This window comes from Cygnus atratus, chromosome Z (assembly GCF_013377495.2).
Source record: "Cygnus atratus isolate AKBS03 ecotype Queensland, Australia chromosome Z, CAtr_DNAZoo_HiC_assembly, whole genome shotgun sequence".
Lineage (NCBI taxonomy): Eukaryota > Metazoa > Chordata > Aves > Anseriformes > Anatidae > Cygnus > Cygnus atratus.
In genome coordinates this window covers 24,641,904-24,930,261 of record NC_066396.1, presented here as the reverse complement: position 1 = coordinate 24,930,261, position 288,358 = coordinate 24,641,904, and the positions used below count along the sequence as shown (strand labels likewise).

The 288,358-nt window shown below is 39.5% G+C and overlaps 3 protein-coding genes and 1 pseudogene across 14 annotated transcripts in view; 1 reads left to right on the top strand and 3 right to left on the bottom strand.

Moving 5' to 3' along the window:
• Window positions 1–45,551, bottom strand: part of AP3B1 (adaptor related protein complex 3 subunit beta 1) — a 172,705-nt gene extending 127,154 nt beyond the window's left edge. For both annotated transcript variants that reach the window (XM_035553476.2, XM_035553475.2), the window contains exons 1-7: window positions 45,256–45,551; window positions 30,081–30,156; window positions 26,762–26,836; window positions 21,944–22,039; window positions 20,497–20,657; window positions 16,633–16,699; window positions 2,647–2,829 (exon numbers count right to left, since the gene is read on the bottom strand). In XM_035553476.2, the coding sequence (XP_035409369.1) occupies window positions 2,647–2,829; window positions 16,633–16,699; window positions 20,497–20,657; window positions 21,944–22,039; window positions 26,762–26,836; window positions 30,081–30,156; window positions 45,256–45,386 (789 nt within the window). In that variant the 5' untranslated portion in view covers window positions 45,387–45,551. The remainder of the gene's footprint in view (window positions 1–2,646; window positions 2,830–16,632; window positions 16,700–20,496; window positions 20,658–21,943; window positions 22,040–26,761; window positions 26,837–30,080; window positions 30,157–45,255) is intronic.
• A 33,218-nt stretch (window positions 45,552–78,769) lies between these two features.
• On the top strand, window positions 78,770–117,263 carry SCAMP1 (secretory carrier membrane protein 1). Of its 3 annotated transcripts, none has more exons than XM_035553554.2 (9): window positions 78,770–78,953; window positions 94,501–94,578; window positions 103,364–103,462; window positions 103,728–103,839; window positions 107,106–107,234; window positions 108,549–108,708; window positions 110,326–110,427; window positions 111,957–112,074; window positions 113,943–117,263. In XM_035553554.2, the coding sequence occupies exons 1-9, from the start codon at window positions 78,897–78,899 to the stop codon at window positions 114,105–114,107; spliced, it is 1,020 nt and encodes a 339-aa protein (XP_035409447.1). In that variant the 5' UTR covers window positions 78,770–78,896; the 3' UTR covers window positions 114,108–117,263. The 3 variants fall into 3 exon arrangements, with proteins under 3 accessions (XP_035409447.1, XP_035409446.1, XP_050572351.1); XM_035553553.2 differs by lacking the exon at window positions 78,770–78,953 and adding an exon at window positions 90,825–91,222; XM_050716394.1 differs by lacking the exons at window positions 78,770–78,953; window positions 94,501–94,578 and adding an exon at window positions 94,602–94,620.
• Window positions 117,264–121,749: 4,486 nt separating this feature from the next.
• LOC118251417 (uncharacterized) lies at window positions 121,750–124,159 on the bottom strand (annotated as a pseudogene).
• LHFPL2 (LHFPL tetraspan subfamily member 2) lies at window positions 123,818–263,139 on the bottom strand. 9 transcript variants are annotated; one of them, XM_035553556.2, is made up of 5 exons: window positions 202,654–202,819; window positions 187,597–187,657; window positions 183,483–183,535; window positions 137,343–138,121; window positions 123,818–124,467 (listed from the first exon to the last, which is right to left on the bottom strand). In XM_035553556.2, the coding sequence occupies exons 4-5, from the start codon at window positions 137,770–137,772 to the stop codon at window positions 124,211–124,213; spliced, it is 687 nt and encodes a 228-aa protein (XP_035409449.1). In that variant the 5' UTR covers window positions 137,773–138,121; window positions 183,483–183,535; window positions 187,597–187,657; window positions 202,654–202,819; the 3' UTR covers window positions 123,818–124,210. The 9 variants fall into 9 exon arrangements, with proteins under 9 accessions (XP_035409449.1, XP_035409448.1, XP_050572343.1 ...); XM_035553555.2 differs by lacking the exons at window positions 187,597–187,657; window positions 202,654–202,819 and adding an exon at window positions 263,017–263,139; XM_050716386.1 differs by lacking the exons at window positions 187,597–187,657; window positions 202,654–202,819 and adding an exon at window positions 242,267–242,360.
• Window positions 263,140–288,358: the final 25,219 nt, after the last annotated feature.

The window sequence follows — 288,358 nt, the reverse complement described above, 5'->3', positions numbered from 1 at the left end:
ATTGCAACTCAACGGTTTCGTGCAAACCATAGCTTCTTTGTTTTAAAGAACTTCATATATTAAGCTGTAAGTTGCAATGCTTCAGGAGCTGTTTACAAACAACTCAGCAGTTCCAAAATCTTCTGGGAAACATGTTGGGCAAAAAATTCAAGCTGGAATACATTTCAGTGTTATCTGGTATCAAATATGTCACTGCACAGAAGATGGCTGAAATTGTTCTGTCCATTTTTTTCTGGGCCGAATTTTTCATTCCAGAATGAGTGTTTTGCTGTCATGTAATTTAATACATCTTAAAGCTGGATACTATTCTTTTGCAAAAAAAAGGTTATTCATAAACATATAACTACTTCAAAACCAGCCTGTAAGTATTTTGAGACTAACAGAATAAAACAAAGATATTCTTCACAGTACTCATGACCAGAATAAAAAATCTCAACCAACCAAGAAGCTAAAAATATGAATATAAAACTAAGTATTCTCAGTTAATCAGTAACTCAATTAAGAGTTCTGCAACAGTTTCAAGCATTTTGCTCAAAAATGGATTTTTCTGCCTGTTAATTTTTCAGAATTTTTCTTTAGGGTTCTAAACACATAAGAAATCAAAATGTTAAACAGTTACTTGTTGAAAATTGACTTGAACAAAAGAAGCATATGTTTCTTAAAAAGTAAGGCAAATTTTAGTGAATAAAAATGCAAATATGCATTTTAGCAGTCTTGAATTTATTAATCTGATAGGCTTAATTTCCATTTTCCTGCATCAGCTTTATTTATAAAGTGTCGTGCCCTATAAATGTGCTGTTATTTTCTATAGTCAAGCACCCTCTTAACAAATCTTCTCATTAATATGTAAATTTAAAGTCAATCGGTCTTCTCCCTGACAGCGCTATGAATTCCTAGTGCACTGTATAATCGGCTTTGACTTGGCATCCACTATTTATCATCAAAGATGTCAGTTAGAAAAATTATGGAAAGTACACTGCAATTGATATGACTGCAGTCTACTTTGTCAACACTTAATTGTTCCTCAAATCGTACATTTACATATAAACAGCCTAAATACTGATCCATAATGATGCAAATAAACTAAATTAAAAATCTCTTCTACTGCACAAGATGCCCTGTTGTATGATGTGTTCATTGAAGAACCTATTGATAAAGGCATGCATTTCAACTAGCCCCAGGAAAAAAAAAAATCTGCTAATTTAATTGCTGAATAGGTAGACAAACTAAATTTTGCACTGAAGCTCATGAAAGTGGAAACAAAGTATTATTAATACTATACCACTGGTGAACAATTTTAGGTTGATACCAGCAGTACTGTTACATGAACCTTTTAAATTTGTATAGCAGAAGTCACAGCAGTAACTGTCATTCAGCCAGTCTCAGTGAAAAATGTACATTACAGTGAGAAAGAAATCTAATACTATCAAGACCTCCAAGCTCAGTCCAAGACAGGTCATCCCCTTCTTCTCTTCCTTTACCCAATCACAGACTGAAGTTGGATGAAACCATTTGTGAAACCATATCTTTAGGTAAAGTAAATTACTGACTTTGATTCTTTTTAAAAATTGAAGTTCAGAGGGTGAAGAATGAAAGTAGCTTTCTTACAACAAGCAACACACAATAAGCATTCTGTCTCATTATATAAAAGGCTTTCCTTATTTTAAGCAATTTTATGGAAAGATACGTTCTTACAACATAATTTTCACCTGAAATGAAATCAAATGATATAACTTTCTCTGGGTTCTGGGATCATTTTATATTCATTACACTTTGGTACACCAAACATCCTTTTATGTGACTGTATGAAGTTAATCTCCAACTACTGTCGCAAAACAGTATACAAATCAATGAATATGCACATCTTTAAACATGAATTAGTTTCAAATTAGGCGGTAAAACTTAACAACAGTAATGCCCCAAGTCTGTATAATACAAACAATCAGAGTTGTGGAGCAGTTTTATAATCTTTTTTCCAGAAGTATTCTTTTAATTTAAACTGTTACTTGGAATTAAAACCATACTGAAACCAATGTCAATAACATTAATTTCTTAAGCTCTTTGATTCTGTTGCTACAAGTGGTAGGATTTTTATTTTGAATATTCTTTTTTCTAAATTTTAAGGATATACTTATAATTAATTACAAAATAAAAATGTCACAATATTTACAGTACGCATTTCAAGAACAAATATGTAAGTCTCCACATAGCCTCTGAAATTATTAGGTTACTTTGTTAAGCTCTGTTAGAGTTCAGTATGATGTGGCACTGGGTATTCAAATTTACAATGAAAGTAGAGTCTATCCAGTTTCAGGGCAGAATGGCAAACCTTTTCAATGCTGACTCACGTAAAATCACCTACAGCACAGAACTATGCCACTTAAAGAACCACAGAAAGCCAAGTCCCTTCTGCTAATGGGCTGCACCTGGGGTACATCACAACAGGTGAGAGCCTATAAAAAGAATTTTCACACTATGAAGGGTGGAAGCCTTGTATTTGTGAAGTCTTAGAGAGTTAAGGCTTATTCATTTGACTTCCATTTTTGTTAAAGTCTGTGTAAAAACATATTAAAAACTAAGCATAAACAAAATCAGAAATAATTCAGAACTCGAGCACACAATAATAATTAAGACTCACAAACTTACCGTTTTCCAGGGGCTTACAAACTGTGTACGTGCATATCGAGTTAACATGTGGATTATAACAACTTGGCCCCATTCTTCCACATCAACCAACAAGTTACAGAGCTTTCTGTAGTTTTTGTGGATCAGATCTATTCTATCCGGACACACTTCCTCAAATGCCATCACAACGCTCCCAGCTACCAGCTAGAAAACAAAATATAAACCAGAAGGTCAGTGTTCCCTCTACAGTTCATCCACAAATCAGAATCAGAATTAATACTAGCAATTCTCAGCATTTTAAGATACGTTGAATTTTAAATTGTTTCTATTCAAGGAAAACAAACATCAGTAACAAAAAGCCCTAAGCCCAAAGAAATAGTATCTTATTTAAAATAGAATTGGGGTAGGTTTATTAGAGCAAACATTTACTGTTCCTATTATACACATAAATCTTAGCTCTCAGCCCTGAAGACACAGTGCAATGTAAGCACTTTTTTTTTTTTTTTTTCTTTTCTTACAGTTATAGTTTCTAAATAAATTATCAGGGAACTTGCAATTAACTCAGAAATAACACGACACAGCAACAAAGCATAATACAGCAATATGCCCGACAAGGTCTATTTGGATTCTCTTATCAACACTGGCATGATCAAACTAAAGATGAGCTGGGGTAAGTTTCCCAAGCACTACTGGGATCTAAACTTCTCTCTTGATATGACTGTAAATTAACTGTAATATGAAATTTCATCTTTAGCATTTCATGAATACACTGTGCAAAAAAGGCAAAAAAATTAGCAATACAATTCAGAGAATATATTATTAACACTTTTCCTCAAAGAGCACAAGCAGAATTTCTGCATGTTCACCTTTTTTTCTTCTTTTACTGGTTCTAAAGTTACAGAAATGTATCGTTTATGTCCTGTTATGACCTCACATACTTTCTGATCCCATGTGAAATGAATATATATACAGAGATCCTCCTACAGGCTATGATTATAAAATCAGCTTTGCTTTCATGAGAAAATGAAATACATTCCCAACATTCTAACACTTCAAGGCTTATTCAAACCTCCTGATGTTTTTTTTCTTCTAAATATAAAGAAAGAAACCTTTCTTGGGATAACTGTTTAAATTCTGGCAGCAAATTACTGTAACTGTGGGTAAACCAAAAAAGCTGAACATGTATAGTAAGGACATGTCATTGTGTGCCTAGAATTATTGTTCTAATGCTTTAATTAAGATTTGTTTCGTGTCAAAGTACACGTTAAGTCAAGTAACTAGAATATGAAACTTTATATGAAGCAGCTGATATGTATGCAGTTAGCATGCATGCAGTATAGCCTTCTGGCAGCAAATTAATGTCATATTCTATCTGAGCACTGGGGATCTGCATTTCAACCTCTAAAATTTCCCCAATGACTTAAAGTAAGCAATTAAATAGGAGTGCAGTTTATTGAAATTGTACTATTTGAGAAATATTAAATACAATGATATTCATATGCTACATTTTTCTCCCTGTATTTGGCTGACATTTGGTTTATTAGTATGCACCCAACATTACAATTGAAAGAAAACAGCTCAGAATATAGTCTTCCTATTATGCTAAACAAGTTTCAGGCTCTGTGGGGATTTTATGAATTACCAATAAGAATAAACGTGAAGTTGCATTTATTGTCTTCAGCCCCATCCACATACTTATACCTGCTGGCCTCAAGAAGCATACAATTCATTCCAGGGTGTAAAATTTGATTATTTCATACAGCTAAATAAGACACATACAATACCTAAAATAATTTCCTAATTTTTCCTGCATCACAAAAACAATAGGTTGTTGTTGTTGTTTTACTAAACTTTCTTCTTAACAGCTTGCTGCATTAAGCTGTTCTGTCATTACCAACTGCTGACAGTTTGTTTACGTGTGGTTCCAAAGCTCAGCAGAATACAGTGGTCAGCTCCAGGCAAACCACTACCAGGCCAGATGAGTTGGGGAGGGAGAAGGCAAAGGGAGGAAAGCGTCACTGCTTTCCTGCAAGTGATTTCATTACAATGCAAAACCATAAACTAAAGACCAAGTTGCAGAAGACAGTGTGAAGGCTGTGAAGTTTTAGAAGAAATAGATGACACTTGAGACCACAGACTTTTTTTGTCACTATCCCATTGACTTTATTGTGAATATTCTATACCTCCACACTACAGCATAGTATAGGGTCCCTTGACAGGTTTGAAATATAAGAGGAGAAAAGGAGGGAGAGAAGAAAGGAGAGAGATGCATGAGTGCATACACACACAGATTTATGACTACAAAAATAGTTGCAGACTAGTATTTAAACCATTTAGGTTCATAGGTGAAGGATGATACAGACACTGGTGTCTGACTGCAGTTCAGGCATGGATACATTTGCCTATTAACTGCTACTAGTACTGTACACGCATTATGTTGTATTTCCCTTTTGTTTAGATAATACTTTGAAAGCTGACAGAAAATAATTCATTTAACAGTAATTTTGATTTTTTAAAACTGAGCACTTATTCATAGAATGGGTAACTAAAATAGATTCCTAAATCAATTTAAACCAAGCTGCTTTAATAAAACGCTGAGCATATATTCATTCCCTCTTTCTCAAAAAAAAGTGAACATTCCATACTTGGTAGTTGCTGTCCACCAGCCAGATCTTCAGAACTACAGACTTGTTGGTCCCTTTGTAATTCACAAGATAGAAGAAAGTTTTAAGTTCTGAATTCAGTGCCAGGGAAGCTCATGGAGCAGATTATCTTGAATGTCATCATGCGGCACTTGCAGGGCAAGCAGGTGATCAGGCCCAGTCAGCATGGGTTTATGAAAGGCAGGTCCTGCTTGACGAACCTGATCTCCTTCTATGACAAAGTGACACACTTAGTGGATGAGGGAAAAGCTGTGGATGTGGTTTACCTTGACTTCAGTAAGGCTTTTGACACCGTTTCCCACAACATTCTCCTCAAGAAACTGGCTGCTCGGGGCTTGGACTGGCGTACGCTTCGTTGAGTTAAAAACTGGCTGGATAGCTGGGCCCAAAGAGTTGTGGTGAATGGAGTTGAATCCAGTTGGAGGCCGGTCACTAGTGGCGTCCCCCAGGGCTCAGTACTGGAGCCGGTCCTCTTTAATATCTTTATTGATGATCTGGATGAGGGGACTGAGTGCACCCTCACTAAGTTTGCAGATGACACCAAGGTAGGTGCGTGTGTCGATCTGCTCGAGGCTAGGAAGGCTCTGCAGGAGGATCCGGAAAGGCTGGACCGATGGGCTGAGGCCAACTGTATGAAGTTCAACAAGGTCAAGTGCCGGGTCCTGCACCTGGGGCGCAACAACCCCAAGCAGAGCTACAGGCTGGGAGATGAGTGGTTGGAAAGCAGCCTGGCAGAGAAGGACCTGGGAGTACTGGTTGATAGTCGGCTGAATATGAGCCAGCAGTGTGCTCGGGTGGCCAAGAAGGCCAACAGCATCCTGGCTTGTATAAGAAGCAGTGTGGCCAGCAGGTCTAGGAAAGTGATTGTCCCCCTGCATTCGGCTCTGGTGAGGCCACACCTCGAGTACTGTGTTCAGTTTTGGGCCCCTCACTACAAGAAGGACATGGAGGTGCTCGAGAGAGTCCCCAGAAGGGCGACAAAGCTGGTGAGGGGTCTGGAGAACAAGTCTTACGAGGAGCAGCTGAGGGAGCTGGGCTTGTTCAGCCTGGAGAAGAGGAGGCTCAGGGGCGACCTTATCGCACTCTACAGGTACCTTAAAGGAGGCTGTAGAGAGGTGGGGGTTGGTCTATTCTCCCACGTGCCTGGTGACAGGACAAGGGGGAATGGGCTCAAGTTGTGCCAGGGGAGGTTTAGGTTGGATATTAGGAAGAACTTCTTTACAGAAAGGGTTGTTAGGCATTGGAATGGGCTGCCCAGGGAAGTGGTTGAGTCACCATCCCTGGAGGTCTTTAAAAGACATTTAGATGTAGAGCTTAGTGATATGGTTTAGTGGAGGACTTGTTAGTGTTAGGTCAGAGGTTGGACTCGGTGATCTTGGAGGTCTCTTCCAACCTGGACAATTCTGTGATTCTGTGATTTAAAATTTATGGTGGGGCACAGAGGTGACACAGAACTAATCTGTGTCTTCCTTCTGCAAAAGAGTGGGAGCAGGGCCAGTGCACAGAATGCTCTGAGTCATCTCATATGAACAGCACAGTATTTTAAAAAGTTACCGTGAACAAAACACAACTTGATATAAAGAAATAGCCAACCACATTGAAATACAGGAATTTTAAATAATTATTTATTTCAATTCACGTTAGTAACCTTCTTAAGTTTACAATGAGAATGCTGACACTTATGAACACTTGCAAATAGTAACAAAAATTTGAATATATGCTAGGGGTGCACAAGATGAACAATAATTTTATTCCTGTAGCAAGTCCCTAGTTTTACAAGGTAATACAGGAATTGCCATATACGACAACATGACTTAAGATCATGCCTCTCTCCTCCTGTTACAACATTCTCCAAAATCAAGCTTTTCATTTTTGGGGGGGATGTATAACAGTCTTAAAATGCATTGGTAACAAGGATTTATCTGAGATTTCCTAATGCTTTCTTAATATGAGACCATTTTCTATTTGATACTCTTCTCCCTGTAGTACGATCCCACTATACATCTAAACATCAGATGAACAGCTAATAATGTTTGTTTATTAAATGCTCAACATTCCATAAAAATATTTAGAATTAAAACAAAATGATCCAATCAGAATATAAAACCAAAAAATATTGGTTTCCAAAAAACAGTCAGTTAATTTCCATCTTACTATGTCAATAGTAGCTTTTTGTGTAAGGAGAGAATATAAATCACTCCAACAAAACTAGCAATGAGCTCATCAAATTCAAATGCTGCTTTCCATTTATGTATTTTTTATATTAAAGCAATAAACATGGTTCATCTGTCTTCCACTGGTTGCCACATTTTTCTGTGCTGTTGCTATGAACTTCAGCCATTAGCTGTGCTCCAAGGTAAACTACATGAACCATCAACAAAAGTGACACCCAATCTATGGAGTTCATATTTTCTCCAGATTATCTATGCTAGTTGACAAGCTGGTAATGAAAAAAATCACACTAAGCAAATGGTTCCTCTAATAACAATAAATTTTCTATAAAATTATGAAGGGTACAAAACGTTTCCTTGCATCTATTTTGTCATGAATTCTAATTAACGCTGCAAAAACCTGAGAGTGCTGGGTCATCACAAGAAGTGCATCGAGGTTTGATTGATAATACAGTGCAAGTTGGCCTATGCTGCCAAGATTTCTCTCTCTCAAATTAATGGCCACCCCACCTGCCCTAATCATACAGCCCAAATGATATTCCCCTTCTTATTTCAATTTTCTGAAGGCAAGGAAACTGGAAAAGATCAGTCATTTATCTTCTAATAGTGGGATAATAGATCTATCACAATAAAACATCTGCACAAACTCAGTAATTTTTTTCCACAGAAGTGAAGCTTTTACCAACATTACATCAATAAGTTAAGAAAACAATGTCTTAGACATATATTTTGTTTTTTAAACCAAAACATTAACTTATTAACAGAAGCCTACTGTTGAATAGAAGAAAGCCCAGTGTTTTTTTCCCCTCATTATACCCAAAGACACTGCTTTAGTTTCAAAGATCAAGATACTCATTGCAAAGCCATCATCAGTTCCTAAGATCATTTTTTAAATGTTAGAGGTCTCACTTCACAAGAATCTGTACTTCATCTAGTAACGACGCAGTCTGTAAAAGAAATCTCACATTTGTACAAAGACTTTTTGTCCTCCAAATAGAGTTCAAATTAGGTTATATCTGTTATATTTAGAAGTACATTTTTGCACCAGAACAGAATAATGAATATTAATTTTAGAAGTAGCTTAATGTGATGAGAGAATTCTCATTAAAGGGTAAAATATTATTTAAACAGAGGCTAAAGAAGTTAGCCTTTGGAAAAGAGTGTAAATCTTATTAGCAATAAATAGATTCCATGCAGTAAACTTATTTACTCTCAGTCTTCACCTAAAACACATCTCTATCCCACTCTGTATTTCTTCACAACAGAGGCTTCTGGTGACACATTAGGACTACATACTTTGGAATCAATGAGCTTCTGCAAGTCTTACCAATGTGTTTTGAAATTTCTCTCCAATATTCTTCTTTTTTAGAGGAGTTCAAAGGTAGTACTGCACTCTGTATTCTACCTCGTCCCAGAAAAAGTGCTGTAGTAGCAACAGTTATGATATACTGCAAAATGTGTGGCTACTTTCCAACCCCATCCTCTGGATGTGGCTGAAAAACGTCATGTTATCAGGCAGCATACACGTATTTATATTTTCATACAACTATAGTAAACGTTTACTGTCTTAAAGAGGCAATTGTCCCAACAAAATAAAATCAGATTAAAGACAATGGAAACGAATTTGGACATTTTTAAGATGCCCACCATCGCTGCAACTACTTCCCAGCTAAAGGTCTACATTATGCCTTTACTTTTCAGCTGCAACTTTAGATACACAACTTTGGGATACTTTAATTTGGACTGAAGAACACGTCAGAAATTCTTTTTACCTGAATATTTTTAAAAATGGACATGATTCCTTCTCAATATTGACACTATTTTATTTTTTACTGCTATAACTCAGGTATCACTAATGCATGTGATTTTTATTGTTTGCAAAAATCAGAGTTATAAAATACACAAGCTAAAAACCCAATGCAGTTCTATAGTCCTTCACAGTATGCCAAAAGCAACTTAAGCGGTAAGTCCTACCTTCAACCCTAAATCCCAAACCCAATAGGCTTGTTAAGCAAATAACATAAATAAATAAATAGGAAAAAAATTACTCTAAAATATCCAATTATACCTTCACACACACATATATAATACGTGCACCTTCACACACATATATTATATATATCTGACACACTGTATTACTTTCTGAAAAAAATCACTAGCATAAAAAAACATGCTCTTATCTTCATTTCGACAAAGTCACATTAGGTACTCCGTTATCTAGAGTCACTAGCAAAATAAAAGCAGCAGACATTCATGCTATTTTATTTGCTTATCACAGTCTGGGCCAGTTTTTCTATAAGCAACAGTAAAAACAAAAATTAGTTTAGGTTATTATAGTAAAATACTTCTAAATATCTGTTTAAAAAACAGACATACTGGTACAAAATCACGGATTTGCTGATATACTGTAATTATGCTAAACAAATCTCTGGCTATGTGGCAGATTGACCCTTCCCCCCAACTTGGTGTCCTCTGCAAACGTACTGAGGGTGCACTCAATTCCCTCATCCAAGTCATCAATAAAGATATTAAAGAGGATGGGCCCCAACACCAACCCCTAGGGAACACCGCTTGTGACCAGCTGGATTTTGCTCCATTTACCATCACTCTCTGGGACCGGCCATCCAGCAAGTTTATAACCCAGCAAAGTGTGTACCTGTCCAAGCCATGGGCAGCCAGTTTCTCCAAGAGAATACTGTGGGAGACCGTGTCAAAGGCCTTGCTGAAGTCTAGGTAAAGTACGTCAACAGCCTTCCCCTCATCCACCCAGCAGGTCAACCAGTCATAGAAGGAGATGAGGTTGGTCAGGCAGGACGTGCCTTTCATGAACCCATGCTGACTGGGCCTGATCCCCCAGTTGTCCCACATATACATACATTGCTTGATTGAACTCAAGATGACCTGTTCCTTCTCCTTTCCTGGCACCGAGGTCAGGCTGGCAGGCCTGTAGTTCCCCGGGTCCTCCTTATGACCCTTCTTAGAGATGGGCGTCATGTTAGCAAGTCTCCAGTCATCTGGGACCTCTCTGGATGACCAAGACCACGGACAGACAATGGAAAGCGGCCCAGCAATCACATCCACCTACTCCCTCAGCACAAGATCCACCTCAGGTGGATCCCATCTGGCCCCATGGACTTGTGACAGTCCAGGTGGAGCAGCAGGCCCCTAACTGTTTCCACCTGAACTGTGGGGGGTTTCTTCTGCTCCCCATCCCAGACTTCCAGGTCAGAAGGCTGAGTACCCCAAGGATAAGCAGTCTGACTAGTAAAGACAGATGTAAAGAACACATTAAGAACTTCAGCCTTTTCCTTATCCTCAGTAGTCATGTTCTCCCCTGCATCCAGCAGAGAATGGAGATTCTCCTTGGCTCTCCTCTTACCATTAATATATTTGTAAAAACACTTTTTGTTATCCTTAACCATAGTGGCCAGGTTGAGCTTGTGATTGCCTTTAGCCTTCCCGATTTTCTCTCTGCATATGCTGGCAACTTCCTTGTACTCTGCCCAAGTTGCCTCTTCATTCCAGGGTGTAAAATTTGATTATTTCATACAGCTAAATAAGACACATACAATACCTAAAATAATCTTCTAATTTTTCCTGCATCACAAAAACAATAGGTTGTTGTTGTTGTTGTTTTACTAAACTTTCTTTTTAACAGCTTGCTGCATTAAGCTGTTCTGTCATTACCAACTGCTGACAGTTTGTTTACGTGTGGTTCCAAAGCTCAGCAGAATACAATGGTCAGCTCCAGGCAAACCACTATCAGTCCTGAGTTGTGCGTAATTAGGCTAGATGAACTGGGGAGGGAGAAGGCAAAGGGAGGGAAGAGTCATGTTAGAACCCACTTGCAGCACAGCAAGTTTATCAGGATGCAAAACTCAACACTGCAATTCGTTTAGCCATCTTTGAGGATATGGTAATGATGGTTAACTTGGTACTTTTTGCAACTTAGATTAACTGAGAGTTTGGCTTTTACCTGAATCTTTGTGTTTAATCATTTAAGAAGCAGAATGATCTTTCATTTGTCACTAGAAATTTTAATGACATGTTGAGGGTAAGGTTCTCTCTCATTTCAAGTTTTGCTTACTTCAGCTTATATTAAAACTTACTACTGATTGAGACCTAACAAATGAACACATTTTGTAGAGTCTGATAAAACTGTTTAATTTTACTGTAGTAAAATTCCCATCCAGACAGTTTCTTGCTACTTAAAATGTAAAATGACTCCAACTAATTTAAATATATTTTACCTTTTCTATGCAACATAAACTACATTAATAATCCACAATAGCATGTTCTCTTCGAATAACTTTGTTTTACATTAAATGCAGAGGTATCTATGTTTAGTAGGTATTCTACCTCATTTTAATATAGAGGTTGTTAGTAAGTTTCAAAAATACCGTGAGAGTTCGAGTGGTTATAGAAAAGAAACTGAGTAAAAACTTATTTTTAATTAAAGAGAATTTTCAAGCATCACTTGAACAACAAATACTCAATTGTAATATACATCATTAATGATAAAAGGTACACTCCCCCTCCAATCATATCTAAAAGGAATGGAACAAGAACAAAAATGAAAAATCACATGCCGGATTTCCCCCATCCAAATATCATATACAGCAAGCACGATGCTTGTTTGGAGATTATTGGCCTTTAGCACACAGAAATGCCAAAAGTAACCAGACACTTTGATGTGAGGACTGTGACATACTTCCGTTAGGGGAAAAAAGAAAAAGCTGAGAATCACTACTGTTCTACAGTTTCCAAATTCACTAGGATTCTCCCACTCTGGTAAAGACACTATCTAATGAAATAGTACTGTGAACCTGAACTACTGGCATTAGGTTAAAACCATACGGGGGTGGTAACTAATGCTGATAATAAGGGAACAGCTTCTGTGCACTTGCATTGCAAGAATCCAAAGACTAGCATGAAGTAAACACATGGTCTGAGTTCCACATTACTACCCTTCAAATTTCAGACCAACTCACTATTAAACAGGCAATGGAAGCTGCAAAAAAGAGTGAAAAATAGCATTAATCAAACAGATGGATTTCATATGGCTATAGTGAAATGCTGTTGTTCTACAGCTCAGACCCATTTCTAGAATTCCTGTGAAGACAAACCTGGCAATTTTCTTCACAAAAGTTTTTAGAAAATAGTTTGCAGTCTTTGCCTATTTATCCACGTAGGACACGTTTTTTTTCTTGTATGTTAAGTATAGGAAATTTAGTTTTCCTTACAAAACACAAAAAGGTGATTGATTCAAATTAATATAAACATCACAGAAGAGCTTAAATAAGGCATCGCAGCTTAAGTAAGAAAGATTAAGTATCCTATGTAAGCTTGTGTAGTCTACATATGAATACCTGCACATAGAGACCACCACCTGGACTGGAGTGCACCCTCAACAAATTTGCTGATGACTCTAAACTGTGAGGTGCTGTTGACTCCCTGGAGGGATGAGAAGGCTTGCACAGGGATCAAGATAGATTGGAGCATTGGGCTATCATCAACAGCATGAAGTTCAACAAAGGAAAATGCTGGGTGCTGCACCTGGGATGGAGCAATGCTGAATACAGGTACAGACTGGGAGATGAGTGTCTGGGAAGCAGCCCAGCAGAACAGGATCTGGGGGTGCTGGTTAACAGCAGGCTCAGCATGAGCCAGCAGTGTGCTCTGCAGTCAAAAGGGCAGACTGCATTTTGGGGTGCATTATACACAGCATAGCTAAAAGCCAACTGGTCAAAAGTTGTGATTCTCCTGCTATATTTAGTGCTGGTGTAGCCTCACCTTGAGGTATTGTATACAGTTCCGGGCTCTACAAAAGGATGTTAAGGTACGTGAAAGCATCCAGAGGAGGGCAACAAAGGGTAACGGGGCAGGAAGGCCTGTCCTGTGAAGAAAGTCTGAGGACACCTGGGTTGTCCAGTATAGAGAAAAGGAGGCTGAGAGGCAGCCTCACTGCTCTCTGCAACTTCCTGAGGAGGGGACGTGCAGAGGGAGATGCTGGCCTCTGCTCCTGGTCAGTGTCGACAGGACACAAGGGAACAGCACGAAGCTGCACCAGGGGAAGTTCAGACTGGACATTCTAGGAAAAGCTCCTTTACTGTGAGGGTGGTCAAACCCTGGAAAAGGCTTCCTAGGGAGGTGGCTGATATCCCATGCCTGTCAGTGTTCAGGAGATATTTGGACAATACTCTCAATAATAAGCCCTGTTTTTTGTTCAGCCCTGAAGAGGTCAGACAGCTGGACTAGATGATCTTTGAATGTCCCTTCCAACTGAACTATTCTATTCCATTCTACCCGTACAGTGGCTGCATCTTTTCTACTCTAAAAAGACAGAAGTAGCTTAAAATGGCAAAACTGTTTCCTGCACTGTGAGTGAATTGCTATGTTCTCTAAATAGAGTCAGAAGATGAAAACTTATTCACAGCAGAATTATCTGGTAACAAAACACTAATGCATTTTATGCTTTTTGCTAGCAAATTTGGAGGCTTCCTGGGAACATTCAGTGGAACATGACCGAAAATGACTACTAAAACTGGAGCTTTACTGTGCTAGATTGGTCTTCCCAAAGACATACTATCAAGAAGTAAACAGAGACAGATCCATTTTATACCACAATAAGCTGTGGAGCCTGGGATGAAACACTGTATATTACAATGCAGTTTTGATTCAAAGTCCCAAAAAGAGATTTGTATTGTTCCTTTTCAGAATTCTTCTTAGCCCTTCTTGAAGAAGTAAAATTTCTGAAGCTGAAATGTCTCAGCCCAAAATCAGGCCTTGCTAAGGAACAGACCAATAGGAACAGAAGGAGGAAAACACTTCAGCAGTTAACTGTATTATGTCTCCAATGCTTTTCTGAAAAGGTCTAGAAGACCAAGATCTAGACCATCGTTATCATCTTCTTGAATGTGCTGGGGGAAAAAATAGCTTAACTATGACTATTGCTTCAGCTGGTATTCTCATACACTATGTCCATTATTCATTGCCACAAAGGCATCAGAACAATGGCGTATACTAAGCAATGAGAATTAACTTCCTCTGTAAGCATCTCCAAGTGCCACAATTAAGTCATTGGGAAAAAGAAGATGCAAACCTACTTTTTTCCTCTAATGTTTTGAAAATATATATGTGTAAAAGACTACTTGTTGGATAACTTGCCTTTTACCTTAAGGAATAAGGACTAGGGAACAGAGTGAAAATTCAAGGATTTCATTTTTCTGCCATGAGCAATAAAAAGAAACAAAGATGGCTTCTCTGTCGTTTATGCCTCCACAGGTATACAGAATCTAATCTCACATTCACAGATTGCATGCACACCAAGAGCATGAACCACAAAAACAAAATACACAAAGAACCACTGGGGGGCAACTCCACAGAAGCACAAAGGCCTCTGACAAATGCGTACAGGTCAGGTGTGGATGCAGTCAGGAGAACTAACTAACTGATTTACTGTCTGCTGAGCCATTAAGCTCTGACACTCTCCTTCAGCAACCCTTCAGCGGAAGTTGTGAGATGCCTATTAGAGATCGACACCATTTATGTCCCGGACATCTGGACTGTACTAGAATAACAGACAATATATTCCTGTACATTTCATTAGTAATAGACGATAATGTTAGACGTAAATAGTAAAATTAAAGTTAAAACAAAAAACAGCAAGCAAGTGGCTAATAGTAGCTGAAGCAACACACTCTTCTGGTACCTAGCAATACTTCCCTTTAATCAAAAATCATGACATTTGCTACATTACTCATCTGAGCAAGAATAAGAGAAATGTTTTAAATTACATCTCTATCTTATATTTGAAGTCCATCTTTTGACTCCTTGCTCAATTACCTGACTTAAACTTGTGAAAATTAATTGTAGTGGGTACAGAAAGAAAAGTATTAGAAATGTGAACATCTGACCTCACAATGTGAGACATCCAAGAGTTCGTATAGAAGACTTGTATGTATTACAGGGTAGGCAAAATATAAAGGGGGTGTTAAATCTACAGAAATTATAACGGGACATCAGTTTCACTTAACAGGTGGGAAGAGGAAATATTTGCAAGGACAAACTAGTGCTCATCAAGTATTGCTTAACAGCTGCACACACTACAAAGCAGATTGACTTCAACAGGTATACTATGCATCATACAGAAGTAATGTATTTTTAAAATATCACAAGCAAATAGAAATGATCTAGATAACATCTCGATGAAAAAGTGTTTATACAGAGACACTTATATGCTTATTCGTGTCGTTATCTAACTTTCATTTTCAAACTTAAGTTTAAAAAAGCATACACAAAAAACACACTAACAAAACAGATGAAGAATACCTATGATGCAAGCAAAATTACCTGTCTTATAGATGGAGGTAATCAGTATTAAATAGACAGTATCCTGCATATACATACAATGATGCTTATATTTTGAAGCATATTGTTGTGGTTTAACCCAGCATGCAGCTAAGTACCACACAGATGTTCAATCACTTCCCCCTGCCCCACAGTGGGATGGGGGAGAGAATCAAAAAAAGTAGAAACTCACAGGTTGAGATAACGACAACTTAACAGGCCAGAAAGCAAAGGAAAATAATAATAATGATGATAAGAGAATATACAAAGCAATTGATGCACAATGCAATCTGTCACCATCCACTGACCAATGCCGATGCAGGCCTTGAGCAGCAGAACCCCCACCCCAGCTAAACCCCCAATTTGTCTGAACATGATTCCACATGGTATGGGATATCCCTTGGTCAGATTGGATCAGCTGTGCCCCCCTCACAGTTCCTTGTGTACCCCCAGCAAGGGCTGGCAGGCCAGCATGAGAAGGTGAAAAGTCCTTGAGTTAGTGTAAGCTCTGCTCAGCAACAACTAGAACATTGGTATGTTGTCAACACTTTTCTCTTCCAAAATCCAGAACACCATACCAGCTACTATGAAGAAAATTAACTCTATCCCACCCCAAACCAAGACACATAAAAACACATTATCAAGACTTAAGCAGAAACCACAGGCTGTCATTCAACAGTATGTAATATAATCCTTTAACTATATATATTTTATTTATATATATATATATATATATATATATACACACACACATACACACACACACACTTAAATGGAGGGAGAGAAGGAGGGAGTATTTATGTAATAGCAACATTGGCTCTTACCGTACTTCTATCCTTCAAAAGCTTTTCTATCACTTCAATTAACATTTCCTTTTGCTCTGGATCAAGACTAGAAGGAAAAATGAAAACTTTTTACATATTTGGTCAGAGATATCAAAAATTTTTAAAGTTCAGGTTTGTTGTCCTCCAGGCACAAGCTAGGAACCAAAAGTGTTAAAGAAACTACTTCCAGAGAAATCAAGTATTCCAAAGAAATGATTTTAAAATACCCTCACTGAGAAAAGTTCAGTATGGAATATAAATATGAATTGAAAAAATATAAAGATTACAGAACACACATAGGTAGTATAACAAAGATAACAATCTTAATACTTAAAAAAAAAGATGAAAATTTTAAGATTTAAGAAATATTAAGAGAGACCAACACATTAGGGAGAACTTTACTGCTTCAAATGTTAAATCACAAGGACATCAGTGCTTCTGCAGAAGGGACCATAAGCATGAAAGGATTCAGTACTAAATGAACATCACACCAAGCAGAATGATACCTTTACTACTTGATTAATAACATAAAGCTTCAAATAAGACACTTTGTTAACTTGATCAATTTTAGTCAGAAGTGTGGGAATTCAAAACGTTTTACAAGTTGTAGTCAAAGGTATATGTACCAAGCTGATGTGTAATCTAAAGAAAAATAGGCTGCTTCAAGTCCTATATAAACAGTAAAGCTGGAGGTAAAACAGCAGTAACAAAAAAAAAGGCTTTTTATTAACCTTTTGCATATTCAATAAGCAGAGAAAAGTTTGCCAGACATATTGTTCATTGCCAGACTTGCTTCCTAGCTTTCTTTTGTACTATACACAAGACACAACTGGTAGGCAAGGACTAACTTTTCGTTCCAGTTTCTTCTTCATCATGGATCCATACAGCATGGAAGAACTCAAAGCCAAGACAGAAGAAAATACAAAGATACAGCAGACTCAAAGAGCCATATGGACATAGAGTTCTGTAACTTTGAAAATTCATTTCAATATGGATACAATCACAATTAAGTAAGGACGCATTTGGTCATCATTGTACACTTCAGTTTCAATGCTGACTGATGAATTGCCCTAAAGCACAGTACATTCTTTACAGTACAGATTCACAAATGAGTATCTAGCTGCGTACTACTTCACTACGGCTGTAATATCTAGCAATACCAGAGCATGCTAAATGGATAACTAAACTTTGTTAGAAGCCCGTACTGTCAGCATATGTAAAACAACAGCATTGTTCTATCCCTATTTTTACAGTCATCTTTTGTTGCAAGTTCTATTTTTGTTTAAACAAAAAAACAAATTTCAGTGGATCTTCTGCCAATGACCAAAACCTTCAGATGAAAAGCCCAAAGTCTTTCTAATAGGCCTTATTTCAAATCTTTAAAGTTGGCATGAGAAAGAGGGAGGTGAATAATTTAGTACTAAGACATTTTGAAAAATAACAAATCTGTACATGGTCAAGACAATCTCTGAGAAGGGTTTTGATGACTGAATTCCCATTTCTCCACCTCCTCTCTCTGAAGTTTTAGATAAGGACAAGAAAAGGCTAAAGAGCTCAGAGCGATGTGTTCCCATGATGGCATCTATTAGCAATAGCACGGTATGTATTAATACTAGTGATGGAACTTTTAAGAAGTCCTTTTCCAAATCTTGCTGCAAGTAACTTCAAGTACAGTTTTCTATTGATAGACAGAAGACACCAATAGCTTTGAAGTGCACTCTAAATAAGCAAGAGGTCTGACATTTTCAATGATAAAATTACTCCAATGTAGCTAGCAATGTTGATTGCTTTGGGCACAAATGTTGCTGTTCATACTATGCCTGAAATCTCCTCTGCTTGGATATGTGAGGTTCCTGCTGCTAAGATTGATTGAACCACTAATGAACAAGCTCTTCTAGGTCAGGCATACATCCAAACACCATGATACTAAATGCAAGGAAGATTGGAGTATCGAGCCTGCATCCATAAGTCTGTAACACTAAGTGAGCCACAGGACTATGAAAGAGATAGAGAAGTTATGGAAACCAAAAAGTAAATGAAGCATACAGGCACTATTAGAATAAACTGCTAGTGCTTCTTGCTTAAATGCTCTCAGAAGATGGAGTAATTAGATGTAGGACAGTACATAAACTGTTGACTGATCTTCAAATCAAAAATCCATGCCCTGCAAAATTCTGATTCTGACCAACTTCAGAGTCTTCTGAAATGATTTGCTTATAAAAAAAATAGGCCAGAAGACAGCCTTGCCACCAGTGAATGATCTGTATCACTGAACTGTGGAGCTACCAGTCACGATCCCTCTTGACACATCTGCTGACACTGCCAGTTAAAGACCCTTATTTGAAGGCAAACTAACTGTATCTGCCTATAGAGGAATTAATTTGATGGTCTCTTCACCAGTTCTGAGAACTGCTGCTTCTTCACATAATCCAGAAAATTATATTCTCTCCCTTTGTCCTGTGGTAAACCAGGGCTATGAGCTATGACAACTGTACAAGTGTATTTTTAAAACATGATGGTAAAGTTGGCATGCTTTCTATAAACAGCTCTCAAATCCTTCTACCATGGACAAAATTGCTAGTTACGACTCTATTCACAAGTTACAATGAAGTTTATTGTAGTCCAGGTAGGGTGGACTGTACAGCTACAGCAGTTTGAAACCTCACATTATGATGCCTAGGACATTTATGTGAAGTAAAAACTTTTGTGAACGGTGTACAGGTCCTCTAAACCATTAAAAATAATTTGGGGAATATTATTTTCATCTGCAAATGAAAACAGGCAGGGATTAATTACTGTGAGATGCACGTCCATTTTACTACCAGTCAGGAAGTCACGGAAACTAGCAGAAAGTGAAGCCAGTTTCTTCAAATCATGCTGCAAGGAATAAGCTTTTTATAGTATTTGCAAGAATGATTTCAAGATCTTGCTGAATAAGACTGTACTCGTCTCTTTGTACCCACCTCTTTTTAAGAGCTCTTCCATAACAAGAATTTCAGAAGAGGGAAGAGGACGATTTGGAAGAGGTGGATTTGCATAGATAAAATTTCTACTAGGTAGTATTCATTTGTCATCTACACTACAAACCACAATGAATGCCTTTAAGATGAAAGATACAGATGCTAAACACAAATCTTAGATTCTGAGAAGACGCATCAAAATATTTACTTAAAGTGATGACAGTAACTGGCATATTAAAAAGCAAAAGATGTGAGTGTACCAGTTTCTTTCTAAATCTTTTCATACTTACCCTGTTATTCTAGCAAGCATGAGACAGTTCAGGGGTGCATTGTTGTATCAAGTTTGAACCAATTCCACAAATGAAGATTTTAATTTCTGAAACTTACAATACATCCGAATTTGCTATACATATATCAAAGCACTATAGTTGTTAACCAAAACACCTTGATCTTAAAAGAGTATTACAAGAACATGCCATGGAAAACAAGGGAGGAAAGAAAACAATGTAATGCTTACCCCATGGTAAAAAAGCAAATTCAAAAAGAACAGAATTGTATTTTCAAATTTTTATGAAGACATTTTAAATAGATAGCAGTGATTTAACAAAATTCTCACAGTACTCAGTGCCTTTCAAAAGAGCAGCAGACAGTTAATTATACTATTGGCCAACTGTTAAAATCAAGAATCTGAAAACATTTGCTGTAGTAACTTGGAAAAAAGTCCAAAGGTGCCTGAACTCCAGTCAAATCAGTTGAGTGACTGAATGTCTATATACATTTTGTACTTTTTAATAAACAGATCTGATAAACATGTCTGAGGCACACACAACCCCCACAGTAGTCTTACTAAAGAGTCCACAATGATCTTTAAAATCATGTTTCAGTACTTTTCAGAATGACTCACCTGTACAGTTTTTGGATTGCATGGGCTGCATTCTTCCTCACATAAGGTGATAAATCAGAAGAGGCTTCCTTAATAGCAAGCATCATAATAGGAACAATAATTGGCACACGGATACTAGACAGAACTCTCAAAGCACTTGCACGGATTAGCTGATTAGGATCCTAAGAAATGGCAGAGAAGGGAAGAAATAAAACAAGACAGTGCAGAAAAACATCATCAAATCCTCTATGGCATCTACACTAGTGAGGGCACATTAATCCACCTATATCTACCAGATCAATCAGACTTGCAATTTAAGGACAAACTAATAAGTAAATGTGCCAAACTTCATGCAATAAACTTTCAACAACAATAACAACAACAAAAGACAGAAAACATTAAAATATTAAAAATCTAGAAGTCCGGAAAACTATAATTCATTATTATTAAATAAAATGTTGGTTCATAAATCAATGATCTGAAACCGCAATCCAAGTGGAATTGAGGTATTCTCAAAAACTTAACTAGCTTAGTTTTATTATTAAATATAACAATTAGCAAACTAAAATGTGGTTCTTAGCTGTGATAATCCCACTCAAGTTCTTCGTAACTACATATCCACTTCTCTACTGCAAGATATAATCTGAAGCCAGTAATGAAATACTTTTTTTTTTTTTTAAGAACGTGAAATTTTAAAGCCTGTACTTTACAATTTTAAACCCTGTAGTATCTGTATTTTGAAGAACAGTTATGTAAATCTAGTCCATTCACCATGGGCTTTGCACACATCTATAATAGCCATATAAGAAGAGTACAAGGAATAATACAACAACAAAAAACCAACCTCCTCTTATAAAATCTTAATCTCTGCCAAACTTAAGGGCAGAGACTTAAAAGACCTTTCTAAATCTCTAGAGTCACACTTCAAAGGCAATCCAAATTTTTGCTCTCAAGTCCCATACCACGTTTTAATACGAATCAGAAATAAAACTCTACCGAAGGCTACATTTTCAGCACTTTTTATTAGAAGTACCACATGCAAGACATTGAGTGTTGTTAAGTACTGCTGTCTTTCCTATGTTACACTTCTCTGTTGCACAGAAGCATCTTTTACACAAACTAAAAGAAACAGGTAGATCACAGAAAAATAAGGTCTTCTTTCTACATGCATAATCTACCTAGTAAAGAGCAAAGTCAGTCCAGACGTAAATGTGGTGCATGTGGACTCAAGAGCACCACTCAGCTACTTTTCTTTAGTAAGGTAATTTTAACTTCATGAAGGCTTAGCTGCTTTATACTTGATGAGGTTTGAGGCAGCACAAAAGAATCTGTCAATGACGTATCTGCATCTGGTAAAGTAGTTTCAAGTTATTTATATGCTTTAGTTTACTTGACTACACTTAAAAATATCCGGTTTTGTGATGCCTGCTCAGAAGTCTGTATGAAATGTTGTTTAAGAGTCACTCACTTTTAAAGCACGCTGAAAAGTACTGATGGACAACAATGCTAGATCTTGCTGCTCTTCTGCATAACGCATCAGATAAACATATACAAGCTTTTTTATCTGAAAAAAAAAAAAACACAAAGAACATCGTTACAAGAAAGTTTTGGAACTCTGTAAAACAAAAAACAGAAACAACATTTTATTCTTGATTTTTTGTTCTTTTATTCTTCAGCTCTTCTTAAAGGAAGAGTTAATACATCACTAGAATACTCACATTTCTCAAATGCCTTATGACTTACTGTAATTCCTTTAATAGCAATTCCCTGAGGTGCTACAATATTACCTAATTAGTGATACAGTCAGATCAAGACTAACAATACAAAGTATTGCATTACATCATCATCCAGTAAATAAAGACTTCAATAACATAAGAAGCTGCCATGTGGCAACTGACCATGTGAGCACTCCTAATACATTCTTATGGGGGGAAAAAAAAGGCATGAAAACCTTGGCAATTACAGTTTAAACAAGCCCATTTTACCCTGAAACTCAAAATCAGTTACTTTAACACATCTGAAAGAGAATGTAAGTTCCAGCTGAAGTATGGTAACTTAACGCTGTTTAACTCGGATTAAAAGAACACTTCTGACTATGTCTTGGACAAAAGCAAAGTGTATTAGATCCGCCTTTTCCCGGCTTGAAGCATTCAAAAGATGTAGCTAATATAGGCATATTACAAAGGATGCAATGTTCAAAGATTAAGAAAACCTCAATATGAGTTTGGAGGAGGAGGGTATTCAATTTAGTTCACTTTACCCCCTCACGGCCACTACATGTCAAGGAAGCAGGGAAAATATTTTTTACATTGGAGTTGTAAACTGACTATTGGGGCTTATAATGGAAAACTCTGAAAGACCCTCAACTACAGCTGTGCTATAATTACCATCACTATCAGAAGATGTATCTTTGTGCCAGTTCTGGCAAAAAGCATAATATTAAATCACAGAAGGTTACACCACACTAAATTATTTGTTGTTCAGCTCCAGACAAGCAGCAATCAACATTGGCCACAAGAGGCCTATGCACTGAATGACTGCAGGTGTGCAAAGAAAGCCTCCTTCCCCTGAAACCACTCTGTGACTAGAAATGGAAGCCCTTAGAGCTTCGTGACTACACTGTTCTTTTATCATTTACCTTCATTCAATGTTAAAATGCTCCTTTCTGTAAAACTAATCATAACAGGGGCACATTAGGCTTGAGGAACACAGACAGATTTGTTTAATTAGTTTATCAATATAAGCACGTAAAACTCCATGAGGTATTGACCAAGACCTACTTTTGTTCTATACCACCAATTGTTTATTAGGTCACTTTTTGTATCCTTACCATTCATGACAAGATGCACATAATCAAGTTGAGGTCAGTGTGTACTTAAAAATTTAAAAAAAATCACAAGGCACTTATGTAAACAATAAGATGCCCTTTGCTTTTCTTAAGAAAAATCAACATATTCTATTGCTTCTTAACCACCATTTCCCTGTACTAGAGTATTCAGCATAATTTAAAATTAAAAACAAAACAAAAAACAAACAACAACAACACAGTAGCCTTTTCTGGTCAGGAAAGTCACTCAGATAAACTGATGTATTTTATGCTACTGCATCGTAGCACTTAGTACAGACAGAGTTCCATTAGAATTAAAGATGGGGGGGAAATTTGGCAAAATGATTTCAGAAAACAGTATCAGAATCAATGCACTAAGAATCTGACTTAGCCCATTCCAAGTCATCTCTAGTAACTTCAGAAGCATCCTAAAAACTGAATCACAATACAAGTTACTCAAAACATTGAACTGGTTAGGCCCAAGTGTAGTTACACTGGGACCTAAATTTGTTATCTAACTAACCTTCATAAAGAAATTAGTGAACTGTCTTTTCTGAATGCCCTGATCTCTTTCAACAGTCTCCTCCTCCCAAATGAATGCTAGCACTAAATTCTAGAAAAAATAACTGTAACCACCGCACAGAGGAAGATGTGAATTCATATAATTGTCTTTTTGTTTTAAAATATAACAGAAGAACCATAAAATACTAACAGAGAAACGTTTCCAGTAATTAATGTTAGGTTATGTTATAAAACCATCTTCACACACACAAAGGAGCAAAGGGAGACAACAGGGTAGGGGGAAGCAAATAACACCCTGCCTTAGCTACTCTCCATGACAGGTCCATGTCAGGAGCCACCACCACATCTCCACAAACCCGCAGGTGCACAGAGGCACAGCAGCAGGGGGGAACCCAAATTTAGGACTCAGAGGAAGGGACACCGTGTTGGGCCCCTCCAAGGATGTTCTCAGCTCCAGTGTCTAAGTGTGAAACCCATCAAGAGTTAACACCAGAGCACATCTCAGACTGAAGGGTTTTGCTACTTAAGGGTACAGGACCCAGTATAGGATGCAATGTATTTTAGGATAGCATAGGGCTTACGGGACACTTTGGGGAGGAAGCAAAGGCATGGAAAGGGAAGGACCTATGTAATTTGGAATCAGTAGAGAAGAATGAAAGATAAGCGGACAAGAAGAGACAGTAGCATCTAAACAGTTTTCTGGCTGGCAGCCTTGCTGATCCTGTGCAGGACACAGAAGATCATTCTGTCATATCTTCTTTTTAAATTCCATTTTAAACCATTGTCCTCCATGAGGTACACACACCTTCACATTCAATAGAGAGTACGTGCCAGCAACTGGAGTCACTGGAGCCTCTACCAGCCACTGAAGTAAAGCTGCTGGATGGACTCATACTCCATGTATGTGTATATACACTCCCCCTAGCAGACCTTCACCTTGAAGGGCCAAGCCATTGGTGGTGTTTGCATTCACGCAAGTCCTCTATGCCAATTTTTATAGCTGCTGCTGTACACATGTATGTAATGCACATGTCTATATATAAAGACAAAACACACATGTATGCATGGGCCCACAAAACAAACCTTTTGTTTACGCTCATAATATACACTTCCAGGAGAGGAGAAGAATTAGTGTGTGCATTCAAATATTTTTTTTTTTCAAACCTAGTGCTTCAAAACACCATTTGTTACATTTTTCCAAAATTATGATCCTGTACAATAGCAAGTACCTAATCCTATCAAGCGCTTGCTCTGCTGTCCTCAGACTTGTTGAGGACTTGACACTTGTTGGTCACTACACAGTCTGGAACTGCAAAATTACATACATTATTTTCACTTTCATTTGTCAAGTCAACTACAACTCCTGACACCTCTCCAGAGCTGACAGCGTATGCATAGTACTGGTAGTGAGCATCAGAGTAACAGCTATTTATTTATAAAACCCTTGTCTGTACAACTTTCTAATGTGAATGCTGCTTTAGATTTCCTTGAGCCACATGGAAAGCCTGTGGATTTAAACACATCATCGTTGAAGGTAATCAAGTTTTTTTTTAATTCCTGGAAATTTTTTTTGAATAAAATCCTAGTCCAAGATAGGACCTTTTCTTGCTTTCCTATAAGGGGAAAAAAAAATAGATACAGAAGCAAGCTACATTGCTCATCAAATACCTGATACTGGGGCAAAGCCAGATAAATATGCTGCTACAATAAAATGCATGGTAAATAGGCAGAAAAGAAGCTTTTAGTTCTGTGTTTGTTTTTATTTATGTAAGTCCTGAAAACACCTATTAAGTCTCCTTACAATTAATCAAAAATCACATAATTTAGTGTAAGTTGAATAAACTCAGTCAAAGGTCTTGTCTTAAGAAATTAACTCCTATAACAGATGATTTTCACCCACCTTCTTCACCAGCTGCTCCCATGGAAAGTTTAATCTTTCTAGAGTCTGCCCCTTTTTCATACAATTCCTCTCATAATTCTTCATACAAAATTAATGATTAAAGGCATAGACCTAAAATACTTTAGAGTCTACATGTCTTGTAAAGCATATTGTAAGCAACCCAAACATTTGGGATTACATTGCATATTAGTAAAAATTTCTGTACTCAACACGGGACCTATTCCTCTTCCCCTTCTCCCCCCAGTAGTCACGTTTTTTCAAAAGATTCTAACATTTGAAAGCATCTGTTTTGTAATCTTCTGGGATCACAGGCATTCACATTAATAAGTAATGCATTAGTTTTAAACTAAGTTATCAAAAACACCACCATTTAAGTGTTGTGGACAAACATTATTTTAAACACACTTTATTAGTGACATCACATTTTGTCTAATCACAAATTCCTACAGAGACTTGTTTAATTGAGTTAAAGTGATCTCGCTTTGCAATGCAAATGATGAAACACTCCATTTTTTACAACTATACTACAGGAATAGCACAGTGAAAACTTTTTTTTTTATCTTTTTTTTTTTTTTAATCTTGCCTCTCAGCTTTTATCTGCAATAGATATTTTCAAATAATATGTAGCACAATCCCCCAGCCAAACTTTGCAAGTTCCACCACAATTCAAATAGAATATAGTAACTTTTCTTGGCAGGTAATTGCAACCACATGATTCCATAAACTTCTGATCAATCTTCTTTAAAGCATTAAAAACATTTAAACACATACCTGTCAAAAACACATCCCCTTGTGGTTTTGATTTTTTTTTTTTTTTAATAATGTCAATAGTATTATCCCCTTCCCCTAACCAAATCACAGTGGGTTTCCTTTATTTACACATGATTTTTTTTTTCCAATGACAGCTTCACAGAAAAGAAATTCTAGTAAAAAGTACTAGTGAAAAAATACAGTTTATACGGAATTCAGACATAATCAGCTAAAATTTTCATAAACAGATCCCCTGTAAGAGTGTTTTTACTATGCTGTAAGAATACCTCAATATTTTTACTGGCAACATTCTTCACAACAGCAGGAAAGAGCTCAGAAGCATTTTTTCCCTTTGCAATCATCTGGAAAAAAAAATAGTATTATTTATTAGTGTTTTGGTTTTGCTTCTTTGTCTTTTTTTTTTTTTTTTTTAACTAAAAGAAATACATTTATTCCAGATCAATGTTTTTCTGTTAACTACTAGATACTTCAGGATGCCACCCATACAAAGAAACCACCAAATTCAGGCTGGTAATGACTGTAGGGGAGCAGTGGTGGAATCAACACATTAGACTTTACCATACCAGACTGCAAACCAATTTTAATGCTTTAGAAATTAAAATTAACGCTTTCAAAACAAATGAAGATCTTGCTCATTTGAAAAGCCCTACTGAATGTCACTTTGGGAGCTACTATCAAAAAAAAGACAGACGAACAGATAGATCAGGAGAAACCACATAAGATTAAATCCTTTTTCCTCTTCCAGAAATTATTTTGGTGTGCAACAGAAACAACGAGAAAAAGGAAAATCAGACAGACATTACACTTGAAAAACAAAGTAGGGCTGGTTTCCTTAGGAAGTTAAACATAAAAGGCCTTAAAGTGTTTATGGAGAAAAAAAAAAGAATGATAGTAAAAGCATTACCAGTCAACCTATTAGTGTTCGTTTTTAAAGAAAGTTTTTATATTTGATCTCAGAGAAGTCTGAAACTAGGGCACATAGTGAACAACAAACTTGTTCACTCAGTAAAGAGCACCAGTAACAAAAGCCCAGTTCAGCTTCATCCCTTATATGAACGCCTAAAAGAAAAAGTTTTTTTATAAAAAGAAGTACATCAAAAGGAATATAGTACTTCAACAAACACTTCAGCTGCACAGCTCTCTCATCTCTTAGATCTAATTCCAGCAGAATGCCTGCCAATAATTCATATCCACATTGCAAACCCTGGAAATTTCACAGGTGTATTACACATCTTCAAGTTAAGGTGCCACTGCAGACAGACTCACTCAGAACAGTGTCCCCAGCTACAGATGAGCCAGGATACAGTCAGCCAAACATCAAGCTAATTGGAAAGAACAAGAGTTCATCAAGACAATCAAGTATGCATGGATCCAACACAGGAATGTATTTTGCAATGGAGTTGCTGCTTTTTCGAACTGTCTCACATTTCCACCATTGCTTAACATTATACAGCTGATAAAACCTCATATTCCTAACTCACAGGTCTGTTTGTCTCGTAGGTAGAATGAACACAGTAAGAGCATGAAGAACTAGTACTTCGTGCAACAAAAGCAAAAGAAAAAGTGAAACCAGGCAATATCTTGACAGACTTTATGCTTGGAGAAGAAAGGTGAAACAAGAAAAGAACATGTCTAAAGTTCAAGCTATCGCTGAGTGGAGCCTTTTGAAAGGGTTTAAGAGCAGCTTTGCCACATAACATTTCATTTTAACTGACTTAACATCTTAAACTATTTTTTTCAGCTGGATTTAAGCACAGGAAATAACTCAAACTAAGAAGTAAGCAAACCGCAAACATTTCAAGGGTTTTAAAATAAGAATCTAAATTAAGCATTACTGTCAGGACTGGGGGACAACCTTGCAATAAGAGTCAAATTCATAATGACCAGAGTCGAGCAGAACTCAGTAACAATATGCATTGTATAGAAGTACCATAGAATAGCACATTATCAATCTTCACATCTCGATACAGCAAAGTTATGCTATCCAGAAATGCAGGTGATTCTCAAAGATTTCCCTGATAGGCTAAAACCCTATACATTACTTCCATTATTTAACTGACCCACTGTAGTATCGCCAGTGTACCATGTAAATTTGTACTTAGATTCTTTTCAAAGAGTATACTTTGACTCATTACGTCATAATTAGCATAAAGTCATTAGCATTAGTCATGATTAGCATAAACACTCCTTACCCCAGGGAGCACTAAACTTAACCTTACTGGTTTTTCCAAGACCAAGGTCTACCATATCGTTTTTGCTGCTATGGCCAGACATTTTCCAGCTGTGTCATCTTGTATACCTGAAGTTCCTGCACAGACAGGAACTTTCATTCTAGAAGAAGCTTTACACAGGCCCACAAGTCTGCATGCACTTATGTCCCTACAAAATATAGACACTGTGCATAAGAGGGTGTGATAAACCGTTTTTTGTTTTTTGGAATGAGAAACAGAATGTATGAATTTCTCCGTAGGAAATCAGGCACACAAATTTGTTTCTGCATTTATGCTTTAAAAGTTTTTGGGAGCAAAATTCCCCTGGCGGACAGATCTGTTTTATTGTAAAGAATCTCTGTCCCAGGAGAGAATGTGCCAACAACCAGAAGAGGAAGAAGCAGCAAAAAGAACCATAAGAAACCTTCTCCTGGTACTTTTCTACCACATCTATACGTACCAATAAAAATTCAGCCTCTTGAAAAGAGCAAGAAAGTTATCGGTCTACTAAAAGAGCAAGAAAGCTACCTGTTTGTAAAGCTTCCTCCTTTACCTAAAATTAGTGAAAAAAACTGTTCCCATAAGACATGTTAAACAATACTCTGACAAGTTCCTTTTTCCTCTAGTAATAAGGCTAGAGGAAGCCTTTTATCTCTGGAAAACACACCTCCTGCCCGAGAGCTTGCTGAATGTAAGCAAACAACTGCTAATGCAAAGGTGTCTTTGCACTCAGCAAGACCATTATCACCACAGCTACAGGCTTTTTGCTAATCGTGCAAGGTCCCAGTCCTGGCCTGTAAAGATCATTGTTTTGACTTGTTATGTGAACCAGAGGTTGGTACCAGATATCTGTTATGAGGCACACTTTAAGCACAGGTTAACACCTTGAAAATGTGGAACAAACTGAAAAGAGAGGATACAGTAATACAAACAATTCACTGACAGCCAAGTAAATATATATTGATTATAAATATATACTGATACTTAGTCAAATATATAGGTAACCTGCTCAATTAAAAAAAGCCTAATATAATCTAAAAGTAAAAACAAATGACTTTTTTTTTTGTACATACACTCCAGCAGATTTCTGTTGCTATCTGACTGCTAAATTAAGACAGCAATTGAATCTTCTCTGAAGGAATCATTTCATATTTAACATTTCACCTCCCTACTGAAAGGGGTTACTTACAAGCATATTGGCAATGTTACACAAAAATTTTAAATAGTATGATTGCATATATTTTTATATAGAAAACATCAAATTAAGGACTCCATAGTAGTTTTTAAAACAGCATTTAGATACTCAAATTCTGACTTGGTAAGGATCTGTGAAGTAGTAACAGTATTCATACCAAAAAACCCACACAACACATACCCCAACAATCCTTTTCATAGCATCCAGCTTTGCAGAATCTTTACTGCTTTCCAGCATTTGTTTTAGGTCTTCATTTCTACGGTAGAAACACAGAAAAGCATCAATTAGAAAAATTGAGAAAAAAAGTCAGAATACCATTTTCTATATTCTTGCATCATTCCAGCAGCTTCAGATAAAGTGCTGCTCCTTCTTGCCCATTTTTAAATTGTATTTGTTAACTTTCTGGCCTAGAATAATGATGTGTTTAGTAAAAGGATCTATCCAATTCCAGCACTAAATCAAGCCCATACAACTTTAATAGCCAATCCCTGGCTAGAAGGTTGAAGTCTTGAAGCAACAGCAGAGTTCAGTTTGAACCAATGATTCATTCACTCCCCATCACCCCCTCCAGCACAGCAAAGTCAGATACAATAGCTTGAGGTTGACATGTTTGTGTTAAAATATAGTATCAATTTAATGTTAACCGCTGAAAAAAACAATAGCAAGTTTCAGGACGGTCTGAATTCCAACAAGAATCAAGCACACAACCTTATTTTTACATGTGTTTTTTCAGGTTTTAAATCGCCATTCACTCCCTTCAGAATGAAAATCCTCAGATCAGTAGTATATCTATTCTACATCCCATAAGATTAAGACAGCCACATTGTTAGACACATAAATCCAAGTACTTTTTACAGCCAAAGCCAGATTCTGGCATGAAAACATTAACTTGATAAGGATGTTCTGTCACAGATACAGCTTCTCATTACCAAGCTCTAATACAAACCCTAACCTTGTTTGGTTTTTTGAATGCAAAGAAACCACAGTCTATTAATGTAGGTTAGCTGCATTTATAGATGCTGAGAATTTACAAAATTTTATCTGAAGAAATAACCTTCTGTGATTCTTAGATAGCTTGGTTGGAAAAAAAAAAAAGAAAAAAAGATCATGCAGTTCCCCTAGATGAAACAACTGCAAAATTCCAAAGACCTCTGAAAATTTTCCAAGACTACAAACCCTCTGAGCTCTGACAGTGAAAAGCAACATGGAAATCCAGAGACTGGACTTTAAAAGCAGATATGAAAGTTTAAATATACACTAATTTATCACTCATAATTTTGAGATAGAGAGGAAAAGGCAGTTTAAATCAAAAAAAAAAAGAATTCGTTACTAGACAAAATTTTGTCATCTGTTCCTTCACTAACCACTAAACTACATATTTCCTACATGCAAAGAATAGAGATGATTTTTCTCATATTCTCAGACCCAATACTGCAACTATTCCCTGCATCCCAATGAGAAATCCACATCACTTTTACACTTCTGTACACATTCACAATAATAAGAGCCACAGTCAAAGGAAAAAAAATTGTTTCCCTATTAAGCCAAAAGAAAGACATGCAAAAAAAAAAAAAAAACCCACACAACAGAAAGTAGATACCTACAGGCAACTTCCAAGTGAGATCTAGCTGCTTTTTCAAAAACTGGTGTTTTATGAAATGCTTTAGCAACAGATATGACCTGTTTTAAGTACTGGCTCCACTTAACAGCTTAAATATTTAAACATTATATTTAAAAGAAAAAAGTGGAAGTATTTTATTTTCTTGCGTCCTTCAGCATCATTTCCCAAATATCACTGGGAACCCCTCCTATTTTCCCTGCTTGACACATAGCAATCTACTGCTGTCAGTTATTCCTGGAAGTGTTCAAAGAACTGTCAGTCAGTCCACTACTGGTGCCTTTTTTTTTTTTTAGTTATTTGTTTCTGTCCTTTACATTATACATCCTACCCAACTTTGTTCTGTAGTTTTGCATCCTGTTGAAGTCAGTTTATTTTGTTTATAGTTGCCCTTCCCATCCAGTACAAGTAGTAACATCCAGTGTACCATGGATGTTGATTATAAGTTGAATGAAAGAACGTTGACATGAAAAAATAGAAATATGTCAAAAAAATTCCCAAGAGAAAGTATGCAGACAATGATTTGACTTTGAAAATCAACTAGGAAAAAAAATGGAGGAAGTTACACAGGACAGGATTCAAGTACATGTTGAAAACTAGCTGACTGAAGCTGGGAATGACTAAAGCAGACAGCATTTACAGGATGAGTATGAGTTACTACTGCAACAAATAAAGACGACAAAAGGTGAATTTAAGACATGAAGACAAAAGAAAAGTACTTGATGAAATGTACTTAAAACTGCTTAAAGAATATTTTCTAACATATATTTCAAATACAAATATTTTGAAGTGTTAATAGGAAAGATAAAATCAGAAATTAAAACATGAATACCTGCCAACATTGCTTTTCTAAGACCAAAGCAGCAGGGGAAAAAAAAAAAAGCAAGTTCTTGATGAATCCATTTGGAAATTAGTTTCTAAGTAACTGATGATTTGTTTTAAACTCTAACACAAACTGTACTCTGGGTTTAGCAAGCATTAGATACTTACAGAGTAAAATATTGTTCCATATATTCATAATCATCATCAGCAGCAAGCCATTTTTCTTCTACACTTACATATGGTTTCAGTGTAACTTCGAGGTTTCCCCCTTTAAAAGCAGATTTAATAGTATAAGAAACCTCAATTATTTTACCCAGCACTGTAGAATTTTGTTCCATCCTTTGAAGTACAGTGTTTAAAAAAAGACCACAGCACTCAACCAAGCTTGCCTGCTGAGATGGAAGTCTACTCAGAAAAGAAAATCTTATAATCTTATTATGTAACAGGATACCCACTCCCTTGCTGTTTTAATTTCTAGAAACGAATATCCTATGTAGATTTCAAACGTCACTTTCCTCCAAAAACAACTCTTATCAGCAGCCTCGAACAAGAGTAAAGGCAAATACATTTCAGTCTTTCATAGTATAATTTATTGTACACTTCCACAATATTTTTATCTTCTGAATAGTAAGAAGACTTAAGGGAATTCCCCCCCCCCCCCAAAAAAAAAAAAAGCTTCACAGTGTTGTTCGTGTTTCTATACTCATTAATTCCTCTGAAGTGACAGTTCTTCAGCGCACAACATTAGACAATAATGCCTTTATCACTTACATGTCTACCTGCCTGAAACTCATGAAAGCACAGGCAACTGTCCCGCTACATCAATACTTTCACCTCTCCCTGCTAAAACTTTGAGGGTGATTTTAGCCTACAGAGTTACATACACATTGCAGGTAACTGACATATAAATTCCATTACCTCATCAGCAAAATCAGGTTTAAAGTAGCCTAATCTGATAGTTATGGACGATACTTAACTATTCTAAGCAGGACAGTATTCATCCCAACAACAAGAGGTGCAAATAAAAAAATTTCATGGAAAATATACTGCCTGTGAGCTCATTTTCCATCCTGACAGTAAGAAGGGGTGAAACTGCTTTCTCTCATTGTGCTTTTCCCCCAGTCACGGAACAAAAAACCAGGAATCTTACCTGTCTGACAACTGCTGCATCTAAGAATGCAATGACGTTTCCCATAGTTATAGTTAAACATCTTTACCTCTATAATACATCCCCACTGTCCTAAGAAACTGCATAGTTTTTAAAGCACTAGTATGTGGCTTTAATTAGAAATACTATATCCATATACAACTTGAACACTCTATGAAACACACTTATTATTTGTACATCACCTGCCAAAAAAAAAGGCTGTAAGCCTTTTTTTCAGTTAATATTAACACACTAATGATCTGGTATTCAGCTACCTTTGTAATCTTTACCACCACAAAGTTCTACTCCTCAATATAATGATTTGACCAGAGATTCAAAGAGAATATGTTAAGTAGAAGCTGATGATTTCTAATTTTCTTCTGAAGTTTTTACATTTTGTGACTAGCCTTTAAGATCATTTGTCTTCCCACCTCAAAGCACTGTTTTTTGTTTTGTTTTTATGTCTTTGCAACATTTTTGGATGTGACAGGACTATAAATATGAAAGGGTCTATGATAGATCTACAGGTTAGTACTAATCTTCTAGATGCTACTCTAAGAAAGAAAACAAAGTTCTTAATCTCTTTCATGATCACTTGATTCACTTATGTGTAAAAAAAAAATCACCCCCATATGCCAAAATAAAAGCCCAGAAACCTAGAACTCAGCATTCAAGATAACATGCTATTGAATTATATTAACAGCCTGGATCTTACGCCAGAAGCTGAGCAACAGAGCAGGATGTGGAACTCAGCTGTAAAGGAACCTGACCATTATTCTCCATTTCAATTCACCACCAACAGCAACTGAAGAACAACTAAAAAATAGGTCATATTCTTGTCAGTGCACACTTGGTCACAAAAACTGGCCTCTTGCCTAGATCAAAACTTGGATCTCAGTTTCTGCTGAACAACTCCATCCATCTCTGTCAAAACAAACACAAAAAACTGCCAAAAAGGGTAGGTATGCGTACATCATTAAGGTTTAAATCAGCTATGCCAGTGATAAATCTAGGCCTCTTCCCTCTGTTTCTGTCTTCTTATAGGAACTATCATAAAGCTCTAAGTGCAGTAATTATTTCATCTGCAGCAAAATACTAAACCATGACCTGCTACAAATAACTTGCCACTGCACCTACTTATTCCAAAAAATTACTATTAATAGAACATTTAGTCACACTGTTAAGACATACTTTTATTGCATCTCCTGTTCTCTTTTAGTAACACCATAATAAAAAACACATACATTGTTATTAATTGCTGCATTTCTAACATACACAGTTACTGAAAGAAGTTAGCCACAAACGTTAAGGTTTTCCTCACAAAAAGCAGAAATTTCATAAATATCAAAACCAGCAACTGAAGCCCAACTGGCAAGAAAAAAACACCAATGATTCTTCATCTACAAAAATCTTTACTCATTAAAATTTATCAGCCTGTGTTTTTATGAAATATGAATTTAATTATGACTCTCCATTCCATATGTATGCCCCAATAAGCTGGGATCTGTTTTATCACCTCTGAATACAGGAAAAGAACTTTATTTAAAGAACTCATGGTCAGATCAGGCTCTTCATTTGCAATGAGAGCACTAGATTACTGCATAGGTAAGATACAAGAAATACCAAACAAATCCACAGCACAGAAGGAAGCAAACTTCACTATTTTTAATCCCACTGAACCACCTGTTACAGAATGAGAACAGAAGTTACACATGTCCCATTTAAGAAGTTTTAACAATGCATTTTGTGTTTTAAATTCTACAACTGCAACATATGTTCACCTACACATCAACCACACTGTTCTTACATTCAGTCTTTAGGAAACCTCAGTCCGGATTACATATTTTCAACCACATTATACTGACTTTTTTTTTTTTATTTTATTTTACCTGCAGCCTCATAACAAAATGTTTCCAACATGAAGTTCAAAATACTATGAATGTTACCAGGTTTGAAACACGAAATCCAGACTGACAGCACAAATTAACTGTCTTTGGCGCTTCTGTAGTAATGAAGTCCGATGGAAGATTTCACACACACACCAAAAATCAGCTTTTTACAGTTTAGAGGAGCTGCAAAATCCTTAAAATAAATTGGCTTAATCTAGCTCAGACAATTACATAAACTCTACAAAACTGAATTTAACACTTAAAGAGAAATGCAAATTTATTTTGGAGCTGTATAACATGGAAGCTAAAACAGCAGCAAACACATATTGTGATTTGAGTTTATTTTGCTGTTGATTTGGATTCTTCCTCTAGCAGGAAATTAAGAAATTCACATTTCACTGTGAGCATTTTGTTCTATACCACAAACTGTTTGAATGACATCTTGTGGTGCTATTCAGTATTGCTATCTTCTTTCATTACAACACTATTTATATTTATTATTGTTAATTCATAACACCACCTTAGATTTCAACTATTATTTAAAGGTAGACAATTCATGTGTACTGTGGTTTAGAGAGAAATAATGAGATCAGATATCTCCTGTTTTCTTTTAAGCCATAACTAACTTATTTTTCAATCTGAAAAGCAAGGATACTGCTCAAAAAGTGAACTTCATAGTTTTAAAAGGCAGACAGAGATGCATGAAAAAAGAGAATAACTACAATATCTGAGAGACACAAAGAAGACCAAGACAGGTTATAGTTAAACCACCAAGAAAATTAACTTGTTTAATGATTGCTGTGCCACCATTCTCAAAGCACTTGCAATCTGGACAATTTTGGTACAGTCTCCTCCTTCTCAGTAAGCAAACATACAGAAAAGCATGAAGTTAACACTGGATAAAACATCTTTCCAGCTCACTTCTGCCAAACTATGCTGCTACCTGACCTACGCTTGAGCAACCCAGAGCATGAACATCTGAAAGGTGCTACTGCCATGAACATCAGTGTAAATAACCTACACTTTAAAATCTCTGCCCAGACAGCAGCTAGTATGACAAAGTAGTTTGAAAGATCTTCTGGAGAGGACTATGATTTAATCTAAAGTTATCTGTTGACACTGCAGTAGTTAAAAGACCCTACTTCACACAGTCATAAGAAAGGTTGCTTCCTGTCGTCCTTTCAGACGATCAAGCAACACCACTGTGTACAACCTCTTCTGATAGGGCCAACACCCCCAACACCACAGTAGTTTCTGAAAGAGAAAAATCATCCTTTGTGGCACCTGGCCTGTTGCCACTTAAACAGCTGTGTCCATTTACAGCCTGTCTTGAACAGACGAGTGGTCAGAGTATGCAGACATCTGTAGATCACTTAGAAGTATTGACAGATATAAAGGGATTATAAGAGAAAGAGGAGCAGTACCAGCATTCCTGAAAATGACGAGGCTTCCTTTAAAGATACCAAAAAGGTGGTGCTGTCACTGCCAGAATCTACAACAGCGTTAACATATTCACAGATATATGCTAACATTTCAGAAACACTGCTTAAGAGCATTAAAGTGTACTGCCATTCATCTTCTACCAGAATGCCAGAAATATTTAAATGACAAAAGAATTCCGGTTTTCTCAAATTAAGAAAATTACTAGGAAGAAGAAGGGACCAGGCAAAGATAATCCTCAGAAAAGCAGAGCTAAGAAAATCGTGAATTTTTTTGCCAACCTTATATTGTAACAACATTACAAAAGACATTTTAATGCCATTCATAACGCAGATCATAGCAACTGTCTACAGCAAATATATGACATAAGCATAATAAATACGCAGCAGCCACAGTGAAGACCTTAAACTAGCATCTTTCTGAAAAGATATGAAAGCTTCAAAAAAAAATTTTATGTCTGCATCACAGAGAATCGCAGCAAATCAACAGTTCATCGCTTGCATCCTCATATGTGCCAAGTGCGTGGCAATAAGAAAACATTCACTGCGTCTCACTTTCCATCAGATCTAGCCAATTTCAGCTCGAGAAGTGCTCTGCCATACTATGCTCCTGTTCATATACGGCATTTAGATCCTGTTGTGGTACCAACTACATGGACCAGATTTTATCTTGTAGAGTCATCATTTCACCCAAACCATTCATCTTCGCTGGCCTGTACATCCTAGTGAAGCTGGCATATCACCATACGAGTGGGCAGAGTGCCATCTAAACAGATGGGGAAAGAAAGCAGACTTGCCAATGAGCTACAGTATGCATCAAGTTTGAATATTAGGGCTGGACTCTCCTCCAAGAATTTCATAAATGGCAGTCTATACAAGCTTTCCATGACTGGTTGAACAGGATATGCCAAGGCAAAACTAAATCAATTTAAGACTCCAAGAACATCTCTGGCAGCTGTTGAAAGCAAGTTTCTAGCTCTGATGAATTTGGAAAAGTCTTCTGCACAGAGAATTGGGGAATGAGTATCTTAATGAAATCACTACCTTAGATCAGCTCTCAGCAAAACAAGCTTGCAAATCTCAGCAGAAAAAAATGGGTTTGCAGTCCTGCCGAGTTTCCTGATGAATAGCTCAACAGAATGCTTAAGCCAGATCTGCAGGAAAAACTCTAATAAATTACAAATGTATTTTACTTGGCAGGAATATAGTTTAAAGATGCAAATCAGTAAAGTTGAAAATGCTTGTTATAAATTTTGCCATCTGTTTCAATACTATACTTATTACTACCTGCTGATGTTACTCATACAGTTCACCTGAAAGTTTTTTACATTTGATTTAGATACAGCAACAAAAAATTCTGTCATTGAATTCATATCATCTCCAAGAACCAAACATTACTATATTTTAATATTACAAGTAAATAACTTTCTTTTTTAAAAAGTGATTAATATACATGAGAGTCCTCCATCTTCCTGGAATTAACAGTAATAGCTGCAGCCTAGCACATGCAACTAATGTGGTTTCTGTGTTACTTATTCTTTCTAGTTTTCCTTTAAAACTGAAAAGTGGTTAGACATTTCATGCCCTTACATGGAGCAATGGCAGGCAATGTAACCATAAAAACTGACCCCATTAACTTAAGTGATCTGCATAAAAATGCATCTGGATGAGAGTGGGGAGCAGTGGGTATTGTCTTCCTGGACTCCACGAAGAAATCTGACACTGTCCCCCGTAAGATCCTCCTAGGGAAGCTGCTGAAGCATGGGCTGGATGAGCAGACAGTGTGGTGGATCAAAACCTGGTTGAACAGCTGGGCCTAGAGGGTAGTGCTCGGTGGTGCAAAGTCTGGTTGGAGGCCAGGAATGAGCAGCATACCCCAGGGGTCAACACTGGGTCCAGTCCTGTTTAACATCTTCAGTAATGAGCTGGACAGTGGGGTAGAGTGCACCCTCAGTACATTTGTGGATGACACGAAACCAGGGGGAGCAGCTGATTCACCAGAAGGCTATACTGCCATCCAGAGGGACCTCAACACGCCGGAGAGGTGGGCTGACAAGAGTTCCATGAAGTTCAACAAGTGCAGAGGGCTGCCTTTGGGGAGGAACAACCCCAGGCACCAGGACAGGCTGGGGGCCACCCATCTGGAGAGCAGCTCTGCAGGAACAGACCTGTGGTTGCTGGTGAGCACCAAGCTGAACATGAGCCAGCGATGTGCCCTTGCTGCTAAGAAGAATGGTATTCTTGGCTGCATTAGGCAAAGTATCGCCAGCAGGTCAAGAGAGGCGATCCCAGCCCTCTACTCAGGGCTGGTGAGGCTGCACCTGGAGTGCTGTGTCCAGTTCTGGGCCCCTGATATAAGACAGACCGGGACATACTGGAAAGAGGCCAGAAGGCCACCAAGATGATCAAGGAACTGAAGCACCTCTCCTATAAAGTGACGCTGAGAGACCTGAGCCTGTTCAGCCTGGAGAAGAGGAGGTTCAGGGAGGGTCTTACTCATGTATGCAAATACCCGAAGGGGTGGTGCAAAGAGGATGGAACCAGGGTCTTTTCAGTGGCGTCCAGTGCCAGGATAAGAGGCAATGGGCACAAACCAGAATCACACAATCACATAATGGGCAGGGTTGGAAGGGGCCTCTGAAGATCATCTGGTCCAAACACCCTGCCGAGCAGGATCACCTAGAGCACATGGCACAGGAAGGCATCCAGGCAGGTTTTGAACATCTCCAGAGAAGGAGACGCCACAGCCTCTCTGGGCAACCTGTGCCAGTGCTCTGTCACCCTCACAGTACAGAAGTGCCCTCTCATATTCAGCCAGAACCTCCTGTGCTTCAGTTTGTGCCCCTTGCCTCTCGTCCTGTCACTGGCCACAACTGAAAAGAGACTGGCTCCATCCCCTCAACACCCTCCCCTTGGATATTTATACACATTGATGAGGTCTCCCCTTGGTCTTCTCTTTTCCAGGCTAAAGAGGCCCAGCTCTCTCAGCCTGTCCTCATACAACAGATGCTCCGGTCCTCTCATCATCTTCGTAGCCCTCCTCTGGACTCGCTCCAGTAGCTCCACGTCCCTCTTGCACTGGGGAGCCCAGAACTGGACACAGTACTCCAGGTGTGGCCTTACCAGGGCTGAGTAGAGGGGGAGGATCACCTCCCTTGACCTGCTGGCAACACTCTTCCGAATGCAACCCAGGACACTGTTGGCCTTATTGGACACAAGGGCACAGTGCTGGCTCATGGTCAGCCTGCTGCCCACCAGGACTCCCAGGTCTCTCTCCGCAGAGCTGGTCTCCAGCAGGTCAGCCCCCAGCCTGTACTGGTGCTTGGGGTTATTCCTCCCTAGGTGCAGGACCCTGCACTTGCCCTTGTTGAACTTCATGAGGTTCCTCTCCACCCAACCCTCCAGCCTGTCGAGGTCCCTCTGAAAGGCAGCACAGCCCTCTGGGTTATCAGCCACTCCTCCGAGCTTTGTGTCGTCAGAAAACTTGCTGAGGGTGCACTCTGTCCCTTCGTCCAGTTCATTGATGAGTAAGGTGAACAACACTGGACCCAGTACTGACCCCTGGGGGACACCGCTAGCTACAGGCCTCCAACTAGATTCTGCACCTCTAAGCACAACCCCTCTAAGCTCTGTCATCCAGCCAATTGCCATTCCAACTCACCATCCACTCATCTACACCACACCTCCTGAGCTTACCTATGAGGATGTTGTGGGAGACAGTGTCAAAAGCCTTGCTGAAGTCAAGGTAGACACAGCCACCGCTCTCCCCAATCTACCCAGCCAGTCATTCAATCACGGAAGGCTCTCAGATTGGTTAAGCACGATTTCCCCTTGGGGAATGCATGCTGACTACTCCTGATCACCTCCTTTTCCTCCACATGCTTGGAGATGACCTCCAGGATGAGCTGCTCCATCACCTGTCCAGGGATGGAGGCCAGTTCTGACTGGCCTGTAGTTTCCTGAGTCCTCCTTCTCGTCCTTTTTGAAGACTGGCGTGGCATTGGCTTTCTTCCAGACCTCAGGCACCTCCCCTGTTCTCCACAGCCTTTCAAAGATGATGGAGAATAGCCTAGCAACAACATCAGCAAGCTCTCTCAGCACCCGTGGGTGCACTCCATCGGGTCCCATGGATTTGTGGATGTCAAGTTTGTTTAAATCATCTCTGACTCCATCCTCTTCAACCAAGGGAACGTCCTCCTTTCTTCAGACTTCCTCTCTTGTCTCCAGGGCCCGAGATTCCTGAGGGCTGATCTTACCAGTAAAAATTGAAGCAAAAAAGACATTCAGCAACTCTGCCTTCTCTATCCTTTGTCACCAGGGCATCCTCCCCATTCAGCAGCAAGACGACATTTTCCCCAGTCTTCCTTTTTCTACTGATGTATTTGAAGAAGCCCTTCTTGTTGTCCTTGACATTCCTTGCCAGAACACAGGAGGTTCTCCCTGAACACCAGGTAGCATTTCTGTGCTGTGCAGGTGACAAAGCACTGGCAGAGGTGGCCCAGACAGTTGTGGAGCCACCCTCCTTGCAGTTACTCAGAAGACAACAGGACATGGTCCTGGGCAACCTGCTATGTGTGTCCCTGCTTGAGCAGGGGTTGGACCAGATGGCCTCCAGAGGTTCTTTCCATCCTTAACCATTCTGTGAAACTCTCTCTCCATGCTACAGATACAATTTTGACAGTCTTCCACTTAGAAAGTTCTTACTTCATTGCTTCCACTAATCCAGGGCATGGAAAAACAGCCTGTGGTCCACAGATTGGATTCAGCTTGTCTATATTGTTTACCTCTCAGCAATTTCCTCCTCCTACTGAACAGCCCTGTTCTGGGCAAAGACATGACTGCAGAACATTTCCATTATTCTGGTGGCCCACAACCTGATGCTTTTTCTTTCTAAGAAATGCAGAACATATGAATGTAAGCACATCTGGAGCACTTACAGAGACCTGTGCCTGAAACATAACCTGTTCACAGACAGACTGCCTACCAGGATACATGAATAAATTCAAAAAATGTAATTATACAAGCTCTGTAAAGGGAATAACATATATGTTAATTCATATGATCAATACAGGGGAAGGAGAGATGAAAGAAATAGCCATCTCTAGTCATGCTATGGGACCTGTTCAGCACAAAAAGATTCTAAGTTTAGACTGACTCATCTCAGGTACATAAAATCTTTTAACTATTCGGTTATTGAGATATTCAAAAGAATGAGCACAAAGACAAGAATTCTACCATCTGCACACAGACTCATTTCTTATTTATTTTAATGATGTAACTAACCAAAAGGTTGGTCTTGTGTTTTTTTTGTTGGTGGTCAGTTGTTTTTTGTTGTTCTTTTGCTTTTTTTTTTTTTAAGCAACACATAAATATAACATCCTGTTTGGTATGTACTGTCTCTTTAGTCAGGTTTCAATACTCTTGAGTAATGAGTAGGCCCAGCCTCATATTTGTTGTGAGACTTCTCATTCAAGAAGTTTCCATTTAGCCATAACCATCAGGAAAACAGTTCCTTACGTACATACTACACTTAATGATAAACTTTATAACAGAGTTTAGCAAAAAATACATCTTTCCTCGCTTTTTTATCCTGAACATTTACCTGGTTACCTGAATGATGCAAACAAGAGTTTTGTTTTGACAATCTCTTTTTTTTTTTCATTGCACTGGATACATACAATGTATTAAATAGTGAGAAACATATTTGCACATGGCACATGCAACCTCTTGCTACTTGGCTATGGCAAGTTAACTATTTCAATGAACTATTTCATCCTTACTAATCTTCTCACTGTCAAACCTTCCACTTACTCAGATTCAAGATGTCTTCACAACAGAACTTTCAAGGCCCTGAAATATTTTCAATGTTGACATTGTGTCCCAATCAAACCACAGCACTAACGTGTTGAGAAAACACTACGTTTGTTAAATGAAGATTCTATTTGTAATTAAAAACTAATGAACAAATCCTAGAATTGCTAAAATTTAAAAAGTCAGCTTTAGCAGAAGAGTGAAAAACATGGGCATTTGACACCAAAGTATGCTCAGAACTTTTATGTGGTAAGTACTTCAGCTGTGCACTTCTACTGAACAGACAAAAAGACGACATTTAGGACAAATAGTTTATATTAGGTCAACTTCAGACTTCAGATTTAAGACTACTGATATCCATTCGTGCATCTTTGAGAAACTTGTCATACACCCTTCTATACTCTGCAAGACTAGAGACAACACAACCCTATAAACAACTTGTTTTTTTCAGAAGCATTATACTTTAGCTTGCTTTCACTTCATGACAAATACATGAAGACAGAAAACAAAAAAGCCTATATTCTTTGTTGGTTTTAAGTGTTTATGATAGTGTCTTGACAGTAACACTCTAACCATGTGACATCGTTGAGATTAACTTGCAACAGGCAAGTTTGGGTCTCTGGTCAAACAGTTAGTCTAGGGACAGCCTGAGCCGTACATTACATGCCCCTCTGTCTAAGGACAATTTCTCCTTCTCCAGCAACCAAGAAGCTCACAACGCACTGAAACATCACGATATGGAACATAGGCACACCTAAGATCAAATACAGCAGTGCTGAGTGCCAGCCAAGAGAGAGCAGCGAACGTGAAGAGCCCCAAGAGTAACTTGAATTTCACTAGAGGAATATCGTACTACTTCTGTCCTTGAAAATGCAAGACACAGACACACATCTTGCACTTCTCTGTGCACACACTAGAGAGGGATCAGATCTGACCAGTTTAAAGAACACAAACCAAGAAGACACCATGTCTTCAACACGGGCTACAGGCACTGTCCTGAGAAGGTTTCCATTTCAGCTCGAGGTGTAAGAAATTTTGTTTGTTTCTCAGTAAGGAGTTTGGGGCCTATTAGGAGAGCTTTCCTGCAGTGTTCATTTCTCAAAATCTCTTACACAGACTAGGAGTTTACCACATAGTTTCAAATCAGGGCAAACTTCCTGTTTCAACAAGGACTTCTTTGTCAGCTGCAAAGACCACCGAGATCAAAACCTGGTTTCTTCTCAAGCCCCTTCATGGATCTTCTCTCCCCTCCTTTTAATAAAGAAGCAAGCCTGGAACACAAATTAGAAAGGCACACGCACATATCATGAGCTACTTAGCTACTCTGGTTCTTCCATATTCAGAAATTCATACACAAACACGTACACACAAAGCCTCAGGACCCCAGAGCTGTATTTCTGCTACCATTGGACAGCCTCAGGTAGAATTACTTACTTTGGTTCCCACAGGTGCAGAAACATTGACAAATATACTAAGCCTGCAAAACAGTCTGAAATCTAGGATGAAATGAGTTTATATATAGAACTACAGCCATGATCAAGGATCGGGGTACTCTGCAGAAAAGTGTAAGAAGAACAATGGTTAAAAAATAAAGCACAAAGTTGTTTCCACAGAAAGGAACGACAAAAGCAGGGCGCAAGCAACATAAGTCAGACACAAACACAAGTCATTAGGGCATCCATGCTAGATCACTGAAAGTTTTAATTGGAACAGAATGAAAAAGCAAAAGATGTAGAAGAATAGCAGATGAAGAGAAGTATGACTTGTATGGAAAACTGAGGAGGCCTATCAGCTGCTGTCTCAAGGAGACAAGCATGAGAATCACAGCAGCTTCGCCTTGTTGTGATTTACTTCAGTGTGGCATAAAAATAAACAGATCAGTCGAGGTTTCTAAGCACGGATGCTCTCTTTGCGCAGAACAATCAAACTGAAGAACAGATGATTGATTTCCTAATGTACACGAGACCTAAGTTTATGGTCCTTTTTACTGGTCGCTCTAGGAATAGATTTCCGATTTGTTGTAGGATACCATTCCAGCTTGGCAAGCCTCTTGATCCTTCCCAGAGGCATTTTTTGTCGCTCCAAGTCACTTTTCCTTTAAGGAGCTAAAGGTTTTCGGTGTCAGTGCACTTTAGACTGTTTCCTTTCTTTTTTTTCTTTTTTTTTTTCTCCTTCCCCCTGCCTATTTCCTCATTTTGACTTCTGACCAAGAGCCGGACCGTGTTAACTCCCTCCCATTTCACACCAGCCACCTCGTCACGGCCAACCACGTCCCCAGCTCCCACAGACAAACTTCCGAGCGCTTCTTAAGACCCACAGGAAGGCAAAACGAAACTAGCGCCAACGCGGCCGGCTAACAAAACTGATAAAAAGCTTTTTATGAAGAAAAAAAAAACCTCCCCCTCCCCGCCCCCAAAAAAAAGCTCCACAGCCCCGGGCGCACGCCAAACGCCGCCACACGAACTTCCCCGCGGCGCGACGAGGCGCTGAGGCCCGCTCTCCTCCCTCATCCCTCACCGCCCATCCTCTCCCCGCCGCCCGAGCCCGGCCCGGAAACGCGTCCCGGGGAGGCCCGGCCGCCCCTCACCGCCCGACCCCGCTGCCGGTCCCGCCTCGTCCCCTTCCTTACTTCTTGGTGTCGCTGCTGAAGAGCCCGAAGGCCGCGGGCAACGAAGGGGCCGTGGTGGGCGCCGCCTCCTGAGCCAGCTCGGGCGCTGCCTCGCCGGCCTGCTCGCCGTAGCTGTGCCCGTTACCGGACATGTCGCCGCTCGCTGCCCGCTCCGACAAACTTACCGGCACGGCACGGCACGGCACACACCCCCCGCCAAGCACCGGGCACGGGGCGGGATGGCCACGTGACGGGGGGGGGGACGGAACTCGGTCCGCCCCGCCCCGCCCCGCCCCGCCGCCCGGTGGTGCCGTCGCCGCGGCAACGCGGGCCGGCCGTGAGGCGTTTGTTGTAACGGCTGGGCTGACCGGCCCCTGGCGTGCCTGGGCGGGAAGGAAAGTTAAAAGATGTCCAAGCACAAAAAAATTTCCAAAATTGTCCAAACACTCCAAAAAAAAAAATCCAAAAGATGTCCAAACACAAACCTTAAGCACGCTGCTGCCCGGCCCTCTGGCCTCTACGGGGCACAGGCCGTTTTATTTTTGTGTAGCCAAAATACTAACTTGGCCCCTACACGCAGCAAAAGCAACTCTTGTTGCTTGTAGTAACCAATATTATAAATTAACCAGCTTGGTACTAATTAGTCATACACACTGACTGCACTGCAGGTCTGCTCCAGGTTGCTAAATATTCAACAAGTTAAAAGTTAAGTCCTATCAATTCCACCACTAGAAAGGTGAAAAGAAAAGAGAAACAGTCCCAGGGTATCTCATCTGATAGCAAGGTGGCTCCAGTCCCAGCGTTAACAACACTTGCCATTCCAAGAGCAATGATGCAGCCTACATTCACAGCAGCAACTTACATATACAAGCCCATAAAACATAAAAGGATGGCTAGAAGTCGTACGAGAAAAGTTTCTCTTAATTTCTTTTTACAGTCTTATTTTACTATATACATCCTACACACACCAAAGTATCCTGTCTTCTTCCACACCTCCTACTGTTTGAGGAATAATTTGTGCTCATTAAAATGCCCTTCTATCCATCTATCTAAATTACATTAGTGGAGTCCAGCCTCTTCATCCTGAGAACAAACTCATTTCCAAAAGGTTACAGTTCACAATAAATACCTTTTATCTTACAGAGGGGAAAAAATGGTTTGTCATAATATTTTTCTGAGGCAACTCTTCAAATTTCTTGTCTTTCACCAACTTGTACATTTCTGTTTGAAACTGGGTTAGTGCCAAGCAAATAAACTTGAGAGGAGGCATTACCAATGCCTTATCTATTAAGAGAGTGCGACAGAGATACAGTCAGTTGATCACTTCAGTTGCCTTCTGTGGATGCCAACATTTCAGCTCCCTTTCAGGGTCTCTAATAGCCTTCTTCTTTGTAGTACAGTCTCTTGAAAGTCAAGGCTTAGAGAATTAAAGGCCACTGTTGGCTCCCAGTCACAATGCAAATATTCTTGACTGTCACCAATATGTCTGTTGGTTCTTCAGATTTACCATTTTTCATACTACCCCTTCCAATTGCTCACAGGAACAGCCACGCCGGTTTTCTTTCCCTGCAGATGCAGATATCTCGTTATAATTACCACAAACTCTCACGGCACCTGTTGATACTCTTTCAGTGATGTGACTTGAGGCAGACATCTCTCGATCTTACAAAGTCAGGTGAAATCCTAGGACCTGACTTTTAAAGGATCAAAAACCAGAGTAGGCTCTCAGAGGCAAATGCCAGTAGGCATCTGGCAAGACCAGATGTAGAAAGGACAGTTATTCATCTCCTAAAAGTTTAAGATGCTGATTCTCTGAATTTGTACCAGCAGTGTTTTGAAATCATCTCTGACTCAATTTTTCAAACCATGCATTACTTTCAAAGTGTAACAGTGAGAGCACTTGAACTTTGGTCCCATACGTGGTTATGCATACATGAAAGGGGCCCTGGCTTACATCTTTTATTTGCAGTAAGGCACATGCAGGGTAGGAAAAGGTAACCTATATCAGGCCAAGTCCATAGCTTTTAAGGTAGATCTATTCTTGTTCCTTTGAAGACTGACTCTGCTTGTTCTCTGAAGTAAGAGACTTTAAACTGCTTTGCTTCTTTGCATAAAGCTGTAAAATATGTGTATTTATTGACAATGATAAGAAACACCTTAAGTAGAACAAACTAATTCTCCTCTTTATACTACATATGACACATAAAAAGAAAGATTAGAGGAAGGATTAACATTCAAAAAAAAGAGAGAATAGTAAGTTTATAGATTATTTCATTTTGGGGAGTACAAACACATGGAAAAGCACACAAACAGGCTACTGAGGTGGGTGATCATGGGACTGTGATACAGAAAAGTGGAACAGATAGTAACAGTGCAGCAGAGCTCATTAGAGCCTTGAAACTGAGAACAGAAAACAAATATTACATGAAGATTTATTAAGTACGTTTAAACAGTCATATAAGGAGGGCTGGATACAAGCTCTTGTCAGTTCTTGCTATCTAGTTCTAGCCTGAAATACACCACACCACTTCCTTGAATAGCCTTCTACTTGCTGTATTAACTCTTCATGATCACCCTGCAGGGGCAATGTATTTGCCCATTGAATTTATACCTGTACAAAATTATTTTAAGAATACTGGATTATGAAACACAAAATACCACTGAATCTAAATTCTCCATTTACATTCATTGATTACAGAATTCTACTTCAGGTTTTTACACAGCATAAAAAAAAAAAAAAAAGGAAAAAAAAACACTCATAAGATTTAAAACAGGAACCATAATGGGATTTTGCTTATTTTTCATTCATCATGTTTCTTTCTGAAATCATTTCACCATCATGATTCATTTCTATATTTCTATATGACCATCTTCACAATTACTACACATAACACCTGGTAAAATGCATTGTTTCTTAGTCTTCCATTCATAGATATAAACAGCTATGTAATATGTTATGTTTGGACACAGCTTTTAAAAATGATTGCACTGAGCAATAAGTTCCCAGGTTCTGTGGAAGGGAAGATGAATTTATACGGATAAATAAATATTCTTTTTCATCAAAACTTACATGTATGTATGTGTATTTTATATATATACATACACATTTTATGGGAAAAAATCTTCAACTTATTCAACACAATTAACTTTGTTCAGCTTTCTGAACCATTTACAGAAGATATCTTTTGGTGGTTTTTACCAAGTTAATTAAGTCCATTTGTGGTTTTAGTTGTACTGTGTTGCCGTATGCTTACTTGATGCCCTCTAGTGGATCATACTACTAGTACTCTATTTGCCATAACAACGAATTCAGGAGATGCATTATTAAGGAAGTTCATTTTTAATGGAGTTCAAGCCCTACGTAACAGCAACTTTATGATAATAAATGCTTTGCTCATATTTTCTGTATTGCTTATAGTTTCTGATATACCTAAAATGAGCTGTTATTCCAGATCCCACACACATCTATTAGAGTTTTTTGACTTTAAGTCATTTTTACTAAATGTAAGAGATGAAAGATAAGTAATGATATGATACAAACTTCTGTATATTAAGCCTTTTTATTCTGTAATGATTTTGAAATCTGATTTATAGTCAGTTAGTTTAAAATTAAACACCAAGAACTCATTCCTGAACTTGGAATACTAATTTGTCTTTACAATGCATTTTCAGTCTGTGACCTGAACTGAGATGCAAGTATTCCTGATTAATTCAAGCAAACTCTTATGCAGGTGAGAAAATTAATGGCTCTCAAAAAACCTTTGGCCTGCCTCTCTCCAATCAAATGTAGCTTTGGGACAAGCTAACAAATAAAAGCAAACCACGGTTCTTTAAAAATATCTGTTCCCTATGGCTATTATTCACAGGGGTTGCTTACATATGCATTGTTGAAACCAGCAGACCCCAAATTCTCTTTTGTTCCTACAGTTCTTCTGTAAACACTTAGATTATACAATATTTGCCATCCAGCTTCATTACTTAATATTCCTTCAAATGTTTACAAAGATTTTGGTTAACACTGATGAGTAGGAAAAATGTAATAGGTAAAAAAAAAAAAAAAAAAAAAAAAAAAAAACCATGGAACAGAAACTATTTGCAAAAGGAAACAATTCTTCAATTATAGTCATTGATTTTCCAGGTTTTTTTCTGCTTTTCTTAATCTAAACAAACATACGGTCTAACTAAGTTAGAAGAAAATATTTTATATTACTCTTTTAAGTAATGCAGCTTAGATAAATTTTTAAAACCTTGTACATATTTATACTGTAACATATTGGGCTGGATAAAGCTACTAGGCTGAGATGATTAGCTCCAGACTTCATTAAGGGTTTGCCTTCATGGACAGACTAAAACACAGCTTTTCCTGCCTTTATTAATATTTCACACTTTGCTAGTTAAAGTTCATAAGCTAGCAAAATTGTTGGGAGACTTCTTTTAAGCTAGTTTGGAATAAAGGCTTTAAGAAGAAGATACACGTAATGTTTAATGATAATGTCTCCTTTCTTTATTGTACAGTCTACTAGCCATAATCTAAAAACTCCACCAAGTTAGGCTGCCCTTGAAATATATACCTTGACCGTTGGAAATAGATTTTACTGTATCCTGAATTTTTAAAAGAAAATCAAGCTGCACTTAAAAGTATTTTAGACTTCTCATTTCCTGTGGACCTGGACATCATCTGCTTTTTACCTTCAAACTGGAGTTTGTGCTAGAGTAGCTAATACGCATATTTGTTTGTCTGCTTTCTACTATTACTGCAAGTGAGTTGCATGGCAGAAATAAAATGCCAAATATTCACAGAAGGAATGGCACGATAATTAGAACTTCCTGGAGTGTATCTATATCATCCACTCAGCACAGAGAATATACATTCATCCTAAATAACTTTTATTCAGTTCTTGAGTTTTGAATTCAGTCTACCATTAAGTAAACAGCAATTACGACACACACAACAATAGAAAGCGAAATTGGACAATTTTGAGCCCCTTTCCCATAAGCAGGAGAAGGCTGGATGTAAACACACTGCAACTTCCTCATCACAGGATCAACTGTGCATCAGTACTGGTATAGATTACAGCAGTATAGGAACAGGTCTGACCAATTTCTGGATAGCTGGAGCACAATGTCCTTCAAACACACCAACTTCTGCTGCATTCAGCATGCATCCTGTCACATGGGATGACAAAATAATAAAAATTTTAAAAAAAGTGCCTATCCAAGGAGATCCAACTTCTTTTCTGGCAGTTTTGTGCAATTTGAGGACACAAACTAATCAGACTGTAATACAATCTGACTCATAAAGTAAAAAATAAAATATAGAGTGAAGACTGGAATTAAATAGAGGAAAGGAAAAAGTTTTGTTTAGTAATAAGAAGGAGCAGAATGAGAAATGAAGGCTCAGATCGCAGTGATCAAAGAAGATAAAATTCTTATTACAGAGTGTGATAAAATTTGGGGAAGAAACATAGTAGAGTCTTTTAATGCAGGAATAACAAAGAGAGAAAAGAAAAGCCTGATGCCAAGAAATGTTTACTCCTTGCATTTCCCTAAGGGTTAAAACCCTTGTTTTACTTATCCTACTGGATTTTTTTTTTAATGTATGATAATTTATAAATGGTTTCTGGAAAGAACATAATGAGCTGGCTGAGAATCAGGTCTGTAAGCAATTGCTACACTCAAGTGCACTTGTATATGAAAGGGGTGAAAAGGCCAATAAATTATTTTCCTGGCAGATCAGGAATGAGGAAGTTGAAAGATTTATCTTGGAAATAACACTGGATACACAGAATGTAATTTCAGACAAGAAAAGAAAAGCAGACTTTTTTTTTGTCACAGCCTCCCCTTGCAGTCATGTAAGAACAGTGACCATTCATAACCTGAAACTCCAAGGCCATGGAAACTTTTGTTCATGTTGAACAATCTCTCTGGAAGTTTTCATTAGTCAAAGAACAAGACAAATTCAAGGAGGAAAAGGTTATTAAATACAAAGATAACATCTCTGGCTCAGGAAGTTCCTGAACCACACATCTATTGCAGACTAGTATCATTATATATTCCTTGTTCTGACACCCCTCCATAAGACTCCAGTACTTAACCTACTTACGTATTCTATGTTACGTACCCTAACTTAAATATAAGTATTTGGACCTTTATAGGTACAACTGTTCTTATGTGGTGCATTTTAGTTTGCTATTGCAGCTATGTAATTTTGTGGGTGCCTCACTATCCTGTAATACTGTTCAGCAGCTGAAAAATGAAATACTGAAAGTGACGAATCAAGTTTGTACAAATTACACAGAAGTGCTCAATGGAGCACAAACAGTCCATACACCATTATTAGGACTTTCAACACAAGTAATGAAAGGATTTAGCACATATACCATCAAATGGTTCAACTCCTACCAAAGATTTGTAGTCTGTTGGAATAGGAGTGCTATATGCTACCTTTCTGTTACTCAGTTTCTTCTTCTAAGAAATTGGATTGCACCATTCTACCATATCTGTAGTCGAAGAATGCCACATATAAGGCAAATCAAGCTACACATCCCATACTATTCACAAAAGCTGAAACATCAGTGCATCTTCTTGTTTTATTTCAGAGAAAAACAGAATCTTCCTTTGTTTTCAGTCTTATTTATCCCCTCAGGCCTCATTTGCTGTATTGCCTTTGAAGTTGTGAAAGAAAATATGTGTTCACTCCTGCCAAACCACCATGAACAGTCTTTAAAAATTCTATGTGTTTATATGTCATCCTTGTGGGTACCTTCCAACTCGGATATTCTGTGATTCTATGTCATTAAAGACTTTCTTTAAAAGGTAATTAAGATGTTATATCAAGGATGACCCATCTGTTCTCCTCTCAGGGACACAAACCTCCAGCTTGCTGGTTGTCTAGCCCTTCAGTTGTAACACTTCAGTGATGCATAGTTACTAGGTACAGATCTCCACAAAGGAATTCAATCCTTCTTCTCATCACTTCAGTCAAGCAACCAACACAACTTACACAAAAAGTCTATTTTCTCTGTAGTTGAAACGACAAGATGATTATGTTAAAGAGGAAGATCTTATTTCACCTTTTATACCTCTTTTTTTTCTTCCATATCTGAACTCAAAAGAGAAAAGCTACATTGCAAAAGTTCATTGGAAATTAATTACTGTATTTGGAGATAAGAGTGTTACCCAAAATAGTATCGGACACACAGCTAGCAACTAGCAGAGGACCTAGCTATCATGTATTTCCTTTCAAACCATGATAAAGCATTTAAAGATTTGACGAATTGTTATGCAAACCTTCTGACAGCATTTGCATCTGATTTTTTTTTTTTTTCTGGCCTTTGATGTCTACATTTCTTCCTTCTTTTTATCATTAATGACTGCTTCATGAAATGCTATTGAAGGAAAACAGCTGTGTCTCTATTACCTTCTTCTACTTGGTCTTCCTCAGGGAAAAATAGCTGGTTTTTACTGGTCTGAGTTGTTACCCAATAATTAAGGTTCTTCATGCTTATTTCTATTAGAAGAAGAAATTGATGGGATAAGCAAAGTCAAAATAATGGACAATGTTGTACAAAAGGAGCAGCTCTGTAGGGACACAGAGGGAGTGTTAGCTACTCTGAAAATGCAAAAGTAAGCATGCAGCATAGATGAACCTGGCGCACTCATCCGGTCACTGAGCGGAGGTGAGTGGGATGAGGAACGCAGTTGGGCCAACAGGGAATACCACACCTACACAACGGCCAGTGTGGTCTGCATCTGGTTCTCCTCAGCAGAGCCGTGTGCACTGGGCTTTGCTACTGGAGCAGAAGATAATACAGAGCACTGGAGAACAGTACCTCACCCATGCACAAGTTCACTTAACTGTGGGGTTGGGAGAGCGGTGAAGAAGACAAAAGCACCAGAGATTTCATCTGTGGTTTCAAACAGCCTTCTTTCTTCCCTGAGAAAATATTTTTTGTTGCAACTTTGTACACAATGTCTTATTCCCTGGAAACAGAGACAAGGACCAAACAGCACTTCCTTCTGCACAGTTTCCAAGCCACTAGTATAGCAAATCTGAGGCCCTGTTAGTCCTCTTTCTATAATCACCGAATCACAGAATGGTTGATGTTGGGAGGGATGTTTTGGAGATAGTCTAAGCCCTCAGGTTCCCATTCATACTTGCTTCTTTTTATGGCTGATGGCTTTCTGCCTCTTATCTGCATTTTACCAATCTAGTTGCTTAAGTGGTTGACTTTCATAAAAGATGAGGACCTACAGATTTTTCAGCAAAAATGAATGTAATCAGAATTAGCACCTCTAAAAGCAGGTTACTTTTACCCAAGAACTTGTTAATGAATGAAAATGCCTAAATTCAGGCATTCAGGCAATAACTCTCATTTTAAGGGATAGGTTTAGAAACAGTAGAACAGGGTACACCAGCAAAACTTTTCTAAACGAAGAACTTTCACCATTCCTGAAACAGAAGTAGGTTTGACCATTAAGCTCCACAGAAACTTAACAGTTTGGCTTGCCTGAAGGATGTCAGTTCTTTCCTTCCTCTGTTGTACTTCAGACATTCATAAGTACTGCTCTTAATTTCTTTCTGTACACGGCTTGCTCTTTTTTAGTCTCTCTGATTGTCATTCAACCTCTATGACAGAAATGAAGAGAAAATTCCATGTTGAACACTGAGAATGTCTGGGGGAGCTCTCAAATGTATTATATATTTTTGCCCTACTCTTACATTTCTTTGAAGAAAGGAGAAAGGAGGCGACCTCTCATTCTGACCCACTATGGCTTTTCTTGTAATTGAGACTGTGACATGGAAGTAGAATGTGAAAATGTCCTCTGCAGCAGTAAGTGAAAAAATAGTATAGAAGTTGCATGAAACAGTAAATGGGAAGTCAGAAGAAAAATTACCTAGAACACATGCTTTTAGAAGAAGAGTTGAAAGAATATAGCATAAAAAAATCATTCCATTCTCTGCACAACACAAAGGTTAAAGAGACCAAATCTGATTCACTAAAGATTTCAATATTGTTTGTTCAATTCCGCCTGCATCAAGTAAATTCAAATTCTAAGCCTCCAAACAGAAAATTAAGCTTTACATTCAAGAGATCCTTTTTTTTTTTTCTTTTTTTACACTTAAATTTACTTCAAGATTTTTGACATAAACTTAGCTTTGATATCTGATTTAACTAAGTTACATTAAAAACCTTTTTTTTGGAACTTCTTTTACCTGGACTGACTTCCTGGCCTCGTTTCAGCTGCCCCGCATCCAGATGGAGGTGCCTGATGCTGAGGACAGGTCTGCACCAGTGCCCACTGATGCCCTTCTCCTGGCTGGGGCTGTGGGACAACTCTGGCTGCCTGGCTGGCCCACAGGAGCCCCTGCTGCTTCTAGCCTGCTTTATGCTTGTGTTTATAAATCCACAGGCAGAAAAGCACTGTGCACAGATCTACATTTGTCTTGCAAAATAAAGAGCTGTATAATTCACTTGTATCAGTGTGGAAGGGAAACTACATATGTATATATATACAAAATTATGTATATATATAATAAAAATATTTTGACATAAACTTAGCTTTGACATCTGATACATATATTATATATAGTTAATATATTGCATTAAATATATTAATACCAATATTGTATACAAAATAAGATATAATTTTTATTACAGAAATACATACATCCATATAAAAACAAACATTAAGTATATTAATTAATTAATTAATTTATTTATTTATTTATTTATAGAACGATAAATGGATATCAGCCTTTCCAGTGGCAGTTCCAGCCTCAGGCACAAGAGGTAGATGTTTTCACAAGAAACTTTCAACAGATACTCAACATTACTGAACAACTCACTTTTATCTTCAAGATAAGAAATTATTGTCAGTTGTTCATTTCATTTTCTATGTTATAGGTAGTAATATATTTACAAAAAAAAAAAAAAGATTAATTGTAAATATGTAATATGGAGAAAGGAGATAGCAATGAGTTAACATAATGGACTATAGTGGTTTACTTAGGCATCTTAGGACTTCAGAGGGGATGAAGGGTCTTGTTAATATTGTGTTCTCCAGACAAAAACTTTGAACTTTGTATGCACTTATGAGACCAGAGTACAAATGGTACTGTTAATTTTGTTGCCATATGTCATTGGCATTTACCTGAACTGCACTGAATCTAATGATTTTCTACATGTTTTGGGACTGTTTTGTAAGTTACTTCTTGCTCTCTGCAAGCTAAACAATTAATGATCAAGAGTCAAGAGGATGGTAAGTCATACCCTTGAACACTATTCAGTTTTAGGCAGTGTTATATTTACATTACGTACATAATATTTTTCTTCAGTAAGAAGTCATAGGGAATAAATGCTTAAGTCTATTAAAAAAACCTATATATGTATTTTTTTTTAAATTGCAAGAATTTTTCCATTCCTATATATCATGGAGAAAATGCAAAACATTACCAATACTTATTTTTCTTAGGGATCCCCACACATACACACATTCCCGGGTTAAATGATACCTAGCAGAAGGATTATCAATGAATTTTTTTTTAAGGGGAATATGAAAGATTTTTGTATTAATGCAAACATGAGGATTGTTTTACATACAGACCTAAGTCAGATGATTACATTCAGTACCAATTTAAATATTCCCTATATTTTAATTTTCCTACAGTTACATAAACATGATTTTTTAAAAGGCAGCAGTATAGATTTTGAACATAGATATACTGTTTCAGATATCTGTGTTATATAGACTGACAGTATCCAATGTAAAAAGCTAATCTATTTGTTTTTACTACCTCAGGAGCAATTGGCTAAGGGTCTGAGATGGTGAATATGGTGGATTCTGGCTTTGCATGTATGTTCATTAGTTCATCCATTAACTTTAGTGCAGTTATTTATGTGAGTGAGGATTGTTTGCACAAATGAAGGTTTCAGAAGGAGAAATTACTTTATCGTATGTTGTGGCCTGGAAAGCTTTTGCAGGAACTGCAGTCAATGACAGACTTCACATTTTTTTTATCTAAAGGTTATATTTGTGTTGCCAGTAAGAAAGTTAATTTATAGAAGATAATATTTACTTCAAAGGAGTCTGAAATTTTAAGTAATTACTTGCCATTAATCTTCTGAAATCCTGTGAAAATATTCCTCTGTTCTGTTTCATTTATGTGATGAACCTATCTTTCCTGTGTAGTAGCCTTCCAATACTGACAGCATCGGGATATGCAGTTATTTTATGATACTCCTCAGTCACTGCGAAAACTGGCAGATTCCTGTATCTACTGTACACCGTATTTTCCTCAAATGTCTTGGTATGGAATTGTATCCATTCAATTCTGCTCATGGGTTTGATGCTTTAAGTACATAACCCCTGCCACAGAAGATGATCTTTAATTGTAGTCTCACATGTGCAAAATAAATAACTAATAAAAATAATCATAATAAAAAATCTTTTCTTGGTCCTTACATCACTCATTTGTGTGCCGGCCATTCACTGGATTTCAACAGGTGTTCAGGATGCTACAGTTGAAAGTGAAGAAGTATTGATTGAAATAGTGTATTTTGCAATACTCTCAGAAATCTTTGATTTTATCCCACTACTTCACACCAATAAGAGCATGAAGACAGACATAATAAAAGTTCAAATCCTATATGAGGAAGATATAATTAGCTCATTAGTTAAATTTGCATTTGCATGAAAATTTTCACTGCATACCTTACAACACTAGGTATTTAGGTTGATTTAATTTAATAACTTCTTTCATGCAAATATAGCACTTTACATGTAAAAGAGTCACATTTTCTCATAAATGTTAAATCACCTATGGAACAATAACAAGAACAAAACAAAACAAATAACAAAAACGTGCCTGCAATTCATACTTCCTAATTCACTTATTTCTTAAGAAAACCCTGAAGATAAACAATCCAAACAGATTTTATTAATACACTCTTAATAATGTAGGAGTTTAAGCGGAAAGAACAGACAGAGACAGGTTTGGGCAGTAAAGGACCGTAACCAACTGCCTTGGGGTGAGTTGCTAGAAACGTCGGTTAGTTAGACTTACGACAGGCTTGACAAGTAAAGAGCCTGTGCTAAGCAAAACCAGTCTAGCCTGTAGGAGCTGAGTGTGACTTTAAATGATCTGCCTTTCTTACCAGCCAGAAATGGCTGGGTGAGAAACAGAGAGACCACAGACATCCCCTGTCCTGTCCCCAAGAAGCAGTGGGGCTCCAGTGCTACTGTGATACAAATTTCTGGTTACAGACTTCTTCCGTGAGCACTGACCCCCAGAACAGTTTTGGCAGTAGTCCTTTTTGCTGGCTTCTCATCCTGACTGACCCGCTTACCATGTTTTTAGTAGCAGGTTTCAGTGCTTGGCTGGCCTCCTGGCCCTTCACTACATAGAGCTATAGCAGCCTCAAGGACGGTGGAGTCAAGCGCTACAACACAGCAGCCCACGGAGCAACACTTCAACTACAGGTTATGAATATATATAAACTTCAGCTTGCCTGTGGTACACAATTAGTTTTTGTCAAGAATGTAATTGCAATGTACTTAGGCAATAAATACCAAATGCAATGAGTTTCAGCAAGAAACTAAAGCACGAAAAAGTTAAAATAAGAAATGTCAAAACCAGGCAAGTTTAGATTTCTGAGTTGGACTAGGGTTCCTGTTTGACTACCGAAAATTGTCCTGGTTTCATCTGCGATAGAGTTAATTTCCTTCTGAGTAACTGGCATGGTGCTGTGTTTTGGATTCAGGATGAGAATAATACTGCTAACACACCAATGTTTTAGTTGTTGAGCAGTGCTTACACTGAGTCAAGGACTCTTCTGCTTCTTGTGCTGCCCTGCCAGCGAAGAGGCTGGGGGTACACCAGGAGCTGGGAGGTGACACAGCCAGGACAGCTGGCCCACGGGGGCCAGAACGGTGTCCCATACCACATGGCGTCATGCTGGACAATAGGAATGGAGGAGTTGGCCTGGGGGGCTTCTGTTGCTAGGGGTCTGGGTGGGCATTGGTGGCGAGCAATTGCATTGTGCATCACTTGCTTTGTATATTCTTTGTACATTCCTTCCTGCACCCCCACTCTTTCCTTTTAAACTGTCTTTATCTCAACCCGTAAGTTTTACTTTTGTTTTTGCCTGATTCTCTACAGCAGCCCACTGTGGAGAGGGGAATGAGCAAATGGTTGTGTGGTGCTGAGTTGCCTGCCAGGTTACACCAAAACACAAATGTACCAGACAAAAAGTTTAAAAAATGCTTGCAGAAACAGTGGGAAATAATAAGATGATGAATAGTGATCACTAAAAAAAAAAAAAAAAAATCACTAAATTTACTATAAAACTAAACCACTAAAAACACTAAAAAATCTAAAGATCACTATAGATCGCTAAAAAACTCAACACCCACTAACTTAGAATAGGGCATATGATTTTTAATGCTACAAATTCCATAGTTTTTAGTGGTTTAGAATAGAAATATATGAAACAACGTAGAACATAGTTGAGGCATTGGGCATTGTTAGACATATTACAGAACACAGCTAAGCTTGAAAAATAATTCCAGCTATTATTAAAATGTGAATATTTTCCAAACTTTCTTTTAAACTATATTCTTTATATTTTTCTGAAATTTAATCTCATTAAGTGAGGGTAAAATAGGACATTAGCAGTGAAAATATAATTTAATAGTGGTGTATTGCTAACGGTAGTTATCCAGTGACTATGAAGACAGCTGTGAAAACTTAATAAAACTGTAATTCCTCATATAAATTGCTATTTTAGCACCCTGTAGACTCAAATGTTTAATTAAAATAATTGCTTATATGACTCAGGATAGTCTTTTTATTATGAAATGGAGACTTGATATGGCCTTTTACCTATTCCTTATTTTAATTAAGCTGAGCTGTAAATCTCTCTCTATTTTTTTTCCCCATTGTTGGCTCCATTTAATCTGTTCTCTTTCCTTTTCTCCAGAGAAATTATTTCATAGCCAGGGCATCAATTGTTCAACAATCTATTCCTTACTATACAGAGAGTACCATATACAGAATTTTGAGTTGTAGAATCAGTTAACTCCAGAAAGAACCTGTTTTCTGATCTGGTCTCTTCCACAGGCCAAATTATAAAATATATATTGACTCCTATTTCACATGAAAACTGTTCTGTCCTGTGACTCTCATTTAGGAGAACATTATATCTTCATGATGTAATGACAAACAATCCCTTAGGTTGACATATCTGATTACTCTTGTTAAAATTCAGTGTATTTGAACATGAATTCATGTCATTTCAGTCTTAGACTCTGTCTTCTATTTTATCTTTTTTTGCTAGATTTAGCAATCATGTGTTCCCTGTGCATATATGATTAAGGATTGGTGTAGGAATACAGTTCATCATAGTTTTTCTAATGTTCTTGAAGAAGGCTATGTAGACAGCATGGAATACATAACATATGATCCCACATAAATATATCTGCGCATGTAAATCTTTATTAGGATTTTTTACTTTTCTCTGAGATTTTCAAGAGAAGTGTTAATTGTCTACTGCACTAGAGGCAGAGAGATAAAAAAACTCTTGATTTTGTACCTATTAGATCCAACTGGGAAGTGCCCAAGGCTTTCTATATAGAACCAGAGAGGTTTAATTGAACTGGAGCTATTATATATTATTATATGAGGAAAGATGGTTTTCATGATGGATACTAATATATGGGGAAAATGCCCATAGAATAATTTAGTGCATTTTGCACAGAGAGAATCAAACTGTAGTCAAAATTGGGCTTGTGAAAATTTTTGGTCAACAGCTCCAACTGCTAATAGTGTTGGTAAATTTGTGTTCTGCTAAGTTTCCAGGAATTTCTTATAGATTACTGGACACCTCTTTTTGGATATTAAAACAGTACCTAGATGGAGTTTAGAACTGAGGAACTTGAAGTGAAAATAAACTTTTTCTGTCTTTTAATTTCATGGATTTAGATTGTCCCTGAAGTATCATTATGAAAGCGTGGAATAAGCTGGCTGAACTGTTCTAGCAACTTTGGTTGGGAAAGTAAAAATCACTCAGAACTTTTGGCTATTAGTTTTAATACCCAGTCTCCAAACATACGACTCAAATGAACATTTGTTCTCTTTGCTGTGGCAAAATGTGAAATTCATGGAGATGGCTATATTTTGCAAAAGTTTAAATGACACGTGCCACGAAGTTAAGTTTGCTTGTTTCTTCCATGCTACTATGTGATTTGCACCAACCTAAAATTTTTGGATATGTTTCTTTGAGAATGAAGCTTACTGCTGCTCTTCCAGGACTGCCATTCTGCAATTCACTTCTACCAAATTATGCTTGAGTAGAATTTTGTTGCACTTACAAAAAAGTGAAAGTTTAATCCCATTGAACAAGCTTTAAAACTAATTCAGTAACTGGCAAGATCCCATTTAGGCTGTTGTTTAAAAGGAGCAATAGGGGGATTTTTTTCTCTTCCTACTTAATTAAGTAATTCTATTGTGCATATTCTGTGGCAAGTTCTTTCCTTGATTTGTGTTTTAATTTATCTTAAAATTTCCACAGATACTGTAGTAATTTGTTTTTTAAATGCATGTATTAACAATGCCTAATCTCTCTCCGATAAGGAGAATGTAGATGCCTCTGTCACTCTAAATTAATATCTCCATATTGCAAATCCTGAAAAACAATAAATGCTATTTAATTCAGAAACTAAATTCCTTGAATGTTTTTACTGATTAGAATATATTAAAATAGTTTTCATATTTTATTTGAATAGTAATAATGAAATGAAAGATAGATTTTAATTAGCCTGGCAAAACTTTTGAAATATAATATTTAATTTGTAAATAGCCCCCAGAAAGATAATCAGTGCACAGAAGAGTGTGCCAAATGATGATACTTCTGAGAAAACATTTTCATGAGCTATGCAGCAAATCAGATAGCTACCAAATAACAGAATATTAAAAAGAAAAGTTGTTTCGGAGACAGTAGCAATTTTGATTTTAGTGGTTATGAAACAGACCTCAACACCAGTAAAAGTACACAAAAATTGAAGAGAGAGAGCATTCTTAAAATTAAGGTGGATTTTCGGATTTCCAGAGCTGCCCCAGGAGATTTCTAAGATGTTCTAGAAAAAGCCTAGAGATCATCACCGATGATTTCTTATTTGGAAGAATATCAGAGAAAGCAAATGAATCAACATACACTAAGATGGAATCAAAATGCAAACAATAGGGTTTATTACTGGAGACCAAAGAGTTTTGTTCTAAAGTACACATCTGCTTGTTCAGATGTATAGCACCCTAGTCCTAGTTTTAGTTCTATAAATGGTATCTTGTTTAAGTAGTTCAGATGTGGAGGTACCTGTCACTGTAGACAGGTTCATTTGGTTAAATTAATCCCATCCAAAAAGAAATGTAAAGTTGGGCAAGGTTTTGGTTCTGCAAGGCAAGTTTCTCCTTAAGATATCTATTTGACCATCTATCTGAAGACCTGCTGGAACATGCAAGTTACTGTAGACTTCAGTAATCATGAAAATAAGTTGAAGAGGAAGAAAGGCAGGTAAATTTACCATTAAATCCCATGACCAAGGGAAAGCACAGAACTGAGAAGACAAATAATTAGTTATATAACCTGTATGGAAATGCAATGTTCAATTTCTCTGGAGCCCTAAGCCACTTTCCAAGAAAGTTGTTGAAAGTATAAGCTACAGGACTACAATCATTAAACTATTGTTATAAAAAATACTGATTAACAAGAAAAGGTGACACATAAAAAGTTTTCCAAAACTTATTAAGAAAGCCTTACAGAAAGCAACTTTTTCAGTGCAATTTGACTGGTTATCAAAAGAAAGATGAAAGATGACCTTATAAGGATGTACTTGAACATAGTGGGAAGATTTAAGTTAATGAAGAATTAAGTTATCCAGAGGAAGCACAAGAACAAAAGTTTGAATTTAGTCATAGAAATAGAAATAAGGTATTCGTCCATAATAATTAAGGTGGATAGTCATTCGAAAAAATAAGTATATTCAGATGAACTTCAGATGTTTGTTTTCTTCAATACACTCAGATTGTTTGGTTCAAACCTGGGTTAACCAGACAAAGTTTATGGCCCATGTTATGTGGAAGATCTAAATCATCGATTTCACAATTACACTTAAGCTTTAATTTCTGTGATTCTGTGATTTTCTGTTTTTAGAAAACACACATATAGTATAAATGACATAGAAGAACATGAAGAAACCATCCCTGTCCTCCATCCCAAAACAGAATGAATCTGAAAGAAACTTGAATCTGAAAGAAACTTGAATCTGAAACAAACTTAAATCTGAAACTGAGTATAGAACTTGTAGACCTCTATCTATGAATGAGTATACCTATATTTGAGGTGGTTGTATATGCAAAACACCATTACACCAAGATAACATTTTATTGCTGTACAAGGCAAATAACTACCTTTGTCCTTTATAAGACTAAAAGTTACTTTTCCTGGGATTTTCTGAGTACAGCTATCACCATTCCTTCCCTCCTCAGCAATACTATCAGCTTTACTGTATGTAAAGGACTCAACCCTCATCCTGGAAAGGAGTCACTGTATGGTCTGCCTGAGCAATTAATGTGGGTGGCTAATATGTAATAATGAAGATACTGAAAGAGAATTTAGTAAGCTCAGCAATGTGATGGACAGCTACTTAATTGCACAGGAGAAAGTTAATTCACTACTGAAGTGGCATTATATGAATGATGCTTGTCTGTTCAACAGGCATCTACTTAATAGAGATATTATTAAAGCTAAATTACAGCAAAGCTGTGAGACATCTCCATCTAAACAAGACAGGCAAGTCGAAATGCATGATGAGATATTTATTCTAATAATTTTCAGTTTAGTCACTTACTGTAATTACTATTGGATGCCTTATCTTTCATTGCTTCATTTGTCATCTTTGGACCCACCTGATTTGTATTTCTGTTGTTCTTTTAAAAATATGTAAGTAGTATAAAGGAGTACAGAACTTTTTTTTTTCCTTTACTTTAAACAGTTACTTAGTTGCAGGAGTGATATGAAAACAGGATGAAATATGAAGCAACAGAAGTCAGCATTTAATATGAACTAGAGTAAATAACATAAACTGCTAGATGAATTTGTACATATGGGAATCTTGACTTTAAATTTTCAGTCTCTCATGGCTGCAGAAAAGCTTTAAAATGTAATAAAAGTGTTAATTGCAAGTTAGGAAATTAAAATAGATATTACAAAACCTCTTTTCCTGTTATTGAAATCTCACTGTTTTTAAGGCAAGCTTTTGTTCTGGAGCAGAGAAGGGTTAAATATTATTATAAATAATAGACTGCAGTAATATAGATCTTCATTATTAAAATTGTATCAAAACAATCCCTAATCCATACAAAGCCCTAAAAACATGGACCAAAGAAATTTAGGGGAAATACAATTGTCCTAGTGTGCAAATCTTCCACATTTCTTATTTTCTTATTTTTAGAACCCCGCAAAGGTATCAATAATACAATTTAATAATTACAAACACTTTCTATGCCAATCAGCAATAGAAACTAAATGCAACATGTGCCCATATTTCTTCAGTTTTGGATGGTAGCACAAAACTGATTTTTTAATTTATTTTTTTTACTTTCATGTCCATTATATCAAGACATTAATATATGGGGCAGCCTCACAAATTCTGTTATTTTCAGACTACAGTCTGTACTACCAAAACTGAGTATACAATCCAAAAATAAGCTCTTTAAATTTCATATAAAGATATGTAAAACAGTAAGCTTGTTTTCTTAATAATATTGAGATTCTTTGTCCAGATTCTTCCTTGTTTAGAGCAAGTGCAACAGGACAATTGGTTTTTTTTTTAAATTACTATTATTATTTTAATACATTATAAGATTGTATTTAGATTTTATTCTTGGACTTTAATTCAACACAGACAATTGTTTTTGCATTATTGTGTTCAGCTATTGTATTTCTTTCATTCTCAAGATACATCAATGGCATTATAACTCTAGTTGTATACAACACAAGTAACCACTGACATTGTAGAAACAAGTTGTTTCTACATCATTTTGCATTTATACATTTTCCTTTAACTTTACATTTTAGGAAATAGCTTTAATTGACAGTTTATTCCTCACACATAATATTCATTTTTTATTAAACATGTTTTATTAAATATTAACATTTATTCTCTTTAAATATTAATTCTTCTGGTAATAGTATTATTTAGTAGTACTTAGTAATATTTACAATATAACAACTACTGATATGACATAGTTCTTCATTTAATTGTTTACACTGTGGCATTGAAAATACTTGTTTTCTCCACCTTAAAGTATAGATAAGCTATATAAGATTATTTACTCATACGTCACTTCATGTTTTTACATTAGGTTTAAATGTATTTTTTTTCCTACTCTGCCTTTCTTAAAAATAGAAAAAAAAAAAAAGAAAAAAAAAAAAAGGTCTACATTCTGGTTTCCCCTTTGCTGCAAAATGGCTAAAGGTTCAGACTAAAGGCCTGACTTGTAATCCTTTTTTTGTGTCAGTACTCTTTCATCATTTCATTAATTCTCCTGTCTTAGTGGACTATTCATACAAACAAAGGATGTCTCAGTTAAGCGTGTGGAGTGTCATTTAGCTTTACTCACTTACGTTTGGATTATTTTCGTTTTCACTTATGAATATTTGGTATCTTAATACTTTTTTTTTCCTTTGACCAATTTCAGAAGTTTTTTTTGTTTTTGTTTTTGTTTTCCCTAGAGGTCTGTAGAAACATTGCTGAATATATAGCTTAATGTTGCACAGTTATAGTGCAGTATTAAAGCAAATCGTTAAAAAGCCAAGTTTAATTATTCCGGTTTGTCACTGAAGACAATGGGAGTTTTGTTTACACAGGTCTAACCTCTAAAGCATGCCAGATGTTGTGTAATGAGACACACAAGGACGGAAATAGATGTTTGCTCTTCACAAAGTCAGGCGTGCTCTTCAGAAAAGTGATTCTTTAACCAACTGTTTTTTTCCTTTTTCTCTCACCTATCCATTTCTACAGGAATTGGCTTTTTATTACTAGATAATAAATACTACTCCCCTGGGAAGCAGGAAAAAAGATTTTATTACTCCAATTGTGAAGTAAGTACTCCGGATAATAACTCATGCTTCAAAAATAGTAAGTTACAGACAACAGTGTAATTTCACTTTCATAAGACATCACCTGATATACTGGATAAATTCATTCTCTCTTCCCAGCATTTTATGTTATTATTGAAAACTTTGCTGAGCTGTGCCTTTTGTTTATTGATAGCTTCCCATTCAAATTAGGTCTGCATGAGGAACTTTTTCAGTTAGCTGTTTTAGAATGTGTTTGCTCTTGAACTAGCTAAAGCTCTTTTACAATTGATATGGCTTTGCTCATTAGGTTTAGAAAAAGGGGTTGTTAGTAACCAGCATTCATTTGTCCTGTTTTTGCCAACAATTTAAAATATTCTGAAATGTGACAACCTTCCAAAGCACTTGTGTTAGAGCCACAGGTTCCTTGTGAGAATCAATCTGGTGAGAAGTCAGACTGAGAAATCAACAGATCTTTCTTCTCCACTCACAAGCTCTCCTTTCTGTTGTTCATAAGGTCATCTTTATACTAAAGCTGTATAGTTACCCAGACTCAGAGCTCTTACTGGTCAGCATCTACTAATACTGTAACTTGCTCATTGTTATGGAAAGGAAGTACCACAATGAGAGACATGAGCTCAATCATCACATCTAATGGTGATCTCTAATGATCGGTGCACCTTGTAGACTTTTTTTTTTTTTCTTCCCTTGAAAGTAACAATGTTCTTTCACTTAACAAATAAAGTAACCAGCACACTCTAAGAGGTGGGACTGTGAGACTAGACACCCTGTCTCCAGTGGGACAGACCAAAGTTTTGTCAGCTGAGTAGAAAGGCCTTTCAGTTCACAGGTATTCAGTATAGCGGCTTATTTGTACCTCATGAACCTCATGAAGTTCATCAAGGAGACATGCAAAGTACTGTATTGCCAGCAGGTCAAAAGAGGTGACCCTTCCCCTCTCTCTACTCTGCAATGGTGAGGCCATACCTGGAGTTCTGTGTCCACTTCTGGGCCTCCCAGTACAAGAGATACATGGACATAGTGGGGAAGGTCCAACGTAGGGCCACAAAAATGGTGAAGGGACTGTGGCAGCTCTCCTGTGAGGAAAGGCTGAGAGAGATGCGGCTGTTCAGCATGGAGAAAAGGAGGCTCAGGGACGATCTTAACCACATATACAAAAACCTGAAGGGCAGGTGCTAAGAGGACAGATCCAGGTTCTTTTCAGTGCTGTTCATTGACAGGACAAGAGGTAATGGGCACAATCCAGAACACAAGAGGTTCATTTGAACATCCGGAAGCACTTGTTTGTTTGTGGGTGACGAAGCGTCAGAACAGGTTTCCCCTGGAGGTTGTGGAGTCACCTTTCTTGGAGATACTCAGAAGCCATCTGGACGTAGTCCTGGACCATCTGCTCCCAGCTTGAGCAGGGGGGTTGGACCAGATGACCTTCAGAGGTCCCTTCCAACCTCAGCCATTTCGTGATTCTGTGAAATCTCATTTTATTCCCAAACTGAAATATAAAACTAATGTGTTTGCAGTTCTTAAAGGGTCATGCTACAAGGAAATACTTTGTACACACTGCAAAACTAAAATTTTACTTGAAGCAACGAATGGCTAGAAAAGAAACATTGCTCTATAAAACACAAAGTACAGGGCTACATGAAAAGAATCTAGAAGTGATAAAGTGGCTTTTTTATCTCTTTGTGAGGTATTTTCAGACAAAGGACCTTCCAAATACTTAAACGTGAAATTTTGACATTGTCTACCTAATATTTTACTGAAACTATTAAGATACTAATATGGTATCTTCAGAGTACTTATATATGTATTTTAATGGCAATTCACTTTACATATCATGAAGGGTCAAACTTACAGTCAGCGTTCATACGTATTCAATATCCAAACATTTTAGAATGTGCAGTAAGAGCCAGCCTTTCTCTGACCTCCTACCATTTATCAAAACTTAAGCCCTGCCCAAATATACACAACGACTAACATAGTTTAATGGAATTTTTCTAATGGATTCCAGCAGAGACTAGAGGCCTGGAAGCCAGCATAGTTGAGAGGCTGGCAATGTCTGTTTAGAGATGTAATAAAAAAGAGGGAATACACAATCCAATAGCAAAAAAAGAAATAAAAGAATCTCAAACATCCTCAAAGGATCCTCAGTCTGATGGTTACATTTTTAGATACTACCTTTTAGTACAGGCAGGTGTATTAGTAAATATATGTGCTCTGGTCTTGAAGTGAAATAAAGTGCTTATTAGGTTTCTTGCGTGTCTTGGTTTCAGCTGGGATAGAATTAATTTTCTTCTGAGTAACTGGCATGGTACTTTGCTTCAGATAAGAATAATGCTGCTAATACACTGATGTTTCAGTTGTTGCTGAGCAGTGCTTACACTAAGTCAAGGCCTTTTCAGCTTCTCATGCTGCCCTTCCAGTGAGGAGGCTGGGGGTGAACAAGGAGCTGGGAGGGGACACAGCCAGGACAGCTTGCCCAAGGGGGCCAGACGGGTGTCCCATACCACATGGCGTCATGCTGGACAATAGGAATGGGGGAGTTGGCCTTCGGGGCTTCTGTTGCTTGAGTCTGGGTGGGCAATGGTCAGCAGGTGGTGAGTGATTGCATTGTGCATCATTTTCTTTGTATATTATTATTATAACTCCCACCCCCCTTCTTTTCTGTCCTATTAAACTGTCTTCATCTCAATCCATGAGTTTACATCTTTTTTTCTTTTCTTTTTTTTTTTTTTTTTTCTGATTCTTTCCCCCATCCCACTGTGGAGAGTAGTGAATGGCTGTGTGATGTTTAGCTGCCTGCTGAGTTAAACCACAGCATTCTATCAGACAAACATAGTTTTGATATATGAATCAGATGAAGACTCCTTAGCTACAACAACTTGTAAGCCTTTTTCTTTAAGGAATATTTTTCATCCAAAAAATGGCATTCAGAAAAAAAAATAATATATATATATATATATATATATATATATAACTGGTGCAAAAAAGGAAACAGATTTAGAAAAGAAGGCCCATGTGCAAGACAAAATATTTACATGAGACACAGATATCTAGAACTATGGAAAAAGAAAACTACATTTCATCTAAGAAGGAGGAAGAATACTCAGGCTGGTCAAGAATTCCTATCTTGTTCAGACTATGAAAGAAAATTGTTTTGGCAAACAAAAAAATTGTTCAGGAATGAACTTTAAATAATGATTTCTTTAGTTGTTTGGAAAACAGTAGCAAAACCATGACAAATAATATTATACAGAAGAAAAAGACATGGACATTTCTTAACATACTTACCACTTGTTTTAATTATAAAGCCATAGCACAGTTGGTAGGGGACACAGAAGCAGCTGAGGTATTTACCTGTTGGAAACAGAAAATAAGATTTCCTTAAATGCCTATGACATTATGTTTTTCATGCAACATACATATTAAAGCTGGAAAGGATTATTGTATTTTTAATTTTTATTTTTTAGGAATTGAGAGTATGAACTACTTTACTATAAGCCACACATACAGTGTTGTATCTGAAAACACTAAAGGGTGACAAATAACTTCTAAAATGTATAGATAATAAATTTAGATATTTTGGCATTAATATTCTGAAGAAGGAGGATCTGTTTCAATGAAATATGGAATCACAAGTACTTATTATGATGTAAATGGGAAAATATTATTACTAATTAAATGGCCTGGAGAGTTCCAGGGCTGTAAATGGAATTTAATTGGGCTTTTGTATCCCTTTCTTTTTTTTTTTTTTTTTTTTTTTTTTTTCTTAAATCTCTTTTAACCCAAAGAAATCTTTAAAAATATTTAAACAATTCCTAAAGCTTAAATTGCCAGGTAATTTTCAAAATGGAAAAACTTTATTTCAGTTTTTCCATTTTGCAAATTACCTGGCAATTTAAGCTTTAAGCTTTAAGCTTCTGTAGCAGAACAAATCAGAGCAGTGCTGTCACATAATTCCAAGTGGAAACACGTCTTCAGGAAAAGAACAGAACTTACTGACCTAGATCCTGTAATGTAACCAAGCCCAAAACCTTTATTCTAAAAATAATGATTAGCATGAAACAATGTCTGGAATTTGAAAGCACAAGCAGCAGTCTATAGCACTTTGGGTTGTATGTAATTAGCTTCTATATTTTATGTGTGTGTGTATATATTATATGTATATATATACACTGTGCATACGTATGTGCATATCTGTACGTTCTTATCTATATGCAGAGAAAGAGAGTGGGGATAGAGGTGATTTCCCATTAGAATCAAAAGAAAAATCATTCAAAATTTGAAACAAATGGAAAGATTAATTCATGGCATATGACCTCAGACAACGTAGTATTTATATCAGTATTTATAACATAAATATATTTATTTATTTAAAGATAATTATAACGACAATTTTTTAGAAAAAGTCCTTGATGAAAAGATTCTTAGAAAACAAGCTAATAAAGCTATTTACTTTATGAAATTTCATACAGAAATCTGAAACATGCAAAGGCAGTGGAAGTTGTTTTGTAATGTATTATTTCAAGGCTGTGGTTTTAAAAACGGAAGTTCAAAGTCCATAAATTTATGAAGTGTGAATTGCAAATATGAACCAACAGGAAAAGGTTAGAATGAGCTAACACAGTTCACAAATACTATCTCAAAATTAACCAGATACCAGAAGGTCAGTTCTATCTGTTTCAGAGAACATTTTAATCTTTCTATAATTAGATAGTACTGTTGTCCCAGATATCAATGTGAAATGTAAAATTACACAGGCCCCACTTCATAGAGGACGTGACAGAGAGGGAAGAGCTAGTGTAGAGATTCAAAAATGATGTGGTAATGAATTTTGCAACAGTATTCTGGGAAGACTTGAGTGGGGAAAAACAAATTAATCAGGGGAAAGGATGTTACAGGAAATGAGATAGGAGCTGATGAAAGCCTTGTTGAGGGTGGATAAGAAAGGGGGTCAATATGACTGTATCTTGCTAACATACTAACTTCTTTTTAATTTATGTTTCTTTGCCAATGCTTGGCAAAACCACTGACCAAGCTTATCTTTTGGATGAAACATCTAGGTGAAAATGCATTATTTTTTAAACATTTATCAGATTGTTAGTAAGTGGATGGAGTACTTATGCCAATCTTTTCAATAAGTCATCATCTAAATAATACCAAGTTATTTTCCTGACTGCCTTTTCTTTGTATTTCTATAATGCTCCAAGAAACACCCTTTCACAAAAATAGCGTTGTTACTCGCTAAGCATTTCTCAAATGTTAAGTGCATTTCAGAGAAATGAACTTGGCACTAAGCAGAAAGTTTATTCTGTTACTATAAATATTGTAAATTGAAGAAGAGATATTTTACAATGCAACTATACTTTTGAATAAAAATTTTGTATTCTTGACTCAAAATTTTGCTCTTTTAGTTCTGTATCACATCTGAGTTCTACATTATTCAAGTTTTCACTGATTGCAAATCTGGATATTATTCTGATTCATACAGCATGAAAAAACTAAGCACATATCAGTTATGGTTGTAGTGTGTATTGAGAAACAGAAACTCCCTTGAGTGCAACAATGTACTTACCTGTACATTTTGGAAAAGCTAAAAGCAGCAAAATTCTTCACTCTTTCAAACCTGATCTGTTTACATTTGGAAAGCAGAAATGCGAAAAATATGGAACACTTTTATTACCATTTTTACAAAAACACATTTCACAGCAGGTCGAGACTTTACAGGGCCTCTATCAAATGTTTTAAACATCCTGTGGAATGGTCAATTTGTATGGTGTGATGGAAGTCTGCTTCTAAAGAAATGGAGTTGCACACCCATCCATGACAGAGAGAATCTTAATTCTTTCCTTTGCTATTATTTATGTGGAGGAAATTGGAAGGAAGGGGTGGAATACATACTTACTGAGAAAAGTGTTGATGACAGATTTTTAAGGATAAGTAGTATTTGACAAGCATGTTGGAATAACTACTTGGACAAAAACTGGAAGAAATTTTCTCGTTTTCAAAAAAGCTCACAGAACAACTTCATGTGACAACTTCTTATTAACTATATTCTTATTCTCATAACGCTCTAGTAGGTGAAAAATTAATTCTTCATTTCCGCTATAAATGTAGATTTATCAAAGGGTAATATCTACCACTTTCTAATACGTGGTTAAGAGCTGCAGTCCAGATCCTAGCAGCTGGAGATGTTTATATTTATTATTCTATTTCAAATTAATAAATTAGTCCTACTAAAGGATGCATCTAAGTTTCTAAGGGTTAAAACTTTGTTTGCATTGATTCACACTGTCATAATGGTATTTACGCACCCCAAAAATCTTCTCTTTTGATGGACATACAATATTTGGCTGGAGCAGAGCACTCTGCATGCACTATAGCTTTAACACTCAATAATAATGATACCACAGAATATTTGAAATATTTTGGCAACCCCATTTAATAGATCTACACTAAATGTGTACCCTATTTATCACTTTGTTTCACATAATTGTTAACAGTATTCTTCCCTCCCCTTCCCTTCCCTTCCCTTCCCTTCCCTCCCCTCCCCTTCCCTCCCCTCCCCTCCCCTCCCCTCCCCTCCCCTCCCCTCCCCTCCCCTCCCCTCCCCTCCCCTCCCCTCCCCTCCCCTTCCCTTCCCTTCCCTTCCCTTCCCTTCCCTTCCCTTCCCTTCCCTTCCCTTCCCTTCCCTTCCCTTCCCTTCCCTTCCCTTCCCTTCCCTTCCCTTCCCTTCCCTTCCCTTCCCTTCCCTTCCCTTCCCCCATTTTTGTAAAAATAAATCTGTAAACTGAGTCAGTACAAAATTGAATTGATGTTGAAATCATTTCCTCCAGAGATCTGTACTGTTTTAAAGAAACAATTCTTGCTACTGTCATTAGAAGAGAGAGAGCAATTACTGCATTTTTTAAGATAAAATATCATTCTTTTCTAATTGATTTTAAATCTGAAGAGGCACAAGTTTAAGTAATATTTCATATATGATTCTTTGTTTTCAGAAGAAGCGTAATCTGCATGCTGAAATCTATCATTTTTCATATTCATAATTTGCCCCTTCTGAAAATGAGCCTCTCAAAATAATGAGTGTTTGTTTGTTTTTTTTTTTAGGTCTGCCAAGACATTTTTCATTTTAAGGATATGATTAATAACCTGATATAAATGTCAAAGGGCAAATTCAAAGGAAAGATTTATTTTAAAAAAAAAAAAAGTATTTTTTTTAATATGAACCCTTGTGTCATAAATGTCTCTCATTACAAACCATGCTGTATCTACAACTGTGTGCATGAGTAGCCATCAGAAACTTTCAGAGCTCTTTTCTGCATCAATCCCCACTGACTGGTCTGTCTCCTACCCTTTTCTGCATACCATTTTATTTAAAGTAAGATGTGAAAGATTTTTAAAAAATCAACCCTTAAATGGATGTGCTTTCCTAAATCCTAAAGCCTACATCCTATACCTATGAAAACATAGTCTTCTGCCTGAAAAGAAGAGTACAGACTCCACATTATATATGCTGTCATGGACAAACTACCATCTTTTATTATCATTATTATTATTATTATTTGTTGTTGTTGATTAGGTTTACAAGCGGAGGGTTTACAGAGTTTCCTGAAAGCTGTTATTATTAGAGATTATTTTATAAAGGGATGCCATGGAATAGAACATATACCCTTTCCTTTAGCTCACCTGACTATCACATATGATAGGTCACTGTTTCTTGTTTTGTCATTGCCCCAAATAAATTCTCAGGAGTAAACTTTAAGGGGAGAAAAACAGGCAAATTCCTGCATGCCATTAAAAAAAATAGTCCTACTCAAACTAGGATATTACTGTCACCTCTGCTTCTGCCAGTCTCTAACATACCTGGCAATTACTCTATTTTCTTCTTTATCTACAAATCTGACATCAATCTGCAAGAATCATGCCAGTCAAAATTAAAGCAAAATCTTCCTTGTTTTCCTTCAACACTGTATCTTTCCTATTTAATGCGTAAATCATACAGCTATGAGTCCTTCTGTCAGCTTCACTTTGTGCCTGCTATTGCAGCCTTCAGAGCATTTCCACCACACCATCTCTCTCCTGTAGCATGGCAATGTGCAAGATTATTTTCACCAGTTGATCCTTAGATTTTATCTTGGAATTATCTTTTTTATATATCTGAGATTTAGCTTCAGAGCACAGGTGACTGTCTTAAATTTCCCTCACTGTCTAAAGCTGTGGTTCCATGTTTGCATTTGTACATCATATTACTGTGGAGTACAGGCTTGAGTCAGTTCAGACACCAGGGTACTTTTCCAACAGCACTGTTCACTTAGCAAGAGCTAATGGTAGAGATTTTTGGATGGCAAGAAGCCTGATGCTCCAACTGCTGTGTGTGCAGCAGTTCACTTCTCCTCCCTGTTTCCCTGCAAGGCTATGTATGGATTAGTCTCTTGAGAAGAGCTGGCCTTCTGATTATAATATCAGACTTGCCCTATATCATCACCAGAAACAAGTGCCCTTAAAGCACTACTTCACTGCCAGGATGCCATTCAGCACTGCAAAAGCAATACATCATTTTTGCTTTCCCCTGAGTGGCGACTGCAGCAGCAGAAGCATGGATCCTTTCCTGATGATAGCAGTACATATTCTGATGAAGCTGTATTGACACTCTCTATGCCAGGAATGAGCCACCTAGTTCACTAATGGTCATATACAGGGAGAATAGGCACATGCAGAGATGCAATGACAGCAGGCTAGGCTACCCCAAGCCTGGTAATTCTTACTATAGTGTAGGACTTTGCACGAAGATTTACAACTACTTGCATTTGCACACAAGAATCAGGAGATCCGAACTGTGATGGATGACCTGTAAGCTATTTTATGCAAATTCACATATTTGTTGTTCTTCACAGCTTTGTATGTTGAATTGAAACTAAGATTCATCTTTCCCCACACCTTTTTTTCTCAACTTCTTTTTTTCTTATTTCTTGCAAGAGCAGAATTCCTGACATTTGAGGACCACAGTTTTGAATCACTCACTCCCTGACTACGTATACAGATGACTCCCTGCATTGTTTTCCAGATCCCAGAACTGCAATTTGATTGCTTTCTAATTGCAATTTAATTGCATAATAATTGCTACTTAATAATCATTCAATGAAGAAAATACAAGGAGTGATTAAAAAGAAACGCAAAACATAAACCAATCAAAATGCAGACACCTGTTTATGTTCAACAATTTATGCACAGTTTTAAATTAGAAGGAATGAGAGACACACTGAAAAGTTATTTGCATGAATGACACTAAATTAGGAGGATCTGTTGACTCCCTCAAAGGCAGAGAGGACTTGCAAAGAGATCTTGACAGAGGGCTGAGCAAGCACCAGCCACACGAAGATTAACAAGAACAAGTTCCAGATCCTACATCTGGGATGAGGCAATCCTGGCTGTATGTTCAGCCTGGGGGATGGGAGGCTGAAGAACAGCCCCACAGAAAGAGATCTGGGGGTTCTGGCTGACACCAAGTTCAACATGATCCAGCAGTGTGCCCTGGCAGCCAACAGGTCCAGCCAGACCCTGCGGTGCATCAGGGATGGCATTGCTAGCCGGTCAGGGGAAGGGATTGTCTTGCTCTGCTCCATGCTGGTGTGGCCTCACCTTGAACACCGTGTGCAGTTTTGGGAGCCGTAGTACAAGAAAGACATAAAATTATTAGAGAAAGTCTCCAAAGGAGGGCTACAAAGGTGGTGAAGGGTCTAGAGGGCAAGAAGTATGAAGAGCAGCTGAGGTCCCTTGGTTTGCTCAGCCCAGAGCAGAGCAGGCTGAGGGGAGGCCTCATGGCGGCCTGCAGCTCCCTCATGAGGGGAGTGGAGGGGCAGGCGCTGAGCTCTGCTCTCTGGGGACAGCGACAGGACCCGAGGGAACGGCATGGAGCTGGGAGAGGGGAGGGTCAGGCTGGGTGTTAGGGAAAGGTTCTGCACCCAGAGGGTGGTCGGGCACTGGGACAGGCTCCCCAGGGCAGTGGTCATGGCACTGAGCCTGCCAGAGTTCGAGAAGCATTTGGACAACGCTCTCAGACACATGGTATGATTTTTGGGTGGTCTTGTGTAGAGTCAGCAGTTGGACTCGATGATCTTTGTGGGTCCCTTCTGAGTTGCGATATAATTCTATGATTCTATGATTTAGCTGGAAGAGGTCATAGCACAAATACTGCTGCTGTCTAGACAGTGCCCTCTGAAGTCTACCAGTGTACCTCTTCTTGAGGGGTCAGGATATGAGAAGAGCCCTAGCTTGGGGAAGTGTAAGCAATGGGTTTCAGGAGACAGGCATCTGTGTTATCATGCCACAAGAGGTAACACAGCTGGAGTACAAGACAGGTGAGGTCTACTCACCACCTGATCTAGCACTCCTGTCACCTGCTTTAGCTTATGGTGCTCCTCCCAGTTCTGTGCCGGCAGGGGAATGCATGCAGCACAGACTGCTAGTGCCACTTGGCTTCACTCCATGGCTGCCTGGAACACTCTCCCCACTCCCAAACAGCATGTGTTCACTTTGACGTATCTTCACTCATGACTGCAGCTTACTATTCATCACTCCCACACACTGCCTCCCCAGTTGGTTAGCCATTCTCTTAAAGGCATCATTTACTGTAGCGTGTGGCTTTATCCACAGGTGTCAAACTCTTTGGATAAAAGAGGTTAATTGCTATTGTTTTATCCTCAGCTAGACAAATAAATAACTCTTTTTCCAGAAGTAGTAACCCTTCTTCCACAATTATATCCAAGACAGGATTACATGCTCTCTTGGCCAGTGCTAATGATTGCTGGGTTCTGTAAGTGCGCTCATGGCATGCAGTGTGACCCCAGAGCCCACGCTTGTGGGATGGAATACAGGCAGTGAGTCCAGTCTGGGAGCAAAGAGAAGACTTTTCATGCTGGTGATAGCTATGCTGTGCCTGCATGTTCCCAAGATACAGGGATCACCTGTCATGGGAGAAGTAAGGGCTCTGCTTCTTGACTGAGGACCAGCAATTGGTCCACAGGGAAAGGAAGCAGAAGGAAAGATGATTTGCTGATGACACGTCTTCTTTGCGCAGTCCCCAAACAAAGAGAGCAAAATAGGACTACAGGGAATAGGAAGAGCAGCAGAGACTGATGGCTCCTTTAGGGACATCTTTCACCTTCATTTTGAATGACATGACATTGAGCAATGGCATTCCAGGTGAGCAGAAATGATTCCTTGCTCAAGCCAAGAATTATCTAATATTACTATTTTGCAGCATGTCCTTAGAGGATCCAGAGAAAAGTGAAATCAGTTATTCCAAGGAAATATTCCCCCCACTTTTCCTTCTTTTAACTTAAGGCAAAAAATCTGTGGGAATGTTGCAGCTCCTGACCTTTATTGTTATCCTGAAGTGCTCGTGTACTGCACTTCTCTTTTCTTTCTCCAAAGTTAAAATCTTCCTAATATTTTGTAAGAAAATCCCTGTGCTGTAAGACCTAGAAAAAGAGTGGCTTACGCATTCTTGCTATTTTAAATTCCTCAAAAAGCTGTTATTGAATAACATTTCAGTTAAAGTTTTACCTAACAAACCAAGTATCTTCTGACTAAACTTTCAGCAAGACATTAAAACTGCATATGATCTAATCACTCTACCAAGGAGTTCTCTCGCTTCTTTCCTCTAGATGAGTTTCTAGCAGTCAATATTCCATGCCAGTCATTTTGCATAACAGGGGAGGTTTAGGTTGAATATTAGGAAAAATTTCTTCACTGAAAGGGTTGTGAAGTATTGGAACAGGCTGCCTAGGGAAGTGGTTGAGTCACCATTCCTGGAGGTCTCCAGAAAACATGTAGAGGTAGTGTTTAGTAGCACAGTTTAATGGTGGACTTGGCAGTGCCAGGTTAAAGGTTGAACTAAATGATCTTGGAGCTCTTTTTTGACCTAAATGATTCTATGATTCTACCAAAATAAGGTGTAGAGAGGACTTATTGTGGAGGGGCATCCTTGGCTAATCATGTATCTTCTCTAATTCTGAAACATCTAAGCAATAAACTAAGCAATTATTTGGAAGCAGATATTCATTCGCATTTTCTATTAGCTAGCTGTTATTTGTTGTCTCCCAAAGTTAACATTTTTATGAGCAAGGAATGATACATTGTCAAAATTCTATCATTTGATTGTAAATAATTATTATCCTTTCAAAAACATCTTAATTCCTTGGTAGTCATATGACAGATTATTCTCCTTTAACAGTGCACAAATAAATTATTATCAGAGACAGGTGGCTATGGTCATGATCTGAAGCACCAGTAGCCACACAGGAAAAGATGCTCTTTTCAGTCAAACATTCACTGACTCAGGCATGTATGCATTAGTTCCTTCATGTTCAGCTGAAAGGAACAAATATACAGTTGCCAGTGCACACAGCTTTCAAACTATCAACATGTATCGTTGAGCTATGATATATTGAGCTGTGGGCAAATATTGGAAAACAACATGATTTAATTTTCTGTCATGATGACTGAGTTATATGAATGATTGTGTCTAATACTGCAATGTACTTTTGTTGATCGTACAACAGCTGCCTTTGTGTTTTTTGAAACATGAAGTATTTTACACTTCATAGCAACAAAAAAAAGTTGAAAGTGTTTTGTTCCTTAGAAGCTATGCTTTTATGATTTGTCCCATTTGCATATCATATACCTGACAGTCCTTCAGAAATAATTGAGAAACATCTACATAAATTACAGCAAACCTTGCAGCAATTATTATTATTTTTTTTTTTTTCACTGATCCACACAAAATCGATTACCTTGGACATGCAGGACTTTTCCTGACTTGCTGATGGCACACCGCCATAACAATGACTTCCATCATCGGGTTGGGATTAGCAATATATGATAGTAATGAATGCAGAGCCATTAAAGTACAAAAAAATTGTTAACATCCTTAGTCAGCCTTCACTAAACCCTAGACAGTGTACCCCATGGTCGGCCTGTGGTTATGTGTGTGTGGGGGAAATCACATCTCATAGCAATTTATTTTAGGCAGATTGAAGGTTAACCTGCCTCAAAACTCTTTTTGTATTTTAATAAAGGTTTAAGCAAATTCTTTAGAAAGTGTGTGAAGGAATTCAGGATTCATGTGAAAGAATTCAAGATTCACTGGTTTTAGAAGTGTTGCATCGATGCAGGCTGTTATTGTTTGATGTCGAGAATACAGGATTTCATATTTTGACAGGATCTGTGAACCAAAACACGCCCAGTCCTCCCAGCAGCTCCTCCCACTTTTTCCTCAGCACGGCCCCGAACCCCCCCGAGCCGTGCATGGTCTCCCCCTGCCCCACTCCCTCCTTCCCGCGCAGCCCCGCCCCGCGACATCACCTCCGGGGCGGCCATTTTGGGAGGCCGGCGCTAGGTGCCGGAGGGGGCGGGCTCGGGCCCGGGCCGCAGCGGCTGCTGACAGCGCCGGGGGGGGCGCCGCCGGGCCAGGGCCGCCGCCAGCCGCGGATCGCAGCCCTCGCCATGTCGGACTTCGACAGCAACCCCTTCGCCGACCCGGACCTCAACAACCCCTTCAAGGTGAGGCACGGCACGGCACCGCCCGGCCCGGGGGGGTCCTCTCGCCGCCCCCCGGGGGTGCTGCGCGGCTCCGGTGGGCACGGGCAGCGCTTGTGGCAGCCCTGGGGACGGGAAGAGCCGCGTCGCGAGCTAGGGTCGCCCTGCTTCATCTTCAGTTCTGTTGCTGAAAGCATATAAATTGCTTTTCAAGTGCTTTTTAAATTTTATTTTTATTTTTTTAAACCTTAAATTGCGGTGCTGGCTTGTTGTCTGCAGGTGCGCGCGTGTGTAATGCTACAATATCTCTCCTTCTATCTGGGTCACCCACATAGTTCAGCGATTCACCCTCTTTTCCCTCTCCTGCCTCCTCCCAGCCCCCATCGAGCTCACCTGCCTCTTTACGTGATTCCTTAAGTGGTTCCGAGGCTAGGCGTTTCTGCCCTGTGTTTTAAAACGCTGTGTTGCGATGTACTCTTAAAGCTTTTGGTCTCTGCACTACTGACCTGGCTTACAGCTGAGAATTGTTTCCTTACTCACTGTGCTAGCTTCAGCTGTCAAGATGAGCTGACCTCTTTGTATGCTCCGCTTCTTATCTGCCCTTTATTATTTGAATCCAGTTCATCAGATTTCTTCAGCTACTTCAGTAATCTGACTGAACTCTTTCGCACTTTGTTTTTATATCACGCCGAGACCTAAAACATACAAGTGCTATATGTCAGTGAGTTTAGGATGTCAGCAGGAATAATTAAGCCGTTTAGAAATTGAGCTGTCACATTTCAGCTGTACTTCTGTACAAGCAGCTGCTGGAAGCATGGAGTGTTATTGTTGACTAATTTATTTGTTGTAGTCTGTCTGTCAGTTTAGTTTATATAGATATAAAATTTAGTAAAGTGTATTCATCAGGCTAGTCGCCATGTTTTCACTTCATGTTTTACAGAGTGTGTTGGCATTCTGGATGAACAGCAGCCCAGGCACTCAGGTTGCCACCAACGGTAGTTTGGACTGGCACCAACAGCTTTGAGCACTGTTCGTTAAGTACTTCCTGGCACCAAGCACCAAAAGGTGTCATTGTTCTAGAATATGTCTTCAGCAACAAAAACATGTGACGCTTTTCCTTGCTTTTTTGTGGAAGTGATGAAAATAATACATAGCAAATTTGTTATGTACAGATACCCAAAGTGGAAACAGGGATGGAAACAGTGTAGTTGCCCTTGCATGGCTCATTGGCCCAGGTAACTTGACCTGTGCAGTGTTTTTGAGACCTAAGCTAGCGACCTACTTCAGCCATACGTACAGTATAAAAACATTGCTTAAAGTGCTATCGTTTATTCCCACTTCTCTTCAGGGAGAGACTTCCGTTGTAGCTGTTAGGCAAAATCCACACTCTGTTTCTAGTCTGCAATGCATCATGATAGAAGTACTCTAAAACAACTGCTCTGTAACTTGAAGCTCCCTGTTAAACATAGTTCTGGATTTCTCTTACTTGCAGAAGTTGTTTTTTTTTTTTGGAAAGCTGTATGCTTTTTCTTTCTTGGAAGCTTTTTTTTTCACTTCTTTCAGTCCCTGCTACCTTGTCTCATTCCACTGCCCGCAAAAGGTAATGCTGCATACCTTTACTCATCCACTTATTTACTTCAAGGGGCAGAAGGCCTTGTGTGTGAGCCAAGCCTTGATTGTCATCTTGTTGGCATGACAACGTTGAAGTTAATGTGCGTCTGGATTTCAGTTTAGCCTGACTGTGTTTTAAGATGCTTTACACATAGAACCAGTATTTCCAGATGGACCCTGACAAACCCAAGTCATGTAGTCTGAACACTTTATTCAAATTTATTCGTATTATTTGTCTGTGCTTGATAATTTTATGAATGAAGAGATTAGTTTTTTTCCTTACATTTGCAGCCACTTCCTGTGCCTGTGTAAAATCGCAAACTTGTATGGCAGAGAAAGGAGGGAGGGGCATCACATGGTAGAGTTGTTGCCAAGGTTGAAGACAGATACTGCTTTCTTTTAAGTATTTTGTTTTTACTAGTTGTCTGTGATCTACTTGTGAGGTTTCCTATGACTTTTCACATGCCTTTTGGTAAAAAGATTTCAGCAGAGGTTCTTTCTTGATGTTGAGTGGGGGAAAAAAAGCGTTCGGGGGGGGGGAGGGCATGGACAAACATACAGTTTTCTAGTGTTTTGGGTAGTTAATTCTTTTGGAAACATAAAAATAAATTATATTTCTGTTTTTATATCTCCTGGAAGGAAATGAATTTGGTTTGTAGAACAGAAATTCTTGCTTCAAGTATTTGCTTGCTTAGATTGATCAGGAAACACCATTGATTTTGAGATGACGCCTATTTAACCTCTCATTTTAAAAGAGTACCACATTAAAAAACAAAAAACCTCAAGCTGAACCCAAAGGCTGATATGCCTTTGGTATTACGGTATTCCTCTATAAATAGCTGTCCTCTGGATGGTGTACCAACCATACTAAGAGATGTTACAATTTCAAAGACAAGGGGTAATGAAACACACAGATGCGTAACATTCTAATATTAAAAAGATCACGTTACAGTTGTGCAGAAAAAAGTGCACCCGTGTTCCATACAAGTGAAAATGTGATAATCCTGCTGTAATTTGAAGTACCAGCATTATACAGAAATATACATTTGGTGTAACCTGAAGTATCGTAAATGAGAATGGTCTAATAATGAAAGCTATTTTATTTCCTTCAATGAGAAGCACTTGTCATATGTTGTGAGCATGAGTTCACACCTAGCACCATTCTCACTGACAAATGGTGGAGCCCCACCTCACCCAGACAGGGTGTGCAAAGCAGGTCCAGTGATGGCAGCTGTGTTCAGCCAGGAGTCAAGAGTGCCAGACAAGTCCATAGTGAGGGGGCAGGCCTGAGGCCAAGCCAGGAAGTCAGGTTTGCATCAGGATCAGGTCCAGCAAAAGTAGCTAGGGTCATCCAACAGTCCCATGATGACCAGACAAGTCCTCAGTGATGACACAGTTTTGACTACGTAGGAGGAGCTTGAGTGCCCTTGATGTTCTGACAGTTTATTCTTGAAGAGATGAAAATGGTATGAAATAAATTTTGTTTGACAAACCATAGGTAAATTTCTAAAATCAGCTTAAACTTTTTCCAATGTGGTTGTCTCCTTGGTGTGCCTTTTTTTTTTAATGTTGTTAGATAGAGTATGGCTGTAGTCGTTTATCTTGGGAGATGATACAGGTGCAAAGGTTCTGCAACTGCGTTCTTGAAATCCAGTGTAAGTTTCATTTACTGTGAAACCACTGAGCAACTCAACTACTACAAAATATGTTTTTGTAAAAGTGAATGATGCTATTACTACAAGAAGACTTTTTTTTTTTAATTAAAGTGATTAATTTGACAGACCTTTGTGGCCTGGCTGACAGACTGCAAAAGGTTTGTCCAACAGTCCAGATGTGGTTACTTCTGAGTGACGGTGGAGTTCAAAACTCAGTTCTGTGATGAATTCTATCACTTCATCTGGTATGATCAGAGCTCTGAACAGCTATTTGATATAATAGGAGTTATGGTAGAACTGAAAAGTAAGATATATTTGTATTTAAATGTGAGTGGTCAAGTAAAAACTACTAAGTGATGTGGATGAGGAATACTCTGTCTTGTTCAGTTACAGTGTGGAAGCACATAATCATGAAAACACTTGAAAGTATAGAATGTTAATTACGGAAGTAGTTACTTTGGGTGGGATTGGGTATCCAAACAGTGGCTAACCTCCAGCTGTTGTTCCAAAAAGAGTGGGTCTTTCATTGCTATGTCATGACTGCCCTTCTTGTGTGGATGTCTGAAACGCTCTGATATCTAAAAATGGCATTAGACGCCTGAGTTGCCACCTTTGAGGTCACAGGATTACTTGAGTCACTGCAGCTAAGTATATGTTAGAGCTTAACTTCACTACAGAGCTAGTTCCAGTGATTATTTGGATATTGCACTTAATCTGACTCACATGAGCACAAATGAATATTCTGTCTGGTTTGGCAGGAAGTACAAGCTGAAGGTCTGATGCTGAAGGTAACAGTGAATTGACGAACGCCACCTTTTATAGCAGCAGAATCTATATAGTTTGCACCTTGCTGCTGTTGTTCAAGTGAAGCTAAAATGATAGACACTTGCAGCAAGGTAGGGAAGGCCTAATCATTTTTGAGGGATCAGAACTCTAATTACTTGAAGTGTTGTGTGCCTACATACATAACTTTGTTTTCATTCTTTTAGATGATTATAACATGTACCCAATTAATTTGTCTGATTTTATTGTCTGATTCCCTTCACGATTTCAAAATTTATAAATTCCTCAAAATCTTGCATAATTTGGTGCTGAAAGTCATGATGTTGAAAGTGTCCTTTAGCTGCCCTACATGGTAGATAGTTTTCAGGAGGGTACTTCAACACTTTTACTGCACCATAATCTATTAAAACTGTAATGTGTGTTAATAGTTATTAAATATCAGTTATAGCTGCATACTTTTCAAAATCTCAGTGAAGTGTTAGAAAGTATTGCATTAGTATTAGTTTTGCACTATATATCGAGAGGCTTCAACATTACAAAGAGAAACATGCTTCACCTTTCAGAGCTGAGGATGGGGAGAGTGTTGAGAATAGCTGAGACATGATGCTTGTATTGTGTTCGTGTGGCAAGGTTTCGGTAGCAGGGAGCTGCAGGGGTGGCCTCTGTGAGCAGAGTCCCGCAGCTGCCCCATGCTAGATAAGGGCCAGTTTCAGACAGCTCTAAAGGGACCCACCGCCGGCCAGAGCCAAGCCAGTAAGTCATGTTGTTTGTGCCTCTGGGAGAGCAGATTGAAGGAAGGGAAAAAAACCTGCTATGCTACAGCAGCAGGGAGAGAGGAGTGACAACCAGTCCTGCGGCCCCCGAGGTGAGTACAGCAGGAGGTGCTTCAGGCATGCAGCAGCAGTTCCCCTGCGGCCTGTGGAGAGGTCCCTGGTGGAGCAGGCTGTCCCCCTGCAGCCCATGGGTCCCACACGGAGCAGATCTCCACGCTGCAGCCCGTGGAGGAGCCCCCGGTGGAGCAGGTGGATGTGGCCTGGAGGAGGCTGCGGCCCGTGGAGAGCCCCCGCAGGAACAGGCCCCGGGCCGGAGCTGCAGCCCGTGGAGAGCAGCCCATGCAGGAGCAGGGGGTCTGGGGGGAGCTGCCGCCCACCCGTGGGGGACCCGTGCTGGAGCAGTTTGCTCCTGGGGGATGGATGGACCCCGTGGTACGGAGCCATGCGGGAGCAGTTCTTGAAGAGCTGCTGCCTGTGGGCAGCCCCGCAGGCTCAGTTCGGGAAGGATGGCATCCCGTGGGAGGGACCCCGCGTGGAGCAGTCAGAGTGACCATGAAGGAGCGGCGGCGGCGAAGTTCTATAGACTGACCACAAACACTGTTCCCCAATGCCGCTCAGGGGAAGAAGGTAGAAGAGGGTGGATGAGTGTCTAGAAAGGTGTCTAGTTTGCTTTTAGTTTCTCTCTGCTCTAGTCTCTTAGTAATAGGCTATAAATTACATCCATCTCCATATGCTGAGTCTGTCTTGCCTGTGACAGTAATTGGTCAGTAATCTCCCTACCCATATCTGAACCCTTGAGCTCTTTTTTATTGTAATTTCTCCCCACCGCTTTGAAGAGGGGGAGTGAGAGAGCAGTGTGATGGAGTTTAGCTAGCCCTCAGTGTAAAACCACCACAGTGTTCTGTTAGGCATCCTATGCTTCATTGCAAGATGGGACTGCTGTGGCCTTCTTGGTTTCAGAGGTCGGGAATTTGGCTTGCTCAGTGGCTCAGAACCCTTCAGAGCTCTGCTTCTATCAGCTAATGTGGCCTACAGTGAGCACTGCTTGAGAGCCAAGTGTAAGAAACCCCAGCTGGCTACTTTTGCAGTATCCTATTTAATATTTGTGTTCTGGTGGTGCTATAGTGGAAACCTCTTAATGCCATCTGGGGGAGGTTGGTGGAGGTAGGGGCAAAATGGCTGATCAGTGATTGAGATATTAAACTTGAAATAGTGAAAGAACCGTTCTGGTGGTTACTCAGCTTTATTAGAGGCAAAATAAAGACCATTTCTGTACTTGCCATTAATTCCACCAAGCGTTACCTTCTAGGCAGTTCTTTCTCATAGTAGGTGGTTTTTAATCATAGATTAAAATGTATATTGTTGCTGCAAGGCATTAAGGCTTCCTTTATATTGTTAAATATAAACTGTTCATACTATTAATGTAAAATTAGGACAGAAAAGCATGCAAATCTCAACTAAATTGCTGTTTGTGAAATTCATGTAACTTTTTAATCTTCCTTGAGTTGACAATGATGAAGGGAGAGAAATAAAGCATGAATAACCAACAATGTTTGATACTGCATCAAAACATGAATAGCTTCTCGAAGCTTGTCTGTGTGCAGCTTGTTGTGTCATGAGCAGGGAGGAAGTCTTTGGGGAGCTTCTGTTTGATTTATACTGAATCTTTACTGAACATGTGCCGATTGCAATTTTAGAGGTTTAATCTGGTTGAATGTAGTCACTGTTATGGGTCTGAAAAACACACTTTTCATGTGCAGGCTATATTCTTTTCCAAGTCTCAGTTCTTAATTTAAAAGCTGAGAACCAACAGTTAACAGAGGAGGAAAAAAAGCTTTGATACCCATTGCTGGCCAAATATAGTTATCTTCCTATTTTGTTGTCAGAAGGTAAACTTTGTCGGAAATCTCCCCAAGAATACTCAGGAGGACAGACTGAAAGCAAAGTATATCATATAGAGAGTTTTAACTGAAACAGCAGCAGCTTTGATTGCTCTCGGGAACTCATTCCTTTATGAGGAGTGGTGTGGTTAGCATTCTGTTTGATCAAGGTGTCAGAAAAACCTCAGGCCAATGAACATAAGTTCCAGTCATTTTTTGTTGCTTCGTTTAACTTTCTGGTGTCATCTTAGGAAGGACTCCACAGAGAGCAAGCGGGAAGTGCAGCTGTTGCTGTCAAATAAAACTGGACAAATTCTTAGCAGAATGTGTATAATTAGTTATTATTCACATTTAGAAAAGGCTAATATGTAGTGGGTATAGGAAATAATTTGTGATAATAAACAGCCTATCTTGAAATTAAGAGTTTATCCTTTTCATGCAGCAAAACACAAGCTATAAGGTAATTTCATTGGGGACACGGTGATGGGAGATGGACCTAAACTATTGTGAAAGTCTATATCATACTTGAAGACAGGTGTAACTCATCAGTAGTAAATTTAGACTAAGGCTTGGAGAGGGGTTCTTATCTGTGGGATTGAAATACTGGAGCAGCCTTTCAGTAGGAGAATTACAGATAAGACATCCGTCGGTAAAGATTGACTAGTCGGTAAAGATTGACTTTGCTAGATTTATGGATCTAATCTCATGACTTCCCTAGCGTGGATTTACCAGTTTGGCTTTAGTCCCGCTAGACTTCCATCTTTTGCTTCTAGTCTGTAAGCAGTCAATAATTTTCTGAGGTTACCTTTGCTGAGCATGTTGAGTAGTTAGGAGGATAAAACTGGGGCTATATCTCTTTTGCTCTCTGGGAACCTCCCTCCAAGCATAAAAAGCAAACGGGAAAGTGCATAGCTAGGTGAATGTGATTATAGGATGGTAAAAGTTGGCACAGTAAAAGCTGGATAGAGTCAGTGACTGTTAAAGCAGGTATGATGAAGTTATTTGTGAGGATCTTGAAGCAAGGGACAAAAACTATATGGTGGTAGAGCTGAAGGGTAGCCAGTGACTAATGTTTTCAAGGAAGATGATAGGATTGATATAATCAGGCTTCATCTTGAAAGGGTTTTTGTGATGAGGGGAGCTGTTTTCTCAACGTGGATTGAAACCACTCTTGTCATTGAGAGATCATTCTTCCTTGAACTTAAGCTGAACTAAGGCCAAAAATGAAGACTTCTAGAATTGCCTACAACAGCTTATTCTTCCCTCAGCTGTACTTAAGGAGCTATTTTACCAATGAATTGTTTTCCATATTTTCTTGTTCTGACTTCATTCACCAAAAATATTTAATCCTCTTTCAAAATCTGCTTGTGTGTTCATAGTGGATTGTTTCTCCTTAATCTTTTTTCTTTTTTTTTTCCAAAGTCTAACTAGGCATACTTCTGTCAGTTTACATAGATATTATTTTTCATGCTGCCCTATGGTTCCTATGTAAATTGAAAAAAATAATAAAAACCTGTCACTTGCAAATCCAGTGTTATCTGTTTTCCCAAACAACATAATTAGTATATTCTTTTGATCTAGAACACTCCTGGTAATGTGATCCAAATCTTGAAAGATATTTAGTTGTCTTGTTTACTTGTCCTTGTCAACTGGTGTTAAGAATTACCTTGCTATCCTGTTTTTGAAGTAGTTGCCTTTCCTATCCCTGTTCTTTTTGTAATAAAAGTATTTTATGCATTTATCCCTATTGTTTCCTGCAGTTTTTCTCTATTTTCCTCTTTTTCTCTATTTTTTCTCTATTTAGGTTATGCAATTTTAATTTGAAATTCTTGTTTTCAGTTGCTGATGTGTTGTAAAACAATTGTAATCCCTATCCAAATCAGTGGTTTGAACGAGTGTTTATTAACTCTGTTTCTTGACCTCTGCAATGAAAAGTTGTTTCTCCTTCCTTGGAAGCAAACCATACTGAACTAAATTAAACATTATGTGTACCTTGCTGGTTCTTAACATCAATGACGTCACTCATTTAGTTCCATTAAGGGGGGGGGAGAAAGGAAGCTGAAGTACACCTCAAAATTTTTATATTGTTGTTCAGCCTTTTTTTTTTTTTTTTATCAATTTGAAGGACACCTTAAGGGGTAGAGGATTCCTGGTTCTCAACTGACCAGCTTAAAAGAAATGAAAGTCACAGGTAACAATGTAAACTTCGCTGGTGGCATTGTTCAGAACATTTTCATGCCATGTGTGCTATAAACCATCTTAGTCATGGTGGAACAATGCTGGAGCGATTCCCAGTGAACAGTATTACAAAGAGTCATTACAGATTTATCTAGTTCTTTAGTCTTTAATTTGTTAGTCTGTTCTGTATTAATGAAAACTGTTAGCTGATGACTAGTTTTGGTCTCCTAGACAACAGAGGTCTCTGTTCCCTTTAATTTGATTTATTTTTTTTTAAGGCTATAAAAACTTGCATGGAATGGATTGTTCTGCACCATTTCAGCCACATGCTCCCTGACTAAGGGTGGGGGGTGGCTCAGGCTACATTCCCTCCTTTTTTTTTCATTAACTTGTCATTAGTTGGTTTTATATACCCTCTGTGTTTACTGGATATTCAGTTAATTTTATCTGTGCCTGAATGATGTGAGTGTAATTTGTCAACCTAGTACAGGGAACGTTCTTAACAGTTCTATAGGTGCTCATGCCAATGTGAGACAGATGTGTTGTGGTTTTATTTGCTTTTATTTTTTTTCTGACTTCTCCATTCTTGATGTAAATACTGGGGTGCTTCTTGACTTTCAAATAAAGTGATTCTAATCTTTGCTTTTGAGGTGGATGTTGTGGGAGAGAGACTAAAAGAAGGAGGTACAATGAAAGTTAACATGGAAAACAGTCAATTAGGTTGTGCCGATTTCTTAAAACTTTAGTCTTGTAAACTAATTCAGATCTTGAAACTGTCATCTGAAGTGTGTGACTGAGATGTCACCTGTGTGACTCTAATGCACCACCAATAGCTACGGTATCTGGGTATGAACAGTGCACTGTTCCTAAATTCTGCTCCCTGATTGGTATGACTAACAGTTAAATAAAAGATGCCAGTTCAGCTCAAGGTGCTGAACTGATAGGAGCTTCAGTGAGATAAGACTGGAGAAAGAGGTATGAAGTGAAAAGAGGGAACAAAAATATGAGTAAGCAAGATGAATTACAGGGTTACTTGCTGTAAGGGGCAGGGGCTGGCTGGGTGGCTGAGGAAAACTGGGTTGTGGCAAGGAGTTAGTGGAAGGGCAGGTCTGTTTTGGGGCAGAAATAGTAGTCCACCAGAACATAGCCTTCTCAGTCTGGGATTGGACCAGGCACTCTGTAGTCGCCCAGTTCAGTGGCTGACATCAGATATTTAAAGTTGGTCCCAGAAACTCCATCTTATGCATTTTCTGGGGGTAACCCAATTCTTTATCACTGAAATCATGCAGGATAAGTGATTAAGGTCTCTGGATGCTTTGTGGTTCAAGTCATACTGCTGGTTTGTGTATTATCTATTGGAACCTATCTTTAGAGCTTTTTTTTTTCCCTGTTTTTTAATATTAATGAACACAAATAGCTCAAAAAATAGTGCATTTTAACATTTTATCCAGGTAGAATATAGATTATAGAACAATAAGTTATGCCATCTTAGATTTACTTATTCACGTAGAATATTCTGGTTCTGTCTACTTTCTCTTTAACCACAAGGATACATGTGTCATGGAATGTACAAATTTGATAGCACTCATTTAAATGTCACTCTCTGAGTATGTCATTCTGCAGATGTTTATTGTTCATTGTTCATTATTCAAACCGTGATAAACTGCTAAGTTAAATCTTTTATTACTCTGCAGCAATGAGTACAGGTGTTTCACAGTTTTCTCATTGCATCTAGATGAGTTGGCATTAGCTCTGTTTTTGAAGTGAGATGCAGTGAGTGAAAGGTAAGAAGGTGCACAGTAAATCTGCATGTTCTTTGGAATGTCGGGTCTAATCTTTTCAGAATATTCTAAGAGTTTTGAAATATGAAGTGTAGCTCATGTTGGCATCAGTTCTTCACTGCATTGTAAGTGTTCGGAACAATTAAGAGTCTAGCAGCTTACACTTGAGTGTCCAGACTATGAAGAGTTTCTTTCTACAGGGGCAGGTTTTCCTAGCATTGCAGATCTCAGTAAGTATAGGAGAGAGGCAGTTCTCTCCATGCTAGTACTTGCCTCTCTCACCTGAGAGATACTTTTTTTTTTTCACTGTAAGCTCTGTTTTACTTCTACTTGTGTCTTCCAGCTTGTGGAAGATACCAGCCCATGAATTTCTACTGAAGGTCCAGACTGAGGTTTTATGAGAGCAGAATTTGAATGCTTCTGGCATGACAGTGTTCAATTTGTGTATTTCAATAGAACTATAATAATTTTTGCAGTTTTTTAACCACATAGTGAAACTTCTATATGGAGCTGCTGATGCTGAATGTCCTTGGGGTCATTCAGTGTTTCTTTTTCAGAGCTACTGCTAATTTTGCAAACAATGGCAGTATTTGGCAGAAGTACGGCAATTGTTAATTCAAAAGGAGAATGGACTTCTGATAGAGGGTTTTTTGTACTTACAATGTGTATTTAATTCTACAACTTATTTCTAAAACTAAAACTTTTGATGTAGTAAGCTTGTTTAGCTCAGCATCAATTTCCTGTCATTCTTACAAGTCAACACAGAATGTCATAAGCAGTACGTGAAGAGATCTAAGAAGCTTTTTTTCGAACTCTTCCCTGAAATACTTGGAGAAGAAAGGCTTTCTTTTATCGGATATTTATTATTGTTTGCATATCCTATTTGCAAATGTAGACTGCTTTTCTGAATTTGACTTGACCACTCTTTCCTGCTTTTTGGAAATTTGCTGCTGTTGAGTGGTTGTCTCTTGGGTCTGTGATATTCCAGTTATTCAAATAATTGCATTCTTCATGGGCACAATTGGGCTGAGTTATTTGGTTAGTAATGCACCAATGAAGCACAGGAGTGCTGAAGTTTGCTTTTTAAGCAACTAACTGCTATTTGACTTTTTATGGCCGGTGGTTAGCTATCCATAGTTTCATACGAACTAGAACATTTTTATGTATGGAAGAGGAAATAATTTGAGAGAATGTGTGGAAGAAATACAATTCAGAAAGCATGAATAAACATTAGAGCATTTTATTCTCTCCTAATTCACACTGTAGTTTAAAGGCTAGAATAAGTGTACTAGGTCTGGCTAAGATGGAGTTACTTTTCATAGTCAACTTGTATGGTGCTGTTTTAGTTTTTTGACCAGAACACTGTTTATAGTGTGCCAGTGTTTCAGCTATTGCTGAACTGTGCTTGCACACCATGATGGCCTTCTCTGTTTCTCACTCTGCTTTGGCCCCTGAGAGTGGTCTGGGGTGAGCGAGAGTCTGGGAGGAGACACAGCTGGGACATCTGACCTTCCTTTACCAAATTGGTATTCTGTGCCCTGTAATATCATGCTCAGTAATAATATGGGGAGAGGAATCCAAAATTGCTGTTGCTTAGAGACTGGCTGGGCATCTGTCTGCTGGTGGAAGATGGTGAGTAATTGCCCTTGTATCACTTGTGTGTTTTGTTATTCCTCCTGCTTATGCCCACCCTGTCCCTTCCTCCACTTAAACTGTCTTTATCTCAACACCCACGTTTTAATTGTTCTACTTGCTTTTGCCCATCTGGTTCTCTTCCCCATCCCACTGGGGAGGGAGTGAGCAACTTGCTTGGGTAAGATACACCATCACAGTAAGGTGAAAGTTTTCAGATGTATAAAACTTTTTACAGTCCTGTGTTTTGAATTATGCAATTGTCTTATTTGTGTTAACTTTGTTTTAAGAAATTTATCTTTACTGATCTTATACTAGCAACTCTAGTAAATTAGTGCCCAATTCAAGTGTCAGATTTCATTCTTTCTCTTATTTATTATGATCTTTTAATTGAATGTTTCAAATGATTTGTAGTCAAATTTAAAGAGCAAATGTCCCCCCCCCCAGCTTTCTCTTATTTCTATTGTTCATCTGCACAATATTTTATGCCAGTCCTTCAATAAAGTATATGTGACAAGAAGATACTCCATCAGTCTATGTAAAACCTCATGAGGTTTTAGTTTAACCAGTGCATTCAAGTCTAGGATGGAAATGGAAAATATGGCTGACTTGTTGGGGAGACTGTCACCAAGGTTGCTTTGTTGAAATCACTAACTATTGTGTAAGTCAAATGCAGGGAAGCTGATTTTTAAATGCATTTAACTTTGCTTTGTATTCATTTAAGGAGAGGTTGATTTGTGTTCAGTCACTTTTAAAATACTGCTTTCCAGCTAAATGTGTGCTTTAGCCAAAAATGCTAGCATTTTACATAAGCAGAAAGGCTAGTTTTTATGTGTACATATGCACATGAATACAATTAAAATATGCAACAAAGTTTTTAGATTTTTGAAGCAATGTTCTCCTGGCCTCGAGCATTTTAATAGCTGAAGTTTTTAAATTGCCTTACATTTTAATAAATTTGTGGCTACAGCTTGTGAAATATTTGCTCTCCTTTGCTGTATTTGGTATCATGGCATTCTGGAGACATGGTGGGAATGCCCCCATGACTGGAGTGTTGTAAGAGAAGGATACAGGCTCTTTAGGAAGGACAGCTAGGGGAGAGGAGGAGGGGGGCTGTGTCAATGAGAAGCTGGAGTGCTGGGGATGGATGAGGAGCTAACAGAGCTTGTGGGTCAGCATTACAGGGAGGGCAGGGACAGGGGACGTTGTAGTGGGGGTCTGCTACAGGCCACCTGACCAGGAAGAACAAGCAGGTGAGGCCCTCTATAGACACACAGCAGCAGCCTCACATTCACAAGCCCTGGTTTTTATGGAGGACTTCAACCACCCTGATAGTTGTTGGAGGAGCAGCACAGCAGGGCATAGGCAATCCAGGAGGTTCCTGTTGCACTGTCATCAGTGCAATTCTAGGAGGTCCTGCATTGCACTGATGACAACTTCCTTCTTCAAGCGATAGAGGAGCCAACAAGGAGAGGTGCTGTGCTGGACCTCCTTCTCACCAACAGGGAGGGGCTGGTGGGGAATGTGAAACTCAAGGGCAGCCTTGGCTGCAGTGACCATAACATGGTGCATTTCAGGATCCTGAGGGCAGCAAGCAGGGAGCACAGTCAACTAGATTTTGGCCTCTTCAGGCATCTTCTTGGTAGAGTACCATGGGACAAAGCCCTGGAGAGAAGAGGGGCCCAAGAAAGCTGGCTAATATTCAAGGATCACCGCCTGCAAACTCAGGAGTGATGCATCCCAACAAAGAGGAAGTTGGACAAAAATACTAGGAGGCCTGCATGGGTGAACAAGGAGCTCCTAGCCAAACTCAGAAAAAAAGGAGGCCTAAAGAGGGTGGAAGTGAAGACAGATAGCCTGGGAGGAGTACAGAGGTTGTTCGGGTAGCCAGGAATCAGGTTAGGAAAGCCAAAGCCCTTTTAGAATTAAATTTGGCCAGGAATACCAAGGGCAACACCAAAGGCTTCTGTATGTACATCAGTGATAAAAGGAAGACTAGGGAAGTTGTGGGCCCTCTCTGGAAGAAAAGGGGAGACCTGGCTATCCAGGATATGGAGAAGGCTGAGGTACTCAGTGACTCTTTTTGCCTCAGTCTTCACCAGCAAGAGCACGAGCCACACAAGACTGGGAGAATGAAGAACTGCCCAGTGTAGGAGAAAATCAGGTTCAAGACCATCTCAGGAACCTGAAGGTGCACAAGTTCATGGGACCTGATCAGATGCATCTCTGGATCCTGGATGAGCTGGCGGATGTAGTTGCTAAGTCACTGGCCATCATGTTGGAGAAGTTGTGGCAGACCTGTGAAGTTCCCGGACTTCACATAGGAAGACTATGGAAATCATGAAAATATTTATCTGTATATGTTATAAATAAGTAAATAGTGTATCTAAAGCTATTCTGTGTATTTTCTATACATGTGAAATATTACACACTTTTCTATATTTCTATGAACAGAAATGTAACTAACCCTATAGACTAAGTTGATTTCATAAATAATAAAAAAAAAATCCCTCTGTTCATTCATTCTTCTGTTCTGAAGATACAGAAAACCTTAAGCTGAACCACAGAAATTACGTATGTGGAACCAGGCACCATATGGAATAAGTGCAATTTTTATTCATATGAAATTTGTCTGTTCTATGATAGCAGGTACTTCTACAGAACCAAGACTACCTGCTTCTACCACAGAAATGTTTAACTCCTGAAGTTGCTTAGTCCAGCTAAACCTTAGAGTGTTCCTTCTTGTATAGTTCATTGGAGGAAAAAAATGTACATTCTTCTTAATTTTACCAGTTTAGGTAGAAGCTCAACCAGAGGTACTTTTTGGCATTGTGGGGCATTGTTTCCTCGGCTTCACTTTTTGAAATGCTTTCCCTATTCACAAAGGTTTTCGAGGGACTTCTGGGTAGGGAATACCAAAAGTTAAAGCAAGTTCTTTCTTCTGTAGTGGTCTTTGTTGGGTGTATAGTTGTGAAGAACAGTGGTCAAAATAGCAGCATACAGTTTTTTTTCCCTTCTCTGTTGAGAACTTTCTTCCTTATAAATGTATAATAGATGGAGTTTGTGTGTTAATCTAGACTTTTAAGAAGCTTGGGGTGGAATGATGCCATTTCAGGCACAGAGGAAGAGGTGGATATTTACAGACTTTCTTGATGAAACAAACTTTTTTTTTTTTAAGATTAAAGCAAAAGCTGAGTTTTCTATGGTATAATGATTTCAGCGTTGGCTGCTTGCTTATATACATGTCCATACATTTATGGAACTGTTTTCTCTTCTAGGATCCTTCTGTTACACAAGTCACAAGAAATGTTCCCCCAGGACTAGATGAGTACAATCCTTTCTCTGATTCAAGAACAGTAAGCATATTTATTTCTTAAGTATGCTGTTAAACTTTTTAGGTAAGATTTGTTGGGTATTGTTTTCAGAGTTTGGAACTGACTTTGTAAAATACGTGAAGGGTTAGCTAGAGATAATGGAAAATCTGTAAGGACAGATATTCCCCAAGAGCATTCAGAGGATTCTGTAGATTTACTGACTTAAGTGAACTTTGATCTCGTAAAGAACCTCCCTCTTCCTAAAAGGGGGCTAAAACAAAATTGTATTTTTCCCCTATTCAGTAAGACTTTTGGTAGTCTGTACTTTATGCTTTTCTGAGTTTTATAGCATGTGAGTGTGGCACACCAAGGAAGTATCTTGGTTTTGATTTCCATTTGACTAAAAGTTCTGTTCAGAGTAAGAAAAACATTACTTTAAGTAACAGTTCAGGGACTATGAATAGTCATATTGTACTAAAAGGAGTAATTTGTTGTAGAAACACAGTTGGCTTTTGCTTCTGATTTGTATATTTTTTATTTACTTTGTGTTCATTTTTGCTCTTGGGGGAAAAATACGAAGAATGAAATGGAAAATTTGTGCTGTAACACTTCTCAGTGGTTACTTTTGATAGTGAAGGTCTTGTGCAAGATCTGCAAAATCTATGGATGAGTACTGTCTGTCCATATAACTTCCAGCAGTCAAATACTGTATTTTTCAAACATATGCTTATGCTTCCTATGGCAGATATTGAATGTGCTGATAGTGAATGTTTCTATTTAAGTCTTTGCAGTGCTGTGGTATGGCTTCATATACCGTTATAGTTCCTTACTGGAAGCACCCTTTTTTCAGGCATGTCTTGGATCAGCTCTTAAAGGCAGCATATTTACAACAAGCAGCAATATTAAATAAGTCCAGATTTTTTTCTCCTAACTCACAATATCACAATTTGTATTATTTTTTTAGCTTGAAAATTTTCAAAATTGCTTTGAACAGACCGTAAGTCATAAAGACAGTACATTTTGTTTAAAAAAATTATAGAGATGCTTGGACTTGGTTTATTGTTTATGTTTTTCAACATGTGGCTGTGTGGGAAAAGGAAAACTGAAGTATATGGTTGAGGTCATCTGACTTCAGACAGTCAGCAGTACATGTAAAAAATTCTAATGGCTCATTACAGATGTCACTCAAATGAAAAATTGGAAGTATGGAAGGGAAATCTTGAAGTCAGTGTTCAGATACAGTAACTATGTGCTACATTCATGTCAATAATCCGAGATGTTACCAAACTTATTTAAACTGTCTGTTGAATGAGCAGCTCGCTTTCTGCAAAGAAAGAAGAGTTTTTAGCAGATTTTCTTGTGCAGGGCTTTTCAGTGAAGTGTATATTCAACTATGAGTGCAGTAGTAATCATGTCTTTAGATGATCCTTCCCTTACCTTCCTTTCTGTTTCTTGTAATTATTTATTCCAAAGTTGTAAGCATTTGCATGAATGATTTTTGATAGCTGAGGATATGCTTATAACACCATGATGGTCACCTGTCTTCTCTTACCACCTTTGTGTACAAGAGAAGGGCATACAGTGCATGTATAAATGCATGTAACTGGGATAGGAGAAGAGACAGTGGAAGTGAATGCCTCTAAAGATCAGATGAACAGAAGTAGGAAAGCAGTGTTTGTGAATGCTAGACTTGAAGGATTATGATGCCTGTTAGAGTAGGGTTAGAAACTGCTCTAAGCAGCACTCAAAACACACAGTAGGAACATCCAGACAGTTTCTGGGGGCTTTGATTTGCTGCTGTGCCATGTTCTATCTTTGCTGCAAAGATTATCCATCTTAAGCAGTTTTATGAGGGTAATCCCGATTCTAATTTTTGAAAATCATGGTGGCACTTGTGAAAAGTGCCTAAGAAAGGACTTAGGTTGGTAGTAGCAAAACATGCCCCGTAGATTTCTGTGCTCTTTAATTTGAGAATCACTGGCTCGCGTGAGTTGAAATGATATTTATGTTTCAGTGTAAGTAACAATGCACAGTTCAAGCTTTTAGGGAAGCTGAGAATGGTATGCTGCAGCTATAAACCCAAAATTTTCTGTATATCTTAGCTAGTGGTAAGATGGTGTCTTACTGTATAACACTAACACAGTATTTATTACTCTTACTCTCCCTTCCCTCCAAAGTCAAGTTAATAAAACATGGTGGATGGTACACATTTCTCCATTGCAAATGCAAACATAAATATGGATTTTTTTTTTTGTTGTTGTTGCTGTTTTTCCTGTGAGAAAGTGACTCAAAATTCTGAATACTGACACTGGCAATATTAGCTCAGTTGCATTCTCCCTTTGCCAAGGGAGGTGCTTGCTATCAATCCTTTCTTGGTTATCAAGATAGGACAGGAAAAAAAAATCAGAATTTCTTTTTCTTTTTTTTTTTTCCAGCTTGTAAGTGCCTTTCCCTTTTCTCTGTCAACTCACATCCTTTAAGCCCGAAGGGGGAAATTTAGAAGGAAAATAATACTTCAGCGATAATGAGGAAAGTGAGTTGGCATAGATTTTAAGTCTCAAGTGTCACCTACTTGATATCTGACATGAGAAATCTGGAGTTTTTTTTTTGTTCTCTTATCAAATTTCAAATCCCATCTTATTTCTGATTGTTAAATCAAACAATTTTAAATGAATAATGTAAATGTCATATTAAATATCTTGCATCTTCAGTCTCTAGCAGTCACCATGGAGAGGACTTTTTGTCTTTTGTTATGTTTCTGAAAACAAGGAACAGAGGAAGTTTGGCAATTATTATTTCTGCTTTATCATTTAATGAAACTACTGTTAAAGAGAAGCTTTTTTTTTTTTTTTTACTGTTAAAAGAGGCTTTTAATCCCTTCTTGCTTCTACAAGTTTTGCTGGTGCATGTTGAACTTGTACCTTGAGCTTTGTGTGCATATAACATGCATGGACACGTTAATGCATGTAACGTGCACTTTCAAATTGATGTATTAAAAAATTGACAAAAAATCATTAGACATGTTTTTCTATTTTTTGATTATTAATTAGAGGCATATTTTTCAGTAAATTCCAGTATAGCTCCCCTTCTTCTGTCTTGCATCTGGACAGTGAATTTGTGTATAATGTTTGTATGAAATTTGAATGTAAAAACAGATTGATCATTTACATAGTTACACCTGATTTCTTTTCAAAGCCTCCTCCCTCACCTCCCCTCTAACTCTCCCCCACTGGTAAGTACACTACTTCATGCGTCCGAGGAGATCTGTTCACGAGAATGTCTTTGGCAATTATCTTTGGCCAGCCTCTTCCCTTCAAAGGAAAGGTTATATTGATTTCCTTCTTTGTCCATTACAGCTTTGACAGCAAAGCGGTGAAATAAAAAGATCTGTGCAAGAAGCCCCATTTGGGATAGGGACGGAAAGGGGTGCTGTACAGCGGGGCTGGTTGAATTTCAGGGTATTAGTACCTTGTAGCCTCTGGCTGCGAGGGTCAAAGACCATGGATCTGTGAAGTAGGATCTCTAATAATGGTTTACTCAGTTCCCCTGAACAGTTTTCAGTTGTGTATGATGTTAAGATGTGATAGTATCCAGTGATGTCCAGAGGTCACAGAATCATTAAGGTTGGAGAAGACCTCTGAGATCATACAGTCCAACCTTTAACCTAGTTCTGACAAGTCCCTCACTAAACCATACTACTAAGTTCTACATCTACACATTCCTTGAAGATCTCCAGGGACAGCCTATTCCAATGCCTCACAACCCTTTTAGTAAAGACATGTCTCCTAATATCCAATCTAAACCCTCCCTGGTACAACTTGAGGCCATTTGCCTTTGTCTTATTACTTGGTGCATGGGAGAAGAGCCTGATCCCCACCTCAGTACACCCTCCTCTAAGGTAGTTTTAAAGTACAATAAGGTCTCCCCTGAGCCGCCTTTTATCCAGGCTAAACAACCCCAGCTCCCTCAGCTGCTCCTCATAAGACGTGTTTTCTAGACCCTTCACCAGCTTCCTTGCCCTAAGTCATTGCAGCTCTTGCAATACAAGTCTGAGTAATTAGTATTACACCCTTACAAAAGACAATTGCTGATCATGTGTCTTTTTGCTAATGTCTCCTCAATCTTACCCACATTTTAAGTCAGTCAGGTATCTCTCTCCTCTACCCAAATCCCCAGTAATACTTGAATGAATAATCAATAGCATTTGGACAAGTATGACAAAATAAGTGCCAAGTTGTAGGTTGCAAGAAACCTCTGGAGGTCATTTTCTTCACCCCCCTGTTCAAAGCGAGCCACTATATCACATTGCTCAGCATCTTACGCTGCTGAGTTTTGAATGAATCCAAGGATCAGTGGCCTTACTTGGCAGCGTGTTCCAGTGTTTGACAGTTCTTACAGTGATTTTTATCTATAATATCTAATCCGTTTGTTTAGTTCTAACAAGTAACATCCCGTGTATTAAAAGTAACAACAATCCCAACAAGGCCCCGTGTATGCTGATCAATAAGTGCATCTGTTTCATTTCTTAAGCGTAGTAAATTATATCTTAATTAGGGCAGAATTCTTGAGCATGGGCTCGATACGCCAGTAAGCCAGACTTTGCTGCTTTAAGCACAAGTTTACTTAGCATGTGCTAAGTTTTGTTTTCAAGTTTTCGTTACACTTGATGTGGGGCAAAGTCTTCCAGGCTCCAGATGGATGGATTGCACTGTTAGATTTGAGAGGGGGAAGTAAGAGATGTAGAATCATCACAGAATGGTTTGGTTTGGAAGGGACCTCAAAGATCACCCAGTTCCAATCCCCTGCCATGGGCAGGGACACCTCCCACCAGGCCAGGTTCCCCAAAGCCCCATCCAGCCTGGCCTTGAACACCTCCAGGGATGAAGCATCTAAAACCTGTCTGGGCAGCCTATGCCAGGGCCTCACCACCCTCCAAGTGAAGAATTTCCTCTTAACATCTAATTTGAATCCCCCCTCTTTTAGTTTAAAGCCATTCCCCCTTGTCCTATCCCTACGCTCCCTGACAGAGTCCCTCCCCAGCTTTCCGGCAGGCCCCCTTTTAGGTACTGAAAGGCCGCAGTGAGGTCTCCCCAGAGCCTTCTCTTCTCCAGGCTGAACAGCCCCAACTCCCTCAGCCTGTCCTCATAGGAGAGGTGCTCCAGCACTCTTGATCATCTTTGTGGCCCTCCTCTGGACCTGTTTTAACAGGTCCTTGTTCTTGTGCTGGGAGCCCCAAGAGCTGAACACAGTGCTCCAGGTGGAGTCTTGTGAATCTTTTACAGCAGTGCTTTGCTATTTTAGACAATTTTTCAAGGCAACAACTTGTAAATACTTCACCACATGAGACTGTAAAAGAACCTACTGTAAGCTAGCTAACACTCCAATAAGGATTTTGATTGGAATTGGTTTTGGACCTTTTTTATGAAGTTAGCTTAATTCTTAATTGAGCTTACTTCAGAGATAGTAATTAGTGCAACCCTGTATTTATTCTGTATTTGGAAATTAATGCAAAATGAACTTGCAGAATTCTGCTGTGTAGTGCCTTTTTAATAACTGTATAAAGAACTTTCTAGTTTACTATTTTAAACAAAATAGTAATTCACTAATAAATGATTGTTTCTCTGACTTTTTTGAGTATGTTTTAATTGAATTTATGAAACAACACTCTTTTGAGGACCCTGTTTGTATTAAGGCTTACTGTGCCTATTCTGTCTTCTCTCTTCTTCTTGCTTGTTTGTCCTGTGAGAAATAAAGTTGTGTTTTTGTAATAGAAGGTGTTTTTGCAGAGGAAAATTCCACTAACCTTGCATATTCAAAAGTGATTGTGCAGGCCGGACAGTAGCATAGCAGTGAGGAGTACATTAAGCAGGTAAGGGGAAGGTCCCACTGTCCCAAAATAAGGAGGATAGCTAAGAAAAACAGGACAAGCAGTGTGAAATCAGTAAAAACAAAAATCACAGGCCCTCTAGCCACAACAGAAGAAGAAGAAAAAAAAAAGGAAAAGGAGAAACTAACGGTAGGTCAAATAGTACATATATCGTATAGCTATAAGCGTCGAGGAGTTTGTGAACCTGTAGTACTCAGCCAGTGAGGAGACAGGAAGAATCAAGCATCAGGTAATAGAGAATATAAGGTTATGATGTACTTTTGCTGGGTGCTGCTGCTTGCAGGACGCCTGCCTTTGCAATTGTGAATAAAATAGCTTCACAGAAGACCCTGTCTGAAAAAATTATTGAGATTTTTCTCACAGTCATGTATGCATTTTATTAATCTGCTGTTTTGCTAGTGATTGCTGAATATTAGGAAATATATTTGGAAGACAAAATAAATTATTTGTGGCTTAATGAAGAAGTTAACTGTTTTCCAGAAAAATCTTACAGTAAACAACATTTTTCCTTTCTTTTTCTTTCCTGTACCCTTTAATTACTATGTATGTCAGTGCAATAATAAACTTGTTTGCTAGCGGGACTTCTACTTGAGTCCATGCAGTTCTCCAGATATGCAGTACCATGCTAGAGCTTGAAGATGTACCTTCTTTACTTTAAGGACTTCTTGCTTCTAGGAAAGTCTGGAACTGCGCAACTATGTTTCCTTTTCTACGGCTGTACCATGATTTTCCAGGGCAAACTTCTGTTTGTTTTATCTGAGGCAGCTGTGGGGCTTTTTTCACTGCTTCTTAGCTTAGATTGGAAGTATAAAAATGGGTTCTTCGGTTCGGTAGGAAAACTTAGGGTTTAAAATGCTGTAAATGAAATGGTTGAATGGTGTAGTTGTACCTTCTGTAGCTCAAAAATAACTACCTAGGAGAGTGTGTAGCCATTTAGATTCCACATAAGAAGAGACTTTTTGCTTTTTTTTTTCCTCTTGAGTTCTTAGCAGATGGGGGCAGCCTGTCAATACACTCATCTGACAGAGCCATGCATCTCATCACTGCAGCTTCTGTTAAATCCTTTCTTAACTATTTTTCTGTGTAATTTCATGCTACCCCATCTGTGCATGCTGCGTACCAGCAGCTGGAGAGACTAGAGTGGATTAGGTGCCAGTATCTGTCTGTGGTCATACCCTAGGTAGTAGTGGTCTGCCTGAGAGAGGAGGAATGGCACGCGACTGCGTGTACCAGTGTTTTATGTGAGTTCTGGCAGTGTTCTGTGGGGGCAGTAGTTAAGGCAGTGCCCTGCCTGTGGCAGCTTGTGTAGCTGGCCGTGTTAGCGTCCTTCTGTGGACACAGGGATATGTGTTTAACCTTGCTATGATCCAGACATGGAAACAGAAAAGCAGTAGCTGCATTCATCAGCCTTGGACAGAGAGCCTTCAGAGTGTCAAGGTGCACAGGGCTGGGCTCCAGCAGTAGGAAATGTCCCCAGGAGGAGCGGGAGTCCCCAGTCTCAAGAGTCTGCTGAGGTGGTAGCTTTTATAACAGCCCCAAACAACTGTTGTCCCACAGCCCCTCTTGACTTTCCTAGAATTCCAGAATGCATACTCCAGCTCCAAGCTACTGTTTCAGTCTCATTTCTTCCATGGAGCACATGCTGTTACGTAGGGACTGGATTTTTTTCACATGCAGTCAAGCAGGTGCATGCATAGTCATGACTATGTGCAACAAGTCAAGCACTGTATAGATGACAGCATATAGTGGAGCCTAACAAAAGCAGAAATCTGAATCTGAAGAATCTTCTATGTAATCGGTTCCTCATATTAATGTGGTATATATGTTGTTGACTGGCATCTTTAATTATGTGTCTTTAATGAGTGTTACAATTGGTTCCTCTATTTATAAGCATATATACATGCTCCAATCATTAGCAGCACTTCAGGCTGTTTTGACAAAGTATCGTAAAAGGATAAATATCTTTGAATTCATTGTTCAAATATTTTCTGGTCTGCCCATTCACTTTTAAACACTATTACATGTGTCTGTGGAAGGCTGCTGGGCTCTTACTGGAGACTGTAGGCAGTCATGCTCCTTAGTCTAGCAAGCATCTGCTTATTGGTTAAGTTATGCTTTCAAAACTGTTGTTACTTCAGCCACAGAGCTACAATAATCAGACTTTTTTTTTTTTTTTGGTTTGGCCTATGTTGCATAATGTATGCAGTTTTTGTTCATTAGCTTTTTGTTATTCTGGAGCAGGATTTTTAAGTATCTTATGTTTGAAGATGATGAGACTTGATCTACTTGATGTAGAGAAAATTGGAGGAGATGACAAACAGGATTAAGCAGGACAAGAAACAAACAAAAAAGACCCTCAAAAACTTTCTTGTAAGCTGCTTTTTATAGGTAACGACCAGTGACCAAATCGGCACAGGTACTTGAAACTAGATACTACAGTAACTACTGGTGGAATAGTTAAGCAATAGATTGAGTCCTGAATTTGAAAACTGAATATGGTACATTGCTTCTCTGGTTAACCAGGTGATTTAAGCCTTAGTAGAAAGCACTGGAAGACATTACTAATAGATGACATTGTTTGAGAATATGAGTAGGTCGTATGAGAATTGAGGTAAATCGTACAATTCTCTTAAAAAATAACTGCCCTCACCCATATTCATGTCTGAACAAAATTAAAATTTTATTTACTTTGTAGTGATCCATAAAATTCCATGTGTGTTTATGGCAAGCAGTGCCCTGCAAAAACAGCTAAGCAGAATGCTGCACCGTGGAATATTACCTTCTTTTTCCTAAAGTTATAAGTATCACAGGTAGCACATCAGATTTTCAGTTTATCAGTAACACTTCCTTTAAAACAACTGGATCAGTTCCTACAGACTTAATGAAAACCTATTTATTATAATAGGAGACTGTTTCCCTATAATTATCTCATTTTCTTAGGCTCCTCCAGGAAATGTGAAAATGCCTAATGTACCCAGTACTCAGCCAGCAATAATGAAACCAACAGAAGAACCACCTGCTTACACGCAAATTGCAAAGGTATGTCTATAACTTTCAGGTACTGGATTCCATTTAATTATAGTTATATAAATGTCCTTCTGGAATAATGTCTTTTATAAATAAGCATTGCTTCCTACTGATTTATGGAAATTAATACTGCTTGTAAATTATTTAATGTTTTCATGAAGTACCAAGTCAGTCTTCATCCATAACTGGAAATTCTTAATTATATGAGATAGACGTGGAATATTTAGAGTCCTTTTTCTTTTTTTTAACAATACCTAACAATGCCTGTTTTGTTCAGGAGCATGCCTTGGCCCAGGCAGAACTGCTAAAGCGTCAAGAAGAACTGGAAAGAAAAGCAGCTGAACTGGATCGGAGGGAAAGGGAAATGCAGAGTCTCAATCAGCAGGGGGGTATGCTTGAAAAAAATACTTTTTTAACTTGCAGAATTTAACTTCCTAGAAACTGTTTTTGTTTTACAGTTACATTGCTAAACAGAACAAAAAGGTTTTTTATAATCTCTTGAGGAAAAGAAAATTTATCTCATTTGGAACAGTGCATGCAGTCAATAAAAATTGGCTTGTCCTGTGCAGATTTTCAGAGCAGCAGTTTTAAATGTGGCCTTTGTTACATGTTACTCTCTCCTATCAGTTATTTTTATTTTCAGGTAATATCCAGGTAACTGTTGAATAACGTGGAGAGTTTTGAGGAAAAAATAAAATAACTTCATAAGTAGCATGTCTCTGATTTGTCTTCTGTCATTATGTATAGCTGTACAAGAACTTTGATTTTTTTGTAATGTTTTCTTAACTGTTGCTGTGTTGCAGACGTAATATTCCATGCAAATAGCAAAAAGAGTGTTATTAATTTCTGCTATGACACTTAGAACCTATAATCAAGATCAGCATCTCATTCTACTACAAATTTTAACTGTGCTATTTAATACAAACAGTTTTTATACTGCACTTTCACAAATGAGAAGATACACTTACTCTTAGCTGAAGATACTATGCCGGAAGAGCATATTATGTGAATATTCCCTTTGAAAAGGAAGAACTTCAGAATGAAATTAGAAAAAGACTGCAAAACACTGTGTGCAAGGTTGACTTTGTGTGGTCTTTTCACTTGTATCTAGAATTCTGACCATTGTATTTCAACATCATTTCCTGGTGTTTTTTTCTTTTCTCCTCTTGAAATTGAACATACAGTAGTAGAATTCCCAACTGCATAATTGCTTAGAAAATTCCCTGAGAATTTGAGTTACTACCATGTCATATGCTAGGGTCTGGGAATGGGGAACTGGTGTTCTTAGGAACAGAATTACAGTCCCTTTATTAAACCATTTTTAATTTTCTCAGTATTTATTCTTTTCAATATTTTCATTAAATCTCTGTACCTTTCCTCCAACATAATGATTTTTTTGGTAATTTTTTCATTTCCTTCTCCATATATTGCCCTTCACCTGGTATCAGTAACTTGCATTGATGATATGGAGTGATTACTTATCTGTTCCAGGCTTTAGTAACAGTTCTGTTCCTTTCATCTATATCTTAGGCAATATAATACCCTGTCCATGTTTCAGAATATTCTTTAAATGGTATTTACTGTGTTACTAAGTTCCAGTTGTTAAGATCAAAGTTCTTGAAGAAAGTGTGAAGAATCTAAAGGATTCTTTAGTAAGGCTGAACAGAAATGAGAGATCTCTTAAAACTTTAAAGAATTTGTTAGGTTTTTATTAAATGATTGTGTAAAAATTGCTGCAAATCAGCAATTGTATGTCATGACTGAAGAGAAGAATACTCTTTTCCTTTTGATAGTTTATTTCTTTTGCACAGTCATTGAAACTCCTTTGGAAACACTGTAGAGGTGTCTTGATTGCAGGTCAGGGTATTTGCAGTAGTACTGTATTCAATTTAAAATGGTGGCTGCATATAGGATCGTAGAATATCCCAAGTTGAAAGGGACCCACAAGGATCATTGAGTCCAGCTCTAACATCTAGGACACTGTCTTCACGTACGATCGACTACAGTGCAATAAAGCTTAAAACTGGTAGGTCTGTTCAGCTCCACGCCTGGGCAGCATTGTACGTGAGCTGGTTAAAATGTACTGCTTCCTGTTTCAGCTAGTTCATTTGGGCATATCTGAAAAATCCATTTTTCTGCATGAAGCTAGTTTGGAGGTGTCTGCATTCATGCTGTAGGCAGGTCATCGAAGTTTTGTTACTAGCCCTTGAGGTGGTAACGTGTTAAAAGAAATAACTCTGAGCTGGGTCTTCGCTTATCTTGGAAAATGAGTATCTAAAGATTGTAATACCTAAGGTATCAAGCCATCTTATCAAGCTGTCTCTCAGTCTTTGTTGAAATTTTTGAAACCTTTGCCACTGAGGTGGAAAAGAACATTAAACGCTATTCTTAATAACTCAAATTATATAACGTATCTGAATTTTTTTATGACTCTGTCTTGAAACTTTTAGTCCTGACAGAAATAACTATAAATTGCAGAATAAAGATCTGAATTGTTATCAGATATCTTTCATACAAGAAATTCCAGAGTAGTTTTTAATATGGATGGGCATATTAATTGATTACCTTTCATAGGCTTCCTCTGAAAATCCTCAGCTCTTAAAGGCTAGGTAAAAAAATCTTCAGTGGAAGAGACAGTAAACTCAACGGGTACTCACTGTTTTGGACCTTTTTGGACAGAACTGTCAGCTTCATCTTGTCTTGAGTGAGGGGAAAAAATAATAATACAAATATGTAAGATGTGCAAGTCTTCTGCTTTTTTAGCGGGCAAACTGCTAGGAAAGCTATGGCTAAAATAGAAATTGCAAGCAAAACCTTGTCAGAATTTCAAGTAAAGGGTCCTTTCGGTTAGTCTTTAGTTTAGTTTTGGAATATAGTGATTAATGTATCTATTGAATCCAGAATTTGAAGTGCTTTGTTAAGTTACCTTACCTGAATCTCTGAGTCTGTGCATAGTAGAACGTATCTACTCACCCTAGCCTGTGAGTACATATCTACACACCCTAGCACAGTGTGCTGTCTGATACTGTGTTGTCTTTTGTTGTGTCCTTACTCAGTCTGAAAACTTGATATCCATACATATTGGTGCTGTAGGACATACTGTACTGTAGTCAAGAACATTTAAATAGCTGCCTTTCTTCATGTTTACAGGCTTTGAAGCAAAGCTTTATCTGTAAACTATATTGGGAAGTAGTTAAAAGTGTTAGAGATACACCAGTGTGAGAAATATCAGGATTCTGAGAATTAAGAATGTCATTTGTTCCCTAGTCTGTGTGTTCAACAGAGTGAGTGTGTATGGTGGGACTTAGGGAAATGTGCATTTAAATGTCAAGGAACTCTGAAAAATTGTTTTTCTGCCCAAATCTGTGTGTTTTCTTAAGGTTTCTCTTTTCTTATTACTTTGTAGGAACTATCAGATACCTGCTTAGTGCTTTACAAGGATGCTTTCCTTGATCTGGCTGTATTTTGTCATATTTTATTTCTGAAATTTGTGTGAGGACTGCTGATAAAACTCTCTGAGTTCTGCTAGCTCAAGCTGTCTATATGCGTGTGGAACACTTGTGCATAAAACAATTTGAACAAGTCCAAACGTGTATCATTTTCTAGTATACAGAAATAAAAGCTGTATTATAAGGCTTTTTTTTCTGATTTGCAGGTAGAAAAAATAACTGGCCACCTCTTCCTGAGAATTTTCCAGTGGGCCCATGTTTCTACCAGGACTTTTCTGTAGACATCCCTGTAGAATTCCAGAAGACAGTAAAGATTATGTACTATTTGTGGATGTGTAAGTATTTTTTTTAAAAGAAAAAACAAATTGCCAATTCAAACTTGAATTTGGGTTACTTTGGGTTTTGCAGCATCTATAATGAGATACATTTTTACAATCCAGAAATTAAACATTTAAGTGAAATCTTTTTGTTAGCTTTGATTTTAAAAGTATTGATTTTTTTCATAGAAACTAATGTGGGAAAAAAAAGAGGAAGGATTACCCTAAAGCAGTTTGTTCATGGTATATTGCTTTTTTCTGTTTTAAATATCAGTGTTGTTGTAAAACAAGATTTGACCATTTATTACCTTAGAAATAATTATACTGTTTTAAAAATCAGTTTATATGTTAAGAAATACAGTTCATGATTAGTGTTAATAATAGACTTGTGAGTTTGAAAAGAGTAATACCCATTTGCTTTAATATGCATAGTTTTAGTTTAGTATAGTTTTAGTTTGTAATATGAACTTAATATCACTTTAGTCTATTTAAAAAAAGTAGTGTAAGTAAATTAGCTGAAGAATCAGTCCATGTTACAGCTATCCTTTTTGCACCAAACATGCCCAGAAGAATGTTCGTGGGGTTAATTTTGCTCTCATTCAGGTGCTGTGTTGTTGTTGGAGAAATGCTGAATGAATCAAATTTGCAAATGACATCACATTTGTTTTGCCTGTCTCGTCCAGTGTGATAAGAGCCTAATAAGTACTCTCAGACTGAGGAAATTCCAAAGATTTTGGTGCTCTGATGCCATTAGTATATTTTTTATTATAATAAGGGGATGTAGAATTCACAGAGTGTTTGGTTAAAAGATTTTTTAAGTTCCTTTCAAATTAGAGCATGTACAGAGCTAAATTTTGTTTGAATTTATATCATTTATAAGCTTTTCTCTTAAACATGATAATACAGTAGATTCATATTGTAATATTAAAATTGATAGTCTGCATTTATAGAGAAAGTAAACAAACAGCATATTAAAAAAGTGCAAATATCTGTATCTAGTAGCTACTGTGGAAGTGTCAATTACTGCAGCAATGGAAAGGTCTTTTTTCATCCTTTTAATATTTTAAATTAATTTTTATGACAGTTTTTTCTTCACCATATACCTGATAATAATTGATTTTTATTGTTCAGTATTTTCACTTGGGAATATTGGCTTGGAAAGCCGGAAGACTGTATAAAAATGAGCTTATTGCAGAGAAAGGCTATTAATTATTGTCAGCATGTTTACATTGTACTTAAAAATGCTCTGTTTAGGTATTACTATAACAGTTATAATAATTCCTTATATTAACATAATTAAATTAAGACTTACTTTGTTTTTTTCTTCTACAGTCCACACAGTGACACTGTTTCTTAATATCTTCGGATGTTTGGCCTGGTTTTACGTTGATGCTACACGGGGAGTTGATTTTGGATTGAGTATCCTCTGGTTCTTGCTTTTTACACCTTGTTCTTTTGTCTGCTGGTACAGACCACTTTATGGAGCCTTCAGGTAACAAGTTTACTGTGACTTAGGATATTTTAAAAATATATTACACTTGTTGAAATGCATTAACATTCCAGAATTTTTGTAATTATTAGACAGCGATTATTTAGAACTATCATGGAATATCGTTTAAAGTATTGACAGTTTTTTACCATTAAAATAGTATTTGTAGTAAATTAACTTTATTGGGGGCTGATAACAATTTTAAGGAAAATTCGCATTATATTCCTATCCCTTTGTACAAAGAATCTGAGCAGGCTAATAGTTAAGGGTATCTTAAATCTTTGGCTTCCTGAATTAAATTCATAAAACTCTGTTTAAAAATGTCAGAGTGTTAAGTGAACTGCAATGTCTGCAATTGCCATAGACCTAGATTCTTGAGTAGAGCATACAATAATCAAATTCATTTTTTTTTCAGTTTTTAGCAGTCTGTATTTGGCAGAGTTGTATTTTTTTCACATTAGCTTGTGCAAATGGAAGTTAAACTATATGATTTGATTCTTACACGGTTATGACTATATGACTCTTACATCCATATATGATACAATTCTTATATCCTTAAGGCTTAAAAACAAGATGAGCAATGTGGGTGAGAACTGTGATCAACTGAAAATACAGAGAATATTTCAAGTGATAGTTTTCATTAACGGGTTATAAATCTGATATGATCTCTCATAGCAGGTTTTTTTGGTTTGTCTTGATTTTTATAAATCATTATTATTCCTGATTTGCTGGAGGAGTTCAGAATGTCACATTACTTTTCAGAATTTTAGATTTTGCGAATCCATATTCTTAGTGAATATTGGTTGGTTGGAAAAGGAAATCTACTACTTGCATTTTCAACTTTCTTTCAGTCGCTCAGCAGAAAATGAAATAATTATTGAACCGAACTAGTTAAGTAAATAGAAATGAAAATAAATTCCCTTCTGCGAGAAGTGCTACCACTAGCAAAATCTGGTTCCATGTTCTTAGTCAGTTACTAAACTAAGTGATTTTTACGTTCTTTAGGACTTTGGTAGGACGCATATCATGTGATCATTAGTTTTTGAGTTCTGTGAGGTTTTCCCTGTTTATTTATATTTCTGTTTTTGACAGGCTTTTAACACTTCCAGTCTTTCAAGTTGGCACTTAAGTAATTGAAATAGCAAGCGTATTTTGTGTATTTTGCTTTTAAACAGCAGTATTGTGATCTCCATTATGTTTCAGGAATTCCATATTAGATTTTATTTCCTTTTACAAGTAAAATATTTTCTTCCCATAGTGCCAGTGCTGTAAATTTCAGTCTGAAAGTGGAGTAGACTTCTATTCTTCATTCACTGTAGCAAAACTGATATGTTTAGTCTAAGAGGCCCTGCTGTGTGCTGAACAAAACACTGAGTAATAGTATCATAATGTTATTCTCACCTCTGTTAGAGAAGAAGGCAAAGATATTACATCAAAGAAGTAGAAGCAACTGTAAATAAACACTCCAAAACCACAGAATTACTGCTTGACAGTTGAAGATATCATCAAAAAATGAGAATACTTTTCCTCTATTTAATGCAGTTTTTTATATTGGTACAACAGCATTTGTTAAGTCATTCATTTCCTGGCTACTTTTAATCTTTTATTCCCCTCTTTCAGGAGTGACAGTTCGTTCAGATTCTTTGTGTTCTTCTTTGTATATATCTGTCAGTTTGCTGTACATGTACTTCAAGCTGCAGGATTTCAAAGATGGGGAAACTGGTAAGTATTGTGTTTTCTGTAGCCTTGTATATTGTCTGTAAGACAAACATATTTGATATAGCAACTGCAATGTGTTTTTTCAAAATACATATATATATATATTTGTTTTCACTGAAATCGTTTATTTTAGCACCCAAAAAGGCATTTTTAAAGTGCTCTTAACTAGCAAAAAAAGGTGAAAGTGTGTGAAGTACTGCTGTTATTAGGCTGGTCAAAATTTTATTGTTCAGTGTAAGCCACCCTGGACTACTCTTTTATCTCCTCTGTTTTAGCGGTGTGTAGAGATGTTATGTGATCTATTTTTAGAACTTAAAAAAAGAAAAACTTAGAGAAAATGAGAGTAATTTAGACATAATATAATAGTATGCTATTTGTCTGGTGTTTGGGATATTCAGTTATTTGTAATTATATTAATATACTTCCTGCTTGCTAATGAAATTTTCAGCTAAAATTTGAAGAATGAGTCAACATTGTATTCAGGTGAATATTATTTGAAAAGCTTGTTTGTCTGAATCAGCTCATAATTGTTGATTTTTCTTTTTTGCTGCTTGTAAGTATATAGCATTTACGTGAAGCTTTTATGTATATATAGCTTTTATTTTAAGCTTCAGGGTGTAATATTTAGATTTTACATGGAAAAGCTGTTAGGAATCATACCGTTCTTGGAGGAAAAAAAAATAAATAACCAAACAAAATAGAATTAACTAAAAGCATGGTTACAGTAGCCGGATGAGATGATATGGAGAACTATGACTGGCAGTACTGGATCTGGGTAATGACCTTTCTCTGTATCAGTGACATTTTGCTGCAAAATTCCAAACATTTGTACAGCAGACAAAACATTATTGTTTTAGAACTAGAGTATAAGGAAAACCTTTTTTTCACTACTTTTGCTCTCAAATCCAGTGTTTTCCTTTTTCACTGATACCTTGATTGACATGGGGGAAAAAAACAGTAATTTTAGAGGGACAGCTTTCCACACATGTAGAATGTGCTTTTAACAATACTTGGCATGTGGTTGTGAAAAGTATCCAGATCATCAGAAGATGTTAATTACAGTTTGAATTTTGGAGATTTGTGGTGAAGTCCAGTTAGACATCAGAGATATCAAAGCAATTTGAAGCAGATAGAGGAAATTTTTAAGGTCTTTGGGTTTACAGAATATTTTTGCTCTTTTCATTGGAAGAATCTTTCCTGTCTTGATGTTTTATTTTTCATAAGACAACCTGTTTTTGTGGTTTCAAATTTGATACTGTACTTCGGTGGTGTTTCAGTTTCAAAAAAATGGAGAGATGTCAAAAGATACAGTGATCTTGTAGTAGGTTAATCTGATGCTCTCCTTTTTACTTTCAAAAAATTATTACATTAATCCCAATCAACAAACCCATCGCTGTGTGGATACAGTTAAATGGGTATTCCCACACGGAAGCTGTGTGTGTATGACATGTTTTTGTGTTATTTCTAAAGAAGAAATAGAGAAGTGTGCTTATGCTGTGCAAAGTAAAGTTTTTATTTTCTCCTTTCTTCAGTGGATGGATTTCATCTCTTACTGGTCTTAATAAAAGTATCCCAGTTGGCATTATGATGATAATCATAGCTGCACTTTTCACAGCATCTGCTGTGATCTCATTAGTTATGTTTAAAAAGGTAAGTTACTTATTCCACTCTTCTCTTTCTATGTTTGGTATAGATTTTGTTTTCCTGCTTGGCAGAGGTATGCTCTCACAAAGTAATGGGCATGACATGATACTCTTAGGGTCTGCCTTACATATTAACATTTGTGCTTCTATAGTACTTTTTTTTTTCTTGAACTGTTATTCAAGTTACATTCAGCTGTTTTTACAATGCACTTATTTTCTGCAAACTGAGATGGGGAAGGGTAAGTCCAAATAAGTTGGGAGGTAAGCCTACAGTGAGTGGGATAAGTGAATTCACTCACACTAAGGTTGTAGCTGTAGATACGAGGTTGCAGTTTTCAAATCTGTGGTGGTTCATTCATCAGTCTGAGTGAAGTACAGTGTGACTCAAATGACTGCTAAGTTTTGGTTGTTAGAACCATTGCCATTGTTCTATTTTAATCATTGATTAAAATCAATAAAAGATGGCGATGCCTTGAACTTCAGAAAAGCATTTTTATTTTTCTCCTGAAAATGATTTTAACATGTTGTTGTCAGTTAATAATTACATTGAATAAAACCTCAAAGGTACATTTTTCGCTTGGTTCTTTTTTGTGTGTTCCAGTCCAGAAGGTCCAAGTTTAGATAATAACCCTGCTAATAGGCTTTTGATGTTGTTTTGATTAAATGTGAGAATTCTGCATATGACATGCTAGCAATTCTAATAAATCTATATACCTCACAATTATGATTACAAGTTTTCAAATACCCAGGCTCTTCTGTCCTATATACAGTAAGCTAGAAATTATAAGCATTGATTGTAGATGTCCCTTCTCCTTATTTGTTTTCTGCATAAGAATCCAGGGATAGGAGAAAGAAGCAAACAAGAAAAATGTAGAACTTTTTTTTTTTTTAACATTCTTTCTACTGCATGCGTGTGGATTATTTAAAAAACCCATGCATATGACATGGTATGTCGTTATGGCTGGAAATAATTTCATTTCTAACAAAAAAGTTACAACCTTAATTTGACTGCTTCACAGGGATAAAGAAGTTTTTGACAATTTATTTTGTCAGCTAGTTAGGGACTTGATTGGCTATGGATTTTTAAATCACATTTTAATTTTTTTTTAATTTTAATGCTCAAGTAATTGGAAGTTACTGGGGATTTGATTTTTGTTGTACTATAGCTGTATTGTTTGAAGGGTTTGTAAGCCATATATTGTTCAATATCCATGCTTATTTTGCAGAGCTATTGGTCATCACATTAGTTTAGCAGACAGGTATCTGCATTATTATTATGTTTTATACTATATTCACTAAGAGCTTAGCTTAATAGGTTCTTGTAAACATGTAAATCAGATAAAAATGTTTCTAAAAATTGATATAGAAAAAATATTTGAGGATGTTATTGACACAATGGATTCAAAAAAACTTTTCTGGTTTTGTGTGTCCTGCTGTTTCTCTTAACCTGAACGCTTACTAACTCTAACTCAATGAGTTGGCCAAGCTGTAGACAAATTGAGACAGAAGATGCTTCTGCAAGCTATGGTCCCTGTGTAATGCTAAGGCTGCAGCCTGTTTGCAGATTTAAATGCGTTGTTTCAGACAGTAGATACTGTACATGTAGTAAAGACCTATGAGATTCCAGTGAAACTGCAAAAAGCTACAAGTATTGCTACAGCTGCTATTGCTACTGCTGTGCATGCAGCAAGGCAATGAAAATTTGTAGGATTTGTGGAAAAGAATTCTGTTGATTCATTTACGGACCCTCCCAAACATGAACAAGCCAGATTTCTCCACCACCCACCTCTGCTTTGTGTTTGAGACTTTGCTACTAACTTTGCGAAGAAATGGAAGGCTCAGCACACCTTATTCACTGCTTTCACACCTCCCTAGGTGCATGGTCTCTACCGCACAACTGGCGCTAGTTTCGAGAAAGCACAGCAAGAGTTTGCAACAGGAGTGATGTCCAACAAAACTGTACAAACTGCCGCAGCCAACGCAGCATCAACAGCAGCAACCAGTGCAGCTCAGAATGCGTTCAAGGGTAACCGAATGTAGAGAAATGCAGGAAGTCATTACAGTTCTCTTTGATTGTTCTTTATATTCCAGTCACTTACTATATTCCCTAAAAGCCTAGAACAAAATACACACAGCATGTTTGTCTCCTCTTCAGCTGTGCATGGGTAAAATGGGAAATGTTTGGTTTGTTCTATTATAAATTTATTTATTTTTTAAAAAGATAACTGTTCTTTGCCCTTCTTTTAAATGTTGCTATCTCTAACATAAAACCTTCCGTATCTTATGGGAGATAAGTAATTTCAAAAATTGACCTGAGAATGAATTGCGGTATTTAATGTTCAAATAAACACATTAGGAATTTGGAGGTTTTTTAGTGGTTCACTATTTTGTTTTTAAACTTCAGGAAAGCACTTTGGATCAATTATTTTTGCTTGTAATAACTGTTTTCCCTATTTCTACTGTAAGAAGTGGGGTAGACTGAGAGATGTAGTAAGTTAGGTTTGGCTGATACTTTTGCAATTTCAGCTGCTGCTGGAGTACAAATACAAGTAGGGTATATATAAATTTTTTCCTTTTTTTTAGGACAAGTTTTTTGATATAAACCTGTAAGCTTGCATGAATACTGTTGAGTTACCTGATCATGTTTAAGTAGTGTTTTGGTCCAGAATTTACCTGCACCAGTTTATAGCTTTTGTTTATATCTATTTTCATGGAGTATTCTCTACCTGTGAGAAATGACAATGGTGCATAAACATTCTTCGTAACAGGATGTGTAATGCAATGTACAGTTTAAGGAAGTTAACTGATGGCTTCAATCACAGACCTGAATGATTATAAATTTACTATTTTTAATTTCAATATTCATTTCTTGGATTAATCATTTTGATGGAAAAGAAACGAATATTGACATTTAGAACACTAGTTTCTTGCCTCACTCCCCTCTTTTACATGCAGTGGTATTTTTGTTGTGCTTGAGATTTTTTTTAAGTGTAGATTTGTGTTTGAAAGTGGTACTAAATCTCTAGCCTTGTCAGTCACTCTGTTTACTGCTTGTCCAAAAGTCCAAATATACAGTATTTAATTTTCTAACAGGAATATTGTCTAAAATCAAGCTTTTGAAGTAGTGGCATTTAACAGATACTTGAATTCATTTTAACATAACTCAGCCATCTCTGTGATTTGATTTAAGCTGAAAATAAAAGCTTCCTAACTATTTTGAGTTGGAAAAGTGAGAAATATACATCTTTCACAAAGTCGAATTTTAACTCATTGAACTGGAGGCCTAAGAGGTTAAACTGGTGCAGTAGAACTGAACAGTCAGTCATGGTACATACATCATAATGTTCTAGAGTTCAGTCAGGTCTTATTATAAATGTTTCTGTCCTTTAAAGGTTATCTGATATTCCTTGACTGACTTGTGAGTCTTATGCATAGAATTTGGGCTGTTTTTTAACTTTTTTTTTAAGAAAATGAAAACAGGAAGGACCAAGTCCCACAAACTAGTGAAATGTCACCGTCGCTGAAATTAATTCAGCTCGTAAGAAGAATCATGATTAGTGAGACTCAGTCATAAGCTTCTGAGGCCCCTCTATGTTCTGAATGTGGACTGACCTTCATAGATTAAATCTTTTTCATTACAGCGTATTTAGAATAACATAATAACATTAAAAAAACACAAATTTAACTTAATCCCTTGATCAGTATTACCATTAGTCTGCTTTAGCCTCCTTTCTTTTATTAACTTCTTTAAATCCAGCTTGAATTTGGATAAATGTAGCAATTTCACCTATGCTGAAGATCATTTTAACAAATATACTTTCTTCTAAATATTCTCTGCATCATGAAGTTAAAAGCAGTTTGGTTAGTTTTTATTATACAGGGGCTCTAAAATTTTACACTAGTAGACACGCTAGCATTGAACTTAAATTTGTGTGGGATGTTATTAAAAGCTTTTAGACAAAAGTATTCATTTTCTGTTGAGAACAGGTACCACACTTCTAGCAGTACGTGATTGTTCTTTTCAAAATCTTTTAAATTTGAGTGTTTTATCTAGGAACTGAAATATGGATTACTTTTGAATTTAATTTAAACAGTCCTCTTGCGTAGCTCTTGGGTATGAATACCAGGGACAACATCCTTGCAATTAAATTTAAGATTACATAATAACATACGTTAGCGTAATATATTATGGAGAAGAAAAAAAAAAACCTTTTGGAATAAAACCTGAATTTGGCAGGTAGATTTTTTTTTTCCCAAATATTTAAACATTCTTTGAGAAAACAGATTTAATTTTCAGAGTATACTGAGTGCTGATTTCTAATGTCATGGGTTAAATAATACAGATTTAAACCTCACGTGAAATTCAGGATTCCACGTACACGTGATTTGTTAAACCAGGAGTCTCTGACACTTTGCAGCCCAAAAGGGACAGAAAAGTTTGAGTGTAGCTTTGGCAACAGAAGGCTGATGTTTGTTAAAATATTTTTTACTTAATTAAAATGAGATTTTACAGTCTCTTATTAATTATCAGAGTATGGCACCCACTTAAGTTGTCATTTTGTAGTATTGTGGCAAATTGAGTACAAAGTATGAAGTTTAAACACTGGAATGTCAGTAGTCATTGATATGTAATTTAGGAGTTGGTTTTATTTATCTGGGGATGTTTGTATATTTTGTAAATTACTAACAATGCTCTGCCATCCTGGTGAATGTCATGGTTCTGTACAAACACACTTCTTCTGTCCCTCTGTTGCATGTCTGAGTACTTCAGAAGTTTTGTATATTTATTGTATTAACACAGTGTCATAGAATAAAAAAAAATACTTTTTTTCCTGGATTTTTGCTCTGTATAGTTTTGAACGAAATAGTTTTTTTCTTTTGAAGTTCAGGATGACACACGGGGCGGCTGATCTATGTAAAAATCTCACTTGTTTTTTGTAATTCTGTATATAAATGCTGTAATTCTGCTTAAACGGGAAAGTAAAATGTCCACTATCAAAATTACATAGTAGGATAATCAGAATTAGCTTACTCAGATATTATGAAGAACATTTAAATACTTGCAGCCTGCTTACTTGTGCTGTAAAGTTAGAGAGTTAAAATTTAAACATGTTCTGTCATTACTGAATGAAATTCTACAGCTATTAAGTGAATCCTAAAACATTATTGAAAGTAAAATGAAGTTGCTGAAAACAGCATTGGTTTGGTACTGTCTGTTTTCCTAATTTCTGTTGAATTGACACTTCTGTGTCACTGCTGTCTTGCTGGTTTTTTTTTTCTTTCTTCCTGAGGCACTATTTTTTTCACATATTAGCTGTAACACCCACTCTCTAGTACTGAATTTATTTCCCAGTTTTCCTTGAAGGGCAAAATGAAATAATCTAGACCGCTGTGTTGTAGTTACTGTTTGCAAATGCGCAGCAATACAGAGAATAGTGCTCAGAAATGCACTTAAAATTATGTTGGGATATAACAGTAGATGTGAGTTTTTGAGTATACTGGCATATGCACAGATCATGTAGTAGTGAAGTTCTTCATTAACTTAATCTGTTTCTTTGTAATTTACAGATCTAGGGTGACAGTGGCAGACTAAAGCAACAGGTTTTTGAACTTTCTTGTAAATGGCAAGCACAATTGCACCGTGTAATAGTCATGTTTTATAATCAGAAGTATTGAAAATTTAAGTGCTGTTGTGGGGAGATGATAGCTAAGGCTAGTTTACCTCAGGAGGTTGTAAGCTCTAAGTTGGGAAAGCAAGCACACACAGAAAACAGCACAGAGCAGAGAAATGTGTTTAGAAACAACTCAGTGATACTTACGGAAAGATACTTCTGTCACAAAAAAAAAAAAAAAAGGTCATGCACCTAGACCATTCTGGTTATAAATTATGAAGAAGACACAGTGGATCACATAATCAGAAAAAGAAGTGTTAGGTTTCACTCGGTTACATTTAAAATGTACTACTTAGTTTGTATTTTTCCCTACAAATTAATTTTATGCCTACAAATAGCTTTTATTCTGATCAGTAGAAAAAAATGAAGAAATAGTTCAGATATCTTATCTCAGCAGCAGAATACTAGTTTAACTTCATGATAGGATTAAACTAGATACCATGTCTCACACAAATGAGGAAAAAAAAAAGTGTTGCTGGGAGGTATGACTTGTGGATCATGCTACTGTACATTGGGTTGTGGGGAAAAAAAGAAATTAATTGTCCAGCAATTTAATGAAAGCATATACAGCTCATCCAAAAAGTTACTTTCATCGGATGACTAGGTAGTCATACGAGGAGAACACTTCAGCGCAAGCAGTTGCTGTAGAAAGCATTGAGAAGACCAGGTTTTACTCGTTTGTACCCCATGTTTCAGGAAGGGAAACTTCAGCTGGCAAGATGAGAAATTTCAGAGGCTGATTTTTGATGTTGAAGTTGGAGGTTGAGTTATTAACTGGCACTGTGCTTGGAACAGGGCTAACGTACAACCCGGTTTAGAGTCCAGTTGCTGGTAACCATTCACTCAGTTTTTCTGTTTTACAAACGTGTCCATTTAAAACTGGGTAGAATGTGCTGGCTAAAGTCCAGTCCATTTTTTTAAAAAAAGAGCTGCATCTGACCAGTCATGTATTGTCTGAGCTCTAGTCATTGCACACATGCCAAAGCACATGTTGCCATGTTGCAGTACAGGGCTGTTGGCTTTTCTGTGCATGCATTTTTGATGCTTAAGAGAAAAAGTAGATACCCTGTTTTGGGTAGTGGGGTGGTATTTTTTTGTCCAAGGTAAGCAACAAATTGGAAGTAGTTGGATCAACTGAAAGTAGTTGGAATAATGTAATTGAACTTTTCTTACTAGCTTTTCTCAGAACAAATTAACTACTGATCTTACTGCAGCAGAGTGATACTTCACGCTGGTTAGGGTGCACTGATCGCTACTCTCTCAGAATTTCACTTCTTTGTGGATACTGTAAATCAAAGAGAGAGAATGTTTGAAAACAAGCTTTCAATGAATCATAGGAGCAAGACAACGTCTTTATACTCCTGTCTCTGAGTTAATAATATATATTCACTTTCTCATTGCATCACCATTCTAATCCTAGCTGGAACTGAGGAAACAATTTACTAGAACACAGCAATCTATAGGAATTAACACATTTTAAGAATTGAACTCCACATTTCCCTTTACATTAATCATTTTGAAAAGAAATGAGATTTTTGCTATACAAAAAGTGCAGTTTGAGCTTTCTTTCTGCAGTATTTTTTTTTTTTAAAATGCGTTGTGTATGTATATATATACACCTGCTTTGAAATCCATAAGGGCATCTAAAGTAGTGATTCACTGAGTAGCACCTATCCTCTATTTTTTTTCTGGACTGTAGGTTTCTAAAAGACAAGGAAAATGTTTCAAGTTTTCATCAAGAACTACTTTTTGGAAGTTCATAAAGTGTAAGAAGCTCAATTCAATCTAATTGATGTCAATGTATATTTAATAGAAGTTGACCTTAACAACTTTCAGAGAAAACAGACTTCCCAACTTTTCTTTGAACTACCAAAAGTTGTGCCCCTGGTTCTGCCATACATTTGTTTAGAGAGCAATATATAACCTCTCTTTAGTGTTTGTCAAGTTGCAGGTGAAAACTAATATTGCATTGTGTCAAATACTATTTAAAGGTCTGTGATTAAGCAGTTTTTGTTTTATAACTTTCTCTACCCCTCTTTTCATGAGAAACGAGCTACAGTGCTTTAGTAGCAAAATGAAAAACATGTCAGACGTATTTAATTAGAAAGTCTCTTTAATGCAACTGTATTGTATAATGCATAGCTACAGTTTCAAATCACATATTTTTTGATCAGTAGGTGGTAATAATTGTTAAAGTCAGTTAGAAACCTAAAACACTAACAAAATCACTGGGCTGGGCTTTTAAATGCTATTAAAGCTACGATTAAAGAAAACTTGCTCTGGCTAAACATACTTAATATGTTTGAATTAAGATAGTCAGACTCCTGTTACAGTTTGAAAAACTCACATTTTAATTGACTTTCAGATTAAAAAGTAACACATTAGGTACATCATTCGTGCTAACAAATGTACATAGTGGTGACTCAAAAACAGAAAAAACAGTACCACAAATAAACCATGGCTCAAAATCTCATCTAGCTGGACTGGCACAGCATCTCTTCCTGTAGAGAGTGGCTGTGGTGTATATGTTGCTGCCATGATCTGCTTTTGTTGGGATCTGTCCTTCCCTTGTGGTAGGCACCAGTGCCCACAGCTTTCAAGGAAGACTAACTCCTCTTCATTTACGACCATGAGTGGCAAGTGAGACACTCTGATGGGGGATAACAATGCAAAATTGAAATGATCAGGATGAAAAAAAACTTAGAATCCAGAGAACTTTATTGAGTAAAATAGATACAAAGGTGATATAGACAAACAGGAAATAGCTCAGTAGCAATGTTTTTTGCAGTGCATAAATAAAGCACATGAAGAAACCTTGCTGAGCGTTTTCAGCTTTTAGATTGTATTTTGCCAGAGATGGCTACAGTTTCACATTTCAATTGTCTGTACTACATAGATCTATTTTAGATCCCTCTAGAAGAGATTTTTTTTCTTAAATCTTTAAGCTACTGTTACTGTTGTATTCATCCTCAAACTCCATAATTCTATTGCATTAGTCTATCCTTAGTTTGTCCACACCACCAAACCTCCAGCCCCTTCTTCCCTGGGAAAGTCCCTTTTCAAATATCTTGTTTAAAAGCAAAAACTATGAAAAAAAGACATTCCTGTTATTGCACATCTCACACAAATTTGTGTATATATATATATATATATATATATTTAAATATGCTACAATTAAAAAAAAAAGTCTATGGCACTTTACAGAATACAAGTTTACAAAGTTGATCAAACCACAGATGTTTGAAGAATTCTTCAATACCACAAAAAAAAAATTAAACTGAAGTAATTGGCACACAGGTTTTAAAGAATCCACAGCAAAGTCTTCTAGATCCTATGCAGTGCATATACTTTAACAAGCAGTTACACTCCGCAGTCCCCCTCATGAAATTTATTTAGCTTTAAGCTGAATTATCTCTCTTTCTTTTTTTTTTTGGGTGGTGATGGGGCTGGTTGGGGGAAACATCTTTGAAAGCTGCTGCTGAGGTGACATTTGGGAACAACTTGAAACAGCTGTCAAATTTAACGAGTGCACCCTACATCTGATAAACTCATCCAGAAAAAAGCTGCAATATATACCACCTTATCACTTGCTAGAAAAACAGAACCCTGAGAAAAGAAATTCTAATTTTTTTGCTGTATTTCTTCCCAGCCTGTCTTCTATCTGTGCTATGTAATGAACATAGATATCTGTGCAAGTTAGTTGATTATGCTGCTGCACAGCAGGTTGATAGCATACCAGCAGCAAGCAGAAAAGCTGGTTTTTTCTTGGTTACAAATGCGAACAAAAGCAAAACATGCCACTGAAAATACTTCCTTTGCATTTAAAAACCCCAATATTAAAAATTTTAAGCCTGCTGTAGATCATAGCAGAGGTTGGCTAGTAATGTATAGTAAGGTTGTTCATGATTTACAGCTAAAGCAAAGCAGTATATGGCCTCCATACCTTTTGGAAAAACTGACCTTATTCTGGCTAATCAAGTGTTGAAGCCAAAGCAGCTTTTTCCTCAATAATATAGTTTCAAGACTTGGCAGTGGCAACATTGACATTGGATTGTTACCCACCTAAGAGAAGCTAAAACTGTAAATCTACTTTGTAATTCGTTTTTCAACAACTTATAGGCTACTCTTATTCTTACTAGCCCCTCTTTTCCCATTACACTGTCCACAAAAGCACAACTGAGCTAATGCCCCAGCCGCAGTGGTGTGCACTCCAGTAGAGGGCTCAAGAGGAACACCAGAAGGATGTGTTGTACCAGCCAGCAGCTGTGCTGGGCTTCAAGTACAAGTAACATGCATGCCCTTTAGAGGGTACGTTTGTGTGTCTAGGAAAAAACATGAAAAGCACAAGCGTGGACAGGACAATATGGCTGTGAGGGTTGGTTTTTTTTTTTTTTTTTTTTTTTTTGGGTCCTTGGACACCAGTTTGCACTAGTAGTTTTGATCTGTTAAACTAAATCTTGCTTTGTGCAGCTGGTTGGCATAAATAGCTGCAGACAATAACTTTGTTGTTTTGTTGTTGGTGTTGTGTTTTTAAAATTAAATATTAAGAATAAAATTACCCGTTTTAAAATCTAGACTGTGGTGGAAGTGGGCTGGAGCAACAGGTGGATGCACGAAGAGGCTAGATTAAAACAATCCCTTTTTAGTATTGCCAGAAGTTAATCCTGGTTTTTGAACAGTGGCTCAGCAGTCACCTCTGCATCCATCTGGCATGTGGCTTGAACACGCAGTGGGCACTGATGTGCACTGGCTGGGCGCTGAGGAGCTGAGCCTGCTTTGCTGCACAGGTCAGCCAGGCCTAGGCAGCATCTGGGGGGCACAGCAGGCACTGAAGGGGTGCTCCAACACCAGGACTGCTCGTGCTTGCTTGCTAGCTCAAGGCTAGGCCTGTGCTTGCTGTAGTGGCTGCTGAATGAGCCTTGTATTTTGCATCACCGGAGAGGAGCAGTGTATAGAAATTAGTCTTCTACCTGCAGAGTAATGATTTTTAATATCGATAAATAGCTAATGGCACACTTTGATAGACTGACCTGGCGATAAACTGGAATCTCTGCTCACATTATACAGTGAAGTGATAGAGAGCATCATTATTACTGGATGATGTGAAACATTACCACTAAGTAAGAAGAGGAGTCTAAAATTCACTTAAATTTCATGAGAATTACTTCTCACATGAATTCTTCCCTATGCTCTTATGCCACAGTTGCATCATTCCTTTTTTTAAAATACCTTTAAGATTTGTTTTTATAAGTAGTTCTAGTAAGTGATGGGACACCACAAGTAATGCAACCAACTGCCTTTGAGAAGGGAATGTCATTTGTGGCAAGGTCTGTTTTATTTCTGCTGATTTAGTTGGAAAAGGTTCCATACTACATGTGGTTTAAAAAATGGGAAAAGATCTTCCCACCCATTTAGAATTTGGCATGACTTCCTGAAAAAATTAAATTTCTTAAGGACTCAGCTGGCTTTGGGACATGAGACATACTGATCTGTATACTAGGAATGAAGTTTCACTGGCAAGATCAAGAATAATACCATTGAAGTCCAACATTTGATCTACGTTTGTAGAAGACTCTGAAGCCCCATCCCAGCTGTTGGCATTCACAAAATAATGCTAAGCTGTGCTGTGGGGAATTATCATCTGCTTGGGATTTCAGGGGTTTCAAACAAAAGCAGAGTAGCTGTAAAAATACTTTGCCGAACATATGGTAAAATGGTATTTCTAACAATTTTATCAGAGTCAAGTGAAAGCCAGTGTAACAACAGCTTCTGTGCATAGTCTAAACCAAAATAATTTACCCGCTAAACAACAAGGGGCATGCATCTTGTGTTGTAAGTTTCAAGCTGAAGAAAGGGATTCAACTTTAACTGCTTAAAGATTAATGTAAACTGTGTCATGTCAGCTTTGCTCTCTCCATCATCTCAACACTTCCGAGAAGGCACTGTACTTTAAGGAAGTTCAATATCAAAAAGCACCTCAATGAAAAATATGGTACCAAACCAGGTGGTGGTGAAATAGTCACAGGTGAGGGGAGCCCTTGGAAACAAAGCCTAATTAAAATAAGCTTCTCCTCCATATAAGAGAAAATGTGCTGGCTTTTATTATTTTAAATCCAAATTCTTCAAAGTGACCAAGGTGGGCAAGGCAATCCGATCAATCAGAATTTGTCGGTCATAACAATATCCCCAAGGTATACATGATTCCTCACATCCCCAATCTGATTAGTATATTCCACAATGTCCTGATAATATAATGAAACTAAAAAATTCCCAAGTATTTACATTCTGCTTTCTTAGAATCCTTTATTCGATCCTCATTGCCCAGCAAGGAAGAAAGACCATTTCAGTAGTTCAGGGCTGGACTGCATGGGGCTCAATCACACAAATGGTGGAAACTGGTAAGTGGATCTCCTTATCCAGTCAATTATACTGAAAATTAATATCCAGGCACTGGTATTTTCCCCACTGGAGTTAAAGGAGGCAGATAAGGTTTTTTCCTTCTTCTATTTCTTCTTGCACTTTGTCACTGGATGTAGCAATTTCAGCTTGCGCCGAGAAGACCGCACAGATGAACGTCAGAATAGTGCCACCAATAGCAGTGTAGAAAGCCCAGCCCAAGGAGCAGTCTCCTAGTTTGTAAGCAGAGGCGTAATGTCCACAATAGCTTATTGCTTTCTGGCATCCCCAACCTGCAGGGTAAAGTATCAAGCCTAAGATAAGGAAGAGGCCTAGAAACAGAAACAGAAAGAAAAGACAGAAGTTTAACAAAAGGTAAGTGTAACACCAAATGAAACACACGTACTAACAGTTATAATGACTACTACTGACTCATAAGTAGGAACTGGGAGAAGACAACTCTTCTTCATCCACCTTCCTTTACTAATTGTACAAATACTAAATCACTGTAGTATATACTTTGCAGCATTTTGTTTAAAACTGGAACTATCCTACATTATATGGATATATATGGATATACATATAATTACCTTGTTGTTAATTTTACTCTATGTATTCCTTCCCCATCCTTTGTTTTCACACATTACTTACTGTTAGGTGTACAGAGCTTGCAAACATTTGAGCATCTCTACATACTGTTATACTTCCACATTTCAAATATCTACAAATGTTTGCATCAACTTACAAATTTGTATTTAGCTTTATTTAGTCATTCATAAATACGTTTGTCCTTTTCCTCTGGATTTGTCCTATGTTTATTTTCTTATCTGGAAAAAACAATCTCATAGAACATCTCCTTACATGTCCACATTAGGACGTAGTAGAAAAATCATCCAGCAATTTCAATAAGCTTCTTCTGCAATGAAGAGACTCTGGAGTCAGCCACTAATGAATGGATGTAAGTATCCACTGCCAGTGTGTAGGTAACACTGGGCTCTTCTAAAGAGGTGATGGGCTGCTGCAGAACTTACACAGGAAAGAATATTTCTAGCAATGCAAAAGCAAAAGCCTCAGCTCCCGATCTTGCTAAACCACTTGAACATACTTATTGTGCTTCTGTCTGGAATTAAAAAGCTCAGAGGAGATGTTTTGCTCATCTGATTGTCTCTCTTATTGATAGTTTTCTCTGAGGACCAATCTTTACCTAAGCAGTGAAGGGCTTCATTAGGAAATGAAAAGGTCATACTAGAGTCCCTCTACACATAATGCATCTTTGTACAAAGGTTAGAGCTTTAATCAAAATGCGTAGTATGGTAGGGGTTGTAGTGCTTTCATACAAACTCTGCTAAAAATCACAGTGAGTTAAAAACTTATCTCCTTCCTACAAGGTACATAGCTAAACATGAAGACAACTCATAGGTATCTACATTTGCTTTCTACAGTCTTCTTTCAAATTTTACTCAGAAGAACATGAAGAATTACGCAAAGCAGTTTTTGCTTAAAGACAACCAATTCATTCAGAAAATGAATACAGCCTTCCAACTCACAGAAGTATTACACCTGATTTATTTGTCCTGCACTGTAGAGCCCTTTATTGAGCCTGGCATTTTGAGGATGATAGCTGGTAAAGGTATTACCATCATCTATAAGTGAGCTGAAAGTTGTGCTTTTTATTTGTGGCACTCGTTCATTCATAGATTTCATCTTATACCAGAATTTCTACTAGCTAATGAAATAGAAAAGTCTTGTTGTTTCTCTGTACTAAGAGATTACCAAGAACAACTTGTTCCCATCTTCTATTCAGCTAGAACAGCCCATTCTGCAGTACATTAGATTTCCTTAATTGTTTGTTTAAAGAAATTCAGCCAAATTAAAAATAATAATTCCTAAGAAAAGCTGAGTCCTTGCTAGTAAGCATAGAATATACACAAAATGCAAAAACATCATCCAACTGTGTAAAATTAATAATGTCTGTAAATGCCAGACATTTCACAGAAGTCATTAATCCAGTATTTTTCTAATGATGATAGAACAACATTGGCATGAATGAACTAAATGCTACTATTTTTGAGGGCAGCAAAATCTGCTAGTGAATGATACCCGTTCTCTTTGAAGGGATTTCATCACTGTTTACATTTAAGAACCAGCGACAAATTTTGTGCAGTGTTTCCTGTCTGATTGGCCAAACTACATTAAGTGTAAAGTATTGCTTTATCTTGGACGGACCTGGATAAGCTGTGCTTTCATCCTGCTGAGCCCAGCAGCCGTTTCAGACTAAACACCAGCAGTTCCTCTCCTCAATTCATCACTAGTTTCCTGTTCATCGTAACCAGCATGACTAAACAATGTATTTTTCTGACTGTACATTATTAATATGTTCCAGTTGCCATTTTCTCTAATGATCACAAGCCCTTTGTTAGTTAAAAATCACCAGCACTGAATTACAAAACCAGGCCTGAAATGCCATTGTAGCTGCTGCTGCCAAGGAAGTTTTTGACGTTTACCACCCCATCACTAACAAACCTGGAGGTCCTGTGTTTAACTACAAAGTAGCTTCCAGCTGAGTCACGGCAGGACTGAGAAGTTACAACCACCTCTTTTAACCAAAAATAGAGCACTGAATGACCCCTGAAAGCTACTGTTTCACAAGATGTATTGCCCTAATTGAGAAGCCACTACCCAAAACTCAGCCACCACCAAAAGGCTGCAGAACTGCTGTCAAGTGTAGTCATCAGTACGTTACTGAATTCAGACTTTTTTTTTTTTTTAAAGAGTACAGAAAATTCCCGAAGAAATGTTGAATGCAGCCCATGATTGGATAAACTACAGCCACTTTCTCAGTTGAAAAGATCTGGAGAAAATTTAACTGTGACCATGGCCACAGCCCAGATTCTCACCTCTTCCCCCCATCCCCTTCAGACAGCTAACTTGTGAATCACATGTTGGCCTAGTGTAATAAAGGGGGGGTGGGGGGGGGAGTTTTCACCACTGAACCTCCTTTCTACTCCATTTCAGTGCAGACACAGAGCTTCTGAGAACACACCTCACTATCGCTAACATTTACCGTCGTTTGTAATTTCAGTAATACCTGGTTCCTACTTGTTAGGGAAAGTTAATAAAGATTATCCAATTAAGCCAATCCAACACACCCACAACAGAAATGGCACTCCTTGGGTTTCACACTGACTAACAGCAAGCGGAGAGGAATGGACACCTCATCGTGTAATCAGCTCAAAGCTCCAAAGGGCATCGGCGCAGCTGTGCAGGGTTCAAAGGTACCCTTCTGACTCTCCCTCCCTGTGGAGGCTGCCCAGAAAGGGAGGTTCGAGTAAAGGATCAGGAGGAACTTTGCTGCTTCCCAGTGACTACAGAAGGGATGGTCACATGCTACAGAGCTCATCTCAGTGGTTCCTGTTGCTTGAACAAAATGGGTGGAAGATTCTTTATCATCCAGCCTCGGAGCAAACCATGGTCTAAAGCAGAAGTCAGCAGAAGAAAGCGCTTCACTGTCCAACCACCTGTAGCCAGAGCAGCAACTTCCAGAGACCAGAAGAAAAGAACTGCTCTGTGCTTCTGGAAGCACGGATGCAAAAGGAAGGAAAGGAAAAACGCTCATGGGGAGAGAACAAGGTCAGGTGTATTAGTGGTAGCAAAGACAGGAGAGGTTATGATGCTCCTTGGAAAGTCAATCTCTACTTTAAACAGGAGAAATGGTTAAATGCAATGTGAATAGTTCAGTCTCTGTGTGCTCTCACCGCTAACCTAAGGATCGCTGCACAACCATTTTAAGCAGCATGCAAAACCCACAGGGGTGTTTCTGTGGCTAGTACCATAGCCTTGATCTACATCTCACACACATGCAAGCAGCTACAGTTGAGCAAAAAACAATTACAGGATAGCATCTGGCCAGACTGGTAAATTTTCAGCACTGATTTCTCATGCTAGTGTCCACAGGGCACAGCCTGGCCAGGTCCCTTACAACTCTGCTTAATTGCCTGTGTCTCTGCCTTTCTGTAGCCCGCTGCTCAGTCCCTGGGGCTCACCTGCCTGCATCTCTCCCGTTTTTGTTATTTATATTCACATTCCTGCAGAGCTTGGCAGCTCTGCTCATAGTTTCTGCCTCCAATAGCTGACAGTGTCCTTTTCAGACAAGGCACGCAGAGACAGAGAGCAAGAAACAAGCGAGATAACCCTGAGCAGCAGGCTGGCAGCTGTTTCATCATGTCCATAGCCTCCCTTGCAACAAGACAGAGGGAAAATGAAGATTAACTGCTTTCCAGACATTTATGGACAGCACAAGGCAGTGTGGGGGTACTTGGTTTTGTTTTCTGAAGCGCCCACAGAAGGATGGTGGAGAAGGGCAGTGGATAGGCTACATGGAGCCAGGAGCAAGTGAATGAAAGGCGGCAGAGTTTGTCCTGAAGCTCACAAGGTGCTGGAACAGGAACCAAGCGGCTCATCCTTGGCCTCCATTCATAATCACAGCGCACAGAGACACAAGACCACTTCCTAGCACAATCTACTGAATCACATAAAAGAAATTACTCTCTGGATCAATTAAGTCTTACAAGTCTTGAATTTGACTCTGTCACTCCTATACTTGACATATTTAAATATTCCTTCTGTATTTAATCCGCATTTTGCGGCTTTCTAAGCTGTTTAATGCTGTAAGTTAAGATTAAAGCACTTAAATTTTCATTAGTCATAGAAGTACAAAGCTTATTTCTGTGTTGTATAACTATGTCAGCATAATCTAATGAAGCAACAATTATCTCCTGTCGACAGTTTGCCTTAAGATGGATCTGGCAGGAGGACAGTAGATTATGATGATAATGATTTCTTAATAAATCATTTCTTGCTTTTGTCCCAGTGTATCTGAACAGAAGCCAATCTTCAAGACAGAATCAAGAACAGAGAACAAAAATTTTTCCTTTCTGAAGGAAAGTTTTCCGCAAGGAATACTTTCAGTTCCTGTCGCTAACATACAGTAAATGAATTTTAATTCACAGCCAATCTACCTGTGAATTACTGCTGCTTGTTTCTCCTGCTGGGAGGAACAAATTCATTCTGAAAACATGACATGAGGCTATTTTCCACTGCGTTCCTATACAGGCTTCCAGGGCTCAAGCGTGCTCTGTCAAAGACTTAACCCCCTCTCTCTTTGCACAGCTGCGCTGCAGTGGATGCAGCATTACTTACATTTAACTTCTTGTTAGTCGTTGCCAGCACTCCTATGCCTTTACTCTTAGGATTCCTTAAAACAGAGATCTGAAACTAGGCTGCACAGCACAGTCAGGTGCTCATGAAAAACAGCAGAAACTTTATTTAAAAAATCTTTTTATCCAGATAACTCATCTAAAACTCCCTGTTTTAAGTCTGTCAGCAGAGAACATTTTCCCATGTTTCACTGTAGGGAATTTGCCCCCATAATGTTATGTAATCAATTACAAGGCACCTGCACTCAAAAAGAAGCCTTAAGAAATAGAAAATTTAGATTAGATTTAAATTTCGTTAGGATTATTAGTCTGTTCTTGATTACAACGTAGACAACCAGTTAAACACTAGCCCTTCTACGTTCAAATGATATAAAAGCAGCTTCCTCCTCCTAAAACACCTAGTTTTGTAAAACCACTTCTCACACTAAGAAATATCAGTATGAGCAGACAGTGCGTTGCTGTGAGGGAAAATTCTGAAGACAGTTCAGCAATGATCTTCGTATAAGAAAACCCTTTTTTTTTTTTTTTTTTTAATCTGTGCTCCAAGAGTTTTTCCCCTTCCTAAGGGCCTAGAACTGCAGCAAGCAATTGTTTCTGCTGGTTTTTACACTCCGCTGTACCGTTGCTAGGCTAACATCACAGGAGACCAACAAACTGGTCAGTCATGACGGGCATCTGTGTGTCACGCCGCGTGCTGGGGGTGAGAGCTGCGCAAACGGTTTCTCATTCCATCCCTGGGATCAACCCTCAAGAAGGGGGTTACGCAGATGCCTGTTTAGGTAAGTGGAGGCATGCTATTTAGTTTTGACAGTCTCCCGTGCAGCTGCTGTTGTGCCACATTAAACAACAGCGTATACTAACAAAGCCAATTTCCATTGCAAATCCTGAAACTATCTTCTCATTTCCTAGCAAAATAGCAAAAAAAAAAAAAAAAAAAAAAAAAAAAAAGGTTTTAAATGCTGCTGAAGAAACAGGAAATTAAGCAGCTGTGATCAATGAGGTGGCAGTGCAACAGGCCCCCACAGAGCAGGCACAGCCCAGCAACAACATTTCAGCAGAGGAGGAGAAAAACGGTGAAGGCGGGGAAGGATTAGCCTTGTTCAACACCACGCAGGCGGTGCGGGCAGTGACTCTGCTTGTTCTCCTTCTCTGTGCAACCACAGCAGATTACTGCTTCGGCGCAAGGGCACGCCACCAGCTAGGCCAAACAACCCTGCCTTTATAACTTGGGGTCAATGCAGTATGCTGCCCTAACCCAAAGAGGCTTGTGCAGATGCACGCAACTTCAGCGACAGCCACCACGTAACAGACACCTTCAGGACCGCAAATGTTCTGGCAACCAGCTCTTAATCTGATCGAAGTCAGCGGGGCGGGCTCAGGGGGGCAGGCAGTGCCAGCGGGATGCAGCCAGCGGGGCCCGTGGTCTGTACCCGACCTGCCACCCTCGGTCACCCTGGATGAGGGCCAGCAGCCCCGAGAGCAAGCGGCTGGCTGCAGCGGCCTTCATGCAGAAAAGCAAGGGAAGAACCTCTGCAGGGTGTGGGAACAGGGACCCGAACGCGTGGTAGAGGATGTGCATGACAGGAGGTAGAGGGGAAGGCTACAGGTGAGATGCTGAGGCTCTTATGACTATTATGTATATTTTGCTACCCACGGAAAAAGCCAAAAAGAAGTCAGTTTATAAAGCCTTGATGTGGGTTGCTTTGGCAGAATGACAGCATATGGGGGATTCCTGTAATGGGGCTTGGGGTTTTTTGGGTTTGGGGTGGCTTTATATTTTTTTTTCCAATATTGGTATAATCTTACTGCTTGGTATTCTCTTTAACAAAGTGCAAACTTGTAGACTGCTTTCAGGAGAGGAGGGAAGCAAATTGCATCTCATTATGCTTGCGACGACCTCACGCATCACCCAAAACCCCTGCTCCCTACCACCTCGCCCAGACCCCCCTGTTCAACTCCATCCTCGCATGGGGCCAGTGCAGAGGCGCAGCCACCAGGGCATTGGGAGCCTTCAACCTGAGACAGCTGATAGCAGGTTTGAAGCTGCCACATGAGAAACTAAACTGTGGATGGTTAAATTCGGGAGGTTCCTAAGTTAGGAAGGGAAATACCAGGCGATGTCAAATATTCCGTCCACGAAAAGCGGAGGAAAAGACCCAGCACGTTTCACAGCTCTTGCCGTAACCTCTTCCACTGCTGTCCAACTGGCTGCTGCCAGTGCCCTCAAAAACATGAATCGGTTGTGCTGAATCAGCAGAAAGGGAAAGAAAAACACCTCGTGACCACGGGCCTGTAAAGGAGGCCAAAGCAACAATCCGCCTCAGCTTAAACAAAGAGGTGAAAGGGCTCCGAGACATTTTTTTGTTCCGTTCCATTTCCTCGGTACCAACCCCGCAGCTCAAGCAGACCGCCCTCAGCCCTCTGCCTGCCGAGGCTGAGCTGCTTTCATCTTTTTTTCCTGTGTTCAAATGAAAGCACTGCCTCTGTTGCATTTGGATATTCTCCTGCAGGGTTTGCTGCCCGTATACGACAGCAGCATCGGTCTTGGCTCTGACGCCTGGAAGGAAATACCCACCAGAACGGAATCCCTCCTCTGTTATTTCCCTCCCTGCCCCTCGCGGGGCAGCCAGCTCTCTCCCAGGGCAGCAGGATGCAAGGGAGATGCAAAGGTGTTCCCAGCATCCCGCCAGCACCACTACAGGTAATGGACCTTGGTGCACACACGTGCCCCAGTGAAGCATTTCTCAGGGAATCACGCAAGGGCCTCCCACTGAACACCATTTGATGGCATTCTTTGCTGAAAACATCAGCTGCCCCGCTTTAATTGTGAAGACCTGAGCATTTACAGTCTGCTGAGTGTCTGCTCATCCCTGTGAGCCCACTTTGGTAGCGTAGGACGTGAGGGACCTCCAAATCTAACCAAACACTGACATCTTCACTTTATTTCTTTAAAGTTACTAATACCGTCCGTCCCTCAGACCCAACAGCAATTTAGCACTTGAACTCATTTTCCTTCCCTGGCATACTCCCTCTTGCTCCAACACAGCAGTCCCCTTAGCTTGAACTTTCAGCAGCCAAGCGTGTATTAGATGTCGCGCTGGCATTTGGCCATGTAGGTTACAGGAAGCACTATACCACAGACAGCAAGAGTGGTTCAGACTGTCAGGATTTCCATTAGAAATACCCTCCTTCCCCCAACATCCCCCCCGCCCTTTTTTCTTTCTTCCCACCCCAAGAATTCAGAACTCTGGCATCAGAAAAGAAAAATTCTAAGCTGAATCCAAGAGGAAATATGCTTTTGAAAAATGCACGCTCTGCACTTTAGAAAGACAAACAAGAAGTTCCCTTGCCATTGAGGGCAAAACTGCTCTTGCTCTGCTTTGCTACTGCGCAGCAAGCCACAGCCTCTTGTCACCCGCAGGCAGCCATGTGAGTGCACACAGTGCTTTCCTTGCTCGCCAGCTTGGCCCCTTCTCTGACACAGCAATGCTTCTTGACAACATGCAGTTGAACATCCTAAACTACTCTGCTGCTACCACAAGTCTTCACATCACGCTCGGAGCCTTGGTGCACTGCTCCAGCAGCCTCATGCCCCCGCTGCAGCTTGCTCTCCTCCTGCTCCACCTCAGAGGGACGTCCTGGCTGCCCTCCCGCTTCCTCCCCACAACTCCCAGTGGCCTCCTCAGCTCCTTGCAGCCAGGGGCGATCAGTCCCACACACCACCAATCCCCCAGAACCCCCCGGCCGCCCCCCAGCTGGTTCCCCCCCACCAGCAGCTCCCAATCCTCTTTGCCTTCAGATGGTTCCCATCAGGCTCTGCTTGGTTCATCTTCCCCATCAGCCACCCGCCCACGTGGAAACAATGACCAATACGTACAGCATGCTGAACTGTTTCTTAGTGCATGAGATGTAAAGATGCAGCTGGCTTCAAAGCAGGTTTTGCATCTTGGTGTTAGAAAACTGTCCAGAAACCTCCTTGCATTTGAGAGTACAGCTCCTGCAGCTGAACTATTGCCCAGGTTCTGCATTAGCATCTAAGAGGGACCCACAAGAGAACACAGCCAGTAACAGGAGTAGGGATGAGCGGTAATATGAGTTAAAAATAATAAAGCATAGAAAGGAGAGAAGAATGAACAGAGGAGAGCTGAGAACAGAAAGCGCAGTGGGAAGAGGCTTCAGCGTTTGGGCCTGAGCAGGACAGGTGCCAGGGGAAGCCAGCCTCCTACAACAAAGTGGGAGAACCAGAGGAAAAGCTGGACAGCAATAAAATGGGGTGAAGTATGAAGGCAACCTCCACACAGGGTGAGGAGAGCAGAACGCTGAAGTGGGATGCTGACACAGTCTCATGCAGGAAGAAGCTTTGTCACTTCCCCAGCCATGCTGCAGGAGGAACCGCAGGCGGGCGATGGAGGGAATCCCAAACTTGCAGCATTCAGGCCCCAGAAGAGGAAGTGTGAGGAACAGGCAAAGGGAACCCATCCCTGCCAGCTCTCTGCCTCAGGACTGGGGGGCTGGCGAGGTGCAGGGGCAGCCATGGGGACAGCCCCATGGGTGAAGGCAGCTGCAGACCGTGCGGGCTGCTCTAATGGAGAGTGCCAGAAGGCGAGGAAAGGTTTTTGATGATCAACAGCATAAACAACGTTGTGTTTGGCTGGTTTGGGCTGCATCCTATGCTACCCCCATCCTGCTTATCTTTCAGTTATATTACTTATCACAGGGAAGCACCAAAGCCCAAACAAAGCTTGTAAACATAAGTAATCATCATACATTTGTACCACAGTGTATCAGTAGGGGATCTCCAATTATTTACTTCATAAGACTAGGTGTTTACTCTGACAGTCTGCTTTGAATTGGTTCTTATCAATTACTGTATAGTAACACACTGCCTCTTCTAGCCTCTGCACTTCAAATGATTCATTGACTGTAAAAATAGAATGCTTTACCCCAAAAGACATTTGAATGAAAGTCTGCCTGGACTCCTTGCTGCTGGATAGTAATTATCTATTTAATTACATGGCTCCCTTCTCTGCACTCTCTATTGCAGGGAAAAGATTCTTTTCCAGATGAAACAACCTGCAAACATTTCGAAAACCAGGATCGCTGATTACTATTTCTACACGTCCAGAGTGAAAGGCATGTAGAAAGGCGTGCAGCCTGAAAACAACTGGTAAAAGATTGTGCTCTATTACACAGGAATTACAGGATTTCAAACAGAAGCCATATTTTCTCCCTTTATAACCTTGTATTTATAATTTTCTGCAACAACAACAACAACAACCCTCTGTGGGCCAGATACGTAAATGGCTCCTTCCCACTGACCTAAATGAGAGTTTGCACATTTGTCCAAGGGCCGTAGCAGAAAAGATGTGGCTTTCTGTTCTATAATTTCACTGTAGGCATCATCCAGGTCACAACCAATGTTGCTAGACAGAAAAGATATATCCGGTATCTGTTTTTGTTTTTTCATGATGAACTCCAGGAATAAATTAACTTGGTGTATGTTTTTAATTATATTAAGTATCCACAGCAAAGATATAGAGGTTTTAAATGAGATTAAGTCTGCAAGATCCTGAGTTCCTGTAGATGACTCTACTGTGGGTGCATCTCATCTTTGAAAATGAGATGTTTGACATACTTAGAGATATTGAGTTGATATACACTGACAAACAAAATGATTGTGTGAATTCTTTTCCTACTCTTATTTAAAAAAAATAAATTACTCACATTTGAAAGAATGATCTTAAGTTTAAAACAATCAGGCAGGGCTGTATCAAGTTGTTCTCTGGCCAGGGTATTAGTCTAGATATCATAATCCTCACATGGATTAACCATGCCGACAACTATCCTTCTTACAACATGCTTAAGTGTTTTCCAAAACTCAGGGACTGAGAAAGTTGAAATTAACAGCTGTGATAAGTCATAAGAAAAATACTTTCAACTAAGTAAGCAGATGCTGTAATGCTGCTGGCACAAAAGTAGCAGTGGACCCAATAAAATTAATCATGAGAAAACGAGTTGCTAGCCACAAGACGCCTGGCTGCAAATATTGGCAGGCGTATTTCTCATAGCAACAGTTTCAGTAACGCGACCTTTCAATTACCCAGTTTCATGCTGTGTCATTTATCTGAATTATAAGAAGGGAAGTGCTTCTCTATTCTCAGTGCAGCTCAAACAGGACTTCTCTATCCTCTAAAATATAAGAAATGTTTTGTCTACCATATTGCTCAATGGCTCCCTTTACAGGCACAGCTGGTTTGATAATAAAACCTAAAACATTTGTGACATTCTGTCACAAATAGACGGTCTCCAGAACAGTTCGCTAAGATAAGAATCTACTTGCTGTTAGCTTTCGTGTCAGACCACAGATACTTTGAGATGGCATCAGAACCGTAAGTCTGGTTATCTTTTCAACAGACCCAAGTACGATGAGCCAAAGATCTACTTACACCACTAACTGATCTCTCTCACACAAATACACCTCCAACAGAAAAGAAGTAATGTAATCTCTTGAAGAACAGGTTTCATGGATTATTTCTGAAGTACAGAGTAAGAAAGCAAGGAGCTAAAACCTTCTACTGGCTATAATTCGCACTACGAAGACACTTATTTGTCGCAAGGGTACTGACAAATTCTGTAACCCAGGAACAACTGCAGCAAGACACGTAATTTTTACTTAAAGGACATTCATCTGCTAATTCTCTGCCATCACCTAAACAGTGTGAGCCAACATAGGGATCTAATTCTGGCCCCACAGCACAAACCTTAGGTTGTGGGTAACACCAAACAACCTGTACGCTTTCACACCACAGCTGCATGAAGCTGAGGACAGTGAGAGCCAACGCCACGGCGCTTTAGGAGCCACCGTTGGCAGTGGTGCATAAAGATGGCTTCAGCCCTCGGTCAGGCCAGAGGGAGCAGCCACCTCGCACAGGCCCGAACGCCCCGTCCAGCCCCTCCTGCCCAGGCACACCAACATGGAGACCATCCATCGGCTGTACAGGTGAAGAGGGGGGAAGCTGGACTCTTGATTCCAGCAAACAAGATCAAACTCCTGGTTCTTGTATACCTAAACCACTGTTTGAATTGTAAAGATCTGTTTAAGAGCACCACCAAGAGGGGAGGCGGAGGTGGCCCTGCTCACTCCCACCTTCCCCACAGCTCTCTGGGGGCAGCCAGTAGCAGCAGGGGACCCCTCTTCTCCCTCTGACCGCCCCACATGCTTGTGTGGACGCCCACACACAGGACAAGCCTCCCACCGCTCACAGCGAGCATGGAAAGCCAAGTGCTGCTCTGGCTGGGCCTTTCCAGCTTCAGTTCGTGCTATGGTTGTTTAATCCCTCAGTCCAACAGAAACAAGATATATCTAGAACCAATTCACCTTTTCAGGCAAAATACAATGGGGACAGGGAAAAGATAAGCTCTCTGGGCTCCATAATTGCTGTTGAGCAACAGGCTGGCCAAAGGAAGGGTTTATTGTCAGGTATGACTTGTCCAAGCTCATGTCCTTGAGGGAGGCAGCTTAGCATGAAATTCCGGAGAACAGGGTGTGTGACTGCAGGCTGCCACCCCCGGGGTGGTGGCATTTGCTCTCACCATAGTCATGAAGAGCCTGGAACTGCCTTGGGTCTACGGAAAATTTACTAAAGTAGCGAGAGGGAGATGAGAATTAACTTTGCTCTCTGCTGGTAACAAAGGAGAGAAGTTTTTGTTACCGAAAGAAATTCACGCAGAGGGAAAACACAGAACAGCAAACAAAAGAAACACTGGTCAGTTCATTTTGGCACACAACAGGCTGCAATCCTGCTGCCAATGTCAATGTATTACATGCTGTGTAGCTATAAATTTCAGCTGTGTTTGAATAAACACCACCATATAGAATCGCTTTGGGTCTGTCTAATGAGATCTCCTTGTAGACACTACAGAATTAGTATGTTTCTCCAGCTGAGTGGCACAAAAATTAAAATTGTTAGTTGCTCTCAAAACGCACGTACCTGCAATCCCTTGTAGCAGTCCACAGACATTAAAAATACTTTTCTTCATAATACTCTGCACACACATAGTAAAGACAGACACAAATGCTACAGCACAGAGGATCAGGATTCCCATAGCTAGGAAAATAGCGGTCGCCTGCCAGAACCCACTGGCAATCTCATTGAAGTTTTCGGCGTAAGGACCACAAAGCGTGTCTCGTCTAGAAAGCTGCATGTGGGAGATTCGTGTGCAGCGCCCGTAGATGCCCAGCGTTGGATGGTAGGGCTCCTGTGATCCTCCTGTTCTGTTGTCCATGTCCTCGGAGCTCAGTGGCTTGGCTTTGCCGATCAGCCAGTCCGCACTCATGAAAGCAATGAGCTCTGCAAAAGCCACCACAATACTCAGAAGAGTCCACAGCATCGACCGACACGTTACAATGACATGACACATATTGGTGTCCAGTGCTTGTGATCAGTGCAGTTGGCAGTCTTAAATCCAGGCACGAAGGGGAAAAAATTAAATTAAAGCAGAGAAAAGGGACCCTAAGGAAATCACTGTTGTGGCTCTGCTTGCTCTTTCAGTTCTCTCACACCAGCCAAGATGAAATTTCTCAGGAGAAAAAGTGAACAGCTCAAAGTTTTGCTAGCAGTGCGGTCATTTGTTCTCGCCGTTTAGTTCCTCCTTTTTTCTTTCTCAGATGCTGAAGTACGCTTTTCTCTCTTACTGTTCATACTGGCACATGACGCTCCGGGCTGGCAGGGCAGGCTGCAAGGACTGCCCACTGTTTGACATCACACACCTACAAGAGAGAGAGACCACATCAGCAGGGAGAAAAAGCCTTCATCTCCACCCCCGCACATCCCAACAACAAGCTGGAATCTTGTGTGGGTCCAAACCGACACACTGGAGCTCTCATGAGGGCTCGTCACACAGAGCCTGCTGGAAACCTCCCTGTCTTGTCCCAGGGGAGCGATCAATCTCCCACAGCCCAGCTGTACATACGCTACTATCTGCTCCGTCCCGTCCCACCGTGGCTCTGTGTCTGCAAGCGAGGTCTCCGTAGCCGAGCCGTCCCACCCACTCCCCCCAGCACGCCCACATCATCTTCCTCTGCTTGAAATTACCAAGGTTGCTGGCAGCGACCCAGCAGAGCTCTCGTACGTGTTTAAGCGGTTTTGCAGCCGTGCAGCTGGGCTGAACGGCTGCCCTGCCCTGCCGGGGGTCCGGGCAGGAGGCACGGGGCGCGCTGCGGGGAGCCCCTCGGGGACAGCCCCTGCCCGCCAGGATGCGGTGGTAATGCAGGGACAGAGCCCGGACCCAAGGGACAGGGTTGCAGAACTGGTGCACCATGAGGTCCTCCTGCTTTAAAGCCACGATTTCGCAGCAGTGACCTGCCGGCAGGCCTGTCGCGTCTTATCGCGAATGGATGCTGACACTGGCAGCCTCAGGGTGACCTGCACCACTGCTAATGCAAATCTGTGGAATAAAGTCCTGGTGACCTGGTTTGCCAGTCTGCTATGGGTTCCTTCATGCCCTCCATCTGCTCCTCCTGCAGCCCTCTGTGGGCTGGGACTACAGCACGATATTCCCCAAGGGCCTTCCCTTTCTGCTGCCTTTGAACAGTAGCTGATGACATTCCCAGAGCTATACTTATCATGGTACAAGAGGCAATTGGAGATCATTACACTTCTAACTCAGATCCAAATATCTTCCTTAAAATAACAGATGGATCAACACACACGCCTCTGTGCTTGAACTTAAAATGTGTCGCTTGGAAAAAGGGGGAGAACAGGAAATGCACTCATGTTATCCCCTCGGCGATGGGAGCACGGTGCTTTCAAGTTTTACTCGCACACAAAAAAAAAAGATATCAGCATTCAACCAAAGGCAAAATAACGAGAAGCAAAACAGTGCCTCATCACTACACCTGTGCCAAATATAAAGGGCTCAGCAAATAGCACAAAAACAGACATTCCCTTCCCTTACTCATTTTTTTTTTTTTAGCTTTGTCAAAGAGCAAGGGAGTTGGTGTTCAATTTCTTAGGATTTTTTGAGTTCAGAGGTTGAATTCTTAGTCCCACTGAATGCAAAACTAAAAAAAAAAATACACAATTTCAACAGATTCAGAATTTAATCCAGCCATTTTTACTCTCTCCTACACTAGGATTAGTGAATTATACGCAAGATCTTATCCACATTACTCTTCTTCCTCATCTAGATATGTTTGCAGATTCCTCTGGGACTTGAGGATGTATGGACCTAAGCTGCCATGCGAACAACTGGATTTTGCCACCCTTAGTTCACTGTTACCACACTGCCTGTTTTTCTGATGGATGCTCCTGCCTCTTCCTGGTATTTTACTTAGCGCTTAGAACATAGGGCACAACCTACAACTTTCAGCCTCCCTATTGCCACTAGCCAACTAGAGAAAGACATCAGAAAGCACCAGAAAAAGTGCACAGTGCACATCTGGCAATCAGACAACTAATTTCATAGGTTTTATTAGGTTAATTATGAAAATCTACTAAATTACATGTTAGGAAAAGGCAAAACATACTTTGTTGTGCTTTAGCTGTGCTGTGATAATAGCTCAGCACACTTTGTTTTTTCCCTGGAAAATCTGGGAAAAGCATGAAGTTTTCAAGCAACCTGACATACGGATGACTCGAATACACCCTTTGTAATAACAGAGAACTAAAGTGTCAGCCTGCCAAAAAAAAGTTAATTCTCTCAGTATTTCCACTTTAAATAATAACTGGAATGTAGGAAAAGCATATATTCTTCTGATGTTAGCGGCACGATTAAAGAGAATTTAATAAAAAACATCTTTATTTTCAAGAGAAGTTCCAAAAAGCCCTAGAATCTGTATTTTTGTGCAAGCACTGCTCCTGTGTTAAATCCTCATCTTTCTAATTAACTCTACTTTAATCAAGGTGCAAAGGACAACAGTGGAACACCCATCACAGCTCTTACAGCTCACCCTGTACCCACATAAAATGATAAAATACAGTTTATTGAATGTAGAGGAGAACAAAGTTCATGTGTATTTAAGTACGTACGTAGAAACTTAATATGAACACTGGAAGTCATAAAAACATGTTTCTGATAGCAAATGTTGGATGCATGGTTAGAACCAGAAGGAAGAGTCCACACCATTACATTCTTTTCCATTTGAAATGCAAGCTCAAAAATACATTGTGGTAGCATTTTAAAATAAAGTACCTCCAGAAAAATCGCTGCATGAGCAGAATTGCCTGGTAAAAATGGTATGGAAACAGTGTCAAATCTCTGGACTTCACTGGAACACAAACTTCCCAGTTTTGCTATGCAGCAAAACTTCAAAGCATGTGAAAGTTAGTAAGTGTCACCAATAATGACAGTTCAACAGCACATACTTAGCTTTCAAATGAAACCTTCGGAACTCAGCTTTTCCGAAGTAACTACCACTTTATTCTGGTATGAAAAGCATCTCCAGAGACACACATGATTATTCACAGGAGAGCACCTGCATAACTTATTTCTTGTACTAGTGATAATCTTGAGTGTGACTGCCAGGCCTGTACACCTTCTTTTATACAGAAAAGGACAAAAACATGCAAGAAATATGGTGCACAGGTCAGGGGAGTGGCAGGGGGCATTTCTTACTTGCGAGACTTGGCAGAGAAAGGTTGCAGATGAAGCACTGGAAATAATTCACAGTTCAGTCGCGCTTGTGCAGTCAACCTTTTCCTTCCTACATGCACCACCTTGAGTTACCAAATGAATTTACCCATTTCTTCAATGACTCCAACAAAAGACGTGCACCATACACCAAACTCTCTCCAGCTACACACTGCACTAAATAACTGTGCTTCCTGAAGCTGCCTTCCAGCATGCTGCTCACCCCTTCTTCTCCCATTTTTGCTTCATAGAAGTTCAAGCTACTCTCCTACAGGCTGAAAACTGGCTGTTTATTCCTCCTCTCAGTTTCCCAGACCTTGATGAGTTTTTTCCATGATAGAACTGCATGTTCTTCACAGCACGCCACTCAACATCCACTTCTGAGCAACTGTCAAATATTTGTTTTGACAGCCCGAACTCAAAATATACAACGGCTGTTTAACCCCGCTGGTATAAACTCACTCAAATCATTTCTCATTGAGGAAGCAGACTCCTTGTTTTAGGATCACCCCTTACTCATTTGGGCCTGCCCCTGTTTTTATGGCCATGTTCTTCATCTGTGGGAGTACGTTATTTAGTGCAGTGTGTAGTTGGGTTGGGTTGGGTCCCAACAGCCACCCCACCCCACCACCAGCTCCTCAGTTAGCCACTACAGCTGTTGGATGCACCACAGAAGCTCTCTGAGTTAAACACGCTTTTTTTGTTTTGTTTTGTTTTTTGAGGGGAAAGGTGTTTTAAAATGTGGTTCATTTCAGCCAACCAGTTCATACTGTGCCCCTCCAAAACCACTAAGGCAGCAGCAAACTGATGCTGCAGCAGGATCAAGTAGCAAGAGGACCTGCAAATGGTTTTCAATGCCAAGGTCAAAATATCAGGGAACTTCACCCCTTCACCCTCAGTCTCATTTACTCTGTTCCCTCAACCATGCTCATGGTCAAACTCGCCATTTAGTGAAGTTTAACAGAGTTAAAATATGGTAGATCCTGACAGCATCCAAAGAAGATAAATCTGAGTTCCCAAATGAAGGGGGAAAAAAAAGAAAAAAAAAAGAAAAGAAAACATATATGTTGGTTCCTTTAGTCTAACAAAACATGCTAGTTTAAAATATCACTAAAACTTTCTCTTTAGACACAACTCTGACAGCCAGATATTATGCCTCAAGTTATACTTCCACATCTGTCACTACGAATATTTAGCTGTTGCCTTTTACCACACAACATTGCTATATGCTAAGGAAATAAATAACATCTAATTTTCTGAACTACATAAAGAAACTCACTTGCCTCCATTTTGCTCACACTGCCAAAACCAAGAAGTCAGAAGCTGATCCAAATTATAATATTTGAGTAAAGTTTTGATCTTTGAGATGTTGAGCTAGAGAGTTTTGCTCTGGCATACCATGCAGATAGGAAGGAACAGCTGCAAAGTTCAAATCTGAGTCAATCACATACATACCACTGCTGTTTATTTTAAAAAAGGTGTCCTACAAGCAAAGCTCAAGACCCGCAAGTACCTTCCAGAACAATACAATGGACAGTCCTTCAAGCTTCCCTTATGGTTTTGACTGGGGGAGCTCATACTAAACCCTGCAACTCAGTTTTCACCCTTCCCAGCTTGGCTCTGTCAGTTCAAGAGTGAGAATAAATCATCTTTAGATAAGTGGCTTTTGGCCTGGCTTAAACAAACAGCTGAATGGAAGGCCACACAGATTGCAGAAACGGCCCCAGTTTGTAAAATAAATCCAGGCACAATTAGATCTTTTCTTCTAAAGTTTGCTATAGTCCAAAGTACAAGTATGCAGAGGAGTTTCTAGGCCTTGTTTACAAAACACAAGCTTGAGCATCTCATAACCCAAAATGTGCAAGTCTTGGAAGCCTGGATTCTGCTTTCTCTCATCATTGTTCATTAGCACTTACAAACACTATGAGAATGCTTTGAACTACAAGAGTGGAAATAGCTCCAATTTATGTTGATTTTGCAAACTTGGTATTTAAAACAAACAGAGAGAGGCTCATACACTAAGGCTCAATCACTTCTGACTGTCTCCCCAGTCAGGTCAATGTGAGCTGGCATTTTACGCAGCTCCCCTCCTTAGGTGTTGCTGGACAAGCACAGGGTCAAATGAAGGCTCACCCTGCCCAGCAGAGCAAGGCAGCCCTCAAACCACAGAGCCAGGAGGGACAACACTTTAGGAAGGAATGTGGAATGAGTGTTAGGGATTATTCATTTTCCGGGTGAGTGGTACATTGCACAGAGCTTTATTGTCCCAGGGACTGAAAAAAAAGAGGACCAAATAATCCACTGAGAGACGGTAGCTAAAGAGTGAGAGGGAGGAAGAAAGGGAAGGAGGAAGAATGCAAGAGAAAGAACAGTTGTCATGTGAATCAGTCCCAATGCCACTTCTCCTTCTACTTGGTCCCCTCGCAGGACCCGTGTTCTTGCAGGAGGAGCTGCCCAGGATGAGAGGTCAAGCTCCTGCCATCTTCTGCTCAGTCTTCAAAACAGGCAACCAGACGCCAAGCAATGTTTCTCAGGAGATACCACCATGAACACCAACTCACATTGCTAAAGGGCTCTATGTATCTACATTTATGTGTGACCTGCAAGCGTAAGAGGAGGTACATTCATCACATTCTCCTCTCAAAAGGGAACAGGGAGGAGCATTAGTTCTTAAGGAAAGACAAGTTGTCACAAAAAGTTATGAGTATGTTCTCTCTGCAGGCCATGAGGAGCTCTGCTGTCACTGGTTTGTGGTAAGCAATGCATACTCACCACGGGAAACACCTGGGACAAGAAGAAATGGAACTTGGATACTTCAGTGTGTCATTGTTTTGCTTTGTTTTTTAAATGCAACAGATTGAGTCATCAAAATATTCAGTCAGATAACAGAACAGGAGCAGGTGCTTTAAAACTTAAGTGGTTGCACAACTTCAGTCAAACAGCAGAAAATAAGCAAATGACTCCCTCCCCCTCCATCCAGCTTCATATTTTCATCAAATTATTTCCTACTAGAATTACACTCCTTAGGAGGAACAGAACTTTTTACCTGAAGAACAGAAAGCAAATCTTTGACTAGTCTTTGCTTGTGAATTAAAGAGAGCAAACATTTCCATATCATAAATATTTAACTGTTATAAACCTGCACAGGCATATTAATGAGTGCATTATTGTGACAGATTGTTGAAAATGTGCCATATTCTGCTCATAGACAGACATGTTCCACTGGTAACAGAAGGAATGCTGACTATACATCATGTCTTAATCCTGTTGGCATGATGTAAGATGTGAAATATAACTGAAATATTTTGCAAAATAGTTCAGACTCACTGAGTATCACAGTCAAGTCCATATTTCCTTGTCTTTCCTTTGAATTATGTCCTGTTTATTCCACCCTTTTTCTATGAAAGGCAGAGCTCGTAGATATGAAATCTGTAACTGAACTGCCTACCCCTCATGTGCCAAAATGCCCAAATTCTGTGTGTGTCAAGTTTAAAAAAAAACGCTAACAATGACTGTTGTTCTCATGAGACAGTGTGAGATAGTTATTCCTTGCCATCTTGCAGGTAGGCTTCTTCCCATCACGCTGCAGAAAATGCCATCTAATTACAGGCAGATTTGTTTCTCAAATACATCACTGTAAAAGAAATGAGTATGAAACATTTCCAACTTAAAAAAAAAAAAAAGTTGAAATGCACTATTCTCTTTCTGACCTCATTAAAAGCCGTGGCAAAACTCCCACTGACTTTAATGGGGCCAATACATTGCTGAAAAATCACTAGAAGAATGAGAGTTTCCAAATTTTCAGACCAACTGCAGGGAAGATTTAAACACAGGACTCATTTCCCTCTTTTCTCATCCAGACAAAACTTTGCATGTTGCCCCCCACTCAGAGGAGATCAAGCTAACTTGGATTTCCAACATCTCCTCTGAACTGCAAATTCTCAAGCAGGAGATTTGTTCCATTGCTCTGTATTTATTGAATTACAAAATTCCTTAAACCTACAGCCATTACATTATGTTTTGAAAACTTACTCAAGATCTTTTGTAATTCCAAAATTTATTAAAACTTATGAGGCAAAGAAAAGCTAACGTGTAGTACTTCTATTGTTGGTATCTCAAGAGAAAATTACACATCACATAAAAAATCATCACTAAGAGAGCAATCTTGGCCAGAATTACTGATAGCCTAACTGCTCAGGAATTCACCAACTGGGAGTGGAATTGCGAGTTTCCTTTCTTACTTTCCTCACTAGGCCACTGAAGTCTCAATATGCAAGATTCTCATCTGAAGCCCCCTTTCTTGGTCACCTGCAATGTTACATCCATCAAGCAGAGCCAAATATTCACGGTGGTGTAATCACTTCTTGCAGCAACTCTTCAGTACAGCTTCTAAAGAGGTATGGGGTGTGTGTGTGGGGGGAAGAAAGAACGGTTAGGAGGAAGATGGGAAGTCAGAAGGAAAGTATTGCTGATTTTTGGTATCAAACAAAACCTTGCTGTTTTTGTACTAAAGAATTTTACCTTAAAAGGAAGCTAGGCTTTTGCTGTTCAAATAGTTAATAATTTGTAAATGAGCTACAGCATCAGCCCAAAAAAACTTGGAATCTGTGCTTGTTGTAAAAAGCAATTCACTCCCATGAGTTCACTGTGACAGAATTGGAACTGCTCTTCATAATTTATGAATATTGTATTAAGATATTTATTATACAAATATATTGGCTATTGTTTAATAAGAGGCTGGTGAGAAAAACAGGCAGGAAAGAATGACTTGATTATGCCATTTCTCAGCAAACTCTGGAGAATTGCTTATTAAAAAGACAATACTAGGACAGGAAAAACCTCATGAACACAGTAGATCAAAGAAATGAGGACTGTGTAGGAAGGAACAGTCTTTCAAACTGAAGGGAAGAGAAGTTGTTTTGGACAAACAAGCTGAAGAAAAAGGCACCTATTGAAGGTGTCTGCTGAAGTTAGGCCAGCATAGGACACAATACTGGGCCCCCAATTTGCCTTTAGGCAAAGCAGATGCCCCTGTAAACAGCCTTGTTTCCTTACACAAAGCAAACACCACTATAATTAATTCTCAAAAGGAAGCTGGTGCTGTGAACACCATGGTGGACACCTAGCAGAATGACTGCAATGGTCAAAGATCTGCAGCTTGGGCAAACACCCTGCGGTGGGTAGTTCTGCTGAGATAAGGCCCAAGGCTTGAGGACTGCACCTGAGGAACTGGAAGGACTCGGGTTGTTCCAGTGTTCCTCACAGCTTATGCTTGCAAACAATCCTCCATGTCAGTCCCTCCAGAAAGTCACATTACAGGTGTGGACTACTCTCCAGCATCATGGTGTGCAGGGCTTCCACAGTGTGGAGTGGCCACACCTTCAGCAGAGCCGGACACACCCTGGATCAGGGTGATACAGCTCAGCAAACTGAGGCATGAGTTACTGCCGAAACTGCAGAAGGCACATCTGACTCATCTGTCACAATTCAAAAATGCTTTCACTCCATTTCATCTTCATTCAAACTGAAAATGAAACATCCTTCAAAAATATTCAATATAGATGAGTGGCTCAGCACAGTAATGTGCAGAAAATGAAACACGTGCCAGAAACATCCTTCTGGAGCAAACTTTGAATTTTGATTGTGCATGAGCTGAAGAGAACCAGTAGTGACTCAGGGGAAGTGAAAGGGGTCACGATGGATCAGAGCTGCCATGTTCCCACACATACCTTTGTGTGTAGACATGTGAATATCTGGATATCATATACAACAGTAAACATGAAGAAGGTTCATGAAGATTCTTTTATCCAGTCTGGAGAAAGGCAATGTACTCAGAGAAATACAGAGATATGATATCTCTGCAAACATCTACTGAACATGAGCTTTAACCATGGTTAATGACTAACTATTTAACCACAGCCAAGAGAGAATAGAAATGTTTCTGATACTGCATATTTCATAAATCAATAATTAAAGGAATGAAATGTTCAGTTTACTTTAAAATGGAGGCTCACTGCAAAGAGCTTGGAAAAATCTAGACAAGTAATTCAAATTCTGGAAAACCCATTTTAGACCAAGGAACTCGAAGAATCTGATGACTTACTTTAGAGACTGGATTCAATTCTAAAGCCAAGACTGGGCATACTTCTAAAAGCTGAGCCATGTACAATTCTGGCTTGCTTTGTGCATTATGAGTTGTTAGACTGGGGAATCATAATAATCCCTTTCTGTCCTTTAAACATATTCAACTATGAAAATTAATTGCTAATAATTTTTAAAAGCTGAAAAGTACTGGCAGAAAAAAACATCTGCATCCTTCTCAACTGCACTTCTTTGAAAATACTCTATCATCTCTCTGCCGATGATGGTCTGTACACTAAAACTGAAGCTGTGCGTGGATATGCACATGCATAAGGCAGGGCTATACCTTCTTGCCATCTAGATACATAGAAAAAAAATGAAAGGAAAAAGGCATCACTGCCATCCCTGTTTTCCAATTATACAACTAAGTATGTGGAAACACTGTGAACTAAACCCAAACGCAGCTATTGCGAATCCTGACCCTTTAGGGTTTTGGTGTACTCCTCAGCATCATGCATTGTGCCAACAGCTTTTCTTGTACCTTAAACACAATCCTCAACTATTCCATTTTGAATCTACAGCCTGGACTTGCTGCCTGGTGTTCCTCATTCTTTACTAATTACGACCAATGACAAGTGATACCAAATGAAAAGATCGTGTCTCCAGGAGTAGCTTCAACCCATCTCATCACTGAGAAATAGTTTTGTTATTAAACTGATTTTTTCCTACCATACTCACTGTAGAAATAAATAATTCCTATAGCAACTTTCCACAACAGTCTGTCTATTCTATAAGATAATACAAATTCACCTACTAAGAGACAAACTTACCTCTACAGCTAGCATGAACTTTTCTCAAATTGTAATTCTGTGCAGAATATAACCTCAGTCGTAACACCTATAGGGGATGCTTCTGCCCCTGTGTGTAAGAGAACGAGGCTATAGGACAACAGCAGATACTCAACAAGGTCAGGCAAGGTCATAGGGAATGGACTTCAGGACAGACAGCCTTTCTGTCCATTGAGTTGGTGAGTTTTCCTTTTAAAGCTGTTGCTCACATTAATCCTTTCAAAAGCAAATTCCGTCTACAAACTAGTATAAACAAAGCAGCTGACTGTACTGTTGCCAAAAGGTGTGAATTCCTAGATTATGCTTCCCCTTGGGAAATGCAAATAAATCAAAATCAAACCTACATATCTGAAGATCTCCCAATACATGGGTAGACATCTGTTATTTAGATCCCTGCATCCCATCAGCTTTAACAATCTGTCTGCTCTGTAAATTTCAAGCACTTAATTGGACTATTCAAATGATCTTTAAATACACGATTACTGCTAGATCACGTTGTTACATTTCAAGATCCATATAAACACAGAATTCAGTGCAAAACTAAATGTACAATGTACCTTGAGACAGGTCTATCCACTACCATATAGCTTGCTATTTTAAAACAATCCAAAAAGTGCACTGCATTCCGTAAATTGATAATGTGAATTCTTAGCATTAGTTGGGCGTTTAAAATACACAGTTACAATTTACATATTTTATCTTCTGTTTCCTAATAAATACTGTCCTAATATTTATTTTTATCCAAGTCATTTCATCATGGACAGAATTAAGTAGATCTTAATAAACCAGTAACAGCATTTATAAAATAGAGAGAAAATAATGTCATATAGACCAGACATTTACTCAAACATTTATCAGAATTTTACTCAGACTCGTATCTCACTGATCCACAAAAAGGTCTTTTAACATCACGCAGTATCAACATTTGCATACATTCCTGCTCGCAGTATCTTACTCAACACATAACTCAGTTCTGTTCTGGAACAAACTTCCTAGTTTAAATAGCTGTACATGTGTCTCTTAGAAAGCTCATCAAATTCTCCAGGTGGATTTTTCACCTCTAATACTGGCCTCGATGTCTGGCAAAGAGTCTTTGCCTATTTGGTTATGTCAAGCCCCTAGAATTAATTGTTCAGAAAAAAACTAATAAATAATCAAAACCATTTGAGTCTAAAATGGAATTTACTGAGCAAATATGCATTTTCTCAGTGTTTGTTTTTCCTTTTTCAGAATGCTTGGCCCTATGATCTCTCACTGTTGAGTAATAAAGCTACGAGATGGGCCTAAATCAAGGCGGGTGGGGGGTGGCAATAGACTACCTAAATGTGGAGAGGAAGGAAATGTGCAGGTAGAGAGCAAAAGTTCAACACTATCATCACTGCAGCCAATTTTGAACAGGGCTGTGTTTTGTTTTTAATGAAGCACCAGTTCATGTACTGAAAATGCTTTTCAATGACTGCTATCCATTACTGTGCTTCAGATCTGTGATCGTACATAAAATCTGCCTATTTGACGTGGTTATAATATTCTATTTATATATAAAGTACAAAACTCTCTGCAATATTCTCTCCTTACAAAATAACTTTTTATTCTTCCTGCACAAAGGTTGAATCAGGAGATTTATTTATTTTTCATTAAACCAGAGAAAAGATAAGGGAACAATGAAGCTCTTGTTCAGCATTAACCAGTAAAAATGCTTATATAAAAAGCACAAAAGTTTCCTAGCACCTTAACTTCAACAATGGTCATCATCTCAAAGCATTAGAAAAAATAAAATCTGTTGCACATTCAACCACCCTCTCAATAAATCAAAATGGAATTAAAACATACACATCCAGCTCCTTGCCAGTCTGCAAGCACTGTTGGATGAATAGTGCCTGCAACACATGCAGAACATAATCAAGCTTGGCATCTCTTGCACCAAAAATGCACAGCTAGCTCCTCTTTCTTATTTATACCAAAGGTGATTGAATTCTACCTGAAATTATATATAAGATGGATTAATTTGTGTTCACTGAATGCTACCTTTACAAAAGTAAGGGGTTATTTGGACTGGGGTTTTGTTTTTAATTTTAAACTTTATTTCACTGTCTACAGTGAAAGCTAACAGATCAGTTGTGTGTTTTGAACAGGATAAATTCCAGAAACACAATGGTTGGATGCATTTCATGTTGAGCTAGTTTTTCAGTCACTTCAACTTTTGCATTGGGGTGGGACAGACCTCTCCAGGTCAAAAGCAAATAAACAAGCAGGTTGAACTGATCATTTTGGGTTTTTGCTCCTGGAATCATTTTTGTCTGACCTGACCTGTCAAGATAGCTCAGGAATAAGAGAAGAAGCTCCCCCAGCCTTTCTGTGGCGCCTGATCCATTTTGCAGCATAGCCAGAGCATGCTGTAAGATTAAACTGGACTGACTCATCATTTGGATAACAATCTAATCTGAACTGAAGCTGTGAAAACACCATGACTTGAGATGATATCATCACTGTTGCAAAATCTAGATTCTTCTGCAGCTCCCCTGGAAAGAGGGTTTCACTGGAAAACAGAAATCAGAGACTTAGAGCTGGTAACTCCTGGGGACTTGCCCGGGGGCTGGCTGATAAATGTGCGCAACTGGGCCGGAGCTGCTGGCAGCTCTGCAGAAGCCCCTCTACAGCAATCTGTCCTCTCCTGGATGCACTCTGTGCCCTCACTAGGTCTGTCTGCCTTGTAGGACTGAGATCCACCTCAAGTGCTGGCCCTGGTATTTGGAAAACCTTTCTGAGTACCAGGATGTGTTAAGCAAAGCTGCTGCCACTGGCTTCATAGCTGGTGGCACCTGCACTGCCACTGATGACTGGTTTGGTGTTGCACCTTTTTGCAGCAATATTTTAAAATGCTGCCTGAGCAGCTCTGGAAATAGCACCAGAGAACAGAGCTTGTCTTTTGCCAAAATTTTTAGGCATACCTTCTCTGGATGGGTAGAGGCCTTCACAGAGTGCTGCAGGAGGAGAGCAGCAATTGTGCTCCTCCATGCTCAGGCTGTGCATCACTGACTACAAGAACACTCACATTTGGTTACTGTATGGGTGTATCCCAGGAATGGAAAGTAACTTTGCTCCTTTTTCACTAGCATCAAAAGCTGCCATCCTATACAGGGAAGGGCAAATAAAAGGCTGAAGGAACTAAACTTTCTTATTCGCTCTGGGGGTGGGGGTTAACATAAAATTATCAGAAAAGCTGGAAAGCACTTTCAAAAGCTTGAGAGGAGTCTGTTTATCTAGGATGTGCCCAACATCTTGTCTCCCAACTGCACGTTAAAATAAGAAACCACAGGAGTTTTGCAGCAATGTTGCTCTCAGTTGCCATATGCTAGAGCCAGATAACACTTCCAGCACGTGTGCAGCACTGATTCTCTTTGTTATTCCAGAGACACCATCTCTCTAAGGGCTTAAAAGCAATGAAACTGCAATGAAATACGTGGCAAGAAGAACAATAACACATATAGCTCCTGTCCCCAGATGTGGAAAACCTTTTGTGTACCAGATTTTGGTTTCTTTATGAGCTGTTACAATAAGGTTGTATAAAAAAGGTACTTGAGAAATTGGTTTGTTTGTAGAAAAAGCAAAAAAAACATGACAGGTTAGGTTAGATTAGGCATGTACGCCTGAAATGTAAAACTAACATGCTGGTCACAGTTATACCTAGTAAAACAATCCTCTGCCTTGTTTTCAAACCAATATTTATGTTTAAGATTTTTTTACAGGAAGCTATAAAAAGAAACAATAAGCAGAAAGTACTTAAACCACAAGCAAATGCAAGGAAGAGATAAGGTGAAATACTAAAAATAAGTCTGGAGCAGTTGTGAGTGTGGTGGGGAAGGAAAGTAACAGTAAAACATGCAAGTCTTTATGCAAATATGGTTAAAAAGGAAAATAAAGAAATAGGAATCAGCTGGTGAGAGGAAGAGTGCAGTGGAACAAAGCACACTACAGGAATGCACACAAAGATTGTTACAATAACTCGCAGAGGTAAGCTGTACATGTAAGACAAGGTCACAGCACCACTACTAGACTCAAAAAAAAAAAAAAGCATATGGTAAAATACGAAGAATGATTGAAATGATGGACATGCAGTTGTCTCAGACTGATGCATTGACTCAGGCTCAAACAGCCTTACTGCTGAAAGGCCCACTTGGAAAGCCTATGCTGTTCTGTAATCACAGCCCTGCAGAGCAGCTCAACCACACCAACGCTTCTTGACAACACTGGAGAAAAATAAGCTCTGCCTGACCTGAGGCAGGTTTGACACAAGCAGGTGTCCTCATTCCAGGCACCTCTCAGCTGCAGATGCTTCATACAACTCATGAGTACAAATTATGTGAGGACATGTAGCTTTAGGATACAAATGTTAAATGATGACCTGTTACTGACCTGCTACAGGAGGCTGTAGAAGAACAGCAGATATTGAAATGTATGCAAAAGAATAGTCAGTGATGGCTTAAACTTTGAAAACTCTTGGAGAATTTGAAAAAAGAAGTTTAACAGAGACGACTGGAATTTATCAACCATAGCAGTGGCTTTTCAACATGGAATAATGTAGTGATGAAATAAACAAACAAAAAAATCACCTCAGCCTCAACTAACAACAAGAAACAGGACACCTATGAACTTTTGTAAGCAATTTCCTTCAGCCTGTGAAGAACATGAGATTATGAAAACAAGCTTGACCCCTTTCCATGGTGTGTTCCTTTACAATGAAAGGCTAAAATCCAAAGTTTAAACTAGTTGTTTTTGTTGTTGTTGTTGCTCTTCTTGGAAAAAAAGATCAAGAAGGTTCTTGGGACAAGCAGGCACCATTATCCCTCCATGCATCTTAAACTATTTTGTTTTCTGAAAATACCACTAAGACGAGTAGAGAAGAATGGTGCTAAAGACAATTTGAGTTGAGACTGGCTACACCCCTTTATCAGACCCCAAACAATCCAGTTTCCTAATGGTAAGCTACCAGTGAAACTCTTACTTATAGGACAGAGAAGCATTCAAGAGTTCAATACAGTTACTATGATTCATAGATGTTTTTCAACACACTGCAGAGTCATGCCCTTATGATCATTATGAGCAAATACGCATATTGCTTAGCAGGCAGGAATTATAAGAAATATGGTTTTGAAACAGTTCAAAAGTGACTGTTTAGCAGCACAATACTGTGACAAACGAGGATGACTTGTCCATTTTCTTTTCTGCTTTCTGAGGCAGCAGAGAAAACAAGTCAGGCATTAGCTTAGATTTGTTGGTACCGCTCTTAAGTAGTTGTTGTTAATCACTCAAAAAGAAGTTATGTCTTTCTAAGACAAATGAGGCATGGAAAAAATTAATGGAGAAAACCTCTATTTGCCTTTTTCTCCTCCGTCCCTTGGGAGACATAATTATCATATTTGCATCAATACTGGAAAAACAGGGAATATTATAACACTACAATTACTGCACCTTCCTTAAGCATCTACACTCATTTTAAATACATACTGCAAACTTAGTTCATTACGTAAGTCAGCATATAAGGATTATACCTTTTAAAAAGAACTACTTATATTTACCTTGGGATAATAAGGCATTAATGTAGAGCAAATTTTTATGTCCAACAATAATACTACTACATGTACATCTAATTTAATTCATAGTCATGCTCCTACACAGTGTGTCAGGAAGCCAAGTGTTATCCCAATTCTGATAAACTGTTATGCATGCTGTCAAACAAATGCACTGCAAAAACCAGACAGAGAGAAAATAAAGAAAACCCCCACCCACTTTTTTATCCCCAGCCATGAAAGCAAGACATTGAACTCCATTTGACTCCAACAGCAAAGCCCAGGCAATGCTCACTGGGGAGGAGTGGTGGTGGTGGGTGTTCCACTTTGTTTGATTTTGAAAAGGGTTGCTAGAAACATTCTGCAGTAACTTATACTGAATAATATTATTTAGCTCCCAGTTAAAACAAAATTGTGGCTTAAAGCACAAAACAAAGAGAGACTGTGACACTGATCTTTCAGCTGGTTAAATGCTTTCATGCACCCCCTACAATATTAAGACAAATCCCTTTGGTTAGTGACACTGTTTGAATTCATTTCCCAGAAGAAATGAATATACAACATCAAGGCTGTAGATATATCAGACTTCTCAACTATCACAATACTTTTGAAATAGAAGATGTTTGCATAGATTTTGTTTTTCTGAGCAGAAAGATTTTATAGGATATGTTTAGATATGCTCAGTATCACTTGAAAATTCTAACTCCATTGCCTACAGTTTATGAACTCATCATTTCCATTAGGCTCGCCTTGCTATTTAATCACAGAAATACAAGCTGCTTTTGAGTATTATCATGCATCTACAAATGTAATCTTAGAAACAAAACAACAAACTGACTCAGTTACTATGTTTTCACTTAGATTGTCTGGTATTCAGGAAGTTAGACTGATTACTAATCATCTGAGAGAGCCCTTGAAATGATGAGTGACCTTTTAAAAGTTCAGAAGAATAAACATGTATCATGAAATCACTGGGAAACAGCTTCTTTAAGAAAACAGGTAATGGAGAAACTTAGTTGACGGTGAATTTTTCACTGCTTATCCGTCATATCCTGGTGTTAAGTTCTGACCATGACAAAGGCTGAGCACCAGCCCTCTCCAAAAAACAGGGATGCTTGTTTTTCTTCTTCATAATTAAAACAGATACTTACATGATAGTCACATTGCTTGTATATGCTGTAATACTGGGAACCTACCTACATCAAAAAAATTCTGTGCTGTGTTAAGATATTGCCAACTGGGTGGTTTCCACTAAGCCCATTTAGGAGGACTTAGCAGTTTCCACAAAATCTACCAAGCAGCTACCAGAAGCTATCAGAGACCGCATTTCTCTGAAAGACAGACACATCTGAAGAGACAGTAAAAAATACATTAAGCTAAAACTTACTAAATAGAAGACAACCCTTACAACTTCTCACTGCATGGCAGACACTATCTTAGAGGAATTCTAAAGGTGTCCTCATAGAAATAAAAGTCAGTAACTGGACATGCCTATAGGAACTGCATACCATAAACAAAAAGAACTTAGTTCATATCATGAGCTACCAATGAACTGACACCAATAAGATTAAATGAGAAAAAACAAAAGTGCAGTAATATTATATTGATGCATTTTGGAAAAGCTTCATTGCTTTTTCAGCCAGAAATGATAAATGAGAAATGGACAATCTTTTGCTGTATCTTGAGAATGTCTGTACTCGCTCAGATGTCCAGAAAACTGCAGACAGACAGATGGAGTGTTTCTGGGTGAAGGGAAAAAATAGGAAGAGATCAGAATGGTCTCTACTTCAAAACTGCCCCATTCTCCCATTTCCAGTCGGAACAAGGCGATGAATGAGCTTTTGTTTTTACTTCTGAGAAGTACTCGAAGCATCCAGGAATCTAGTCATAGTAATAACATAGAACATTGCTTAGATATTTCTTGAAAGTACAACATAAAGCGGCATGAAATCTAAAAGACAACACTCAGTAAGGACAAGTTCCAAGAAAGAGAATTCAAATACATAAACAGAGAGGAAGAACAATTAACAGTGTAAAATAAGTCACAACTAAGTAGCAGTCAAAATTATGACAAAATGCAGAGAAAAAAAGAAAAAAGCTAAACTGAAAACTTCCAAATCAAGGATATTACCAGGCAACAGAAGGCAACGAGATTCCACACACTTTCAATGCATCTAATTCATCACTTTACATTTTAGCAAAAGATGTAAAGATTTTTTTTTTTTTTAGCAAAAGATTTAGAGAAAAGATGAAGGGAGGCCAGAGGACAGCAACAAGAACATCCAGAGACCTTAAAAATGTGAAATATGAGGGAAGATCTAAGGAGCCTTAATTTATATGAAAGAGTAGGTTCTTGATAGGGTATTAATGAAGGTAAATAATACATCTAGGTTCCCAGAAACAGCATTCACAAACAGAGCTTAAACTGTGAATAGAAGGAGGTTTTATCTAACAAACAATTTTGTCCTTAAATATGAGACACCAGCTGATTAGCTTCCTTGAAACAAACACTGCTAAACACAGCCATAAGAAAACAAAAGGGAAAAAAAAATCCTGTGCGGGGCTAGCTGAAAGATCACATTCAAAAATCTACGTACAGATTTTTTCTACCTTTCTCCCAGTTTCAAGTTTCAGCAAGAGCTACAAAGGCAGCTATAGCTGTAGTAAGCTCCCATTGCTGGACAGAACTGCAGTAAGAATTGCAGAGTGATTTGAAAAGAGCTTTCTTTCACAGTGCAATCAAACTTGAGACTCATGCCCTTCACACAGTCAGCCTACAAACTACAGGACAATAAATCAACCAAATCAAAACAGGATGTGCGGGGCAGTTGCTGTGTTTCTTGAACACCTCCTCTGGGATGCAGATGCAAGACACCCAAGGGGATTTGCAGTTACTTCCAAGCCCAGGTGATGCACATGCTCAGAGCAGTCCAGAACTAATTATAAAGCTGAAACCCACAACACAATCTGCTGCTTGGCTTCCTGATGCCATTAGCAGTTCGCTGCAGGAATCTGCAAGAAAAGCTTTGTACACCATCACAATTCAAGGATATTCTTCCTGAAGTTATAGTTAACGCTAGCAAGAGAGCTTCTCCACGCTTCACTCAATAATAGCTAAAGCTGCAGAAAACAGCTACTTACTTACTTGTGTGTCAGAAAAAAAAAATTAACTGACACTGTTGGTTGTGGAAAAAAAATCAGTTTGGTAAGGGTTCCTCCTTACAGGAAAGAGAAAAAAGTTATTGCAGTTCAGCCTAAAAGTCCAGCACAGATTATCTTTATCCACCAAAATTTAAGTTCTGTCTTACTACAGAGATTGTTCAACACTTTTCACCCTTAAAACACGTCTTCATTGTGTACAACTTTGCCAAAATAGCAGTTTTGTCTGAAACTTTCCATGCCAGATGCCTGCCTGAGGCCAAATTTTCTTGCACAAGTTTCAGCCAAACAGTTTGGAAGTTTCAGAAAATGAAGCTAGAAACCATATTTTTCAGCATTACAAGCTTCTGTTGGCCTTTTCTTCATGAAGGAAAGACATTCCTGTCAAATTTCAATTGCCTGTTAGCTCAATAGAAAAATAAGATCCATAGTAGGGGATAAAAATCTTCTGATTACACTAGCTGGCATGTGACACTGAGGGGTACACAACCACCCTGATTTGCCAGCTGCAAGCCTTACCAAAGTTAGTTTAGTAACTCAAACCTCTGAAGACTGCATCGTCACTTTGCACACCATTCCCTCAGGCCTGAGTCCTGCCCAGAATGCAGAGTCACCATCCCCAGTGGAAAACATGTGGTTTCAATCAGCTGCGCACCACGGCAGACCAGAGCTGGCATGGGAGCTGAAGACAGGGAGTGTTCTTCTCTCTCTTGCCAGTGACTGGGGGCTGCTTTGGAAGGAAACAGTCAAAGAGCTTAAAAAAATATAAAGTAAAAAAAAAAAAAATAAAACAAAAACAACCACCAAACCATGGCTGGAGACTGGGTGGGCTGAGGGAACGAAGTGAACTGTGACATGATGGGAGACTGGACTCCCCAATCAAGAGACAGAGAGGGGTTGTCCCAGGAACACTCTACCCAGCTAAATCAGGAAGAGCAGCTAGGTGTTAATGACAAGAGGTGAAAAAGCACCTAAAAGCATGCAGAATTTATTCCGCATGAGTAACCTAAAATCTGACATTTCCTCACTTACAGTTTTAAGACTGCCTGACAGCATTCTTAAAGCTCTCTAGCTTTGCATCTGCAATGCTACTTAACAGCGTCCGCATGCACTGCTGTGAAGGGAGGAATGAAATTTGATGCTTTAGCTGAGCCAGACTAGCAGGGAAGGCTAAAATTGACCTTTTACTTCCCAGTTCCTGGCTACATTATCCTTCCACTTTCCTTGACCATTCTGGCAGCCACTAGATCCTTCCATGGGGTGACTGAACCCACCAAAAAATTACCCAGAAGGAGGGGGAGGAAAAAAAAAAACAGGGAACATCCACACAAGCATCTTCCAAACAAGCAAGTCGGACAGGCTCCCAGCAGAGATGAGAAGCCCCACAGCTGGAGGCAGGAAGGGGCAGGACCACACAACACAGAGTAGGTAGGGAGGAGAACAAGACCACCCCCTTCTTTTTGGATAATGGCCTTCAGCATCACAAGTTAAAGGATATTTATTTAAAAAAATTACAGGATGACATATCAAAGCTTTAGAAGCAAGAGTAATGCAGTAATTTGGCTTACCTAATGCTAAGCCATTATCTTTATTTGTAGACAAGCAACATTTAAAGGAAATAGCTGACCCCTTCCCCCCCCTTCCCTGTAGTTATAGCCCCTAATAACAGAAGCTTATTAACAAAAATCTGACAAAACTATTGACATTTGTTTGTTCATAGTCACAACTCCACAGCGACCCACTGAAAGTATTTGACTTCAGCAGTGCTAAAGTGACTCATAGGCTTGTGTGCAGTATACTCCCCACAAAGAACTCAGCCTTACTGTTTCTCTCATACCTATGCTGGTTAAAAACCATTTCACATAGTATCATTAGCATCATTTCGCTTAGTCTCCCTTATTTTTCTGTAATTCAATCATACTGGTTGAATTGTACCCTACCCATTCAGAGGTTAAAACTGGAAAAATCTGTTTTCATTTAAAAAAAAAAAAGTTTTTCTGCTATACCCTTGTTATATCTGAACTTGTATTCAGATAATAAAAAGTTTTGAAGAGTCTTGTTCTATCCTTTTTTTTTTTTTCCCCTAAACAACAGCCTGCCAAGCCCAGCCCAACCCCAAACCCTGAGAATTCTTGCCAAAATATACATTTAAACCCAACCCATAAAAGGATTGTTGATCCAGCACTCAGCCGTAACAGGTGCTTTTGCAAGTAACAGCAGTCAGGTGGTCAGAGAGGAGGCAACTCTGCTTCAGGACGAGAAAGTCCAGCCTTCATTCAGCTCCCACGCCAAGCAGCATGCAGCTGCAACCAGAGCTGGTGACCCTGTGTCAGCACACCAGAAGCCTCGGGGTCTCACTAGACCCTAGACATCCATGAGACCACCCCTCTGCTTTGAGAGACCCCCAGCATTTCAGAGAGATCCGGTGAGAAGAGATTCCCCTCCAGCCTTGCTTGGTGCCAGGATGCTAGTTATAAATGTGAATCTATTGACCATGCACAGCTTACTTTCCCAAATGTTTCCCTGCAATTCAGCCCTTATTTCACAGACGTACAAATCCTGCTGTGGCTTCTCCCCGCTCCAGACTCCTCCTGACCTGTGTCTGCATCGCAGGCAGATCTGTGGCACGAAGCCTCCTGGAGCGGGGAACGGATTGCCACATCATTCTCCAGCTACAGACCAGCACCATTCATCACACCAGCTGACACATCAAACTTATGTGCTGGCAGGGCAGGGAGGGGGGAAATAAACAAAAACCCACCACACACCAAGTGGTCTGCAGCAAGAAATAAAAATCCTTGCATCACGTTCTTCTTATGCTGTATGCAGGGCCTCTTTGGCCCAAACTCTCTTCCTGACCTCATCTACCATGACTATCCTCCAAGTCCTGCCTCCTCAAAGCTCATTTTCTCAAGGGAGCTCACCAGTTAGAAACTGCAGTTACATGTGCACATTTCAGGAAAAAAAAAAAAAGAGAGAGAAAAAAAAGAGAAAAAAAACATGCACAGACTATCTAACCAAGCTTTCAAAGAATGAGCTTCCAGTTGGTTTAGTCATCCAGTTCCAGCAATCTACTTTGTTTCGGCCTGTTGTTCTTATCTCCAAGACATTGATTTTATTGCAGGGTCCTTTCTGGGGGCAGAGTACTTTTGAAATCAGAACAACAGACACAAAATCCTGACATGGGATAAATGAGAGGAGGCCTCTGTTGGAGGCTTCTCTGGGCTCTTGCAAGATAAAATGTACTTGCTGAAAACTTCCATCTCTTTCTAGACTGTCAAGTCCCGGATAGTTCTGTCACACAGATTATTTAAAATACTTTTACTTTCCATAATGTGACTTCCTACATGCAAGATATGTCCTCTGAGTTTAAAAAAAAATCAGTGTGAACACACACATCTGAAAGTTTCAACTGAAATAAAAACCCTAATTAAAAAAAAATAAATATTGCAGGTTTATATCACATAAAAAAAGTACATCTGTCTATATGTTCACACAGCAAAGAAAGCAATGAGATTCAGCTTCCAGCAAAATAATACAACCATTAGTAAATCTGTATTTAAAAAATCACCTTTTCCTTTTTCCCTTCAGGAAGAGCTTATACTAACTGAAGTCTTTCGGTTTTCATATAACAGACAGGAAAGTATTTCTCCAAGAGAGATTAAAGGAGTTAGGTAACACTGTATACACAATTAGAATTCCCAAATGTTTGCATCACTGGCAGTTCCTGCGGGTGCTGGGGGAAAGATTAAGTTTGATTAAATTGCAGATTGTGCAAGTTTATTTATGGACTCAACTGTGAAACAGAGAATAAAAAACTATGCGAAAGAAAGCTATTACCCATTAATCTGTTGGTAAAATACCTGGAGTCAGTTTCGCAACTACTTTCAACATAAAAACATAGTTCAATATGAGGTTAGAAATAAATGAAGTTCAGTGAAAGCACTACACTAGCAGATAAAGGAACAAAAAACATTATTTCAGTCTAAGAGTCTGGAATATATATTTCATTGACTCTTTGGCCCAAATGCATTTCAGTTGTGTTTGTCACATGGTTCCAACTCACCTAAGGAGCTATTCAACTTAATTGGCATTTATTTACAGTACTAATAACTCATTAACACATGCATTTTGTAATGACATTGTTTTGCTATTCTAAAAATATTTCCTGGATAGTTTTGAAGCCTGTCTGTATTCTAAGCCAGACAACTAGAAGGTCAATCCAAAAACTAAAATACTAAGAAATTAACCCCTGGGCAATGTATTCCAACAAAGAAATTGGGGGTCTGAGAGGGAAGGACATGGAAATTCAGCAGAACATCCCTTATAGTCCATAATCAACACTCTTTCCTCAAGGCTGCCTAGGACCAGCAGACAACCAGCTGTACTTCCAGTCTTCATGGGGACCCAAATGTACTCTCTACTGACAGAATAGGTTTCAGCCCTAATCTAACAGTTCTGAATACTGACCTGGAATAAGTGTAAGCACTTATCATTGATTCCAGAAAAGTCAGGATTTAACCTGTTCAACCTGCTTCCCAAAATGCTTTACAGGAAGGAGAGCATTCAGCACCTTACAGCTTATTCCAAAGCTGTAAGAGAAAATCTGAGCTGGACTTGGATTTGATCCCGTCATTACACCATGTCACTGAGATTAAGAAGTCACTTCTGTTCCTAGAAGAGTTCAAACAGTCCAAAAACAAGCATTTCTTTTCAGCAAGTTGGATTTAGAGATGTTACAAAAGATCATCAAATTAACCCAAAATGTATCCAATATAAAGGCTGCAGCTTTTGCTGCTAACTTGGCTTGTAAGAACAGCAAAAACCCCAAAACAATTAAAATTTCAAGCCAGAGCATGAAATATTTCCAGCCTTTGATATTTTGTATTGTCTCAGTTTCTGTAGGCTTTTAAAATGTCATAAATTCCCTCAATGCCAAAGTTGCCTTTCCGACCCTCAACTAAGAGCATTGGTTTATGTGAAATACACTACTGAGTTAGCCTTCACCTCTCATATCTAATCATAAATTATACAGCAAGGCATATTTAGTAAATGCTTTTACCACTGCTTTAGCAATGGAGATTGAAAAAAAGAATGCTGAAATGGGAAAAAGCACAACCACCAATGGAATATTCTCATACTCAAGGCACATGTGAAAAAGTCCTCTAAAACAAAACTTTTTTCAGTCACTCAAGTAACAGTCAGGATTTAGCCCTCCAGGGCCTTTCACAATGTAATAGAGGGTGAAGAAACAAATTCACAAAAAAAAAAAAAAAAAGAAAAAAGAAAATGAAAGCTATAAAGAGACTTGTGCTGGGTAGATATAATTGTCAAGAGGTGATCTTTGTGCATAGTACATGACAATGCAGGAAGCACTCTGGAGTGGATTAAACCACAATTTGATGCAGAAAGTCCCAGATTAATAGGTTTGCATGCCCAAAGAGAGTAAAAGCCTATGTGAAGTTTTATACAGTATATTTGCGATATTTTCTCATCTCATTCACCTCATTCTCCTTAGAGGACTCCAGCAATAACAGATTAAAGAGCTCCTCTCTACAACAGATTTTCCTTGTTTTTTTTTTTTTTTTTTTTTTTGGTAATGCCAACATCATTCATGTAACAGTATTTATATCCATCTCTATAAGCTTATGATTCCATTTGTGTTTTGTTGTTTTTTTTTAATTCTCCTGAGTTATGTAATAAGCATACAAATGTGCCTGTTTTTTGTGCCTTTAGCAGTGAAACTCTATTTTGCAGGAATAAAGATTTTACTGGGTTTCTTAAAAAGAAAACCAAAAACCACAAAACAAACGTTTGAGAGAACTCTTCTTGTTATGAAGAGTCCTTACAAGTTGAATTTCAATGGTTCCACGTTCTGAAAAAGACCATTCACAGAGCTGAAAATGACCCATTATTCTTTGACTGCAACCATCAACTACTGCTGACAAAGATGTTTGAAACAAATTTGAAAAGAATATTCAAGATGTACCAAATTCAGTTGAGAGTTACTGCATTGCTTGCACGCTTTTATTAGAACATAGAGAGAATACATATTCTCTAATCTCTTAGAGTTAGAAGAAAGTAACCTAGGAAAAAGTATTTATAGTAGCTTGAGTAAAACTTCTACTCTAGTTAGTGCAGTAGGTTCCGGGGGGGGAAAAAAATCATCTAATAGAAATGTTGGTTTTAACATGATGTGGAAAAAAACTTTTAATTTCCTTTGTAGCTTGACATTATTTCACTTGTTTGTTGTTGGTATTCTTAAAAAAATAAACTATTTAGGTGTGGGTTGAATTGATTTTTCTGTTCTGTTTCACTGCCATTTTAATCATACTTTTCAATTTCTGCCTACAAAGCTTCCTTCTATATAGGCAGAATATTTAGGACAGAGAAAGAGAGAGGTTACTATTTAATTCCCCCTTCCTCTGTGAAGCCTCTCCCCTATAAAATGCAATCTACAAGCTCCTCATCTACAACTTTTGATGGTTATCCTAACAGCAATAGAAAAGTCTTTCTATCTTTTGGACTACCTGCTGGCAAGTCAAAGATAATTCCTCAGGCAAATAGCTGATGCCTAAAGTCAGATTTCTCTTTTAACTAGGAAGGGTGCAAGGTTAATTTAAATGTTCCTTATGCTGTTTTGCAAGTTGTTGAAAGCTGTCTTTAAGCCAAGGGCTGAGTTCTCAGAATAGGAAGAATTTTGACTTATCAAAACTTTAAATCTCCTCCTTTAGTAGTTCAGCTGAGAGCATGGTAGCAGATAAATAAATAAAACAGAAGAACACAGATCCATTTCATGGATACTTTGGTACTTCAAAACCATGCTATATCGGTCATCATACACTTCTGTAGAGGTTTTACTTTACCTTGGTCTACCAGTATTTTAACATTGGCCACTGCACCACAACAGTAGCAAGATAAAACATGTAGGTAAGATTTTGCCAGTGGATGCTCTCAACAGTCTTGCAGACATTTAACCTGTCTGCCTCGCAACACATCTCTATAACATATCCTTATGAAGAAACAAACTCCCATTGTAAGACCTCCTTTTAAGAAGATTCTGAATGAAGCTTAAAAAAAATGAAAAACAAACCCTTTTTCAGTCTTTAAGCAAAGCTGTCAATTCTTTGTAATAATGTGCCTTTTCCTCTGAACAAAAGTGCTACTGCTGCTGTCTGATTTGATCTTTTGCAAAGCTCCTCAGATGAGCAATTTCCGTTTGGAGCAACTGCAGAAATTCCCCCCTGACACTCCACTTGCCTGTCCTGTTGGTCATCTTCACAGCTGAGATCCATAACACTTAGCTATGGATAAAAGTAGCAAATGTCTCCAGTTTGTCTGGCATTGGAATAATGAAGGAAAATGTTGATAAATCAATGAGGAAAACAAGAGAAATGAAGAAAATGTCCTATGTTTTATTTGGAGATGGAAGGAAGTATGATGAAAACTGAAAGTATTCAAAGAGTTGAAACAAAGAAGCAAGAAATTATTAAGGGCCTGTAAAAGATCACATGAACAACGAGTGTACATGTGCGACCTAACCTTAAAAAACAATTTTATTTCCTTAAAAAGATAGGTAATTGTGATTCAATGTTTGGGAACTACGATTTCACAGAATAATGCTCTGCATAATCATTTTACTTCTGCACAAATATTTACATTGTATTAGTGGAAGAGTAACCCATACCCTTCCCTCCCTGGATTAAAGCATCACCACCAAGTTACACAAGAAGTCACTGCTAACTGGAAACAGCTGCTAAGCCACTTGTATCTCTGTTGCTTTGTAATACCCACTAATAACTCAGAAGGATCGTATCTTACATCTGCTTCTCTTCTTTTCTACATCAAAGTCTTAACAGATAGCTTGTAAGTGAAGTTGTCATAGAAGCTAGGTCTTGAGGAGAGGCACAGAAAGCCATTCTGTGGTTGCTGCAGATGTTCCCCTCTGTACGTTTACTAATAGCTGCCTGCTGAGTTTTAACATTCCTGAAGCCAAGGTTTCCAGATGTCTCCTCCAAAATTAATATGATCAACTGGGAAGTTTACAGAAGGGAGAAAATCTAAAAGTTTCTCTTTCCTAACTATTTTTTCACCTGCAGCCTCTGATAGCCACAGAGGAATAGTACATAACAACACGTATTTGCTGCCATACTACAAACATGCACAACAATGGTGTACCCTAATAAAGACAACCCCGTATCATAAATCACTACTTTCACATACTGGAGCCAGCCCCTTAGGGTCATCAGAAGTGGTCAGGCCACCAAGTTGCACTGCCTCCTCCTCCTACTGCTGTTTTTGCTTCGTCTGACATTAATGCCTATCACCTCAGAGATGTTAGCCATAAGGTCTGACAACACAAAATGAGATATAGAGCTCAACACAATAAAATTTAATGAAAATTGACTCTAACATAGACTTTACTAACATTTTTCTGGCCACTTTATCCTACACTGCCCTCAAGCAAAGGCATGTACTTATTTTCCAAAAGTCCTTCGAACACAAATGGAAAGTAAGACGTATGATTCACACTTTCAAATCAAAATTTCAAATCATGTTTTATTATCAAATGAAACCCTGCCAGGCTGCTTTATCAAATTCATCAAATATTTTCCCCTTTCTCTTGAAGAATGAATGCAGCCACCTTATTCTTATTAAAATTCAAACAAAACAGATTGTACTGAGGAACGCAGCTACAGTGATTGCTGTATTTTATTCAAGGGATCGGATTGCTTCCAGCCAGCACCCTTCAACAACGGCTTCTGAGTATACATACAGGTGTTAATTTTTCAGTGACAATTTTATGAAGATGTGCACGCACAAAACAGGTTCCATGCAGGCGGTATTTACAGCCTTCCTTGCCTCCTGCCAGAAAATTTCTTCTTCTTTAAACAAAGAACTACTGCTTTTCCTAATGGAAGGAACATTTCTAAAGCCACGGAAATCTAGCTGCAATTAGGTAATATAAATCAAACCACAGTAATGAAGCACACAGATGACCCAATTTTCTAACCAGTGTAGCAGGAAGGATTTTGGAAGTATATGTAACATTTTTTAGCACTAGCGTACAATGTACTTTTATCTGTCACACAACTATTCTCCCTTCCTGGAAGAAAAAAAAAATCTGTTTTGTAATTAAAAAAATGAAAGAAAGTGGAGAAAGACAAAGCAAAAGGCAATCCTATCCACTACACCTGAAAGCCACAGTCTATTTGGGAAACAGGAATCATTCCAACTTTTAACAACCAAGAAAGACAACTCTTCATCCAAAAGCCAGTATCATACATGTTAATCCATTCAAACATGTATAAAACTTCAAGATCTTGAGCTAATACAGGTAAAGAAGGCCACAAATCAGGGCTTTCACAAGAAATGGGGACCTGCTTCTTCCCTGTTAGCTGTTTTGGAACAAATTAATGTTTTGTTTGCATAAGCAATTACATGCTTGTCTAAGTCTGTCATATACATCTATGATAAAATACTGATTTTACAAAGTTTCAGATTTTAAAAAAAGTTAATGGAAAATTCTTCATCAGCTTGATATCGGCTAGCATCAGCTGGCAAATAGCAAGTTGAAACAACTACAAACTATTCTGGAGACTACTTCATGCATGATAGGAAGAGATTTGACGAAAGAACATTTCAGAAACAGTTTTGGCACAATATTCTTCTCCAAACAAGTATCATTTACCTGCTGGTGACCAACATTCACACTGTTGCTGTAAGAGCATATCCATCAGCCTTCCATCTTCTCAGCACCACTCTATTCTCCCTCCCTTTATGAGCTAAAAATCATCTTTAAAATGTGAGAGGGGATAATGGTAAGATTTATAGCCTGAGACAAGAGGCTCTGCCAAGAACTACTGTTCTCTTATTAATCCCAGGATGGAAAAAGACAATGAACCTTTCACTCACTCTCAAGAGGAATCTCTCTTAACTTACAGATCTAGCTTCGCTTGCCTGTCCCATCTGCAGTCCTAGACCACCACAGAACAGAAATTGTTCCTCTCACTACAGTCACAACAGTACCCTCTTTATAGGAAAAAGAATTACATATTGTTCCTGAGACCTAAAATTGTTTGGGTACTAATTATTTTTTGTAGTATGCAAACGTCAGCTTGTAACAGAACAACAAAGAACTGCATTAAGCAACTCTGCACTTCAAAGGTGGCAGCTATGGGTAAACAAAATACTGTGCTGGAATACTGTGCTGACAGAAGCTACATAATTTATGCTTTCTACAACACTGCAAACTCCATAGGGGAAAATGGGAGAAAAAAGCAGAAGTTAAACAACAGTGAAAGCCTTTCTCTGAATACCTCTGCAGGAAGGCTTCCCACTCAGCTAAGAAAGGCTGGAACCTACTCTTTTTTCAGTACTATTCAATATGCTGCACACAACTTCCAAAATGTCTGTGTCATTTAGAATCCCAAGTTTTTCTTTTTTTCTTCTGCAAAACTGCACTTTCCCCTTAGCTTTTAGTTCTTTAGGAAAGAGAAGTCAGCTACTGAGGACTGCCATATTCCACAAGCTGTGTTCCTCCTTGGAACAAAGGGGTACAATTCAATTCACCTTTTAAAAGGAGAAAGCAGGCAATTCTGTCCTGCAATAGATAGTAATAGTACTAGGTAACACTAGTGCTAACATTTAGGAATTACAGATAATGATGATGATTTGGGACACTGCATCTTATTTTGTTAAAATTATGAAGACAGTACATTAATCAGCATAGCTGCCATCAGCCCTTATTGTGCAACTGCAAGCCATCATAAACAAGTCAGCAAAATGCTTTAGTAGCTGAAAAACTTTCAGTCTAGACCGTTATCAGAAGACGATCAAAATAATAACAGTAAGATCACAAAGACCTGTGCATCCATTTAATTACAGTAAGTTCTTTACTACAGTATGTACTTCATCACACTTCAGCAAACATCAAACCAACTCCATTCTACCACTGCTTAAATAACTTTTCCACGGCATAAAAAATCTAGTCTGTTATCATAAATTTAGATTGAACAACAGTTTTACTCAACTTTTTTCTAGACTATGCCATAGAAATATCTAGTTATATAGTTATAGTATATATACAGTTATGACTTTTAGAAACAGATTTGAGTCCGATTAGTTCTTTCTTATTCCTCAAATCACAGAATTTAAACAAATGAAGTCGTTCGTTGTAAACAACCCAAAACTACTTAAAAATTAAAAGCAGGAGAATTGGAGAAGTTTGCAATTCAACAGATTCTTCCATCTAAATACACTAATGTCTCAAAGAAAAAAACACTGCTTTTGGGCAATAACAAAAGGTCCAAGTTTTATCTGCTGTTTTCTATCTCTGTTCTCTTCTTCTCCAAGCATTTCTAAAACATTTGAAGCTAATAGCTTTGACATTTCTCTCTGGGCCTGTTTTTTCTCTCTGGGCTTGTTTTAACCCCCGTAATCTGTAGACTCTAGAGGTGAAAAAAACCACCTCAAATATAATGAGGTGAAAGAAATAAAACTACAGGGTAATGTCCTAGTAAGAACCCTTTCACATGCTTTTTCTAATAGCGTGCCATATTCTGTGAAGCTCTAGAAGAGTAGTTTAGAATAAGGTTTGCTTCAACACAGACTTCACTGCTCACTGGAACCAACAGGAGTTTTTCACCTACCTTCTGTGGACTGTGGACAAGAGATGTGCCAGTTTTACTACAGATACAGACATATTCATCCTACATTCAAACTTAACTGCATGCACACAAACATCATAGGAATAGCCCTTGAAAAAGCCACAGCTGTTTCTCACTTCAAGCATTAAATCCAGGTGGATTGTGTAACAACTCTTAAAGTTGTGCTGATTATTCCAATCTGAACACAGCCAACTTTTTCAAAATGCCTAAACCTGGGTGGATTAGGCCACCCTGGTTGGAAAATCTGACAAAATACATAACTTCATATAATTCCAGTTGGTTTAGACACATTGCAAATTGCTGGACTCTTACAATAGACACTGCATCATCGCACCCTCCGCCAGCTAGGAAACTGGACTATTACACACAAGCAGTTAAAAATATTGAATAAATTTACACATTAAGCTCACGTGGAAAATACACTCATTTTCTCTTCATCTAAGAGTGTTACTCTGACTCCCTCTTGTTTCTCAAGGACAAGAATAGAAATAGTCACAAGAAACTGAAAGCTCAGTTTTATGGACCTGTTTTGGAAAGCGATCCTTTTATTAAATACATGACATTTAACGTAAGCTTCCAATGAATTAAACTGCAAAGATCTGTGCCACATTATTTAGTATCTTCTGTTTAATCAATATGAATGCAAACTAATATTGTCCCTTAGTGAAGGATGAGGTATAATTATTTAAATCAATACTTACAATTTCATCACCTGGCACAGAAAACAAAGTTCCATTATCCAAATACCACTGTGCAGTTCCTGATGATATTATTTTCCTTTTTATTAGCATGGATAACACCACAAAAATATGCTGTTAGGTGAATCTACAAGCATGATCCTGTAACAAAATATGCAACTATAACCGATATCAATCAAAACTAAGGGAGCTAAAATGATTTCCAGCTCTTGTGATTTTATCATGAGTCATATGTGGTGTTTTGCTTGAGTCATATATTTAAGAACCTCAGCAATGGTGCCTACAATTACATTTTATGATTTCACTACTGCTGCAAGGTCGAAAGGAATCTGCTTTTTACATATATGCATCTGTACATGAAGCATGCAGGTGACAGCCCTGGTAACATGCCTGATTAGTGGGTATCAGATTTGGTTGCAAAAAAAGCAAGAGATTGTTACAAAAGTGCTTTTCATCTACTAATGATAATTTCTAGGTAACAATACACTAAGACCCACATATTTGACTTCCAACATGTCCTCTTTGCTACGTACTTTCACTAACGAGAGTACTCTTATTTTCTTTCTTTTAGAGAAAAACAAATGTTTATCTGTTTGACAGCTTATAACAGCAACACTATGACATTCCACCCACAAATAAGCCAGTACAAGTCAAAAACATCAAGAACACAGATGAAGCTAAATTTTCTGCTTCCCTTCTCCTCCCCTTTACTAACTCTATAGCCTTAAGAAACAACACTCATGCCTTTTCTGTCCCTGAAAACTTCTTCCTTCTTCTCCCTTCACTTTTGTCCTTCTTTCCAACACTTCTTACTCCTACTGTTCACATATAAGTAGCTTTGGTCATAAAATTTTGAAAAAAATCTCCTAATTCTGTTAGAAGTAGTATTCCAGGGATAGGAAAAAAATAAAAAAATAAATAAAAAAAATAACCACTGTATCAAGCTAAAATGGTCAACAAATAAATTTAATGAATAGTAACAGTAAAAATATATAGTTAAAAAACGTTATCCTGTTGCATGATTTCAAGACCTTTCAAATGCTAATTGAGATACATATGGTGGTAATAAGAATCAACATGGCCTAAGTTGGAAGGTGGGAGGGAAAGCACAGAGGTGCTTGCAATACAAGCATACATTTTAAAATTCAGCTCCTCTGAATATTTCTGCAACGATCAGTTAAATTCAATAGAGGAACACAGAAAAAAAGTGGTTTTCCTGTCCCCATTTCCAACACTGAAAGCGTTAAAGCTCTCTGCAAAGCAGATTCAAGTAAGCATAGATTTAAGAATTCCATAGAGTTGAATGCAGTAAGAGATTCAGCCAATGATGAGCTCCTAGAGTACATTGTTATTTGCTAAAATAAGTACAATTGTGCTCTGGCTGCTATTCCTACAAGCATCCCCATCTGGTCTCAGAAAAATGAGGAGAAGCGTGATGCAATTCGGTGGTACCCACATCCTCAAAGCCCAACACTCAACACCTAGGTGTCAGCAAGCTCTTATACAAGTTGTCTCAAATTAATTTCTTCATACACCAAGACCTGAAACTGGCTCCCTTTAACATCTGTTAATCTAATTGATCTCTATGAGCCTCCAAACAATTAAACCTGTTGTTGCAGGGAGCAACAAGGAAAGAAATTTTACATACCTGAAGTTGGGCTGTTAGCAGAAAAAATGGACTGCACCCCACTCAGTGCTGCTCACTGAAATCCAGTTATTAAGCTGTGAAAACAAGCCCTAAATGAAGCTGATGGCCTCAGCTATTGGGCTGAGCTTGAAGTGCCATTACTGTCACTACAGTGATCATAAGCAGGGGAGAGACATTTCTCTAGTCACTAAATTTAACAAACGTGGAAGAAGGTACAAGGACCACAATCATGACAAAACAAAAATAAACAAAAATGTATTTTTTCCATGACACAAGAGCAGTTTTTAGCTAGTATGTATTAATAAGGAAAAGAAATTGAATCTAAGTCCCTGTTTAGATTCAAAATATTTTTGTAAAATGAGAAGTTTTGCAACAGATGAGCAAACTCATTTCATCATTTACATAGAATACTTCAGTGAATTTAAATTGTAAGTAACGTTTTATCCAAAAGAGAGAGAGAAGGTAGAACATAGTGATATCCAGCACAGTATCAGCCACAGTTCCACAGACACTTATGTCTGTGTCTCTGCACAGTCATACATAACTCTCAATTTCAGATGGAATTCTCATACACCTATGATATATGCATATGGGTTTGCAGAGTAGGAGCCAAAATATCTTCTGTATCATCAGCATCCAGTATAAGGAAACTAACACTTCATCATAAGTTTCGGATCTCTAAGTCAGAACATCTCACAGCCTGAGAAAGCAAGCAAACCTGGCAGTTTTCTTCCAGTGTGACAGATTCATCTCTTGTACAGCTAATTTCTCTTCCTTTCTACAGCCTAGTTTTAGAACAATTTCATGAAGCTCTTTGCAAAATATTTTTGCTGTGTGTCTTCTATGCTTTCTACCTCAGTATTATGCTACCTACGCAACTAGGGCTACTGCTGTACTGAGGTGACACCACCACCCCTAGAAGTTCCTCAGAAATTCTTGTAATACCCTAACAGATTACAAGCCTCAAACTTGGACACCCAAGAGTTTATTAGCTCACATCCTCACATCCTAGGGAGTGGGAGATAGTAGGAACAACAAGCATTATTTAGCTTGTGGGAGCCAGGGAATCAAAAACTTTTAATCTTTGTTTCTCTACGAAATCCCTATCTACCGGCTTTTGTTGTTGTTGTTTCCTTTCATTTGCTATTCATGGTCTTCATCTGCTTCTCTAATTTCCACCTACCCTTGTGAAATTCCAGAGTCACCTTTAAAAACAGGAATGTTTCTAAAAGTAGAGGCTTTGGTATTCATAAGGGAATGCAGAAACTCCTCCCTTCTCAATGGTATTGCTGAACAGGACCTATGTATCCATGTATCTGAAATCTTTTTTTTTTTGTTCCCTCCTCTCTCTCCTCTTTCTGGATGTTTCCTGAGAAACCATCATAATTATGGATACCTATTACTACATTTTCCATAATGTCAGCCAAGAATTCATCAGTTAAATAACTCTTTTCCTCCAATGACTGCAAACACTTCAAATGTGTCTTAATTATACTTCATAACAACTCTGAATCGAACTCAGTCAGCGTTACAATGTTACTGCCAGTAACTAGAGCTATTTGACACCACAACAGGTAAAATTATTAAAACTGCTCCAATGTAATAAGATTTCTTTTAAAGCTATTCAAATACCTGAAAATGCTCAAGATTTTTGACAGGCTTTCTGTAAGTATGAAATTCTGACTTCTGTGTCCAGGTGCATTTCAAAACAGCACTGAGGTTCTACACACATCTTTGGGCTCAGAAAGAGCTTTTAAATTATGGCCTTGCTAGACAATCATGTCATTAAATGTCATTTCACATCAGTTTAATAAGGTTGATCATCTCCCATGATTTTTTACGAAGTTAGTCTATTTCCTTTGAGCTTTTATTTACTTAGCTCATTTTCATTTCTGCTCTGCCTAGACTGAACTCTTTCATAGTGGAGCCAAGGTTGAGAAGAGAAAGATCTTAATTCATCATGAACATCATCTTCGCCACTGGCACAGTTCATATTTTTTCACTGGTTCATTAATAAAGAGTGACAGGGCAGCTGTGATGGGCACAACAGTAATGCACACCCACCATGAGAGCATCAGAATATGACAGACATGAATGAAAACAAATGATGCTCAGACATAGAACAACACAGTCATGTTTCAGACTGGAGAGAAAAAAAAACATTAAAAACTATGTTTTTGTACTTCTCATCCTAACTCCCACATCCACTATTAAAAATGACACAAAAAAGCAGAAAATCTCAGATGGGGGAGGGGAAATTACAACCAGCCACTGCAACTCCTCTCCTCCCTGGAGAATATTTCTTCCTAGCAGTCATGCAGAAGACCTGTAGGCAGGAAGAGAATATAGGAGATGATGGGGTGAAACACACTGCCCTTCTCACTGCACCCTTGGTGATGACTGCAGATGCTTTCTTGAACTTCTCTAAACTGAAACAAACTGGTGCAGCATGGCAAGCGGGGCTGCACTTCTCCCAAGGACATGCAGGACTAGACTGGCTTTGGGCCTGGGCTATAAGGCGTTGGCCTACAGGAGGAATCACAGAATCATACCTCCAAATTATCTGGTCCAACCATCTTCCTACTACCAATATTACCCAATAAACCATGTCCCTACATACCATATTCAACCTTTTCTTAAACACCCCCAGGGACAGTGACTCCACCACCTCCCTGGTCAACCTGGAAGGGGCACTTCTTCCCAAAGAGGGTATCTGCACATGCAGAGTACCAAAAACAAAGTTATAAAAAGAAATGGCCTACCTAGTTAAGGGTCTACACAGTTGGCCAGGTAGTGTGATGGCTGTGAGTAGCCCAAGGAAAATGAGATGGCAGAACTTCAGTAGCATGGCAGAGGAATAGGCTAGATCATACCTTTGAAGGATACCATCACTGGAGCTTGGGATACAAGCATTATTCGAAGGTAGAATAATTTTTTACTATTAGATTCAAGGAAACATGGATAAACCAGTGTGTGGAAGCCCAGGGTAGACTTACAGACAAAGCTGTTGTGGGAGAAGGGCAGGAAAGAGTCCATTCTAAAATGTCTGAGACCCCTTGTATACATGTTGTGATAATGTTACCAGTACTGCAGATGGGAAACCAAAGCAGAGTCAAACGGCTTACTAAATGTCATACTACGACATTAAGGAGACAGAAATAGAACCAACGCTGTCTTACATCATAACCACATGTTTTTTTAATAAGTTTGCAAGCCTCTTATATTCCTCCCATTTTCTAGCATAGAAAACATGTACCTTTGAAAGTGTCTCAGCAGCTAATACTATAGCTGAGATGAATAAACAGGACAAAATCAAGTTTTTCTAATCTGCACATATGCACACCCACCCATACCTAAACTTCCGTAAGTTTCATTTCTATTAAGGTCATTAAGCCAAGATGAGATATGGGAAACACAACATTAAAAGAGTGCCTGTCTACTTTTATGTTTAGAATGATTTATTTAATCGGTCCTAAAAGCTGAATTAGTGTTATAATAAATCAGATATCCAGAGTGCATGGCACAGTATTTCACAGACCACTAGAATTACCAACACTGTAAACTTCAACAATTTATTAGCATGCCTACTAGTATTGGACTGAGTTAGTATTTTTAGATTCCACTTAACTTTAAAATTAACATGAATATAATTTTAGTGCAATGAAGTTTTACATCAAATCATATGGCACTAACATTACACAAGACTAGTGACAAGATGAATTGTGTTTTGAGAAAATTTGCCGACAACACCAAACTTGGAGGAGTTGTAGACTCAGATGAGGGTGGAAAGGCCTTGCAGAGAGATCTGGACAGATTGGAGAGCTGGGTGATCACCAGCTACGTGAAGTTTAACAAAAGCAAGTGCCGGGTCCTGCACCTGGGACGGGGCAACCCTGGCTATATGTACAGACTGGGTGACGAGATGCTGGAGAGCAGCCCCGCGGAGAGGGATCTGGGGGTTGTGGTTGACAGCAAGTTGAATATGAGCCAGCAGTGTGCCCTGGCAGCCAGGAGGGCCAACCGTATCCTGGGGTGCATCAAGCACGGCATTGCTAGTCGGTCGAGGGAAGGGATTGTCCCGCTCTACTCTGCGCTGGTGCGGCCTCACCTCGAGTACTGTGTGCAGTTCTGGGCACCACGGTACAAAAAGGATGTAAAACTGTTGGAGCGTGTCCAGAGGAGGGCTACAAAGATGGTGAAGGGCCTAGAGGGGAAGACGTATGAGGAGCGGCTGAGGTCACTGGACCTGTTCAGCCTGGAAAAGAGGAGGCTGAAGGGGGACCTCATCGCAGTCTACAGCTTCTTTGTGAGGGGGAACCCATGGGAACGGTGTCAAGCTGCGGCAGGGGAAGGTTAGGCTGGACATCAGGAAGAGGTTCTTCACCGAGAGGGTGGTCGCACACTGGAACAGGCTCCCCAGTGAAGTAGTCACTGCACCAAGCCTGTCTGAATTTAAGAAGCGATTGGACTGTGCACTTAGTCACAAGGTCTAAACTTTTGGGTAGACCTGTGCGGTGCCAGGAGTTGGACTTGATGATCCTTATGGGTCCCTTCCAACTCGGGTTATTCTATGATTCTGTGCTACAAGCAGACAGCAATCTCTAGAGAAACAGATTGTAATATATTACTAAAGGAGACCACAGGCCAAATTCTGCCCAGGACTGCATTCTACATATGTCTGTGCAAGACCTGTCAGCATATAACTATGAAAATGGTTTGAGAATATAAAGATAAACATTACTCTTAATGCTAAAAAGTTACTGCCATAGCTGATGTCTCATGTAGATTTGTTTCCTCTCTTTGCTAAACTTCCTTTCCATAGACCTTCCTGTACCTAACATTCAAGGCTGGGGATCAGGAAACTGATGTTTATCATGGACTCTGTTTTACAGTTAATTCCAGATCCAAGAAGAAGTGATCAAAAAAAGTTGAATTCTATCCTAAAAGAGAAGTGATCAGTTTTTAAAGCATTTGCTGAAGTGTAATGAAAGTTAGGGCACACTATTCCTGTTCACAGACCTCCTTTAATTAGAAGGGAGTGTGTACACAGCCTGATGACTAAAAGAAGTAAAAATATATGGTATGAGGACTTTTCAATGGACAGTCATGTCATTTGGTCAGTTGTATTTTGATTCCCTTAGATATTGCAACTACAGACTAAGCAGTATCCCTTCTGTATGTCACAAGAACTGATATGCTAGCAGTCCTTCTAAAGTAGAGTCCCTCTAGCTACCAAGAAACCAGTCAACAATAAAAAATCAGTAATGAACAAAACCAGTCTTATAACCAATCATCAGAGGATGGGTTGGTGCAAATGCCAGGGAGGCAGACCCAGAAAATGTTTAAGTGCTTTAAATACAATGCTGTCTTGACATATGTACAGTTTTGACAGTTTCAGGAAGGGATATGAACTGTATCCAAGTTCCAGAGAAAAATATGCTCAACACAATCTGGAAAACTACTTGTATTTCAATAGATGTTTTCAACCTAGTATAGAATTTCCTTTTGTTATTCTCAGACTAAGCTTTTCCAATACACACGCACAAAATACATATTTATACACAGAGAAAATTATGTGGAGGGAAGGATTTTTTCCTCATTTAATAAAATCTTCAAGTCTTTGGAGACTATTCAGTTTTTCATTTTCTACTGCATTAAATTTTACCCCCAAAAGAAGCCTTACGAAAATATTTATCTTCCTGTATTATTTGTCCAAGACATGAATTTAAAAGTGATCCAGCCAAGGACAATTGCAACCTTCTACAGACTACACAAAACTATTATGCTTTTACTAGAAATAAATAAATAAGATATGACATGAAAAGTGCAAAACAAAAGAAAATCATCGGCCTACAGCAAATTTTGATTACAACACTACCCTTTCATGGGCATCTTTAAGCTTTTTAGGAAGTATATATAGCATAAGAAGATATTCCACTTTGGTCTGATACATTATTTCACCTCTTCCCATCTGTTCCTCCCATTTGTGCCACTGCACTGAAAGTTAATCACATTCACTCACCATTGCTTGTTCTTCCTTCTAAATCCTTCCGTGTTACCCACGGTGCTCCAACTGCTGGGCTGAGGGCAGCTCTGCCCTATACAGCACTGCAATCATTTGATCACAGCACAGGACTTGGGTCAGGGATTCCCACCCACAAACATCAGTTAACAGTTGTCCTTGATTAAATCACACCTCCATTGATCTTGTGCTGTTTTAAAATCAATGAAGTTGGTATTTTGGTGGTTACCTGTTATTTGTAAAAAGTTCAGCTAGTAACATTTGCTCACCTGACAGCCCAGGCCAATCAGTTCTTAACTCTCAATGAATACTTTTTTCACAGTTTGCCTGCATAAATTTATTGGCAAAAAATGTCTTTCTATGCTTCGATTCCACAATATATTCAGACACATGAGTTTGAACAGCCACCAATAGGTTATCTGCAAGCTTGCTTAGAGTCCCTAATGTCTCCCTCCTTTCAACAGCTTTGGAAAGCAATCTAACAGCTCCAACAGCTTAAGCTAAAAAGGGCCATGAGGACATAAGAAAAGAATTCCTCTGTGGGACAGAGAAAAAGGGTCAGTCAGTCTCAAGAAATGGAAAAGGAACTACTTCTTTTAAGCAGTTTGGTTCTCCTTGGACATAAAGTACTTGGCTCTGTCACTGAACTGTGCACGCTGTGCTGCTTTCTGTGCAAGGTATCCCTAATCACATCTGGTGTAGAAAGTATGATTCAATGAAAATAGTGGTGATTCCTCAAAATCAGTCCTACTGAAGCTACACAGATTTCTTCTAATTCTTTCACTGACAGCTTATTCTTAAAAATATCTTTTTCCAGAATTTACGATGGCCCTAAGCCATGGTTCCTAAGAAATGATAATGGTTATGATGGTTCCTAAGAATTGATTTGCATGCACAGGCCAACACATCTGCTTATCCTCAGACACATCTAGAGAGCACAACACACCGATCCCACATTTTTGAAATAAGTCACTGTGTTATAGTATATGGTAGAAAGAAGGAGGGGAAGAGAAAGGTAAAAAACAGTCTATCTAGCACATCTGAAAATGAGCTCAAGCCCTTTTTAGTTCCAGCAGCTGCCTATAATGGAAAAAATGAAGATTGGCTGTTGCCAGAAAAGCGGGCAGTAAGAAATAACAGATGTGAAGTTTCAGCAACATCATTGGCCAGTTCAGCCATACAAGGGCTTCGGAGCCGGGGTCCCCGTCGGGCTGCAGCATTCTCAGAGGTATACTCACGTTTCGAGTGGCTGAACTATTCCTCTTCCTTCATTGAACTTACTCGGTGACCTCAGCTGTGAATGCAATTGTCAGGAAATATTCATATCCTTGCCACCATGTGTGGGCTGTGGGTAAAGGCTCTTTGATTAAAGTTAAATGTTATATCTTCCAAAATCATTTTAACATTTCTGTTCTCTCTTCATCTTTTCCCCTCACCCCTTTTTATTTCACAAACACTTAGGGTGAGCAGGGCAAAGACAAGTCCTTCAACACAAGATCTTATTACACAAGGCTCACAAAGAAAATAAGATCAAAGAAACCAATCTAATATAGTGGGTACATTTTTAAGAGAAAGGGTAGTGGGTGAAAAGTGCCCTTCAAACAGTCAACTCCAATTACAGAAGTCATTTTCAAAGAAGAATGAAGTTGTTTGACAGAGTTTAAAGGGGAAATCATGAACTCAACGTCTGCAGAATATATCACATCAAGAGCAACTTTTGTCAGCTTAATATGAGAGATTATGTGGACTTGCATTTAAATGAAGTAAAATGGAAGCTATATTTAGGCATCAGAAATATGCCTTGAAAATGCAGTGTGGATCACAAAGATGACTGCTCCTTCAGTGAAGCCAATTATAAAGCAATTTTTTGAAAATATACTTCCAGTGAAGACTGCAACAGCAGCAGAAATGAAGTTGAGCTGTCAAGTCCTTTGCAAGCCATTGTTCTAGAATGTTCAAAACCTGGTTGTAAAATGCAACTCTTAAAAAGCACACGTTTTCATGCTATGTCTCATCTGGTGTATTTCTTTTTGCAGAAAAAAAACCTGAAATCCCTCTCTGCACCTACTTCCAGCTGCTTATTCCCTGTTTGCCCCTTGTGTTACATCTAGCAATTTCACAGCCACAGGACAAGCCAGCCCAACAAAGTTATCTGATGTAGTTTTACTTCCCAGGTAGTTAGATTTTTTTTTCACTCAATCAGCTGCTTACCTTGAACTCACCTTGTGGCTGGGGGCTGATGCAAGAGAGGGGAAGGAACAGGCTGAAGCAGTACTGCCCCTTTTGGCATCAGCCTGCAGTTGCGTAAGTCCAGATGCAACATTAAACCATGGTCTGTACAGTATTACTAGCCTACTGCTGGCAGAATCGATACTCAAATGTCTTCAGGATTCCACATTACACAATAAGTCCCTGAGACTTAGTATCACTGCATCAGAGAAATTCTGCAGGCACTGCAATGGCACCTGAAGGAAGCCACAGACATTAAAACAGTGAAAAACACTGCGGCACAGTATCTGAAGCAAGCACCTTGCAAGCTACACAGACAAAAAGTGTAAGAAACAATCAACTTTCCTAATACCACTTAGCAAGTTAATAATAGTCATGGAAATAGAATGTGAGGGTCATGACAGGCAGCCCTATCCTCTATGCCACACTCCTTCCTGCGGCTGCAATTGCCGTTTACTCACTGTTGGCGGCATGGCACCTCCATGTCAAGAGCTGTGCTAAATTCCAGAAATAACAAAATTAAAATTAGCCATTGTATTTGTTACTCCATAAGCAAATTATCAGTTCAGCCTGGTTTACAGCATCTGAAAGTTCCCACTGACCTCCCAAAGAAAGAACTCCAAACCTTCAGATTTTCCTGGCTTAGAAACTCAACCTCTGTTTCCTTTTATTTACCATCAGAGAGGAGAAAGGGGAAAAAGGCCTATTGCTATTTCTGTTTCTATTAAATTGAGGTGCGACACAGTTTTAAGTTAGTGTTTTAATATCACCTTACAGTTCTCCAAAGAAGGAGCATACAAAGACCAATTGCATGAAAAATAAAAAACAGGCACCGCCCCCCCCCCCCCCCCAGTCACCACCACCCACACACAGCAAAGAGCTCATATAGGAAAAGCAGTACAAATATATAACTTCCTATTTACTCTGGCTCTTAACGAAAACAAGTAAAACCTGCAAGACTGGCTACAGCTCTGGTTTTGATGGGGGGTGGGGTGTGGAAACTGACTCTGTACTGTTATATACAGAATACTTAACTGTATTGATATACACAAAACCATAAATCCCAAACCAAACACAAAACCACAAAATCAATTCCCTGTCCTGATCTGTATTCTGCTGTGAGCTCTGTGAGCTATGCTGGACTAACATACAGTGACCTTTCAATTACATCAAAACCATTAACGTTTTATTAAAAATGCTTTATTAAAAACCTAAGATATAATCCCTTACATCATAAAAACACTGTCATGAGGCAGATGAAGTTCAAACATGGATAAGATGACATCTGGAACACCACGAGCAAACTATGGCTTTCCTTCTTATGAGGGCCATCAGGACACAAGGAAAGGCCTTCAGAAAGACACTCTACTTGCTTTCCTTTACCTTGGTTTCTCCCAGTTGTTTCCAAGGCTGGAAGCACAACTCTTATCCTCCAAAGCTAACTGGGATCTACGCATGAGAGCTAGGTAAGTATTGTCACCTGGACAGGCTGGCTGTTCAAAACATGTAGTTTTCACATTTTTCAAGTTTTAGATCTGTAGTTTTAGGCCTACACAGAGCTAATCTTACTAACCGTGCAATTTTACCATCGCCACTGTATGTATCCCTCTACACAGACTTCCCATCTGCTAATGCTGACAGCTGGTCTTTGTTTAAGTTAGTTTCACGCTCTTAACGCATGTGCTGGTATTTTTGTTATGTTGCTAAGCTCTACAGAGCTCTTAACTAGTCCAAGGCACATTACTATAAAATTAGTCATACCTGTAAAGGTATCCAAGAAGCAATTTTAAATTAATAGAAGTGTCTTTATTCTTAACTAGCAACTTCTTAAAGAGCATCAAACTTGTAAGACTGAATACCTATATCTGCAGTTGCATAATGCTGCATAAACTGTCTATGCTCTATCACAGCCAGCCAAACTACCATACAGTACACAGTTTTCATCCCCACACTTCAGTTTTCATCCCTAGCAACTGCTATGAAAAGTGTGGTATATCATCTCACTGGTCCATAGTATGAGCAAGGTTCCAACATAAGAAAAGTTGGTGCTTCAGCTTTTTCCCATTCAACAAAGCACTTACTCATCTTCTTAGTTTCTAAACAAACAGCATTTTAGCCATATTTTGATGACCCTTAAGCATATCCTCTGATTCTGTGATGAATCAGGGCCCCATATCAGAGCATCCCACCAGAAAGGCTATGGTATTAATCATAAAATAACAAATATCAGCACTCTGTAAAGGAGGAAGTGATTTCAGTTTGAAGTTATGCAATTAAATGTCAGTAAAAAATCACAAGTAACTTCACATGAACTATGTTGTTTATAAGATTACTTTTAAGCACGTTTGAGTCACCCACAAGCAGCAGTCACAAGCAATTTTTTAGAGTTACTTTTAAAAACCTTGTACGTATTTTCTTTGTTTCCCTTACACTATAGGTACGTTTAGCTTGACAGAAGGATAGTTTTTTGTTTCAGAAAACCTGGGGCAAGTGACTTCTGAAGAATGGGCATATGGTATTAACAGAGCCCATACATGAAGAGGCACAGACCAGAATTCTCCCCTGTACACTGTAAAGAAACTTTCCAATAGCTTCAGCTTTTTATGGGATCAAACGCTACATACACCAGAGTGGTACCTGTTGGATTAACACACCTGTTTCAACTCAGTGGCACAGTTGTGTGTTGTGAAACACTTAACTTACACAGAGCATGAATAAACGTGTCACGCTGTCACACAGACAAATGAAGCCACATAAATCCGTATACATGTGGGTATCTCAGTGAGGTTGAGAGTGGTTAATGAGGTTCAACATAGTCTGAATTCCTTTTTGCTTAGTTCTTTGTGATCCTGAAGTTTACTGTGGCTCCTAATAAGTCTACACTTAAGAGCAAGGGCAAGGGCAAAACGTGGATTTATCTCTAGGAACCTTAATGTTGTTCAGTCTTCCTAACAACTCTGATCATGTATTCACCATGACCAAAACTATCCTAGATAACTGAGTACATTCAAAGTGAGCAAGGATCTGTAATATTTATTTCAGAGTACCAGATGAACTAATGTAGACATCAGACTTATTTTTTAGGACTCTTGAATGCCCTGGGAAACACTTACAGAAGAAGGAAAGAACAAGTTTCATTCTGTCTGAGGAGAAAGGAAAAGGGGGATGTAAAGTGCACAGGAACTATCAATTCACTCCACAAGTGCACCAGTGACACCATGAATACAGCCCTTTAGACCTGAGAATTGGGAGGTTAGGAGGAGGGATTAAGACAGCAGGCAAAAAGGAAGTATGCAGAATTAACTGACAAATTCACTTAAAACTCACTTAAGTGCTTCTCCTGGTAAAATACAGGCAAAAATAGAAAGGTGATAATAAAATAGAATTACACGAACGTAAATGATGTCCTGAACTGATAAGTTCCTTCAAAGTTTGAAAGAAACAGCACTTCTAGTTATTAAGAACTATTCAAATACAACTCTCAGAGGTCATAAAGGGCAAAAAGGGAAGACAAAGACAAGGCAAGAGTTTCTCACTGTACCACATTTTCTCTGCTCTTGGTCACCAGAGTCAATAACATGCACAACTGAATTTGTGGGTGCTAAAAACTTACATTGGCTGCCAACAGCATTGGAATCAAACAAGATTCCATAAATACAAAGTATTTCACATGTCCTGGCTTGGCTATGGAAATCAGAGGAATAGAAAAATATGTTATTCCAAATAACCATCTCTTGGCAAAAAAAATGCAGTTGCTTTTTGAAAGATTTTTATTATTATTATTAAAGATTATTAACACTTGGTGTGTTTAGCTCTGCACTTATAAGGCTCTCTTTGCCAGCCTAGCTCTACAGTCAGGGAAGTGCAAATAACATATTTATAAACACATTAGTAAAGAAAATTCACTTGAAAAAGTAACTGAAATCTTTAAAGTCCTTTCTCAGACTCCATGTTCCCTTTTAGTCACAGCAGGTACATAACTAGCACACAGGATGTAAAGGACCTACAAAATGATCTGTCTTTAGAAAGGACACCATAATTTTCAGATAGAATTCAGGGAATTAAGAACCATAGACATAAGGTTGGGGGGTTAAAGAAAGAAAAAAAAATCAGCTTGCAGTAATTTATTAACTCACCATTAGGTTTCCATGTATTGTGGAACAAGATCTGACTTTATATGTCTTAGTGTATACACTGCCATGATTCTGATAAGTCTGTATTTGGTATCACTCATTTAATACAACAGATCACGTTTATGTTACTGAAGCATAGATTAAACTACTTGAAATAGTTTTAGTCATTCAAGTTCAGTATTTTTTTTAACTCAAGGTGGTGGATAGCGAGGAGATTTCACTCATCAAAAGCAGCCGTTGACACTACCTCCTCTTTGCTTTCTTAAAATCGATGCTTAAAATATCAGACGAATACTCTGAGTAGAATTGTGGTGCTCACAAAAAAGAGAAATATTTAAAAGGAATAGCCTGTTGCATATCCTCCAACCCTCAAACAGCAGTCAAGCTTCAGAGGTAGACAGCATGTGGAAATACTAGATAATATAATCTGAAGTTCTTTTACTCACCAGTGTTCCACGTCCTTAGGTTTTGGTCAACCACTTCAGAAGACTGGCAATACCTAGAGAAATAATTGACGTAAAATGTAAGAAAGGTACAGAGCCAAAAACATTAAAACAATATTTATGATTAGTTTCTAGTGGCTAGAATGGCACAACTCCACTCACAAGAGACTATAAGCATGCGGGTAACATTTCACTACCATGACACTTTTGCTTTGCTAGAAATGTAGCATTCTGGACCTCACTCCAAACCACCAAGTCACTAAAAAAAATACGCACATGCGAACGAGTAACACATAAACCACTAACCATGCTCAACATTGCATCTTCTTCTCTTCCTCTATTTTACTAATAATATGTGCCAAGTTTTGGAAATAAAATTAAAATGGTTTGTATATAACATTCAAATTCATAACAATGTTTTAAAGTTAGATGTGACTTAGGAAGAATTACAAAAGATCCTAAAACAGTGAAATACAAAACTGAACTACGTAGCAGGCTCAACCCCTCAAGCTTAAGAAGCGTACATCCAGACCCCTTCTACCACCACTCCACAGATATTTCATGAAACTCAGCAAAGAGACATGTAGTCCTCTACCTGTGTTGGACTCATCCCTTTACAGACTGTGGACTGACTACCTGGGGAGCACCTCTGCTGAAATAAAGCTGGGGGCCCGGGTGGGGAGCAGGCTAAATGTGAGCCAGGAGTTAGCCCTGGGCGATAACATGGAAGGCCAAGAATATCCTGGGGTTTACCCTACGGGCAAAACTCCCATTAATAAGAGATTATTCCCCTTTCCCAGCCCTCCTGAAATACATAAGTAGACCACCACATAAGTTTTGGATACCCAGTAGCAAAAATATAAAAAAAGGTAATAAAATAAGGTGACAAGTGTAGGTAAGGTTGATTCAGTGATGCTGAACAAGATTTCCCACTTCCCACAATAATAACAAATTCTGAATATTTATACACACATCCACAGAGGATATATGAAGAACCTCCCCTTTTATACAAGAACAAACTGAGATGGAAGATCAGCAGACTCATTAGAGGTGTGATTTGGCTTTTGAGAATACAATTTTACAAGGGAAAATCTGCACAGAACTCTTAACAAAGCATGCTGCTGATGGCAGAGGAAAACACACTGGGAGCACTGGAGAGTCAAGCAAGGCTTAAAATTACCTCTGGATTCCCAGTACATGGAACATTCCACCAAAAAAAAAAAATATATATATATATAAATAAAAAAAAAAGTAGCTGTGATTATTCCAACTTTTCCCTTCTGTCTTAAAGGTAGTTAACATGGCAATGAAAATACTGCAGCGTTAGCAGAGACAGAGAAACTACATTTCATGAACAAAAAGGCCAAATTGTTTTCCTTTAGACTCAAGCACCTAAATGCATGGTCAGTTTTAAGTAGGCAAAATCAATGGATTTCTGGGACAATTACAATTAAGTTGTGTTTTTAAGGAAGTTTCTTCACACAGAGTCTTGGCTCCCTAAGAAATGGATAAAACACAGACAGGAAGACAGGATCAGCCCATAGAGATGGCAGTAGAACAGCTTTCTCTACCTGCCTAATACACAACAATTATTTTTCTCACCCAAACACAATAACAGCAACAAAAATAGAGGAGAGTAAGTACTATATTAAAAAGGAGAGAGTCTTTTTTGAAATTACATTTGTGACAAAGCAAGAAGAAACTGCACACGCCTTCCATTCTCTCATCACCACACAGGCAGTGTGCGTTTTCCTCTATTCCACAGATGGCCAACACTCAACCCAAATCCTCCCAAACAAATCTGAATGAGAAAAACACATTTGTACATTTGATCTGTCTCTCAGGAGCTCTTTCTTATAAATTTCAAAATAGCTCAGGTGGAGTTCTACAACAGTTGACAAAAACACATAAAATCTATTTCAACTAAATTAACCTTAAATCTTGCTGCAGTAATTCCCTCTCTCCATCCAAAGAAAATACAACGTTCTTAATTTTTAGCTACTTTCTTATTTGCATGGAGAAATGTTTCAGTACAATTCATGGAGAAAGAGTCTTCTATACTGTATACCATGCAAGACCATTGATCTAAACTTATTTACAGTCAACGGGAGAAGCAAATAAGCTGGACACTGTTAACAGAACACAGCTATTTTGGTAACTTACCCTTGTCACATACCCTGACTTTCTACACAACAGGAACAGGGTATACTCAGGCTCCCCAGCAAAAATGGAAAAAAATAATACAGATATATCCGCTGTATCTTAAAACATCCTTTTCAAGTAGCTTTTTCTTTAGATACACTACTGTGTGATACTTCCATGTATTATACAACAGCAAGTATTCCAATCAAAGAAATATTTACTTACTTCAGGAAAGTCTGTATGACCAATTATGTCACTATGAATAGAAATAATTCATTCAATGGGTTCTTTGTCTTTTGCTATCAATGCAGAACAGTATAAAATAATATTAAAAAAAACATACTATTTTATAGGCGTCATTAAGGCTAGCTTCAGATATAACAGCAGAACAAGAATGGGAAAACATTTTCTTTGGGGTTATACTATTAGCAGATTAGAAACCTCTAAATTAATTACAATAAACAAGAGAGGAAAATAACAGCTTAAGATACATAATAGTTTGTTGTTTTTTTTAACATGTTTTCCCATGCTATTTTCTTTTCCACATACACGAGAAAAAAAAAAAATTGCAGTTCTTCTAGCATTTCTCCAGTATAATCTACCTAATTTGTTCAATCTAGATCATACTATATATCTACAGACACATAATTCAAAGTTCAAAGCAGCATACTATGCTAAGCAATAAAATTCACAAGTTATTTCAACGAGAACAAAAAAATCTCATTTTTTTACACTACAAAAAACATTTCGCCCAAATGCACCTGCCCTGAAGTTTACACCTAATAAAACCCAGATGTACTCCTAATATGCTGCTGATCCATGTTCTTAATTCCTGTTTTCCCATCACACCACCTTAACCAAGAAAGTGGTACAGCCTAGTTTTACACGTCATTAAAACGTTTAAACCAAATACTACATTTTTATAATCCTAGCAATTCCCACAAAACTAAACAGAATAAATACAGCAGCATTAACAGACCTGCACTGTGAATGAAAGATCCCTCTTAGCCCATTACCTAATACAATAAGCACCTGAGAGATCAGTGAATCAAATTACCACATTTATTTAACAAGTCTTATTACTAACTGAAACAAAAGATATGCAAATTAATTTTTAGTGAAGTTATTCATTAAAGTGAGTTACATCCTACAGTGTTTATTTCACTTAAATTTAAAACTTTATTTGAAATAAGTAATATAAAACATCAGCTAGGAGTCCAATCCCACATTCATTGAAATCACTGGGAGTTCTTACCTTTGATATTAACTGTGAGGATAAAAAGACATAAATTGTTTACTTTCAGGGCTGTGTAAAAGCACTTAGCAAGTCCACTTTTACAACACACTTCCTAAGTCACATCTCCATGTCACAGACAGGGACAGCAAAGCAAAAAGGCAAATCACCCTCACACGACAGCACTGCGAGTTACACCACAGTCAATACTTTGGACTTGCTCCATTAAACACATCACTTCTGACAACTCAAGAGCAACTGAACACCTTCCCTCATTAAGACAGCCAAACTTAGCGAGCAGCTTTGCAGTAATCCATTCAACAAGAACATGTCCCCAGTCACCAAAAATGCCCTTGGCCCCATTTCGGACAGAAAGATGCTCTAGGTGGCTGCAGCTCGGCCACTACCATGAGTGGCTAGACAAGAAGCAATTGAGAAAGCAGCTCTATCACACTGCTGTCATTGGCACAGTGACAGAATTGTGTCCCATGGACAGTCTAGTGCTCATCACCAGGCACAAGAAGACACCAGGTCAGCCTGTAACAGCGGGGAGCAAGCTGGGAACAGGCAGACCTGTAACACCACTCCAGTACGGTCTGTCAGCTCCAGCTGGGCTGAAACAAGCCCCTGGGCTGACATACAAAGGTGAGGAGAGGACCCAGGGGAGGCTGAGCAGGGATGGCGAGGCCCATTAGTGCCTTCAGGGGCCCTGACATTTGTTTGCTAATTAAATACTCTTACCAGTAGCATGTTCTTCAGCAATGAACTTGAAACACTTGGTTGGCTCAGGCTATTCTTCTTCCTAAATGTCAAATGGTTTAATAAATAACAACTTCTGAAGAGTATTATTAGCATCCAAATTATTGCCCCAGATTACCACACACTGTGGCCTGCAAAATGCTAAGTTTACAAATAAAGTAGTCTACTTGCAGAAGTGGAACAGAATGACTCCAAGTGAGACAGCTCAGTCATCTTCTTGTGAAGGCCTAGAGATGGTAACCTTGGAGTTTTGCAATCACATGTAAGCAAATAGCACACCACTGTATTTAATTGGTAGACAGCCCAGGACTGTCAAAGAACACTGCATGGCTCTCCCTTCATGATAGAACAGAAAAGTGTTATCTCACACGCATGCACACACACTCTTTAAACCAACGGCTCAGGGATTTGTTTTGTTTTCAATCCAGCATCTCTTTCTCATGCCAAAGTTATATTCAAAGTATCATCATCAGTGATGCAAGCTGTGACTATTACAATTCAATGGAAACAATCAATAAAGTTTCCAAATGGCTTTATAAAATTCCTGCATTTTTGAGTATTCCTGCACCACAACCTAATTAGTAACCTGTTTTGTGGTTTCAACTGAAATAAGAAATTCCCTTAAGCAAAATCTTCCCCTCTTCCTACCCCCACCTCCCAAAAAGCAGAATCATTTTAATATTCAAATTCCTTTACATTTAAGACAAGGTTTCTAACAGAATAACCAAACGTATAACCAGCAACCAACTTACTAAGACATGAATAAGATTTTACAAGACCTCAAAATACACTCTCAAACTCCTCTATGGTGCCAGGAAAACAGCACTGTATACCTTAAGCACATATTCTGTATTGGACTTATTTCCAGGCTTTCCCCTCACAGCTTTCATTTTCAGGGATGCAATAATAAATACACATTAAAAGTGGCTTATAAAATTAAAGCAACCATAGATACTAGTGACAGTTCTTAGTAACCCATGTCCAGAGAAGGGCTACGAAGCTGGTGAAGGGCCTGGAACACAAGTCCTATGGGGACAGGCTGAGGGAAATGGGGTTGTTTAGTCTGGAGAAGAGGAAGCTCTGTGGAGACCTTATTGCTCTGTACAGCTACCTGAAAGGAAGGTGTGGGGAGCTGGGGGTCAGCCCCTTCTCACAGATAATTAGCAATAGGACTAGAGGGAACGGTCTCAAGTTGCACCAGGGGAGGTTCAGGTTGGGTATTAGGAAAAATTTCTTCTCAGAAAGAGCAGTCAGGTATTGAAACAGGTTGCCCAGGGCAGTGGTGGAGTCACCATTCCTGGAGGTGCTTAAGATGGGGTAGATGTGATACTTAGAGACATGGTTTAGTGGCAATATTGGTGGTACGTGGACAGTTGGACTGGATGATCTTAGAAGTCTTTTCCAACCTTAATGATTTTTATGATAACCTTCCACCAGCACAAAGCTTCTTTTTAATCATGAAACACTTCAGTGGTTCATTTAATAACCTTGCTAAGTCACAAAACCTAGAACTTAGACTAGTATCAGTAGAAGGAACTTGCTTTGAGGTCAAGCTACATGGCCTATCTGAACATTATCCAGCCAGTAGGCCTATCGTGCACTCAGACTTTAATTCAAAGCTAAAAAAAAAATACTGCTTAGAACACCAACATCTTTATTGTCCCTTCAAACTTAGGATATTCTATGATTCTGTTGATGTCTTAGAACTGATTTTCAGTCTTGCAGAAACAGAAGATAAAAACCAAATGCAATACAAAGAAAAAATAAAGAAAGAAGAAACACTAGGCAAGATTCCATGCGCCTGTCTTGAGTGTTTCAAGAAACTCTTGTTATTAAAACAAAAATCCTTACTCAAGTTTTATCTGCCCAGCATTCCTGCTCTGGAGAACATCCTGCAGTTTCTACAGATGCCTGAAAGTTCTTAAGTCATCTCCATCCAGCTTGCTTTTCCAAAGGAACAAATCATAGTCAGAAATGCTTCCCTTGAATATGCACCCTTGGGCTTCCTAGCCAGCAGTGACTAACCTTTACATTTCCAAAAACAGGTATTCAATGTGCCAGAAAGTTTATGGTAATCATAAGTTCACCTCCTACAATCTTTACTGAAACTCATGAAAGGGTGTTCATCACGAAGAACATCCATGTTGAATTACGAAGAGAGGACAGCTGAACTGATCAAGGGAGAGTTGAGAAAAGATGCAATTTTGCCTTCTTTCACCTAAAAAAAAAGTGCTAAAAATTAAATATAATTGTTTTCTACAGTTACTGTAAATGGTTAAAAGGTAAGAAAAAAGAAGGGATATTGAAACAACAAGCCAATGTTGGAGCAGGAACATAATAATCATAAACTAACTGTGAATGTGTCTAAGTTGCACATTAAAATTATACTTCTATGCCATCTGAAAGACAAAGACTCTACATCATACATCAGCCTTTAAAGAGAAGTGGAGACAGGAAGTGTAGTTTTACGTCAGAAGTTGATGACAAGGTGAAAAGAATTGCATACAGCCTGATTGTCTGCAATACCAAGGGAACAAACTCAAAAGCTCTTCTCATCCAAAGATATGTACATTTTTTACAATATGTTAGCATACCCTTCAATCACCTCTCAGAAAGTATGTACTTAATACCTTAAAGCCACCCCATGCCCCGCTGTTAAAAGTGAGACACACATTGTAAGTTCATTTAAAATACTCTCCAAGTATTAAATGTCAAAAATGTAGTTTCTCATCTGAGCTTTACCAGCCCTACAAGGTTATGGAACTATTAGCTGTGTCCTGTTCTTTTGATTCTCAAATGCTGCAGACAACTGCATTTATTAAAAGTCTTGAATCTGCACAAGAGATCTACATTGAATAAATTCACAAAATCATGTTTAAAGAACACGAAATACTTGGCCATTTATGTCATTCTAGACCAAGGCTAAAAAACAAGACATAGTGGTATAAATATGTTTATTTTTAATATGATTAGCTCTTTTGTTTTTTGTGAAGTGTATAAACAAAGTAATATCCATGAAAAAAATATTTTGAAACAAAACATGAAAAACTAAGGTCAAGCAGACCTCCACAAAAACAAAGAAGGAAGAAATTGGTCAGTTCACAAAGCACAAGCAAAACAGCCTTAAAAAATCCATAGGAAAGGTTTCTTTAAGGATATATAAACTTTGCTTTGGCCTTCATAGATCTCTCTACCAATTGAGCTAAGAGACAACGCTTGACCAGAACATTAACAAACATATCTGAAAATTCCTTCTGTTCCCTCAATTTCTCAAAACATTGCATTTTGCTATTTTATTAGCAATGAATATTTTAATTGGCATCAGACACTTCCTTGCTAACAGAATAAACCTAATGATGAATATGCAAGGTGGTGACAGCCAACAAGGGAGTGAGATGGAAGGCTCCCATTCCAAACCCTTGGAAGGCAGGAAAATGCATCAGTACTAATCTCATGCCCCACTCCAGGTTAGAGGGCCAAGAAAATCTGCAGCTGAGTTCACAGCTCTCTTAACCCTTCAATTTAACACTACAAGGCTATTTTTAAAACTTCCACAGGAGCTCAATGACTTCCAAGAAACCACTATCAGACTCTGAAATAAGATATAATGTTGTCTGTTCAGTGAAGTTTGCTATAATTTAAGAATCAACAAATTTGTTAGGTTTTTTTTTTTTTGGCAGATTCATGGTAGCACATTATTTCCAGTTTATGTTGGATCAAATAACTTAGAAAAAAATAATCTTCTATGTATAAATGATACATTTTAACAATAGCTTCAATTCTGCAGCAACTGAAAACATATTTTTCAAGACATATGTGCGTATGTATGTGTGAGAGAAGGCAATCATATTGGGAAAAACTATGAAGAGCCCAGCTTCCATGAGATTTCTTACGAATTATGAACAAATTAATTCCAAAAACACGAATCAGAAAATTCCTTAAGTCTCACTGTCTGGTTGGTGCACTAATTTAAATCTGTAATTCTGTAAAGCTTTAAACTGTAAATTTGAGACCTTATCTACTAACCTTTTCTCCCCAGTAACTAGCTTTCTGAAGTCTGAAGTATTTGTATGGGCAATCTATCTTTTTAAGGGATTTTTCCAAGGCAGGCTGAGTTTCAGAGCACAACAGGAGTATATTTTCTTACATAATTGTTTTCTTATGGTATTCCAGCAATTGAATATTGATTCGAAACCTCTTACAGGCAGAGCTGGCTGCTTTAAATTATTGCTTTTGAAAACACACAGATGATATGCAGCTACTTTACTCCTCAATATCCTTTGCAGCATCAAAAGAGTTTTCAAGTTAAGGGAGAAAATTATACAGATATTACAGATATACACAACCTCTTTCATATTCATATACGTAATATATTCCGGCTCAACTCAGGTGGTCCCCAGAGGTTTTGGCTCTCTAAAAAGAGTTAAATATCTGAAACAGACACTTTTCTTATTCATTTATTAGCACTGTTTTCAAAGGACTGTTCGGAGAATGAAGCCCAAGAAAAATGCAAATTCTCCGCTCCACGCTCGACTAACAAAGCATCCAGTCGTTCCCACTGAGCTCCAGTTCATTTTGTATCCACATGTAAGTGATTATGAGTACATTGTTTGAAACTTAATTCCACATCTGTTCTTCTGTGGGACTTGGAAAACTGATGAATTTTTCTGATAATTGTTTGCAGAGAGGATAATCACAAGCATGTGTAATAGTATCCCAAAGTGCAAGGGAAAAACACCATGAGTCTAAGAAGATTTTTTTTTCTGAATATTTTTGTTTCTTTTCTAAGTAGATAAAATATATATATATTCTCAGATGGAAATGATTAATAATGGCTTGAGAAGCTATCCATTATAACTTAAAAAAAAAAAAAAAGCAAAGCCCAACTCTTCTTCCTAACAAATGCGTGGTGTTTTTTTTTGTCGTTGTTTGTTTTGTTTTAAAACATCCCAGTAGTTTACCCAGAGAGCTAAAATCCATTTTGTGGTCTGCCAGGTAATTTCAAAAAATTCTTCAAAAGTGGCAAAAGCAACAACACATACAATACATGGCTTCTTCATGAAGCCATACAGTTATGCGAGAACTTTCTACAGTTCAGAGAGTCAGCATCTTGTGAATGGATCGCACATTTCAGTGATAAGGATGTATTTTCTTTAGATCTCTAATGAAATGCTGACAAGCACAGAAAAGTAGATAAAAACTCTTCACCGTTTTTGCTAATGTAAGTGCAGACAATATCAAAGGGTAATGGGGAATGTAAGGTTCAAGAAAGCACTTTTCCATGTGAGATGCAGTTGGATGCTAAATTTCTCATTTGCTCAAGAAATTACTGGACAAGTTAATGAAGGAAAGATCCACTGAAAGCGATTAAACACAAACTTGCCACCTTTGACTCAGTACATCCTTGAGATGTGGAACAATGGATGCTACAAAAGCATCAGTGTGTATTTACTCTGTTCTCTAGGCTACTGGCTATCACTATATACTAGGCTAAATAAACCTCTGGTCTACTTTTTGGCCTTATGACATTATCTTGGACCTTCGCTTGACCTATATATATATATATATATATATAGGTCAAGCGAAGATCCAAGATAATGGACCTTCACTTCAATAACAAGTACAAGAGTGACATTAACTGTAATGATTCAGGAAGAAATTCATAAGGATGTCACAAGGTAGCTAAAAATGCCTTAAAAAAAAAAAAAAAACTTAATGCTGAGCTTGAAGTAATAATTAGTCATCTATGAGGACATGTCAAAGAAAGGCCAAAATTTCAGTTCAGTCAGAGCAAACTGATGAGTCAGTTAAAGAAACCAGATACTGCTGCCAACTTGTACAATTTTATTGTGAACTTCCTGACACTTGATGATTTTGTTAGACAGCAAATGCCAGAGATACATGATTAGCTCACATTTTAAGAGGTGTTTTCAAATTTTTCTCTGCACTCACTAGGACTAGAAACATGGATGACATCAGAAGCTCCCCACCCCCAAAAAAAACCTCTAAGACCAAGAGAGTATTTCTTTTCTTTCTTTTCAGTTTTCATTGTCCTTTTTTTTTTTTTTTCTCTTCTCCTCCTTTTTCTTTGCTGGTTCTGGCAATAGTGAAAACAAGATTAAAACTCAGAATTCCAGAATTCCCACATGTGGCCAGTTCTGAAACACTGTAACATCTCAGATGAAATAGATTAAAAACATGAATGAGAACTGGGTGGGCTTCCTGAAGCAGAGAAGTAGAAAGCACAGGAGAAATAAAGTTCAACTAACAAACTAACAAAATACTTATAATGTGTAAAAAAGAAGGCAAAAAGTCTGCCTTCTACAGCAAAGTAACTGCTGGATTTTAAAAGATTTCTGCTAAGCAAAATTGCTATCTTGCATTAATTAAGGACTTCAATTTAAAATGCGTAGGATAACCCACTCCATAAGTCAGAAGACACAAAAAGGACCTGTTGCATATGATAGTTATATGTTTTTAATTTCATTATGTAACTTAAAGAATGCTACAAAGGAAAGATTAAAAATGCAGAGCATGTGATCAGGCAGCACTGTGTTTCGGAAGAAATATTCCTACCAGATCTGTACTGAAGCTACTAAAACACTAAAAGGATAAGCAATATTGCTTGAACAACAACTAAAATACAACATATACCCTTATTTTTACATAAAAAGGGGTCAGCTTATGCAGGTGTGATTATCATACCAATCAACAACTGTTAATGTATTAGCCCAACTGTATCATACCCAGCTGTAGACAATAATGACTGAGTTTTATTGTCTCACTTAATATAATTTAACACTGTGAAGAATCACTGAAGGCTCCCTGCTGGTCAGGTAAGATTAGACAGTCATTAACCATCTGCAGACAAAGATCAGATGAACAAACAAAATTCCCTCCCACACCTCCAACCCCACTAACGCCAATACAGCACCAAAGTTTTCACAACTTTCTTTTCGTGTGCTCTAGGCACTGGAAGACATGTACTTTTATTTAGTTATTTTTAAGTATGAGTATCCTCTGCCAACAGCATTTCCTAAAAAATTACAACTTTTTTTAATACCTACATGTGTGCATATGAATATGCTACACCCCTATATTTATACCCCAAAAATATAAACTTATATGCTTCAAAGATGTATACGTCTGTTTTTTTTGTTTGTTTGTTTGTTTTTTCCTACTAGGGTGACCAAAAGGCTAAAAAAAATTCAGTACACGTAGGAGTCCCACGGGTCCCATCCACTTTGTCCTTCTGTAATCGTACTAAAAGCTTGCCTGGAGTCTCTCAAGGCATCTGGAGTTGACACTTCTCCTATTTATCCAGCTAAAGAAAGGTCCCCTGCTTCTCCCCTGCCAATACCATGAAGAATTTAATGCATCAGCAGGGACTTGAAGCCTGAAACTCTATCCAGTATTTTCATAAAACGATTCACAGACTTGCACTGACTTCTTTTGACTTAGAGCAAAGGGTTTCCATGCAGCAATTTGGAACTAGATTAATCCACTCATTTCCAGCGGGAGGAGAGCAGAGCGAGAGCACTGTAACATGCAACCACTGAACTGATTTTAACATACTGAGACAGAAGAGAAATCCCAATTGGAATGGCTTCATGCCTTCTTAAAAAGATCACAGCACCTATTTAATGCCTCCTGTGAAAAAAGTAAGGATGAACACCAAGCAACGGAACAGAAAATTAAGCTGGCAATAAAACAAAAGGGGAACCAAGAAACATGAAGAGACTCTGCTTTTCAGTTTACAAGAGGAAAGCAGCTTGGAACCAAATCTTACTTCACATCAACACTCCGTGCAACAACAAAGAACCAGAGGAGGAATCAGATCAAAGGAGCACTCGTGCAAAGCTGAACACATTCTCTTTTTTATAACTAAAATAAAAGACACATACGTAACACAGAAGGAAACCCTTTCCTACCACATTTACTGATAAATTTGTCAAAGAAATGCTCATCCACACTTCCACTTTTATTATCCCATCCAGTATAATAAGTATCAGCAAGGCTAGTTATTCTGCATTTAGCTTTTTGAGAATGGACTAATTTTGTGATTTAATTTTGTGATTAATGCCACTCCCACTTTTTTAAATTGCTTGCTTGTGCAAAATGGCATGTTCACTTTTTCTGAGACTTGAGATGTCCTCCATTAACACAGGACAAAAGGTAGAAGTGTGCAAAATGTGAATTTTATTTAAAGTAAACAAAAAAGCCACATTGCAGCTTTTCTGTAAGAAATCAGAAGTTTATTTCAATCATGTAACTGTTCAAAGTAAGAGAAAACAATAGCTCTCAAACATGAAAAGAAGTGACAGAAAATGAAAAAGGAGAAGATGGAATATAGGCATTTCTTTTACTTCTACGGTGCTTTTTTTTAGCCACAGAAAGCAGTCAGAACTGCCATTCATATATACGAAGTCTTATATAACATCCAGTCTTAGATATTACAAAATGTCCTTTTAATTCCCAGGGCACCCACTATTGAGATCCTGAAATTTGTCTTCATCTTCCAAATTCTGAATCAAGGGCAAAAAACTATCTCAGTGATTCAGGATTTATCAAATCTCAGTCTTAGAATCATCAGAAATATCTGAAGTAAGCAAGAAACAAGTTATGTGCAATAATCCAGAAGCACAGCAGAAAATAATCGTATTACAAAGCCCTTGGTTTACACATAGTCACACATTAAGGATGGACATTAGAAACACAACTTGCAAGTAGCAGGAGGGCCGTTCTCACTATCACTAACAAAATGTATGCATCTTCACAAGTCATAGGCAACATAAATATTTCACAATCACTGAACACCCCAGAAGGAAACTAATATCCCAGAATACACACTAAAGTTTCTAAAGCTCTTTCCAGTTTTCTGGAAACAACGTTCAGCCAGCAAAAAGCACATTCAGGATTGTGCATACATGTACAGCATTCTAGCGTCCACATATAACAAGTCATCCATAGGAAATGCTACTTTAAAAAGCTCAGTCAATTGTGTTTCAAGTAAACATCCCTGTCATTTCTCTTCTGAATAATTTACAGTCTTATTAAAAATACTTGATATGCTAACAGTTTTTTTAGGTAGAATAAACTCGTAAGTATTCTAATGAAAGATTCCTAATGATTAACTAAAAATCTAATTGCACAAAAAAAAAAAAAAAAAAGAACCACAGACACTAGTATTAGCTACTGCTAATTTCTGGGTATGTATTCAAGACACTTGCAACATTGCTCTCATTAGGCAACCTACTCTGGGCGTCCCTGCTTCAGCAGAGGGGTTGGACCAGATGGCCTCCGGAGGTCCCTTCCAACCTCAGCCAGTCTGCAGTTCTGTGAATTAATCTCTCATATCACATTGCAAGATACAGTACTTCTATAAAGTGTGTTCTCAAGTTTAAAAATACTTCAAAAAGCCTGTATATCTACAACAAGTTTTTATTACTCCTGCAATCTAAACAGTTTGCTTTTACTTAATTAGATACCATTTTGGCTTTTCCAATACAAACAAAACAGTATTACCTACTATACATGCCATTTGAAGCATTTCAAAGAGGCGTAACACGTTTATTTTTTTTCTTCTGTCCAATTTACTTATATAACAGTAGAAGCATGAACCACGATTTTTCTTCTGCATTTATTAATACTGTATACACAATGAACACACGGCTACGGCAGAACACCTGGTAGAAGGGGTGCCAACAGCCCTCAGGCCACCACCACCAGGGCTTGTGGTGTGGACCCACAGAGCACCCCCACACTCCGTCACGTGAGCTCATTGGTGAACATCCCTACAAACTGAGAGGCAAGACACCATTGGAAGAATGGGCCCTTATCTTTACACAGTTAGGTAACAGGAAAAGGTGAGTCTTTTCCCTAAATCACACGTGACAGGGCTGCAGAGACTCCAAGACTAATCTGCTATATAGATCCTACTTATTTTAGCCTTTTGTCAGTGCTGTTCAAAAGCAGTTTAGACACTAAACAAGCTATCAGATTTTAAACTCTGTCCTGCCATCCTGCCTAAGCCATGAATACAAAGACTTCCCTGTCCAGAACCTAACTCGCTGAACAGACGTGTGTTTTAATACTCAAAGTGAAAGAAAGGTCTAAATAACCAAGTGTCTGAACATTGAATATTGGAGCAACATCATTCACTGAGTCACAGCTGAAGCCATCACAACTGCAATGCCCCCGTGGTACTGTCAATAAACTGGTTTGAAATCAACTTTTCCATTACTTTCCCGGAAAGCTAAGTGAGATTCCACCATACATCAAAAATATATCTACAACATTTATTCAGAGTAAACTGGCAGAGTCCTGCCATTTCCTACAAAAGAATGGAGACCTCTGCCTTTACTTTATGGGTAGTAGTACCTCAGTGTTTCCGGTACCTTCCTTTGAGGTGCTACAAAATTTAACTGAACTTCTGGAGCCCACCCTGATGGCATCCTATAACAAGATGTGCAGATTTTGACTACTATGTAGTAAGATACAAATTAATTCAGAACTGTGCACTCAATTTATAATACATTCCCTGAGTTTTCTTTGCTTTTTTTCCACAGATTTTTCAAGCATATTCAAATTAAATATAGATTTTGATGCAGCACTTTGTCCTCACCTGCACTCCTCTTCCTTAGTCACCTTCTCATGGTTCTGGATGTGGACGTGGCTGCTTTTCCCACAGAGCAGCCAAATCAAAGGCAACCAGTGCCAACTGATGAGACACAGTCATGCTGCTGCACAGAAAGACACCTCAGTGGTATATTGTACCTGGGAAAATAGTCCAAGTGGTCTGGCCAGAGCAGGGATAGCTGAAGAGTCTCTGGCAGACAGAGGGGTTCAGAAACGCACACTCCTCATCCAGAAATTGCCCGCCTGCCCTGCTGGCTCCAGCAGAGCAGGAGCTGCGTGTGGCTTCTGCAGACTAAATTTCCCTTTCTTTGGGATAACAGCCTGAACTCCACCAGTGGTGGCTGACTCCAGCCCCTCAGGAAATAAACATCTGGCTCTTGACATTGATACATGAAGGAAAACCTGCTTCTGGGTAGACAATACACAGATCTGTAATTCTGAACATTCCCAGCCTACATTTGGATTTTGGTGAAGTAAGTAACTTAAACAGCTCCAGAGACTTTACACAGCAGACATCCCGAGATCTCACGACATTTAGCTCCCAACAAGCTCTTCTTGTTTTGTTGTTGTTGTTATAACTAAGAATCAAAACCCTGTACATTTTCCAGGCTTATTTGTACGGTTAAAAGCTTAGTAAAATTATTCACCCCATTTCTAACTACTCGCTGCCAACCTTAAAGACAAACAGTTTATGATGGTGGCACATACCGATATTAAGCTTGGCTCTCAAAGCTTCGTGCCTAACATAATGGCTTCCTGCAAAGTCAATTAGAAGCATCTTGCTCCTGAAACTTTTTTTAATTATTATTATTACTAGTATCAAAGATCAATCAACTAAACACTACTTCATTTTCTCCAACCACCAACCTTACTTTCTTAAATAACATACAATGTTTCCATTATCACACTACAAGCAAACTCCACAAATATTTACAGGCAGTTTTAAAAGCCTGATCAAAGAAGCTTTTTACTGGTAGCTGGTTGCCTCAATCACTTTTTTTTGACAATTTTAAAAATTACATGCATCAACGATCAGGAACCTGTGAGGCCAGGGACTTAGCTTCATATAGCCTTTAGTCACAGCTGGTGTTTTTTTGTTTGTTTGTTTTTGTCTCTATCAAGTAATATAAAGATGCATATCGCATTTGACTTGTTAAAATGTGTTGCTTGCAATTATCAGCTAGCAAAAAAAAAAAAAAGGAAATTCAGAGGCAGCTGCTGCTGACAAACAAGGAAAACAGAAACCTTCTCTTTCTGCGTCTTCAAAATTAGAAGCTTTATGGAGATTCTGGAAAATTTACATTTATATAAAACCAAAGTTGAATGTTATGCTACAAAAAGCATGTTCTTCATTAAAATTAGTAATCATGTCTTTTAGGCTTAACATAGTTTTGCAGCACCAAAGTTCTTAGTAGTGAATTGCTTTTAGCTCCTTTAAACCTTTAACTTATCTAATCCTATTAACTATCTACCACAGAATGATTAAATGATTAACATTCAAGAAGCCTACTACTGCAGGTCTGGCTTCTTCAAAGACTTCACCAAAGATTTCACCACCAGGCTCTTACTGTTTGAAAGGCAAAGTCTTGTTTACTGAGAACATTCCAAAGTTTTGTTTAAAGTTTATAAATATAAATTTCCCTCTACAATGCTCTTGTGAGACCCCCGCTAGAGTGCTGCGTTCAGCTCTGGGGCCCCCAGCACAAGGAGGATGTGAACATATTAGATCAAGTCCAGAGAAGGGACACAAAGAGGGTCAAGGGGCTGGAGCACCCCTTCTATGAAGACAGGCTGAGGGAGTTAGGGCTGTTCAACAGAAGAGAAGGCTCCAGGGAGACCTTATAATAACTTTCCAATACCCAAAGGTATTGCAGAAAAGCTGGGTAGGGACTCTTTTTCAGGGAGTGTAGTAATAGGACAAGGGGGAATGGCTTTAAACTAAAAGAGGGTAGGTTTGGGTTAGATATAAGGAAGAAATTTTTACTATGAGGGTGGTGAAGGAACTGGAACAGGTTGCCCAGAGAAGCTGGGGATTCCCCATCCCTGGAAGCGCTCAAGGCCAGCTTGGATAGGGCTTTGAGCAACCTGGTCTGGTGAGAGGTGTCCCTGACAATGGCAGGGGGGTTGAAATTAGATGGTCTTTAAGGTCCCTTCCAAAACAAACCATTCTATGATGCTATAGTTCAAAGAAATGAATGCCAAGACAAGAAAAAGCTGAGGAGTGAAAAAATGAAGTCTGATAGGCACTGCCTGAAGATGAACATAAAGCACATCCTCTGCAGCCACAGAACAACACATTCAACCTGGAAGGCACTCTGAGTCTTCATGTTTGAGCAGTGATCCAGCATTGCAAGGACAAGAAGAGAAGCCAAAGAGCTTCTTGACAGCAATTTTGGGGAATCTTAGACTGTTAGTGATGCAGCTGTCATCCTTCTGCCTATGTGGAAGGACAACCTTGTTCAAAACTTCTTTTAAACAGTAACTTCAGAGGGATATTTTTTTTCCATTTGTAACACAGATGATCTGAAGTGAAAAAAAATAATTTAAACAAATTAATAATAAAACTAAAATGGGAAGCAAAAAGAATGGAGGTGGAAGAATGTTTTAATAACTCTTGAGGATAATAAAGGAGCAACCATCTTTCTCCAATTTCCAATTTTGTTAATGCTTATATAAAAGAAATTTAATGTTTTTGCCTACATTTTTAAAAAGCTCATTATAAAAGACAGAATGCTAAGTGTGCTTAATACTCTAAGATGAAGCATTACAAAAAAAAAAAAAGAGACCTGTGCAGGAAAGCTGTGAGGCCAACAATGAGACCAAAATACATTTCAATATTCCTACAGAATAAAAACAAAGCAAAACAAAAAGCTTTCATGGCAACTTTCAGTACCCTGTTTATGAATTGATCAAGTACGTCTCTAAAGTCATCATTAACATAAATAATAATATGAAAGGAACATATATTTAAGGCTCAGGAGTAAGAAAACAAGAAATTCCTTCTAGTGCTTTTGAATATAGTCGAATACAGCTCTCTTTCCTAATGCAGCTATGCACAGCAAAGAGATGAAGGGCACTCCTTAAAAGAGAAGGAAAGAAAAAATACCTTTAGTCCCTTATAGTCTACATTACTTATTTTATTTATAGGTTGTGCAAATTACTACCACTTAATGCAAAGTATTAACTCCTAAGGGAAAGCATGAAGGGCACACTTCCTTCACTTAAGCATTTGGGATAAGTAAGATGTTTACATTGCCCCAAACAGCTTTAAAATTCAACTATTCCACCCCATTTTACAAAAAGAAATGCATTCCTGTATTCAGTCAAAAGGATATCTGTAAATTAAGAGTATTTTCCTGGTTCAACACAATGCTAATGGGATTTCCATTTGTTTCCTGTCTGAATTTTACGGAAAGATTTTTTCTGATAAACACATCTTTCTTATTTCTGCATATTTAAAAAAAAAAAAAAAAAAGTTAAGGAATTATGTTTGCCAGACCCTCACCCAAGTGAGTGACAGGACCTTTATTCATAGACTTGCACACCACAAAAAACCATCTGGCTGAACATTCTAGTGTGCATATAGCTCGTTTTATGAGTTGTGCAGTTTAACCTAACGCTGAGTATTTTCATTTTCTTTCTTCCCAAATTCACAGACACACAAACAATACCATGGCCACTGAAACCAATCACAGCCAACTACTGCAGTGACTTCAAAAAGTCCTGTTCTACTGTTTAAGGCCACAATAAGAGTCTCCAGAGCAGTGGTAATCTCCATGCTCTTCTTGAGAGCCAATAACTTGAGCTCTTCTCTCTGGCCAGGAAAGCTGGGACATGCTGAACCACCTCACAGTGAGAAACACATCTAGTTTTCACTTCATGGTCAAGCACCCTAACAACTTGGCTGTCACACAGGGAGCAGGACAGCATCTTACTACTCCAATAATTTTGTATTTGCTTTTGTTTTGGTTTGAGTTTTTTGGGGGGGAGGTGGGGAAGAGAGTGCTGTCATTTATCTGCAGGAAAAGACTCCAGCATGGACATCCCTCCTGAGCTGAGAAGTGTGAAACATTCACCACGGACAGGCTTCTTCCCTGAACACTATCCTTGCCATTTATAGTTTACTTCTCAGGAATATGATGCTGCTGAAACACACCCACGCAGCTTCATCCAGCATTTTTACATCTTCACTCTCTGAAGCTTTTTAAAGTCTCAAATGTACATTTTTAAGGCTTAATTTAAAAATAATTTAAATGTGTTCTAGTTTCACACCAATACTGAAGCCCATAAGGGCCCATAAAGGCAGCTTCCTGCCTCAGTTTCCACCCCCTCCCCCCCCATACTTCAAAATGCCTGGGGACCTGATCAGAAATCTCTACATGACCAAGATTTCCAGCTCACCTCTCAGTGCCTTCTTTTCAGAAGCTTTCTGTTCACCCTGCCACCAGCCTCCTTCAGCCACTTTCAGCTACAGCATCACTACTGCTCCCTTCAGCAGTCTGTTGCTTCATTGTTTTCTCCCCACACTGGTATATCTTCCTCCATGACCCATTCCGCCCCTGTTTTCAAAGGGCTGTGACAAGGTCTCTTATCTTGGTTCCTTTTCCTGTGGAAATTAAAATTTCTTGAAACTTTACCCCTCCACACAGTAGCTGAGGAAAACTGGTTTTTATCTACTGTGTAGTTCTTCCTCAGCTCTGCTTACTGGAAGCCACAGGATTCGGCAGCTCCTCTATTGAGACAGACGAGCTGGATCATCCACCCCAGGCCCCTCACTGAATCCACACAGAGGAACGGAGCGTAGAAAGAGTTACAAGGATACAGAGAGCTTACAAACAGCACGAGTTTTCTTAGAGAATCTGTAAATTGCACATAGATAAATTCCCCACATCATTCCAGGCATATTGTATATATAAGCATTACTGACCGATTTTAAATCTTTTCCAAAATATATCTAACAGCTTAATGGTCTCAAGATTACACTGAGATGAGAGAAGGTACTCGTGGCTCTTCTTATTTTCATAGTGAAGTTTTAACCCCTGTGCAAATGGATGTTCAGAAAACAAAGGGTCTGGCTAAAGCCCTCATTTTCTAGAGTATTATTTTTAGCTTTCTTAACGCTGAAGGAATTCACTACAGGCTCTCCACGGCATGGAACAACGTTCCCACCAGTCTCTCTGTTACAAATTAATGAAAAGCTGACTACTCATTCTCTGCCTAAAGGCATCTACCATGCATCATAAACTTCAGTCATGGGCACTGAGTAACAGATCAGTGTACAGCCTCACCCTAATAATCCAGCTGAAGCTCTCTGCTTAACATTCCTTGCAGCAAGATGACCTCCTGAGCCTTCTAACACAATTAATTCTCCTGTCCTCTCCTCTTCCCCTGCTGCCAGACTTCTCCAAAGTGTCATGTGTGCAGAAAAAAATTGAGAAGTTCCTTGTTCCTCTTTAAAGCACAGGACAGTCATGTTTTTGACTGCCACACTCCGCTAAAATGTAATGTTGAGTTTGAAATAAAGATCAAGAACTAAGTATTTGCAAAATTGTATCAAAAGGACTCAGTGGTGATCTCTGCATTAAAAGCCCTGCCCTAAACAAGACCTATAAAGCACTTTAGCTGTGTACTTTGGAACAATGCCTAGAAACAAGGCTACAAAGAACCCCTCCACACCCAAACCAGTGCTCTTCAACTGATATTTTACAGCAAAGCAAATATAAAATTATAATAAAAATCACTTAGCTATGAAAGGAAAAAAAGTAACCTTAAACAACAACAAAAGTGTTGTATATTCAAAGTAAAATTTTTAAAAGTGATAAGCACTTGCTGAATTCAATTGCTCCTGCTAGTATCAGTGGCATAGCTTTAAACTATTACTGACTGCTACAGAACAATTCAATTTTGAAGCACTAAAAATGTTTAATTACAGTTTTAATGCTACTCTAAATTTGATCTATCGGGCTTACAAACCTTGCCAGTCAGAATTCTCGGTTTCTAAGTAAAAGGGATATTTAACAATTCAAAGGACAGAGCCAAGGAATTGTAACAACATAACTTAAACACTGTGTGAGTTACTAGATAATAGCACAAGTGCAATCACTTGTACTGCTTTGAAAACCATGTTTTAAGTCATCACTTACGACCACTCCACTAGAAAGCATTAGCCTGCTTACCAAAACTTGTGGTTTGCTTTCAACTTCTGTTACTCAAAGCAACACTGAAAAAGATGCAGGGGAAACACCCATAAAATATTTCCCCTTAATTTTAGGCTCAGTTACTCATAGCAGGCCACATATTGGCCCACCTCCTTTCACTTGCTTACCCGGTCTTTATTCTGCTTTCCAGCAGACTTTCTTGTCCACTTGTTAAATTCTGCATGGCATGCAGCTCCAAATAACATTTAGTAGAGAATGATATGGTCTAGTGCAAACTTCTGTTGTGGAGCTGCAAACTGCACGTGTCTCATTCTCCACACAAGCTAGCAGGCAGTAAGGACAACCACACCATCCACTGGATCCTTTTCACTGCTTATGCTCTCCATACAATGTATGAAAAAAATCAAACAAAACAAAGAGACATATTTCACCAACTTTTGGAGGAGTGAAGTCTGAATTATTTTAATTAAAATTTACAGTGTGTTTGGCTGCTAATGGAAAGCTTGCATCTAAAATAAACCCTTATATGGTAAAGAATTCCTCAGCTTTGGAAAACTAATTAAAGTAGTTCCATAAGCTCTGCTAATAATGAAACTTATTTTTGTCAGATTTGTCCTTTGCAGTTTATCAAGACTTCTGGCAGCATATTTTATAGTCTCTCCTGCACTTGGTCACCTATTTTTGTAAAATACAAAGGTACTCTGCTAGTGTTGACAAGTCTGCCTTTCTGTCAATGGCTGTAATCAACCATATGAATGAAAAATTAGAGAAAGAAGCACTTAGAGACCCCAGTCCAGAAAACTAACAGCTCATGGAGGGAAATGTCTTATAATGAGGCTGTACAAAAGACACTTATTGGCAGGAAGGGCTATGTGCTAAACACACTTGTTATTCCTTAATATCACAGAGTACAGTTTCCTCCTAACGCAGGAATGAACAACTGAACAGGACTGGGACATTTTCATTTGGGCCATGTCCCACCAGCCTCACTGCTGACTTCCTACCACCACCACACATTCAACATTTTCATGTTTAGCAGAGCTCTACTCACTTTTCACTAATCCTCCACACTGCATAGCACTACTATACATTGTAAACCCACAAAGCTATACACACACTGTCCTTTCCGCTACTGTATGGTCCATATAACCTCACCCCTCTGTGAAAGGCCAAAAGGGTACAGCATAGCCAAGACACAAGTAACACCATGTTTGATAAATTGCAGACAGGCACATATTGCTGGCTGACTGGCAAGAAAAAGGTAAAATTGGACAGCCAGGGTTTGGGGAAAGATTCTGCTTATAGGCTCAACAAATTTGGGTCATGATTCAGATCCAATTCAAGACCAGGATGGATGATCCAGGATCCAGGATGGATGATTTACTTTGGAAACAAAAACAGGTGTTTGTTATTTTACATTCTGAAATGATTTTGTTCCTATTTAACTGAAATTTTACTTAACATCTTGTTTCTCAGACACATGAGCTGTTTATCAACGTATTTATTAAAGATGCTGTAATAAGATTGCCTTCAGTGTTCTCAAATCTTTGTACAAAATAAAAGGAGAAACCATACAAATATAGCTATTACAAGTGTATTGCAATGACTATGTACAGCATACAAAGAGAGGAACTTAAATAATATTCTACTCATGGAAGTTATAATTTTCAGAATTACACTGGTTCCTTCTTAATTTATAGGTGTAATCTATAATTCATAATAATTGCACATAGGCATTAATAGGACTTCACAGAACCTTGGTTAATTGAAGAAATCTTAGCCCAGTTTTACTGGTAGAAAAGTAAAAAAATATAATGCCTTGGCCACCAGCAGTGCTTTCACAGTGTTGTGAGACTAACTGGAGCCCTGTCAAACTTTCCAATGCCAGACAGACTTGAAGTCTTCAGCAAAGAAGAAAAATCACCAAGAGTAAGAGCACAGAGGCTGGCAGAATGACTGATGTATGGAGAAGTCAACAAGCAACCATTTCTCACTAAAAAACAAAACCAAAAAAACAACCTACACAGTAGAGGGCAGCCAGTGAAGTGGTAAATCTGAAACAAGGAAATGTTTTTTCTTCACAACCCATAATACTTCAGTTATTGAATCATTGCACCAAGACCCTGGACACACACAAAGCATAAATGGGCTCAAAAAAGAACTAAGTTCTCAAATGACAGACCCTCTACTGCTTATTTAAACCAAACATGCTTGTGTGCAGCTTTCAGCTAAGGCGGTCCCTAAAACACTAATTAAGGGACCCAACCATTGGAAAGAATTACTATACGTACACTTAATGCACTTCTTACATTTTTCTCCTGAAGCACCTTTATTGTCTGCCTTACATGAGAACATTGAGCTAAATGGACAGTTGGTCAGACCAGAATATGGCTTTTCTTCTGTTCTCATGAAGTACTGGAAAAAATGCCAAATGAAGGCAGACAACCAATGTGCACAAAATGTACAGAGACATTAGAGTGTTATTCCCCTCCCATTCAATCCTCTTCCCCTCCACAAGAAGTATTAATTACCATTTCTGCAAACAGCCTGATATAATGTAAGACAACAGATTTGGACAGTTATATATAAGTATTGTGAGAAACAAAAATTACAAATGAGAAAAATGATTTTACCTCTTTCATATCTGTGATTTTATTCACTGCTGGGAAACAAGCCATGATCCACAGACAGCTCTCAAACAGGAAAACAAATTAGGTACAACCAGATTTAAATGCTGAGGTTGCTTTCTGCAAAGAGGTTAAATACCAGTGCACTTTTAGAATGCTCTTCCAGAAATCAAGACTGGACAGGTGGATCTCATCTCCGGAGTGTTCCAGTGCAGTACACTGATCTTACCCAGTCTAGGGTAGAAATCATTTAGACCAAAATTTCTGCTCCCTTCTTGTCTTAAATGTTACTTTTCTTTCAGTTAACCATTACATTTCTGTCAAAATCTGCATCACTTCAGTTTTATCTAGAATTCTGGTCAAAAGCAAGTCCACTGAATAGAGCACCTCACTGCTCTCTGACTTCGTATTTCCCAAATGAACACTCATTCCTCTGGGGCTAGATCTTGTTTCAGAAGCCAGTTTGTTTGCTTTTTTTTTCCTTTAATCAAATTGCACCTATACTAGTAGAAACAAATGGAACTAGAAAAAGCTTCAAAAGATCATCTTATCTAATACTTACTGTGAGATACAAGCAAATATAGATAGTTCCTCCACGAAAATATTTAGTGCCTCACCTGTTTCTGGATATCTCTCATTTCAAAGGCTATTTCACAACATCTTTAAGTCATCTATTCAACAACTAACTTACACACATAAGTTACTGAGAATATGTACAGCTAAACCACATCATAACTGCAGGGTATCAATCAGCTGCCACAGAAACTTGTATACCTTGGACAGTTCTTATCTTTCTGTTACCCATCCCAAGTCATACTATCTCCCAGTAGAGAAAGCAGAAAAAAATAGTAGTATCTCATAGAATAGAATAGAATCATAGAATATCCTGAGTTGGAAGGGACCCATAAGGATCATCAAGTCCAACTCCTGGCACCACACAGGTCTACCCAAAAGTTTAGACCATGTGACTAAGTGCACAGTCCAATCGCTTCTTAAATTCAGACAGGCTTGGTGCAGTGACAACTTCCCTGGGGAGCCTGTTCCAGTGTGCGACCACCCTCTCGGTGAAGAACCTCTTCCTGATGTCCAGCCTAACCTTCCCCTGCCGCAGCTTGACACCGTTCCTGCAGGTCCTATCACTGATGACTAACGAGAATAGGTTGGCACCTGCCCCTTCACTCCCCCTCATGAGGAAGCTGTAGGCTGCAATGAGGCTTCCCCTCAGCCTCCTCTTTTCCAGGCTGAACAGGTCCAGTGACCTCAGCTGCTCCTCATACGTCTTCCCCTCTAGGCCCTTCACCATCTTTGTAGCCCTCCTCTGGATACGCTCCAACAGTTTAATGTCCTTTTTGTACTGTGGTGCCCAGAACTGCACACAGTACTCGAGGTGAGGCCGCACCAGCGCAGAGTAGAGCGGGACAATCCCTTCCCTCGACTGACTAGCAATGCCGTGCTTGATGCACCCCAGGATACGGTTGGCCCTCCTGGCTGCCAGGGCACACTGCTGGCTCATATTCAACTTGCTGTCAACCACAACCCCCAGATCCCTCACTGCGGGGATGCTCTCCAGCGTCTCGTCACCCAGTCTGTACGTACAGCCAGGGTTGCCCCGTCCCAGGTGCAGGACCCGGCACTTGCTTTTGTTAAACTTCACGTAGCTGGTGATCACCCAGCTCTCCAATCTGTCCAGATCTCTCTGCAAGGCCTTTCCACGCTCATCTGAGTCCACAACTCCTCCAAGTTTGGTGTTGTCAGCAAATTTGCTAAAAACACCTTCTAGCCCTACATCCAAATCATTTATAAAAACATTGAAGAGGACTGGCCCTAAAACGGAGCCTTGGAGGACCCCGCTAGTGATCATCTCCTACAGAGCCTTTCACTTCCCATGAGATGTGTCTCCCACAACACAAACCCCACCTTTTTTTTTTTTCAGTGAGATGAAACAAAGTCACTTCCTTCAAATTTTTCTTGTAGGTCATATTTTCAAAGCACTTTATTACAGCTGCTTTCTTAAAACACTCTCAAGATGTTTGTGTCCTTTAAAAAGAAAAAAGGAAAAGAAAAAAGCTAGTAGCCCTAAACCGTATACAATACGGTGTATGAGATCTCATCAGTGATGAGAAAAACAGCTACTGCCCTTCTTGCATGTGACATTCCCTGTTCAAACATCCTGGGTGCTATTTGTCATTCAATCATAAACCCCAGGTTTTATTTGGCTACACTATTTTAGGTTTCAACTCTTCTTTCCAAACTTCTGCAAACCATACCAACTTGTGCTCACCTTTTGGAATGGCAGTTTGCATTTGGATAGCCTTTAGACTCTCTCTCCAAATTATCAAGACAACAAGTGTTTCAAACAACACTTTTCCACGTAAGAACATCATTAAATATTCCAGTGGAGGCATAGTACCACGTGTGAATTTCGGTTTAGTGAAAATAAGCTTATTTTGTGAGTTGCCCTTCACTACACCTTATAAGCAATCATTTGATTCGCTTCATTTGGAGATCACAGCTTGCAAATCATTTTTTGTCATCATTCTGAACTTATCTTAATTTTCACCATGCTAATGCAATATCCTAGCTTGCTGTTATCAACAAATACATTCTGTGTATTCTACTAGTCAAGTGCCTAAATAAAATACAGACCACCAAACAGAAAACACACTGACCTATCTGAAATGCCCTCTTAGCTGTCACTAATCCATCAATACTATACTTGGAGACCTTTTCTCAACCATCACAGTGACTTCATGTGGAGTTCCCTAGCCATTTTCTGGGGATTAGGTATGAGATAGCACAAAGAATATCACATGCAGTCACTGCACGAAAAAAATAACAAAGTCAAGATATCTCATCCATCTACTGAATTTTTAATCTACAAAGCCAGCTACACTGCCAAGGAAGGAAATTAAAATTGTCTTACACCGTTTGTTTTTGATAAATCTATGCTGGCTACTTATAAATTTTAGTCTCCCAGAGGTGCTTATAAAGCAACTGTTTAATAACTTGTTAAAAAATGTTCAGAGATTAAGGTTTCGCTCACTGGCTTATAATTTCCCCTCCTCTAAAGATTTTACTGACTGGCTTACAATTCCTTTCTTTTTGCCAATCACATTAAAAAAAAAAATGAAAGAAAGAAAGAAAAGAGGTATCGAGTGTAGTTCTACATTTGCTCTTCTCCAGTCCTCTACAGAGTCTCCTCCTTACATCCCAAAGACTCTCTGAAGATTCAGGCAAAAGAAGGATAATACTGACTTTGGCTTAGCAACCTCCTAGGTCTTACATGAGTACGGTAAGCTATTAAAATCAGTGAAAAAGCAAGATAAATTAATCAGAGGCTTAAACAGTATGCTGAGGTCCCTGGAGAGAACAAGAAAGGAAAATGATGGGAAACTGGACTTTAGTAAGGGTAACTCCTGGCCATCTAGACAGAATGAAATCAGTAATTTGTTGCTTAAGGGGAATCAGTGGGTCAAACATCTTCCAAAAATAAAACAAAATAACGTTAGTAGAGCAAAAAAATAACCTAGGCCAGTAGCCTTATTGCTTACCTTGAGAAGCATGTTAAGGGGTAATAAAACAGACTGTTTAAACAGATGTTTAACAATGCACTTCTGAATAACTCAGTAAACCCCTTTGGCCAGATTCGGGAAGTGGGGGCCTGCTCGGGTATCGCCTTCGGCCACTCTGCTGGGAAAGCGCAGGAAGCTGGTGTCTCCATTGTTCCGGTCTGAGGCAGTTTCTGCTATAATGAGAGGCTATTGTACTAATGGAAATCCCCTGTTAGCTCTCAATTTCAGTCAGAACTGTCTCTTTCCTGCCAAGTTCTCCCCTAACGTGTCTCAAAAGGCCCGTAGTTAGGAAATTCTCCAAGAGACTGCGAGGTAGCTCACCCTGTCAGGGACAGGAGACAAAAAACGTTCTGACAGCTTGCCAGGAAACAGAAAGCACAGGAATAGCAAAAGGGCTTTTTTTTTTTTTTTTTTTAATTCTCTGTACCTGCCTTGAAGTAAATGGAAATGTCAGGTTACCTAGAAAGTAAGATGAACGCTGGCTCCGGCACATGAAAAAGACATTACACCTCTAATATGCATGATGCACTAATCAGCTAAAGCAGCCTGTCAGTACTACCAGTGACAATACTATCATAAATGCACTGATTTAAATATTTGTCACACTAACTTATTTAGCCTTCAAGGCACATAAGGAAAGCATCAAAAGGTGCTTCTCTTTCTCTCCTTTTATTTTTTTCCCTTGAAAGAAAAAAATTAAAGACAAAGAAGTTTTTAAAGAAAAGGAAAAGCTAAGAACAAGTGAGTGAAAGAGTCAAATATTATTTTCCCTGTTTATACAACACACATAATTTCTGGCAATTATGCATTCTATTTAAATTCTCCATCAATGCTACCTGTCTTTGCAGATGTTGAGTTAGGTTAACAAATGCATTGGAGTTTCAAATCTTCTTGTAGCTCAGAAAGTACAATAGTAGAGCCGTTCCCTTCACCAGTACTCACTTCAAATAGGGACTTAAGCAGTACAAAAGCCCACATCACCTGTTTGCTGTCAATATAGTAATATATCTTTATCAGACATCAGAGTGCTGGAGCGTTTAAGAGACTTACCCAAAACCCATAGTTACAGCAGTAACTATACCTTATCATTCAAGAAAGACATGGCTGAAATCAATCATACCCTTACCATAACATCTTAGAATCATCCAGAAACACAGCTGTCAAGGACTGTGGATCCACGCTGGCAAAGATCATTCAGGTAAGCAGGAACTCAGATAATGCTGAAGAGGATCAAGTAATCAAGGAAACAAGAGGATAAAGCTAAATACCCGTATTAGCACCCAAACACACTGCTTTGAATTGCACAAATTATTTTTGACCTATGAAGTTGTATATTAGCAGAAAGAAATGATTTTCCACAGAACACAGCAGACGAAGGAATTAGATTTGACAACCTCTTACTAGTTTAAAGAGCAAGAGAGCATCACCAACTTGCTGACTCAGACTGATGCTCTGGAAGTGATACGCTTCCACCAATGTTTTGCCACATGTCCAGGTACACGACACACTGCCTCATTCAGTTCCCTCAGCTGTTCTGTATAGTACTGACAGTAACACAGAGACATGCCGTAACACACCTGTCTAAAGCATACCATGAGAAAAGACAAGTCAAATATTTAACTAAATAGCTGGCTTTCCAATCAATTAATAATATATATCTACTATTAACGTGACAACAAAACATCCTGGAAAAGAAAGATGGTGCCTTGACCCACAGCTCACTTCATGTTTTCCTCTTTTACAATATATAGCTCTTCATTAGGTATTTGTTTGTACAGAGCTTAAATAAACACTTCGTTTAAACAGACCCTTCACTCCAGAAGGATGGTTTATAGCTCTCAGTTTAAACAATTACAGTAGTGCATACTTGACCAATGGATTGCCTTAGCGATTCACAAACTTGCAGAGGAAACATTATAGAAGCAAAAATTCCAGTGTTTAAACTAAACAACTGCAAACTGAGCAGTACGCATCAGCATCAGTTTTGCTTTGTAACAATTATCCCAATTAATCTGGTAGTACGTTCCTTTAGAAGTTCCAAGAGTAGTGCTCATTCCATCTCCTTTTTTAATGCTAGGATCATTTAGTTCAAGACAGAAACACATTTATCTGGGCTGAATATAGATGAATGTATTAATAAGACTCAGCCACAAAAGCCCTGTTTTCATATACATACAATATATTAATTAACCCAATTATCATACATATACATGCTACATATGAAGTAAAGCAAACTCACTTAATTAGAAAACTAATCAATAAAAACAAAACATGTATTTCTGAATTGTGTACTTTCCCTTCTCAAACTGTTAATAAATTCTGTCTTTGTCATCATTATTTTTATTTAGGATCCAGATTTTCAGCATTGATTGGTTATGTAAATACTTTAGAATAGCACCATATTTTTTTATGTTTTTATCTCAGTCAAAGGAGACCATATACATGTGCTGGATATGCTACATCCTCACAGAAATAAACCAAAAGCCAATAGCTCCCCGTCAGAAAAATAACCGGTCTTCAAAAAGAAGATAGAAATATACTTTTGATGATTTCACAATACAGACTGGCACCATATGTTTCATTTGTTGCTTTTTTTTTCCCCATTTTTGTTTTTCTTCCCTCTTGAATGATTAGAGCAAGCTCTATTATGCATGAATTCTGAAAGCACGAGTCAGCCAAAAGTCACAAATCTCTCAGAATAGACACATCCATCTGTCATTTCACAGCAGGAGAACAATAGCAGCTTCAATATAGACACAACAGCTCACACAGTCCTCATACAGCCAGACAGAAAATCTGCCTTAGCTGATTGCTAGCTGCCTTTGAAACTCCAGACAGATGTTCCTGTGTAACACCAGGATCAATTTCTCCTTTCTCGTTTCTGTGTTTTCAAATTCCTCATTTGTTCATAGCAACCAAAACATAGTCAGTTTACTGCATGTAATCTTTACAGAGCATTGGGAAAACCAGATTTCAGAAGCAAAAGAACTCAAAGCACAAAAGCAGAGTACACTGTTCTTTAATCTCAATATTTTCTACTGTTGGGGCTATTTAAAAGTAGACAATCTACAAAAGTTGGACAGAGACTGTTTGTATTCTTACAAAAATTTTCTAGGTCTATGCTTGGCAGCCTCCAGTGATTTTTTTTTTTTTTTTTAAGAGATGACATACCATATTGCTTTTCCACTGCCCAAAATTCAATTTTTTTTTAATTATTTGATATATATGCAAAACAAAAGCTCTAGATAGAAAATGAATTATTTGTAAATACCCCAATTTATTCTTTAAATGATTAAGCAGGATAATTGGTAAAGCATCAGTTGTAATTCATTTTGAAAAAAGTACCAATTTACACATCTAGAAATAATCTCACCAGGCCCATCGGCAGAATCTTCATTTCAGTAGTATATGTGGATGTTGTTTTTTCCCTGACAGCCTCATTGAGTTTTGTTTACGCAAATTTGCGAAGTCGGCTCCTTCACAGTTCCCACACTTTTCAAAAGTAAACAGATGGCTGCCTTTAAACAACAGGATAGTGACCATGTCATGTGCCCTGCTGTAAAGTTTTCCTCACTGAGAATAAGCCCCTAAAACAAGTCTGTCCGCCGGCAGCTGAGGAGATGCTGTGAAAACGTATGCCTTGGAGTGACTTCAGAAGTCAATGGTTGGATTTAAAACTAAGCAAACCCCAAACTAAGCAAAAAACCCTCAAACCTACAAGACGGAGGCTGACACATCACCATTTAGCAGGTAAAAACCTTACCTGCTTTTGTTCAAAACTGATATCATCTGCATTTCCTCTTTTCAAGGGCCACAAGGACTGAGAATGGTGACGGTCCAGGAAAATAGAAAAAATAAGGAAGCTGTGGAAGCAGGAATAAAATGTTCTAAAGATGAAGACAGAAAATAATTATACGTAAATTACTGATAAAAACCATACTTTGCATAATTATTGAATTCCAAGGTTTCATTTCAGCAAGGTCCCCTGGGAAACTGCTTTTGAAGGCATTGGTGTCCATCAGTGCTAGTCAATCTTTAAGCGCTGCCTCCTAAAAGCACAAGATCAGGCGATTCCAAAATATCGGAAGTCAGGCTGGCGGGGCAGAAGGCCGGCCTGGCTGACCAGGGATCTTCTACTGGAGCTTAGGTGAAAAAAGAAAGTGTACGGCTGCTGGAAGGAGGGTCAGGCAATGAGGAAGGAGTACAGGGATGCTGTTAATGTTTGTAGGGAGAAAATTTGTGTGGCCAAAGCCCAACTAGAGTTGAAGCTGGCCATGTCTGTGAGAGACAATAAAAAAGGGTTTTTTAGATACGTGAACAGAAAAAGAACCAAAGAAAACGTAGGTCTGCTACTTGATGGGGAAGGTCTCCTCACAGACAATGACATAGGTAAAGCAGAGACGTTTAATGCCTCCTTTGCCTCTGCCTTCAACACTGATGACGGGCTTTGGGACCCAGGGTACCCTGGGCTGGAGTACCACGATGGTGGGAATGAAAAACTCCCAACCAACCCTGAACATGTGCGGGATTTGCTGCTCCACCTGGATCCACACAAGTCCATGGGTCCGGATGGAATTGATTCCCAGGGTGCTTAAAGAGCTGGCTGATGTCATCGCGGGACCTCTCTCAGTTATTTTTTAACAATCTTGGGAATCTGGAGAGGTCCCAGTAGACTGGAAGCTGGCAAATGTTGTGCCAGTTTTCAAGAAGGGTAAGAAAGAAGACCCTAGCAATTACAGGCCTGTCAGTCTCACGTCAGTGCCTGGTAAAATTATGGAGAGGATGATCCTTGAAGTTACTGAAGCGCACCTGGGGGACAATGCAGTCATTGGTCCCAGCCAACATGGGTTCATGAGGGGTAGGTCCTGCCTAACAAATTTGATTTCCTTTTATGATAAGATCACCCATCTAGTTGATCAAGGGAAACCAGCTGATGTGATCTTTTTGGACTTCAGCAAAGCCTTTGACACGGTTTCCCATAGGATCCTACTGGACAAAATGTCCAGCATACAACTTAACAAAAACATCATACGATGGGTGAGCAATTGGCTGACGGGCAGGGCTCAAAGGGTTGTGGTAAATGGGGCCACATCTGGCTGGTGGATAGTCACTAGTGGGGTCCCTCGAGGCTCCATTTTAGGGCCAGTCCTCTTCAATGTTTTTATAAATGATTTGGATGTAGGGCTAGAAGGTGTTTTCAGCAAATCTGCCGACAACACCAAACTTGGAGGAGTTGTGGACTCAGATGAGCGTGGAAAGGCCTTGCAGAGAGATCTGGACAGATTGGAGAGCTGGGTGATCACCAGCTACGTGAAGTTTAACAAAAGCAAGTGCCGGGTCCTGCACCTGGGACGGGGCAACCCTGGCTGTACGTACAGACTGGGTGACGAGACGCTGGAGAGCATCCCCGCAGTGAGGGATCTGGGGGTTGTGGTTGACAGCAAGTTGAATATGAGCCAGCAGTGTGCCCTGGCAGCCAGGAGGGCCAACCGTATCCTGGGATGCATCAAGCACGGCATTGCTAGTCGGTCGAGGGAAGGGATTGTCCCGCTCTACTCTGCGCTGGTGCGGCCTCACCTCGAGTACTGTGTGCAGTTCTGGGCACCACAGTACAAGAAGGACATTAAACTGTTGGAGCATGTCCAGAGGAGGGCTACAAAGATGGTGAAGGGCCTAGAGGGGAAGACGTACGAGGAGCGGCTGAGGTCACTGGACCTGTTCAGCCTGGAAAAGAGGAGGCTGAAGGGGGACCTCATCGCAGTCTACAACTTCTTTGTGAGGGGGAGTGGAGAGGCAGGAGACCTATTCTCCATTATCACCAGTGATGGAACCCATGGGAACGGTGTCAAGCTGCAGCAGGGGAAGGTTAGGCTGGACATCAGGAAGAGGTTGTTCACAGAGAGGGTGGTCGCACACTGGAACAGGCTCCCCAGTGAAGCAGTCACTGCACCAAGCCTGTCTGAATTTAAGAAGCGATTGGACTGTGCACTTAAGTCACATGGTCTAAACTTTTGGGTAGACCTGTGCGGTGCCAGGAGTTGGACTTGATGATCCTTATGGGTCCCTTCCAACTCAGGATATTCTGATTCTATGATTTAAAAAAATTATCCATCCCTCTCAAATATCTCTGAAAACTTTCCAGGCACTGGATGTAAAGTTCTCCTTACTGAAACCATCCCAGTTTTTGAAATTATTAAGGAAACTTACTTTCTTTTGACATCCCACAGAGATGTCAAGTCCCACTTAACTAGCAAAGACAATTAATCATGCATTAAATCCTTTAAAGTTTGCTGGATGGGGACAGTATATAGAACTTCAGTAAGAATTATCTCAAATCCCAAAACAGAGTATGGCAGAGCAGAGGTAAAAAAGGCACAGAAAACTTTTTTTTACAGGGGGGTTTGTTTTAGTTTGGTTTTGGATGTCAGGAGTTGTTTGCTTTCTCATCTGTGTAGAAGCCTAGAATAGCCTGAAGCCACAGATAGCACAGACTGAACAGAAGTAAGAGTGCAGCTGGAAAAGTCAAAAGGTAACAGCAAATCCAGTTCCTCACTGATAAGCCACCAAAAGTTAAGCCTGCCACAAAGGAAAATAAAACTGAAAAGCCTGCTTGTCACTTGCCTCTGAATCTGTTGACGCAGTTGGTTACCTTTGTTGTGCTTCACACCATTCTGGAAAGCTGTATCATACTATAACGTACCCTACATCATCCAGTAAAAGGTGATTTCCTAAGTTGCAGATTATTTTTAGCAAACTTCTAATTCATTCATCTTTCTGCAATGCAAGCTATGCTCTACCTAGAAAGAAATTCAAACTCCAAGAGGTCCATTTCACTGTTTAGACAGGTAACTAAGCATAGTCCATGGAAACTTATCCTATAAAGAAAACAAAGTTAGGGGTAAACAATACAGTTCTTCTTTTTTCCTTACATAAACATCTACAGATCCATTTGAATGGGACTCATGCCTCCAGGAAGCAGAGAACAGAATTAGTCTTCAGGTGCAGACATACAGCACGTGGCAAACCAACATCATCCTCCTTTGTCTGCTCTTTTCTTCTCTGGTTTTCTGCCTCTCCTGTGCTTCTACAGAATTAGATATAATATCTGCAACACATTGGGGATCGAGACTGAAAAAGGAATGTGCACAATACCGAACTAGTGCTTGAATAAGGATCTAGCTGTCTGTCAAGTTGTACAACTGTTCTGGGCAGAAAGCTCATAAGGACAATATTGATATTAAAATGAAGGCAGAAGAGTTTTTGAGTTAATATAATAGACTGAGTGGGCATGACAGTTACAAGAAACGGTTTTATGATTAAGAAACTTTATTTATAAACTAAATTTAAAAAAATTTTCCTATGAAAGTGCTCAAATTCAAATAAAATCTCCCAGTGGAGATGTACTAGATCTCTATATACAGCAAGACATTTTAATATAGTGTTGGGAGAAATCAAGTCACAATCTATAAACAGCAGGGTTGGAATAAAATTTGTGCCTTAAGGAAACATTTAATGTTGGGATCCTTACAAAGAATACTTTTCTTGAATGTGCTAATATCATCTGTATTTCATCATACTTTTACTCAAAAGTCTCATAAAAAGTCATTAAGTTTCACGTGTTTAGCATGGTATTTAACTGATGGACTTTACAAAAACCAGTACACCCATTTGCTCACTTCTTTCTGGAGCCTAGTCCAGCAACATACCACATCATCCAAACACTCATTTTAAATTCACATGAACTCAAATAGAAGATTGCTATTCACCAGTAAACTCCATCTGCCAAGGTGCATTTGTGAGGCTTTAGTGTTTCCTTTAAAAAAAAAAAAAGGAGAGAGAGAGAGAGAGAGAGAGAGAGAGAGAGAGCGAGAGAGAGAAGAGTTCTCCAGACAGAAAGGTATAGACAGTATTAGGGCTAGCTTGTAGTCCTGTCTTTTACTCCGTTACAGGAGATCAATGAAAAGATGACTCAAGTATATACATGTTAAAAAACAAAACAAACAAAAACTTATCCAAGTACAAAGAAAAACAAGACCGCAAAAGAAAAAAAAAAAAAACAACCAACAAATAACACTTCCCACTGTAACCCATTGCACACAGCATTTATAGTTTCCAGATGCATAGAGATCGATCACAAACCTACCAGCAGGGCTTACAGTGCACTACGTACCCTGCCACTGTCACACAGGAGCTGATCTGTTGTCCTTCGCAGGGAGTGTGGCCAGCTGGCAAAGAGACTGGAAGCTCTGGTTCACCTTGTATAGGGGAATCGCTCTGCAGTTTTCATTGCAAGTACCAACATACTCACCAGTGCACATCTGCAGCACATGAACCACTCTCTTCCAGAGTGTAAATGAAGGGAACCCTCAAATGCCTATACCCTGAAATGAATCAGGAAGACCCCTCCCAACATACGTTCTGCTCTGCCACCAATAGATGCAGACGTGTACAATCCCTGCTGCAGATGAGGATGTGGAAGAGAGACATCCGTAATCACTGGATCAGTAACTCAGTCACCGAGTATGCCTCTGCGAGACACCAAATATTTTGGTAGGTCTCAGGAGGAGCTTTGTTTCTGTGGTATCACTTACTCCTTGCTGCAGACAGCAGTATCTTCTGTCAATGTTTTTCTAAGGCATAGCCTTGTACCTAGAAAGACTCATCTCCACACAGCCAGTGCCATGTCTCCAAGTCACTCCTCAATCCAGAGTACTACACACAGCAGCCACAGCACCACAGCTCTCCTTTTTGCACAAAGCACTACTTAAGATTTCCAAAAAAACAGGACTGAGTATTTTTCTCTTTCCAAAACTAACATTGTTGCTACTGTAATTCTGGAAAAAGAGATACCCGGGGGAGAATCAAATGGTAACGGCAGAAATTGTGAAAACAAAATGGCTTCCTTCCATCTGCGAAGAATAACCGCTGGGGACGGTGAAGGGGGAATGCTTTGAAGAGGAATCTCCACATTAAGAATTTATTTGGAAGTGTCAGACAGACAGCGTCCCGCTGTGCTTGTCCCCAATTATCTGGAAGTAGAAGTAAGATGGGGAGCAGATTGCAAAGCTTTGATCTGAAGCGGAACAAGGATGGTTTCATGACTTCAGACATGTTGTGGCTGTTAGAGGCAGCCAAGACTGAGATCTGTTCCTAAAGCCTCTCATACATCTTACAGTCTTCTCTGTCCACTGACCTCCTTTGATCAAAATGATGAGTAGCCCCTTCTGCACCCAAAAGGAAAAGCATCTGGTGGAAGAAAGAGGGCTGGTTTGAAGGCTTGCAAATAACCCCAAGATTGCAGCCTCAGGAGCAGTTAAGCCGGTTTGGAGGCTTCTTGCCACCCAAAAGGAAACAAGATGCCTTCCTCCCCTCTGTCGCTCCTTACCCTCATTTCTCCTCTTCCCTTGCATCTGGCTGCTTAGTTCAACCTCTTCCCCTCCCTTACACCAGCACTTGACAGACCCTCTTAGTAGGACACTACACTTAAAAGCTTGAATAGCTTTCTTCCATGTTAGGGAGAGGGGAAGAAAAGCACTGGTCAGCAGCAGAGGCAGGAACTTCATCCTGTGAACAGTCATTAGCCCTCACTCAGGTTTCAGGGATGAAGACACTGGGCAGCTCACAAGAATGCTCAGTTTAAGTACCATCTGAAAAGGCTGCTTCATCTACAGGATTTTAAAACACCTCTAATTTGTCTCCCCTGCAGTTTTTCTTCTTGTATCTTTTGACAGAAGTCACGCCCATGCATTCATTTCTGCTGATGACTCCAGACATCTCTGCTTTCTATTAAAACTGCAGTAGTGAAAAAATACATGGTCTCGGTAATTGTTCATGCCAAGGCTTTCTTCAGTTACAGCAGAACATAAACAGAAACTCCTTCAGATTTAGGAGACCTACCTAAAAATGTTATGTGCTTGCTTGTTTGTTTTAACTGACTGAAGAGCACAACAGCTTAACGTAAATAAAACCATGCACTCCTTCTTACTGAGTAAGACAAGAACAGTTAAGTTCATAGCACAGCATTTCATTAAAAAAAAATCTTCAAACTAAAGTGTTAAAGTACTAAAGCTTTCCATAAGGACACTATGTGTCCTAAATACTTTGCCATAGATGTGTTCACAGTATATTGTGTAGTAACCAGCAAATGGATATATTACAAATATGTGCATAAAATTATTCGATTTCGGGGACAAATGAATGTTTCAGTTTTATTGGAAAGCATGATGCTTCCACAGAATATTGTACTTATAAGCTGCTGCTTTTCTCAAATGCAAAAACATAGATAACTTTAAAGAGTATGATAATAACAGCTAATGATTTACTGCCTGATTTATTTATTTTTTTTTTTTAGAATTCTTAACATTACAAAAACAAAACAAAAAAATAATAAACCTACAACTTTCATTTCCACTATGCAAGCACACAGGATCTCCTAAAATACCACATGTATTTTAAATTGTAGTTCAGAAAAAGCTTAATTAAAGAACAGGAGTTTCATTAGCCTAAACTTATCTACCAGGTAACTAACTAATTTCCCTGATTATATCTGAACCCATATCTGATCACTTGAAATATGCCTCAAGTGATAAAGCACTTCTGTTATGTAATTTTTAAATCAGAAAGGAAAACAGTTATAAAATCTTTCCGTTTACCACTGTTCTGAACATCACCAGATGCTTTTCAGTGGTCAAATGACCCCAAAAAATTATTTGCCTCATACCACCTGAATAAACCTACTTAAAAGAGAGTGCCAAAACAGCGTTATGGGTAAATGTGATGCCCAAGCTTCAGAACTGCAAGGGTGGATACCCTCTGAAACTAAATTATCTCCTGATAAGAAACATCAACAGCTGGCCATTATGGAAAACAGACCTTTATCCTTCTAGAGTGATAACAAAGTAAATGGTGACATTGGAAGAACCTCCTGTCCCAATCGAGATAAAGAAATCTTTCTTCAGATAAGACTTCATTTGCATCCTTCTTCAAAAGCAAGAGAATTGGCAAGCTCTTCTCTTAAGAGGGTGGAGATTTTACCAACAATGACCAAAAAAAGAAAACCAACCACCCTTTTATAAAGGATTTCCAAGCTTTCAAGCAAAGCACCTAGTTATCAAAAATTTACCACAAGTATTTAATACAAATACAGTAGTTCTTGTTGCAGATGAGATAATGACACAAAGATTCCAGTAATTCTGGGAGCAACAGAAATGCATGAAGTCATACTGCACAGAAAAACAGGCATATAACAAAAAAAGCAAAAGTAGGCTAACAGCATTCAGTCTAACAACACACGCCACAAGAGAACCACTGGCCACAACACATCAAGAAGCAACCCAGAGGCACTTTTTATTGATCATTTCAAAAACATGCTTCCCAAAACATGCCTGCATTCAATACCATTGGAAATAGAAGGATGTTTTAGTTCCCAGGGTCAGAAGACATTCTTCATTTATGTTCCCTTGAGATGATCAGCAACCCAAATAAAAGGAAAAAAAAAAAATCAAGAAAAGGCCATCCTGTGTGCCTTTAGCAGTCCCGCTGCTTTGTTTCTACCCAACCACAGCAAGACTTACCTTCCTAGAAAAATGTGTTTTATTTTTGTTCTTTTGTTTTAAATAGATACAACCTGCTCTCTTCTTACAGAAGAAAAACCTGCTCCTTTTCCTGATTGGATACCACACAAAACTAGTCCTTTTCTTTCTAGCTCTCTTCTGCGTGTCAATCTCATACTGCAGGTGTTGCAGAGCAAATTTGTCAGGTTTCATGGTTTTAGTTAAGCCTCATTTGGCTACTATGCTACTTACACACTAAGTACAGTGAAGGTCAGTTCTCAGTTTATGCAGAATAAATTCAAACAGCTTCAAAGACAGTCCAGATTTTAAATCCATCTGCAATATATATGTATTTCTGTGTCAGTGCATCTGTCATCTGTGTCTCTAACAAGCAAAACTCAATAATCCTTTCTCTGGCAACAATGTGAAATAAAATTAGATTCTACTATATTTCAGAAAATGTTCTCTTCAGACCAAGAATTCAGTCAATAAGTATAAGCCGCTTACAGCGGGTGTAACTGCTAAAATGATCAAGTTCTGACAACCCCCAAACACACACACACACACACACACACACTCTAGAGGGAAAGATAAAATCTATTGCTTCTTAATTGGCAAAATATTTAACCAGTCTGAACAATCACTTGAAGAGATGTTAACCCCTTGGTTCAATGTGTTTAAACATTAACTCTTTCAGTCTGCAGAAAGAATAAGTCAGTCTTAAAAAACTATTTGCAGCCTATTTCCTTTGATGTGGAAATATATAGGATAGCCACTAGCAAATGGAAACATTTACATATGAAGTAACTTTCTTAAGGCTCACTTTAATTATCAACTAGGAACCAGGTGGTCTGAACACTATTTTTCATTCTTTATCATCCAAGAAACTAATTTAAACTGATTTTCTCAATTAAAGGCTTTACAATCCTACCGAACAACATCAAAAAATCCCTGAAAAATTTACCTGCTGAAATATTTTAACTCAATTGCTGGATAAATCTCCATTTCTTGAATCACAGAGATCACTCTTTTGGATTTTTTCAGAAGAGAATAGCCAATTTTAGAGAACAAAACCAACTTTTAAAAATGAATTTTTGACTATCTCTTTGGAAAAAAATAACCAACATATATTAGCACAGCTCCAAGTAAACAGTCTTAAGTGAGTACCAAAGCAGAAGACATGTTACAGAAGAGACAAACTTCACCTATAATCCTAGCATGTTTAAGAAAAACAAGACTAGTTCCCTTTTATCTATGATAAAAACCAGCCAGGGATAGCAAGCAGTACATCTTCCACTGAACTGCTCATTGTACACTCCTTTTACTGGAGCCAATGGTTTTCAGCTCCTTGAAAATAATCAGGCCTTGAATACTCAGGAATGTATCACAGCGATAAACAAAGGATACATCACATACTTCCAAAACATATTAGCAAATACAGCATAATTCAATTTTTTCTGGTGATATTTTAAGTGAACTTACCAGCCACAGCTGGTAATTAGGTATTTCAAATTAACACCATGTTGCTTACGCTGGCACTTAAAATTAGAATTCAGAGGGAGTGAGCTTCTGAAATACAAGTCAAACAAGACAACACTGCAGCAGCCTACCTGCCTGCCCCACAGGCACCAACAGCTGAGCAGTCAGCTCTTTGCTGGGCTTCAGAGTTTCTTTCAGCAGTTCCTGGCATATGCAGAACGGCACCAGAAGCCCAACACCCACCTTCATCAACACTAGTGGATAAATCCATAACCGTGCTTATATCATGGGATGGACATGGTACTTCACACTTCCTAGACTCTTTGAGCATCTTATATATATTAATATAAATTAAAAACATATTTAATATATTAAGAAAATGTATATATACACTCACACACACGTATATCAAATATGCCTAAATACAGTCATGTATCAGTCATCAGTCAATATCAGATCATGATAGGGATCAGAAACCATAACTCCCCACTCCCAACTGCAGACACAGACTAAAAAAAATGCACAGTATCAGGCTCCTTCAACCATTTTCTCCCCTCCTTGTCCTCCTGACTCTGTAACTCTTAGAATGAGTGGTTTATCTTCAATACAAGGGGCAGATCCTCCACATCTTCTCCCTTGGCAAGCTAGCAGTGGTAACTGGACATGGGTTCCCCAGCCCACAGTAGGACATCAATACAGGTTGCCCATTTTCCATGCAAGCTCCCCATCTACCAGCCAAAGGTAGGTGAAGGTGGCACCTCTTCAACTTGATATGCTGTGGGACTGCAGGGCAGAGTACACCTGTGTGTCCTCAAGAGAGGATCCAGCCTTGGTAGAGATGACCACCACCCTTGAGCCAGGTGTTTCTGCTCCAGCAGGAGGCAGTACATGAGCAACACCTTCCATGGGCTAACTCTGCCAGCCCCACCATTCCCTTTGACACCTCCAGTTCTCTCATACTAACTACAAATGTTGCAGGCACTAAGCTCAGGTGACATGAATCCAGTGCCTAATTTTTCACCTATACATGGCATTTGTACACGGAATTGCTTTGAAATTGCACCCAGCAGTTTAATGTCTAACTATAATGTTATATCAATTTCTGGTAGAATTCTAAAGCAAGCCATTCTGAAAAGAAATTTATGGAAGAAAAATGAGTCAAGTGAGAGAAAGATTCAATTTCCTTTTACATATGACTCATTTTAATTATCATCCTGCAGGCAGATCAGTTAATTGCAGGAAACAACTGATTATTCCCTCCTTTTCTTATTAGGTGAAAGTCTTTATATACTCAGACTGAAAATCTTAGCATGAACCAGGCCTTATCTGACATTTCTAGCATTTTGACTTCATTTTGAACTTTGACTCTGTTTTTAATCTATTAGTTTTTTTTTTTTTGCAAAATAATGGTAAGTCTACATTGCTCAGACACATTTTTCATTTGTTTTTTTTAACATCTGAAATCAGTTACATCAGCTAATAAAGCATTGTACTATTTTTCTGAAGCTAAGAATCCAGATGTGTCTCTAGATTTAAATCAATATATTATAAAGGCTTATTTCACAGCATAATTCAGTACACAGGATTTTCTTCACGGCACTACGTCTGATCAAGGTTTGTTTTTATTTTTCTGTACCACAGGGGATCTCAAGTAAAGCTAATTTGTCAGGGAAGCACAAAAAAGAATTTTAATTGCTTTCTTTTTCCCCCACCTCTTTTTGGTTAAACAGCAAATGTTATGCTGAAAAGAAAAGACTTAAATATCAAACAGAGCACTCTGCAAATGAAGGTATGCCAAAACCAGTACCTGAAATGGACGTACAATTAAATGACAACGACAACAGCTCCAGAAAGATATCTTGCCTTCTGGCCTTAAGAATTCATGTATTGCAGCTGGGAAGGGCACTTTGATTTTTACTTTTTTATTATTTTTGAAGAAATCAAATACATGTGTTGGTGTCTGAAACTGGAAATAAGACATGGCAGGTATAAATAAAGCAGTCCCTGGCTGCCACAGTATATTATCAAAGAGTACTATAACTAGAGAAATTATTTGGATTTACAGATGTTCTCCATTATATTGAGGTCTTCAAGACTTCAATTATTTCATACAAGAGAAGTCTCCAAAAAAAATGTTCAGGCTTGTGAGGGAACAAATTCTAGACCACAGATTGCCTCCGAGGTGAGCACTAGTGGTCCACTAGGCTGGTTAAACATGGTGATACTGCAGCTGTGTGTAGGTGACCATGCTGCAGCAGGGGCTACCGGAAAACAAGCTCACCAGTACAGAAAGCACACTCAGACAGGGACTGGTTATCCTGAGCTATGTGAAAGCAGCCCTGCAGCTCAGCCAATTTCAATCATCGCTATTTTATTATTGTTGTTTTTGTTAGGACTTCTTCTGTAGTTCTCAAAGTGCAACATCCTGAGGTACATCAATGTCCACCAGGACTGTATGTTGCACAGATTAGCCCAGAATCTGCCATATGAAAGCCAAGATTTTGTCACATGGCCCCTGTGGAAATACACACAGCTTCAGATATAGCTAATGTGATCTTCTGACCAGCAAGTGAAACAGATGCCTACCCTATGGAGCTAGATAAGCCTCTTATGTACTTGTACTGGATCTGGCTGGGATGTTAACTTTCCCTGCAGCAGCCCACCAAAAATGGCTCTACTCCTTGGAGCCGACCTCTGGATACATTGTCAGAACTACACCTTCATGTCACTTCTTTTGCAATCAGCATCTTATACCAATTCGAGGACTGAGAATGGGATGTGACTGGGTTTTCTGCACGCTTCAAACACCTGGGTTGCCTCTTACAAACACTGTCCATTAAACCTGCACTGCAGTCCTTCCGGGCTTCAGAGAGAGGGGCAGAGGAAGCCAATAGATTGGTCAGGAAGATATTTTTTGTGCTCAAATTAGCAAGGAATTCGGGTGCGTCACTGGGGTTTGCTGTCTTCGAGGGCTTGCTTCCTGTTGGTGGAAGGTTTTTCTGGGCACGTCCAGAACCATCTAACGAGTGGATTGCTTTTTGTCAGACAGAAGAGAAGAAGGGCTCTGTTGCCCAAGGTAATATCTGAACTCCACTTCTCTGAATTTGCTTCAGGACCTTGCTGCATTTATCTATGGGGCAAATCCTGAGGTCGCTGGAAATCATCTCAGTAGAATAATTCTCATTTAGAGTACTTGCCAGTCCAGTTCAGTGAGCTTAGCGTTGTTTTATCAGCAAAAAAACTACAGTAGACCTGTGTTTGCATACCTGGTCCTTTCCTGGCACCAATAAGAAAGCGTAACGGTGCTGTGCTCCCTCTCAGGACCCACCAGGAAGCCACAAGGCAAAAAAATCAGACTGGGAGAGATGATGATGACAAGCTTAGTCCAGGAGCCAACCTGACAAGCGCGGCACCTGCAAAGCTCAGACAGGAAATCCTGAAACTGTGCCTCGGTGGCTGCAAAGCCTTTTGTAACCCTGTCCTCCAGAAATAGGCAGCCTGTTTCTTCTCAGCTTCTGGCAGAGCAGACACTCCTCTTGTTAATAAAGGAAAGCATCTCCAAGGAATTCTCAACCGCTGGAGAGAAGGTGGAGGTAAAGCAGCCACTTCATTTGCACAGCTCCATTAAAGGCATTTGGCTTTGGAATACAACATGCCCCTCTTCCGTGAGGCATTCCTTAACAAAACTAAATGCTTAACCATGACCGAGGGGCTGAAAAACCTCCTTGGTTACCAGGACCATGGAGTCAAGGCTGTGCACAAGTGAGTTCCCCACCTGCAGCAGCTTGCCCAGACCCTAAGGTCGGTGCCTGCTTCCCCTGCCCCTTCTGCAGGCTGTGCGGGCACTGTGGGCAGTCCCCCTTGAAGGGTCAGTGCCCAGGGAAGTTCCTCAAGTCTTGCCAGGGGATTCCGGGTTTCCAGAACTCCTGACCTTACTACAATTCACCTTCAGGTAGGCTCTGCCAATAGGAGGGGGAAACATCTTCTTGGTGTTGGGTCCTCAGGGCTTCAGCAGCTCTGCACTCGGACACTTTATGTTATCTTTTGCCCAGACAGGCTGTGGCGTCTCCTTCTCTGGAGATAGCCAAACCCACCTGGATGCCATCCTGTGCAGCATGCTCCAGGTGATCCTGCTGGGCAGGGGCTGGGACCAGATGATCTTCAGAGCTCCCTGCCAACCTCAGCCGCTCTAGGATTCTGTGATCTTTCTGTACTTAATTCCACAAGCAAATTATTATACACTTGGGAAAGTGCGGGTTGTTTTACACCGGGATAAATGCTTATCCTTCACTCCCAGGCCTGCCTGCCAGCCAGCAGAGCCTCTGACGCACTGCTTCTCTGCTATGGGGTGCCTGCAGCAGGATGCAGCAGCACTGGGCAGAGGCACCGGGGGGGAGGTCAAGTGCAAGCAGCAGCACAGCCTCCAGATCCTGCTCCCCCACTTCATCATTCAAGAAGGTTGCAGCAGTCACTGGAAAAAAACTTTTTGCCCCATTTCTGCTGACCACCAACTGCTCCGGGCCCATCCTCACTGCTGCCCAAAAAGACTCCTGCAATAGAAGCCAAGGAGAGACAGAGCTTTTCGGCTGGGTCACAGCCTGACTGTGTCCCTGACCCTGCTCAGACACGTCCCAGCCCCCACTGAAGTCCAGCCCCCTACTTAGAGGATTACAGAATCACAGAATCGTCTAGGTTGGAAGAGACCTCCAAGATCACCTAGTCCAACCTCTGACCTAACACTAACAAGTCCTCCACTAAACCATATCACTAAGCTCTACATCTAAACGTCTTTTAAAGACCTCCAGGGATGGTGACTCAACCACTTCCCTGGGCAGCCCATTCCAATGCCTAACAACACTTTTGGTGAAGAAGTTTTTCTTAATGCCCAACCTAAACCTCACCTGGTGCAACTTTAGCCCATTCCCCCTCGTCCTGTCACCAGGCACATGGGAGAATAGACCAACACCCACCTCTCTACAGCCTCCTTTAAGGTACCTGTAGAGAGCGATAAGGTCGCCCCTGAGCCTCCTCTTCTCCAGGCTGAACAAGCCCAGCTCCCTCAGCCGCTCCTCGTAAGACTTGTTCTCCAGACCCCTCACCAGCTTCGTTGCCCTTCTCTGGACTCGCTTGAGCACCTCCATGTCCTTCTTGAAGCGAGGGGCCCAAAACTGAACACAGTACTCGAGGTGCGGCCTCACCAGAGCCGAGTACAGGGGGACAATCACTTCCCTCGCCCTGCTGGCCACACTGTTTCTTATGCAAGCCAGGATGCTGTTGGCCTTCTTGGCCACCTGAGCACACTGCTGGCTCATATTCAGCTGACTATCAACCAGTACTCCCAGGTCCTTCTCTGCCAGGCTGCTTTCCAACCACTCATCTCCCAGCCTGTAGCTCTGCTTGGGGTTGTTGCGCCCCAGGTGCAGGACCCGGCACTTGGCCTTGTTGAGTTTCATACAGTTGGCCTCAGCCCATCGGTCCAGCCTATCCAGATCCTCCTGCAGAGCCTTCCTACCCTCGAGCAGATCAACACAGGTACCTAACTTGGTGTCATCTGCAAACTTACTGATGTGTACTCAATCCCCTCATCCAGACCATCGATAAAGATATTAAAGAGAACTGGCCCTAGTACTGAGCCCTGGGGGAATCCACTAGTGAACGGCCTCCAGCTGGATTTAACTCCAGTTAAATTTAACTGGATTACAACAGCAGGTGTGCTTCCAGCCACACGTGGTTCAGAGGAACATCTCTGCAGAGCCTTGCAAGGACAGAACCCCCCGGCACCTCGCTGCACACAAGGGGCTCAGCAGCCACTGCACAGCGTGCTTGCGCTCCAGCCGCCTGAGCCTTGTGCATGCCACACCACCGCCAGCCTCTCCCCAGAGGGCTGCCATTCCTCCCCCCATCCCACAGATTGTGGGGAGGTGCTCCAGCTGACCCAGCCTGGGTCAAAGGTGCTAGGAGGGACTCCCCCTGCGGAGGCAAAAACGGAATGCCAAGAATGCCTTTTTCCAGAGAGAAAGCCGAAGAACATGGCAAACCACAGCCTGCTGCACCCTGAGGGGCAAGGGAAGAGCAAACCCTGGGCTGGAACAGCTGGGAGCTGAGAGCTGCAACGTCCCTGACAGCAGTTTTGTTCAGGGGTACCCGGGGCCAGATTGGACAGCCTTGGGTGTGCCTCCCACTGCACGCTGCAGCCTCTCTCACCTCCAGATCGGTCACTGTTCTCTGCAATGTGCCGTGCCCTTCAGCACACTTTCCCCCTCTTTTTCCTGGGGAAGAAACCTCTGACTTACTCTTACACATTCGGTATTTGCGGGTAGGGAAAGGAGGAGAAAATACAGGGTGCTCTGTATACAAATGCCTTCTCTTTCTTATGGGGAGGCAGCAGACCATCCAGGCAGTGTTCCACCATTCCCATTACAATTGCCTGCTTTATTCTAAGCTGGCTCTCTGCAAGAACGCGGGCTGAAGTTCCCAACGGCCTGATGTGCTCATGCAGCAACATGGAAGCTGCTCTGCAAGCTCTGTGCATTTACTTATGGCCAAACAAAGCCAAATGCCACTTTGTCCTGGTAAGTGACCAACAAAGGTCACTGAAGTCTGTCGCTGGGGCTGGGGACCCACTGCGTGGGGAACTCCGCTGGCTTCAGCAGAGCCCCCCTGCACGACGTCAGGCAGAATTCTGACCAGAATTGGACTGATTTTGGTCACACCAAGACTAGAGGTCAGACTGATCTTAACGATGTCCTTCAGAGTTTCCTTTAGGAGTATCCTTTCTGTTAAGGGAAGTGTCCCTGCAAATGATGTATAAAATTGACACCACTTCAGCTGCTTTCATTTTTAGTAGAGTTTTGGGATTTCTTAGTTTTTCCTTAACTTCACTCTTTAGCTGAAATAAAGTTCATTTCAAAGCAATTGCTGCTACAGCTACTTGATTCCCCTCCCCAGAATCACAACCCGGGGCTTTGGGCTTTTCAATGTTTATTATTCACTTAGTTCTTCCTTCGTGCTTCCATGGTGGGCAGGAACAGACGTGTCCCCCTGCACGGCGATGGGGGGCAGCCAGGAGCTCCTCTCTGCTTGCCTCTCCTCTTCCAGCCGCACGCACAGGCAGCGATGGGACCGAACCAGGGCACGCTCCTGGCCTCTCCACCTCGGTGAGGAGCTCTCAGAGCTCTGCAGGGCAGGCAGCACAGCCCCACGCGGACCCCAGCATGCTCCCACAGCCTGCTGGCATGGCCCTGCAGCCCTGCACACACACCTGGGCACCTTTTCCACCACCCGGCCCAGGCCTGGGCTCCACATCACCTGCTGCCACCCCCCAGTGATGCACTGCCCATGTCACAGAAGGCAGGGGGTGCCCCCTGTCACAAGGGGCGGGGACTGCCTTGGCCCCGGAACACTGGCCCCAACGGCCACGCAGGCCTGAGATGGCTGCCCGTGCTGACAGGGAGGCTGCTCAGCTGCCTGCTCCTGCTGCTCCAGCCTCAGCTCTGGACACACACTCAGCCAGAGGAACTCAGCTCGTCTCTCCTCTCTCCTCAGGCCCTCACCTCAAACGGCTTTCAGCACCCTAAAGGACAGTGACAGAACCAAACCACGGCACACTCCTGGGCGCTCCTTTCCAGCACTGTGCCAGACAATAGTCCATGCTCTACAGGACAGGTAACATCACCATAACCCACACCCTACCATGATCTCATAGCAAACAGCCAGGTGACACGCTTGGGCCAGGAAAACAGTGACAGCTCCATCAGGATGACGGGACACGGACAGCCTCGGTGAGACGTTAGAGACTCTTGGGCACAGAGGCAGGGGCTGCCCGTGGTCACAGGGGGATGCTGCTCCGTTTGGTGCTTCTTCTCTTTCAGTCAGAAACACACAGCGATGGGACCAGACCACAGCACAATCCTGGCCTCACTGCTCTTGACCACTCAGCTGGAAGGAAGAGCTGCCAACGCTCTACAGGACAGGTAAGATCGCCCCAACCCACACCCACCACGGTTCACAGCAAGCAGCCAGGTGACACGATCGGACCAGGACAACAGTGACCGCTGCATCAGGACAACGGGACACGGACAGCCTTGGTGAGACGTTAGAGACTCTTGGGCAGAGAGGCAGGGGCTGCCCGTGGTCACAGGGGGATGCTGCTCCGTTTGGTGCTTCTTCTCTTTCAGTCAGAAACACACAGCGATGGGACCAGACCACAGCACAATCCTGGCCTCACTGCTCTTGACCACTCAGCTGGAAGGAAGAGCTGCCAACGCTCTACAGGACAGGTAAGATCGCCCCAACCCACACCCACCACTGTTCGCAGCAAGCAGCCAGGTGACACGATCGGACCAGGACGACAGTGACCACTCCATCAGGACAACGGGACACGGACAGCCTCGGTGAGACGCTAGAGACTCTTGGGCAGAGAGGCAGGGGCTGCCCGTGGTCACAGAGGGATGCTGCTCCGTTTGGTGCTTCTTCTCTTTCAGCCAGAATCACACAGCGATGGGACCAGACCACAGCACAATCCTGGCCTCACTGCTCTTGACCACTCAGCTGGAAGGAAGAGCTGCCAACGCTCTACAGGACAGGTAAGATCGCCCCAACCCACACCCACCACGGTTCACAGCAAGCAGCCAGGTGACACGATCGGACCAGGACGACAGTGACCACTCCATCAGGACGACGGGACACGGACAGCCTCGGTGAGACGTTAGAGACTCTTGGGCACAGAGGCAGGGGCTGCCCGTGGTCACAGGGGGATGCTGCTCCGTTTGGTGCTTCTTCTCTTTCAGTCAGAAACACACAGCAATGGGACAAGACCATGGCACGCTCCTGGCCTCTCTGCCCTTGAGAATTCAGCTGGAAGGAAGAGCTGCTAACACTCTACAGGATAAGTGATCCCCAACCCATACCCCACCACAGTCTCACAGCATGCCAGAAGATGACATGGTTGGGCTATGAGGGGCATCTCCTGGCCCTCAGGGAGACGTGAGATGAACAGCCTTGGAGTGAAGCTGGGAGAGCCTCACGCAGGGAAGAAGGAATGGCTTCCAGTGCCGACAGGGGGTGGCTGCTCTGTTTGTTGCCTCCTTTATTACAGCTGGACTCACTGACAGTGAGGGAACGATGCCATGGCACACTCCTGGCCTCTCTCCCCTTGAGAAGTCAGCTGGAAAAGGTGCCAACGCTCTCCAGGACAGGTAAGATCGCCCCAACCCACACCCACCACCATTTGCAGCAAGCAGCCAGGTGACACGATCGGACCAGGACGACAGTGACCACTCCATCAGGACAACGGGACACGGACAGCCTCGGTGAGACGCTAGAGACTCTTGGGTAGAGAGGCAGGGGCTGCCTGTGGTCACAGGGGGATGCTGCTCCGTTTGGCGCTGCTTCTCTTTCAGTCAGAATCACACAGCGATGGGACCAGACCACGGCACAATCCTGGCCTCACTGCTCTTGACCACTCAGCTGGAAGGAAGAGCTGCCAACGCTCTACAGGACAGGTAAGATCGCCCCAACCCACACCCACCACGGTTCACAGCAAGCAGCCAGGTGACACGATCGGACCAGGACGACAGTGACCACTCCATCAGGACGACGGGACACGGACAGCCTCGGTGAGACGTTAGAGACTCTTGGGCACAGAGGCAGGGGCTGCCCGTGGTCACAGGGGGATGCTGCTCCGTCTGGTGCTTCTTCTCTTTCAGTCAGAATCACACAGCGATGGGACCAGACCACAGCACAATCCTGGCCTCACTGCTCTTGACCACTCAGCTGGAAGGAAGAGCTGCCAACGCTCTACAGGACAGGTAAGATCGCCCCAACCCACACCCACCACGGTTCACAGCAAGCAGCCAGGTGACACGATCGGACCAGGACGACAGTGACCACTCCATCAGGACGACGGGACACGGACAGCCTCGGTGAGACGCTAGAGACTCTTGGGCAGAGAGGCAGGGGCTGCCCGTGGTCACAGAGGGATGCTGCTCCGTTTGGTGCTTCTTCTCTTTCAGTCAGAAACACACAGCGATGGGACCAGACCACAGCACAATCCTGGCCTCACTGCTCTTGACCACTCAGCTGGAAGGAAGAGCTGCCAACGCTCTACAGGACAGGTAAGATCGCCCCAACCCACACCCACCACGGTTCACAGCAAGCAGCCAGGTGACACGATCGGACCAGGACGACAGTGACCACTCCATCAGGACGACGGGACACGGACAGCCTCGGTGAGACGTTAGAGACTCTTGGGCACAGAGGCAGGGGCTGCCCGTGGTCACAGGGGGATGCTGCTCCGTTTGGTGCTTCTTCTCTTTCAGTCAGAAACACACAGCAATGGGACAAGACCATGGCACGCTCCTGGCCTCTCTGCCCTTGAGAATTCAGCTGGAAGGAAGAGCTGCTAACACTCTACAGGATAAGTGATCCCCAACCCATACCCCACCACAGTCTCACAGCATGCCAGAAGATGACATGGTTGGGCTATGAGGGGCATCTCCTGGCCCTCAGGGAGACGTGAGATGAACAGCCTTGGAGTGAAGCTGGGAGAGCCTCACGCAGGGAGGAAGGAATGGCTTCCAGTGCCGACAGGGGGTGGCTGCTCTGTTTGTTGCCTCCTTTATTACAGCTGGACTCACTGACAGTGAGGGAACGATGCCATGGCACACTCCTGGCCTCTCTCCCCTTGAGAAGTCAGCTGGAAAAGGTGCCAACGCTCTCCAGGACAGGTAAGATCGCCCCAACCCACACCCACCACCGTTCGCAGCAAGCAGCCAGGTGACACGATCGGACCAGGACGACAGTGACCACTCCATCAGGACGACGGGACACGGACAGCCTTGGTGAGACGTTAGAGACTCTTGGGTAGAGAGGCAGGGGCTGCCTGTGGTCACAGGGGGATGCTGCTCCGTTTGGCGCTGCTTCTCTTTCAGCCAGAATCACACAGCGATGGGACCAGACCACGGCACAATCCTGGCCTCACTGCTCTTGACCACTCAGCTGGAAGGAAGAGCTGCCAACACTCTACAGGACAGGTAAGATCGCCCCAACCCACACCCACCACGGTTCACAGCAAGCAGCCAGGTGACACGATCGGACCAGGACGACAGTGACCACTCCATCAGGACGACGGGACACGGACAGCCTCGGTGAGACGTTAGAGACTCTTGGGCACAGAGGCAGGGGCTGCCCGTGGTCACAGGGGGATGCTGCTCCGTTTGGTGCTTCTTCTCTTTCAGTCAGAATCACACAGCGATGGGACCAGACCACAGCACAATCCTGGCCTCACTGCTCTTGACCACTCAGCTGGAAGGAAGAGCTGCCAACGCTCTACAGGACAGGTAAGATCGCCCCAACCCACACCCACCACTGTTCGCAGCAAGCAGCCAGGTGACACGATCGGACCAGGACGACAGTGACCACTCCATCAGGACGACGGGACACGGACAGCCTCGGTGAGACGTTAGAGACTCTTGGGCACAGAGGCAGGGGCTGCCCGTGGTCACAGGGGGATGCTGCTCCGTTTGGTGCTTCTTCTCTTTCAGTCAGAAACACACAGCAATGGGACAAGACCATGGCACGCTCCTGGCCTCTCTGCCCTTGAGAATTCAGCTGGAAGGAAGAGCTGCCAACACTCTACAGGACAGATAAGCGATCCCCAACCCATACCCCACCACAGTCTCACAGCATGCCAGATGACATGGTTGGGCTATGAGGGGCATCTCCTGGCTGTCAGGGAGACGTGAGATGGACAGCCTTGGAGTGAGGCTGGGAGAGCCTTGCTCAGGGAGGAAGGAATGGCTTTCAGTGTTGGCAGGGGCTGGCTGCTCTGTTTGTCACCTCCTCTATTACAGCTGGACTCACTGACAGTGAGGGAATGAAGCCATGGCACACTCCTGGCCTCTCTCTTCCAGCACTCTGACGAAGAATTCACCACGCTCTCCAGGACAGATAAGATCGCCCCAACCCATTTCCCTCCCCGGTCTCACTGCCTGCGGGAAGGTGATGGGCTTGGCCCAACACGGCTGACTCTTGGCTGTCAGGGAGACACAGGAAGGATGGCCTTGCTGTCAGGCTGGGAGTGCCTCACACAGGGAGGCTGGGACTGCTCCTGGCCACGGGCTGGGGCTGCTCTTTTTGATCATTTTCCTTTCTCACCCCATCACAGAGCCCCGAGCACACCACGGTCTGCCACTCTCCCTTCCCTCCTCTGCCCAATCCCTCCACGGCCACTGACCTGAAAGCTGGTGCAGCTTTCTACAACCACAGCCACCGAAGGAGCAGGAAGCACACAAGGACCGCGTCTCTACCCTACTGTGGTCCTACAAGCACAACAACGGGCCCTGCAGCTATGGACAAAGAGAGCTTGGCATGCCTCCACGCCACCCCACCTCATCCCATCCCACGTCTCTCTCGAATGTTGCTCAAATAAAGGTTCTGATTCACAACCTCATCGGCTGCTTTTTCCTGCCCTTCCTGGGGAAACCTCGTGGGGCTTTGCCTTTTGCAGAAGGAGCGAGTGCACCAGCCTCCTCTTCTTCAGACGCTGGCATCGAGAGAATTTCAAAGCAGATTAAGTGTCCTAATCTAAGACCAGTGTCTGCAGGCACGGGTCTGGAAACCAGTTTGCTCCCTCTTTCACCAAGGGACCACATGTGTACAACAAGCAAGGAACAACATTTAACACAAAAACCTCATCTGCTCTGATGGAACTGCTTGAGGGAATTCCCCTTCCTGACATGCGCTCCGCCGCTGGGGGGGCTGCCCCGCTGCTGGAAATCAAAGAGAACCATGCTTTCTACCTGGGAAATTAAGCACCTCTCATAGCTTTGCTGCACATTTCTCGCATGCACCAGCCTTGCCAGGGCTGGCCATCACAGCTCACTTTAGGCCAACTTCTTCCTAGTCAGCTTGGCTACCTCCTGGTTACAAACCTGACTGCCAGAAACAAACTGGGACTGATTAAAAACAAAAGCCCAGGGGACGGCGCTACTTTTGCACACTCACGCTCCCGACTCTTGTAGGAGATGCATCCAGAAATGCCCCATGCACTGAAACACAGACCTGCGCTGGTAGGGAATTAGCAGCTGCAGGCACTCAGAGTCAGGGGCCTGTTGGAAGGCCGAAAGGGAAAGGTTGAGGAGATTGGGAAGTTTTGCGTCAACCTCAGCATGGGGAGAAATGGAGAAATGGCTCCTCAGCATGCAGAGTGCTCCCAGTTTCCCCACAGCTTTTCAGAAAGGGAGAAAACAGTGTTCCAGCCCCAAACACACTGACAACCACAAATGACACCTAACAGAACTAAACTGTGTCCGCCTCTAGTGGACACTGGCACATTATGTACCTGAATGCCATCAGGCTACCAAGGGACAGAACTCATCTGTACCTCTGGAGTGACAGGGGGATCCCAAAAGCTAACTGTATTGGAAGCTGAAGTGAGTCTAACTGGGAATCAGTGGCAAAAGCATCCCGTTATGACTGGCCTGGAGGGTCCATGCATCCTTGGCATAGACTACCTTAAGAGAGGGTACTTCAAGGATCAGAAAGGGTACCGGTGGGCTTTTGGCATAGCTGCTTTGAGCATAGAGAAGATTAGGCAGCTGTCTACCCTGCCTGGCCTTTCAGAAGACCCTTCCATTGTAGGATTGCTGAAGGCTGAAGAACAGCAGGTACCAATCGCTACCACAATGGTGCACCGACGGCAATATCGCACCAACCGAGACTCCCTGATCCCCATCCATGAGTTGGTTCATCAGCTGGAGAGCCAAGGAGTGATCAGCAAGACTCGCTCACCCTTTAATAGTCCTATATGGCCAGTGCGAAAGTCTAATGGAGAGCGGAGGCTAACAGTGGACTATCACGGCCTGAACAAAGTCAGGCCACCGCTGAGTGCTGCAGTGCCGGACATGCTAGAACTTCAGTACGAACCAGAGTCAAAGGCAGCCAAGTGGTATGCCACAATTGATATTGCTAACGCAATTTTCTCCGTCCCTTTGGCAGCAGCATGCAGACCACAGTTTGCTTTCACTTGGAGGGGCAATATGCCAATACACCTGGAATCGACTGCCCCAGGGGCGGAAACACAGCCCTACCATTTGCCATGGACTGATCCAGTCTGCACTGGAGCAAGGGGGAGCTCCTGAACACCTACAGTACATGGATGACATCCTCGTGTGGGGCAACACAGCAGAAGAAATTTTTGAGAAAGGGAAGAAAGCAATCCAAATTCTCCTGAAAACTGGTTTTGCCATTAAACAGAGTAAGGTCAAGGGACCTGCACAGGAAATCCATTTCTTGGGGGTAAAATGGCAGGATGCACGTCGCCACATTCTGATGGATGTGATCAACAAAATAACGGGAATGTCTCCGCCAACTAGCAAAAAAGAAACACAAGCTTTCCTAGGCCTTGTGGGATTCTGGAGAATGCATGTTCCAGGCTACAGTCAGCCTGTGAGTCTTCTATATAGAGTGACTCGAAAGAGAAACTATTTTGAGTGGGGCCCCGAGCAACAACAGGCCTTTGAACAAATCAAACAAGAAATAGCTCGTGCAGTAGCCCTTGGGCCTGTCCGTACCGGACCAGCTGTGCAAAACATACTTTACACTGCAGCTGGGGAGCATGGCCTCACCTGGAGCCTCTGGCAGAAAACCCCAGAAGAAACTTGAGGTCGACCTCTGGGTTTCTGGAGCCGGGGCTATCAAGGATCAGAAGCCAATTACACCCCAACTGAAAAAGAGATACGGCATATGAGGGTGTTCAAGCTGCTTCAGAAGTTGTGGGTACAGAAGCACAGCTCTTCTTGGCCCCACAGCTACCTGTGTTACATTGGATGTTCAAAGGGAAAATTCCCACTACATACCATGTGACTGACGCTACATGAAGTAAGTGGATAGCGTTAATTACACAGCGGGCTCGAATGGGAAAACCTAATCGCCCAGGAATCCTGGAAGAGATCATGGACTGGCCGGAAGGCAGAGATTTCGCAGTGCTGACAGAAGAGGTAACCCATGCTGAAGAGGCACCACCATGTAATGAGTTGCCAGAAGACAGAAAGCAGTATGTGTTGTTCACTGACAGATCCTGCCGTGTGGTAGGGAGCCATCAGAAATGGAAAGCTGCTGTGTGGAGTCCCACACAACGAGTTGTGGAGGCCATGGAAGGGGAAGGCAAGCTGAGTCAGTACGTAGAAGTAAAAGCCATACAACTAGCCCTAGAGATTGCCAAAAGAGAAAAATGGCCAGTACTGTATCTCTACACTGACTCATGGATGGTGACAAATGCTCTGTGGGGGTGGCTGCAGCAATGGAAACAGAGCAACTGGCAGTGCAGAGGTAAACCTATCTGGGCTGCTACCCTGTGGCAAGATATTGCTGCCCAGGTAGAAAACCTGGATGTAAAAGTACGTCATGTAGATGCCCACATGCCCAAGAGTCGCGCTACTGAAGAACATCAGAAAAACGAAGAGGTGGATCGAGCTTCAAAAATTGAAGTGGCTCAGGTGGATCTAGACTGGGGACATAAGGGTGAGCTGTTTGTAGCTCGATGGGCCCATGAAACATCAGGACATCTGGGGAGGGATGCCACATACAGATGGGCTCGTGATCAAGGGGTAGACCTGACCATTGAGGCCATCACACAGGTTACCCGTCAGTGTGAGACCTGTGCTGCAATCAAGAGAGCCATGAAGGTAAAATCTCCCTGGAATAGGGGAGGTGGCTAGGATTTCAATATGCTGAGCAAATGAGGCCTGGCAAATTGACTATATCGGACCACTCCCACAAACCCGCCAAGGCAAAAGGTACATACTCACCATGGCAGAAGCAACTACTGGGTGGCTGGAAACACACCCCGTAAACCATGCCACGGCCCAAAACACTATCTTGGGCCTAGAAAGGCAAGTGCTGTGGCATCATGGTACACCAGAGAGAATTGAGTCTGACAATGGGAGTCATTTCCGAAACAATCTTGTCACCTCCTGGGCCAAGAGGCATGGTATTGAGTGGGTGTATCACATCCCTTAACACCCACAAGCCTCTGGGAAGGTTGAGAGGTACAATGGACTGTTAAAAACTATGTTACTAGCATTGGGTACTGGGACATGGAAACAATGGGACATAAATCTACCAGAAGCCACTTGGCTAGTTAACAACAGGGGGTCTGACAGCAGTCCTGGTTCTGCTGAAACAAAACCCCTATACACAGTGAAAGGAGCTAAAGTCCCCATAGTGCATGTAGGGAAGTGGATGGGGAAGGCGGTGTGGGTTGCTCCTGCCTCGGGAAAAGGCAAACCCACTTGTGGGACTGTCTTCGCCCAAGGACCAGGGTACACCTGTTGGGTCATGCAAAAGAATGGGGATAGCAGGTGCATGCCTCAAGGAGATTTAACCTTGGGAGAAAACTAATCTGTAATCTAAGTTATATGTTGTAGGAAGACACTGCAGGATCAACAACGGGTCAGCTTTGCAAGGAACCGGGCAAGTGCAACAAGGACTTGAGCTAAGCTGGTGCTGGCGTCCAGACATCCAACTCCGCCTGCCCTGAGTGACCACTTTGGCAGATGAAGACTAAATCATCAACAGTTTTAAGAACATTTTTTGAGAAAGACCTATAGAATGAAAAGATTATTAATCTTTTTAACATATTAATCTAAACTTATTAATCTGTTAAAGGACAAGGAACAATGGTGATGAGAATACTTATATGCTAAAGTATGGGGGGCCTGCGAGTGACACAAATGTTATGAAGTAAGGGGTGGAGGTTGTTCTGGGTCTGGCTGGGATGTTAACTTTCCCTGCAGCAGCCCATACAGTGCTGTGCTCTGCACTTGTAGCTAGAACAGCAGGGGTATCACACCAGTGTTGTGTCTGCTGTTGAGCAGTGCTGGCACTGCATCAGGACTCTCTCTAACCCTTCAAGGGGGTGGGTAAAAACTGAGAAAGGAACATCACCAGGGCAGCGGACCTAAACCAACCAAACAGATATTCCATACCATATGATGTCGCATTCAGCAATAAAAGGTGGGAAAAGGAAGAAGAGGGGAGGGGTGGGCTCTCGTTGTGAAAACGTCTGTCCTCCCGAACAACGGCTATGTGCGTTGAGGCCCTGTTTCAAGGACGTGGTCAAGCATTGCTCATTGGTGGGAATTATTTCTGCACTTCCACACAGTCTTTACTTGTTGTTGTTTTTTCTCCCTTTTTCCCTTAAGTTAAATTGTTTAATTAATAATATTTTTTCCTTAATAATTATTTTTTCCTTTAATTAAATTATCCTTATCTCAAACCGTGAGTTGTTTCTTTCCATTTCTTCTTCCCCTCCTCTTCTGAGGAGAGGGAATGAGAGAGTAATTGTGGTGGAGTTCAACTGCCTAGCAAAGTAAAACCACCACAGTACCTCAAGCCACATGACTTCCTGAAATAATTCTGTGTTGAATTACAGTCCATTTTTCGGGGGGGGGGGGGGGTAGGGGGTGGAGTTGTAACCTTAATTCAGATCTTGATTCTTGACACCCTAAACCAAATAAATACACTACAGGGCACATTATTCAGTCTTCTATAGATTTTTTCTGGCTCTTCTCTGTTCACCATCAATATCTTCTTTGATTTGTGGGCAATAGCAGGGTATTCCAGTAGCAGTTGTACCAGTACCAAATAAATGATATAATCTCTATATTATCTACTCTTACTCAGAACACTTTTTTTTTTTTTATATCTAGGGATCACATTAGTCCTTTCTGGGCATACTGCTCTGTTGAGAGCTCGTGTTTAGCTCGTTATCCTGTGACCCTCCATTTGGAGGTGCCACATTTCACACATACCATGTGAGAGTTACCTGTATTCTTGTTTCCTTTCTCTACAACTTTGACTTGAGAATTGTCATTAGCTGAACTCAGCTTGCCAATCTACCCACATCACTGTCATTTTCTGTTATTTTTCATGCCACTGGAAAGTCATTCCTTACCCTGCCATCACTGGTGATTTTTAAATTCACATGGAAAGCTCTGTGTTGCAGCTCAAATAAGAATTAATTTGGAAGTGTCCTAATGCCTCCCTTTGCCCAGAAAGCCAGGCTACCTGACCATGGGATCCCTTCAGGCCTCATAAGCTCTGGTTCTGTGACTCTTCAAGGTCTGATATGGGTAATGCAATGTTTTGGTTTATGTCACCAATAAAAAGATCAGTGAATAGCCCAGCAGCTTATCCGGCAACCCAACCAAACAATGTCAACACCATATTTACAGTTACACTGGGCACCGGTCATTTAGCCAGGTCAAAGCTCATTCTTTGATTTTGCTTTCTTCTACTTTGTGAACAAAAACGTGTGTTGAAAGGTTAAATACTTGACCTAAGTCTATTACATCTTTATCTGTCACTTGAACTTGTCGCGTCATGTAAAAACATTACCAGCTTAATTCGATCAGACAAACTTTCCACAACCCCATAATAATTATTAACACTCCTCTCAGCACCTATTAATTCAATCCCATCACAGTCAGACGGCATGATGTCCTACCTTAAAGTTGCCTACTGCAGCCTGATGCAGAGGGTCAGGCTGAAGCTGCCGGCAACGGGAGAGGAGCCACTGATGGTTTCTGGTCTACCCCTGCCCACCAAGATCAGCGTACTCTTACCTCCTCAGGCAGCAACAGCAATCCGACCGCTCACAGCTGGCAGCACAGTCCACCCACCCTGTTCGTACATCCAGCTGGCTTCCTAGCCTCTCTTCCCTAGCAGCCCGCAAAGAAAACATACAGATCCAGCCCACAAGTCTGTTGTACAACATTAAGTCATCCCATGTAATCTAATAAAATAAGAGACATAGCACTGATGTCATCTTCTAGTCTCTGAAACGTTGCCAGAAGTAAACAAAAAAAATGGAGGAAGAGGGGGTGAAGAAGGGGATGAAAGTTACATTAACAAAGCAGGGAACTTGATGCTCAGCTTTTCCAAATTTTCTGGATGCACTTTTTTGGCCCGGGGGATTTTAAAGGATGCTGTTTAATGGCTGACGTTACTGGACTGGAATCTGTTTTGTTATAAACCTGTGAAAAGAGCTACGCTGCCTCTTCCAAATACTGAACAACTCTGTCTAATAGAATCCTTGCTGGTTTTGCACTCTCATTTACAGTTGCACCATTTTTATCTAGTAACTCCACAACTGTAAAGCTGCAGTTTGATTTGTTCCTGATACAGTAAACTCAGCTTCCACAGACCTTAATCCAGGGATCAGGACAATTACACCCATGGGGCAGACTCTTGGTTTAAACAAGATTTGCAGCTGGCTCCCCTTTGTATAGACAGTGATCTATCACAACAAGCTAAAATGTATAGTTCTGATTACCTTTTTCCAACAGTTTGAGTGCAACCCTGTATAGAGCACTTCTTTACACAATACAACGATAAATTATCAACAGCCAGTGCCCAAAGACTTAAGTCACCTGTGAGGTGAAACACGATGAGACTGAGTTCTGAGAACACTGATTATTATCCAATCCTAAGAAACTCAAATACAAAGGATAAATGTGGAGAAATAATAATTTTTTTAAAAAAAGGTGATTTTTCTATGTTTGAAGCCTACTACAGATATTTGGCTGTCTTATGTGGGCACGCAGAATTTGGTGGGTGGCACTAGGAAGCATTAGGAGTTGTGTGTCATGGTGGGCAAAGAGATACTCTGCAAATATCTGAAAACTGTAAATCTGTTAAATAGCTGCATTCAACAGCTGGGGAACAGGCTTCAGGATCCAGAGGCCCTCTGGCAATTCTGTACTCTTTAATAATTCACAAAGAAAGTGCCTGGATGTTCCTCCAGAGTTTCATGGCAACTGAAAGTGGGCATGGTGCAGTTACTGCTGAAAAAGAGCTGTAGCAGTGACTACATCAGCTACGCTGGCTTGGTTTTTTAACATTCCAGTTTCCATTTTGAATTTCTGCACATGCAGAACTAATTTATTCTCATATACATGATCATAAGTATATCTACTATATATAATTTTGATGGCTGGAAACCATACATATCAATTCATTTCCTCTTACCATGCATAATACCTATATAACCTTAAGTCAAATCTCCACCTGCACTGAAACACCATCACTGCCAAATTGGTATTCTGCCTTTCAACACTTACGAAGAATACTTTTCTTTCAGTTTAGATCAAAAGATCCATATAAACTCAAAATACAAGTATTCCCTAGCTAAAGGCTGTCAGCAGCTATTCCTAGATTTACTAAAACTTTCAGCATAAACTCCCTTAGAATTGATACTGATATTTTACCATCAAGTTAGTAAGCAGAGTTTTACAAAGTAATGGAAAACTACATTTCTTAGGTGTCAGTCACCTATCGAGATAACTTCAGAAAGACCCCAAGCTCTCATCAACATGAACTCAATAGTGCATAATGACCTTAAAAAGAAAAGCTCTACACTAAATTAACCCATAATCATTCCTGAAGAGAAAGAATTAGATGCAATGCTCAAGGCATTATCTAACAAACTCATCTTCCCCCCAAAATGGAACTGTTTCCCCTCATTTTCACAACTACAGCTCTTCTGAAAGTACCTGCACGTTTATCACAAACAACTCATGATGTAAGTATTACTTAGACTTACCCTATTTTAAGGATTGGAGTTTTTTTATCCTGTATTTTAATATATGTATAGACATATATATACACACACATATATATTGAATTAGACTTCTGTAAGTAACTGAAATATTATTTTTCAATTCAGTTTTACAGAGGAAAATTCCTATTCACCAAGTACTCAGAAAACCTAACCTCAGCTAAGTCAATATGATCAGTTCCAGCCTCTTCTGAGCAAAATCAAACATTTCCCAAGCTGTGTCTAGTTTCAGCTTCTGAAGAGTTGAAAGGCATGGTAACTCTGCAAAAATGGAGGAGATTTAAAGCAATGACAAAAGAAGAACATTAGGTTTCCCTCGGCTATTCTGAGATTAAAAGCAAACCAGCATGCACAACATGACTCTTCACTGGAGTATAGAAGTGGCCATTAAATGATTGGAGGCTTTTACACACTGATCATTTGATACTACACAATGAGCTCCCTGCACTGTATCTCCTCTCCAAAGCTGCTGACATGCAGTCTCAGAACTTTGTTTTTTTGTAGAAGTCAGACGACAAATAAAAAAAGTCTACCTAATCAAATCATTCATGCATTAAGAAAGCCTCATAAGTCAGCAATGAGATGAAAGGATAGCTGTAAAAATGGCTAAGCTATCTTTGCCTTTAAGGACTAATTTTGTGCATTATTAGACAGTGTTAATCTTTTTAAAATATTAACTGTAAATGCACTAACTTAAAAGCAGACAGTCACAGAAAACTGTCGAAAATTGTGAAGTCTGAAAGTGCCTCATATCTTTAAAAGTAGCATTTATCACAGACAATTAATTTAATAAACCACACTTCATGGCTGTGTGCCACACCTCACCTATTCAGGAAACACTGGAAACACCAGAAGAACGTATGACTACAACATGGTTGGACCCAGAGTTATCTGATAAATATGTTGTGAGTGGTATTCATTAATTCACAAGAGGGGATGTAGTTTTGTGGCTATGGAAAGGGAATGGAAAGAGCTCAGCTGTTCCAACTGTTTAAAACAATCTGCATCAACACTTCCCCATGTTTTAAAACACAGGCTGCATTTGCTTTTTTTTTTTTCCCCCAATGTAGTTAATTGTCATTGCATTTGAAGTTCCAATGAAAGGTGTTATAAACATTATCTTCACATCAACACTTACGAAAGAAAGGGAACTTTTCTACGAGCTGTACCATCGCTAGCACGCAGAGTATACTAAGTCCCCAGAACTAGTCCATCCTTTCAAAATAACAGTGGCTTCAAATGCGCCTGCTCTAAGAAAAATGAGTTGTATTGCTATGTCTGGTGAACATTCAATGAAATTGAGCATCCACTTGTTTGGTTACTGCAAGACACATACCTTCCTAAAGATTCAATTGTAAATAAACGTGTATACACCTTCATACTATCCAAATGTACAAATCCCAGTTGGCAAAACAGCTATGGTGTTATCTCTCACTCCACAACCAACACATGTCCCCTCCTCACATGGCCACACATCCAGTGGACAAGTACGTAGCCCGAATGCACGGTGGGACCACGGAGTTCTCACGAGGGCACAATCTGCAATTCCTCTAGCTCAGTTCCGTCCCTGCTTATGACTAATGGGCTTCAAGAAAGACAGGAGACCACATGACAGGGAAAACCACATTACTAAATAAAACAACAAAAAAAGAAAAACATAAGAGGGGAAATATCATGCAAAACAAGCCAGTCTAAACACATAGCAAGGAAAAAAGTCCCAGTGATGGACCATGAAAGGGTTAACTGCAGACCTACCCATCTGACTATTGCAGTGAGACTCCAGGTTCTGTATATTAAGATCAATATTCAGTGAATATTTTCAACAAAGCTTCCAACGCATGCTCAAGAAACAGTGAACTTTAGCAATAATTAAGCTGTGTTATAAAAACCTGCTCTTAGAAATTGGAGATTGGGAGAGGACAGTCTGGTTAGTCTAGGTCAATGTAAGACAGCTCATTACAGTATTGCTTTGTGATCAGAGTATCCTATTTAATTTTAATATAACTTATGCAATTTTTAGTATTTGACAGGGAGAAGTTCCAAAAAAACGAATTTCAATATACAGAGTTACATTGACACATATCCTACGTTTTCTTCATTTCAACCAAATACCACCTTGTTTCTTTAAACTCATTACTTTTAGTGTCTTTGTTAAACAGTGCTGAAGTTTTGTTTTGCTCAAAAATAATCCCACTGACCTTCTGATCTTTTCAATACCTTCTTCTTAATGACTTTGATTCTATCAGCACCTATTCATAACAGGTACCTCAAACTGCCTGCAATTCAAACAAATGTACATGTTTTCCAAGACAGAAAGGCAAGTTATAAAACAGGGAAAAAATGTTTTTGTCCCTTTATTGGTCCATAGAATATTTTCACAGATGTAATTAGAATCGATCTTTTTCATTATTATCTCAAACTCAGACCTTGTGTATTCTCCCGCTTCTTTAAATATTAGCAGTTTTTAGGTTTCTCAATCCCACTTGCTTTTCAGTGCAAACTGCATAGCTGCATAATATTAAACAACATTTTCAAGATAAAGCTCAGCAGAGTGGTTTTTCTGCTGAAATTTCTAATTTGGGAAGCTGGATGCTGAATGAGGGATACTGTGATGTGTATATCTGCTAGTATTTTCTTAACAGATTCTTGTCCTGAGAAATAATACATTAGTTCTGCACAAGAGTCAACTCTGAATTTTAAAAAATAATTTAAGAAATCATGTCAGTTATGGCCAAATAATACTTTTAAATGTCTAATCAACAAAATTAAGACTCCATCTCTGTACATAAGACTAGAAATACATTCCAGAAGATAATTATGTAACAAGTAATCATATATTTTTATTATAATTATATTAAATAAAAATTCCAATGCTTAGGCACTTGCTTTTATAATATTTTTCAGACAGCACAAATGTTAAAAACTGAACTGTTTACATATTTAAATAATTATCTACCATATCCTGGAACAAACAAATGTGTAGGTAGTGAATCTTCCAACTGAGCTGAGCAAGAACACCAGTGCACAGAAAAATAAGTGAAAGGGAGCCAAAACAGTTTCCCTCTAAAGGCAAAAACTCATTTAACCGTTAAAAAAAAAAAAAAAAAAGGAAAAAAACAACCCACATAATCACTAGGGAAACTAGTTTATCTTCTATTTCTGAAAGGATATAATAAATAACAGATACAACTACAGTGTGGGCCGCATCCAGGAAATCTGTGAGGTCTCTTGGACCACACACTCCCTCCAGAAAGTCACACACAGTAATCATGAAGCAACCCACTCAGGGCAATGCTCAGATCACTAACATATGGCTAGAAAAATAGACATTCCCCAAATGGTTACTACCACCTCAAGAACTACTACCATGGCCAGACTGAATAGAATAGCTACTGGCCTCTGCTCAGACTTTGACCCCCAAATAATTCCAAAGCAACAAATTTGTGCTTACATAGTCTTCTGTTGACTGCTTCATTTATTTTTTTTTAAACTTCCACATGGAGAAGCCCTCAGAATTGCCGACCTCTGTGGTTGTCGACTATGGCTCAGAGAAGTGGGTGTGGATCAACTTGTTCCAGCCTACGAATTACAAACATCCATACATCTAAGCAAAAGGGAAAAGACAAGCCAGTACTTCCTGACTGTTAAATTAGAGAAGAGATATGAAAACTTTCACTCAATTACTGTTTCCCCTCTAACTGGCTGTCAGGTAAGAAATACTATTGCAGTAAAACCGCCCTTATAAAGAACCATGTGCTATATTCAAAACAAAGTAGATGAAATAGGAGCCATTCAAAAAAAAAAATTGGCTTTCAGCAGAGCCATGATTCTGGGGGAGGTACAATATACTGAATCATTTATTCCACTGTGAGAGCAAGCAAACTTCAGAGGAAAAAAAAAAAAAAGAGAGAGATCAAGCTTCTGCTGCATAGACAGGTTTAGGCTGACTATATCCATATATAGCAATTTTCCTCTTGAAATCTGTATCTCAGTCACATGAAGGCCAAACAAAAATAAAGCGTACACAGAAAAAATTAAGATTTCAAGCTTAAAAAGTGGATTTGCCTCTACCCATTAAGGACAATATTGAGCAGCAATTTTCATTCTTCTCGTGGTTGGTAAATGAAGAATATTACTACATTACTTAACCATTAATGGAGTAACAGCGGGTGCATGTTACAACAAAAGAAAATTTTAATTGAAACTAGCTAAATCCAGAGCTACTGTAACATACAATTCATCCAGTATGAAAAAAATAGACAGTAATATGCAAAACCAGAATGGTACTATACTATATAGTCAAGAGTTTACAAAGTCACCAGTTTTGAATGGCAAACAGAACCAGTGGGTGGACATATTTGTTATTGTTTAAACAGGACAGTAGTTACACTGCGAGAACAGCAGACGGACTACTTCCACCATCTGGTAATGAGATAAACACAGATTAGAAGGTACAACATTTGTTTCTCACACATAGATTTCAGAGTCCATGTTGAGCCCTTTGTGTTCACCCTCACACACTCCCTTAGACCTTCTGCCTGCTCCTCTCTTTATGAGGACATTGCCCTGTGTGCAGCACTGTTCTAGACAATGGCTGTGAACATGTAGCTAGTGTTTATCTGTTACTGTTTTTAGCTACTCTTATCAATTACCATTCATTTAAAAAGTAAAAACACTAACACTCGACCCTACCTGTTTCCTCTCTGAATAAGGAGAATTTTTGAGTTTCTGAGGCCTTGCAGGAAACCATGGGAAAGTAACGTTATAAAACAAAACACTGATTAAAAAAAACCAACTATATATTTTTGAGAATTTGACTGAGGAGGGGCACCTAATGGTCTAAGCCAGCCCACAAAAATAACCATCAGATAATTTTTCCCCTAGATAGCAAACCGGTTCACCATGCTACACAATGGGACTCTAATTACCCATTCTTCATTTATCAGACCAACATCTGCCTGAAATGGGTCATAATGTCTGAAGATTTCAGAGATAAAGTGGGGTATATTATATGTGTTTGCAAAGACAGCTATGTACACTGCTCCCCTTAGCTGATGAATGTCTTCTCTCAGAGAGCAAAGCACAGGTCTTATAAATAAACTTTCACATTATCAGATACAGAAAAACACAGGTGAGTAATGAGAGAACTGATTTTGATCAATCTTCATCTTTGTTCAGTCTTTATGGTCAAGAAAATTAGACTGGAAAGGGACATTTTCCAAGTTATCTGGCTCACTTCATGCAAATCTGAAATTCAAACACCCTCACTGCAGAATGTTTTTGTAGTCAGTAAAATAATACATTCTATTTAGTTGTAAGAGCAAACATGAATGGAAAGTGAAACATCAGCTCATATGTATGCTATCCCTTGGCAAAAAACTCTACAACCATAGAAGAGGATTCAGAACAAAAAACTTCAAATGGAAGATTTGTTAGTTGGTTATTAAATTATTTTTATGACAACGTTAGAACTTGCTGAGCATTTTGCTTTTACATCTTTAGGAGTCATATAGTAAAGAATAAAGAACAAGAGTGACAACTTTGACAGATAAGCCTTAATATTATTATTACACTCTGAATTTTATCCATGATTATTACAGGAGGGAAGGATGATAGTAAAGACTTTTAAGAGTATCAATTATTTAATGATCTCCCTTCCATAATCTAACCTCCAAAAAGAATATTTAACAGTATCCTAAAAAAAAAAAAAAAAAAAAAAAGGACTAGTTACATAAAGATTTGGTGGAAGAATCATTATTATGGACACTAGGTCTGAGTTCATTGACCAGTCGATGTATTGATTGACAGCAAGATAGAAGGCCTTTTTTGCAATAGTTTCTCAGCTATTTAGCTAAGTTTCTCAGCCTTTAGCAAAAGGCTAAATGAAAAAATATATATATTAATATATATATATTAAAATATTATATATTTTAATATTAATTATATATATTAAAATATATATAAATATATATATTAAAACTATTTCTTTTGGATTGTTTTCACATATTATATCCAACGTATGAATCCCTTCAATATATTCCCAGATTCTCTGGCAAAGAACCCTGCATTACTTTTCAGCTAAAGGTAGGTATCTGAACAGTGGCTTCACAATATGAGAGACTTCTCAGAGGTATAATTAGCTAATGACATGGCTGAGCCTTCCCCTGTCCATACATGAGAGGTGTTTTAGTGCAGCAGAAAAGTTAGACCACTTTCCAGTCTAAACAGAAGATTTATCTTCCTTTATCAATTCAGGAATACACAGCTGCAATGCTGCTGACTATGATTATAAGTGTTTGGCACAGCTTTAATAAACTGTCAGAACAGAACTGTATTCACTGTGTGCAAATACATCAACAGTTCAAACATTTACAGGTATCAGATGATGACACTTGAAGATACGAATACTTCTGGGGTTTCCTACAGTTTATTCTTAAGGTGGTCATAAAATAACTCTGCTGTAGTAACATTAATTACCATTCACTCAACATGAAGAGATCAAACGAACTACTACATGCAAACACCCCAACCATAACAAAACAGCACTCACTGCTATTTACAACAAACTTCAATAGCCTCACCTACACAAACCCAAATTTTGCCTCTCAGACCTCTGTGCAGTCCTGCCCTCTCCGCCTCCAAAGCCACATACTTCAATATAGCTCATTTCGGTATGTGAAGTGAACTGTATGGAGTTCTCGATCATCGTATTTCATCAGCATATGTGGGAACAGACTACAAAGGCTCAGGAAGGAACTTCCTAATACCTGCATGATCCTTGCCTTTGTAACCTGGCCTCCACTGCAGCAGCACAGGATAACCTGGGAATTCAGCCACTGCTAACATCGATGGCATACAAAATGGGCTAATACCCAATATGAAAAACGCTCTATGGCAGCATAATCACTGCACAGGCTTTCCCCCTCAGGCAATGTTGCTTTCCACCATGTCTCAAACTACAGAGAAAAGGAGGATAAAATAGTTTATTTGGTAGCAGAAAAATAGAACATTTAGGTGGTCAGACACAAAGAAGGCGGCTGATACAGTCTGGAACAGAAAGTGTTGGTAATTTAACTTTCATTGTCACCTTAGAAAAAATAGCGCTAGTATGTTAGCTTTGTCAATACTTGACAGAACAGTAAAGTATGCATGTGCAGCACATGGCTCCATGTTCATTAATGCCAGATTGCCATCTGGTACATCACCATCTGGTACGATCACCACGCAGTAAAAATTCACCCCAGAGCAGGTGTGGACACAATCACTATTCTGTCACATTTGCCAGAGTACAGGATATTGCATTCACGAGGACTTCGCACCAGCTGCAGTAGGACAAACAATACCTGGCCTGGCATTATCAGTTGTAGACAGACAAACAGTATGTGACATAGCAGAACACCTGCTAGTACAAGATGGCTAAAATTTGGGTTGACAAGGTATGTTTACGCTACATCTTTGCGTCATGTGACTACACATTTTTAATGTGCTGGTAAGTGCCCTTAGGATATACCACTGAATCTATGCTATAAGAACCCAGTAAATCAGTGTTTGTAGAAAGGTAAGCTGCACAGCATTCTTCTTCCTCTACAGCTCTCTGTCCTGTTTGGAGATACAAGAGCTTTCAATCTTTTCTCTAACATTGTAGGGAATCTCACATATTTTGTATTCATGCCAGCAGTTAAAAAGGTACCTGTAATAGAAGGGAGATGGCCTAAGAAATGCAAAACTTCCGTATTAATTAAAAATTCACACAACTGTTAGAGAAAATAAATCAGAAAAACCGAGCAAGGATGACAGACATAGCTGCTTAGATTCCCTAAACGAGACAATATGTATTATCTCATCTGGCAGTTTAGCATGACTGAAATGAAACATAATTTGTAGTTGATGCCAACTGGCAGGAGACATACAAATGTTCATGGTAATTTTTGTGTTTTGTTAAAAATGTACTTCTGTCTTAAATTATAAAGAAAACGAACAGGAGTCTTTTGGTCTACAAAGTACAATATTTGCAGATGCTACCCCGAGCTTTTAACTCACAGAAAAATGTGTCTTGAGTTTTTACAATTTAAAAAGACAAATCTAAAATTATGCCAGGTCAAATCTTCTACCCAGTACCCCTGTCTCCAAAGGCAGCCAAAAGCAGATGTCTGGGGAAGAGGATAAGAATAGTGTAAGCATTTAGTCATACTTTCCCCAAATACGCTCCAGTCTCCAACAATTTGCAGCTCAGCGACTTTCAAAGTCAGAGGTCATGCTTATGTATTTAATAATCCTCTACAGACTTTTTCTTCCATTCATTTTGTCCAGTCTCCCTTCAAATCACTATAAATTTTCAGTATCCACCACATCCTGTAGAGTTATACAAGTTAATGATGTGTGAGTGAAAACAATATTCCTTTTTGCTGTTCTGAACCCAACACCTGCTAGTTTCGTTGATATGCCCATTATTGTACTAGGAGAAACAACGATCCCTACCAGCCTCAGCATACCATGCATGATTTTATAAAACTATCATTGCCTCCCCAGTTGTCTATTTTCCTCATCAACTTAAATGTTCTTTGTACAGAAGGTGTTAAGCATCTGCAATTGCCCTTGTAGAACTTCTGTAGTTTTTTCCCAGTTCCATTGAACCTTCTTGACATGGTGGTCCAGAAATGCAGATAATACCCAAGATGTACCCCCAGGATACAAATGGCAGATTCCTAACATTCCGTTTTTTTGTTTTGTTTTGTTTTGACTGTGACATACTCACAGAAGCATTTATTACAAGTGTATGTTCTTATATCCACAAGAAAACAGTCAGCTTAGAGGCCATCACTTTATAAGCAAAAGTCAGTCTGTTTTACAGCATATACTGTTTCACTGCCCAGTTACTTGGTCTTATAAAGTATTTGTGCCCATATTTGCTACCCTGAATAACAAAACAGCACGTGCAAATTCTATCCTCTATCATTTCTTCTGAATCACATATGAAGAAATGAACAGCACTGGCAAATGAACAGATAGATCCATACACATCTACACTGGTAACTTCCCTCTGTTGTGACAACAAACTGCTTATGTCCACCCTTTTTTTTGTTTTCTTTCTTGCCCGTGCAAGAAGCTTTGCTTTTCCCCACGATGATAGCTGCTTGTTTTCCTTAGGAACCTTTCTGAAATCTCAGAAACCTAAAAATCAACCCCATCTCCATTATCTATATGCTTCCAGGTTTATGATGTATTAATTCTCCTTGAAAAATTCATGTTCTCTAATCTCATATTTATGCATGTGTCCACCATGCCTACTCCTTGGTACACACCACACAGACTTCAGGCACACTGGTTTGTGGTTCCCTGAATCTCCCCTGGAATCCGACCGAAACTGCCACACGTTTACTATTTTCAGTCCTTCGTTACCAAAGCATTTTACAGAAAATGTCATGGCACATTTAGCAATTATTTTATTTGAGTCAGTTTTCTGTACCTCCTGTCAACATTTCAGATGGCAACTGACCTTCTAACTAGTCTCCCATGAAAAAGTACTCCCTTGCAGAAACTTCCATCCATTTCTTCCACCACAAACAAAAAAAGCAAAACTTAAAATTAGTTTTCTACTATTGCCCCACCTTCCCCAAATATTCTTTATTTCCCAATAATCTGTTGGTCCTATAAACTTTTGAGAAGACTTCCTGCTCCTCAACTTATTCCTTAAATTATTTTTTAACCTGCCTTCTTACAGATAATTAATTTTGCCAGAGTTTGTCCCTTCCGTTTTCCTCTTTCAGACACAACCTGTACTAAAGAACTAAAGCTACTACCCCCAAAACCGCATTTTTCAAAAAGCATTGATTACACAATGGTCTAGTATTAATATCACAAAAATAACTAAGGATGGAGGCCAACAGTTTCTTATGAAAAATGTTATCACCATCACCTGTAAACTAACTGAAAGACTTGAGGAGAAAGGAGGTTTCTCTCTGAGCATTAACATCTCCATGAACTGCTTTTCCCAATCTACAGGATCATCAGAAGTCTGGTGAATTTTTCATTCCACAGATTCTTCAATACAGATGGCTAATTTAAACCACTTGCTCTACAATGAAAATACTTTATTTTTCTCTATGACATCTTCCATGAAAAGGATAGCTACATTTAGAAAAAATAGACTTAGCCAAAAATGTCTTTCCTTTTGTAAGTTAGGGTTATCAAAAATATTTGTCCACACCATACAGATCCAGAAAAAAAGTAACCTATTATATTAGCAGATAATGATAACCTAGAGAAGGTAGCATGTTTGTTAGGGGAAGATATGAGAACTCAAAGTAGAAGAATGACCTGAAAAATAGTGTCATCTTCAGTAAGAAGTGTGCAAGATGCAGCAGTCAGGCTGAAACAATAAGCAATAAAACAAGCAGTGAGAATGATGTCTTAAAACACTTGTCCTCAGATGAGGATCTGCCTAAACATGAAAAAAGAGTTAGTGTTGCAAAAACATTATTTCAGCAAATATGAAGAGGATCCCATTCAGTTTTATTCAATGTCATTAAAGCCTCAGATCATATGGTGTCTTAATTTGGGCTGAAAATTTCAAAATAGATGTGAAGCAATGAAAGATCACCCAAGAAATACATCTAAAATAACTGGTGTGCAAGAAAAAAAAAAACACCTCTGAGGTTAAAGAACTGAGCTTAAAGAAAAAGCAGACTACAGTAAAAGCAGTGAGAAGTAACCCAATAAAAACACTCAATAAGAAAAACAACTGTCTTCTCTGTCCAAGACAGATGTAGGATGGTGTTAAACTACAACAATAAAGGCATGAATTGGATAATATGAAAAGAAAAATTTCCCATGGCAAGATGATGTTAAAGAGATTGCTGAGTCCCTTAAGAACAAGTCACATATAACAGATATAGAAGTTCCTAACTTGAAGCAGATGAATGGATTGGATAATTCATAAGGTTTCTTCTATCCTGTCTTTTTGTGATCATTTCATAGAATATGACTCATAAAATATCCCAACTTGAAAGAGACCCACAAATATCGAGTCCAACACATGTCACTACACAGGACTACCTAAAATTTAAACCCTATGTCTGAGAGTGTTGTTCAGACACTCCTGAACTCCAGCAGCTCAGTGCCATAACCACTGCCGTGGGGAGCCTGTTCCAGTTCCTGACCACCCTCTCGGTGAAGAACTTTTTCCTAATATCCAGCCTGAACCTTCATTGTTGCAGCTCCATGCCATTCCCTTGGGTCTTATCGCTCTAGACCCTTCACCATTTTGTTACCATTTTGGAAGCTCCCTAATAGTTTTATGCCCTTCTTATACTGTGGTACCCAAAACTGCATGCAGTGCTTGAGGTGAGGCCGCACCAGCACAAGAGCAAAGCACAACAATCACTTCCCTCATTATTTGCTTGGGACTTGAATCAGAATCTCTTCTGTCCAGTGATGACGAACAAAAACAGAGTTACAGGGCTGCCTTGGAAAGACAAGGTTACAAGCAGCCTGCTCATACACAAGCTTTTTATACAGACCCTCTCCCTGGCCGTATCCAAGAAGTTTGTGGAAAGAAAGGAAGTCTAGGAGCATCCAAAAGCTGGATGAATTGTGCCAAAAGCATGGGCTTCTTTTTTCTAACCTTCTCCAGATATCCCTCAAACATGCATTGGAAGCAGATGCATACTACACACGTGGGCATGTGCAAGAGTGCTGATGCATCCTGGAAGTAACAGATCGTGTATTCACTGTGTAATGCATGCAATATGAAACAGCAAAACTATATAAATTATGCTGATATGGGCTAGTCAAGCATCAAAGAATTAGAGCATTCCTAATGCTCTGTTTTATTCTGGACTTTCACCCTTTCACGTTAACATGTCCCATTCTTGCACTGAGCAAACTCAAGAGAGACTGGATATTTCTGTTCTCCAAATTTGGCTGCAATAAAAGGCAAGCTCTAATTCAAGCTGTCAGGGCTGTCATGGAATGTGGTCTGGGTCACTTAGATATAAAGATTGGTTGAAGGTAATTACACTGATTTTATGCAGTCATGATCATGACTAATGACTGAATAAACATGTATGCTCAACACAAGCCTCATGCACATTTCTGAAAACTGGCTACCTCCACTCAATTATCTAGCATCTCAACAGAGCAATCAGCTGGTCAGTCTGTGGAAAATCTTGCACTCCAGCTGTCATGTACTATGTCTATTAGTAGCTTAAAGAAAACCTAAAACAGAGAGAAAAATGAGATCTTAGTTAACTCTTGAAAGGTAAGCCATACCAGAGCAGCACTATTATGAGAAAAATCAATGCACAGAGGGAACAGGGAGAGGACATTGCATTAAACTTTGTATTGAGCATAAAATTATAACCTCACTATCATGCCAAACTTGGCCCACCACTTCATGTTGAACTCACAAGATAAAATGATTTCTTAAAAGCACAGAAACAAGTCCTCAAATGACTGAATTTAAAATTAACATATGTGCAACCAATTTCAACACATAAAAAGGTACATAAAAAGTACATTAAAATATTTAGACTAGAACCTACATTTGAAATTTCCATTTAAGTGCTCTCATTTCTAACCAGAATTTTCTTATAAACTTTAAATTACCCAGGCCCACCTGTGCAGAATGATGGTCAGGTTTTATCAGTTGTCTCATCTGAAACACAGCTGCAATTGCTAAAATTGTCACATCGACCACGTATACTTCCTGTCTTATTCTGTGAAATAAATTAGATCAATGGAAGGCTGAAGTTGAGAATTCGCATAAGGTGCTCTCCACTGATTACAAGCACTACTCAATGCACACTATTTATAAATACTAAACAGTTGTACAAAAAGATGCTGTTCTTTGCATGCAAAGAACTTTCTTGAGACATTCTGTAGAAATCTTGTTTCAGTAAACTTGCAGTGGTTTTAACACTGCTGGGCAGCTGAACTCTACCACAGCCATTCTCTCACTCCCCCTCATCAAAAGGTAAGGGGGTGAAGGGGCTCAAGGTTTGAGATGAAAGGCAAGAAGCAACAGGGATATCACTTACCCATTATCCTCACAGGTAAAACAGACTCAGCATAGGGAGATTATATTTATTGCCTATCTCTAGCAGGCTACAACAGTGAGAAACTAAAAGCAAATTAAAAAGACTTTCCCTCATCCACCCTCTTTCAAATCCTCCCCCTCCAAGCGATGCAGGGGAATGGGGACTGTGGTCAGGCCCTGATGCTTCGTCTCTTTGGTCATGGTCACTCTGTGCCCCCGCTCCACGTGGGGTCCCTCCCACAGGATGCCATCCTTCCCGAACTGAGCCTGCGGGGGCTGCCCACAGGCAGCAGCTCTTCAAGACCTGCTCCCACATGGAGCACGGGTCCCCCATGGGCGGCAGCTCCCCCCAGACCCCCTGCTCCTGCGTGGGCTCCTCTCCACGGGCTGCAGCTCCGGCCCGGGGCCTGCTCCTGCAGGGGCTCTCCATGGGCCACAGCCTCCTCCAGGCCACATCCACCTGCTCCACCGGGGGCTCCTCCACGGGCTGCAGTGTGGAGATCTGCTCCATATGGGACCCATGGGCTGCAGGGGGACAGCCTGCTCCACCAGGGGCCTCTCCACAGGCCTCAGGGGAACTGCTGCTGCCTGCCTGGAGCACCTCCTGCCCTCCTGCTGCACTCACCTGGGGGGCTGCAGGGCTACTTCCCACTCCTCACTCTCAGCTGCTGTAGCACACCATTTTTCCCTTCCTTAAATCTGCTCTCCCAAAGGCCCAACCAGTGTCTCTCCCTGGCTCAGCTCTGGCCAGCAGTGGGTCGCTTTTGGAGCTGTCTGGAGCTAGCTCTGGTCTGACATGGGGCAGCTGCTGGGCTCTGCTCACAGAGGCCACCCCTGCAACTCCCCTGCTACAAAACCCTTGCCATGTAAACCCAATATAAAGCTCCAGACATCATACAGATTGAACTCTCATTTGCAGCACTTTGTCTTTTACACATGCTTTACTGCAAAAACAGTAACTATGTTTACAACACTGCATATATATCACTTGTTTCAGAAAAAAAAAAAAGACTAAATGTAAGATTACTCTTTTTTTACAGCTTTCTCTCCACAAAATTTCTGTTTGCATAGGACATTATCTATGGAAAACACGTTCTAAGATACCAACACACAAGCACGCAACCATTAAAATTAAGCTTCTCTCGAATGTATTTGAAAGCATATAAACCCAGTGCATTAGCACCACCACACACTCTAGTAAAGAGGTCAGTTTCTGAGAAAGAAGGCTCAGTGCAAACTCTGAAAAAAGTGTTTACAATGATCCCAGATGTAAGCCTTGCAAACAGCAATTCACTGACCTATGTAAACTTATTTGCTTTTCAAATAATCTTCTGGTGAATACCATTGCAAAATCTATAAACACAGATGGCACCAACTGGCACCCTATCTGCAGTCTCAACAGAAGATCAAATACAGAGCCTGAACTTATCCTCCCACATCACAGGTGATTCTTTCCAAACAGGTTTATGGGATTACAACTAGAAACTGAATGAAGTTGTGCCACAGCTATCCATAGTCCCTGCTACCTTAAGAAGTCACACTTCTTAAATGAAACTACTTTAAAACCTGAATGGCCTTTAACAAACCATTGCAACATTTCAGTTCAAATGACATCTAAGTTATTATTGCTAAAATTAACATGTTCGCACTTTCTATTAGCAGTAAACTAAAAATAATTATCCTAAAGCAACATAACATATGAGTCTACTTTGGATCCAAAAAACTTGCAAGATGAAAAGGCCAATGACACACAATAAAATTTTAAAATAAATATCAATTGTACTAGTTAAAGCCCATTAAATGATTTTATCTACAAAACTTACTATTATTCATCTAGAACAAAGCAACAGCATAGCTATTGTTAATGGTGAATTGTCATAAATGATGCATGAGAGCACATACAAAACATGCAATGTCAGGTGTTTGCATAATGAAAGCCAATTAATGAACTCTAATGCTAATTCAAAACCAAAACATTTTCACAGATAAGACTACACATACCGTGTATATAACATGGATCTAACTATATCTCCAGTCTTTAAAATAATATGACGGTATTAAGGCAATATAACTTGAAATGGGACACTGACACCAATGATAAAGGAAGCTGTACAGCTGCTTTGGCAAAATTTTTTCATTAATCTTTTCTTCAAGAGGCAAAAATGATCTGAAAACCAGTTTAAAGTACAGTTTCCTTGTGTGTTGGGGTTCAGTTGTAACTTAGTCATCTCAGATGGTTGCAACGCTATACAATGTTTTCTCCAAGACCATTTTTTTCTCTTTTGACAGTATTTCAGAGTTTATCATTTAGTTTCCATGCTTTCACCAGAGGCCCTCAACCCTTAAAAAACAAAACATGCAAACAAACAAAATATTTAAACTGATGCAAATAAAAAATGTTTCAAGGAACAAATATTGTTGCAGCACTCTGCCCACACAGCTATGTTTAAATGTTCTGGATTCTCCCTTGAAGAGCTCACATCTAATTTGACCAGAAAGCTCCAAATTGAGAGAAACTTTTTGTATGATTCTGAGGACCAGGAGACAAGGAAAATTGGAGAAATTAATCTTTACCAACAGACTAATTTATTTATGTTTTACATTTACAGTATTCTAGTGATCATGTCAAAAACACAGCTGTCTCTAATTATCTTCTACTGTGATTTATTGTGCTTGGTCATGGAAAAGGTAATTGCTCAAGTGCTACATGTATTCCCTAAGTTCAGAATTCCAGGTATGTTCCTGATCTGCTCACACAGATTGGTTGCATTTGCAGCCACTTACTTGAATTTTGCAGCAAAGTTATACCTTAATTATTTTTTCATTATGGATTTATTTTCTTTGGAGTTACTTTCCACAAAACCTTCTTCTAGAAAAATACTTCTAGGAAAATTGATTGTTTTATTATCTGATTAAGTGGTGTTAAAATGCTTATCTGTGATCTATGTCTGACCTCCTAAAGTCTAAACCTAGGGAGAAAATAAGACAATTAAGAAAAATCTCAGATCAGCAGTATTTTCCAAAATGCATTAACTATGATCAACAACATAACATGAAAATGACTGAAATTATGTAATTAGAAGATTGTTTAAAAATAAAATAATAGAACTGCTGTAGGTTTCAGAGCCATGAAGGTGGCTCCCAAGCAACATAAGCAGACAAATAATAACAACACTAGTTTTTTCCTTCCCTTTACTAAGGGCGTATATTCAATTAAATTCCAGTTCATCTGAAGGTGCCACAATGATTTTGGAATAACACACCCTTTTAGTTCTGCATTTACAGGGAAGATTTTGGACACTATGACCTGGGAGAATTCTATCAATTTTTGTGAAAACTGGAAAACCAGAAGTTGGAAATGGCCCAGACGAAACTTACCAGACTTATCAACTACAATCACATCAGCAATTGCCTCTGCATCAAAGAAAGGGCTCTGACAGCTGGTAATACCTTCCAGCCACTCAACGCCTCTGCCCTTGCTCCCAAGCCAGTTAAAAATGCTGACACGCCACACAATTTATCCCCTCGGCAGAAAGGAGTGAAATGGGAACTGTTATGGGTGAAGGGAGGCATTGAAAGCAGAGAAGAAAGGGGCAAGAACGCAAGATATGGGGAGAGCCCCCATTGATGGGAAAGAAGGAATGAGGACACAACAGCTTCTCACTCTTGCCCTGTAATGAGTTGGCTTGAAGGTGACGAGGAAGAAAGTCCTACAAACTGGTTGTCGCCTACCATGGAGAACCAGGAGCTTGCTCAGGGCTAGGGATGGATTGAGTCAGCTAAGAGCTTCCACCCCATGTTCAACGCAGCCTCCAGTCACACACACTGCTTTGCTTTCACTGGGGAGCCATCCAACTGGTACTGAGCGCATCTAACACAGGAGAAACTTGTGGAAATACAAAGCTTGATGAATAGTCATTGTGTTCTTCAGATCACTCAGAAAAATCATGAATCCTCCTTTCCATCTAATGATTATTTAAAAAACACTGCCTACACCACTGCAGTACACAAAACAAGACACTGGGTTTCTTGCCTGGTGCCAGCTACAGGATGACCCGCAGGCCAGCGAGGCTCTTCCAGGCTGTGCAGTGACCTACAGCACTTCATCTGTCACTGCCCTGCTGTAGTACACAGCACCACAAGCACTGTGCACAACTACAGGCTACAACACAAAAATGGACCACAGCAATTACTGGCTTCCTTTCAGCCTTTGCCTTCCATATTCCCAACCCAAGCTTGCCAGCACAGCACAATCAAGAGCAACTTAGGTGATGTGGTGGAACATGCTTTGATTGAGTAGGAAGAAAAGGAATATAATGTTCTTGTGCAGAAATGCTGTGTCCAGTCACAGTAAATTATATTCTTAAAAACAATCGACCCACTACTGTTACTTGCCCAATATGTGGGTACATCATCACCCAAGCATGTCCTAGAACGTTTAATAGAAACAGATGATTAACTAAAAAAAATAAAAATATAAAAATAAAAAAATAAAAAACACAGATAAAGTGAGCAATTTCCTAAGTACTGATTAAAAACACCCTATGACCAACACAGAGAAAACTTGTGAAGAAAGCAGAGATGTGAGTAAAGCCGTAGTGGTTGCAGTTAGCCTACACAATGAAAATCAAGTAACCGTACCATGAAACTGCGTCCTAGATAAAACCCTTTCATTAGCAACAGCCGTGATAGAGCAGATGCAGATACCCTGCATCTAACAGTGGCTGGAAAAAAGAAAAATACTCAAAAAGATGCCAGAGATTAATTAGGATTATACCTTTGTAGCATGTTTTATTCAGAGGAATAAAGAGGAGTATTGATTTAGTGTCACTGACGCTTTCTAATAAACCCCTCTTTGTGCACAGTAGATTTTAGGCCTCGGTAAGTTACAGTTCTGTGAGGTTTCCCTGACCAAAAGCCAACCTTCCCCTTGAAAAAACCAGGGCTTCTGCAGGTGTGAGCTTGTATAGCCAGAACCCAGTGCGGGACTGGGACGGAGCTGACAGTAAGACATCTGTAATGGTGCCTAGGAATGTTTTCCTAAGAACGCCAAACCTTTTAATTAACATATATAACATTTTCTTCCAGATGAGGTCAGCCGGAGCTTTTCATTGTCTCGGTTATTCCCCGTAACGCATCTCCCCGCGGGATCTGTGCATCCGCAGCGTCTCACACGCTCGCTTCTGGCACAGCACAAGCTCGCCGGGTTGGGGCAGCCCAGCCACGCTGCCACCACGGCTGCCGGCAGGACGAGCACTTGCCGGGACACAGCACTGCCAGCCCGTGCCGTTCGCTTCGCTCGGCACACCCGCAACTTCCAAACCCCGGCACCGAGCCAGCAGCCCTCTGCCGACACCCGCGCCGTGCGCTCCCCTCCCTGCCCCGCAGGACCCCAGGGAACAAACCGCCCCCAGACCCCTCAACAAGCATCGCCATTGGGGGCGAGGGGACAAAAAAAAAAGCCGCACGGGGGTGGGGTGAGCAAGGCGCCGGCACCATCCCCGGTTCCCCTTCCCCTTCCCCGCAGCGCCGGCGCCCTCCCGGAGCTCTCCGCCTCCATCCCCGCCGCCGCCCCGGCGCCGTGCCCACGGCCCCGGGCGCTCTCCCGGGGGCACGGAAAGGGAGCGCTGCCAGCGCCCCGCTCCCTCCTTCCCTCCTTCCCTCCCTCCTCCTTCCCTCCTTCCCTCCCTCCTCCTCCTCCTCCTCCTCCTCCGCCTCACCTCGGCCGGGCAGCGCCCGCTCCCCGGCGGCTCCTCCGCGCTGCGGCCCCGCCGCCACCATGCGCCAAGGGAGGAGGGTTTGGGATCCCGGCGAGCGCCGACCCGGCCGCCCCCAGCCGGAGGGAGGGAGGGAGCCGCGGCGAGGGGAGGGACGCGGCGGCTCTGCCCTGCCCACCACCGGCCCCTCCATCGGCAGCCGGGGGGCGCCGCCGGGCGTACCGAGGCCGCGGGTGCCCCGCGGGGCTGCCGGGGGGTTCGCCAAATGGCCGGCCGTGGTCTACCCCCCGCCGCCGGTGGCTTGGTAGCTTATCGACAAATTATCTGTAAATCTGCTATTTTCATTTTTTTTTTTCCCCTGGAATCTTTTCCCCCTCAAAACTAGTCATTTTCACTCCGTCTCCCTTACAAATCCCAGTCAACATTCTTCCAGTTCCAAAGAAGCACCCTGACGACACAGGCTTTTTAAGAGTTCTGTGATTTTTAAAGCGTTGTAAGTTGTCTAGTTCTGTGTCTTAAGAGCAGTGATCCGCAAATATCTGCAGAGAAAATTACGGTTTGGGCTTGGGCATGTCTCCACGTGCCGGTGCTATTCCCTGCTCTTGTGCCCTCACGTAACGTGCTGGTAGCTGCAAGTGGGTGACAGGTGTATATAACTTCACACAGCTTTTCTCAGTCAGCTCCACTTGCTAGACTGGAACTGGCAGTTGCAGTAGATAAGCCAGCCGTTACACGGGTAAATAAAATAAATCACCCCGGGTATCTCAGGGCATAAACAAACTGCAACACCAATGTAAAACTCAATTTGCTGCAGCCAATTCTGCCCTCCTCCAGGGAAAAAGCAAGCTCTCCTTTCACAGCTATCAGAGTGGTATCTTCCATGAACACTGCGTTTGCTGGAAGCTGTGTAGTTGCTCTTCCACCCTGACAGCCCAAGGGGATCTACAGGGGCTGGTGCAGCCTGGAGCTACGAGGTCTTCGCCAGGCCTGTGCAGAGGCATAGTCCTTCTCACTGCATCCAGTCATGGGCCTCTGCCTTTTTGATTAGTGCCTGCTGCTTAGAAAGCCAACAGCCTGTTAGTGTTTTCATGCGTGTATGTAGGTTGAAGAGGAAGAAACAAGCACAAATAAACAAGAATAATGTTCACGTAGCAGAGCTATTAAAAACATATACAGGTATTTACATTTAGGAAAATGGAGCAATGCTTTCATGCCTATGTTTATCTTCCAAACCTTACTTGCATTACTTTTCCCCTTTCTTTCTGAAGGAGTCGTCAACTGCAACATTCTAACAAACTTTTATTAAGTATATTTTAGCTTGTTCCTATTAAAGACTCCAAAGATTCATTTTTAACAAAACAAGGGTGTCTTTGTAAAGCTGAACTCTCTGTGACCTCTGAGAGTAGCTACTTTTACATACAATAGGAGACAACTCAATAGGCCCGTCCAAAAATAAACATCTGTTTAAAGAATATTTTTACCCTAGAGACTTCAAACAAACAGAGCAGTTATAATGTTATTTGGTAATACAAAATGAATGTAATAGATGTATTGATTCGCAAAAGCTATAATGCATTTTGCATTCCAGCCTTTGAGTACACTTTGAGCTGCTCTCTGCGATAGATGTTTCTACCACTTCTGGATCAGAGTGTTTTCCCAAACAGATAAAAGGCCCGTGCCATTTCAAAAGGATGTGTTAGAGCCGTGAGAGTCCATCGATAACATCAAACTGGGGAGTATAAAAACAGCATTGCAAATACTCTTGTAGCAAAGAACATGTTTCTTACTGATCACTGGTCATCTACTAACTCATAAAAAGATAAAATGAAGTGCCTATTGATTTAATAGAGATTACCTATAATGAAAGGAAATAATTATTGCCATCCCTGTTACACCCATTTATGAAGTTCCCCGTGCTTCTAAAGACAGGCACCTGTGTGTGCCCAAACCACCTAAAAGTTTCACTGCGATTTACAGATGGGATAAGGAATGATGTGATGGCTGTTGTGATAGCGGATCCAGTGGTGGCAGCAGCCTTTTCTTCCTCCTCCATTCATTGTTTGCCTTCAGAAGAGAACTAAGTGTTTTGAGAAGAAAGGGAAGAGAGACACTCCTGACTGGGTCTCCACAGGGAGGTCAGGGTTCAGACACATTTTAATGCAATGTCCTCTCCTGGCTAAATGGAGACAGCTTCCTTTTGGGATGTGGTACCCAACAAGTGTAGCTTACAATGATCCATAAAGCATTAATCCTGGTGCTAGCATCTCTGCAGCTGGAGTAATGAAAAGTCTGAAAGTGCAAATGCTAAACCAAATGGCACACTTGCAGCATCCCAGAGGAAATGTCCAGACAAGCTACTCAAAAATACCCAGCGGGAGCAGTTATGCAGCCCTGCTATCAGCTAGTGCCCGTGTGCAGGCTCAGCAATCAGATATGTAATTACTAACAGGAATGGTGGCACCTGATCTTAAGAAAACAGTAACCCATCCAAAGGGCAACCATGGCTGTGAACATTTTAATTTGGGCTGTCAGATAGCCTGGTCCCACGGGGTGCTGTCTGGTCATCAGCACTGATCGTTACACTTAGCTTTCACCACACTGCCCTGAGTGGAGAAACCTTTGTGGCAAGCTGGGTCCTGGGCTGTGGGGCTGACCAAGCCTGGTGTTTAGGATAACAGCCAGCAGCAGGCAGGTTTTGCAGGTAGGAAGGCAGGTAGGAACCAGTCCTCCAAAAACACTGGAGGGCTGGGCTGCACTAACTGCCAGCATGGCCAGAGGGGCCAGCAGGTCCACTGGAGCATCTAACACATGGAGCAGCTAGCAGAGCCTTCCTTTCCTTCCCCATGGACATGAGACCTCCCTCCCAGGATGGTACAGAGCTCAGAAGTTTGTCTGCGTAATTCTGTAGTAGGTGTCAAAAAGCCTAAAGCAGGCAGGCTGGCAGTGTTAACAAGGTATGCAGAGGGCCAGCTGTTGATGCACGAAGTGCATTAATACTTGTACAGGTGTAACTCCAGCGTGTGAACTGGTGAGAGAGACCTACAGCAGGACATAGACCAGCAAACAAGTATACAGAAGCAGGCCTGCAGAGTTTGTCCCTACCACCAAGGTCTGGGACTCCGACAGATCTAACCATACCAAGCTATTTTATTTTTAGTTTGAAAAGGTTATTTATTAGAATCAGTGTGAGGAACTTGTTGATTCCTTCAAGCAAAGCACTGAGGTATTAACACTAGTGAATTACAATATTGTCTTTGATGTGCAGATCTAAACATTTTATTTTGATTATCTGAAACCCAACTGCACAAACAAATAATTCATCACCAGAACTTAACACGTATGCATTATACAAACAGGAAACTGAGACGTCAAACAAGCACACTTTGGATTAAGTAATATATTAGATGGAAAAGTTGATATAATGTTTTTTCCTCTTGCTCATAGATCTTCCCAACTATTAACTTCATAGGCATTCATTTGTTTAGACAATTTTCCTCCTTAAATATCAGTTTGCTTATAACCCCAGATAGTAATACCTGACATCATTCTGACAGATCTATTTAAATTCTCCACAGACTGTAAGAACGAAGGATTATTTCACCCTGAAATTTCCTGAAATTCACCTGAACAAATACAGCCTTGGATGTGGCCCAAAAATATTCTCTGAAGGTTATAAGAATAGAACATAGACAGGGCAGACAAAACAGGATAGCAGAAAGTACAACCAAATAGTCTATTACATCCAAATAACTAGCAAATAGCACATAGGTTGGAAAGCAGAATGGACACACTTTGGCTCAAAATGAAGCTCCGTGAATAGTCACTGGAAACTATTAAAAATTCTGGAGAAGATACAAAAATATCTGTATGTTGCCTACAAAAAGCTAAAAAAGAACAAAGGGAATATCATGTACACATACTAGAATTAGAAGTAATTATGTTAAACAGCAAATCAATCTTAACCCTATAATCTTTAGATACATGCATATTAGATATACTCCCTAATTTTATTTATTTTCCTTTATTTTATTTTATTTTTTTTTCCAGTGGCTTTTGTTCCAAAACCTTATCACTGTGGGAGACTGGAATAAATTGGAATATTCTGTTGAAATAAATGGTCTGACTATAGGGACATACAGTAAATAATTTTGTGCAAGGAACATAATGATCAGTGGTTTGAAGAACAATGTTACAAACTGAACTAGTCTGGAGAACTCTGATAGAAAATGAGGAGTTAAGGAGACAAAAAATGGTGGGAACTATAAGAAAGAGATAAACCAACACTGGAAGAGTTGAGAAGTCAGAAGGAACAGAGTGAGGGTAAGGGTGTCATTTTGCTATGGTTTGTTTATTCTTCTCCCCCCTGAAGTAAAGTAAGATATAAGACATCAGCTGAGAAAGATCTCAAGGAAAATGCATCTTTCTCATGTAATGCTTATTTTTGTTTACAGCTTCAGAAATCTCAGTTCCTGTTAGCACTTAGTTTTGACATTTAATTTTTCAGTATTTCATTCCTGTAGTGTCAACTAGCATATGGTGTTGTAGAAAAGAATCTGATCACTCTATTCTTTTACCAGTGACAGTAGGACAAAAAGAAAAAGAAAGAAAAAAACAAAGACATTTAAAGTGTTTGAGTTTGGGAAACCCATCTGTTATAACTTGTTTTACTATAGCTTGCAGGAACCTTGGTCATGGATCAGACTCACACTGTAGTATAAACACAGACTGAAATGATGGCCTCCTGGCCAGAAGTATCTTACACTCTAAGCAAATGAGACAAAAACTCCAATGCCTAGACACAGAAGGATGTTAAGAACTAAATAATAAAAACTACTAATCAACATTTTTAGCAAAAGTATCAATGTGGTGAAAAAAAGAAAAAAGAAAAAAAAAAGAAAAAAAAAGCCTTTACTCTGTCATCAAGGATCATTTGTAATACAGTGGACATTTTGGTAAAGATGAGAAGAGCCTGTGGTTAAGCTGGTAAGGACATTCAAAACTGGTACCTTGTGTTGAAGTTAATAAAAAAAGGGTGTTAACCTGAATGGATAACAACAGTATCATACGGAATCTATCAAGTTCAGAGAAAAGGAATTTATAGTTCAGGCACAAAATGAAGTTTGTGTTAGAATTTTAGCCATGTATAGTCAGAAAACATCCTATCTCAAAGACACCATACAAAATCAGTGTACAATATTCAGACTGTCTGCGTGTGAAGACCTAGGGAGAGATCTGTGCTGTGTGGCAGAAAGCATGGAGATGTTGTCTACAGTGAGAGAGGAAATGGGAGGAAGACTTGGAAGGAAAGCCTGGGAGCTGCCTTTAACTGTACTGATTTTGAGTTGGTGGCTTACCTCCAAAATATCCAGAGATATAACTTGAGATTTTTGTCTCTAGACAAAAGAGAAGAAAGTCTGGGCGCAACTCTATACACCCTCACAATAGGAAAGTTAGTTTAATTGTGTGGAAATTTTTTTGATACCAGAAAAAAGTAAAACGGATAAAGGACTTAGAGCTTCCCTGGGAGAATGATGAAGATAATACTCTCTGAGACATACTCTCTGTGGAGCATACAAGGCAGCACCACGCATTGATTAAAATAAAAATAAATTGATGAATAAGGTCAGTTAAATGGAGTCCCTCATAAATTGAGACAGACACTTAAGAAGAAGGCAACAAGAGAAAAAACAAAGGCCTTTGGTGGGTATCTGTTGGTACTGGTTGAATATTCTGAGGGCTCACATTCCAGTTTCTGAAACAAGCTCAGAGTCTTGGGGAGAGTAGTTGTTAAAATAATTTGGGACTCAGAAAGTGTGGTACAGGCAGGAATCCACCACTGTATTTTAAGGAGGTTGTAACTGAATGCAGACACTCAGGCTCACTGAAGGGATCCAGATTTATCACTGTGTCTAATCTGTATTTTTGAAACACACATTACTGTAAGAAGTATGAAAAAAAGCGGTCTAGCCAAATAAATGTTGCCTGACACAACAGCAGTAACAGCTGCTTTATCTCCTTTCCCATAATTTGGGGGTCTATGACAGAGAATATTTTTAAGTGCACTCTGAGGCAGTAATTCATGGGAATTAAAATTAGCAGTATTCTTTCTACTGAACAAACTGAGATATCCATTAGGTATAAATAATTAAAGAGGCTGAGTTTTAAATATGACATTCATCTATTGAAATTCCCACATTAATACCCAGCTATGCTAATCTATTGCTCTTCTAATGTCTTAAAATATCTTTTCATGTCCTAAGGAGCACTACAAGAATACATATAAAGTCAAATGATTTAAGAATCTTGAGCATATATACTATGTGTATAATATTTGAAATTACCCTATCAACTCATATATCCAGACAAAAAAAAAAAAGAGCAGCTCCGATATGTTCTTCAACTACTAGATTATTTATCACTAATGAGACATTTTCTAGGACTTTGTCCAAAATATCCTACAGTTCTACTGGCCACGTTACAAATTATAAAAGGAAATAGTCTAGTGCTATTTCTAGAATTATATATCCCAAAATTATTAAATATTTTTCATTCATCAGTGCTAACATCACTAGAAATAGGAAAGTCTTAAAGATTATAACACTGTTTAGCTTTACAAAGTAATTTACGACTTGAAGGAATTGCATAAGAATTGGGAGGAAAAGTCACCCAACTATCTGTGTAAATTCAGTAAAAAGGCTTCTTGTTCCATAACCCAAGCTCTAGAATAACTGTTTGAAACATATTTTCAGAATAAAAATGGACATTCCCATGAGCAATCCTGCCTACAGAAGGACTCAGCCATGAGTCCTCCACTAAGTCTTTCTAAGCTCTGTTTGGACTGTCAGTGAGACCCAGAACTTGTACAAATCCAATTAGACAACGGGACTAACTACACCCACTGGCAGTTTGTGCTGCTTTTGAGCTAAGTTCCAGCCTCACGTTCAGGATGAGTTGTGGATTCCTCACATATTTTATACTTGCCTGGGTGCCTAGGATTTTACACATTGACCATGGCATTGCCAAGATGGAAAAAGAGAAAAATGATAATGATGATTGCTTTTTGTTGGATTCCCTTTCTTTGTTTTATTTTATCTCAGTTACAGTTTCCATAACTTTCACTCTAATAAAACTATTCTTACAGAAGATATAATGATGTCTTCCAGTGTAGAAGTCTGAATTGATATTCTATTTTCATCTTCCTTACTTGACAGTCATCTGCAATATAGTAGCTTATGATGTTTTTGAACTCTTTTCACTTCTTTTCTCATGTGGCTCTAGTTTCACTTTATTTCCTTTTTCTGCTCCAGTCACAACTGTATTGAAACCCTTCCTACTTCTGAATATGGATAATATGCAATGATTACATCCATCTCCAAAATGAAACTAGAGAACAGGCTCAATTTGTTACTTCTTCATTCTGTCAAATCACACTTTTACCTTGATCTTCCCTCCCTCCTTCCCTCTCTCCTTCCCTCCCCCTCCTTCCCTCCCCCTCCTTCCCTCCCTCTCCTCTCCTCTCCTTCCCTCCCTCTCCTTCCCTCCCTCTCCTCTCCTCTCCTCTCCTCTCCTCTCCTCTCCTCTCCTCTCCTCTCCTCTCCTCTCCTCTCCTCTCCTCTCCTCTCCTCTCCTCTCCTCTCCTCTCCCCTCCCCTCCCCTCCCCTCCCCTCCCCTCCCCTCCCCTCCCCTCCCCTTTCCTTTCCTTTCCTTTCCTTTCCTTTCCTTTCCTTTCCTTTCCTTTCCTTTCCTTTCCTTTCCTTTCCTTTCCTTTCCTTTCCTTTCCTTTCCTTTCCTTTCCTTTCCTTTCCTTTCCTTTCCTTTCCTTTCCTTTCCTTTCCTTTCCTTTCCTTTCCTTTCCTTTCCTTTCCTTTCCTTTCCTTTCCTTTCTTCCCCTCAGAAGCATTTACTTTATGTTTTAAAGCTTACTGACAGTAAAATCAAACTGGAAAACATGTATGGAAGGAATTTTGCCAAGACTATGTATTTTAGCTAAAACAGAACTCTGGAAATAAACAGAAAAAATATGCAAAAAGAGTTGTTCTGTGTTTGAATTTGAGCTTCCCGAGAAAAAACTCTTTTTCCATATGCTTGGAGGTTGCCATAATATTATTGCAAAATACTCAAGATTCAAAATCTTAACCTTTTAGCATCCAAACCATTTTCATTGAAATTAAGAGAATGTAATTAATTTTCCCCAAAAGTATTTTGTATACAATGTATAATTTGAAATAATAACAATAATAATTTAGACGGTTTTAGCTGTTAAGAAACTGCCACAAATATTAATTGAAAATGATAATGTTACAGGTTAGAGCAACTCTGTTAAAGAAAAGGACCGCAATACTACTAAATCATCCTTATTTTGTGGGGCTAAATCATGTTCGTGTTCATGTTCATGTTCATGTCCTCATTAGAGTAATAATCTGACGTGTCAGATTTAAGTGATCCATATGTCCTATGTAGCCTAGGGGCAAACAACAGCACATCATCATTTGGGGATGATTTTTTAAAGTGGAGGATTAAATACAGTCTATATGACTTGGAAGAAATTGCTTATACTAGAAGAAAATACTTGTAAACTAATCAGGAAAATGTCTTTTTAACTTGAATCCTGTATTTTTAATATGGTATGTTTATTGACTACAGCACTGACTCACACCAGGAGGCTTCTCCTGTCAATCACTAATCACAATTAAGTACTTATAGTTAAGAGGAAGCAGCAATTTCCTTGTAATGGGGCAAACTACAGCCTATAATGATATTAGCTTCCTTGGGACATGAACATGTGTTCTGACTTTTACAGAAAAAGTAATGTGAGAGTACAAAGAGTTTTGCGTATGATCCTTTAAAAATGTAAAAACTTTTATAACGAGAGATTTTATTGGGCAGTGCAGCACACAACACTAAAAGAGAGTAGGCCTGAGTGTTAGACCTTTTTGCAAATATTGTGTACTAAATAAACTTGGAAAAGTGGACAACAATTTGCTTAAAGCAACCAATCAAACTTTCCAATTTTATATAATTTGGAAGAAAACATTTAACCTCAGAAGTTGCTCAGAGAGCTCAGAGCTGTCTAGGGAAAAAAAAAATGGGTCAGCATACTTACAGGTATTCTAGTATCTGAAGCTATTAATGACAAGTATTAAAGTAATGGATTTTTTTTAAATAATACTGTAAAGTGAATGTACTTTTTTTTTTTTTTTTTTTTTTTTTTTTACTTAACACATTCAAATGTTTATTGGCCTTCACGTAGAGCATAGCGGTGCATGAATTTCTTTTGAAAATACTGTGCATTTTCATTTTAAAAAATGGCTTTCCTATAAGGAATACTTTAACTTTGTATTTCCACTTAATAGTAGCTTGCTTTTGCTAGTAAGCCACAAAACACTCATTGTTTTGTCTTTACATTCCATCTAATTGAGCTTACTGATTTTAGCAATAAAGTGTCATGCTGACCAGAATGCTGGCTATAACAAACTTTCAAAACAATTTTAATGACTGATTAAACCCTGCTGAAGGAGCCCAATAACTAGGATTTATAGTATTTCCCAGTACAGAACATTGTCATACTCCAGTTATTTGCTGGAAGCTGAATCCATCATTTTGTTTGATATGGAATCTTTGTATCAAATTTATAGAATGTGGAATTCAGCCTCTACATAAATAAGTGAACTAAATAAATAGTAGCTTTTAGTGGTCTAGTGCTTGAGGATTCTGGACCACAGGACGTTAAATTTTTCAGTCCTATGCTAAAATATATGTTTCTCACTACTCTCATCTTTCCTTTAACATGACAGACATTTTTGTAATAACTCCTTTCCCCTTATTCCTTATTTATCCTTCAGGTACGTATCTGTGTATGTGAGATCAGGTGTGTACCTGTTTACGGGAGATTTGTAGGGATCTCTAGCTGACACTTTTCCTTACTACATTATAAAAATTCAGTTTTTGAATCCTTGTTTCTGAAATGGTTTGACGGGTCTTAAGGAAAAAGCTACATTTTTTCATGGCTCTGAAATGGTAAATCTATTATCTGAATGGTAAATACTACTGCACCATCTCACTACAAGGGATTTAAGTTTCTCTTCTAGGCCATTAGTTTGAATTTGTATATGTTCAGTAGCAATACAGTTTTCTGATCAGTCAGCTGCATTGTCTCTGTGAAATAATCAAATAATCTTATTGCAGTTTACAGTCAATTCAAACTGCAGTGCAAAACTTGTTTCAACAATAGGTAACTTTGTTAAAGACTGTTAATTGAAGATTTCTGGGATCGCATAGTTACAAGCACTAAGACAGCCTTTTATTCCTCAAAGATTCTCACATGCGCTGGTAAGTGAATGTTGGCAAGTCACACTGCATCTTTAATTACTTTGTGTATAAGTAGAAAAGTTTTAATAGCATTGTTATGTTTTTCATCTCTATAGGAATTAAAGTAGCTTCTCAAGAAGTGATGAATGGTCCACATTAAAACACAAATGAAAACTCTTAGATGGAGATAACTACTATGGTGATTAGTAGGAGGAATTCATGCTTTTATTGTTTAAACAGATAAGATGGAGTCAAAAGAAAAACTTGGAAACAGTGTTTTCATTTAGCTGCAGATGGTACTGATCTTGCAAGGACACTGTAATTATTGAGAATAGTATGGAAAAAGAAATAAGAAATGAGAATTAAAATACCACAACTGATTAGGGCTAATAAACTCATGAGGAAACAGAAAGGAAGAAATTAATTACAGGGAAAAAGGCACATATTGACCAGGAGTGGGTTGCAAAGCAATTAGTGCATGTTTTTCCCTCAGTACCAAAGCATCCCTGAAGATCTATACTGAGTAAAGAAAATTCTGATAAGCAAGGCCACATTAACCAAATTAACATAAAATCTATAATATTATATATTACACATATTATAATATTAAATGTTATATCCATATATTATATATCACAACACATGCATATTACATATGTGTACATAATATCAAATATTATATAAATGTATTATATATTATGCATATTATAATATTAAATGTATATATAAATACATTTCACTGTGTAATGATCTTGCTTAGCTGTTACCTACACCTTATGGCTTGGCATCATTGCCAAATTCAATACTGTAGTTCACAAAATGGTATATTGTGGGTGACTGCACAGTAATAAACACATTAACTATACCACTGAAACCTTTAAGATTCACAGTTTTGTTAGGTGAATTAGTTTTAACTAAGGGCAAATTTCAGTTAATTTTATTAACTACAAAGGTTTTTTTTCCCCAGCAATTTCTTATTTGGTAGCTGGGCTCTGTTTTGCAAAAATAGTATGAAAGTAAACTCTGAAGAGATAAATGTAACCATAACAGGAAAAGACATACTGGGATCGTTACATATGAAAGTGGCTAGCACTTAAACCTCCTGTTATTGTCACTTTGCAAAGCCACGGAATGACAAGTAAGCAAAAGTCATACCTTAACATCAAAACTAGTTCAGTTTATTGTCTTTCCTGGGAGACGTATTTGGCTACAAATTGTTGGGGTGGCACTGGTAGAAATTCCAAAAAAGGAGAATTCTTAGTATGATTTTGTGAATTAAGAAAAAGTAGACCTCTTTGTTCTGATGGAGGGCAACATTACGTTTTGTCAGGGAAATCACAGTGCAGCAGTGACACACTCAGCAAGCATGGTCATTCTGAATGCTCCAGGAAGAAAGGAGATGATATACAAGGTCATGAAGAAATAGTTCCATACAGCAGCACAGACCAAGTACTACACAGAGAAAATTAGGATTAGCCTCTGGCTTTGGAACAGCAAACAAAGAAAAACATTCTCATGTGGCACATGGTTTTGCAATGATGCAACACTGGCAAAATTCACAAAGCTCTAAGCTAGTTTTTGGATACAGCAGAAGCTTTTATTTATGTCCTCCACTTACTGTGTATATGCCAGTCTTGTGGATTAGCATTTTTGGAATAGTCAGTCACCCTTTCTGACAAGTTAGGTATTTGTGGTTTTGGGTATCTGTTTTCAATTGGAACATCTGGCTCAGAGCCAAATCATGGTCTTTCCAGAATTGCTTGTAGGCCAAGTGGACTTCAGTGAGCCCAGGTATAACATATTCAGTAAAACAAACAGTGATCCTGTTTTTCTCAACTTTCAAATTAACTAAAGAACCATAAAAATCTTGACCTCCACTAGTGCTATTATAACTAAAATAAATTAAGCACTCCCTCATTTTCTAAAACATGATTTATTTCTTGACATTCTGGTCATTGAAAATTTAAATCCAATGAACTAGGTCTACTAGTTCTTTTAAATGGCAAGTATCTTCTATATTTGTCATATAAACATACGTATTAGTACAGATAAAGTAGAATTATAGAGGAGAATAAAAATCAAGATTCTCCTGTACTTGGGGAAACCTTTTTAAGATTACCATAAAAATGGATGCTCCATTCCACAGTTCAAACAAATGGTAATCATGGCTTGAGGCTGAGATCCAAAAGCTAAATACATATGAAGAGGTTACACATTTAGGCACTTAACAAATCAGTTGCAATGTCATTTGCTTTCTCCCCCCACCATCACCCTGAAAAGGTTTTACAATGAAATTATTCTGTACTTAGAAACTGTTAAAGAAAAACAAGTGAACAAATTGAAGTGTTCAGCTAAAGCAGCTGTAAACGATTTGATAAGTAAATCAAAGATGTGGGGTCACATGGTTGTAGAGTAAGTGGTATCACACTGCATCTTTACTTTGCTTTATTTTTCTCTTAAATGTTCAAAGTAATGAAATGAAAGTTGTCTCTGTTACCCTATTAGTACAGCCATTAATATTCAGTTTCACTGTTCATAGTTTACCATCCATTTTTTTCTCTAGCAATTTTATTTTAATGATATAATTAGGATTTTCATTTGGCACTTCCTTTTAGTTTTTCAGAGTACAGTCTTTCTTTGTTTAAATACAGCATGCTTTACATCTATAACATCTTTCAGAACCGTACCAAAAAAAACTCACCAGAGATGGTGAAGAATGCATAAATGAATGACCCTTATACTCATAAATCAATAGAGAAAGTTGATATAATCCACCCTCAACACCAACAGCACATTCTGTCGACTCAGCTGAAGCTAACAGTATCATCACATTTGAGACAGAGATACAATTATGGCTGGAAGATTCCCACAGCCCTGCCAGATTCCTCAAGGGGATTAGCACTTGTCTGATTGCAGTATACAACAAAGACATTGTTAAAATATCAGTGCATCAATCAGGAGGAATTTGGAGACTTTGAAGTTTAAAAAAATAAAACAACACTGTGGGAAAAAGAGGTAGTTACAGCAGCTAAGTAGACTTATGTTCACCTGATTTTGTTTGATGACATGCAGTTTGACTAGTATTATATTCTTAGCAATTTGTAGGTAACAAATTTAGAAATAACGTTGGCTTTGTTTTTTTTTTTACTTCATCAAATAATGTCAATGGCTATTTGAAAGTAATTCAGCTTTATGTGACCTTTTTTTCCAGAAGAAATAAACTAACAAAATATAACGGAACATGAATTATAGTTCACTGTGAGTCTCAGACTCATAATTAATAGAGTGCAGAGCCTGGGACTGCACTTTCCTACACTACAGCTAGTTTTCCTACCTCCCAGCAGCTTATTTCACAAGGTAGATTTCACAAGAAAGTCTAAGGTGACAGACCTCTTAAGAGTAGGATGTAGTAATTGCCAGTATATTCTCCTCTAAATCTCTCTGATTTGTAGGCAGTGCATAAATTTCAGCTGTATAACATTTGCTGATAAGAATGACAATGAACAATACCCACATCATTTCCAATAAACATAAAGTCATTGTGCTGGAATTTACTGTTGCAACTTCCTTATAGTATACATACAGAAATGTACAGGCTTCTATTTTGCAAATTTACATGAATAGTTTCCATGTCAGTGTTTTGGTCCAGACCTGAGCTACATGTCATATACTAAAGGTGTCAACGATAGGAATTTCCTCCAACTCAATATGTAAGATTTCACCAAAATCTTGCTATGATTTCCCAAGGAATTTGCACCAGCTGCAGGAGTGGACTTCTCAGAACTTCTTATGCACATCCAGTAAACACCAGTTTTAAGAAATGTTCCAAAGTCAATATCTCCTCAAAACCATCTCTAATACGTTAGTAACAGAAGTGACTAAGGATGCATAAATGCAACATGCACAGGTAATGTGAAGCACACATACTGAAAGCACAGAACACCAACCAGAGATTTCCTAACACTGCTCTCCTTACTATAGTTGTTCCTACTATAAGCAAGTCTCATGGAAGTTTATACACTTCCAACTGAGTTTGCAGCTCATGTCATGCACGATTAAGTCTTTCATTGTAAATAATCTTATTTTTTCAAATAGCACTGATGTCTTCTAATGTAATTAGAGGGCATGTTGACACCAGCGTGAACTTGAACAAATCCTAAATGAGACCAAGCAGCCAAACTGATTAACTTCCTTAGTTCAGAGTCCACAGACTTTGCAATGACCTTTATAAAAAACACATCCGTCACTTACAACATCATAGAAAGATGAATAAGCACAAATGATAGCATCCAGAAAAGTTGCGTGGCAACGTGTTTGCTCATGTTCTGCAACCAATGCAGCCAGTGGTCATGGGATGAGTAGGCTTATGCACTGCTTGGACAGAAGTACGCTGGGACAGATATATTGTGTTCACAAAAGTTGTCGGTTTTACAGATGTGTATCTGGCTTTAACTGTCACCATATCAGAAGCTGAGAAATAATGAGCCTGTCAGGAAGAAATTACAGCCTGACTAGATTCAGTTTCTCACTCTGAGCATGAAAAGATCCAATTGTTACTGCTACATAAATATGCAGAAGCATGCCACCACCACATGCTTGCTAGAGACCAGAAATTAGGGAGACAGAGAGAGAGAGAAATACCTTTCTAGTAACTGCATAAGACTTCTTAGTGCTACAAACTAGAATAGCTCTGTCAGGTACAGTAGAGCTATAATAGCCTCCTAACATGAAGACCATGGCTCTTCTTCTACTATTTCTCTGAAGTTTGGGACAACAGTACTGAAATCAGAGAAATCGTCCAGCATGAATTCTCAGTGAAACATGCAAAACTAGATGGTGTGATGAGAGCAGGAACTGACAAGGAAAAGGCCAGGTTATGAAGCTTTCAGTTTGTACGTGCCAACAGATCACGAAAGGTGCATGAGGATATGCAAATGCTGCACTATTTGAAAATATGTTCTGCCTTTAATTTTTTTTTTACTGCCTTTGAAAGAAGAGGAATGAAGAGTGTCAAATTACAAAGTGGAATTCCTACTGCTGACCAGAAAACTTTGGATTTCCTTGTTCAGACCCTAAGGGAAAGAACAGTAGCTGCTGTTATGGCTTTTTGAAACTTGATTTCTAAGCAGTAATATAAAGCTAAATATGAGCACATTTTAGAACTATAGAAGTCTATCTCATTTACTAGCCAATATATCTGTACGGGCTTTATTACAGATCTACTAAAAACAAAATTTTATCTACAGCATTTTTTCTTTCTAGGGTTTGTAACAAAAGGAAGTGGAGATTATAATACTCTCACAGAGGAAATTGAGATTGTAATATTTTCAAGACAGTAAATTTTAATAATGATAGTTCCTAATGCTATTAGGTTCATTTTGAAACTAAAGTTCTATGAATAAATCTATTTGATATCTTTCTCTGGAGTCATTTCTAGTTAACATTTATTTTAAATGTAAACACACAATTAAGAAAAAAAATAAAATAGCATTAAAACAAGAGTAGAATAATTGTAATGTGCCTAGATAAAATGGTTTCAAGTTATTAACTGGGTGAGTAAGTTACTCTTCTTCCAACATGAAATTAGGACAGCAGTTATTGGCACACCATTTCTGCATATTAATGTTCAAAATAAGCCAATGATTCCACAACAAACAGACCTTTATCAGGGAACAAGAATCAAAGAGTTTTCCCTGACCTGAGAACATTTATAATATAAGCTGAAATCTTTAATTCAGTTCTATAATTTTACTCATCTGGCTCATAATACAAGCTGGAATCATGACTGCATTCAGGTTGAGTGGTCAGGAACTTGAATCAGGTTTTTCCAAAATGTACTATTATTTGCACAGCCTTGGTCTCAATTTCTTACAATAGCTTCTCCTGTCCTTTTTTGCATATGGGCTACTAAGGCACACAGATGTTTATTAGTCCTTAATTAATTCATAACTTCCTGAGTGTGCCTCACCTAACAGACAAATCTGTTCAGGGCGCTATTTCCAGCCTGCCCATGGCCATTGCTACACCCAGCGCTAGGGAGGCCTCTGGAAAGCACAGCTGGACTGAGGGGCAGAGGGGAAGGGTGTGAGTGACCTCCCCCTTTGGCTGCAGCCTTCACCTAGACTGCATCCTGTGTAAATGTGAAACTGCACCTCCAAAACAGGGGAAATCTGCTCTTTGCTCGTAATCTGTTAGCACTTCTTGGCATGTCCATGCAGTATGCAGCTCCTAAGACAGCAGTGCGAGGGCAGGATGCTTTGAGGCTCGTGCAGTTGTGTGCACTTTGGGGCGGCTAAGAATTATGGAGCTAAACAATGCCAGATCTCTACTACATCTAGAGTTTTGGTAATTTTCAGTGCATTAAAGTCACCTGTGGCCTGGTTAATGAAATCAAAGTGATTTCACCCAGTTTTTCTAAAACATATTACTTTATTCTAATGCACATCAGCAGTACCTTTATTCAACACACAATGAAAATAAACTATGGATAAAAACAACACATATATAAAAAGAGGTCATTGCTTTATTTGGGCATGCCATCAAACAAATATTATTATATCTCATTAAGTAAAAGGATGGCTAGTGGCTGCTTCTAAATAGTCAGCCATCGCTATCAGCTGTGGATGCTTAAAAATACATTTTTGTAGAACATGAGAAGAAAGGCTGTTAAACAATGTTATTATAGCAAGACCTTAGCATCATCACTGCTTCTGAAAATAAATAAATAAATAAATATAATGCTAATGCACCAGTTAATTTCACTGTAGTATTTAGAAACAGAGACCCAAAATTTGTTAGTCTAAAGTACAACAAACTTATATAGAGGAGAAGCTTGCTTTGTTTGGATTTGAGGTTTGAATCAGATTCATCCATATTTGGTGTCTCTAGTTAAATATAAAATGTATAATTCACTGAATAGTACAAATATCCTTAATAATATTTGTGGGCTAACAATTAGACTTGCCTCTTAACACTATACTCAGTTTGTATTACCAAAAAGAGAAACAAAATGCCTTCTTGCAGTTTTATTTTTTTGCTATAGATAGAATAAAAATTTGAATTAAAAATCTTCCTTTTTGTAGGAAAATGCTCTCCCTTTTCTAGAGAAAGGAAAATAATTAAAGATTACTTTCAGCCAGGTGTTTACTATACTATGGTCCTATTTTCTTTATTTTAAAGTAAACAGAGAAAAAGGCTGAGTTCTGAAGTTTTCCATGCAAAGCAAAGTCCATTACATCCCCACGCACTGTGGGCAGAAATAATTGTGAAAAATCCTGTTGTTAGCAAGTAATTATAACTAAAACCTTAGACAGACACTTTATACCTGTTGCCTCTAAGAGACATTCTCTCTTAGTCATTCACTTCTGTAAATGTTTCTTCAGAGTGGGATATTTTCTAGGACAAGTAAAGAGAGAAATGTAATTGTTCCGCCCTATTCCCTCCTACATTTTTCAAAATCCAGCTGGGATATTTTCATAAGTCTTCTTTGATATCATAAATGTGCCTACATTATGCCTACATTATGCCTACATCACACATAAATGTGTGAGTAAAAACTCAGCTATACCATTTCAGCTGTTTGTTTGTTTTGTTTGTTTGTTTGGGTAGGTGGAATTTATGGCAAAAGAAAATTATCAGCAAATTCTTAGCCAGGCTTCTCCACTGTATTAGTCTTAGAGCTTTAGCTAGAAGCAGGATAATGTTAATGTATATGTTGTTCCTATCCATTTGTTTAACATACCATGACCGTGCTCTCTTCATTATAAAGTAAGGACAAAACAGGTCTGAAGAGGCAGGCTAATTACTTTGTTTCTACATCATGTCACTGGTGGGGCAGAAGTGTGTGACTAGACCAGACTAATAGCCACCTTAGGATTATTTCACACGGTACTTTATCAATCAAATATGACTTGTAAATTGGAATATATGAAAAAAAAAGTGAAGGGGACAAGAACTAGAGTGAAAATTCAGTACATCTGTAAGGGCCAGCTACCAGGCGTCAGTATTTTCGTGGTTCTTGGGTTGGCAGTTGCTATTTTCACAGCATTTTAAGAAGGCTCCCACCACGGTTAATACACAGGCCAGAGTGAAAAAAAAAATAAAAAATAAATAAATAAAAAAGGTGGTCATCCAGAAATTCTCTGAGGTTTCATAGATAAACCCACATGGGTGAGCAACATCAAGTACATAGAATCATAGAATAAAGGTTGGAAAAGACCTCCAAGATCATCTGGTACGACTGTAGTATAACTGGAATCCATAAGGAAAATAAAAAGAGGTATTTGTTTTTACACCGAGATAAGCAGAGTCAAGCTGGAACTGAACTGTACATCTGCTAGATGTGAAGTCAAGCCTCTGACAATGCTCTCGATGTTCATCTTCTCATCTTTAAGAGAGCCATTAAACTCTTTTTGCTAGTTAGGCAGGATAAATGCAAGGATAACTTAAGGGCGCATATGTCCCAAAATAAGTTATTTCAGAGCTCTTTAACCAAGATCTCAGACTAAAAAAAAAAAAAAAAAAAAAGACTCCTACTTCATGCGGGTGCTGTGAGTGTGAGAATGTACACAATAGGCTTTAACATACTGTGTTAATAGGGCCATCAAGTGATGTTCCAGGCAAAATTTTAAATCCCATGAAGTGATCTGGGGAGGCCACAGATGTCCTGATCAAAGTTTTCTATTCATCACTATGGGCTCTATGCCCAAAACTACCCAAAAAGAATTGCTGAATACAGAACACAGCTTACTTTGTTTATGTGTGTATTCACTATGTTCTAATTCTTTGTTTGCACGAAGATATCGTAAGAATGCATAGCAGAAAGCAAGACAGAGTTCTTTATTTTTATCACAGCCTTCAGTTCCAGAATCTGGCAGCACAGAACTGTGGCTTTGGTGTAGTACCTTGTTGTGGCTTTTGAAGACTCGTCCAAATAAGCACTGCATTCCTTAGATCCAAATCTAGTTATTCTGACCATACTTTTTCTAACTATAGTCCTGCAGAAAAAAATATAGCTGCCTGTGTTGCTATTCAATTTAGCCAGAATTAGGGGATCAACATCCGGTAGCTGCTTTGATGATGGCAGCTGATAGTCACTTTTTAGAAACTTGGCAGCAGATATATCACTGACCTTTCCAATCTCTCTCCACTCCACCCCAGAAAAATAACACTCTCAGGAGGGAACACTAAAACAACAAGAACTTAATGCATCATCCTCTTTGCCTCAGCTAACCGTGGTATGCAATTATCACAAGGGCCGTCACTGAGCACATCCATGGTTGGGTGACTGACTCACTCTGCTTGCTTTGTGACAAATGTTTTTACTCTTCATTGCAGCAGCTCTGCTCTGTGTAGATGAGGTCATACACACATTGTACAGCACCAGAATAAATCCGAGAACACTGGAACCAGAATATTCTCTATGGTGTATATTTAACCAGGATCTTCCCAAGTAATAACCAAATCTGAAATTGAATGAGGTTCACTCTTTTTCTGCAACTGATATACTAAGTAGAAGGAGTTAAAACACTCAGCTGGAAAGCTGCTGACAAAAAAAAAAAAAATTTTTTTTTCTTTTCTTCACTTAGCAAAGGCACTACTTTCCCATTACAAACCTCAGCCTATTTATAGCTAGAGAGACACAAAACCTAGGGGTGCATTTAGGGTGGGGCTGCAATGGGCTGACACTGGGAAGGGCCGGTCTAGGCTCTAGAAAGGGTCCTCCAGGCTCTCCACATCTATAGTAAGGATTGGGTCTACAGCTGTCAGAGCCCTGAGTCTGTTAATAAGCTTAATGCTGAGCACCTTCACCTGGCACCTCTCAGCCTCCACCTGTGGGGTCAGGAGCCTCATTTCAGCTAAGCCCTGGGCCTGACTGAGCTCTCTTTTAGGGGTACCTGTCTCTGGCCCTGTGTTGTATTCTTGTCTCCAGCTTTGTCTCTAGCTGTTCCTAGATGGATATCCTGAATAAACTATGGAATTGGTCCTTCCTTTGGACAGTTGATAGACCCTGTAACAGCCTAATGAGGCACTGAACTGTATCTTAAAGACACTACAAATCCAACTGTGTGGTTGTTGCCCTGGGCAATTCTTAGGATTAGAAGAGTGACAAGATCTAGGGGTCCAGTTATGGTGGGTGCTGCCAAGGGCAGCTGAAGGGTTCTCCCCTTCTCAGGGTTCTTGCCTGAGAAGGTTTTTCCTCTGGCCATGGCTTGGGGTCTTGAGTGAGGCTTAGCCTGTGGCTAGGGCTAAGGTCTTCAAGTCTGGAGAGCAACAAAGCCAAGGGTTAGGGTTGGGAGTGAAGTGTCCAGGTATGTTGGGGTGGAATGGTGCTGGCAAAGGAGCGGTAGGATCTAAAAAGCATTATTCCTAGCATCTTTGGCATCTCAACCACAACCTGGGTCTTAGGTTAAGGCTCACATCCAGTTTTAGAGTTAGGATTAGCATTAGTGTTGTTTAGTGCAGCAAGAAAGCCAGGGGTCCAGTGAGATCATGTCTGCAACAGTGGTGTAAAAGGGGTAGGCTTCAGAAAGCAGCGTCTCAAGGGCTCTTTCTCATGGACCTTCAGTCAGCGGGTCGGGCTAAGGCTCAACCCACTTGTCCCTTATGTCAGAGCTAAGGTTAGCGTTACGAGAGAGAGAGACAGCCTCAGAGTCCAGTTGGAGGGATGCCTGCAGTGGGTTGCCAAATGGAAAAGAATTCTCTCTTGACATCTGCTACATCCTGGAAATGATTTCACGTTCCTAGGCTAAGCACAACTGATGCCTATGGATACATTTTGGATCACCACATATTGCATGATGTCATATATTTTTCTTTGTCAAGTTTTTATTATTCAGACTGTTTTCATGCTGTGTTTTGAGATTCATTTTTCTCATTTAGGTTTCCCAGGTCCTAGGATTTAAGACATCACTGCACACACAGACCACATATCCTGGTGTGCAAGGCTCCGTCACATATCCTATATCAGTTATTCTGCCACTGTCATCGTTTTCATCAGGACTCTTTGGTAAGTCTGTAATAGAGTGGCACAGGTCTAATAGGATTCTCCATGTAACTTCAAGATCATTTACTGCTTTTTTAAAGAAAATATGGAAAAGCACGGGAAATCCCTTTTAGAGTTGCTACCATTAAGCCACTTGGTCAGGGAGTGACATGGGAGACAAATTCCTGGAGGCCAACAGGGACAGCTAGTGGGTCTTCAAATCCACACAGGGCCTGGTGGCTTAAGCACTGGGTTCTTCTGTTCAGAGATAAAGATGATTAAACTCAGAGTTTCATCTACAGCCCATGTACTGACTTTGGGAAAATTGAATAAATTATTTTTAGGCTGAATATAGAGCCTTTGACTCAAGAACAGGTCCAGGTTTCACGTATAAAGTCAGCCTTTCCTTGTTTGTGTGCATCCTTTTGTAAACAAGTAACGTAGAATGAATAACCAGCATGAACATTCTTCCTAAATATGGTTACTTTTGCAAAGCTTAAATAATTCTTACAATATACAAATGGACACTTTCAAATTCAAAATCCTCAGATGTTTGCTAGATTAAGAATGAATTTTAACTTGGAAAGGAATGAAATAAAGTTTTATTTATAGAGCTCAAAATGCCTGCATTTTTGAATCTTACTCAAGTAACCACAAAACATAAAGGATGCTGTACTTCTCGATTTGAAACAACTGAACAGTATACAACTCTATGCAGATGCCAACCTGAATGTGCCAGCCAGCTGTTTTCTCATCCTAACCCAGTTCAATTAAAATATTTTATGAAGGACCACCCATGTAAAACAAGTAGGAAGTAAAATAAATAATTATTTTTTTCTGTAGCTGAGAAAATAATGAATCATTGGACGTCAAAATATATCTTCTCCTTGTAAGGAAAAATCGGAAATATAGGATGACTTTAATACTTAAAGAAGACAGTTATATGCCAGAGACTCTTCTTGGTAGATGAATTTCTATCAACAAGATATTAAAATACACATTGCAGGACATAGAGAAAAGACAGCATATAAAAGTTCTACTTACCTTTGAAATGAGAATTTGTTGTTCTTTAACCTTTTCTAATGTTGGCCAAGGAGCTGACATAGATGGGAGACTCAAACACACAAATTACGTGAGCTTTTGCAAGTTATCTGATGCTTCTTTCTTTTCCACAAAATTGACATCAGCATAATAAAAAAAGTACCTGCATATCATTGACCAAAGTTCCCACTCTTGTGGATAAGCCCACATCTTTCCTCATGTAATGGAATGGAACATTGCAGAACACTGAATGACGCACAGGAACGTAGGGCAGAAATTCTGCTCTCCCTCTGCCCCCAAGTCCAGTCTCTTTTTATTGTGGCAGCCATATCATGTAATTGATATGGTTAACCCACTAAAAAAATGTTATAAGTGGGTATTGACTGAGAACAGTCAGCTTTCCAGTCTTATATCTCTACTAATGTAGACACAGTGTGAAATAAATATACCCTGTGGGGAGGAAAAAATAAAAAAAAAAAAAAGAGAAAGAGACGATAATTCAAATGCATATATACAGAGGAACGGCTGTCAACTACTCAACTACTCCATCTGAATTTTGATTGCAAGAATAAATTAACCCTATAACCTTATGTTCTGAATGAATGAGAATAGTATTAAACAGGTGGAATCCCTGATATTTTGATGATTTATTTCAAAAACCCATTCGAAGGTGAACCTGTGTCATTAATGCATAAAATAAATAGTGACTCAAAAAGTGATATGCTTTCCCATATTCCAAATTCCACATTCCAAAATAATTTACTAACTATATATTACAAAAAAATAGGTTATGAAACTTAAAATCATATTAAAAATGTAACCAGTATAAATCATTATATTGGTATAAAATAAATATACTGTAATAGTTAGGAAAGGGAAGGGAAATGTTTTCTAGATCTACAAAAGGGAGATGTGAGCTTTGTCAAGTTGATGCCATTTGCTTATAAAAAAGGTTTTGTTGCATATGTTTTCCATCCCTTGCCATGGTCCACAAAACACAGTTTGAGTCAGTTATCGTATAGAATCTTCAAAAGCTTATAAGTGAAATTCTGCTGTGCCATGAAGCCTAGGTAGAAAGAAAAGCTTAAGTGAGTTTTGTGAAATGGGAGGAGATATGGTCACATATCAGTTTTGAGACCACCTCTTCAGAACATATAAATTCTTTTTGATATTTTAAAGATATTGGTTCATATGAAAGTTGCTAAATGCAGTACAGGAACAGCTTCTGTCATGGCATACGTATATTACCAGTGAAAATTAAATGACCTGAAAACAGGTCATAAACAAATGGAAATTGTTCCTAACACAGCATGTAGTTAAGCTGTGGAAATGTGGAAGAGGTCTCATAAATACCAACAGTTTACAAGGGTTTAAGGAAAGGCTGAGTAACCTCATGGAAGAGAAGGAATCACTGACAGCAATATGAAAGTTAAATCTTAAATCTGTATGAAAGTTAAATCTCAGACTCTGAGTTATAGTTTAAAATCTGGAGAACTTAACACATGTGCTTGTCTTGTTCATACCCTCCTGCAACCATTTGCTTTCAGCCAGTGATGGATAAATGGAGAAGGACACTGACATTTGGTCTGACATAGAGTTCCAAAACATATCCAAACAAACCACAGGGAATACAGGTTACCCCAGTGTATGAGAATTATTTTCTCCTTAACTATTATTCTTCTTTCCCCACCTTCAAGGCTGAGGAGAGTGAATGAAATAGAATAGAAAAAATACTGAAATAAAGGAACAGAAGTGACAAGGACAGAAACATGGGAGTCTGGAAAGAAGATGAACAGCTGAACAGGCTTTTGGAGAGCTTTGGTTACACTTCTACTTGCAGGAACACATAGAAAGTGGAAAAGGCAAGATAGATTTAAGATAGTGTAATGGAGAATCAACTGTATCAGAAAAGACATTTTTACATACATTTTCACTTTTCTTAAATTTCGTCTTTTTATCTTTTACCTTTTTATTTAAAAAATACACAAATTCTGACAAGTCTCTCTCTTCACAAATCTGTTTGCTAACAATTAGCAGAAGTTTCCTGAGGAAAAATCGCAAAAACGTGTGCAAAACTTCATTGCCAATTACAGGACGTAGTCCTGGACCTTGAAAATAGGCTATTAGATCCCTACTTTCTGGAAAGAATGATATTTAATGTCCCGCAGCCTGAGAACTTGGCTAGGGACACTGAGAAGCAATACCAGAACTCTGGACAGACTCCAGAGGTTTGAGACTTTAAGAGAGCTGGTGGGTTGATCTTGCATTAATTTGATGAGTAACTGAGAAATGTTGCTTGGCCTGGTTTCTCCATGGCTCAGAGCCCACTTCAAGATGAAAACAGTCTCTTCTGAAATAATAAAGGAAAAAAATCTGCGAAGAAAGGGTACTCACCACAATGGCAGGCAGTTCAGAGTAAGGTCACAAGGCTCATGTTCTTCTCCAACCCAGGTCTGAACATCTCTGAGGATAGGCTTTGATAGCCTCACAGTTTAAATATTTGACTACCCTTATGGTATGATTATTTTTATTACTATATTGAGTTAGAACCCCCTGTGTGCCTCTCATCTTTGTGAATCTCTGACAAGAGTCACCAGATCCTTCATCTCCTCCATGCCCTCACATTAAGCAGTTGTATCTCTCCTTCCTCTTTTCTTCTCTGGGCTAAACTATCCTATTTCCCTCCTCATTTGCTCTCCTCCACATGATTATAGTCATGTCCCTTCAGTACGACAGATTTTTTCTTGCACAGGGAGGCCCAAAATACAATGTTGTGCTTCAGTGCTGAATAAAGGGGAATAAACACTTCTCATGTGCTGGCTGCATTCTTGCCCATATGGACAAATGAGGTTAATCTTCACCAAGGGACCACGTGGCAACTCCCACTCAATTTATTGTCCAGCAGGACACCTAGGTTCTTTTCCTTTTCTATCCAGCCAGAGCCAAGCCTGTCCATGTGTTCAATTATTCCATCCCAAGTGCAGTTCTCTGTCTCAGTTGAACTTCATTACG

What these genes read in the sequence shown, in the direction of transcription:
- SCAMP1 (XM_035553553.2), top strand. Translation starts at nt 91,139, where the DNA reads ATGCTCAGTAATAATATGGGGAGAGGAATCCAAAATTGCTGTTGCTTA. An exon ending in CTGTCTGCTGGTGGAAGATG is followed by an intron (nt 91,223 to 94,500) that starts GTGAGTAATTGC and finishes TTTCTCTTCTAG; the next exon opens with GATCCTTCTGTTACACAAGT. An exon ending in TATGTACTATTTGTGGATGT is followed by an intron (nt 107,235 to 108,548) that starts GTAAGTATTTTT and finishes TTTCTTCTACAG; the next exon opens with TCCACACAGTGACACTGTTT.
- LHFPL2 (XM_035553555.2), bottom strand. Translation starts at nt 137,772, where the DNA reads ATGTGTCATGTCATTGTAACGTGTCGGTCGATGCTGTGGACTCTTCTG. An exon ending in ACTGCTACAAGGGATTGCAG is followed by an intron (nt 124,468 to 137,342) that starts GTACGTGCGTTT and finishes TTCTGTTTCTAG; the next exon opens with GCCTCTTCCTTATCTTAGGC.